At 44.5% G+C, this 288,358-nt stretch overlaps 3 protein-coding genes, 1 long non-coding RNA gene and 1 pseudogene across 10 annotated transcripts; 3 read left to right on the forward strand and 2 right to left on the reverse strand.

Annotated features, from left to right (window-relative positions):
• The first annotated feature begins 15,267 nt into the window (after positions 1-15,267).
• PPP2R5A (protein phosphatase 2 regulatory subunit B'alpha) lies at positions 15,268-80,760 on the forward strand. Its single transcript, XM_045787856.2, has 13 exons — positions 15,268-16,158; positions 46,883-47,079; positions 49,764-49,865; positions 63,023-63,115; positions 67,120-67,250; positions 68,333-68,392; positions 69,513-69,621; positions 70,270-70,323; positions 76,501-76,551; positions 77,051-77,170; positions 77,254-77,381; positions 78,051-78,152; positions 79,569-80,760. Exons 1-13 carry the CDS (start codon positions 15,978-15,980, stop codon positions 79,699-79,701), a joined length of 1,461 nt encoding a protein of 486 aa, XP_045643812.1. The 5' UTR covers positions 15,268-15,977; the 3' UTR covers positions 79,702-80,760.
• Positions 73,252-118,981, reverse strand: PACC1 (proton activated chloride channel 1). 7 transcript variants are annotated; one of them, XM_087858007.1, is made up of 10 exons: positions 118,809-118,981; positions 118,040-118,212; positions 114,886-114,982; positions 98,970-98,999; positions 94,619-94,828; positions 93,052-93,203; positions 88,262-88,404; positions 87,111-87,255; positions 84,939-85,046; positions 73,252-83,284 (listed from the first exon to the last, which is right to left on the reverse strand). In XM_087858007.1, exons 5-10 carry the CDS (start codon positions 94,728-94,730, stop codon positions 83,123-83,125), a joined length of 822 nt encoding a protein of 273 aa, XP_087714133.1. In that variant the 5' UTR covers positions 94,731-94,828; positions 98,970-98,999; positions 114,886-114,982; positions 118,040-118,212; positions 118,809-118,981; the 3' UTR covers positions 73,252-83,122. The 7 variants fall into 7 exon arrangements, with proteins under 7 accessions (XP_087714133.1, XP_087714127.1, XP_045643813.2 ...); XM_087858001.1 differs by lacking the exon at positions 98,970-98,999; XM_045787857.2 differs by lacking the exons at positions 98,970-98,999; positions 118,040-118,212.
• LOC123785835 (small ribosomal subunit protein eS27-like pseudogene) lies at positions 105,172-105,468 on the forward strand (annotated as a pseudogene).
• Positions 118,982-124,822: 5,841 nt separating the features above from the next.
• On the forward strand, positions 124,823-135,656 carry NENF (neudesin neurotrophic factor). The gene is made up of 4 exons (XM_045787862.2): positions 124,823-125,084; positions 133,066-133,126; positions 134,085-134,188; positions 135,090-135,656. Exons 1-4 carry the CDS (start codon positions 124,908-124,910, stop codon positions 135,264-135,266), a joined length of 519 nt encoding a protein of 172 aa, XP_045643818.1. The 5' UTR covers positions 124,823-124,907; the 3' UTR covers positions 135,267-135,656.
• A 68,324-nt stretch (positions 135,657-203,980) lies between these two features.
• On the reverse strand, positions 203,981-240,909 carry LOC123785876 (uncharacterized). Its single transcript, XR_006777799.2, has 3 exons — positions 240,847-240,909; positions 237,569-237,672; positions 203,981-204,530 (listed from the first exon to the last, which is right to left on the reverse strand). It is a non-coding gene; the product is annotated as an uncharacterized LOC123785876 (long non-coding RNA).
• Positions 240,910-288,358: the final 47,449 nt, after the last annotated feature.

Here is a 288,358-nt window from a genome sequence, read left to right on the forward strand (position 1 = left end):
TTCTGTCCACTTAATTGCATAATCTGTCATTTCTGGATCTGTTTCTTTTTTTTTTTTTTCTTGCTTAAACCACATATTCCTGCTTATTTGCATGTCCAGTAATTTTTTATTAGATGTTGGACATTGTATTGCTACATGGTTGAGTGTCTGGGCAGTTAAGTTACCTGCAGATAATTTTGATCTTTTTAAGGCTTTTTAAAATTATTTATTTATTATTATATTATGTTAGTCACCATATAGTACATCCCCGGTTTTGATGTAAAGTTCGATGATTCATTAGTTGCGTATAACACCCAGTGCACCATGTAATACGTGCCCTCCTTACTACCCATCACCAGCCTATCCCATTCCCCCACCCCTCCCCTCTGAAGCCCTCAGTTTGTTTCTCAGAGTCCACAGTCTCTCATGCTTCATTCCCCCTTCTGATTACCCCCCCTTTCTTTATGCCTTTCTTCCCCTACCGATCTTCCTAGCTCTTATGTTTCATAGATGAGAGAAACCATATGATAATTGTCTTTCTCTGCTTGACTTATTTCACTTAGCATTATCTCCTCCAGTGCCGTCCATGTTGCAGCAAATGTTGAGAACTCGTTCTTTCTGATAGCTGAGTAATATTCCATTGTATATATGGACCACAACTTCTTAATACAGTCATCTGTTGAAGGGCATCTCGGCTCCTTCCACGATTTAGCTATTGTGGACAATGCTGCTATGAACATTGGGGTGCATATGGCCCTTCTCTTCACTACGTCTGTATCTTTGGGGTAAATACCCAGTAGTGCAATGGCTGGGTCATAGGGTAGCTCAATTTTTAACTTTTTAAGGGACCTCCACACTGTTTTCCAGAGTGGCTGTACCAACTTGCATTCCCACCAGCAATGTAGGAGGGATCCCCTTTCTCCACATCCTCTCCAACAAGTGTTGTTTCTTGCCTTGTCAATTTTTGCCATTCTAACTGGCGTAAGGTGGTATCTTAGTGTGGTTTTGATTTGAATTTCCCTGATGGCTAATGATTTTGAACATTTTTTCATGTGTCTGTTAGCCATTTGTATGTCATCATTGGAAAAGTGTCTGTTCATATCTTCTGCCCATTTTATGATTTGTTTATTTGTTTCTCACGTATTGAGTTTGAGAAGTTCTTTGTAGATCTTGGATACCAGTCTTTTATCTGTAGTATCATTTGCAAATATATTCTCCCATTCCGTGGGCTGCCTCTTAGTTTTTTTGACTGTTTCCTTGGCTGTGCAGAAGCTTTTTATCTTGATGAAGGCCCACAAGTTCATTTTATCTTTTGTTTCTCTTGCCTTTGGAGATGTGTCATGAAAAAGGTTGCTTTGGCCGATGTCGTAGAGGTTGCTGCCTATGTTCTCCTCTAGAATTTTGATGGATTCCTGTCTCACATCGAGGTCTTTCATCCATTTGGAGTTTATCTTTGTGTATGGTGTGAGAGAGTGGTCAAGTTTCATTCTTTTGCATGTAGCTGTCCAATTTTCCCAGCACCATTTATTGAAGAGACTGTCTTTTTTTCACTGGATGTTTTTTCCTGCTTTATCAAAGATTAGTTGCCCAAAGAGCCAAGGGTCCATTTCTGGGTTCTCTATTCTGTTCCATTGGTCTATGTGTCTGTTTTTGTGCCAGTACCATGCCGTCTTTGTGATCACAGCTTTGTAGTACAGCTCGAAATCCGGCATTGTGATGCCCCCAGCTTTGCTTTTCCTTTTCAACAGTTCCTTGGCGATTTGGGGCCTTTTCTGGTTCCATACAAATTTAAGGACTATTTGTTCCAGTTCTTTGAAAAATGTCCTCGGTATTTTGATCGGGATAGCATTGAAAGTGTAGATTGCTCTGGGTAGCATGGACATTTTAACTATGTTTATTCTTCCGATCCATGAGCATGGAATATTTTTCCATCTTTTTGTGTCTTCTTCAAAGTCTTTCAAGAGTGATTTATAGTTTCTAGAATATAGATCCTTTATGTCTCTGGTTGAGTTAATTCCAAGGTAACGTATGGCTTTTGGTGCTATTGTAAATGGGATGGATTCCCTAATTTTTCTTTCTTCAGTCTCATTATTCGTGTATAGAAATGCAACTGACTTCTGAGCATTGATTGAGTGTCCCGCCACATTCCTGAATTGCTCTATAACTTCTAATAGTTTGGGAGTGGATTCTTTTGGGTTTTCCATATAGAGTATCATGTCATCTGTGAAGAGAGACAGTTTGATTTCTTCTCTGCCGATTTGGATACCTTTTATCCCTTTTTGTTGTCTGATTGCTGTTGCAAGGACTTCTAGTACTATGTTGAATAATAGTGGCGAGAGTGGGTATCCTTGTCATGTTCCTGATCTTAAGGGAAAGGCTTCCAGCTTTTCCCCATTGAGAATGATATTTGCTGTAGGCTTTTCATAGATGGTTTTTATGAGATTGAGGAATGTACCCTCTATCCCTACACTCTGAAGGGTTTTAATCAGGAAAGGATGCTGTATTTTGTCAAATGCTTTTTCTGCATCTATTGAGAGAATCATATGATTTTTGGCTTTTTCCTTCTGGATAAAATCTAAGACACCGATCAATTTGCGAATGTTGAACCACGCTTGCATCCCAGGGATGAATCCCACTTGGTCATGATGGGTAATCCTTTTAATGTACTGTTGGATTCTATTAGCAAGGATCTTGTTGAGGATTTTGGTGTCCATATTCATTAGGGAAATTGGTCCGTAATTCTCCTTTTTGATAGGGTCTTTGCCTGGTTTGGGGATCAAGGTAATATTGGCCTCATAGAATGCGTTGGTAGCTTTCCTTCTGTTTCTATTTTTTGAAATAGCTTTAGGAGAATAGATATTATATCTTCTTTCAATGTTTGGTAGAATTCCCCAGGAAAACCATCTGGGCCTGGAGGTTTGTTTTTTGGAAGGTTGTTTATCACTGTTTCAATCTCTTCATAATTAATTGGCCTGTTTAAAAAATCAATTTCTTCCTGTTTCAGTCTTGGTAGTTTATAGGTTTCCAGGAAGGCCTCCATCTCTTCCAGATTGCTTAGTTTATTGGCATACGGCTGTTGATAAAAGTTTCTAATAATCCTTCCAATTTCATTAGTGTTGTTTGTGACCTCTCCTTTTTCATTCATAACTTTATTAATTTGGGTCCTTTCTCTTTGCTACTTGCATTTGAACCAGCCTGCAGATAGACTGCCAACCCTTAAAAAAGAAAGAAGAGGAAGAAAAGAAAGGAAAAGAAAAGAAAAGAAAAAAGAAAAGAAAAGAAAAGAAAAGAAAGAAAAGAAAAGAAAAGAAAAGAAAAGAAAAGAAAAGAAAAGAAAAGAAAAGAAAAGAAAAGAAAAGAAACTTAAACTTGTTTAAGGCTTTTTTAAAAAGCATTGTTAGGGAAAATCTACTTCCTTTCTCCCCAGAGATATAAAGAATTGCATTTTCTTTTCTTTTTCTTTTCTTTTTTATTTTCTTCCTTTTCTTTCTTTTTTAAGGGTTGGTAGTCTATCTGCTGGCTGGTTCAAATGCAAGTAGCAAAGGATTCTTTCCTCATCTAGGCTTCCCCTTTTGTAAGTGCCCAAGTATCAGCTCAATTTCACTATTTCTAACATACAGAGACCCTACTTTCTTTACTCCAAAAATTTAAAATACAGATGTATATAAATATATTATTTCCTACACATAAACTGTGTAGAGAATAATATAATAAACACCCAATCCAACAGATAACATTAAAGCCCTCAGTGTACCCCTCCAATTATATTCCCCTTCCTACCCTCCTCTAGGAAGTAACAAGATCTCTGAATTTGGTGTTTTTATTCCTATGAATTTTTTATATATATAAAATGTTATTTATTGCTTAGGAATATATATATATACAGTTTTGTGTGCATGTGTGTGTACATATATAACTGTATATAAATATGCTCTCCAGATATCCCTAAACAATGAATACTGTTTCATGTGTTTTTAAGCTTCATTCATTCATTCGTTCATTCATCCAGAGTTATAGTCTTTTCTGAGCTTCTCTATCTGGATACAGCAGAAAAAACAAAGAGACACTCAATAGAACTCTATTTACCAGGGGCTGAGAAGTCTCCTAGAATTATCTTAAGGGACCAAGGCACCAAGACAACTGCTTGACCCAATATACAGCTTTGGTCATCTTGGGGAAGGAGCAATTCAGCTGAAGTAAGGGTTTGCTCTTTGGTTCTATTTCCTGAACACATGGCAGAATTTGGGGGAGAAAGAAGGTTACAAGGAAGAACTAACTCTACAACTACTACTGATGCTACCCCCACCACAACTGTTATCAGATCTGTCCCACTTGCCCATTATGAGCACTGAGGTGTTTTTCAGTGCACTTTCTCAAAGTAAACATACTTGTCCTTGTTTTTCAGATGAAGAAACTAAGCCTACAAAGACCTTAACCATGCCTCTCTCCTAAACACTGACCCTCATTCCAAGCATTAATGAGCGTCTTCACTTGGAGAGTCCACAGTCATGTTAAACCCAACAAGTCTGATATTTCTCTTTGCTTGCAGCCTCTCCTCCCTTCATTTCTCTGAGTTAACAATTGGGGGTTAAACATATTATATCCAGGTCTGGTCAATCACTCCCCTACTCCAAAATCTTTCAATAGCTTCTAACTATCTAACTCCTTATGCTGGCATTCAAAGTCCCCTATAGCAGGCCCCCAACCTGTGTTCCACTTTCTCTCTTGTTACTTTGCTATCCCCCAGCCAAATTAATCCACTTTCTGTTCTCCAAATATGCCACACATATTCCCATCGTAGCAAACTTGCTCATGCTGTTCCCCATCAGAATATTCTCCACCTTTCCTCTTCGTATCTATCCATTCAAATTCTATGCATTCTTCAAGGTTAATTTTGAATGGCCCACTCCTTCTTCTTACCTGTTCTTCATTCCCTATCAGAATATTATCTTTCCTCCTTTAGTTCTTTTTTTAAAAGATTTATTTATTTATTTTAGAGAGAGAGTGCATGTGAGAGCCAGTTGGGAGGGGGTGGCGAGAAAAAGAATCTTCTTCAAGCAGACTCCCCACTGAGTGTGGAGTCCAATGTGGGGCCCGATTCCATGTCCATGATATCATGACTTCAGCCAAAACCAAGAGTCGGATGTTAAACCAACTGTGTCACCCAGGTGCCCATTTCCTCCTTTAGTTCTAATTGCATTTTGTTTGTACGTTGCTGATCTTAACTTATACTGTGACTTTCTGTGTGTTTGACTTTTCTTCTTCCTGAAACTGTAAACTCCAATAGAACAAAAGCTTTGTCCCCCTCACCATTATTTTCTAGCATATGGCATATACTTCTTAACATCTGGAAGGAAATAGTACTATAAATCATTGAACTGATGTAGTACTTTCTTTCTTTTGAAGACTAATGCTCAAATAATTCATGTTGAAATATGGAGTCCAACATGTGCAAGGACTGGAATCGTATCTTACACAGGTTATGGTTATTCTCCAGTCCTATCCCATATCCCTGACCCAAAATAAGCTGGGAAATATAATCAGTATTATTCAGTGTGAGGGAGTGAGTATTAGCTACTGAGTGCAAGAAAAGGCCTTAGCCAGTCAAGAAGCTGAGAAAACTGGAAATCTTACATAGGCCTTGCTTGAAACTGAGAGGAAATCCTCAGCCAGTAGATGGATTTTTGCTTCCCCCATAAAGGCATTGTGAAGAGACTATGTCATGGTTTTGTGTGAAAGATGATTAGGATTAAGGACACAGGTGATCCAGTGTGTGTGTGTGTGTGTGTGTGTGTGCGCGCGCACATGTGCACATACCACCGTATGTGTTCAGAGGGGTCCCTAAGCCCTATTTGTGAATAGTGAGGGATCTTTGGCCCACTGTCACAGCAGATACAAGAGGCTGCACTGGGCCCTGGTCCTCTCCTGTGCAGTCCTACTGACCATTTGGCACTGGAAGCTACTGAGGCACTTGACAGGCTATACAAACTCATTTGTTTCTGTCATTAATTTTTTTTTTCTTACAGAGGAAAAAGAAGCTCATTCTGTTTGTGTAATTTCTTTCTTTTCTCTGGCCTACTCCAGGCTGTCAGCCTAGGCTAATCTTCATCTTTCCTTAATTTCCTTAAATTAATATACAACATGTCATCACCTCTTTTTAAAAATAAAGATCGAGCTCTCCAGCCTCAATGACCTTTAAAAACTCTGTTAATTCAACATATGTAGCTTCAGGTTCATCTTTGCTCCCCCTTTCCCGACTTCCTCTGACACTCTTTTCTTCCCTCTCCTACAAAAGAAAACTGGCTCAGCCTTTGGACTTTTTGTTTAAGGCCCCCAGTTCATCTGGCCACTCAATTCAAAACTTTGCCATCATTGTAATTCTTCCCTTTGACTTGCCACCTCTTTCTAGTGTTTCTTTTGTAATGTCTCTCACATCTATTCCCAAGGTCACTTTTAGTTTAAGCCAGTGATCATCAGGGAACAGAGGATAAGATATGAACAGGGCTGGTGGGGGTGGGTTGGATTGGCACTTGGGAATTTTTCAATATTCATTATAGTTTGAGTAAGCTTCACAGGTGATGTTGACAGACTGCTTAGTATCACCCAGGCAGGTCTTTATCACCTGGACACCTGTTCTCACCTCCAACCAATCTCTTTGGCTTCCACTTCCCCCACCCAGTGTTTTAGGTGAAAACACTACTTTCAACACAACATCTATTCTTCAAACATTCTTCATTTTCCCCACTAACGTCAGGATAAAGTCCAACCTTGTTAACATGCCATCATCAGATGCCACCTTCTTTCTCTGCAGCTTTCTCAAATGTGGGTACCCTGGGGTTTTTTTCACCTTCCATCCTTCTCATTCTACACTCTGCCCAGAACAACAAGGGCATTCTTAGAGCTCATCTATTATCTGTTTACTGATGACTCTCAGATCTCTATGTTCAGCCAGATCTCTTTCCTTCCAGACAGCACTATCCAGCTGCTCACTACATGTCTCTCAAAATCAATGTCCAACTTATTATGTCTGTTATATTCCCTCCTTCTTTGTCTCACTAAATGAACTTGCTGTCCACCAGTCACTCAATCCAGATATTCATGAAGCATTCTTTTCTCCTCTCTCTCCCTTACCTCCCCACCCACCCCACCCCCCAAATAGATAACCATGTCCTTTTCTTTATTTACGATATCTCCCAAGTCTGAGGTTTTCATTCTACCTCAGAAGCCTTCTTCAGGTTCTCATTATTCCTCTTCCGGTTCACGGGTCTACCTATCTCTGGCCTTGCCTTCTGTAATCAGGTCATCCTCCACACTGCCAACAATGTAATTTTCCTAGAATGCAAATGTGACCATGCCACTCATGTTTTAAAAAGCTCTTCAGTGTATCCCTACTGACTTGAGAACAGAGCCCAATAACTGCACCCAGAGCCCTTCATGACCTGCTCTGCCCTCATCTTCTGCCCACTGTAGAAGGCTCATAACGAATTCCCTTCAGCTTCCTGATATATTGCCTTCTCTCAGAGCTCTGTGTTTTACATATTCTATTCTCACTTCTTGTAATGGGTTCCCCTTTGTTTCTTTTCCTAACTAACTCCTTATAGTTCTTCAGTTCTCAAATCTAGAACCTTGTACTCTAGAAAGCTCTTCTTGATCCCAACCCCATAGATTCTGCACTTCTCTGTGCTTACTTCTGTCACAGTATTTATTATATTATCTATGCTGATTTGTGGGGGTTTTTTAGTTTTTGGTTTTGTTTCCCTTTCCAGAATCTCTGAGGAAAAAAACGTGGTTTTTTTTTTCTTTCTGTTACATAACCTAGACCGGAAAATAGTCAAAAATAAGTGCTAAATGTTTGTCAAGTGAGTGAATCTATGTAGCTTTTCCAGCTTTCTCTCCTCTAAAAATCACCTTCTCTAGCCAACACATCTAACCTCCCCTGTATCTGCCTGTGCTTCCCCCGGCATGCCTTCATACCATTCCTCGCTTGACTGACTGGTGGACAGTGATACCAAGTAGTGACAGAGAGGGGAGGCGGAGGTAGGAATAATCAGTTGGACATTTTGAGTTGAGAATCACGCAGCAAGCAGTTGAATAGTGCTCTACCTTACCACTTCCCTGTTTCTTTACTTACGTAATTATGCCCCATCTTCCAGGTCCAGCTCAAACCCCATTTCCTCCACCTCAACACAAACACCACCTGTGAGCTCCTCAGAGTTTATTGTCTCAGCTCTCATCAAATATTGTCCTCATTGAGAAGTTACTTTTTCCTGGACACATGCCCCATCTCTTCTCCTAGGAGCTCATGCTCCCTTAGGGTTGAGACCACAATATTTAGCCATGGGCCTTGCTCATAATAGGCCCAATAAATAGATGTCATTGCTTGTTGGTTTATAGGGTGACCAACTGTCCTGGTTTACCCAGGACTCAGGGAGCTCCTGAGACAAGGGACTTTCAGCACTAGAACTTGGAAAGTCCCTACTAAACCAGGACCAGTTGGTCACCCTGTTGGTTAGCTAGCCAGCTGTATACATCTGTGTGTGCAATTATATGGTGTTTCTTCTGGTGCATATTCCCTGCTTTGTTTTCACAGTTGAAGGTTAATTAATATTAGCTTTCCCCACTGACAGTGAGCTCCATGCAGGCAGACTTTGTCTCATTCATGGCTATTCTCTAAGCACCTGGAACAGACAGACACATTATAGGAAGTTAACGGGTATTGTTTGAATGAATGAATAGGAAGTATTGAGCATGATTATATCTTTTAATAATCCCATTTTCTTTCTTGGTAATCAGACTCCATGGTTCCACATATACTAAATTGCTATAGTGCTAGGCAATCTTATGGTAGTGACAGTCCAATCCATTTGGTATAATTTTTTCTTAATGCCTTTGTATAGAGTGAATAAAAAGAGCTTGAATTTCCAGTGATTTTTACAAAAGAATAATAGAGGCCCCCAGAGATGCTAGAATACAAAAGTTGTTCCTGAACATGGCAAGAGTCACTGGGACCAAATTATCAGGGGATCAGAGAGGAGCGTCACACAGATAAGAGAGACTTTAAGAGAGGATCTTGTTTGATCTCTTTCTGCTGGGTTCTTTGAATGAATGGTGCTTACTACATAGTAGGTGTTAAATTTATGGTGGTGATTACATTTATACATAGCCACAGACATGCCTATATTTTTAAAGCTATATCCTTTGGTATACAAGTCAAAGCTTAGGATCTGAAAACACTGAAGCATTTCCAGTTCAATAATAACTGAAAATCCCATACTGCTTCTTCAAACCATAAACACCACCTGACATTGAAGAAATAAGATCAATTTACTGGATTTTTCAAATTGGTTGTTTTTGCAAGTAGGAGCCCAAACAGCAAGCCAATAAGAGAAAACACACTGTTGACATGTAGGAGCTAGATATTTTAAGATAGGGACTAGATGCTTCTTTCAGGTGGATAGAAAGGGAAGACCACTTATAGACTTATATAAGATCCACATATGAGCGGAACATTAAGAAACCATATGGTAGTTTTATAATCACTGCTTTGCAAAACATACCCAGAGGAAATTCATGTGTTGAATTTAATTTCTGCCTTTCCTTTAACTATCCACATACAGGTCAAATTCTGACACAAGGTGTGGTATAGTTGATTCTGTTGCAATGGAATGTTTTCTTGGTAACATATTGTGTGAAATAAATAAATTCATTGACTGAGATATGAAAAGCTTCTTAGTGATAAAGAAATGTGGGGAAGCTAATTTCTTGAATGGCAAGTATTCCTTTTTTTTTTCTTTTTGTCTTATCCACATGAAAACCGTTTTGTTTCAAAACTCACTTTAAGCATTACTTTTTCTGTTACATTTTCTCTGGTTCCCCCTTCCCAAACCAAACTCTGATCTTCTTTCCATTGTTTTCACACAATGCCACAAGAAACATTTATGATGCAGTCTTTGATCATTTGTTTATGTTGCCCCTCCTCACCAAATTGTAAGGTCTATGCTTTATTTATCTTTCTGTTCCTAGTGTCTGGCATATTGCCTGGCACCTAGCAGGCACATGAAAAATGTTTTCAGGGTTGAATTAAAGTGTGGAGAGTTTGCCAACGTCAGGCTTTTTAGTCTCACTCACCAAGGACAAGAGTTTATGGCATGAGCTGAGCCCCTTCAAATTATAACCTGGTTCCTTATATAGGTAAAGGATTGGGTGCACCAGGGGGTTTCATACATTTATGATTATAGCCTGCTTAAATGAAGCAATAGACCTCAGAGCTATGAAAGAGAGATTCCGTGGTAATCATAACATGTAAGTATACCAGCATGTTTTGACGGATTAAGAATACCTTCTGCAAGTCCTATATACTCCTCTAAGATAAATCTCCAATCTAACCCATCTCTACTGCCATTGACCTTGTCTAAGCTCCTGGTTGACCAACAAAATAGCCCGTACAGTAGACTACAACAAACTGATTTTAAAATGATAAGCTTGACTAGAAACAATTTATAATTAAAAAGCAAAAGTGGTGGCCATAGAAAGCCATGACAACTGATTCCTGAAAATTGCAGGAATTCTAGTCTTCTCAATGAGCACTTGTGCTTGCAGAAGGGCCAAAAAGACAACACAGAATTATTAGAGTCCTTGAAAAAATCTAGGAAAGTGCTGACTTCAGTTTATGAAAACCAAATTTCAAAGAGCGTTGATAACTTGCATAGTAGGTTAGTAGTCAGAATACATAGAAACAGAAGTCTCCTGTAAGATGTATTTTAAAAAGGACTTTCCAATTTGGACCAGTTTGAGGCACGTGAGAAGGACCTTCCTGGTCTACCTAGAGTCAGGTACCAACTTGACCAAACCTGTACTCATGAGCACATTGAGATACCTTCAACTTTCTAATTCTGTTGATGCAGAGCATGCAAATATAAATATCTGTTACATGAGTGAATTAATGAATAAAATAATGAATGGATGAATGAATGAATGAATATGCATAAACCTGTAAGAACTCTAGAAGGTTCACTGAAGTCTGGAGCAGTGTGAAATACCTACAAATCACGAGCATCTGGTGGAGCTTCTTTAAATGTGAATTTATGAAATTTTAAGGAAGTAAACATATTATATCTCTGGAAGAAGCACATGTAAGAATCTGATAGCATTGGTTGCCTCTGAGGAGGGGAACTGGATGTTGGGAGACAGGGATGGGAGCGAGACTTTTTCTGACCCTTTTACTCCTTTTAAATTTTAAATAATGAGTGTATTTACGTAAAAAGGACTGAGGTATTAAAAATCAACATTTTATGGCAAATCAGATACTATCTTGATTTAGGTTCTAATAAAGTGATAGTGAGAATCAAATTTTTAAGAAAAACATATAGCACAAATTTTACTTTTGTAAATTTGAAAAATACCACCACTATTTGATTCTGCAGATAAAGCACATTTGTCTGGTGTTCTGTTAGAGCATAGTTTGGGAATCATGGCTCTTAAGGGAAGAGAAGGTTGACAGCCAAAACCTCGCTTGGGTATATTTTAGAGAATTTCACAGTGATTTGGAAAGAACACTCTCTATGATGCACTCTTTAACTATTAGAGAACCATGATTTGGTATTGCGGATGTTGTTGTTTCATGAATTGCTCATTTTCCACAGCAAGCTAGGCATTATGAATAAAAGAATGAGATCAGTAAGTGTACTTATATTTAGGGACTAAGGAAATCAAGCCATGTGAGGACAACCCAATCCAAAGAATTTGCCAGTGATGAAAGCTTGGCCTCTGAATCGCTATTTAGCAAGGGTCTTCACAGATGGGAAGAGGCAGCAGATCTATGGTGTGGGATCATCATCAACACTCTTCCTGCACCAGAGGCACATACAGATTAGTACTGCAATTGCAGTTTCCCAATAGATGATTCTTAGGGACCAAATCTCTGTTTAAGACCCAGATACCTTATTTATTTAAAAGAGTGCATGAAAAATCATATGTGCATAAAATTATCACGTGTATAGTTTTCGCTTTCCCAAGCATTTTTTTTTTCACGTGTCATGTTTAAAACTCATGCCAACCCTGTAAGGAAGGCTGTTCACTTAACTTTCTTCCTGATGTACACATGAGGAAACCGAAGCTCTTGAGAGAGTGAGTGACTTGGCAGGATCATACTACTGGTAAGTAATAAAGTCAGGCCTTTTGATTCTCGGGCTATTGTTCTTCTCACCTCCCCCAAGATGTTTGCTGACTTGAATCTGGAATGTCATCCTTTTCTCTTTTCAGGTTTTGACTCACTCTTTCTTTAAAACTGTGCTCAAAATTCTTCCCCAAGAGGGAAATTTCAGAAAGCCTAGATAGCTTTGCTGGTTCCACATCTCTCAACAACTTGTTTCTGGTATCTATTTTCCAGTATCCATTATCATATTCCAGTATGAATTTTAGCTTTACTCTACTTGTTTGCTTTCTGCTATTTATTTCCCCTTCTTATCCTGTTAAATTCCCTTTATTATTAATTATACAACCTCTGACTTCTAGAGATTTACAATCTTTTAAAGTAATATCCAGAGAATAGTAGTTTCAAACATTTGTGTACACAAGAATGATCTGGGGAGCTTATTAAAAATGGATTTCTTGGTGCTTTTCCCATAGGTTCTCGTTCTGTATGTCTGAGATCAGGTCCAGGAATCTATATTTTATTTTATTTTATTATTTTATTTTTTCAGATTTTATTTATGAGAGAGAGCATGCATGTGCAGGGGGAGGGACAGAGATAGATCATAGCGAGGGACAGATGGAGAAGAAGAGAAGCGGACTCCCTGCTGAGTGAGGAGCCCAACACAGGATCCTGAGATCGTGATGTGAGCTGAAATCAAGAGTTGGATGGGATGCTTAGCCATCTGAGCCACCCAGGTACCCTGGAATCTGCATTTTATATAAGCACCTCAGAGGATTGATGCAGGTGTTCAAATGACCACACTTTCAGACACCCTGCTCTTGAGAACTAAAAACTAGGTTATGTACCATAGGGAATATGGAGGTATAGAAAGACAAACTTCTTGATCTCTTGGTGTTTATAAACTTTCAGGGGAGGAAGAGCATAGTGCCATCTCTAATGGTGTGTGATGACAGGCCATGTGGGTGATGTAGACAACAAATGCTTTGGCAATGTAAAGAAGGGAGCCATCGCTTCTGGCCAGATTATCATAAATGGCTTCTTAAAAGATAGGGATTGAGTTGGGGTTTGAAGAAAAGATAGGTTTCAACCAGATGGAGAAAAAGGATTATTTCAAGATGTTGGAAAAGACAGGGAGTACAACTACTTCCAGGGGATCAGTATGTGGAATGATGTGTCTGACCTGAAAAAAGTTTGCGTAGGGACATGGTGGCATTTATGCCTTGGAAGGTTGAAGTTAGCTTGAAGAGAGCCTTGAATTTGGACTCTGTTCTGTAGGTACTGGGTAGCTCTTCAAACATGTGAATAAGGTACAAATGGAGTTTTAAAAGACTGATCTGGCAGTGTAGTTTAAAGCCCTGAAGTATGTTTGGGGGTCGACTGTGCAAACTGTGAGAGGGCCTGGTCTGAATGTTTGCGAAGGTAGATTCAATATGATCTGGAGCTTGACTGGATTGTCAAAGCTGCTGCTGAGGTCTGAACCTCCTTGAGTGGGAGAATTTAATATACAGTTTCACCACTCTTGAATTTGAGGAAGAAATGGTTTGAGGTAATTGGTTTGGTTCTGGATCTAGAATCCAACTTCCTATCCAAAGTTGGAATCTTCTGTACATATGCAGCAGGTACTTTTGCTTTAAACATATGGCACCTATTTTTATCAAGTGGAAAGGAAAATGTCTGCAGCTCCTGAGAGAAAAAATGGAGATTTGGGCCCACCAGCGTAAAACCACTAAGCCAAAGGGAGACACTGTTGTGCTTAGTTATTTAATTTTTAAATTTTTCTGGGCTTAATTTTTTTATATACTTCTTCCACTCTGCAAGTGTTTTTCCATTTTTATGTAAATGACAAATCAATTTATGAATTTCGTTTAGTACTAATACTTCGCGTAGTGAGAGTCATAACAGATTGGAGAGAGAATATTTGGTTGCCTCTGCGTACTTCTCATACAAATCTACTCACTTATTTTTATTAAACATGATACGCAAAGCACCGCGCCGCGCGTACACACATGTACGTACGTACGTACACACACACACACACACACACACACACACACACACGATAACCTGTCCTTGTCCTTAAGTTTAAACTCTAGTCGTAATCTCCAAGGAAGAGATCACAGTGAGAGTAAACGGCAAGCCCCGGAATCCACAAGCCGCTGATCATCGAAATCTGTACTCGTTCTGTTGGAGAAGCCGAGGGCCTATTGCTGAAGAAGGGGTGGAAATTAGCGGCATATTAACTTGGGCACGAGAAACCTCTTCTAGGATGGTGTGGATACGGAGAACTCTTTGAAGCAGTAGATGCTAGACTGCCCACACTAGACGGGAGAACCGTTCTCGGAACCACGGTGCCTGAACCACTCAAGAGCTACAAATTTATTCCGCAACTACTAATTACGCTGTTTAGGACCAGTGGAGGTTCCAAGACCCGCCCAGGAATCCAGCGCCCAACTCCAAACGGACGGACTCACTTCCTCGCCTTCCCCAGGGTCCCTTCGCCCGTCAATCCAACCGTCCTCTTCCCAAACCCGAAGTCTGCCCCGCCCATTTTAGTGATGTAACACCTGGCGCTCTTTCCCGCCCCAGACCTCAAGCTCCATCAGTCGCTTCAGTTCTTCATTGGCCAGCAGAGGGGACAGGGACGGGAAAGGGCCTTCATTTCGCTCTCTAAACTACCCACGCTAGTGTTCTGGTCTTCTCATAGGCTGTCAGGAGAGCAATTACAGCCTGGAGCTGTCGCGCAGGCGTGCAAAGGAACTTGCTGGTGGTGGGGCACTTCCCCTCTCTACCAGGAGAATTCATCGCGCTGTTGTGACGTAGCGGCGCACCGCTCGCCGTCTTCACTTACGATTGGCTGTGGCAGAAGTCCGTCACACAACCTCGCCCCATTTCTCAGCCTAACCTCTCAGCTTAATAGACTGTGCAGGAAGCCACGCCTCACCCCCGTTCCTGCCGCTTAGCCCTGCGATTGGCTGAGAGAACTGGCATGTTTTCCCACCTCCTACTCCCTCCCGAACGTCCGAGAGGCTGGCGGGACCCTGAGGAAGTTGTCAGTCAATCTCCTTCTTCCCCACCCTTCGCGCGGCCCCTCCCCCGGGACGCGGGCCCTAGCGCGCGCGCACACGCTCACACACTACCCCCCCTCCCTGCGTGCACCCTCCACCTTCTCAAGTTGTAGCGGTCGCTCGCTGGGGGTTCTCCGTGGGCGGCGGAAGGGCGCGTAGGGGTGGGGGCACGGACCGCTCCGCGCTGCGAGGAGCAAGTGTGTGCGCTCCCAGAGCCGGGGCGGCGGGTCACCGCCCCGGGAGATGAGGGTCCGGCGCTGACAGGGAAGAGCGGGCACCGCGGCGGCGGCTCGGAGGGGACCCGCGATGGCAGCGCCTCGGGAGGAGGCTCCAAGCAGGGCGGGCTGTGCTGCCAGTGGACAGTGAGGGGCTGGCCGGCCGGCTGGCTGGCGAACTGGGCTGAAGAGAAGAGAGGGGCGCTCTGCGTCCGCACCCCTGCGCCCTCGCCTCAGTTGTCCAAACTTCAGGCTCTCTTCCACCCGCCCTCCGCGCCCGAAGTCAACAACTTCTTCACCCCCCTCCGCCCCCGCCCCTGCCTCCGTCAGCCCCGGGAGGTGGCCGCGCGGCGGGGACCAGGAACCCCCGGCACTGAGATGTGGCCGTGAGGCGGCGGCGGGCGGCGAGGAGAAGCTCGGCGGCGCCCGGGAGCGGGAGGGCGGCGCGGCCGGGGGGACGGGGCGGAGGGGCGCGAGCTCTCCGCGCCTCTCCCCCGCCTCCTCCTGCCGCTGCCCGTTCCGTGCACGCAGCAGCCGGAGCTGCCAAGCGCCAGGGCCGCGGCGATGTCGTCGTCGTCGCCGCCGGTGGGGGCTGCCAGCGCCGCCATCTCGGCCTCGGAGAAAGTGGACGGCTTCACCCGGAAATCGGTGCGCAAGGCGCAGAGGCAGAAGCGCTCCCAGGGCTCGTCGCAGTTCCGCAGCCAGGGCAGCCAGGCGGAGCTGCACCCCTTGCCCCAGCTCAAAGGTAACCTCCGAGGGTGCGGCCCCGGGAGGGAGCGCAGGGGCTCGCCCCCGCGCCGCCAGAGCCATTTCCTCCAGGGGTTTCCTTCTGCCGCGCTGGGGCTTGTAGTGTGAGTCGTGTTTCCCACGTTGCCTCCCCCCCGCCCCCGCCCGAATCAAACAGGTTTGCTCTTCAGTGTCTTGCTGCTTTTCTTCTCCCCGATTCACCTGAACTCTTCCCATCCTAGAGGGTGCCAACCCCCTTCCCCACCTGCGCGCTCTCTCACCTGCCCTTGCGATTGCAACTTTCCTGCGCCCCGGCGCCAGGTAGTTCTTCCCTCTTGCTCTGGGCTTGCCTTTCCCCGTGTGACTTTAACAAGCTGCCCTCCCTTCGGATCTGTACTTCCCCGAGATCCTCCTCCGCTTTTCATACACTTTGAACTATTCCTTTACTTTTCCAGTTATCCAGCGTCTGCTCTCACCCTCTCCTCACCTCCCCTTCCCATTGATTGTTCCCACTTGTCACACAGACCGGGATTTGTTTGCAATCCCAACGCAGACGATGATTAGGAGTTAGCTGGCCTTTAGATTTATTTTATAAAGGAACAAGCGTAAAAATCTGAGTAGTGTAGTCTTACTTACTGGATCTTTAGGTTTAGATGGTATAGTTAACTCAAAGAATAGAAAGACTTTAAAATACTTTATTGCCTGAGAAGATATACACGGTAAATTTGGAGGAGTATAAAAGAGTTAATAGTGTTGCTTTGCAGTGGAATGGGAACTTAGTTCGCGGAGCAGGGATTCCAGGGACTGTGTAGGTTTGTACAGTAATTCAAATTCGTATCCGTGCCTAATGCTTTACAGGAGAACTTGACACTTCTTTTGGCTCGCTTACTTTTCCCACAAGGTTTATAGGATTTTTAATAAAATGTTTCCCAGTGGTCTAGTTTATTCTTTGTGCATTACTTTCCTTTAATTTTATAATTTTCATGTCTTCGCTTTTTATGAGATAGAAATCGTCTTGGAACAAGATGATAATGCTCCTAGACATTTAAAACAATTCTTAAAGAAAAGAAACCTGATAGAAATCTAGATCATCTGTTTTGCAAGGCCTGGAAATTAAAGATCCCATACTAAAATAGATAAATGTTCAGATTTTCAATCCATTTCATCTCCTTCAAGGATAATCTGGTTCAGATTTGTCTTTGGACCTATGAATCCAGCCTTAGTTTGGCTAGCAGTCTAAAGAAAACCCCAGATCAAATCACAGTTGACCTACAATAGATCTGGAACCCCATTCAGACCCTATACCGCCCTGCCTCTTGGGGTGCTTCTAAATCAAGGACATCCCACAGCCGGAATTCAAGTGGCTTTTGAAAGAAGGTTGTATTTAAGATGTGTGGCTTGTGTTGCTGCATTTATCATTTGTTGTTCAGCCTGCAAAAATGGTTAAAATTTATATATCATACTCAATGGTAAACCACAATGGTAGGCATTGCCAAGATTTTAATTCTTGAGTGATGTCATAGCTATAAAAGAATATTATCTTACCTATTAGGACATTGGATTGCTGTTCATGGCTTTCAAACTGTAAATTTAATTAAAACGTTTTTATATCATTGATTTTTTCCATTAAATTGAAATTGTTTATAATTGAAGGTTCGGTGCTAGCGTTTTTCATATTTATTTGCTTTCATATTAAATTTGCTTTTTAGTAAGGTATTGTGGATCCTTACCGTTGTCCTTATTAATATGATATTTACTTTTATTTAATAAAAATAATTGCATATTAAACATGGTTAGTAGATCAAGCTAGGAGATGCAGCTTTAATACAGTTTTTAAAAGCTTGACAAAAATATGCAGAGTCAGTAATCCTCTAAATTATATGGTGCATAGTTCAACAAGTTGAAGGTGCCATTGAATGTTTTATTTATAGTATTTGGTCACTAGTACAGAAGTAAAATTGGAACTTTAGATTAATTCTGTATATTTAACATGAAAATACAGTATTCTTCAAAAGGAAAATTAGGTATTCACGATAAATTTATGCAAATTTAATTGTGGAAGTAAGACCCTTTACTTGGATTGCCCACTAAGAGCTGCTTTTACTCCAAATGCCAAAATGCTTGAAAAGTGCTTTTTTAAAAAAATTCAGTTGCTTCACATGGTACTTTGGCAGTGTACTTGATACCACAGAGTTGTGTGCTTTTTCTGTCCGTAGTAGTTTTTTCCATTTGTGGCCTTAACAAAAACCAGTGGAAAGCCCTTTAGTATGTGTATGAAAGAGAATTTTTCTTCCTGCTCTGAAATGTAATCTTCCTGTGGAGAGATTCAGATATTTGTGGGCAACCAAGATCTTTCAAGTGTTTATACTAACCTGCTTATGTTACACTTTGTCCACATGGATCTAAACTGAAAAGGTGCCAGCTATTTTCCTCAAAGCATGCTATGGGTAAGGATTAACAAAATAATCCAACTTTTTCATGTATAAGAAGTTTATTTGTGCAAAATCATTTAGTAAGTAGGTTGCAGGATTTTAATAGGGAAAATGTTCAGAGAAAACTATTTTGTTACAGAAAGTGTTTAATAAAATAGACTAGTTAGAAGGATATTTTAAAAACAAGGTACTGTCATGTGAGTCCTGAAAATTAAACTGCCTCATTGTATAGCTTAAAAAAATATTTTTCAAAGCACTTTTAAATTTTCTTGTTATGTTAATTCTATAAGCTCCCCCTGAGAACTAGGTACTAGAAAATAAAAGTAGGAGCATTTTATCAACCATTTTTTTTTTGTTTTCAAATTTAAGTTAGAATAGGACTTAATTTTTCTACCTTAAATTTTTCCGCTAGTAACCAACAGTTAGGAAACTTCTAACATTTAAAAAAAATCTGTTATTCACAATAGGAAGTTTTTCAGTTTTAACCTATTCTGTTTAAGTCTCTGAAAGCATTTATTTGGTAAAATAGTAGATGCCTTATATTTATATAACTCTTAGCATTTACAAATTGTATCATACTTTAATTCTTCAATTATAAAACAGTATTGTGAATAATAAATGAAACAGTCCAAAGAGGTGTAGTAACTCCTAATCTCTGATATCCCTTGCTTTTTCACACCTACTAAGGCAATGCTGTTGCATGACATAGCTCGGTGTGTTTTTACAAACATTATATTTCATTGCAATTATATATTCACAGCAACTTTGTGCAAAACCAGTATCATTCACATTTTATTGATGAGAAAGTCGAGGCTTAAACAACTTAGTTTCAGGCCTATGATTATTTACCTGGTGTTGCAACTGATATACCGGCTCTTAGGTCAAATGATTTCAGTATTTTTGCTGTTAACCTATTTTATAAAAATTTGAACCAGCATGATAGAGTTTGATCATTGGGGTCAATCCTGGGTCAAAGGTAAATTTTTAATCTTTCTGAGTTGTTTTCCTTATCTGTAAAATGGGGATAATACCTTATATCTTCCCAGGATTATGAGGATTAAGTGAAATAATGTAATTATAGGCAAAGAATGTTAGCTCCCATTCTCTCTGATATTTGAAAGTCTGGATTAAAAATACTTTTTTAATGAAGGATTCACATAAGAAGTAAACTTCCCTAGTGTACTTAAAGTATGATTTTATTTATAACCAGTTTTCAGATATGATTTATGTGAAGTAAGGTGAAGCTATATCATTTTTCAGGATAAGTATGTAAGTGGAAATAGGACAGAGTTAAAGACTGTTTAAAATATTAAAAGCTGTGGTAGAAGATTTTTACCAAGCAAAGTAATTGAATTAACCAGTAGAATTGTATAGTTGTGCGTATCTCCTAAGAGACAGCCGGTAAATAGCCACGAACAGAATGAAACCAGCTTTGAGATCGAAGTGAAGAACCTCCCAAGTATCACTCAGATTCTTGGTTGGTATATTCTTAGAAACTGGGTCCCACTGGAGGTATCCAGGCCAGTAACAGTGATGCTGATTTGAAGTGCCTTGCTTACCTTTAGGAAAAAAAATTTTTTTCCCTTGAGGTATATGGTCTTTTAGGGTAACTGGAACAAGAACACTGACATGATCTGAAATTTCTTAAGTATCTTAACTTTCTTGCAATGGGAAAACACTACTAACTCAAATTTTAAGGTTTATAGGTCTTCTCAAAGTTAATATCATTTTCTCTAAACCCCAAATCCCTATTTGTAGTTGGATTGGCACTAAAGGAGAGTTGAAATTCATCTGAATTTATCAGGAAAAATGTTTGCAAAGGGATTTGACACATTTTTGTCATTTTAGGACTGTTTTCTGAAAGTAATGTCAAATTTCTTCTGGAAGATTATTTTTTAATAAAAAAATTTTTTTAAGGATATACTTCTTAGAGAAATTGATAACATAATATTCATTGCTGGCCTCTACATGAAGGAAAAATTTTCTAATTAAGTTTAATTTAACATCTTCAGAATTCCTATGTAGGGTCAAATGTCTTTTTCCCCCAATTTTATTCCCTCCTCTGATCCTTAATTGAATTTTGGATTACTTTATGAAGTGTCTAATTGAATTTAAGTGATAGTGCAGTAAAATGTATTTAGTTAAAATAGTGTGATCATAGTGATAGAGCGCTAGCCTGTAAATAGTAAACTTGAGTTGTCTTTCTGCATCAGTTTGATCATTTTTATTTGTAAGAATCACATTTTTCCTTGGTAAAATTACAAAGATGAATTAGTTCTTAATGAGTTTTTGTCCTTCTTTGGATGACAAAGACAAGTTTAGCAACAAAAATAATATATTTTGGAAATCGATTTTTGTGCCTAATTTTTGAAATTTAACTTTTTAAATTGTAAAAAGCTGGTAGTGGAGACTTGCTTATTTTTATTTTTGTGTTTAGCACTCTGGTTCTCAACTGTGGCTGTACACTTGGAGAGCTTTAAAAAATATCAATGCTGAGGCCCACCCTCAAGAGATTCTAAATTAATTTGCCTAAGGTAGGATACAGGCATTTGTATTTTTAAAAGCTCCCAGGGTGATTCTAATGTGCAGCCAGGGTTGAGAATCACTAATTTAGCATTATCTGTCTATTGATTTAATTCATTAATTGAGACTTTGTCCTTTTCTCTTTGATACTCATGGCTCATTACCCAGTCTATTAACATTTCCTGCCCTCACTTCACCTCCTGCTATTTACTTTTCACTCTCTTAACTTTGCTGCCCCCTATGGCTAATCAGATGCTTTCCTGAAGGGATGTTAGATTCTGGAGTTTTAGGTATGATGAGATGATTCTATAGGATTTTTCTGTAGTTAATCATAGTTAAAACTCAACTGTTACCATTTTATATGAGGTGGTCTGTTTTTCTTTTCTCTGATTTTAGAGCTGTGGCTGAGTAAAATGAAAGAGAACATATCAGAGGGTTTTTAATTCCATCATTCAGGGTAACATGATGATTTCAGCCGCTTTGGAGTATAACACTGATATTTGCTATACACTAAAGGCACTGTTCTACTTCTTTAAGATTTAAAACTAATATTACTAGTGTATATGTTGAATATTAGATATTATTAGATATTAAACTGTTTTTGAACTTAACTGTATTTTTGGTTATGCCTTGTCCTTATTCGGCAACAAGAAATTTTTTTGCACAGTGTTTTTACTTCTATCATCTTAATCTTGATTACAGCTTTTTATTGAAGATAAAGCATCAGGGACATGGTACCACTTATATTTCATGTTCCTATTTTGTTTTTGGCCTTTCTGCTATCCAATTTGAATAAGACTCGTATTTGTTGATTTGTTGTTTTGAGTTAGTGTTCAGTTGTTATGGAGTGATGTTCTCTCTCCAGAATGAAAGACTTTGAAAGCAGAAGTCATCTGTGTTTTCATATCCCATTGTGATACCAAATACAGTATTCTGTACTGAAAAGGGAGTTATGTAGTTAGAACAACTGTTTTGTCGAAGAAATTCCTGCTAGTTGTCTTTTGACTCTTTTCCCTTAACACCCCTTCCCCCACCCAGTTATTGATGGTGCTTCTTTCAATGACGTTTGTTCAGTGATGTTCAGTGCTGTCTGTCAGCAGATTGGTTCTCTTCTGTTTTGTTTTTTTATTTTAATGTATTTGTGCCTAAGTCTAGTTCAGGGTTTTTTAGTAAATAAATTCTGGGCTTTTGATACCATGGCAGTAAATTGTAAATGTAGGTTTAAAATGAAGAATTGTTTGCTCTTGTATTTTATGTGTTGCCAAATGACTGGTTTAAGTGACATGTAACATTATTGATAGACTCTTGCCAGGAAAGGTGTTGTGTAAGGTTTATGTGGAAAAGTAGTACTGGGTTGACTCCCAACCTGGACATGTGTATACAAACATTAAATGAACTCAAATAATTAGTTTGCAGTAATTTCTAAATTTGAGTTTCAATCTTTATAAGGATGTCCTTGAAGGAGATGAAAGGAACAGATTTTAAATATATAATTACTTTTAATGCATTATTGTGTAACAAGGAACCTAAATGCTTTGCTGGAAGAGTTTTACATGACAGAGTAGGTTTATGCAAAATAAACTCTACTTGTCTGAGCAGGATATTGACTAATAAGCAGTTTCAAACCTACTTTTTATATATATCTGTTTGATGTCTTCCCTGAAGGAATTTGTTTATGTGGACTTTTTGAGTATTGGTGAATTTTCGAAATCCTGCAATTTTGATCAGAAATTCTAAAGAGACATGATTTTTGGAGGAGTAATTTGCTGAATATGATAGGCTCACATGATAAAATTCAGAGAATCTGTTTCTGACTTGGACACTGAAGGCAAGGGATTTCTTGGGAACACACTCCTCCTACTGGAATGGTGATGCTAATTGCAGCTACTATAACCTTACCATGATGTTACATCTAGTTGAGCCTTCTGGTGGTGAATGGGACCACAGAAGTAAGTCATTGTAGTTTAGCCTTCACTGGGAATCAGTTTCACACTTGTTCAAAATAAATAGCTTGTCATTTCATCAGAGAAGCTTTCTTTAATGTACAGAGAAAATACGGGGTTTTTAAGCTCCTAGATGTTTTCTCAGGTTTTGATTTGTTAATGAATAAATTGTATGGGCAGTACCTAAAAAAAGGTTAAGAATTTTTTTAATGACTAGACTTAAAACTTGTAGTTTAGGAGTATCAGATTTTAAATATGGCTTCAAAAATTATACATTTTCTCTTTTAAATGGTTTTGCCTTTGTTTCATACTCATTGGTAAAAGATAATCTAGAATTATAACTGTTATCGCGAGTTAGTGATTATTTGAACACATTGTTAATCCCATGCCTTTAAATTAATAAAGTGAAAAAGATGAGACAGTTTTTGTTGTAAACTCTGAATTTTGATTTAGCAAAACGGAGTGCTTCAGGCAGACTTTTCTAATGATAAACATCTGCTGGAGCTATAAGTAAAATATAATTTCTGTAGGAATAAGTATCTGCCTTTTTAAAAAAGATTATTTATGTCAGAGAGAGAGTGGGGGGAGAGACAGAGGGAGAGAGAATTCCAAGCAGACTCCTCGCTGAGCGGGGAGCCTGACTCAGGGCTCAATCATACCACCCGAGACCATGACCTGAGCCAAAACCAGGAATCAGACGCTTAATCAACTGAGCCATCCAGGCACCCCTGTATCTGATTTAAAAACAAAAAACAAAAAAACTTACACTACCATTCTTTTAATTGGCCAGAGGAAAAATTTTGTTTGCCTGCTGTTAAAACTAGATACATACTTTGCTTTCAAAATCTGGTGCAGAAATACTTTCCTCTCTTTGGTGTTCATAGTGCTTAAAATTTAGAGATTAAAGCTTTACTTAATAAAGTGAATAAAATGATGATTTTTTAAAATTAAATGTCTTTAGGAGCTTGTAGTTTGGTGGGGAATATAGATATGTAAGGCAGTTTTAATTACTGTCACATTTTGTGGTAAGAGTAAGCAGTAAGTAGCTAGGGTAGTGTATGGGGGACCCAATCTCCTTTGGGTATGTAAGGAGGGAGATCAGGGAAAGTTTCCTGGAGAAAGCAACGGGTACACTGACATCTAAAAGAGGTGTTCAGCTGAGACAGATGGGGTCTGAGAAGTCCACCTAATGGGCAATATGAGCAGCCCAGAGGTGAATGAGTGTGGCATATTTGGGGAACTGCTAGCAGTCAATGTGGCTGTGATAAAGGATACTGTAATAGAGAACTGATCAGAGAAGAGACTGAAGCAACAATTGGGGTCTATATCATAGTCTTGATGCCATGTGCTGTGTTTACTCCTGATAGTAGCATGAAGAGTATATTGGGAGATGGGAGTAAGGAACACTAGTTAGGATGCTGGCACAGTAATTCAGACGAGATGAAGGTGGCCTTGTCTAAGGCAGGAGTTGGTGAGAGGGAGAAACCAGTGATGATATATTTCTAACTCGGGCAACTAGAGGCACAATAGCAATTTACTGAAAGGGAGAAAGAGAGGCAGATCAGATTTGGGGGAAAATGTTTTTTTGTTGGACAGGTTGAAGTGCCTGTGGGAAATCAAAGTGAAGCTGTCTAGTAGGAAGATAGATATTTCGGTCTGGGACTAAATAGAAAGACCTATGCTAGAGAGCAATTTGGGAGTCTTTAGATTAAACATGGCACTTGAAATTATTCAAGTAGAAGAAACCACTGAAAATATGTGGACAGGGAAGAGGCCAAGGAATACCATCCTTTAGATGATGATCAAAGGAAAGGGGGTAATCTAAAGGCAAGAGAGAAGGCTTGAGTGGAAGCCAAAGGAAGACAGGTAAGAGGAGAGACAAGGAAGTCAAGGGAAGACAATCTTTAAAAAATGGGGGTGAGGGGATGCCTGGGTGACTCAGTCAGTTAAGTGTCTGCCTTGGGCTCAGGTGATGATCCGAGGGTCCTGGGTTCGAGTCTCTCATCAGGCTTCCTGCTCAGCAGGGAGTCTGCTTCTCCCTCTGCCTCTCCCCCAGCTCCTGCACAATTGTGCGTGCAGATGCTCTCTTTCTCTCTCAAAAAATAAATAAAATCTTCTTAAAAAAATGAGGGTGGGGGACCAGTAACACTGAAAAGAGCTGTTGACGAGTCAAGTAAGAGCTGAAAAGTTCCCATGGGTTTGGTAGTCTACGTAACATTGGTGACTTGAGAGCATTTCAGAGGATTGATGGACTTGAAATTTCTGTAAAGTGGGGAACGAATGAAAATTGTTAAAGGCAAGTCAGTAAGTACAGACATCTCTTTCAGGAAGCTTGACAATTAGAAAAAAATACATCATTAGCTGTCAGGTGCAGAATGGATTGTAGCAGAACAAGATTTTTAGGAGGACCAGTTAGGAGATTATTTTATAAGGCAAGGTGAGACATGGCATGACTTGGGCTAGGGGTGGTAGTAGTTGAAATGGAAAGAAAGAGATGTATTTGGGATATATTTGGATAGGACTTGTTAATTATTTGAGTGGAGATGGAGAAGGAAAGGTAGGAATCAAGGGTGATTTCCAGGTGTTTTAGCTTGGACCCCTGAGTGGGTAAGTCTACCACCACTGAGAAGGAATACATTAAAGAAGGAACCCCAGATATAGAGGGAAAATCCAGAATTGAATTTTGGAAATTTGAGTTTTGGGATGTCTTTTGGAAACCCAAGTAAGAATATCAAATAGATTTTCTTTTGGAAGCATGAATCATGGAGTGCCCACTTGGTAATTTCTATGACTTCTAAACATTAAATAGAAGATTTTCAAGTCTACCTGTCAGAAAATGGTCATAGTTTGTGATATTGGCTAGTTGGTCTTCTGGGCAAATTGGGATTATCTATTCACTCTTCAGTGAAATGTCTGTACACCAAATGGTGTACGTGTGAGGGAGATCACAAAATACGTTTGGACAAATGCATGAGTAAGGTTAGGTTACTTATTTACTGTTTTCTGCCTTTAGGGTGTATCTTCTTCCCCAGCATTTAGTTAGTCAGTTCTTGGTTTTATTATTTATTGAATGAAATAATGAAGCAAAAGCTATTAAATTGACTGAAAGAAAAGCACCAGTTTGTGTCATGCAGTGATTCACAATTTTATACTGACTTATAACTGAGTCCCATAATGTTTACATACAACCCTAAGTTTAGCATTTTGTTGATGAAGAAACCAAAACAGATAGGTTATATGTTTGTGCAAGTCATATATAGCTCAGTATCTTTTCAGTTGGTTTTTGATTCTTCCTCTGTAATATTAAACTGAAGATATGTATTGCTTGCAATAAAGCAATATTAATACCTTATTTTCTAACAGTACAAAGGAAAATAATAGTAATTGAACCTTGTCAAGATATGGTTTCTTTTAGGTCCTGGGCAAGTAGACCACTATTGAACATTTTTCTAAGAATCTTCAATGCAGAGGATTTTTGTTTCTTAAATTGTGCTGATATAAAAATACTTCATTGATTTTCTTTGGTGTCTCCCTTTTAGCACTGTTCCTCCCTTTTTGAAGTAATGTAAAATTTTCATTGGAGAACATTTAACATTTGTTTTATGAATGAGTACTGAGACACAAGAGGAAGTGAACTTTTAATCACTCAGCACTTTTGTCAGAGCTAGATTTATATTTTGGAGTTAAAGTTATAATCTATAGGGGCGCCTGGGTAGCGCAGTCGTTGGGCGTCTGCCTTCGGCTCAGGGCGTGATCCTGGCGTTCCGGGATCGAGTCCCACATCGGGCTACTCTGCTGGGAGCCTGCTTCTTCCTCTCCCACTCCCCTGCTGTGTTCCCTCTCTCGCTGGCTGTCTGTCACATAAATGAATAAAATCTTTAAAAAAAAAAAGTTATAATCTATAATTAGCAGTTTTAATGAGTTATTATGGAATATCAAGAACTGATCAGACTGTCTACTTATTTCTGCCTCTCTTTTGGAAATGCTGTATATATTTCAGTCTCCCTCTATACAAGCTATGTACACATAGTTTTTGAAAACTTGTATTTGTGGCCACGTTAGCGTAGTCTTTCTGATCATTATTTCTCAGTTTGAGGGAGGAAATAAATTGAGGCAAAATAACTGAGACTTGGGTGTAAAAGTCAGTTGGGCTAATTCATCTATCACTTTACTGATACTATTCTCCTGTAAAACCTCCAGAAAAACAGATTGGACAATGTCATCTTGTTAAGTAGTTTTCCACATACATTTGTCCTTCCAGTGAATGAACCAGCCTAAATTTGAATCCTAAATGGAAATAAAGTAGTAAATGTAATGATGCACCTTTTAAGGGGCATTTAATTTTAATAGTCATGTTTCCTTCATAGGAAATTTCTATCATTCATTTAGGAAACTTAAAAATAACCCAGCTTTTACCTAGCTACCAAGTACCCAGAGACTGATTTTGGTATTTCTTATATTTTGATACCCTGTTTTTAGTTTGGACCACATGGATGACCTTACGCATAACATATTTTGATATTTTGAGAACTTTTTTTTTTTTTAAAGATCTAGAAAAGTAGCTTCTCCTGTGGAATAGGAATGACTATTTTAGGATACAATACTTGCTGTGAGTCATGAGTGAGTTTCAGTTTTCATGGTTTTCTAAAATAAACTCACTTAAAGACTATGCCATAAGAAATATCATATTCTTAACTACCCTATTTCCTTTATAATGGCTTTATTATTTTTATAAAAACTTATAGACTTCACTGTTAAAATCAAGTCAAAAGGAATCTTACAAAGATAGAAAATAAAAACCCCCAGAGGAAACGTCTCTTCGAATTTTGAGTATCTTTCTGTATTTTCCCATTAAGTGGGATCATATAATATATGCTGTTCTGCATGCATTATTTACTTTAATTGAATATTATAAGTAGTATACTTCTGAAAGGAAAAAATTTAAATTAATTGAGATTTGTTTCTGAATAAAGTTTTTATTTCTGGAAATATTAAATCAAATTACTCTAAACCTTGATTAGAAAAATTCCTTATATTAAAAGGAGAGGAAATAATTTCTAAGAATACTGATATTTAATTTTAGGGAGGTTATACATGGATCTCTTAGAAAACCTGATTAGAGAAATGCATCATCTTCTCAGAAAATACTGTTTACAATATTGTGTATATAATTTTAGGGTTCTTGGATTCACCACCACCACCGCCACTACCACTCTGAAGCCCATCTGACGGTGGAGGGAAGTGGGAGTGTTTGTAGACCTTAGGGACTGTTCTAGAGATTTGAACAACCTTGTTGAGTCGTTAATCCTGTTCCTTAACACGGTAGCAGGTGTTTCTTAGGAGTTACAGGGAGGAGTAGTTGCCAGATGGAACCTCATCACAGTCATCAAAACTGAAAATAGCTATAGAGGCATTGATCTGTAAAGATTTGTTTAATACTTCTTGTTCCCCCAAAATTCCAAATGAGAAACAAAATGCTTCTAAAAACCTGTTTTATTTAATGAATAACAGGTTTTATCTTCAAATTGAATCAAGCAAAAACAATGTTTCATAATTTATCACAAAAAAAACAGAAACCAAAAAACGAATTAAGCAGATGACACAGATATTCCATTTATAGGCATATCTCAAAGATGTTGCAGGTTTGGTTCCAGACCACCACAATAAAGCAAATATCACAGTAAAGTGAGTCAAATGAATTTTTTTTTATTTCCCAGTGCATATAAAAGTTATATTAACACTGTACTTTGGTCTTTTAAGTGTGCCATAGCATCATGTCTAAAAAAAGTAACTTCCTTAATTTAAAAATACTTTATTGCTAAAAATTGTTAATCATCAACTTTCAGAAAGTCGTAATCACTGATCGTAGGTCACCATAACAAATAAAATAATGAAAAAGTTTGAAATATTCCAAGAATTACCAAAATATGACAGAGAGACACAAAGTGAGCAAATGCTGTTGGAAAAATGGTGCCGATAGACTAATTCATTGCAGGGTTGCCACAAACCTTCAGTTTGTAAAAAATTCAGTATCTGTGAAGTGCAGTGAAATGAGTTAATGTCTGTACTCTCTCAGGAGCCTGTTTTTCAGTATTCTGCTTCCAAAAGTCCAAGTTTCTGCATTCCAAGGAATTCATATAACAAGCCCCGTTAGCTCATCTTCATTTCTTGTTCTTTTCTACTTCATCAGAAGTTGTTTTCAAAGACAAAAGATAACAAAGTTAATTTTTTTTAAGATAAAAATCAAACAGTGCCTTCTTATCCTTCTATAATGCAATAATTGTGGATGTATTCACATTTGAATAGTAATGGAGTAAAGAATAGAAATATTTGTTCTTTAAAGTTTTAGATAGTATTCTAGCAGTTTTCTTAATATTTGTATATTAAGATTCATTATCAAATTGATAGGGTGCATGTATTCAAATTTCCTAAAAGGTGATGCCTCCAGTTTTTTCCAACCATTTTTCAATTTTAATGAAATCATAAATCCTTAACAAGGTTCTGTTTGCAGTGCTGTGAATCATTTGTTAATAAATGTTTGTCTTGTTCCTTTATAATAGTTTGATCCTCTAAAGTTTCAAATAAAAGCTGATTTTAGAGTCTTAGTTATTAATGTTCTAGGAGTATTGCCAAAAAAAGCTACATGTCCTATATTCTGTGCCAGTTTCTTAAATTAGACTCTTGGATTGCATCCTCAGCGTGTCACTGTAGTGGTATTGCTGGGTTGCTATGATACGGTGCTTGTTCTATAATTTGTAGCATGAATCCTATATGAGATCCTACTTTAGATTTCAAAAATGTGAGCAGCAGTAATTGGAAATATGACACGTTTTTCCTTTAAGGAAAATTATACCTATAAAATTTATTTCTGTTATAAATTATACTTGATACTTTAAACTGTTTATTCTTAGATCTAAAATAGAGGATTAACAATGAACTATTTGAAATAATTTGGTTTCCTTAAGTTTAGTTTATCACATTGACTTTTATGAAAATGGGCAATAAAAGAAAGGTTTTATGATAATATATTAAAATTTCGTTGTTCTTCTATTTGGTATTTGAGGTCTTAAGAGAAATGAATATAAACTAGATTTTCTGGCAACATGAATTTGAGACCGTATCAGCAAAACAACATTACAAGGGAAAACTCCAAATTATCTTACTTTACGGAATTTATTCTTTTTTTTTTTTTTCAGTGAACTGTTCTTAAAACCAACCCTATGTAGCCCTATTGATTTTATTCTTTCTCCTTTTATGTGGTGGTTTTTGTGTTTTCATTTACTTTTTCCATATAAATTAGTATAAATGGCATAAAGACAAAACAGGGGTATCCTAGGCATGTGTTGTATATACATTTGTGGTAGAATGAAGTTTTTATGATTGTTGGTTAGTGGCATTTGACCTTTAAATCACAACTGATCTTTAAACTTTTACTTGATTTAAATGCTTTAAACTTTTAATGTTTTGCATATTTAATATGAAAGTATTTTAGAGACCAGGACTGAACTAAAATTTTTTAACAGCTTTATTGAGATATAATTCATATACTGTATGATTCACCCATTTAAAGTATATAATTCAGTGGCTTTTAGTCTATGTACAGATATGTGCAAGCATCACTTCAGTCAATTTTAGAACATTTTCATAATCTCAAAAAGAAATGCCGTGCTATTTAACTCTTACTCCTCATCTCATCCATCCCCTTCCCTAAGCAACCACTAATCTATTTTCTGTCTCTATAGATTTCCCTATTCTGGACATTTTATATAATTGAATTGTATATAGTCTTTTGTAAGTCTTTTATACCACTGGCTTCTTTTCACCTAGCATAGTATTTTCAAGGTTTGTCCATGTTGTAGATGTTCCAGTACTTCATTCCCTTGATGGCTGAGTATTGACCCATTGTATGGTTTTAGCACCACATTTTATTTGCTCATTCATCAGTTGATGGACATTTGAGTTTCTACCTTTCGGTTATTATGAATAATGTTGCTATAAACGTTTGTATACAAGTTTTTGTGTGGGCATATGTTTTAATTTCTCTTGAGTGTATGTATACCTAGGAGTAGAATTGCTGGGTCATATGTAATTCTGTGTTTATTTTTTTTTAAAGATTTTATTTGAGATTGGGAGAGCATGAGCAGGGGGGAGGGATAGAGGAGTGGGAGAAGCAGACTCCCTGCTGAGCATGGAGCCCGATGCCGCGACTTGATCCCAGAACCCTGGGATCATGACCTGAGCTGAAGGCAGACCTTTAACCTACTGAGCGACCCAGGGACCCTGTAATTCTCTTTTTAATTGCTTGAGGAACTGCCACACTGTTTTCCACCATAGCCACACCATTTACATTCCCACCACCAGTTTATGGTCTCTGCATACCCCCACAACACTTGTTATTCTGACTTTTTGTTATAGTCATCTTAATAGATATGAAGTATGGTCTTTTTGTGGTTATGATTTGCATTTCTCTAGTGACTAATGATGTCAAACATCTTTTAATGTGCTTTTTGGTCTTTAGTGTATCTTCCTTGTAGAAATGGCCACTTCAGGTCCTTTGCCCATTTTTAATTGAATGGTCTTTTTATCAAATTGTAATAATTTTTAATATATTTTAATACCAGTCCCTTTGTCTTTTCACTTTCTTAATGGTATTCTTTGAAGTGCACAGTTTAGTTTTGATGAAAGTCCAAATTATCTCTTTTTTCTTGTTCCTATGCTTTTGGTGTCATATCTAAGAATCTTTCCCAGATCTGAGGTCATTAAGGTTTACCTGTATGTTTTCTTATAAGAATTACATAGGTTAACCCTCGCATTTTTAGTTCTCTGACCCCTTTTGAGTTCATTTTTGTATGGGATGTGATGTAACAGTTCAAATATATCCTTTTACATATAACTATTCAGATGTCCTAGCACATTTGTTAAAAAGACTATGCTTTCCCCATTAAATGGTCTTGATGCCATTGTTGAAATAAGTTGGCGCATGGTTTTGTTTCTGGGCTTTCATTTCTGTTCCACTGATCTATGTTCAGTTTTATCAGTACCACACTGCTTTGATTACTGTTGCTTTGTAGTACAATTTGAAATGGAGAAGTATGAGTCTTCCTACCTTGTTCTTTTTCAAGATTGTTTTGGCTATTCTGGATCACTTGCAATTGCAAAAGTTAGGTTATTGATTTGAGATCTTTATTTGTTCTTCTATAGTCCTTTACAGCTATAAATTCCCTTCTAAACATATGTTTTAGCATGTTGTGTCTTCATTTTCATTTGTCTCAAAATATTTTTTTTTTTTTTAAGATTTTATTTATTTATTTGACACAGAGAGAGGCAGCCTTTGATGGCTGCCTAAGGTGACTAAGGCAGCCTAAGATGACTATAACACAAGCAGGGGGAGTGGGAGAGGAAGAAGCATGCTGCCAGAGGAGGAGCTTGATATGGGTCTTGGCCCTGGGCCAAAAGCAGATGCTTAACAACTAAGCCACCCAGGCGCCCCCTCAAGATATTTTCTGATTTTCCTTTGATATCTTCTTTGATACACTAGTTATTTAGGCGTGTCTATGGTTTAATTGCTACATATTTGTGAGTTTCCCAATTTGTTTTCTGTTACTGATTTATAGTTTCATTCTACCATGGTCAGAGGACATACTTTGTAGTATTTCTGTTTTTAAATTTTTTGAAGTTGGTTTTATGACCTGGCATATGGTCTGTCCTGGAGACTTTCATGTGCACTTGAGAATATGTTATCTGCTGTTGTTGGGTGGAGTATTCCGTAGTAAATAAATTCTGTAGTGTTCTATAGAAGTCTGTTAGGTCTAGTTGATTTATAGTGTTAAGTCTTGTATTTCCTTGATCTTCTGTATAGTTGTTCTATCCATTATTAAGTGAGATATTGAAGTCTCCAGCTGTTATTGTTGAATTATCCATTTCTTTCTTCACTTTTGTTTTTGCCTTCATATATTTTGAAACTCTTAGTGCACATATTTTTATAATTGTCACATCTTATTCATGAATTAACCCTTTTATCATAAAATAATTATAATATAATTTTTTTTTTGGTTTTAAAATCTGTTTATCTGATATCAGCATACCACTCTAGCCTTCTTGTGTGTGTTTGTATGATATATCACTTTCCATCATTTTCCTTTTAGTCTATTTGTGTCTTTGCATCTGTGGCTTATATAAGACAGCGTATAGTTAGGTCTTTTTTTATTCAGTCTGAAATCTCTGCCTTTTTATTGGATTGTTTAATCCATTTATATTTAATGTTATTTGTTAATATAGTTGGATTTATGCCTGCCATTTTACTTTTCTTTTTTCTGTGTCTCGTGTCTTTTTTGTGCTATATTCTTCCTTTTCTGCTTGCTTTAGTATTAGGTGACTATTTTTCAAAGCAGCATTTAAGTTTAATGATTTTTTTTTTTACTACATCTTTTTGAGTTTATTTTTAGTGGTTGTTCTTGGGTTTGTGATATGCATATTATAGAATAAACTTCAGATTTATATTAGCTTAGTGCCAGTGAGATACAGAAACATTACTTCTACATTCCTGTATTTCATTTTCCCCTTTTAAAGGCATTATTGTTGTTCAGTTCCATTTATTAATGCTATAGACCCAACAGTACATTGTTGTAGTTATTACTTTACCATCAGTAGTTATTTCTTTAACCCAGTACATGTTTGCTCCCACCCACCTCCTTTGTGCGGTTATTGGCAATGTATTACTTTTCTCTATGGATCTATATTTTATTTATTTATTTATTTATTTATTTATTTATTTATAATGCATATATAAATATATGAGTCTGTATATATATGGAGGTATATGTATCTGTAAATATATGTAATATATACATATATATATCTGTAAGTATATAAAAATGTATCTGTGATCTGTGTGTATATATATATCTGTATCTGTATATATATTACTTTATACAGTGGGTATTTTGAATCAGTTTAGAGAGAAAGAAAAATATATGCATTAATATTGCCTCTTATAATTACATAACTAACTTTACTGGAGCTCTTTTTGTGTATGTGTGGATTTGAATTACTTTCTCTGGTCATTTGCTTTCAACCTGATGGAATTCTATTAGTGTTTCTTTTAAGGCAGACTGGGTAGCCTCTGTGTTTTTGTTTATTTGGGAATGTCTTTATTTCACCTTAATTTTTGAGAGATAGCTTTGCTGGATATAGGATTTTTGCAATGACAGGTTTTTTTTTGTTTTTTTGGGATTTTTGTTTGTTTGGTTTTAAGCAGTTTGAATATGTTGCTTTGCTTTCTAGCCTCTGCTGTTTCTGCTGAGAAGTCAACTGTTAATCTTAGCCCTTGTAAGTGACTAGTTGTTTTTCTTTTCCTGCTTTCAATATTTCCTCCTTGTCTTTGACTTTCAGCACTTTTATTATGCTGTTTCTGGGAATCTCCTTGAATTTTTCCTTCTTAGAGTTTGTTGAGCTTTCTGGGTATGTAGGTTAGCATTATTCAGTAAATTTGGGAAGTTTTCAGTCATTATTTCTTCTTTCTTTCTTTCTTCCTTTCTTTCTCTCCTTTCTCTCCTTTCTCTCTTCTCCTTTTAGTACTCCTATTATGTGCATGTGTTATACTATATGGTGTCCCACAGATCTCTGAAGTTCTCTTCATTTTTACTCACCTTTTTTCTCTAATCAGATTTCATAATCTCTATCAGTTTATCTTCACACTTCCCTAATTCTTTCTTCTGCCATTTCACATCTACTGTTGAGTCCTTCTGGTGAGTTTTTCATTTTGTTATTGTACTTTTTAATGCAAAATTTTTGTGTTTCTCTTTCTCTCTCTCTCTTTTTTTTTCTTTTGGTAAATTCTGTCTCTGTATCCTCTATTTGATATGACATTGTCATATCTTTTTTACTTCATTAGTCATGGTTACCTTTAGTTCTTTGAATATATATAATGGCTACTTTGAAGTCATTTTCTGTTAATCCAATATTTGGTTGCTCTCACAGGCAGTTTCTGTTGCCTCCTTTTTTTTTTCTTTGTATGTGGGACATACTTTCCTGTTTCTTTGTGTATCTTATAATCTTTTTTGTTGTAAACTGAACATTTTATTTATTTTTTAAAGATTTTATTTATTTATTCGACAGAGATAGAGACAGCCAGCGAGAGAGGGAACACAAGCAGGGGGAGTGGGAGAGGAAGAAGCAGGCCCATAGCGGAGGAGCCTGATGTGGGGCTCGATCCCACAGCGCCGGGATCATGCCCTGAGCCAAAGGCAGACGCCTAACCACTGTGCCACCCAGGCGCCCCTAAACTGAACATTTTAAATCATGTATTTAATGTATTATAGCAACACAATACTGGCTACTGGCCCCACCCCTCAGAGGTGGTGTTATTTGTTTATTTGTTTAGTGACTGGTCTAATGTTGTTCCTCAGAGAGGTGCCACTTCAGGCATGCCAGTAGGCACCCTGAGATGACAGTGCTTTGGACAGGGCTCTCTTTATGTTTTCCTAACTACACCCCCAACTTTAAATTCCAGTGACTTCCAGCTTGTTTAATTGTTTTCAACAATGCTCTGGGGCATGAATTGTTCTTGTAATTTTTTCTGACTAATCCAGTCAAATTCAGGCTCCTTTGAAGGAATAGTTCCTGAGGTCAGTGTCTGATATTTGTTCTGACACCGGGAGGGCTTCTCTGAGCTGTTTCTTTCCCTGGTGTTCTCCTGTGAACTAGCTCTCTAAAGCCTGTTTCCTCATTGGATCCACAAATCTTCCCATTGCCTTTCACCACAACTCCCACTTTTTTTGAGAGCACCCCTAACCTTGAACTTTTCTATGCTCTGTTACAAAAGAAATCACTTCCTTTGGGAAGAGACATAACAGCTGTTTTGTGGCTTGCTTCTCCCCCCAGGCAAAATTTCTGAGTTAGGTCTCCAGAGTTGGGTGGTTATAGGGACAGTGGCATGTTTCTCTCTGAGTGACACACCACTTCAGGAACTGAGCAGGAGATGGAAAGGGAATCATAGCCTGAGATCTTTTTGGATCTTTTGGCTTACCTCTTCCAGCATGGAACCACCACCTTTTTTAGACCAGGACTAAGGTAATGGCAGCCCCAGTATTCTCAGTGGTGCTGTACCAGATAAAGCCTCTGTCCCATTAGTTGGACAAAAGAAGGGAGCCCCGCTTTTCAACTGCACTGGCCCAGAACTTAGTCTCAGTAATAGATAGTTGTGGACAGGGTGAGAAATGCCAAAATCATGTTCCTCACCTGAAGAAAGCTATCTGACAGGGAGCTGGTTGTAAAGGGATGCTTGTGTTCTCGGTTACACCCCTCCAGAGTGGAGTTTCTGCCTAGCTAAGAGGCAAGTAGCTAGCTGTCTTTGTTCAAATACCACACATTCTTGTTGTTCTTAACAAATTTTCATAAGTATTCTTTGTTAGGTGTTTCCTCATTTGCTGTTTGCCTTAGGACCATTTCCGGAGGCTTTCAGAGTTTACTTTAAAAATAATTTTCATCTGTTTCCCCAGGCAGCAGTTCTGGTGGAACTTTTTACCTTGTCTTGCTAGAAGTTGTACTTCCTGTGGCTAAAATTTTAGCTTCTTCCGTGGTAATAATTGCTACCTTACTCGTACCTTGGAATTTATAGATTTCAAGTATATAATCATGCCAATAAATTTGAAAAAGGAATTGGGAAAATCCCTTGAAATAAATAGCTTTCTGAAACTCACACCAAAAGAAACAAAAATCTGAACAAGTCTTATACCTATTTAATTGAATCCTAATTAAAAACCCTGACAGGGATGTAAGAAAATGAAATTACAGACCAGTATCCCTTATGAACTTAGCTGCAGAAAGGTTATACAGAATATTAATAAATTGAATTCAGCAACATATAAATACAACGATACATCGTGATCATATAGGATTCATGCCAGAATCCAGGATTGGTTTTATATTCAAAAATGACTTGCTGGGATGCCTGGGTGGCTCAGTCAGCTAAGCTTCTGACTTTTGGTTTTGGTTCAGGTCATGATCTTGGAGTTGTGAGATCAAGCCCCAAGTCAGACTCCACACACAGCATGGAGTCTGCTTGGGATTCTCTCTTTCTGTCCCTCTCCCCCACCACATGTGTGTGTGTGCGTGTGTGCGCTCTCTCACTCTCTCACTCTTAAAAAAATTTTTAAAAAAAGACTTGCTAAGTAAGCAGAATAAATTGTATCATCACTTAGCTATAAATAGAAAAATAGAAATTCCTTCTCTATAATTCCTTTCTCTCTAGTACTTTAATGTGTAAATTCCAGCCACCTTATTAACCCTGATTTCCACTTACTGTCTAGCTCAATAAGGCTGCTTGTTATTTCGAGGCTTCTCCCTATAGTGGAGTCTAGAAAGTGGTAACAGAGAACTGGTATGATTGTGGGCCTCACTCTGTTTTCCTTCTCTCGGGGATCACAGCGCCATATTGTCTGTTTTCCAGCATCTGAGGGCAGTTATTTCACATATTTTGTCCAGTTTTTAGTAGTTTACAGTGGGAACGCTAGTCTGGTGGAAGTAGAAATGTTGCCCACACTTCCTGTCATTCTTATGCAATGGGTATGAAATGATGTATGGCATTTCATACATGAATTCGTATATATGATTTTTACATACTTATATTTTTCTGCTTTCCAGTGTGGTTGAATGTCTTTTCATGTTTATTGGTCATTTATGTTTCATGTGCCTTTTTCTATAGTTTTGTCTTTTTCTTACTGATTTATGGATGTTCTTTTGTGCATTCTGGATGCCAGTCCTGAGTTGGTTATAAAATGAAATGTTTTATAGTTTTCCTATTTACATTTGGTCTTTTAGTTCTCTATTTGAAATTAATTTTTATAAATAGTGTGAGGGAGGGATCTAATTTTTTTCCCTATGAATAGTCAGTGGTTTTAGCATAATTTCTCAAATTAAAATTCACTACTGACATTAAAAAAAAACAACTCTATTATATTTTAACCTTCTGTATATGTACACTAGAATGTCCTAAGTTACCTATTTTTTCTTTTCCAGTGGTCTTTTTGTCTATTCCTGCCCAAAATCATGTAGTTTTAATTACTATATGTGGTAAGATTAGTCTTCTCTCCTTCATCTTAAAAATCATCTTGACTCTTCTTGGCTCTTCATTTTTCCTGATGAATTTTAAGAGCTCTTAGGTTCCAACAAAACACCTTGTTGATTGATTGCAGCATTATGTTGCAATCCAAATTGCATTCCCTGTATATACACTGAGGAAGACATTGACTCTTGTGGTTCATGAATAATGGTATATCTCTGTTATTTATACCTTTTATATGGTTCATAAAAGTTTTAGAACTTTCTTCATAAGAGTCTTTCTTCTCCTTTGTTAGACCTCTCAAATTACTTACCCTGGAACTCAGCCACCATATTGTGAGGAAATTCAGGCCGCATGGAGAGGGCACATGTGGGGGTTCTGGCACTTGCCCCAGCTAGACCTTCAGTCAAAAGCCTGAATTAACTATCAGACATATGAGTGATTTAGCCTTCACAGGATTCCACCTCTTAGCTTTCTAGTTTTCTAGCTGAGGCCTTAAGATATCATGGAGCAGAGATAAGTTGTCCTTACTGTGTTCTGTCTGAATCTCTTCCCCAAAGAAACTGTGATAATAATTATTGTGTTAAGCCACTAAATTTGGGATAATTTGTTACTAAGCATTACAAAATTAAAGTACCAAACATCATTCTGATTGTGATTTGGCTGCTTCTTTAGGCCTGCCTAAGGAATACATAACTGAAATATTCTAATATAGTACATGGAGGAATGATTTCTTATCCTCAGTTAATAAACTGGCATTTATTACTGTGTCATGAACTTGGTTAATTTATATTTGTACTGTGTATGATTAAAAAAAAAAACATGTATCTGAGTGTATAAGACAGAGGAATAGACCCACACATTAACTCAAAGATATCTTTATTTGGTTGTCCAGTCTTTCTAAATAAGTTTCATAAACTGACACCAAAGAGTATAGTGTAAAACTTCCTTACCACATTTTCATAAAGATTCTAACTTAATCTTCAAAAATTTTTTCACGAAGTTTGCTAATATCAGTGGAAGCTGTAGTCAACCAGACTATATACTCAACTATATACTACATAGGTATTATTTTTCTCAGGTTATTCTATGAACCTTGAGGCCTTGTGTGACCCTGGTTCTTTTTAGGAGGAACCAGTCTTAAAAGTCACTTAGCCTCACTTTTCTGACCTAGAGTTGAAAGTCTCATAGCTTCACTAATGCAGTACTGAGTCTGTTCCCTAGAAGCAAGTCACTAAGTCCAGCCCACATTCATAGGAGAGTAAATTAAACCTTTTGAAAAGAAGAGTGTCAAATAATTTGCGGACAAAAATTTAAAACTAGTACACTTGCTAAGCATGAAATTAGAAACAAGGAAGTTTTATAAATAATGGCATTAGGCTAAAATATCCTAGTTCTCTCATAGCAGGGGATATAGTCATGTTCAAACACCATTAATAGTTCTGGTAGACTTGAAATCCTTTGGCTAAAGTTTTTTCTCGTTGGTTAGTGTTTAGGTGGGCACCGTCTTGTGTTCCCTTCTGAAGAGGTTAAAAAATGATGGGAGAGTGCATATTAAAACCGGTGCATATAAAACAGGAAACTTCCAAGTGTCGGCATAAATGGAACATAGGGTATAAAAGGGGGAGTAAGGGGAAATGAACTTGGAAAGGTGATGCCTCTCAATTTCTCCTCCTCTTTTCTCACCCTCAACTTTAGTTATCTTTACATTACATTTTTAAGGTTGGTAACATTTTCTACACCATAATTAAGCTTTCTCTAAATTGTAATTCTAAAAGTCGAAAGTCAGTGAGCATGGCTTATGTTGTGTGCCTGTATAGGCTTCAGAGCCACAAATGTAATTACATTTCCTTATATAGTCTTTTTAGTATTTCCTGGAGTTTCTAATTGTGTTTCTTTTTCTTGCACTTTTGACATACTTTCAAGTTTTTCTTCCATATAATAAGATATCCTATTGATTCATCCTCCTGTAGACATCACTGTCATGGGGCTTCTTTCTTCCTATTCTGAATGGCACAGTTGCTCTGTAGGGCTTTACTGCTTTTCTGGATTGATTCCCCTATTCCTGGATTCCATTTCTTTCTCTTTTTCCTTTATTTCTGCATCATGTTCTCAGATAATTTCCTAAGAAAGGTTGTGAGGGTACTAATTTTTCCAAGTATTTGCATGTCTGAAAATGCCTTTATTCATTATACTTTTGATGGTTGGCTATTTACACAGTTCTAGACTGGTGTTCAAATTTGAATGATATACCCCCATTATCTTCTGGCATCACTGTCGCTGATTAGAAATCTAATGGATATCTGCCTCTGGTTCTTTTGTGAGTTGATTTTTTTTTTTTTAATCTGAAAGCTTTTAGTCTTTTCTCCTGGAGATCTGAAATTTCAAAATGATATGCTAAATTAACCCATTGTTTGGGGTCATTTTTTTCTGTTTAGTTTTCTTTCATGTTTCAAGGCCATCCTTCCTTGAATGTCTGGTGATCCTTTACTTTCTATTAATATTAGTGAACATTCTCTTTGTTATTGTGGGGTACACACACCTATACTCTTTTTTTTTTTTTGGTTTAGTCTTATTTAGAGTGAAGGGGAAGAGAGATAAACAAATTTGTCATTTCTAATATGCATTATGAATTTTTATGTGGATAAGGATTTAGAATACAGCTATTGCAGGAACAGTTGATATTTCGAAGACTGTAGTCTTATACATGTTCTTGCATTCTAAGTGATTTGAGTCCCATTTTCATTACAGATTTGTTTTGTGATCTTGGGCTCTAATAGTACTTTACATATTGTAAAGCAGTGGCTGTCAGACTTTTTGACTGCAAACTATAATAAATGCATTTTATAAACACATTGTACTCGTATACATGCAACACCTTAATTTTTTAAAGATTTATTTGAGAGAGAGAGAGAAGAGCACTCATGTGAGAGTGGGGGGAGGGGCAGCAGGAGAGAATCTTTAAGCAGAATCCCCCCTGCGCATGAGTCTGAGGGGGAGTGGTGCTTGATCTCGAGGACCCATGAGATCGTGATCTGAGCTGAAACCAAGAGTCAGACATTTAACTGACTGAGCCACCAAGGTGCCCTGCAACATATTGATATTTTATATATATTCTAAAATTCTGGTCATGACCCACTAAAATGATGTACTACCCACCAGTGGGTTGCAGCTCACACCTTGAAAGAGTTCTCTAGATCAGTATTCCTTAAAATGTGAGCCAGATACATATTCACACTGCTTTAAAAAAAAAAAAATTAGAGATAAGTAGGGAAACCTAATAGGACTTTTGTGAGTTTTTTTGTGGGTTTTTTTTGTTTTTTGTTTTTTTTTTAAGATTTGCTTATTTATTTTAGAGAGCGAGCGAATGTGAGGGAGCATGCACAGGCTGGAGGGGCAGAGGGAAGGAAAGCATCTCAAGCAGACTCTCCACACAGGCTCTATCACACAACTCTGAGACCATGACCTGAGTGGAAACCAAGAGGTGGATACTCAACCCACTGCACCACCCATGTGCCCCAGGGCTTTTGTGAGTTTTAAAAGTTGTGTTAATCTTCAAAATTGAAATGTCTCACTTTATCCTAGCGTTGTCTTGATTCTCCTTCTGCTTAAGACCATGCAGGGATTTCTACAGTAAGATTTGTTCGGTGGTATGAAATTTCAGTTTTAAAAAAATGGAAGACAGTTAAGATGCATTTGAAAAACTAATCGTCCAGTCAAGTTTAAACCAATTATGTATTTTGCAAGGCAAGACACATCTGTTTTTTAGATAATTCTTTGTGCAGTTTTTCTTGTATCTTCCATAATTTCCATTTTGGGGATTTAGTAATGTTTTCTAGAAGAGCACTTTAATAAATCCTTAGCTCTGATGTTGTTGAAGAGATAAATTGGTATTTCAGGTCATAATATTTTTAAGTTGTAATCAAATTTCCTTGAGGAATTTTAAAGACTTAAGGCATTTAAAATTGTTGAATATGATATACTGTAATAATAATAACTGGTAAAAATTGCTGGTGTAAATTGCTCTCAAATACTTAGGGAGGTCAAAATACAGGTTTATGACAGGACTGGGTTTTTCTCTTCATTTAATGGCAGTCACTAGGATTTTAAATACTTATCCTTTATTTGTTCCTGATTTATTTACACATTTTAGAAGAAATTAATAATCCATTTGAAATAGATACATGTCATCATTTCAAGAAGACCTGGTGTAAACTGCTCTAACAAAAATTTGGGTTCTCTTGTAATTAATTTCAGGGTGACTAAGGAAATACTGTGTTGTACTCAGGGGATGATGCAAAACAATTACTCTGTGTGCATCTACCATTCCAGTTGCTGTATGATGTTGTACTATAAGGTGTTCTAATTTTTTCCTGTGAACTTGTATGTTTCCACAGGTGTTTTTATTTTTAAATTACTAAGTGAACTTCTGGTGGAAAACATCAGTGAATATTGCAGATAGAGAATCCCAGGCAAAGAAGCTGTCACCGTAGGAATTGGAATGGACATTATCCACATTGAAAATGGCAAACGGATAATTAACATTAGCCCACTAAAAATGACCAAGTCAGAACAATATGTGACATTACTGCCTAAATATTAGACATTGCCAAACTGAAACATCATTGAGTTTGCAAGCATTCTTGTAATGGTGAAGTTAAAGTATAAAGTGGCCAATGTAGATTTTTGTCAATGCTTTTTACATTTAACAAAGAGAATTATTATGCATTCTTTTTCTCACGGGTTGTTATTCATATTTATGAAATATAGCCAGAATGTAGTCTGATCTTTTTTCAACCTATTAAAATATATTTTTTGCTTTTCTTTTTTTTCTTATGAGAAAATGCAGTGTAAATTGTGTTTCAGAAAGTTACCTAAGAGTTGGGACATTAATTAAACATCTACAAGTGCAAAATATTTCATAACTTCTTGATGAAAACCATCATTGTGTTTTCTTCCTAGGAAAACCATTATAAAAATGTTTTTGACCTATATAAAAATGTTGCATGTCATGAACCTAGCAGTTTCTAATCTCTTGAAGACAGGAAATCATCTCTAACTTTCAGAACTAAGGATTGCTTTGAAAGTTAAATTAGCACATATGAAATACTTAATATTGTGTTTGGCATGAAGGACACACTAATGTTAGCAGTGGTATTATATTTTATTACGTAGCACAGCAAACTGCTTAGTAAGAACATGTACTTACAGGAAGGGTTAGGTGGGAAAAGATTTTTTCTACTCTTTAATACCTGAAAATAATTGAGGATTGGAAATGTCTATTTTACAGGAACCTGGGTGGCTCAGTCGGTTAAGTGTCTGCCTTCAGCTTGAGTCCTGGCCCCAGGGTCCTGGGATGAGCCCTGAGTCAGGCTCCCTACTCAGCAGGGAGCTTGCTTTTCCCTCTCCTCCCCGCTCATGCTACCTCTCTCTCTCTCTCTCTCAAATAAATAAAGTTAAAAAAAAAAAAAAAGGAAATGTCTATTTTAACTCAGAGACAAAGGAGTTAAAATGTTAACTGATTTCTAAATATTTCTAATGTTTGGGAAGATCCAGATGTCACCTATCCCATCTGAGCATTAGGTAATGCTAAGATAAAGTTCTGGAGGAGAAAAAATAAATTAAATCCTTAGGTTAAGAAATGAATTACTAAATAGAGAAGCTATGAAAAACATTAATTTCTTTCTAGAGAAGACTCTCAAGAGTTAGGTGCCCAGAAAATGAAACTTTTTTTTTCTTTGTATGGAACATAATCCTGAATCTTCCGTTTGCCAATCCTAGAAATCATTTTGTGTCTTCTTTTTTTTTTTTTTTTAAGATTTATTTATTTATTTATTTGACAGAGAGAGACAACCAGCGAGAGAGGGAACACAAGCAGGGGGAGTGGGAGAGGAAGAAGCAGGCTCATAGCAGAGGAGCCTGATGTGGGGCTCAATCCTATAACACCGGGATCATGCCCTGAGCCGAAGGCAGATGCTTAACGACTGCGCCACCCAGGCGCCCCCATTTTGTGTCTTCTGACATGTTAGCCAGAGGCTTCTGGCCTGTGCTGTAAGAAAAGAATGCCTTCTGTTTGTATTCTATTTTGAAATATATGTACTCAGCTTCATGATCATTATCTCATTTAATCCATTTAAATCTACCATCAATGTAGATTATTGATAAAAATGGTCATTGTTATAAATTCTTTAAGGATAGACATGATGTAATAGTTTACTATTTGTGCCACTTTTGATATTCAGCACCAATTTGAACTTATTCTATAGTGTTTTTCAGTGTGTGTGTGTGTATGTATATATATATATATATATTTAGATTTTATTTGAGAGAGAGAGGGTGAGAGAGAGAGCGCATGAGAAGGGGGAGGGTCAGAGGGAGAAGCGGACTCCATGCTGAGCAGGGAGCCTGATGCGGGACTCAATCCTGGGACTCCAGGATCATGACCTGAGCTGAAGGCAGTCACTTAACCAACTGAGCCACCCAGGCACCCACAGTGCATAATCTTTATTCCTCAAATTTAAGAGTTTTTTCAAACATCAATATGTATTTGTTGGCTCTTTATACACCCCCTGCTGGATGTAAAAGAAATAAAAAGGAACCTTGTTCCGTGAATGATCCTTGCCTTTGAGGAACCTGAAATCTTTTGGTGGGTAATAAAAGAAATATTCGTTAGATACAAGCTTGAATATAATGCATACTCAACTGTATGTTTGAGACTGTGAGTACTGTAGATGTCCTGAGAAGGGAGGAATTACTGTATCCTGACTTGCTACCTAAGGGAAATTTTGTGGAGAATGTGAGATTTAAGTTTATTCTTAGAGGGTGAGTAGGATTTGGAAACACAGGGGAGGAAATCTGGTAAGGTATTTCAGGTAGGGAAAAGAGTTTGAGCAAACCATTGGCCTTTGGAGAAAAGGAGTGATTTCATGTTGAGGAGTAGGTAACAGGAGGAAGAAGAGAATTAGGACTGGATAACAAAGTGACCATATATTAAAATGGGCTATTGCATGAGTTTGTATTGCTTTTAGCATAAGGAAAAAAACAAAACCCTGTTAGAACTGAGTTAGCTTGTAAAGATATGGCACTTATTTTCCCTATATTCCCCATCACTATAATGGAATTTAGTTATATATAAAAATCTAATATATGTTATAATAAAGATATATAATTATATAATGAGGATATAGATATCTTTATAAATAGATAAAGGTATTACTAACTGAGAAAACCTGTGGGGATTTCCTGTACAGTATGAGTTGAGAAGGATTCTTACAGCTCAGATAATCACCCCTTCTCTAGTGTATAACACATACCCAATCTAATAAGTTTTGCATAATTGGGAAGCTTACAAAAAGCAGAGGTATTCATCTTATACTTTTTCAAACTAAGTATCAGTATAGTAGACATCTATATGATTTCTTTTAAATTTAATCTCAGGGGGCGCCTGGGTGGCACAGCGGTTAGGCATCTGCCTTCGGCTCAGGGCGTGATCCCGGCGTTATGGGATCGAGCCCCACGTCAGGCTCCTCCGCTGTGAGCCTGCTTCTTCCTCTCCCACTCCCCCTGCTTGTGTTCCCTCTCTCGCTGGCTGTCTCTATCTCTTTCAAATAAATAAATAAAATCTTTTAAAAATAAATAAATAAATAAATTTAATCTCAGTCAAGAAACTTAAATAATTGAGCTAATTGAAGGTCCTTGTTTACAGATGTGAAGGTTCAGAATTGAAATTTTGCTATTTTTCAAATGTTGGAAACAAAAGGATTTAATACATTTGTTAGAATCAAATCAATATAATGTGCCCATATGTTTGTAATAAGTAGAGGGTAAAACAATAAACGTTTACTGAATGTCTGTTGTGTACCAGGCACTGTGCTAGATATGAGGTGGTGGGGAGGAAGAGAGAAAAGATCACACTTGTTTCCTGTGTTTAGTGTCCTAATAGTTTAGGAGTGTTGTACATGTAAAACATAATTGCCATATAATATAGCACAATAAATGTTATAGTAGAGATACACACCTAAGATACATTTGGGTAAAAGTGGATTAACCAATCAGCTTTAGTGTCTTAGACCGCATTTCTGAGGGGAATATGTTTCTGCTGAAACCTAATAAATGGGGAGAGTTCCCAGGGTGGGAATGTGGGGAAAGGGCATTCCATGCAGAGGAAACTGTAAAATCTTGGCAAGTTGCAGGGAATATGATTTAACCAAAGTGAGGGTACGTGCTGGAAAGTGTTGAGAGATGATTGTTGACAGTAGACAGCTGAATTTTGTATACAATTCTGAGGAGTTTGAGCTTCAATTTGTAATTTTGGGAGGATCATTGGAAAGTATTGAGTGTGATCAGATTGAGTCTCCTTTTAGCAAGATTTTAGCTTTTGAGATTGTTTAGAAGATAAATCAGGAGTTGTAGTAGTTACGGGAACAGGCAAGAGGAGCAGTTAGGATATCACTTTTGTATCTAGATGGTGGATGATGAGGGTATTAAAATGGCAGTGGGAATGACAAGAAAAGGATAGATTCCAGATATGTTAAAGAAACAGAATCCGTAATATTTAATGATTGATTATGGGTAGTGAGAGAGAAGGAAAAGTCCATTATGTTTCCTCGTTTCTGGCATGAATGATGAGATTAGATGGATGAATTTTTCAGTAGATTTTTTTTTCTTCACTAGATTTTTGAGAGAAGCTTTATGTGTATGAATAGCTCCTATAAAATTAATAGGCATATTAAAGGTAGTTTCTGGGTAGGTTATTTCTAAGTTTTTCTTTATTTTTATTTATAGATGCCACTTCCAATGAACAACAAGAGCTTTTCTGTCAGAAGTTGCAGCAGTGTTGTATACTGTTTGATTTCATGGACTCTGTTTCAGACTTGAAGAGCAAAGAAATTAAAAGAGCAACACTGAATGAACTGGTTGAGTATGTTTCAACTAATCGTGGTGTAATTGTTGAATCAGCGTATTCTGATATAGTAAAAATGGTAAGATTTATATAAATTCAAGTAAGATCTAAGGTGTAATTATGAATTACTGGGGCTGATTTTTAATAAATGAGCAATAATCAACGTACTCAAAATGTTTTTAAAGTAGTTCATTTGAAAGATTATCCATCCATTCTAGTGATGGTGTCATTGCTTATAATAGTCTGAAAATTCAATAAGGCACAGTGGCTGGTGGCTGCCGTATTGTATATTGCAGATCCAGAGCTTAGGAGAAAGATGTAGGCTTAAGATTATACAGACTGATAGATAATTAATATGATAGGGCTGAATTGTCACTAAGGGAGGATGTCTAAAGTGGGAAGAGAAGAACAATGAAAAACTATGGGATTCTCTACATTTCAGTAGTTGGGTAAAGGAGATCTAAAAAATTATATTTATTTAAAATATTTTAATATATTTATAGAGTCTATAACACTTGAATTTTGATAAAAACTCAGGACCTTTAAAAAGTTAAGTAACATAAATAAGTGTATGAAATCTCTGAAATATAAATTACTGCTAACTTTATTAAAGTAAGGTTGTTTAGGATATTGTTTATTAATAATTCAACCTTATTCTCCATCAAATAGTAGAAATTTGTTTAGGATTTGTGACTTCTGTATTTTGGTGCATAGTAACAAAATACAAAAAATTTAGTTGGAGTAATTAGAGTCACTGAGTACATAATTGAAGCTTAAATGTTACCCGGGTATAGAAGGTTATAGCAAGTATAATTTGTACTTGTCTTCATTTCCTTCCCCTTGCCTAATATATGTTCTGGGGGAAGAACAAAATGTAGTTAAATTTGGCCCTATTATACTAGTTTTCTTTCATCACTCTGTACTAGAAAATTTTGTGTTTTTTTTTTAATGAAAATAAAAGCCTAAAGAATTTTTAAAAGATTAGCTGTTCCAGAGAACATTGATCAAAATAAAATTGGTTTCCGAAACTCTCATAGACAGTAAAAAGTGACAGTTTGAAAACGGAAATATTGAATACTGATAAACTTATTTTGTTTTTTGTTTTGCGTTTATCATTAAAATATGTTCAGAGGAAAACAGTATTTCTATTTTACTGATTCCAAATGGTTAGTATTCATGAATTTTGAAAATACTGAAGAAGATACTTTATTTTTATCTCTGTAAATGTACTGACTTGAGGAGGGGGTGCCTGGCTGGCTTAGTGGGTAGTTCGTGCAACTCTTGATGTCAGACTTATGAGTTTGAGTACCATGTTGGGTATAGAGATTACTTAAAGTTACTGACTTGGATATTGAAGTGACTTAAATATTTGCATATTGAAAATGCTCAAATATTTGAGTCAAATTATTCTGTAATTTGCTATGTAATAATAAATTCTGGAATTTAATTTCTTTCCCCAAGAAAAAAGGTGTGTGTGTTTGTCGTCTTTTTTTTTTTTTCCGGGTACTTTATTTCTAGGTAAGTGTGAAGCCAGCTCACCCTGTTGGCCCTGTAAAGCTCTTATGTGTGTTTGTTATATACAGTTACTTTTGTTGGTGGCTAGAAGGTTATTTTTTTTTCTTTTACTACCAATAGTAAGTATGATGTCAAAGGCAAATTATGCCCTCTTCTGGGATATATTTCCCTTTGAAGTTTTGTCTGTGACTTTCTGCCATTCTTTGAGAAATTGATATCCATCAAACTTTTGGTTCTGCCTTAATGTTGAGTTCTAACAGATCAAATTCTAGGTTATTACTTTCTAAGTCTTATGGTTATAGTAGTTGACTGTTAGCAGTTCTTTGGCTGACCATAGATGCCACTTCATAAGAACAGTTGGAGATTTGCTTGCACCACCAAACAGCTCTTGTCTCATCCTTTACTCCATAAATAGTTTATTTCAGGTGACCAGTCCTTATTAGTATGGCTTTAAATGTTTACTAAGCCATGTAGTCTCTCAGTCTGTTCATCATTCTTCAAAGAATTGTGAGTTAGCACCACAGTCTAACTGTTAGAGAAAAAAAGATGTGAAATTTACCTTGCTGCTGAGACAGTTGAATGACAAAATTATAACTATTGTATTTCATTGAATCTGAAATGAAGAATCTCACATCCTGATTTCAGAGAGATTAATGTTTTTTTTTTTAAAAAGGCTCAGAGTAGATGAAATACATTAAATCACCAATGGGGTATTATAAACTATATCTGTAATAGCAGTGAAAGTATTCTGCCTCCCACGCCTCTCCTTAGTGTGGTGTGTATGTATAGGAATGGAGATCTTTTCTCAAACTCTTTCGTATTGTAAGGTAAGTAAATGGCTGGATTAGAATATGGAGGGAATTGTGGAAAGATGAAGAGGATCAAGTTAGAGATAGGTAGAGTTAGGATCTTTATGCTTTTCCCCCCATAATCCCCTCCCCTCCTTTTTTTTTTTTTTTTCTGTTAAGCAAAACTTGGAAAGAACAACTTGTAATATAAGGAAGGAGGAATCCAGAAGAAATCTGTAATCTTTAGTAGGTTGGCATCTGAAGAAGTCAGTTATGGATTAGAGAAAAGAGAAACAAATGCCTGCCTTCTTCATATCTTGATGAGGTTTATAGGTTTTGAACTAGGCTTGTAGTCACAACTTAACTCTTTCCTTAAAGTTATCTTTAAACTATTTCATTTACATTGTTTAATCTAATTATACAGCAAGGAATATAAATCTAAATTTCTTTTTCTTTACAGATCAGTGCTAATATCTTCCGTACTCTTCCTCCAAGTGATAATCCAGATTTTGATCCAGAAGAGGATGAACCCACGCTTGAGGCCTCTTGGCCTCACATACAAGTATGAAACATATTATATATTGATAATTTTTGCATTTATGATATTCTGCTGAAATCATGGTGGTTTTTAGATCCGAGTGTCTATTTAAAATATTTGACTTTTAGTATGTGTTATCATTATTTTCTTTTTCCCAAAATGTTTTTACTTTTTTATTGTGATAAAATACACTTTTATCATTTAAACCATTTTAAAGTGTACTGTTCAGTGGCATTAAGTACATTCACAGTGCTGTGCAACCATCACCATTTCTAGTTCTAGAAGTTTTTCATTACCCCAGTGGAAGCCCCCTTCACATTAGCAGTCACTTCCCATTCTCCTAACCCCACAATCCCTGACAACTACTAATCTGCCTTCTGGCTCTATGGATTTGCCTGTTATGAATATTTAATATAAGTGAAATCATATAATATGTGGCCTTTTGTGTCTGGGTTCTTTTATTTAACATAGTATTTTCAAGGTTCAGCAATGTTGTCTCGTGTGTCCATACCTCATTCTTTTTAATGGGTGAATAATATTTCATTTTCTGGATACACCATATTTTATTTATCCATTAATCAGTTAATGGATGTTTTGGCTTATTGTAACAAGAGCTATTATGACCAGTCACGTACCAGTTTTTGTTTTAAAATGTTTCCCATTAAATTTTGATAAGTTGTGTTTTTGTTTTCATTCACCTCAAATATTTTCTAATTTTCCTGTGATTTTTTCTTTATTATTTAGGAATATGTTAAATTTCTACATATTTTTGACCACCACGTTTCTTTCTATTACTGATTTCTAATTATTTCATTGTAGTTGGAGAATATACTTTAAGTTCATTGAGGATTGAGTTCATTTAGTTCAGTCCTTTAAGTTCATTGAGGATTGTATTAGGACCTCACATATAGTATATTCTGGAGAATGTTTCATGTGTGCTTGAGAAGAATGTGTGTTCTGTGGTTGTTGGTAGAGTGTTCTGTAGAAATCTGTTAGGTCTAATTGGTTTGTAAGGTTGTTCAAGTCTTCCATTTCCTTGTTTTGATCTTTTATTTACTTCTATCCATTATTGAAAGTGAGATATTGAAGTTTCCAGCTATTGTTGCTGAATTATATATTTCTCTCCAATTCTGTCAGGTTTTTCTTCATGTATTTTGGGGCCCTGTTGTTAGCTGCTTATGTTTATAATTGTTATATCTTCCATCTGGATGTGCTTATCATTGTAACTCTAGAAAGTTTCTCAAGTTTATTTTGTCTCATATTAGTATAGGCACTCCACCTCTCTTTTGGTTACTGTTTGCATGATACATCTTTTTCACCCTTTTACTTTTAATCTGTTTCTTTGAGTCTAAATTGTGTCTTGTAAAAGTTGGATATGTTTTTTTAGTTAGTTTCGACAGTTTCTGCCTTTTGATTGGAATGATTAATCCATTTACATTTAATGTAATTACAGATAAGATAGGATTTACATCTGCCATTTTGCAATTTTCTGTTTCATGCCATTTTGTTTCTCTATTCTCCATGACCACTTTTTGTATTAAACAGTTATTTTCTAAGGTACCATTTTAATTCCTTTTTTTTTTTTTTGAAGATTTTATTTATTTGTCAGAGAGAAAAAGCACAAGCAGGGGGAATGGTAGGCAGAGGGACAAGCAGGCTGTCCGCTGAGCAGGGAGCTCAATGCGAGACTTGATCCCAGAGCCCTAGGATCGTGACCTGAGCTGAAGGCAGATGCTTAAACAACTAAGCCACCCAGGCATCCTTACCTTTGTTTTGTTTTGTTTTGTTTTGAACTGTATTTTTTATTTTTTTAGTAGTTACCCTGGGGATTACAGTTAGCATCTTAAAACAATCTAGTTTGGTTGAATACTAACTTAATTTCAATAATATACAAAATTTTGGTCCAGTATACCTCCATTGCCTCCCCTACCTCCTTGGTGGTATTATTTGTGGTATTATTGTCATACAAATTAGATCTTCTTTTTTTAAAGATTTATTTATTTGAGAGAGAGACAGAGCATGGGGGTGGGCAGAGGGAGAGGGGAAGCACACTCCCCACTGAGTGGGGAGCCAGACACAGGGCTCAATTTCACAAATCTGAGATCATGACCTGAGCCAAAACCAAGAGTCAGACACTTAACTGACTAAGCCAACCAGGTGCCCCATGAATTAGACCTTTATACATGCCCACCAATACAGTTTTGTAATTATTGCTTTATGTGGTTGTCTTGTAGAGCAATAGAATAAATTAGTTATAAATAAAATACGTTTATGCTGTCATATTTATTTATGTATAGTTGACCCTTGAACAACATGAGTTTTAACTGCATGGGTCTACTTATATGCAAATTTTGTTTGATAAATACAGTACAGTACTGCAAATGTATTCTCTTCCTTATGTTTTTTTAAAAATTTTAATTCCAGTATAGTTAATATACAGTGTTATGTTAGTTTCAGGTATACAGTGTAGTGATTCAACACTTCTGTATATTACTCAGTGCTCACTGTGATAAGTTTACTCATAATCCCCTTCATCTGTTTCAGCCATTCCCCCCACCCACCTCCCCTTTGGTAACCTTTAGTTTGTTCTTTATAATTATTTATAGAGTCTATTTTTTGGTTTGTTTCTTTTCTTCTTTGTTCTGTTGTTTTCCTCTTTAAATTCCACATGTGAGTGAAGTTATATGGTATTTGTCTTCCTCTGACTGACTTATTTCACTTAGCACTGTACTCTCTAGATCCATCCGTGTTGTTTGAAATGGCAAGATTTCATTCTTGTTTATGGCTGAGTAATAGTCCACTGTGTGTGTGTGTGGAGGGGGGGGGGTATAATATTCCACACACACACCACATCTCTTTTATCCATATTCATTTATCAGTGGACACTTGGGCTACTTCCATAATTTGGCTGTTGTAAATTATGCTGCAGTAAACATTGGGGTACATATATCTTTTCAAATTAGTGTTTTCATATTCTTTGGGTAAATACCCAGTAATATAATTACTGGATAATATAGTAGTTCTATTTTTAATTTTTTGAGGAACCTCCATACTATTTTCCACAGCAGCTGCACTAGTTTGCATTCCCCTTATGATGTATTTTTTTTAATGAATTTTTTTCAGATTTTTATTCATTTATTTGTGAGAGAGAGCACAAGCAGGGGGCAGAGGGAGAGGGAGAAGCAGACTCCCCGCTGAGCAGGGAGCCCGACGTGGGGCTTGACCCCAGGGTCCTGGGATCATGACCTGAGCCAGAAGCAGACTCTTGACCTACTGAGCCCCCCCCCCCACCAGACACCCCTGGATAATCTCTACTCATCTGCCTTCACATTCACTTACTCTTTCTTATGCCAGCTCAGATTGTTTTGGGTTGCTTTTGTGGGTCAGCAAGTTCACTGAAGTCCTCACTCTGCCATTCAGAAGTCTCTTATCTGGAGCATGTCTATTTAATTGAGACTGAGGGAGGGGTGTCTTCCTGACCTAAATGCCATTATGTGACAGTTCACACCTCAGATGTAATTGGAAAATTGGTAATAAAAACTTATATAGGCAGGACCAATTCTTCCATTAAACCTTCCCTGTTTCTGTCTAGCTCTAACTGCGTCATTCAAACATACCCTCAAATATGTGGCTTTAATGTAATGTCATCTAGGGTTCACTCAGGAGAATCACATTGGCACTACCTCAGTTCATACTTTAGTAACTAGCACTCTTCAGGTAGAATTTAGGGTAGATCATCCTACACTACTTACAGACTGTTACAGAGAATCCACTATAGCCATAAAGTATTGTACGCACATGTGTATAGTGTTTCTTTTGCACATGTTTTTATTTATATCTAGTCTTTGTGATCATTGATTTTTGTTCCCCAGTTGTCTAGCTAAAATACTCTGAGAATATTCAAATGACACTATTATTTTTAAGCAAGGCTCTGAAGGAGAAAGTAAAAGCTCAAAGGACTCTTGCCTTTAATGCTTCAAATAAATTTTGTATTTTAAAAATAATATTAATGACCTAAAATCTGCAGGCAAGCACAATGATATGTTTTTCTAGAGAATTTAATGAATAGGTCTATATATAACCAATGGTACTCATTTATAAGACTGCTGATCATGATTAGCGAATTATATTATAGCAATACGAATAACTATTGAGCACTTACGTGTTTCAGAGATAGTGACAACTGCTTTATATACATTATCTCATTTAATCCTTTTGGTAACACCATAATATTCACATTTTAGGATAGAGGGATGGGTGATGGGCAGTAAGGAGGGCACTTGACGTAATGAGCACTGGGTGTTATATGCAACTGATGAATCACCAAATTCTGCCAAACTAATAATACACTATATGTTAACTAAATTGAATTTAAATAAAAAATTTTTCAAAAATATTGTTTACATTTTATAGATAAGCTCACGTGAAGATAAAAGAGATTAAGAACCCTGCCCAAGATTATAAAAGTAATAAATGGCCAAATTAGGTTTACAACTCAAGTATTACTCCAGAGTACTTGCTCTAAATTTTTAAAAGCTTTAGTGCCTCTCTTAAATATAGTCTGTGGCCCTAAAATAAATGCATACCAGTTCTTAATGAGGCTTAATTCATACCTTCTTAGCTTCATTGTAACACCAGTAAATTAAATCTTCCAAATAATTCAACTAGCCATACTTTTTCTTTTTTAGCCCTCATAAGTGAGTTTGTAAAGGTATAATTATATAGGTATGGATATGCCTTAAATAAAACCAAAGTTTATATATACAAAATCTAACAAGAGAATTATCATCATTACAAAGCCTGATGAAATGGAAGTGATTCTGGTGACAGACCTCTACTTAAATCCCAGTTTTTATACTTTTTCTACCTGTATGACCTGGTTAAGCTGTTTAACTTCTCTGTATCCTCCTTTATAAAACTGGAATAAAACAGGATTGTATAAGGATTGAATGAGATAATGTATGCACAGAAACTAGCACAGTTTTTAAAACTATACTGTTTTCTCTTCCCTTGGTTTCTTAAAAGATAAGTACTTTTGGTATGTGGGAAGAAGTATAATTTTGTTTTTATTGTTAACTTTATGCTGATACCTTTATATGATATATGATACCCTTGGTTCTTTCTCTGATAGCTAATTTATTGGTTCCCTAGAATGAACAATACTGAAATTATCAAGTAGTCTCTTCTCCCATTTCCTACTTACCTAGCATCTAATGTAAATAATGCATTTACTCTCACAGTAAATACCTATATAGCAATTCAGAACTTCTGCTTTCCATTCACTCTTCTCCATCCCCTCCCTCAACTTTATATTTTTATTCTTGTATAATACTTGCGTGGTTAGAATGTGTAACTCTTGTATACTACTATTCTGTTACCCTTATGGCCATTGCTTTTTATTAGTTCTACGGGTAATATATTTAATTTTACCATCAATCTGTATGTCAGAGTTCCTCTAATCATTAATTGGTAATTTGGAGCTCATTCTTTTTTTTTTTTAAGTTTTTATTTATTTAAGTAATCTATACCCCAGTGTGGGGCTCAAACTCACAAGCCCTGAGATCAAGAGTAAATTGCTCTTCAAGCTGAGCCAGCCAGGTGCCCCTGGAGCTCATTCTTTAGAGAGGAACTCGTGGAAATATTATTCCCTGAGTTTTTGCATGTACAACAGCAATTTGTGTGTAGCTTTAATTTCTAAAGATCAACCTGATTTGTTATGAAATCCTTGATTCATCTTTCCTAAGGTACCTTAAATATGTTATTCCATTGTCTTCTGATTTCAGTCTGATTTTCCTTCCTTATATAAAGACTTGGGTGTTTTTGCTTGGACACCTAAAGGATGTTTTTCCTTTAATGGCCAAGTGCTTTACTGGTCATACACAAGTGTTGATTTTTCTAGATAAATGTTCTCAGTTGAATAGTACTCTTTCACTATAAAAGTCAACTTTTATTTTTATTTCTGAAAAGTTTTTTTCAGTAATAGTTTTTAATGTTTCTTTTGTTGCACTGCTTTGTTTTTCTTCTTTGGGGATGCCAGCTATTCATATGTTGGCTCTTCTTTGGTTCTCTGTGTCTCTTACTTTCTCTTGAAGTCTTATTTTTTTAATCTCCTTTTTTATTCTGTTGGACTGTTGTTCATCTTTCTTATTTCCATTCCCTTTTTCCTTTTTTGATTCCTCTAGTTGTAAGGCAGACTGACAGTATGAGAGACAGGTGAGAGGAAGGGAATGGGTACTATATTAGTCAACCAACAATGCCTGCCACAGGCTAGAATCATTGGAGGAGAGAGTCTGTGTTGAGTAAAATGAAAAATGATATTTTTTAATGGCAATAGGATGGATAATCAGCAACATCAGCTATTTTTTATATAGTTTCTGGGAGGTAGAGAGAAACCCTGCTTTATATGTGCTAGCTGTTACTTCCGATTACATTGTTCATTTTTATTTTGCCAGGACTTACATTTTTAGTGGTCATTCCATTTTATTTTAAAATACAGGAGAAAGAAATTTATAATATTCTGTGCTCTTTGGGACACTAAACAATAGTCTGCCTCATTTATTCTGTCTAGCATATACATATCTAAATAAAGTGAAAGAGGAATCCTAAGATTAGCAAAAGCTGATAAAAATTTTAAGATTTATCAGCACATTAGAGCTTAAAGAACTAGAAAATCTGAAGCGGAAAACTTTTTTAATAGCATCATATACCAGTTCATGTGAAATTTGAGACCATAGTTGATATAAAATTAATGATACTATATTTAATAATGCAAAGGTTTTAAAAGCATGAAATTCTCATTAGCTAGTAAGTTATATCTTTTTTAATCACATGTAGTTGGATAATCTGAAAAAGTTTCCTCAGTCTTTGAATTTCTAAAAATAGTATCTCCATTAAGATATTTTTATATGCTCATGGAAATTAACAGTGAAAATTCAGCCAAACAAACAGTATGCTTTCTATTTTTCCCCGGTATGATTTGAAGTTTCATTTGAATTCCCTGCCACTAGCAGTTCTTAACATTGTAGTAGGTGGATGGTGAGTTGCTTTCAAAATACAGTTTTTAAAAAATGGGTTTTCTCCCAAGACAGAATACACAGAGACACATAAGAAATTTTCATACATCCATGACCCCAATGAAAAGACTCTGCCCTAGATATATATGTTTATAATTAAAAATCTTTCTTTTAACTAAATTTAGTATACACTTCTAAAATTTGGCAATTAAATGGTCTAGGGCCATCAGAAACTACTAAATGCTGAGTGAACTGATTTACAGGATCTGTCAGAATATAGTTGCTACATCATTATTTAATCATCTTTTTTTTAGGGTGGAATATTAGAGCTGTTCTGATAAATGAGATTGTAGACAGTTGTAGCACTGAGGAAATTTGCTCAATGAAAGTTCTTCTTTTGTTATTGTACTTTATTAAATCAATTCACCTGGAATTTTTTGTTCTGTATTAGAAGTTTACATTTTACATTCAGCTTATCAGATACTTGATTTTAGAAATTGATTTGATAGGATGAAAAATAATCATTAAATTAAAGAGGGGAATAATCACAAGTAATTTCAAACCTTTCAAAATTTTGTTTCCCCAACCCTGTTCATGAATTTCCTAAAAAATGTGCTAATTTATAGTTTGTTTTTACTTTTTTTCCACACTGTAATGGAAATACTAACGAGCAATGGAAAAATGCAATAAATGAAATAAAGAAACAAAGAAAAAAGGAACAAAAGAAAAACCGTTTTAGTAGTAGGTGACTGGTCATCTTTTAATTTACAAAATGTAATATTATATGGTATAATGTGTTATTAACAGTTATAAATTATTTTTTATTTTCTTTCGTAAGTATTACTGCTTTGTATTTATTGAGGACAAACAAGATTATAACTTTCTGTATACTGACTTTTAGATAATTAGGGAGGCTTGGCTGCTGTATTAGCTTGGAATACAGGCAGATTATATAGTATTTTAATTTTCTTTTATTAGTTATTTTCTTTAGTGGCACAGAAACTTATGATGTAATTATGTAGGGTACTGACTAAAACATAGACCTTTTTAGGAATAACCTGTATTTTAGGGACTAGAAACTCTTCTTTGTGACCTCTCTCTACAATTAGAAATTTAAACTGGGAACATATACATGTACATTTTACAGTATACACCTTCACACTCAAGTAGCTTTTAGCTTCAGTGTTCAGGCACATTTAGTTCAGTGTATGTTAAGCCGTACATGAATTCTTTCATCTATTAAATCGATTTTAAAACCCATTTAAATTGGGATGCCTGGGTGGCTCAGTGGATTGTCTCCCTTCAGCTCAGATCATGATCCCAGGGTCCTGCTCAGCGGGGAGCCTGCTTCTCCCTCTGCCTGCCGCTCCCTCTGCTTGTGCTCTTTTTCTCTCTCACAAACAAATAAAATCTTAAAAAAAAATTTTAATTAGTTTTCTTTTAATACAGTTTGGAAAATATTGGTCCACCATATTCCTTGAAGAGAGCCTTTTGTGTATATACGGTTCGTTAAAGTTGCTTCTTAGTCTTATTGCCCCTCTGGGCCAAACATTTCCAGTTCCTTTAGCTTTTTGTATAGATCTTATTTTCAGATACTTTAATCATCTGTGGTTTTTGCTGTACCTTCTTCTAAAGTCTTTTACTGTGTAAGGTGTGAAGATCAGAATTTTATATATTTTAACTACCTTAGGAAAGACATGGTCATTAGAGTGGTAAGTTTACCTGTTTTTAGTTACTTTTTACATTTTGTACTTATTTTTTATCTTTTAGGGTATTTTTTTGGTTCACAGAAGTAGGAGGACCAGCCATACATTGAACATATGTGAAGTTTGCCAGTTTACTAGAGAAATGAATCCATTGCTAAAAGTATCTGTAGTTCTTTGTAGCACTGTTTCTTAGATTCTTAGAGCAAATTATTTCTTCATATAGAAGAATATAGAGAAACTTCGGTAATTACTCAGAAACAGTCTCTGCACAACTATGATTTTATTCATTCAGTAAATATTCTGTTAAGGCATTGTTCTAAATATTGGGGGTAAAGTATTGAACTAATAAGCAAAATCTTTTATATTCTAGTGGAAAATAATAAATAATACTATGTCAGGGTATGATAAATATAACAAAAAAAGGTAATGCAGGATAAAGAGTATAGAGAGAGTGACAGTGAGGACAGGGTACTAGTTTATAGAAGCATAGTCTTAATTGTGCCATCTTGAAGACTTGCAGCTCTGTACATTAGTGTTTACTTCTGTTTGACATTACTCAGGCATGTGTTTATTAGATAACCTTTTGTTTTCATCTCTTCAGCGGTGCTAAGTTGGCTGCATAAAAGCAGTTTGCTGTTAATCTTGACTGGTCACTTAATGTTCACTGTGTCAGGTAAATGATGGAGATGAAAACTATGTAAGAAATAATAATGTGGTATCTGTGATAGGCATAGGTTTCAACTAATAGAGGATTCAGCTGATGACATACAAGTCTCCCAAAAGACATGTGATTACTCTTAATAGTATTAAGCCTTAAGCACTATATATCTCATGCAGATCTTAAGAGGTAGAGTATACAGGCTAATGCATGCCATACTTGACTCATGTATAACCTGGTCCCACCTTACCACAAATCTTACTTCCACTGAACTAGGGATCTGCATAAAGATTCTGAGTCTCTGATTCCATACCCACCAACCTATACCCTACACATCTGCTTCTCAGGACATGCCCTGCCTTTCTATAATAAGCCCTTTTTCTTCTTGGCTTATCCAAAATCAAATCAAATGTAGGGTTCAGGTTGCAAGTCCTCCTTAAAACTTTTCTTTTGTTATTTTTTTAAAGATTTTATTTATTTATTCAACAGAGATAGAGACAGCCAGCGAGAGGCGGAACACAAGCAGGGGGAGTGGGAGAGGAAGAAGCAGGCTCATAGCGGAGGAGCCTGATGTGGGGCTCGATCCCACAACGCCGGGATCACGCCCTGAGCCGAAGGCAAGCGCTTAACCGCTGTGCCACCCAGGCGCCCCTCCTTAAAACTTTTCTTACTGACTTTATTCCACAGTGATACAGCTCTTTTCTAAACGTCTCCTCCATTCATAGTCTGTCCCATATAATTTTTTAAAGATTTTATTTATTTAGAACACAAGCTGGGGGCAGGGGGGAACAGAGGGAGAGAGAAACTCAAGCAGACTCCCTGCTGAGTGCAGAGCCCAACATGGGGCTCAGTCTCATGATCCTGAGATCATGACCCAAGCTGATATCAAGAGTCAGGTGCTCAACTGCCTGAGCCAACCAGGTGCCCCTGTGCCGTATAATTTTTGTATATATACCATTTTATATGCTTCTAGTTTTCTCTTCTCTCCCTACCAAGTGAAAGCTTTTTTGGAGCTATACAGTGCCCAGTATCTGTTCACACTATACGTAGCTAAAAAGAAAACTTATTTCGTCTATGCATACACTTCTGACACCAAATGTGTTGATTTTCCACACCAAGAAATTCACCACTTCTCTGTGAACACCAACTGGGTGTCCTGTAATTTATTCATTTCTGACACTAATGATCCAGAGTTAACTACAGATGCACAGGTTAAGGGCTCAGTCCCAGGAGACCATGTCCCACTTCACATGGCAGTCATGAGTCTTGGCCTCTTGTACTTCTGACCGACTGGCTCTAAGTCTGGGGTTCCCACCACCCACTCCTCAGGTTTGATAATTTGCCATAACTGCCCATAGAACACAGGGAAACACTTCACTTATTGTTACTTACCAGTTTATTATAACGGATACAACTCAGGAACAGCCAAATGAAAGAGATGCATAGGTTAAGGTATGGAGAAGGGGCTCCATGTGTACCACCCTCCAAGCACCTTGATATGTTCCCTAGCCTGGGAGTTCTCCAGACCCCTTTGTTGAGGATTTTGATGGTGGTCCCAGTAGGTGAATAGGATTTATTAAGTCACTGGCCAGTGGTGATTGAACTCCGTTTCTAGCCTCTCTCCCCTCCCTGGAGGATGGGGAGTGCTGAAAGTTTCAACCCTCTCATTATCACATTGTTTCCTGTGATAACCAGGCTTCATCCTCCTGGAGTTACCACATTAACCTAAACTCAGGCGTGTTTGAAAGGGGCTTCTTATAAATAACAAGAACTGCATCTCTTACCCCTTATCTCTCAGGAAATTCCAAGGATTTTAGGAGCTCTGTGCCAGTAACCAGAGATGAAGACCAAGTATATATTTTCTTATATCACAATATCGCTGTAGGCCAGTATTGGACGTGAAAAATAGGCACTGAGTAGGTTGTGCCGGTGAAACTCCGTAGTAGTCCATGAGACTGTACTAACTCTTCAGAGGACTCTGCTAAATTTTTTATCTTTTTGCATGTGTGCAATCCAAAGCAAAATTATTTGTATAGTTGGTTGATTAGAAGATTATTTATAAATAAAAACTGATATCAATTTCTGTTTTTGTGTTATAATGTCATACTTAACAACTAAAAGTTAGATGATAATTAGACCAGATAAGCATCACTCCTTTGGATAATTGGGGAAAGATGTGTCAGACAAAAACAACCTTTATTCAGCTCCCAAAACTGTTGTTAGGCTTAGAATATTATGGAACTCATAGAAGTAAAAATTTGTTATTCTGTGGTGAATGATAAGGCCCAGATCTGGTAATGCTTTTTTGGGTGTTGTAATGTCTGTGCATTTAGTGTAGCGATCTTTTTTTTTTTTTTTTCCCCTCCCTTCTGTATGTGGCCTACCTAAATGTTTATTGAATGACTGTTTTTACTTTGGGACGTAATCTTCCTTTTTTATTTTTAGGGCACTAGACTAATATGTTGTTTGATAGCTAATAAATGAAGGCACATTTGGGGCTATACTTCTGCATTTTATAGCTGTTAGGTTATAATAAAAAAAAACTTTAAGTGTATTTTCCTTTCTTAAAAGATAGATGTAGGTGTGATGGAGGTTGATGGAGGTGAGTTAAACTAAACCTTTTTTTTTTTTTAAGATTTTATTTATTTGAGAGAAGAAAGCATGAGTGGCGGGGTGGAGGGGGGAGGGACAGAGGGAGAGGGAGGAGCAGGCTCCCCATCGAGCAGGGGGCTGGACGTAGGGCTCAGTTCCAGGACCCCGAGATCATAGATCCGAGCCAAAGGCAGACGCTTAACTGACTGAGCCACCCAGGCGCCCTAAACCTTGCTTTTGACTCTGATTTTGACAGCAAGTGAACATTTCCTATTACTTTTAAGATGCTTGGCACTCATATATATATTTATATGTATTAATGTATATTAACTATATTTATATATAGTTAAATGTATTATATGTATATATTTTATATTTTATAATATATATATATATATATATATATATATATATATATTTTTTTTTTTTTTTAAGAGGACGAGGGGGTTTGGGGGTAGGGGGAAGCAGGCTCCACACCCAGCACAGAGCCCAGTGAAGGGCTCAGTCTCCCGACCTGTGCTCATGACCTGAGCCGAAACTAAGAGTCGGATACTTAACTGAGCCACCCAGGTACCCCAAGATGCTTGGCACTTTTTAAGTAGATACCCTGCTGTGACTTCTAGTTTATTCGCTGTGGTAAACAGACATTCCTTCCCAAACCCTGAACTTACATAATTTAGTTCATTACTTCCCTAATGTAAATAAGGCATGCTGGTTTTGATTTAATTTTTTCCCACTATAGTATAGAAAGATGTGAAGTTTTTTGCTTTTTATTGTTAGTGATACACTACCCCTTACAATCCAGTGTATTCTTATCTGGAGGTTTCTGATCCTGTATTTAAAGAACTCTGGAGATTAAATTGGGTGGGTTAGGAGTCCACTGGAGAAAGAACACGTTCCCAGTGAGTATGGACTGCAAAATAGTCTTTCTTTGTTAAATATTTTATAGGTGTTGTTTTTATTTTCTAACTCCTGTAATTTCAGTTTCAACAAGTGATATGAAGCAATAAATCCCCCAATTTACTAGCTTAGGAGGCCAAATTGTGAATATATATTTAGTTCTTAAAAACTGCTACCAACTCATCACGTTTTCTAATGAGGTTGGAAATCTCCCTCCTAGGGTGGTAGAGGAGGTATGTTTGGTATGAAGGGATAAATTTGGGTAAAATTTTTTAGGCATCGTCTTAGTTTTTATTTGGCTTTCTTTCATAGTTGGTTTATGAATTCTTCTTAAGATTTTTGGAGAGCCCTGATTTCCAGCCTAGCATTGCAAAGCGATACATTGATCAGAAATTTGTACAACAGGTAAGGAATTCTTAATGTCTTAAATTTTCTTATGTTCATCTTATCAATGATTTATTAATTTGTGATTAAAATAGTCTTTCAAAACTTAAATGGTTTATTTCACTTTAACAGCATTTAATACTCTTGCCAGACAATTAGGGTAAAGGTGAAGTAGCTTTGAGAATACAAGGGTGTTTTAATCACAAGTGAGCTTCTAATGAAGTCAAGTGAATTTCTTATCCAATACTGAATTCTCATAGTTACTTTATGAAGATCAGAAAAGCAAGCCCTTCTGGACAATCTGAGAAAGCTTGGTATGACCATTCAATCTAAAGGGAAGAAGCCTTCTTTTAAATTTTTAAAGTCTCTGAACTTGAACTTTGACATGTGTTTTAAGCATTGTGACTTTGAAATGACAGAGAAAAAATGGAAATGGAATCATTGTTAGGAGTTTAGGTGTTAGGGTCCTTCCCTGTTATTAATTACCAGTGACCTTTCCTTTTTCCTTTCCCCTTCCCACCTTAGGCATTCTAGCCACCCAGTTCCTAAGCCAGAGATAAATGGGATCTTTACGAAGAAAAGGAGATAGAGTGAAACAATGTGATACCTTCTTTTATTTGTTCTTTTTTTATTTTTATTTTTTTAAAAGATTTATTTATTTGAGAGAGAGAGAGAGGGCACACACAAGTGGGGGCAGGAGCAGAAGGGGAGAGAGAGTCTCAAACAGACTCCCGATGATTGCAGAGCCTGACACAGGGCTCAATCCCAGGATCCTGAGATCACGACCTGAGCCAAAATCAAGAATCAGCCACTCAAATGACTGAACCACCCAGGCACCCCCTTCTTTTATAAATCGGTTATTAGCTATTATTTTTTGGAACCTAATACTGAAAATTTCTCAGAATGTGTTCATTTTTATTTTTATTTTCAAAATATTTTCAACGATGTAAAAGCCTCTTTTTAACTATGGGGAATTGGCTGGCCCTAGACAAGATTGTGAAGTAGAGCAGATCTTTCTACATTCATTTTTTCCTCTGGAAACTTATCAGTATGTAAGGTCTCATTAGGAATTTGATGCTCTCCTCTTCTAGAGTTATTTGCATTTTCAAGAAAGGTAGAAGATGAGTGAGAAGGTAGTGATGAACCCAGTGCTGAGGCTGGGATTAAGATCGTTAGGAGGACCTTTCCTACCCTCTTACCACCACTGTATGATAAAGATTCTACAAACGTGAGTTCCACATATTTGGAATTCATTTTTGGTCATTTACAACTACCTCTGACCTCACATAAAGTATTCTGACTAGTTGCTGTGAGTATATTTAATGGAGAATATCGTCAAGAATATGTTCTTCAGCCATTCAAGCAGCTCCTCATAAATTATGAAGAAATACTAGGTGTGTGCTAACAGTAAAATTTACATTTTGATCTACAAGTAAAAATGCGATTAGATGGAGCTTTGTTACTTTGGTAATTGCAAATGAATGCCTATTTATTTCCTTCTGTAGCTCTTGTGTGCTGCGGAAGGAATAAAGCATGTTAAGGAGCTCTGTTAGTGCCGTATTAAATTGTGTTTAAGATAAAAGCAGGTTGAGAGGAACAGTTGCCCTAGTACTTCAGTCTGGAGTTTGAGGTATTTCTGCTGCTGGATTATTCCATGGATTTCAGGGGGAACTAGAAGATAAGCGGTAGAGTGGGACCCATTTTCTACCTTCTCTAAATACCTGAATTGTCTGAGAAGCCAAAGCCCAATAATTTGTTCTTAGCAGTTTAGACGACTATGCTTTCATAGATCACTTCTCTTAGTTATTCTTTACTATGTTACTTTTGTATGTAAGGGAATTCTCAGCTTTTGAATTTTGAAATTATTTGATTACATGGTAATTTTAAGACTTAGATGTACAGGAAAAAAAACCTTAAGCATAAATGTGGACATTCATTATTTCAAGAGAAAAAAACACTTGTATAATTCCAAGGTAAGTTCAAGTCATAGGATCTCAGAAGAAAAACAGGAAACTAAGATTAGTGAGTGCGTAGTTTTATGTGCCAGGCACTGTCCTTACATGATTTTATATAAAGAACTAGACCATGTCTAATTCCACGCAGCTAGTAGCTGGGACAATCAGGATTGGAACTAGACTATGATATTACCGGCACGTAAAAAAAAAAAAACTAGTTTCACCCTTCCTCATTTTACCAATGATGAAAACGCTCAGAGGTTATGAATTACCCTTGAAAACACAGTTAAATATAAGTATCACGGCCAGAATACGAAACAATTGCCTGATGGCTAGGTTTGTATGTGTTTTATTACATGAATTTATATCTATTTATATTTCTAAATAGATTATTTTATTTAGATTAATACTTCGAAATAGGCTTCTTTAAATAGCTTTGAAACTTGGCTAACAGCTATTCTCTAGTTTTATATTTTTCTCCTGAGGATCAACTTGTACTAGATTATAGTTGTTCTTGAATTAAAACATGTCAGCCTTAACAATTAAGGGCCCCTTTTATTAATTTAAAAGCTTGTCTTCTACGTAAACCCAACATCAGAAACTTGGATTTGAGTGTCTCAAGTGAGTGGTTTAACCATTTTTAATTAGAATAATTTGAACTGAATTTATTAGGTATATAAACACAAATTCTATACTCTGGATATTTTTTTTTTAAACACTAGATTTTTTTTTTTTTAAGATTTTATTTATTTATTTGACAGGATAGAGACAGCCAGCGAGAGAGGGAACACAAGCAGGGGGAGTGGGAGAGGAAGAAGCAGGCTCATAGCGGAGGAGCCCGATGTGGGGCTCGATCCCATAACGCTGGGATCACGCCCTGAGCCAAAGGCAGACGCTTAACCGCTGTGCCACCCAGGCGCCCCTATACTCTGGATATTTTTGACTGGACTCTCAGTCAGGACTTTAATAACCTAGTGAACAAAGAATGCAAACTATAAACAAGACATTTGTTTAGGGGTATATAAAAATGACTAAAGTCATCACCGCTCTCAAAAAATATCCACTCTAATAATGAGATGGATATGTACAATTACATATAATTCAAGACAGAATGGGAAAGAACTTTGATGAGGTTCAGAGCTTGCCATCTTGACTGTAATTATCAATATCAAAGTACAGAACATAGAATTTCTTGATGACTTCATATACATAATTATATTTTATAGAGGGAGTATTTTAAAATTTTTCCTTAGAAAATCCAGTGTTTTATTTAAAATACAGTAGTACCATTTTTTGACAGAAGAAATTCACTTTCTGTACCATTTTAAAAATGGAAATTTGAGCTTTTGACTTTAAATTTTTCACAGATCTCTTTATTCTGTCTTTGCTGAAGAGTTGTGTAGAGAGGTATAGGAAAATGGTGATTTGGGCACTTTGAACTGGTTTAAAATTTTGCAGCCAGTTGCTAAGGTGACTTTAAGTAAAAATCTGTGGTCTTATGTTTTATTTCATTATTTCATGAATGATTTTTGCTCTATTAGCATGTATCTGCTGACTTGATTTTTAGTGTAAAACCACAAAATAGCTTCGGTTTGTATAAATCTTTCCTAGTAAACTGTAAATACTCATTTGCACATGTGTATTTTTTAAACTTCATTTATTTATAATGACTTGCAGTTTGCAAGTTTAAGATTTTTGTATGTAGTTTTAAATTATTAGCATTAAAAATCTCTTAAATTACAACACTCTAAAATTATAAGCCATGATTAGTAGTCAAGAATAGGATAGAATTTTAAAATGAGTGGCAAGGCCAAAAAAAAAAAAAATCCCACTTTTTTGAAGGGTTTATATTATGTTGTTTTTTGAAATGAAGTGAAAAGAAATGTTCCTTAAGCTCTTCTTTAGCTTCATTATTTAGCTGGAATAAAATCAAACTAAGGCAGAATCCTTAAGAATCTTTAAAAAAATTTTTTTTTAAGATTTCATGGGTTATCTCTAAATCAAATTAGAATAAAGTGAAGTTTTAGCTCAATTATTTTTAAAAAGTAATTTCTCAGATTTTTTTTAAAGCTCCTGGAGCTTTTTGATAGTGAAGATCCCAGAGAACGTGACTTCCTGAAGACTGTTCTGCACCGAATTTATGGGAAATTTCTTGGATTAAGAGCATTCATCAGAAAACAAATTAACAACATTTTCCTCAGGTAAACTGGTCATATATTCATAATTAGCACTTTTTTCCCCTTCCATGTTTTCTTTTTATTTCAGTTCCTTTAGATTAATTTTTAGTATCTGGACTCTATTGATAGTATTTGAGTCATTTTTAGCATATTTCATGGGTGTCATTTGATTGCATGTAACGTTTTAGAAACTTGTAACCTACTTCTCATGTGAGTGGATAGTAGTAATGAAGACGGTTTTTAATAGGTAATACCAGTGTTCATGTTTAAAACTTACTGAATTTGTCTCGTTACCTATTTCTTTGAGCTTTTTGTTTAAAAAATATGCATAAATACTATTTAAATCATTTGCTCTTGAAAATACTTTCATTTGTTTTTCTGACAAAGCTAATTTATATGGAGCCTATATTTTGACTACTTTATAAATGATAATCTGTTGAGTAGTTGCTTCTAATTAGGAGATTTAGCTTTAATATACCTACATTTCAGTTTTGGTCTGTTCGTTTTGATTGGCATTCTGGCAGAATTAGGCTAGCATTCCCACGTTGTAACAATTAGAAAGCAGTTAACAGCGGTCTCCTCTAGAGAGAATATCTTTCTGCAGGTCTCTGTCCTCCTCTCCTAAGTCCACTTTACTCATTTAACACCATCCCTGTCCTGTAGTCATTTGAGTTTATGACTTCCTGCTTTAACAGCAAGCCTAATCTTGTAAAGCCAGGCAGCCTGTGTAGTTTAGTTTAGTGAAGCTATGAATAAATGTGGCTGTATTACATGTGGGTCCTTTTCTCTTGGATTTTCCTATGGGTGGAGGTTTCCTATTTTGAAAAGTATTTCCTTGAGAAAACCCATCTTTCTTTTAAAATTTTAAGTAAAATACTCCAGGTGAAATAATATTCCATTATCTTTATGGCTAGTTTTAGCAAAAGTTAACTAATTTGGGACAAAATACTTTACAAAGAATTCCTGAAGCATGCTTGTAGTTTCTTACAGTTGCCCTTAGGATTGATTTCTTTACCTTCCTGCCTTCTTCTCTGAGTTTAGTTTTCTAATGTTTGAGTTTTCATTACATCTATCTTTCATTACATCTATCTTTATTTTAAATTCAGGTTTATATATGAAACAGAACATTTCAATGGTGTTGCTGAACTCCTTGAAATATTAGGAAGGTAAGTCAGTTTTTTTTTGTTTTTAAAGAGTTAAATAACTTTGAATGTTTTATGTATTAGACTCTTAGCTAGGGTTGGAGAAATTATTTCGTATTTTAGAGTTTAAATATAGAGCACAAGACATAGTTTCTCAACTGAATTCTTTTTATAGCTTTTAAGCGGTCAGCATATTAAAGTACTTGCCATGCAAGACATCTGTTTTAGAATAGGCTGCCTGCTTTTGAAGCTGCGGCATGTTTTATACCTGATCTTGCCAGACTGCCTCAGAAATTTATAGGATCTGATTGGGAAGAAATGAAATAAACTGTAGTGAATCTCTGATAAAGTTATAAGAATTCTTGTTGAGATATTGATAGGCCATTCCTAATCCATCTGTTCTTTTTAGAAGAATCTATAGCCTTTTAGTTTACATGAACATTTTGCCTTCCTTATTCATCACATAGCGGTATTAACTTGAGAAGATTAGGCCCCCTCTATTTATTTTATTTATTTTTATTTTTAAGATTTTATTTATTTATTTGACAGAGATAGAGACAGCCAGCGAGAGAGGGAACACAAGCAGGGGGAGTGGGAGAGGAAGAAGCAGGCTCATAGCGGAGGAGCCTGACGTGGGGCTCGATCCCATAATGCCGGGATCATGCCCTGAGCCAAAGGCAGACGCTTAACCGCTGTGCCACCCAGGTGCCCCTGGCCCCTTCTATTTATAGTTAGAGAATGATTATGGAGAAAATTCTTAATTTCAGATCTTTCAGCAAAGTAGGAGAAACTTCAGAATTTACTTATTGCTTCAGAAAATATAGAAAGTTCTAACAGCATTGTGATATTGACTCCCTGTGGCTTCAGGTAGGAGAATAAAGGCAATAATGCATAAGTAAAGTGACAGGCTTTATAGAAAATGAAGATAGAAATTATTTAGTGGGACTTTAATTGGCAGTCCCAGTTTTCTTTTGGGATCACTGAATGACTTAGAGGAACCAGACTAGTTTGAAGATGGGTAAGTGATTCAACACTTTGAATTTGATTGAAGCAGAACGCTATTCCTTATGTACTCATGGATATAATTTTTGGAAATAAAGTAGTAACTACTTAACCCTTCCCCCTGCCTTTTTTTCCCCTCCAGTATTATCAATGGCTTTGCATTGCCACTGAAAGCAGAACATAAACAATTTCTAATGAAGGTTCTTATTCCTATGCATACTGCAAAAGGATTAGCTTTGTTTCATGCTCAGGTAAGTTTCAGACAGATTTCAAGTGAAATGAATATTGTTTCAAAGGCTGATATAAAGGTAGAAAAATTCAGAAATACTAAGGCAGCAATTTTAGGTATAATTAAGCAATTTGCTTTGTAAATTGCTCAAGGCAAATTTCATTATAATTTAAAAGTATTATGATATTTAGCTTTATTAAATAAGCTCAGTGCACTTTAAGTGTAAATAATAGGAGAGATTAATATCAAGTTTTCTTCTTTTCTGGTCCAGGCTTTGACTTTGAATGAACCCCACATATCTGTAGAATGTTCCATCTAGCCTTGATAGCATAGCTGGTCACTGATTTTAGTCTCCATGAGTATTTAGAGAATAATATCCTATCAGTACAGGTATACATGCAGAAACATGCCGAAAAACTAAAATGTTAGCTTTAGTTCTGTTTCACTTAACTTTTACATTCAGAAGGTAACTACTGAAAAAAAAGAACATCGTTTTTGACCTAGAAGTTACTTTCAAGGTTAAAAGTTACACAGTTGTATTATATTCATGTTTATGTATTGAGATAAAGTAAAATTTATTAAAATGAGGTAGTCATTTTTGTTAACTAAATATAAAAATCCTGTATCACTGTTATTCAGTAATATTTATAAACTGTTCCTTACATTTTAGCTGGCCTACTGTGTCGTACAGTTCCTGGAGAAGGACACTACGCTGACAGAACCAGTAAGTGGTCTACTTCTTTTTATGTCTCTAATCTACATTGTAGCACTTTGTGGTAGGTTTCTTTATACCCTTGTAAAGTTGTCAAACAGCAGTAGTAATATACTTTAAAGTCATTTAGAGGGAATGTTGAGTTAATCTGCGTTCAAAGAACAGTGTTGGGAGGGGGAGTTCTCACAAGTTAGAAGTTGTGTCTTGAATAACTTAAATAGAGATTAATATTAAAATATCATGGTTGAGATGTGTGATGACAGGATCCAGTGACTACAGTGAAATTTTATATGCATCTTATCTTCACTGATAATCTTTATATTCTTCATTCACTTTTTTAAAGATTTATTAATTTATAGAGAGAGTGCACACATGAGCTGGGGGAGGGGCAGAGAGAGGGAGAGAATCAATCCCAGGCAGACTCCCCACTGAGCATGGAGCCCTACTCTGGGCTCAATCCCATGACCCAAGCCGAAAATGAGTTGGCTGCCCAACCAACTGAGCCACCCAGGCACCCCTTCATTCACCTTTTAAAATTAAAACATACTGTGAGGATCTTTGGAGTTTTGTTTTGTTTTGTTTTGTTTTTAGAAATAGGATTTCCCTCTTATTAATGATAAACCACAGGATAGGGATTGAAAACATTTCCTTGCCTTTGGTGACCAAGATGTAATCTCGGAATAAGGGTTATTTATGAATCAGCATAGCAATTCAGTCTTCAAATTCTGCTGTGTGCCTACAATGAGAAGATTCAGGAGAGAATATAAATGTTATTATGAAAATTGAAGATACAAGAAAAAAAAAGATAGGGAGAAAATAGAAAAGTATGAAAGCAGACAAAACAACCTTTTAACATTGATGAAGTATGTTTTCAAGGCATCCTAAATCTAAATATTTAAACTAAGCATTCTTGAAGAATAGCAAAGGATTTGAAGGATTTAAGTAAGATTTTCTTTATTATGAAGTTACTTAGGCTATCCCTAGGCATGCTTGAAAGATTATGAACTTGTATTCTTCCTCTGACTTGAACATCCTGTAAAGGAACAAAAGATATTTTTCCATTCCCTAACACGTAGGGTTTTTGAACTTTTAGACTTGCATATCTTTCTGGAAACAGCTAAAAAACCCGTTTTTAAAGACAAATCAGGAGAATTAGAAGCCTAGTATTTACATGAAACCACATAAACCTCTAAAGTGAATTAAAACTTAATATAAATCCATGGTACCTCTCCTCAGAATTAAGACAAAACCCGTAACATAATAAAGCATGGTTCATAATAGAACTGTAGACAGATGTAATTTAAATATAAATTAATACTGGATGGATGGGGGAGAAGATAGGTGATTTCTTTTTATTTAAAGAGTAGATTGGGGAGAGGGATGATGGCCAGATGTCTGTCTTAGGTGAGCTGAATTAATGGAAATAGAAACAGGATGAGGAGGTAGGAAGGTAAATGTCCAAGTTGCAAAGGAAAATATTTTTCTGTAGATCTTGCAGTTTCTACCATAGGCCATTCAGCACCCAAATTATGGCCATGATACTTGGGTTTGAGCCTTAATACTCATTCTCTAGAAACCTGGTTTTCATATCAAAGCTTCGTACAAATTATAAATAAGTCAGAGCTTTGGCTAGTTTATTACATTATTTGTGTACCCATATCTTCAGCTGAAATTATTTTATTTTCTAAAATGGAAATGATTGTTACTTCTGTTTATGAAAATAGTGTATTAATTTAGTTCACACAATACAAAATCATAAAGCACAAGTTGGAGGAAATTCCTTAAAATCTTGTCTTCTAAAAGATAACCATCTTTGGTGAATATATTCCTAGCATTTTTTCTATGCATATATATGTGTGTAAGTTAAACAGTGGGACAGTGCTGACCAGGTTTTTTCACTTCTCAGTGTAATGTGGCTGCCTTTCCATATTCATTGTTTTCACTGGTAACATCAAATTCCATCATATGGATTACCATAACACACTGAATCTTCAGTTAATGGACACATGAGTAGTTGAAACATGTTGCTGGGTGAGGGGATGTTTAGGGTGTTAGAATTTTTGTGTGTCCTATCTGTGGTGCTGGTAACAACAAAAAAAAAATCTATGTGTGTATAAAAGTCCTCAGGACAGCACACCAAAAAAAAAAATGTATATGAATTTTTTAAGTATTTAAAAAAAATTTTGGTTATCTCTACACCCAGTGTGGGGCTCAAACTCATGACTCCGAGATTATGAGTTGCATACTCTACCAACTCAGCCAGCCAGCTGTCCCATGTATGTAAATGTTTAAAAATCACTCAAATTAAAACCATGTCACTGGGTCAAAGAGTACATTGGAAATTTTAACATATTCCAAGTTGCCTTCCAAAAGGTTTGAACAATCTAATATTCCAGTCCAGAGTCTGAAGATGCCTTTCCCTCACCCTGGCCAATGCTGAATGTTAAGCTTTAAAGTTTTTGCTAGTCAAATACGTATGAAATATTATTTTTTAAAGATTTTATTTATTTGAGAGATCATGAGTGGAAGAAGGGGCAGAGGGAGAGGGAGGGGAACAAGGAGACTCCCCACTGAGGAGAAACCCTGACTTGGGGGGCTTGATCCCAGGATCCTGAGATTATGACCTGAGTCGAAGTCAGATGTTTAACCGACTGAGCCACCCAGGCACCTGATATGAAATACTATTTTAATATGCTTTTTTTTCTTATTACTACAAGGATTAAGCCATCCTTTTATTATAGTTATTGGTCATTTACATTTCTGGGTCCTTTGCCTGCGTTTAATCATTTTCCTGTTATAGTTTGTAAATAGTTTCTATCCATTTGGAGTTTCTAAGTTTGAATATAGTTTTTAATCTTTACCCTAAAGAACTAAAAAAAAAATATATGTAGTGGAATCTATTCATCATCTTGGTTTCTGGCCTTGATGTCATGCTAAGAAAAATCTTTTTTTTTTTTTTTTTTTTTAAGAGAAAGTGACGGGGTGAGGCGGGGGGATGTGGAGGGACAGAGGGAGAGGGAGAGAGAGAATCTTAAGCAGGTTCCACTCCCAGCACAGGGCCCAATGTGGTGTTTGATCTCACAACCCTGAGATCATGACCTGATCCAAAATCAAGAGTCAGATGCTTAACCAACTGAGCCACCCAGGCACCAAGAAAAACCCTCTACACCCTTTGAGATTATGAAAATATTCTCCAGTATCCTGTTATTTTATGGATTTAGTTTTTACCTATAAAAACTTTATTCCATCAGTAATAGTTTCCTAGGGCTGCCATGATGAAGTACCACAAACTTGGTGACTTAAAATAATAGAAATTTATTCTCTCAGAGTTCTGAAGGTCAGAAGTCCAAAATCAAGATGTCAGTAGGGCTGCACTCCCTCCAGATGCTCTAGGGGAGATTCCATTCCTTGCCTCTTCCAGTTTCTAGTGTCTCCATGTGTTGTGCAGCTCGTGGCATGGCTGCAGTCTCATACTGCTGCCTCTTCTATCTATCTATCCTGTGTGTCTTTCATAAGGACATGTCACTGGATTTAGGCCTACCCAGGTAATCCAGGATGATCTCATCCTGAGATCCTTAACTAATTATATTTGCAAAGACTCATTTTCCAAATAAGTTGCAAGTCACATTCATAGATTCTAGAGATTAGGACATGGACATATCTTTTGGGGGGGGCACCATTTAACCCGTTACACCATTTGAAATTAAAATTTGTATGTGACAAGGGTAAAAAAGTATTAGTTTCTATTGCTATAAACAAATTATCACAAAATTTAGTGGCTTAAAACAAAACATTTATTATCTCATTGTTTATGTGAAGTATGAATCCAGGTATTACGTAGCTTTAGAGTCTCTCGGAAGGCTGCAGTCTAGGGGTTGGCCTAGGCTGGGATCTCATAGAAAGGGTTACATGAGGAAGGATCTGCTTCTGAGTCCATGTGGTTGTTGGCAGAATTCAGTTCCTCAACTGCTGTTGGACTGAGGGCCTCAAGTTCCTAGCTGGCTAGAGGTCACCCTCAGTTCCTTGTCCTGTGGGCCTCTCCAGCATATCAGCTTGCTTTATCAAAGCTTGCAAGACAAGAAGGCTCTAGAGTCTGCTAATAAGCTGGAAGTCACAATCTTTTGTAACCTACTCATGGGAGTGGTACTCTGTCCCTTTGGCCACATTCTGTTGGTTAGAAGCAAGTTACTAGGCCAGCCCAACTTGTGGGGATGGGATTACACAAGTGTGTGAATTCAGGAAGTAAGGGTCATGGAGAATCATTTTAGGAGTCTGGGTACCAACAGAGCTACATTTTTTCTTTCTAAATGGTGAGACAGCAATCCAAGTACCACCACTTAATTGGCTAATTCATCTATTTCCCATGGAACTGAAATGCCGCCATTGTCATACTAAACCCCATTTACACATGAGTGTAGATACTCCTCTATTTCATACCTCCCGTGTTTTTTTAATTAAGTAAACTTTCTACCCAGTGTGGGACGGAACTCATGACCCCAAGATCAAGAGTCGCATGCTCTTACTGGGCCCGCCAGGCACCCCTATTTCATATCTTTTTGTCAGTTTCTGTGCTATCATCTCATTTTAGTTGCTGTTATCAGTAATGCCCATTCCATTCCATTAATTCTCCCTCTCCCCCTGCAAAAAAAAAATTCTTGGTTATTTGCTTACATTTATGGATTTTAGAGTAAGTGTTTTTGGTTTCAGAAAGTAATTTAGTTGGTGTTTGATTGAAATTACATTAAATGTAGGAAAAATATATATTATGCATTTGAAGTGTTTCATGATGTTCAGTAAACATTTCTTACAAATTTTATTTATGTACATTAGTTTTTGTTATGAAATGCATCTTTTATTACTGATACTTTGTTTTATAAAGGTATTGATTTTTATATATTTGGCCACATATTGAACTTTTCTACTCATTTTAGTAATTTTTCAGTTTATTTAAAATTAGGGGGTATATAATCATTATATACTTAGACAAATCAGTATAATTCTGGTATTCTTGTCTGAGATTATTCATCAGATCCTTTTTAATTTACTGGATTGTCTCCAGAATAGTTTTCTTCCCAATTTTAATTTGAACGAAGGTTTATTACTAAACCAGGCTATAAAATATAACTGAACTACAACTATAACCTAAAAAGCTATCAAAGAGATATTTCCGGCACACCTGGATGGCTGTTAGTTAAGTGTCTGCCTTCGGCTCAGGTCATGATCCCAAGGTCCTGGAATCGAGCCCCATGTTGGGCTCCTTACTCAATGGGGAGCCTGCTTCTCCCTTTCCCTCTGCCTGCCGCTCCCCCTGCTTGTGCGTGCCCTGTCAAAATCTTTTTTTTAAAAAAATGCACAAGAGTTCCAGTTTCTTAACAAAATATTTCCACAAAAGTACCAGGTCCTGGTAGTTTGCAGCTTATTTCCAAGAAATCATTATATAATAGATGATTGCTAATGGTTTCTGAGAAATTCTCTTCATCTAGCTTACTAAATTTTTATCAGACTATATATCAGTCAAATATATCAAATAACTGTTCAGAATCTTTTGAGATGATCATACAGTTTTCCCTTTTAACTTAAAACTGTAATAAGTTGAACTGGAATTTCTGGAATAAGGCATAAGGGAGCAAGTAGTAGTGTTCTGTTGATATACTGTTAACATTGTTTATTACAAACTTTTGCAACTGTCTTCAGTTAAATTCATGATCCCTTGTATTCTGGTTACCAAGATGGTGCTAGCTATGAAACGGGAAACTTTCTGATGCTTCAAACGGTTTTAAGTAACAGGAATTCTTTGTTCCTTAGTTTCTCCCTAAAATAACTTCCCTCCCTCACCCCACCCAGTCATTATCATATTTTCCTTTGTTTTCTTACTAATGTAAGTAGCACTTACTATTAAAATTACTTCTATGTTTAATGGATAATCTATGTTTAATGGAAAACCAGGGATCTCATCGTCTTGTTCATCACTGGGTTCCTAGCATCTAGAACAGTATCTGGTACAAAGGTACTCAATGTTTATTGGATTATTATAAAAGTATAAAGTTTCACAGAAAATCTGGGGATACACCTAGATAATAATATTGATCTACTTCAGAATGAATATTGATATAATCACAATTACTAAAAATTTCCTGGGGTTAACCAACTTCATTGCTTAATTTGTGCTAAACTTTTCCTTTTTTGCAGGTGATCAGAGGGTTGCTGAAATTTTGGCCAAAAACATGCAGTCAGAAAGAGGTAGGTTTTGTTCAACAAAAAAACAGTACAATTTTATTAAAATTTCTTAATCTTAGGGCTTTATTATAAACCATGCTTCTTGGGCTACCTGGGTGGCTCGGTCGGTTAAGCGTCTGTCTTGGGCTCAGGTCATGATCCCAGGGTTCTGGGATCGAGCCCACATCAGGCTCCCCTGTTCAGCAGGGAGCCTGTTTCTCTCTCTTCCTCTGCAGCCCCCCCCCCACCCCACTTTCTCTCTGTCAAATAAATAAAATCCTTAAAAACAAAAAAGCAAACATGCTTCTTTGGGCTGGCTGTGTTGTCACTGCTACCGAGCAAGAGGTGGTCTTTTTGAGAGCAACTTGGTGGGATAGCTGAACGTTATAGTAAATTGTATGTACAATCAAGACCTTAATTTTGTCCACTGTGTAATTTGTAGGTTAATCTTCTCGTTTGTAGTTTTCTATGTTAACACCATGTAATTTATGTTGTTTTTTAAAAGAAAATTTTTTTAACCTAGGTGATGTTTTTAGGAGAAATTGAAGAAATCTTAGATGTCATTGAACCCACACAGTTCAAAAAAATTGAAGAGCCCCTTTTTAAGCAGATATCCAAGTGTGTATCCAGTTCTCATTTTCAGGTATGATATTTTCAATGAGGCCATTTTTATACTATTATTTCTTTTTTCTCTTTTAGTTTTGACATTTCTAAATGTCTTCTTAGGTTGCAGAAAGGGCATTGTACTTCTGGAATAATGAATATATTCTTAGTTTGATTGAGGAGAACATTGATAAAATTCTGCCAATTATGTTTGGCAGTTTGTACAAAATCTCCAAAGAACACTGGAATCCGTAAGTCTTTTATGTTGATTGTGTTATTCTTGTATTTGTGCTTTTTGTCTTTCGATCTAACCTATACAGATTCGGAGCTTATTCCAAGGTTAACATCACAGTTCTATTCTGTTGTGTACTCGATATACATATAGTTTTATAAAACTGTAAGTATATGTATGTTCTTAGTCCTCCCTTCAGGAAGATTTGCAATTTTAAGTTGAAACCACCTAGTGCGTCACTCCGCACTGCGTTGTGGTCAGACCCAGGTGCGGAGACCAACCCAGCATCTGCAGAAGCTGCGTGAGCCTCTGCCGTTAGCGCCGTCCTGGGGAGAAGCTCCCATGCTTCAGATCACACCGTCAGTGTTCACACCGTGCACGCTTTCTAACCTCTCTAACATCCTTGTCCTACTTTCTAGTTTCTTACGCGTTACGGTAGGTATAGCTCTTTCCGGCCCTTTACTACTGTTAGCTTGAGACAGCAGGCTGTAGAGCAGACGTGAAGGTGAGTTGAAGCACGATATGATCGGATAGACTGTATCACCACTGGCTGTGTGACCTTAAGCAAACTATTTAACCCTTGCACCTTAGTTTATTATCTCTAAGATGGAATTAAGTGAATCAGCCACCATTTAGGGATGATAATGTTACATTTCCTGTGACCCCGCACTGCTAATTTTCATTTTAGGACCATTGTAGCGCTGGTATACAACGTGCTGAAAACCCTAATGGAAATGAATGGCAAGCTTTTTGATGACCTTACTAGCTCATACAAAGCTGAAAGACAAAGGTATTTGGTATTTTTAATTATCAAGTTATCTATACACTTCAGGTTAGCTGAATGTGATTCAGTCCAGTAAGGTGTCTTGCCTAAGTTAAAATTATAATGTTTAAGTCAGTTATATTAGAGACTTTCAAATTGTAATGCTCAAACTCTTAAGTCATTTCCAAATAAAAAACGTCCCCTACGGGTTAGACTACAATTTTAATGTGCATTATAAATCCTGTTTATCTCATTCTGAGCCTTAGACTTCATCGGTCTGGTAGCATCTGCATCATGAAATACAGCTGATGCCAAACTGATACAATTTGATCTATGTATTTATGAAAATCCTTTGTCCAGATGGGCTTCCATAGTGAGCTTTACTCTTCAACTGCTCTTTGCACAACAGTGTGGTAGTTTTAAGTTGCCCATTTTAACAAAGTGGTATCTTAAAGTTCAGCATAGGGGTTTGTGGTTTTTTTGGTTTTTTTTTTGGTCAGAGGGAGCTCACATAATGGTATGTCTCTGGCTCAGTACTGTTGAGATTTTGTTCCTTGCAACAGTAAATATTTTAGGGATGGTAGCACATAGCAGCATTTACAAACCTGCCTTACGTCTAAGAAGTTCATTACCTGTTGTTTGGAAAAGCTGATCTCTTCTGACTATAAATTCCCAATCAGGATTTTCCTGTGGCAAGAACAAGGATAGCTCTTCTTCAGGGCCATCCTAGTCCATCAATAACTCTTTAAAAAATAGCACTTTTCAGACAGGAAAAGAAATTAGGTACATAGTTTAAACCTTAGGAAGCAATGAGGGAGAAGATGATTAGGATCACATTAAACTTGTATATTTCGTATATTTCACATAACTAAGAATAATCATATCTGCAAAAACATCTGAAGGACGTTCATGTAGTCCTTCAGAATAGTTTGGTCCAAGTTATTCAGAAGCATTTTTCTTAGAATTGAAATTAAATAGTTGAAACATAAAAAATATTTTGAATTTTGTTTTCTTACCAAACTTCAGCTTTCATTGGATGTCAAAGATACAGACTGGTTAGTGGCCAGAGAGGTGATTCTACCTGGAAGTGGCCCCAGCCTGACCTCATAGCTACCCTCCCGTCTCCATAAAAGGATGACCGTCACAGCTCTGGTGGCTTTGAGAGGGTTAGGTGAGCGAGTGAATGTGTAATAAAGCACCAGTGACAATAGCGGTCATGGATGGGAGAATATGTGGCGGAAAGCAAAGAGTAACTCAGACGTAGTAATCACTCAGGAGAGTGACAGTGAGTTTCATTAGGTCCTCCAGGTAATTGGCCTCAAATGCTTTAGTAAAGGGATTTAAGTGAAACGAGGGTGAATGTGTCCCCAGCAAACTGCCAAACAGCATGTTTCTTTGGGCTCTCAAAGGTTTCTGACTATAAAAATTTTGGTTTATCTACAGAGAGAAGAAGAAGGAATTGGAACGTGAAGAATTATGGAAAAAATTAGAGGAGCTAAAGCTAAAGAAAGCTCTGGAAAAGCAGAACAGTGCTTACAACATGCACAGTATTCTCAGCAATACAAGTGATGAATAAAAAGCCCACCACCTCCGTTGGATAGGCAGTTTTGTACACTTTTTTGAAATATGTAAAAATTATGAAACAAACCTCTCAGTATAATATAATTAAAAGGCCAACTTTTTTTCTGGCAACTGTAAATGAAAAATATGGACTAAACATAGCCCTGTGCTGTATCATGGCCGCAGTATATTGTAACCTTTGTCTAATCATGGATTTATTGTGTCACTTCTAAAGTTTCACAGAAATGAATGAACTTTATCGTCTGTGATATGAGTGAGATAATTATGGGAGTGGTAAGAATTATGACTTGAATTCTTTTTTTGATTGTGTTGCACATAGATATAGTCTGCTCTGTATATTTTTCCCTTTTATAATGTGCTTTTCACATTGCTGCAGACCTTAGTTACATCCCGGGAAAAAGAATTTCCTAAAATAAAACTAAGGTGTAATCCTTACCCTTCCCTTTGTTGCTCCCAGAAATATGATGGGGGGAGTTACCTGCCCTAAGCCTGCCTTCATTAGAGATATTACTGCACTCTGGAATTTGAGCAGAAGCTTGAATCTCCAGACTTTTTAAAGCACAAAATATAAATAAAAGCTGGGAAAGTAAACCACATTCTTCAGATGGCTCCTCATGACTATCCCCCTTCGTCTGCAGCCCCCAGCGTGATGCGGCCAGATTCAGAGGCCTCGCAGGCGAACACTGTGCCTGCCTCTCCGTTCATTCCTCCTCTTCCTCCCGAAGGCTGAAGGCAGGACCTTTCCAGTCCTCACAACCTGCCCTTCCTCCAGTCCCTCCTGACCCAGGGAAGGCGGCTCTGAGTCCCACAATGTGGTGACGCAGAGTGCTCACTGTCACTGCCTGGCTTTATTTAAAGGAAATGCAGTAGGTTCCCCTGTAGAGTTCTTGACTCTAGAGAGGTCTTATATGTTTTCACTCGGTCAAGTATTTCTCACCTCTTTTGTTATGAGTACCATTCCAATCTCTTGCAGTTGTGTGGAAAACTGTTTTGTAATGAAAGATCTTCATTGGGGGATTGAGCAGCATTTAATAAAGTCTATGTTTGTATTTTGCCTATGTTGTCTTTGCTTTTTCTGGCTCTGAGTTGAGGCACCCAGAAGCAGCCTGCTGCCCTTTTGTATTCGTACATACACGACTATTGCAGCCACTTACCAAAGTACATCTGTTTTATAGAATGCCTGCATAAAATGCTCAGTTTGAGGATAGCCTTTCATATTCCTTCATGTCTGTTCAGAGAATAGGTTCAAATTACCTTAAATGTCAGTTTTAATCAAAACAGACCCACAAGGATAAATCTCAAAATTTATAATAAACAGTACTTCCCTGGGTGAGGTGCAGGGAAACTGTGGCCGAGTCAGAAATTAGACATTATTGTAAACTTTCCACTCTTTTGCATTCATGAAAAACTCTAGCCTGGGTCCCGCACACGATTCCTCGGTCACTGTAAAAGCAACTCCTTTCACCCACTGCGGCCCCAGGAGAAACTCTTCCTTTTGGTACATGGCTCATATTGTAGTGTCTCCAATAGCCACCTTGTCCCAGCCACCCAGATCAACGTGCTCTTGCCAAGTCCTCCGCACTGACCCAAGGCCTGTCCGGGTTCCTGACAGCCGGGGCAGTATAGGAAGGCAAGGGCGGTCCTACTGCAGAACACAGACCAGAAGGGCAGCCCCTGCCTTGGCAGGAAGTGAAGGTTAGGTCTGAATGCTGTGGAAGGTTTATATCTCTGTCACCGAAAGCAGTCACAGCGGCCTCAGACAGGCTGCAGCTGTAGTCAGTCTTCTCTTTGACAAGCTAAAAACGCGCACTTCCTAACTACCTACTTACTCTAAAGCGCATGCAAGATGTCTCTCCGCTTTCCACAGTACAGGAAATGCAGTTTCAGTACGTGCATTTGAACAACTATTAGATAGTTAAGTATTAAAGTGGTGTGTCCTCTTTAGAGATATTTTAACATGCACACGGACACGTGTTTTCCACTACTGTTAAGCTATGCCTGGCTTTGCATTTGCCTTACAAAAAAGACTTCACAGAGAGACAAGATCTAGGCCCACATCTGAATGTGCGTGCTTCTGTGGCTTAGCGAAGTACCAGGGAATATTCTTTGCACAAGTTTATCCTTAGTAATTCAATCAAATAACAGTGTCTTGCTGAGTTAGACATGAGATAAGAATGACCCCCTTGCACATTTGAGTTTTTCCTCTTTACCTAAAACCAGGTTATAAAATGCAGGAAGTGTTGCCAAGTCCTCTTTGGAAGCAGAAGGCATGAAATAATTGGAAGCTCTGGAGACGATTTCCATAACCTTAAATATCACCCCACTGCTACCATGTGAAAAATACTGAGTACTCACCTCTGTCAAAAGCCAGGCAGCAGGCTTTGAGGGTCACACCGAGAGCCCCTTTCTCAGATGGGTGCTTTTGTTGGACAGGAACAGACCACGGCTTGGTCATGGCAGCACATCTGTCTGTCACTCTTCCCGACTGGGCCACTTACCCTTCCTTGGACGCAGGCATGATGCACCTTGGGAGTCCGATCCATGCATCCCGGGGGTCCAAGCTCACGCGGCCACTTACGTGGAGGTCACAGAATGGGAGTGCACCGGTGCGTACCAACTTAGCAGACACGCATACTGGCACGCGGAGGCCTTTTGCATTAACCTAACTTTTATTTACCTGTTAATAAAATCATCAAAATACACCGAGTAGGCCCCTCCTCTGCACACACGTCCCGGTGCTCCCGCATGCTCCTCACTGCGCTCCTACGCCTGCATCAGCAGATTCGAGCCAGACAGGCAGGTGGCTAGTCGAGCTGCAAGAAATCTTCGCACTAGTTTCTAGCAGCTTTAAAAAGTCCCACTTAAAATTTAACAAATGAGAGCACGTGGCCAGACAGCGCAGCCGGCAGATGACGCCGGGGACATACGGGATTCCACCTCTGTGTGCGCCTACCCTGCGCGTCTGCGTCGTCAGGATCTGGGGAAACAGAAAATCACACTCTCTTCTGTCCACTTTAAAAACCTCAGGGGAAAAAAAACTAAGGTGAGATGTAGAGCCTTAATTATCTCGTTAGAGCTTAACTATACACCAAAACAAATAAAAAAGGCAGCTTCACAAACCTTCAGAAAACTTGATACATATCTAATTCCATCTTCCACAATCCCTAGTCATACGTCCAAAAACGTTCACTAATAATTTAAATACTTAAATAGGTTTTAGGTTTCCACTGGATCTGTTCCATTAGGCTCTAAACATCCTCTTTTGGGGCCAGGTTAGAAGCTGCAGTCTGGCAGGCTGCTCCTCCCGGCAAGGCCCGTTGCCAGTGAGCACAGGGCCGCTCGTCGCTCCGTTTACCAAACCAGAAGTGACGAGAACTTCCATCGCCGGGGGCAGTTCTACGAACACCACAGGCCACTCAGCTTATGTGGTTTGCCGCCTGACCTCTTTTTTTCAGGTATCTCTTCCTAATTTTGATCATCCATTTCACACTCAGTTTGGCAAACTCCGCTGCTTTAAATAACGCCAAGAAGGCCCCGCAGAGAAGGGCGATTGTGTTCCAAGGATTGGCGGTGATTATCTGGAAAACAGCAACATACACAAGCTCATCAGTTTGCTTCAGCTCTGAGGCCCAGGTCACGTCAGCGTGACTGTCGAGGGCCTCCTACCCCCAGTGACGGGAGTGGCAAGAAAAACACCCGGGTCCTAACAGCGCTGTAACTGTACCCCGTTCTGACGATACCTTCAAGGTGCAGAGCTCAAGTCTGAGACACGTACTCACGCCCCTACCATAAAGGGATCCTGGACAAAAACGTGTCTTAAAAAAGCTCTTGCACAAGTCAGATATTCAGTAGTGAGGCTGACATTTCTGGCCTCACCCACGGTAAGCGAACTTGCTTTGGGACAAATTTCCCCCAAAACTCCACCCGCGCCATCAGGCCGGTTCCTCCCGTTTGGGTGCCATCTCAGCTACTCCAACCTGCCCTCCCTCCGGTCCCGCGACGGTCTCACGCCCGCACTCCTGCCCCCAGGCTGTGCCTTCTGCTGCCCGGCCCGCGAGGCTTTCCCGGGCCCAGGGTACCGCCCCGTCCCGGCCCCTTGCAGCTCTGCTCTCCGACCACCAAGCCGAAACCCTCTCGACTTCGGCCGAGGCACCGATCCCACAACCCCCTGCGGCAGCCGCGTGCGGCCTGGGATGCGCCCCGTCACGGCTTCCACCCGCGCTCCCCCTGACCGCGACCCCTTCTAGGCCGAGGCCGCCTTGGGGGGGGGGGGTGTTCTGAGTCCCCAGCACCGTAACCGCAGGGTGACCTTGGACAGCGGGAGCCTCAGAGCTCGCAGACACAAGGCGGCGACACCGGCGCCACCGCTCAAGGCTGCGGTGAAGCGGAGTGACCGCGCGACAAAAGCAGGCCTCTTCCGAGCGTGGCCTTGGCTCGGCTCGCTGGGCGCCGCCTCCTGAACAACAGCGGGAGTGGAAGACGCGTCCTCACGCGCTGCACGGGCGGAGGCCAAGGCGGCTGCTCCTCCGCCGGAGCCCTGCCTCGGTCCGCGGCGCGCAGCCCTGCCAGGCCACGGGTCACCCGGGGGGGGGGGGGGGGTCGCGGGGCAGCTCGGGTCACTCACACCCTCCACGTGTGGGCCTCGGCCCCGGACGGCGCTTCCCCTCAGCCACGACCACACCAGGACGTGCTGGGATCATCTAAACGCCCATGAGTAGCAGATCGGGCCTGGCTCTGGTGGTGGTGTCTCCCTTCCCTTTAGCAAAGCTGTCCCATCGTTCCTCCCCCCCAAGACGGAGTCAGCATCTGGCATTAGTTGCCGTGCTGTTAATTTTTATTTGTACCTTTCTGCTCTGACAACAAATAATAAGGATTATTATCCAACAGAGACCCGTCAAAAAAGAATGGCTTCCGATAGCCGTAATCTAGACATGAGCTAAATGCAATCCATGCGTTCCACTTGGTTCATTCACTTAACAGTACTATCAAGCACGTACTCCGTGCTAAGCACCCTGCCAGATGGTAGATAAACGATGGTGAACAAAAGATGAAGCTCCCACCTTCACAGGGCCACCCGTCCTGTGACAGCAAGGCCAGTGAAACACAGCAGAGGACACAAAGTCATAAATGACAAAGTAACCTGTGCACGAAAGGAGACGAGGACAGCCTGCAAGGATGGGTCCAACAGCTCAGCGCAAGGAGTCTGCTCTTGCAACGTGAAGTAGTACTCACATCTTGGACTTTCTGGATGAAAGGATCTTTCCATTCAAAGACCACAAAAAACAGCTGAGCACTTTTCTCGGCGGCTGGCCTCTGGTCAATGTAGTTAACCACACTGGTCTAGGTGGAGAAGAGAAAGCGGTGTTAGCACCTCGGTGCCACTCCCCAGCCTGGGTCGCAGGAAAGGAGAGGAGTCACGGGATCTTGGACCTTGGTTCTCTTCCTGCCATCTTCTGGACAGAGAAAGCCAAAAATCTCATAAGCTGGTACCAGAGCCGAGACTTTACCCTGGTTTCCAGCTCCCTGGGGAAAGGAACAGGATCTGGGATGTACAACAGCTATTCTGGTTATCACCAAAATCGTCATTATGTATCTGGACTCATGAGTAAACCATACTCGAAGTATCATGTTAAGGCATAATGAGAAGCCACAGAAACCTCAAATTTCGAAATACTTGATCTTCAAAGCAGAGTATTTCAACGCTTCAGGTCGACAGGGACGAAGTGCAACCTCACAGACCCGCCCAGCTGAGCATTCCCTGCAAACAGCACGCGTGCTTGGTAATTTCTGGTTAGCAATTACCAGAAACTGCGTGGTGTCACGGAGAGCAAACAGGTCCCAGGGGCAGAAGCCCAGGTCCAGCTGAAGGGCTGTGCCCACCCCCTGACCTGAGCCTCCCTGAGCCACTCGCCGCACAGCCGACAAAGCGCCTAGACGGTCAGCAGGTGCGGTCGCGATCAAATGAGACAATAACTACATTAAGTTTTCTAAACTTTAAAACACTCTATAAAAAAACTTTTAAACTTCGTTCTAAAGAGGTCATGTCACCCACCAAAAAACTTCCAGTTTAGATAGCAACAAAAGGCACAAACATTCTAAAATGCGTAGGTTCACTGGGACTTCGGCCCCTTTGGGTTCCGGTCACGGGGGAGCTGCGGGGAGAGCTGGGGAGGCAGGCCGCTCCTAACTGCGAGGTGAACGTATGGTGTCTCCTTTCCTCAGCCTCCATGGGGCCTGATGAGGAAGGTCCTGGAAGCTCCCGGAGAAGAGTGTGGAGTAAAAATCCAGGCGGTGACAGTTATCTGACAAACTAGGATACGTTAAGGACCCATGGCCAGGGAGTTGCCACACCCTAGGGCAGGAGAAAAGCCTGTCCTCTTGAAGGGAATCGGCTTTAAGCCCTTCCCAAAGGTCTCTAATCTGGAGTATCTGAGGACCAGGGGCAGGGAAGGGGCAGACCCGGACGAGAGCATGGCTCCTGGCCTATGACAGCCGCGTGGGTGGAAGTCGGTCCTTCTACTCCAACCCAGGCCTTTCCTGATGCTGCCTAAGTCCAGCCCAACAGAACGTCTTAAGAGGCGTTCCTCTAAGGAGGAACAGAGTTTTCTAGAACAGACCCGTCTCCTCGCTGCCTCTGCAAGACCCAGCCACGCATACACAGGATGGCTGGCTCTGGGTGTGGATGTGGGCAGGGGGGGCAGACACAGCCAAGGTGGAGGTCCCAAAGGTAGGGCTGCGGCCTTGCTTTCAGTGGTAACTGACAAACAGCCCTGCTATGGCAACCAAAATGCCCTCTCCTCCCATCCGCACTGCCGGGCCTCTTCCCCGGGTCCTCTCCTGTCTACCGTCGGGACGTCTCCAGGCTCCAGGCCAGTGGACTGGAAGGTTTCAATCGTGCTTCCCATCAGGATCACATTTTGAGCATATACCCAACATACATATGACTTTCAGAAGTGATGTAACATTCTGTTACTGTTCTAACACGACACGCCTTTCAAAATATTCAGAAATAGAAAAAGGATGATAAAGAAATTAATACAAGAAGAAAGCGCATCCCAGTGGATCGTCACGTGCACAACCCTTCAGAGGCCACCGTAGCGAGTGTCTCTTCCCTGCAAATCCCCCGTCTTCCCTGCGGCCCGCAGCCTCTGAGGGCCAAGAACCCGGCTGGGCAAGGCGAGTCACCTGCTCCATGAAACGCAGGCATCTCGGCTTGGCCCACGTGTTTGGCGAGGACTGACGGTGGCCCAGGGAAGGGCCTGGGTAACATGTCTCCGCCCCAGCACGGGGTCCCTTCCCATTCTGAAGACTGCCTAGAGGTCATCCCTTCTGCAAAGCTCCTCTCCACCCCCGAGTCGAGGGTGGAGGCGGCCGGCAACGGACAGCAGGTCCAGGTCCACCCACCTCCTGCCGGAACTCCACCGCTTCCCGCCCGTCCTCTTCCTTCGTCTTCACCAAGGACATCTTGACCCACGTGCGGAAGCCCCCGGAGAACTTCCAGCTGGAATAGGCGCTCTCACAGGCCTGCATGAAGCCCACCCTGTCTGGGCTTGGGAGACAGAGAAGAAAGGGCCCCGTTAGGCACAACAGCAGGATTCAAACTCGGCCACACTCCAACGCAAGCCCCCACTTCGAGCTGGTCTCTTGGCTGGTACCACCGGGATGCTGCCTGCTTCCTGCTCCCTCTCCAAGCTCTGCGTCTCGGCTTGCACACACAGGGAGAACTGTCACCCACCTCGAGGTGGCCCCCTATAGGGGTCCCTCCTCCTTCCCACCTGCTCCCAGAGCACTGGCTCCGAGTCTGCAGGTGCGCCCGCCAGCCTCCCTCTGGGAGACCCGGTGAGGGGAACCTCACCAGACGGGACACCCATGGTATCTGCCCAGCCAGCAGCTCCACGCAGGGAGGGCAGAGGGAATGCTGGGGAGCAGACAGGGTCAAAGACATCACAGCAGAGGTTTCAAGCTCCGAAACAGAGGACGGAGCAGGGGTGTGTGAGCAGGGGGAGATGGCCAACAGCCTCAGCCAGGGGAGTGACCTCTCCTCCGTGGTGACTGCCACCCGCTTCCCTTCAATGGAGCCCCAGGCTCAGCGGGACCCAGAGGCCTGAGTCACGCTGGCTCGGGGATGGGAGGAAAATGTTCCCAGTCCCAGTGAGCACTCCGGGCCCCAGAGAGGGCACCAGTGGGTGTCCCCCCCCCCCCCCCCCGGGCAGACAAGAACTTTCATACCCATATTAAACACACGTGGCAAACACACACTGAGCGCTAGACACACTGCCCCTGACACCGCAGGGGAGACCTGGCTCGGGCCAGGGACTCGGGGGGCGCACGAGGTCCCAGCAGCTCCTCCCGCCTTTGCTCGGCAGCGACAGGACCAAGCCTCCCAGCCCACCAGTCTGAACACACACGACACCAGACCTGCTGCACTTTGTGAAGACAGGTCTCCCAGAGCCACGGAGCTCCAGGTCAGTCCCCCGGGCCGATGGGTCATCGCAGCCCTGAGCGTCTGCCCCCGCCCCGGGATGGGCAAGCCCGCTGTGGACTTGGAAGGCCACCTGTGTAGGAACTCCTGGAAAGACGAGAAGAGGAGGTAATCGATGGCACTGAAGTCCTCGCTACTCTCATTCAGGCGGAACTGGAGGAAGACCAGCTCCCGCTTCTTCACCTCGCGGGGCCCCTGGACAATTAGGGCAGATTTCTGCAGAGACACAAAGGCCAGAATCAGCCCTGGGGGAGCTGTGGCTACTCTGCTCCTGACCGCCCCCACCCCCCCGAGACACTGAGTGTGACTGGAAAGCTCCTCGCCTGGCAGACCCCAGATGACCACAGGCCACCCCCCACCCCCCGCTGTCCATGCTCGCTCCTGCTCAGCCCTGCGGGTACCGCCGGACCACAGCTGAGAGAGCAACTGTCCTCTGTCCACTTTTCTTGGTGGCTGCCTGCGCGAGGGGAGCCCTTTACTTAGAAAGGACGCCAGTGGGGAGCCTGGGTGGTTCAGTCCACTGAGCATCGGACTCCTGATGTTGGCTCAGGTCATGACCTCAGGGTCCTGAGATCCAGCCCGAGTCAGGCCCCCTGCCGAGAGGGGGGGTCTCCTTGAGATTCTCTCTCTCCCTCTGCCATGCACCCCTCCCCCTGCTGATGCGTACTCTCGCTCTCTAATTAATTAATAAAAAGCATGCTAGCTTACATCCATTACATGTACAAATGTTTTCTTCCAGGCTGTCACTTTTCCATCAACTTTGTTTCTAATGTCATTTGCTAAAGGAAGCTTTAAATTTGATACAGTGATACCTGTAAATCTTTACCTTTATGGTTTCTGGGTAAAACAACATCAACGACCTATATTTCTTTCTTTCTTTTTTTTTTTTTAAGAGAGAGAGAGAGCGTGAGAGAGAGCATGGGGGGGTGCGTGGGGGGAGGTAGATGGCGGGAGGAGGGGCAGAGGGAAAGAGAACCCCAAGCAGACTCCCGCTGAGCAGGGGCCCTGACGTGGGGCTCGATCTCACAGCCCTGAGCCGAAATCATGAGTGGGGTACTTAACCAAGCCACCCAGGCGCCCCTCTCCTCTATTTCTTTATAACACTCTTAAACTTTTTTACATTCAGATGCTTTACACGCCCGGCTTTCAGTTTTGTATCCGGTGTGATACAGACAACAGACAACAGACAGAGGCAAGTTTGACCCCTGCGGGCTCACACTGTTCTGCCATCTGACCGGGCAGGTCCCCTCTGTGACGCTGCTCCCTGTCCCCAAACCCAGAGGGCTGACTGTTGTACAGGGGCTCTTCTAGGAGAACTTTCAAAACTAGATTGTTGAATTCCATGAAAAAATGAACTGGGACTTTTTTGACTGATGACACTGGGTTTATAGATTAATTTGGGGAAAAAAACATCTTTACATCAATAACTTTTATCAACGCTCTACAGACATTTGAGAGAGTGGGCACTGTCAGGCGCAAGATATCACACACGCACGCTGGACCTCTGCGCGGGGCTGTTCAACCCTTCTTACTCCTTTGTGTCTATTCTGTCTGTGAGCGTGAGAGCGGAAAGTACGGATTTAGTCACCGTTTAAGGCGATGGGTGTTTTTTATTGCTAGCAGGTTTTGCCTAAAATATACAAATGGAATGCTGTTTTTGCACATACGGACTTTTCTGAATGCTACATCTTCGTGGAGAGGCATATATTTTCTATCCATATTAAACCCCCCTCTTGGAGCCCTTCGCACCTGGCATTCTAGGTTGACTGATATGAAAGCCGCCCCTCACTCTGCCTGCCTCTTGCTGCATTTTCCCCAGAGATCTCTGTCCCTTTTATTTTCAACCTTTCCGTGACATGTCGGGTGGCAGCAGAGAATGCTAATGGTTCCCACAATCCACTTCCTCCTGGAGAACTAGCTAGAACCGCTTCCCCAATCCCAGATTCAGCAGCTCGGCCGCCCGGCGGGAGGCTCCTTTCTGGTCCCAGCCGCCGCCACGTTATGAAGTTCCCAGACGTGCACAGCAGTGACTCAGGCGACCACGCGGCCCGTCACAGGGAGCCGCCTGTCCTCACCCTCTGGGAGCGGGCACGTGAGCCGGTGCCGGCGAGCCAGGGCTGCCCCCGAGGCCCAAGAGCGTGCCCTGCGGATAGCAGAGCGACGGACAGAAGCCATCGCTGACCGCCCACCGTGCCCACGGCCCGCACGCCCCACCGGCTCCAAACAACCAGACTTGTCTCTGGGCTCAGCCAGAGCGGGGTGTCTGGGGTGTCTGCTTCTGCACAGCAGCTCCGCCTAGTCTCCGCCCAACACACAAGCTATTTTCTGGAACTGGAATGCTCTGGGGACAAACCGAAAGAGGCGAGGGCTTACCACTTGGGCCCCGGGAACACGGCAGGCGGTGAGGAAAGGAACGGGTGCTACAGGCTGGAGCAGCGGTGGCCCCAACTGTGGCAGAGCCAATCGCGTGGTAAAAGTGCACTGAACTCGGGGCACGAGAGACCAGGAAACGTGAGAACCCAAGTCTGACCGAGCAGCTCGGAGGAGGCGCCTGGGAGGTCACGTGCACGCAGACTGGCCAGGATGCAAGCAGCGCGCAGCCGACCCCTTTCCTAGACGGCGCACTGCACACCAAGGGGGTGGAGGCGGGAGCGGGAGGACCAGCCTGCCTCCAAGGCCGCGGCGGCGGCGGCAGGGCAAGGTGGGAGCGCACTGTCCCATGTCCACTCCAGCCACGACCAGGGAGAACGTCCGCCAAGGCCAGATCTGCCCGGGGCCACGGAGCGCACAGAGGCCTCTAACCGAGGTGCTCCGCGGTGCCTGCAGAGGCGCCCCAGGCCGCCCCCCGCGGGCGTCACCGGCGCCCCCACAGCGGCCGTGTGCTGGCCCCCGGCCCCGCAGGAGCCCTCCGATGCTTCCCTGACCCTCCTCCCCCGCCTCACCGCCCCGTGCTGCTTTGGGTGGGGGACCCGGCGCCCCGGGAGGCCAGAATCGCTCCCAATTCACGGCTGCGGACCGCGAGGAAGCGCGTGCGGAACCGCCGGGGGAGACCGAGCGTCACCCGGTGCTGGAGGCGCTGAGGGCCTTCAACGCAGCTTCTGCGCCAACAACCCTCCTGTGTGCCCGGATTTCACGGGAGTTTATATGTACTCAGATCCCGTAACTACTGCGGTGACTGCAACCGGCACCACCAGGAGTGGGAACGAGCGTGGGGGCCCCTGGGCTGCGCGGCTCAGCGGGGGCGGGGGGGCCGGCCACCCCGAGCAGACAGCAGCGGCGGGGGTCCGCACGGCGTTTCTAGGGTCCATCCAGCTCTTCCTTAACGTTTCTAAAAGTACGTTCCTTTTCATTTAAATTAGCATCCGTTTCCCTATTCTACAGAGTCCGCCCTGCTTGCTCCTCTCGGTCCTCCTTTCTATGCCGCTGCTTTCGTGTAGATGTCCGGTGAGCCTTAACTGTCCATTCCCACTGCTGAAGGGCGGGCCAGGGTGACGAGCACAGGTCAGGGGGGCGAGTGCCCCCCGGGCGGCCTCTTGCGGCCCGCGCTCGCCTGGGCCTGACAGCCTGCGGCCGTGGACAGGCAATGCCCGCAGGCCGGGTCCTGGGCAGATTTCTCTCCCGGGAAGACACTCCCCTCCGGTACCTGTCGCCCGGGTCAGCCGTGGAGGCCCAGTGTCAAGCTGTGCCGTTTCTGTGCCGCCCCAGCGCCCAAACAGGGAACCTCCCCTGAGCCTCCACCGAGAACGTTCTTACCCAGAGGAAGACGCTATGCCCAGCAGCTCCGCGCGCCCCGGGAGGGCAGGACGCAGAGCAGGCCCTGCCAAGGACGGTCCCGTGACGACTGCCCCTGACCGCTGCCCTGCCCTCTGTGCCTGCTGATGCCCAGCTGGGAGCCGGAAGGAAGGCTCTCGGCTCCCCCACGCCTCTCCTCACCTGTTCCAGGGTGTGCACTCTGTTTGCTCGGTCCACCTGACCCGATTTACCCGTTCTGGGTTTGTGGGGCCCCCATGGAAACTTTGCTTTACTCTAGTTTCTACAGCAGAGGGAATCATTTCAGCCGGCTCTTAGGAGGAAGCCTAGAGTAAATGTGAACAGAACCATCCCGGCAGGACTCTTCACCTCAGGCCCACCCCAGGAGCCACATGAGCTCCTCTCACCCCCCCACTCCGCCTCCCGCCGCTCTGGGGGCCCCTGCCCCTGCAGCGCTCCCAGCTACCGGAACCGTGCACAGACACAAACAGGCAAGCGGCTGCCTCTACCTGAAAACCCCTTTCCTCTCTTTGATCCGAAAAACCTTTACTCAGCCCCGTTCAATCCTCCCTGGAACAAGGACATGGGATGCAAGAGAGAAGATGTAAATAAATATAAAATTCCTTCCCTGCCTTCAAAACCCTGGGCAGGTGCTGCCAGGGCTGGGGGGTCCTCGTTCCCACCCAGACCGGCTTCTTCACAGTGGCCTATTGATTCCAAAATACGGATTCCCAGGCTCCGCTCCCAGGAATGAATCATTCAGTCGACCCCATGTGGCAGTTCTGTCGGGCGCTCAGGTATAGGACTGCCTCCTCTACGCCACACTGGCCTCACCCTGCAACCTTTCAGCCTTCCATCAAGGGTGGGATCTTATCACAACGTCAGGAATCCCCGAGCATCCCTCGGAGAATGCTGAAGCCCCCACAGCCCTTCCTGACAGAGGCCAGCCAGCCATGGCCATGACTCCAACTGGGACAGCCTCGTGGTTGCTGGGGGCCAAGGGCCCGCACAAAGGGAGTGCGAGAGGCCCCGTGGCAGAAAGAAGCCCAGGCCCGCAGGGCGTAGGGCTGACGGAGCGCCCCGCCCAGGCCTGGCGCAGCGGACGGGAGTTACCAGGGTCTGGCTGGAGAAAGGGTCCGTGTAGTTGATCCTCTGGGTGGTGCAGTTCACGTCGCCCGGCTGGCCGGGGCTCCTCAGAGGCGGAATGACCTCGTAATGGTGCATGCAGCTCAGCAGCTGGGCCTGACCTGGGTACAGAGCAATCCCTACGGGGCACAGACAGGAAAAAGGGAATGTCAGAAGTCACGGTCCCTGCCACACACCTAATATCACGTCACGCACATTTTTTCACACCCACCCACAACCCAAGTTCAAGACTCCCTGGCTGATGACAGAGGAGGGAGAGGAAGAGGGTTATGGAGTGGGGAGCCGAGTCTGCTGCCCCCAGAAAGCCCTACTCTAACGGAGGACACAGTCCCCTTCTCAGAAAGCCCCTCTCCTGGCCTGGGGTGCGGCCTCCCTGGCGCCTGCACCAAAACCCACCCTACTTCACGACCCTGCTCGGGACACCCCGAGGGGGCCTCCATGACAGAGCCTGGAGGCGCCAACCCCCCGGCACCGCCACCCACCTGCGGATTCAGTGGGAGGCCCCCGGCTGTGGGACTCCCCACGGCTTACTTTGCCTCTCGCCTCCTGCTCTGATCAGGGCTCCAGGTGTGCAAGTCGCACCCCAACGGTCCCTCCCTCACCTCAGCCAGAGCACCTCATTCGAGGCTCTACTGACAGTAGCTGTCCGCCCTCGGTGGCAGAAACACCTGAGAGCAGCGACTGGCACCAGACACAGGCAGAGCTCGGAGACCCAGAGACCGGAAACAGATGCTGAAACCGCGGATTCGGGGACCAAAGCAGACCCACAGAGAAGAGGGACAAACACAAGATAGACAAAGATGGGCAAAGCAGCTGCGAGCCGCACACCTTCCAGGAGCCCAGGCAAAAGGCACTGAGACTCTGGCCTCGTCCTGCGTGCCGCCATCCACAGGGGCAGTCGGGCATCCCGTTCTCAGAGCAGGTGCGCGCAGCAGGTGGGCACGGCTGGCGCCCTCAGAGCTCAGTTCACGCCCACACTTCCGGAACCCTGTGGCAGCCTCACGGCCAGGAGGCAGACACTACACTCTCTGGCACAGATGACTGCCTGCTCAGGGACTGGCCTCCCGATGGGACAGGAGAGGTAGGGAGCCCCCTCCCCAGGCAGGGCCCCAACCACCTCTGGATGGCTCTACCTCCTGCCACCCTTCGCTCCCACTGCTCCTCACCGCTGGCCTCTAGCTCCAGCCAGGCTAGACACGGCCTCTCCAGAGAAGCCCTGTGCCTCCCTATACTCGCCTTTGCTCCTGCCGATCCCCCTCCCAGAAAAACTCGCTTCTCGCCTCTCAAAGCCCAGCTCAAGTCCGATCTCTGTGCAAAGCCTTCCTTGCAGTGACCACGGCCAGCCCTGTCCACCCCTCTGCTCGGCACAGGACACGCTCTGCTGCGTCCGGACAGCAGCCCCCTGGGTGTGTCCGCTACACCGAGACGGGGCTCGGGCTCCTCCGGCTGCCTGTGGCGCCCAGCACGGCGAGTGAGCGCAGCGGGGGCTCCTCTGTAAGCCGGGGCCCCAGTCCGTCCGGGGCAGGCTCTCTACCTGGGGCGTCGTAGCGATCCACCTCCTTGTAAGACACCGACATGACCGGGTGCGTGAGTTTCTCGCGGAAGTCTGTGACGGTCTGGTAGACCAGGAAGACCGCCCCGGCCATGAGCAGCAGGTAGATGAAGAGCAGCAGCACCGAGAAGACGTTCTTCAGACAGGCCTTGCTGAAGCGGACGCTGCTGCAGGCGGACCCGCTGTCCGGGGCTGGACAACAACGTGGCACAGCTGACGGAGCCCAGCGGCAGGTGCGGCCGGAGGCGGTCGGCGACCTGCAGGCCCTTCACCTGCTCTACCGAGGAGGCAAGGTCCCCCGCACCCCCAGCCCTCCCCCGTCGGCCCCCTCCCCCAAGTCATAACACGTGGCACGTGGCGACACTCGCCGGGCACTCACTGTGCCAGAAAGGGGGCTCCAAGTGGAAGGAGACCGTTATTCTCTTTAAGAACCTCCCATCTGGAGGACAAAGTTACAATCCGACACAGAAGCCGGCCCCAACCGATTTTTCTGGCCTCATCCCTTACCTCTCTGCTCCTGCAATGCCTCCAGCTCCAGCTGTGCTAAATGACTTTGTTCCCCCAGCGTGCAGAGCCCCCCTCGACCCTGGGGCCCCCCCATCTGCCCATCCATGTGCTTGGCCTGACACCTTTTTCTTCCACAGCTGACCCCTAACTCACACTTCGGGCTCTGGTTTAGAAAAGCATCTCTTCAAAGAAGCCTTCCCTGACCCATACATTGACTGGAGGACCCCTCTGTCAGGGCTCCCAAGGCGCCTTCATGTCCTCTCTCCTCACTCTACAGCCTGTCTGCACGTCTCTTCATCTTCCTCGGCCATAGGCTCCACGAGGGCAGAGCCGGTCTTGCCCTCACTGAACCCTCGCCCTTCACAACGTGCCTGGACGAGCACGGCGTCCTGCGTTTCTACGGGGGAGTGACTCAGCGGCTGAGGGAGTGTGTCCTGATGCCATCCCTGCGGCACGGCTCTGCCTCTCCTGCCTGCTCGCAGACCACCCCCAGCCTTGGTCATCCTCTGCTACGGACTAAATTATCTGTCCCCCAACAAATTCATACTCTGAACCTCCTCCCCAGTGTGACTGCCCCTGGAGTTAGGGCATGTGAGGAGATAAGGAAGGTTAAATGAGGGCATAACGGTGGGGCCCAGATCTAACGGGACTAGTACCCTTTTAAGAAAGATGACGAGACACCAGGGACACACACACACAGAGAAAAAGCCCCACGAGGACACAGGGAGAAGGTGGCCATGTGCGAGCCAAGGAGGGGGGCCTCACGAGAAACCAAATTTGTCAATACCTTCATCTTTGATTTCCAGTCTCTAGAACAGAGGGAAAAAATGTCTGTTGGTTAAGCTACCCAGCCTGGGGTACTTTGGTACGGCAGCCCAAGCCGACTGAGACACTCCCATTGTGCTCTTTGTGCCATCTCCACTCCTGAGGAAGGAGCCCCATTCCCTCCACAGTGGTGAAGCCCAAGGCTGAAGAGCAGTGTGACTGTAAGTCCAAAAACGTATGTGCGTGGCTTCTGGCTTCCACCAATGACAGAACACCTTGGTCACACCACCCTCCACCAGACAACATTTACAAAATTTGGACAAAATACTTAAAAATTACATGAAGGCACTGGAGAACGATCAAAAGCAGGCAGAAATGAGAAGAGTGGACCCTGGAAGGAGAGAAACTGCACCTGATCAGATTTATAAGTTTGCATGTTTTGCCTGAGTGCACTCACCCATCTCTACAGGGCATGGTTCCGGGGGCCGTGGACAGAGTTCAGGGCTGACAGAGCAGTCAGAAAGTCAAAGGGAACCTTGAAAGGGATGGGGAGGGTGAACCCCCAAATCTGCATTATTAAATATGCACATATCAAACTCTTGGCTGGAGACTCCAGGGGGGGGCCCAAGAAAGAAAAAAAAACAGCAGCTGGCAATGAAAAAGCTGGCAATGAAAAAGCTGGCAATGAAAAGAACTGAGTGGAGATTACAGCTGCTGCTAATAGAGGGGACCCAGGAGTTTGGAACGTGTCTCATCACATTAACTACCTGCTAAGACAAAAATCCTTCAGAGGATTGTAACAGAATCCAGAACCTCCATAATGTACCATTATCGTGTCTAGGGTTGAATCAGAAATCACTAGACATGAGAGGAAACAAGAAAACATGACCCATACTTAAGGAAAAAAAGTAGTCTATAGAAAGCAAATCCAGGATGGCCCACATGTTGCCATCAGAAGCTCCCATCTGGAGAAAGGAACTTTACAACACTTGAAGGGCTAAAGGAAAATATATAGACAAGGAAGAGACAAAGAGGAAATACAGAAATAGAAACTATAAAAAAGAACCAGAGACACCTGGGTGGCTCGGACAGTTAAGCATTTTCCTTCAGCTCAGGTCATGATCTTGGGGTCCTGGGATCGAGCTCCACGTTGGGCTCCCTACTCAGTGGGGAGCCTGCTTCTCTGTCTCCCTCTGCCCCTCCCCTTGTTCGTGCTCTCTCTTGCTCTCTCTCTCAAATAAATAATAAATTTGAAGGGGAAAAAAAAAAAAGAACCAAACGGAATTCTAAACCTGGAAAGTAAATGAAAAATTCGCTGACCTGTCTTAATAGCAAAAGACGGCAGGAAAAAAAAAAGCTCAGCTGAAGTTAAATGAACAAAAATTAACCACTTTGAAAACAAACAAAACTGAAGGAAAAACTGAACCTACCTAGATAAAGCCTATCTAGACAACTGTGGGACAATATCCAGCAGTCTAACAACATGTAACTGAAGAGAGAAAATTGGTCACAAAGAGGATTTGAAAAAATAAGGCCCAAACTTCCCAAAACTGGAGGAAAAAACCATCAAATTTGCAGATCTGAGAAGCTCAATCCATGCCAAGCAGAGTAAAGAAGAGTCCCGAGGCAAGTCACAGTCAAACTGCAAACGCAAAGAGAAACAATCTTGAAAGCAGCTGGGCAAAAAAAGACATATTGTGTACAGAATATTCTGTCTCATGATAGGTAACCTGGGATCAGAAATAATGTAGGCCCAAAGACAGTGGAACCTCTTTAAAGGGCTGGAAGAAAAAAAATTCTGTCAGCCCTGAATTAAATTCCAACAAAACTAAATTTCAAAAAATGAAGGTGAAAGAAAGATATTTTCAAACATAAAAGCTGAGAGACTTCATGGCCAACAGAACTGCACCACAATGCACGTTAAAGAAATTCTGAAAGCCAAAGGGAACTGACGCTAGATGACCACTCTCAAAGGTACAGGAAGGAATAAAGATCACTGAAATGCTAACAGGTGGGTAAATATAAAAAGCTGCTTATGTATTTTTAAAACATAAGACTTCTAAAGCAAAAATTACACACCAGAATCATAAGGTTTATAACTTGCAGGAAAGAAGAATGGAGAAACAAAAGACACACGAGACAAAGAGAAAACAGCAAAATGGTAGAACCAAATCCAGCCATATCAATAATCACATTAAATGTAAACGGACTAGGGACAGTCCAAGATGGCAACACAGGAAGACCTTGAACTCACGTCCTCCCATGGTCACACCAATTCTACACCCACATATAGAGCAATGCCTCCTGAAGAACTGATGGCTGACCCAACAGCACAACAAAAGATAGAAGGACCACACACAGACAGGCACGAGAGATGGGAACATAGTAACAACTGTACCCCTCTCCTGCCATTGTGGACTGGAGTAGAGGGGGATAGCACTGAGGGACCCTCGTGCAGATTCACCTGCCCTGAAGCCCAGAAAAAAAGCTGTGGTTTAAAAGGTTTAAATGACTAAAGGTGAAGGAAACCCATTCGCTAACCCTAGAGCATCTGACAAATGGTGGAGAAATTGCTAGACTTTTCTCCAGGGTCAGAGGTGCTGGTGAGCACCACTGTTTATGTTGCCCATCCACCTTGGTGGCACAGATGGGAGCAGAGGCTAGATGCTCTAACCCACCTACTGCCTCAGTGAGCTTCAGGACCCCAGCCCACACATCCAGCCATATTTGCAAGGTGCCCCTCCCAACCCATGCCTGCTTAAGCACCAGCTGACCCAGCATGGCACACCCCAGATCCCCATCCCACCCTCACCTGTGCCAGCTTCACTTTTCCCTGCCAGGATGCCCCCTGCAGAGAACACCCGGGGACCCCTAGCTGGCACCCACTACAGCTCCAGTCAGCCAGCCAAAGCTACACACAGCCAGGCACACACAGTCTATGCAGGTAAGTTCCTGCACAGAAGGTCAAACAAAATGAGGAGACATATAAACATGCTCCAAACAAAAGAATAAGACAAATCTTCAGATAAAGAATTAAACAAAACAGAGATAAACAATTTACCTGATAATAATTCTAAAGATGCTCATGAGACTTGAGAGAGGAGTGGATGAGCTCAGTGAGACATGCAACAAAGAGATAGAAAACATAAAAAATAATGAATCATCGAGCCTTACATCGAAAACCAGGGATGTACTGTATGGTGACTAACATAATAAAAATCATTATATAAAAAAAATATATATACATATATATATATATAAAAGAACCAACCAGAGTTGAAGAATACAGTAACTGAAATGAAAAATACAGGAGAAGACATCAACAGATTAGGATACACAGATCAGATCAGCAATTTGGAAGAAAGGATAATGGAAAGTACCCATTGAATGGCAAAAAGAAAAAAGACTTTTTAAAAATGAGGATAGGTTATTGACAGATGAATGGATAAAGAAGATATGGTGTGTATATGTGTGTGTGTGTATGTGTGTGTGTATGCAGAGATGTATATACATACACATACATACATACACACAACGAAATACTACTCAGCCAAAAAAAAAAAAAAAGAAATCTTGCCATTTGGAATGACATGGATGGAACTAGAGGGTATTATGCTAAGAGAAATAAGTCAATCAGAGAAAGACAATTATATTATCTCACTCATGTGAACTTTAAGAAAAAAGCAGGATCATTGGGGAAGGGAGGGAAAAATAAAACAAGATGAAATCAGAGAGGGAAACAAACCATCAGACTCTTAATCATAGGAAACAAACTGAGGGTTGCTGGAGGGGGGGAGGGGGGAGGATGGGGTAACTGGGTGAGGGACATTAAGGAGGGCACGTGACATAATGAGCACTGGGTATTATATACAACTGATGAATCACTGAACTCTACCTCTGAAACTAATAATACATTATATGTTAATTTAATTTAAAATTTAAAAAAGGCGATATAGCTGTCATAATATTAAAAATCTTAATTTTGAAAATATTAAAAATCTTAAGTGAAAAAAAAATTAAGGATAGGTTAGAGCACCTCTGAGATAACTTCAAGTGTATTAATATATGCATTATGGGGGTCCCAGAAGAAGAGAGAGAAAAGGGGCAGAAAACTTATTTGAAGAAATAACAGCTTAAAAGTTCTCTAACCTGGGGAAAGAAAGAGATATCCACAGAGTCCCAAACAAGATGAACTCAATGAAGTCCACACCAAGACATAATAATTAAAATGTCAAAGATTAAAGATAAAGAGAGAATCTTATTTTTTTTTTAAGATTTTATTTATTTGACACAGAGAGAGAGAGAGCACAAACAGGGAGGAGGGGGAAAGGCAGAAGCAGGCTCCCTGCTTGCAGGGCTCAATCCCAGGACCCTGGGATCATGACCTGATCCAATGGCAGATGCGTAACCAACTGAGCCACCCAGGCACCCCAAAGAGAGAATCTTAAAAGCAGCAAGAGAAAAGCAAAAAGTTAATAACAAGAGAAACCCCATTAGGCTATCCGCTGATTTTTCAGCAGAAACATTGCAGCAGCATGATATAGCCAAAGTGCTGAAAGAAAAAAACCTACTACCAAGAATACTCTACCTAGCAAGGTTATTATTCAAAATTGAAGGAGAGAGAAAGTCTCCCAGACAAGCAAAATTTAAAGGAATTCATCACCACTAACCTGGCCATTAAAGGGACTTATTTAAGCAGAACAGAACATCACTAGAAGATTATTGAAAGGAAGAGATTTCATGGGTGAAAGTAACCATATAGTAAAGTAGACCAATCACTTGGAAAGCTAGTATAAAGGTTAGAAGACAAAAGTAGTAAAATCGATTATATCTAAAACATTAGTGAAGAGATTCACAAAATAGAAAGATGTAAACTATGAAATCATATACATAAAAACGGGGAATAAAAACGTAGTGCTTTTAGAATGTGTTTGAACTTAACCATCGACTCAGTATAGGTTGCTATATACTTAGGATATTATATATAAACCTCATGGTTACGACAAACTAAAAATCTGTGATATACAAAAAATGAAGAGAAAGGAATCCAAACATAATACCAAAGAAAGTCATCAATCACCAGGGAAGAGACCAAGAGAAGAAGAACAGAGAAAAACTACAAAAACAACCAGAAAACAATAAGCAAAATGGCTATCAAAACTTTAAATGTAAACAGTCTAGATGCTCCAATCAAAACACTGAATGGATAGGGGCGCCTGGGTGGCACAGCGGTTAAGCGTCTGCCTTCGGCTCAGGGCGTGATCCTGGCGTTATGGGATCGAGCCCCACATCAGGCTCCTCTGCTAAGAGCCTGCTTCTTCCTCTCCCACTCCCCCTGCTTGTGTTCCCTCTCTCGCTGGCTGTCTCTCTCTCTGTCAAATAAGTAAATAAAATCTTTAAAAAAAAACCAAAACTGAATGGATAAAGAAACAAGACCCATCTACATGCTGCCTACAAGAGACTCACCTGAGACCTAAAGACACACAGAGACTGAAAGTGAATGGATGGGAAAAACATTTACTATGCAAATGAAGGCAGAAAAACAAACAAACAAAAACAAACCCAAAAACTGGAGTAGCAATACTTCTATCAGAGAAAATAGACTTTAAAACAAAGACTGCAGCAAGAGACAAAGAAGGGCATTACATAATGATAAAGTAATTCAACAAGAAGACATAACTGTAAATATCTATGCCCAACAATGGAGTATTTAAATACATGAAACAAATATTAAAGGATATACAGAGAGAAACTGATGGTAATATAATGCTAGTAGGGCACTTTAACACCCCACTTACACCAACGGAGAGATCATCCAGGCAGAAAATCAATAAGGAAACAGTGTCATTAAACAACACATTAGACCAGATAAACTTAACATATATATACAGAATATTCCATCCAAAATCTACAGAATACACATTCTTTTCAAGCACACATAGAACATTATCCAGAAAAGATCACATTAAGTCACAAAATAAGTCTCAATAAATTTAAGACTAAAATCATATCATGTATCTTTTCTGACCACAACTGTATGAAACTGGAAATCAATTACAAGAAAGAAAAAAAAGAAACACTAGAAAAAAGCAGAAACACAGGCTAAACAACATGCTACTAAACAACAAATGAGTGAATGAAAAAATTGAAGAGAATATTTTTTTAAAAGATTTTATTTATTTATTTGACAGAGAGGCAGCCAGGGAGAGAGGGAACACAAGCAGGGGGAGTGGGAGAGGAAGAAGGTTCCCAGTGGAGAAGCCTGATGTGGGGCTCGATTCCAGGACTCTGGGATCACGCCCTGGGCCGAAGGCAGATGCTTAACAACTGAGCCACCCAGGCGCCCCTGAAGAGAATATTAAAAAAAGAAAAATACCTGGAAACAAATGAAAATGGAAACACGACAGTTCAAAATCTTTGGGATGCAGCAAAGGCAGTTTTAAGAGAGAAGTTTATAGCAATACAGGCTCACCTCAACAAGAAAAATCCCAATCTAACCCCACACCTAAAGAAACTACAGAAAGAGGAACAAACAAAGCCCAAAGGTAGTAAAAAGAAGGAAATAATAAAATCAGAGCAGATATAAATAAAATAGAGACTAAAAAAATAAAAATAGAAAAGATTAATGAAACCAAGAGCTGGTTCTTTAAAGGATAAAGAAAATTGATAAATCTTTAGCCAGACTCATCAAGAAAAAAAGAGCAAGAACTCAAAGAATAAAATCAGAAATGAAAGAGAAATTAAAACTGATAACACAGAAATAAAAAGGATTATAAAAGACTACAAAATATTATACACAAACAAACTAGACGACCTAGAAGAAATAAATGCCTAGGAATATACAATCTTCCAATACTGAATCAGGAAGAAATAAAAAATCTGAACAGATTTCTGTTCAGAATACCCAGACACCAAAACCAAAGACGCTACCAAAAAAAGAAAATATTCCTGATAAATATAGATACAAAAATACTCAACAAAATATTAGCAAACCAAATTCAACAATACATTAAAAAGTTCATTGACCAAGATCAAGCAGGATTTATTCCAGATGGATTTATGCAAGGATGGTTCAATATCTGCAAATTAATCAATGTGATACACCACATTTAAAAAAATGAAGGATAAAAACCATATGATCATCCCAATAGATGCAGCAAAAGGATTTGACAAAATTCAACATCCATTCATGATAAAAACTCTCAACAAAATAGGGTCAGAGAAAACATACCTCAACAAAATAAATGCTATATATGACAAACCCACAACTAATATCATACTCAACAGTGAAAAACTGAAAGCTTTTCCTCTAATATCAGGAACAAGACAAGATGTCCATTCTTGACATTTTTATTCAACACAGAACTAGAAGTCATAGCTGCAGCAATCACACAAGAAATAAAAACCATCCAAATCAGTAAGTAAGAAGTGAAACTGTCACTATTTGCAGATAACGTGATACTATATATGGAGACCCTAAAGACTCCACTAAAAACCATTAGAACTAATAAATGAATTCAGTAAAGTTGCAGGATACAAAGTTAACATACAGAAATCTGTTGCATTTCTATACACTAATAACAAAGTAGCAGAAAGTAAAATTAAGAACACAATCCCATTTATGATTGCATCAAAAAGAATAAAATACCCAGGAATAAATTTAACCAAGTAAGTGAAAGACTTGTACTCTGAAAACTATAAGACAGTGTTGAAAGAAACTGAAGATAACACCAAAAAAATGAAAAGATATCACACTCATGGATTGGAAGAATATTAAGATGTCCATACTACCCAAAGCAATCTACAGATCCAATGCAACCCCTTTCAAAATACCAATAGTATTTTTCACAGAACTAGAACAAATAATACTAAAATCTGTGTGGAACCAAAAAGACCGTGAATAGCCAAAGCAATCTTGAGAAAGAACAAAGCTGGAGATATCACAAGCTATACTATAAAACTATAGTAATCAAAACAGTATGGTACTGGCACAAAACAGACACGTAGGTCAACAGAACAGAATAGGAAACGCAGAAATAAACCCATGTTTACATATGGTCGATTAATCAACAACAAAGGAGGCAAGAAGATACAATGGGGAAAAGACAGTCTCTTCAATAAATGGTGTTGAGAAAACTGGACAGCTACATGCAAAAAAATAAAACTGGACCACTTTCTAACACATACAACTTACATCATACATGAAAGTACACTCAAAATGGAATAAAGACCTAAATGTAAGACCAGAAACTATAAAACTCCTAAAGGAAAACATACTCAGTAATCTTCTGGATCTGTCTTCTCATGCAAGGGAAACAAAAGCAAAAACAAACTATTGGGATTACATCAAACTAAAAAGCTTTTGCACAGCAAAAGAAACCATCAACAAAATGAAAAGGCAATCTACTAAACATTTGCAAATGATAAATCCAACAAAGGATTAATATCCAAAATATATAAAGAACTCATTCAACTCATGTAACACCCCCCAAAAAATCAGATTAAAAAAATGGCAGAGGATCTGAATAGACAATTTTCCAAAGAAGACATCCAGATGGCCAAGAGACACATGAAAAGATGCTCAACATCACTAACCATCAGGGAACTGCAAATCAAAACCACAATGAGATATCCCCTCACATCAGTCAGAATGGCTAGCACCAAAAACACAAGAAATAAGTGTTGGCAAGGATGTGGAGAAAAAGGAACCCTCAGGCACTGTTGGTGGGAAAGTAAGTTAGTGCAGTCACTATGGAAAACAGTATAGAGGTTCCTCAAAAAATTAAAAATAGAACTACCACTCCACTGCTGGGTATTTACCCAAAGAAAACAAAAACACTAATTCAAAAAGATATATGCACTCCTAGGTCTACTGCAGCACTATTTACAATAGCCAAGATATGAGAACAACCCAAGGGCCCAGCAACAGATGAATGGACAAAGAAGATGTGGAATATTACTCAGCCATATAAAAAGAATGAGATCTTGCCATTCACAACAACATGGATGGACCCAGAGGGTCTTATGCGAAGTGAAACTAAGTCAGACAGAAAAAGACAAATACTATATGATTCACTTATATGCAGGATCTAAAAAACAAAACAAACAGAAACAGACTCATAAATACAAAGAACAAGCTGGAGGCTGCCAGGGGTGGGGGGTGATAAGCAAAACAGAATTAAAAAGGACAAAAGAGAACAAAAAAGGAACTAAGAGATTCAAACTTCAGGCCTTCCTGGCAGTGACAACCTGCCCACAAGAACATGTCCCTTGCAGAGGACCCATCCCTGGAAGGAGAGAAGAGGACGCATAAGCAGCAGTGCCTGGTGCAGAGCTCGAATTCCTACTTCATAGATGTGAAATGCCCAGGAGGCTATAAAATCACCACTGTCCGTAGCCATGCACAAACACAGCAGTTTTGTGTGTTGGCTGTCCTTTGCCAACCTATAAGGAAGAAAGGCAAAGCTTCCAGAAGGATGCTCCTTCAGACAGAAGCAGCACTAAAAGCAACCTGAATCAAAATGAATGGAAAGCTATAAACACATTAAAAAAAAAAAAAAGATACAAACTTCCATTTATAAAGTTCTGGGGATGAAAAGTACAGCATAAAGAATATAGTCAATAATTTTGTAGTAAATTTGTATGGTGACGAATGGCAATTTTTGTGGTGAGTACTGTGTAATATATACGATTGTTGAATCACCATGTTGTACACCTGGAACTAATATATTAGTCTAGAACTATGTCAACTACAACTTAAAAAATGTAAATGGACTAAACATTTCAATTAGAAGGCAGAGACTGTCAGGCTGGATTAAAAACAAGACCTAACAATACACTCCCTAAAAAAAAAATGGACTTTAAATCCAAAGATATGAGAGTATTTGCTCATAATTACTTCATATTCTTTTATTCTTAAAGCACAGGGGGACGCCTCGGTGGCTCAGTTGGTTAAGCATCTGCCTCCGGCTCAGGTCATGATCTCAGGGTCCTGAAATCGAGCCCCACATCAGGCTCTTTGCTCAGCTGCAAGTCTGCTTCTCCCTCTCCCTCTGCCTCTGTGATCTCTCTCTAATAAATAAATAAAATCTTTAAAAAAAAAAAAGGGCACAAAAGCACAATCAGTACAGAACCATCAAAGGGTCTTAGGTTAGAGAAAAGTAAGTCATTCATTCTATACTTCTACAAACATGCAACGAACACCAACTCTGTGTGCAAGACTTGTGCTAGGTGCTTCAGGGAGATACTGAGAGAGGAGGACTGATGGTCTGTGCTAAAAGTACCACAGAATTCAGAAGGACAGGAGGATGTAATCTGTGAGACTTCCTTTGCTTGGGGTGAAGTGTGGGGAGGACGACAGGGTTCAGCAAAGGCTCTGTGGAGGTCACATAGCCCCGTGCCCAAAGCACCAGGAAGATTCTGATGAAGAAATAATGTGGTGTTCATTATTCATTTATTTTCTGAACTGAAAGTCCCGATATCCAGCCAAGTGGTTAAGAGCACGAGCTTTAGCAAAAGAGATTTGGGCTCCAGCTCTGCTACTGACGACTCCGAGACCCAGGACAAGTTACTTAGTGCTCCTAAGCCTCACTTTCTTCATGTGAAAAGGAAATAATCATTTCAATTTTATAGTATGTCTAAAAGGAATGACAGAATGTTGCAAAATGCATTACGGAGTGCCTGCTTAATGCATTAATGTTACTAGAGAAATGGAATGTACCCTCTACCCCTCAAACAACAAAGCGTTCACTGATAAGATAGCAAAAATGAAGACCACCACACTACCGCCTCTTACTAATGATAAACTAGGAAAAAAGTGCCAAAAACTAAATGGAGGAGAGGCAGCGTACGGTATCTTTCACGTATAGCCATGTAATGCTTCCATGCCTGTTAGATGACTGAATGGCCCAAATAATAGAGGACCGAAGTCTAGCAGTGCTAACTAGCTTCCTTCCATCTGTAGGAGAAGAGAGTGCGTTCCAGGCATGTGAAACTCTAAAGCAACTGGTGTGTCTTGCTCTTCGTGGCCAAATATTTTAGAAAGTTTTTACATTACATTTAAGTGCAAGTTCCCAGAAGTGTCTATGAGGTTCCTGCAGGCAGTAAAGAACAGGGCACTGGGGGCAATGGGCTTTGACAGCCACAAAGAGAAGTGAGGAGCCAGGCAGCCCGAAGGAAGCCCCTGGGGCAGCCGAGCACAAGCCACCGTGGAAGGTGGCAGCTCTGGTTCTCCAAGAGGAATTAAAGCAGGTCTCTTTCAGCTTTGTCTATGCTTCGACTTTTACTGCTTCTTACTGTTATTAGGGACCATGCTGATTTCTGCTCCTAGGTGGCTCTGCTTCCTGCCTGTTCTCCACGTTTTTCTAGGACTGTGTTCCACCGTACCGGCAAAGTCCGCCTCCCAGCGAGTATCCGGTATAGGGCACCTTGTCACACACATCTCAGGACCCTGCTGTCCTTCATACCCAGCCTGTAGGTGGCTCCCCTTAGCTCAGGTGCTGATCCCTGCTCTGTCCCATGTAGCTGGGCAGCAGGGTCACAGGACCCACCCACAGCTCTTCTGTCTGGAAGGCACTCCCGCCTCCTGCGGCCCATGTGGGACCACAGGCTCACTTCAAGACTCTTTTTCTTTTTAAGTAACCTCCACACCTGAAATGGGGCTTGAACTCATGACCCCAAGATCAAGAGCCACATGGTCTACCGACTGAGCCAGCCAGGTGCCCCCCACAGGTTCACTTCAAAACATGTCAGGTTAAAGAAAGAACATTCCTTGTCACGAGCTGCTCCTAATTCCAGTGGCAACAGGGACCAGCTTTCCACATCCGAACGAGGCTTGAAAAAAATCACAAACCTGAAGTAACTGACTTGCTGTATAACATCTGAATAGAATTTTTAAGAGTTGGCAGGGACCTAAAGGGCCATCTGGTTCAAATCCACTCTTTGTGCAGTGATCCAGGTCCCAGGGCCTATAACTGGCACAGAATGAGAGCCCTGAGGTCCCGACTCCTAATCAGTGTTCTTCCACTCCACAACAGCGAACATTAATACTTAGTTCCAGTCACTAAACAAGGACAAAAGAAGATGTGATTGAAATAATAGGACTTCATGACAAGTACAAGCTCGGCACGTTTTCAGGTCAACTGCAGATTTCATCCCGCTAACCCATGCAACGAAGAGGAATGGTAACGGGCACATGTGGGCAGGTTTTCACTCAATCAGAAGCCACAAAACATGATTTGAAATGTTCCACTTTCATGATGCCCTTGGTTAGGGAAAGAGATGAATCTCCCCATACATCTAAATTCTCAAAAAAGGAACTTAAGGCACAAAAAGGTCACATGACAATTTGCGTCACTTGGACTTCTTCAGTAGAGCTACATGGACGAGTTACTCCCGTGGGGAGCACTGTCCAAGAGTCTCCTGTTTCACGCAAAGAAGTCAAGGTGCGCTTCTCTACCGGCCTTTCCTTGATCCACAGATCGGCATGTAAGCTGAATACAAACTGTAAAACTATCATCCACACACGCCGTGGCACTCCAATTCTGAAACAAGACATCATTCCATCTCACCGTTAAAAAAAAAACAAAACGGTGCTGGACATTTGATAAAATGTCCTATGAACTCTGCGGTCAGGAAAACCAAACCCTGGCTTTTCTGGGGCAAGCTGGGTGAGTGTGTTGTAAAAGTACCACCCCTTGTATGAATGCAGACTCATGACAGTAGACAGCCAAAAATAATGCACAAGATGTTCTTGGGAAAGGTAATCTATGAGTTTTACAAAACCCATGACAGCACTGCTTCCAAAACCCAGACTTGCCCCAGAATGTAAGGGGATGTGTGATGAGTAATTCAACTTCTGAAACCACAGTGGGACATTTATTCCCAGGAAGGGGGAACTGGCTGTCCACTGAAAGCCTGCAAAACTCTACCTTGCAAACAGCACGGGGCCAAAATGCATTCTGAATGCAAAGAAGGAATGAACAGTCTCTACTTTTTTTTTTTCGTTTTCAGTGATGTGGTGGGTTTGCTGTTTTTGTGGGGTTTTTGAGGTATGATTTACATACCATAAAACTTACTCCTTTAAAATGAATATATTTAGTGTTTAGTATAGTCACAAGGTGTGCAACCATCACCACTGCGTAATTAGCAGAACATTTTCATTACCCAAAAAGAAACTCCCTACCCATCAGGAGTCACTCCTCTATTCCTCCTACTCCCTGGCAACCAATAACCTGCTTCCTGTTTCAATGGAGATGCCTATTCTGGACAATTCAATGGAACTGACACGTGACCTTTTGTGTCTGACCTCTCTAACGTATACCTTCGAAATTTATCCATGATGTAGCATGTATCAGTTCTTCATTCCTTACTATTGCCAAGTGATATTCCATTGTGTGAATACTCCATTTTATTTACCCATTCATCACTTGATGGACCTTTGGGTTGCTTCCACTTGTTGGCTATTACAAATAATGCTGCTAGGAACATTCATGTCCAAGTTTTTGTGTGGACATGAGTTTTCATTTCCCTTGGGTATATACCCAGAAGTGGAATTGCTGGGTCACATGGTAACTCTGTATTTAAACTTTTAGGAACTGCCAGACTGTTTTCCACAGTAGCACACGCCACAACACTCCAATTCTCAAACAAGACACCGTTACATCTCACCATTTAAAAAAATTCACCATTCTACATTTCCACCAACAATCCACGGGGGTCCTAAGTTCTCTACATCCTCACCAAAACTTGTCCATCTGATTGATTGTAGCCATCCTTACAGGTGTGAAGACTACACAATGATACACATCTCCCCGTGGTTCAGATTCACATTTCCCTGATGACAAATTTTTCCACGTGCTTCTCAGTCATCTGTGCTGGAGAAACATATTCAGATTCTCTGCCCATTTTTTACTTGGGTGTCCCTTTTATTATTGGATCATAAAAGTTCTTTATATATTCTAAATACAGGTCCCTTATCAGACATACGATTTGAAAATTTCTCTCATCCTGTGGGCTGTCTTTTCACTTTCTTGGTAGTGTCTTTCAATGCACAAGTTTTTCATTTTGAGGAGATCCAATGTATTTTTTTCCTTTGGTTGCTGACCTTTGTCAATTCTATTAATATACAGTTGTCTCCATGGAGAACTGACTGTAACGACTAATTAGCCAAGTGTCTTCCTCAATTTTTTTTCAACTGTGATATAGTAAACTGCTTATTCAGTTGGCATGTCTGGTCTCATTTCTCCCTTTGAAGAGAATAAGTGGTTGTGATTCCCTTGAAGGAGAGGAAACAAACAGATTGAGGCTTTCAGATTATGGATTGGCATTATCTCAGAGAGCAAAACTGGGAATATAATCCTGACTGTTTGGGTGCTTAACTTGAACCTGTGTTGCCCAGAGTCGGCAGACTCAGGATCCTAGTACCGGCCTCCTGTCCCGCGGCTCCCACCTCTGGGCCCCCCGTCAGGCTCCAGGCCACACTTCAGGCTCTCCAGGCCCCCCATAGGGCTCCAGCTCTCCCTTTGGCCCCCAAACGTGGCCATTCCTCGGGGCTCAGTCTCCACAGCTCCCTCTACATGCGGTCCCAGGCTTTCTTCAAGGCTCCCACATTCACGCCGCCAGTCCTCACCTCTCCCTCCTCTGGGCCCTGCCAGCTCAGACACAGCGCACCCACTGAAGCCTCCTGTGTCTGCAGCACACGAGCACCTTTTCCTCGAGCTGCCCACCCGTCCGGACTGTATGTCTACGTCCTCCCACTCACCCGGCTTCAAACCTCAGAGTCGTCTTTGATTCTTCCTTCTCCCACTCCCCCTCATCGGAGCAGCCTACCACGCCAGCCTCTGACCCCGCATGCTGCTCTCTCCTAGAACGTCCGTTTTACCCCTTACTGCTCTGCTCCAATCTCTGCTCCCTAAAGGCTAAATGCTGCCACTCAAAGCCCTCCCTAATCTGAACCAATCTGTCCTTCCACCTCATTGGCTTCTACACTTCTCCCGCCAACCCTCCACTCCAACCACACTGTGCTACCCAGTTTCCGACACGTTCATTTTATCCCGACCTCGACATGGTTGGCGTGCCATCCCTCTCTCTGGCCAGTCCCTTCTTTTCCGCCTAATGATGACAGTAGCCATTTATTGGCTGCTTTCATGTACTAGGCCTGCGCAGAGAAAGCACCCTTCCTCAGGTTAATCCCACTTCCTTCACTAACAAGCCCCCTCCTGTTCATTTCTGAAGCACCTATCTCTACCATTTCCTTGATGCTCATTCATTCGTTCCAATTGCTCAGATGACCTACGTTCCTGTTCCAAACCCTGACGTCCTCCTCTTAAGGTACAAATACAAATACTGAGCACCCATGGTGGACCAGGTGCCCTGCTAAAAGACAAAGTTCTGAGAGCGCCTCACAGAACTCAGGGGCAGACCCAAGGGGTTAGTAATGACTAATTAAAGAATCATATTCAAGGGGTGCCTAGGGAGTTCAGTCGGTTAAGCGTCTGACTCTTGATACTGGCTCAGTTCGTGATCTCAGGGTGGTGAGATCAGGCCCTGCGTTGGGCTCTGCGCTCAGCAAGGAGTCAGCTTGAGGATTCTCTCTCCCCCTCTCTCTCTGCCCCACCCCTGGCTTGTGCTCTCTCTCTAAAATAAATAAGTAAATCTTAAAAAAAAAAAAAAATTATATTCACTAAGTGTGCCCTTTCAATTGTGCTAAATTCTACAAAGGAAAGTACTGAATGCTGGGAAAGCACCTAACGGGGAGAAGAGGCCCTCGTTAGGTGGTTCAGGGCCAGCTCTGGAGAAGGACGGGTAAGTTCTTCTTTGGGTAACCTGCCTTCTCTCTCTTCATGCCTTAAGTTCCTGAAGGCAGGCCCTGCCTCATTTGCCCTCTTCGTGGTTTTAGCACATGGCGTAACAGGTGAAGGAGTCCATGAGTGACTCCCGTGGAGGAAAGGGAAGATTTGGGAGAAAGAAAGCGTCTCATCTAGAAACTGAGCCAGAGTCAGAACACCCCAGGAGGCAGCCCTGGGTTCAAATCCCAGCCCTGCCACTCATAAGCTCTGAGCATATCACTAAACCTCTCTGTGCCTCAGGACTAACCATCACCCCCCCACCCCTCCCCCCCCACCCCCCCCCACCCCCCAGAGTGGTCGTGAGGACTCTGTGTAAGTAGATAGGCAAAGCCCTAGGCAGGCCAAGTCATCATTACCATTACTTGTATTATTGTTAGAGGACTCGAAGGCAGGAAATGAGCCCTGAGAGCGGTCTACCAGGTCATCAGATTCGGACCAGCTCACTACTGAGACTTCTGAGTCTGGATCTGCTATGGTCTACAAAGGACAGGCACCCAGAAGGGTCCCCTGAAAGCAGGGGAGGCCCTTGCCAGGCCCTGAAACTTCCCAAAATTTGCTCTGCCTGAGGTCTGGCTTCCTGCTCGGACTGCCCTCAGGCTTTAAGGCCTCAGGCATCTGAGGCAAAAGACAAGCTAAGGCCAAAGGTCACCATGGCCACTTCCTAGTTTGCCTGGCACTTATCTATAAGAGGGAAACACAAAAGAACACTTCATCTTTCCAAGTCTGGCCTCTCTCCTCTTCGTCTGGCTGTCTCCATCCATCCTCTTCTGACTGGGGGCTAGAGAGCAGAGTGCAGGGTGTGCTGCTGGCAGAGTAACCACCCACCAAAGATGTCCAGGTCCTCATTCTTGGAACTATCAATAGGTCTAGTTACACGGCAAAGAGAAACTGAGGCAGCAGGTGGAGTTCAAGCTGCCACTCACCTAACCTTAAAACAAGGAGATTTTCCTTGATTACCTAGGTGAGCCCAATGCAATCACAGGGTTCTTTAAACATGGAAGAGGCGGCAGGAGTCAGTGTCAGAACGATAAGATATGAGAAAGACTCAACCAGCCACGGGCGGCTCTGAAGATGGAAAAAGGGCCATGAGCCAAGAAATGTGAGCAGCCCCTAGAAGCTCGAAAAGGGACCGAAATGGATTTTCCCTTAAAGCTTCCAGAAAGGAATTCAGTCCTGCTGAAACCTTAATTTTAGCCTAGTAAGACCCATTTTGGACTTCTGCCCCCCTCCCCAGCTGTAAGATAATAAATCTGTGTTGTTTTAAGCCACTAAGTTTGTGGTAATTTGTTATAGAAACAATAGAAACTAACATACAAAGCTAATGCAAATAAACACGGATGTACTGTTCTCTCCCTAGGGCCTAAGGGCTTCAGAGGCAGTGCTGAGAGTCAGAGCGGAGGAAGCCCTGCTACCACCTCGTACGCCAAGAGGCTTTAATAAAAGGACGCTTACAATACTTCTTAAAAGGCACTGGTGCAGTAGAAAGAGTCTGAGGTCAGAGCTGGATCTTTCCATACTTTCCTTAACTCCCCTGGGCCTTGGGCCCTCATCCATCAAAATCAGAATGACCACCTCCCAGGAGGTGAAAGCTATGAAAATTAAATGGGGCGATGGGGAGGACAGAGCTTGGCCCCGAGGAAGCAGTCAATAAACAGCTACTCTTCCAGCCTCCTTCCTTCTAGAGTCTTCTCTAAGAATTAGACACAATCACAGAAGATCCTATCTCATTCCTCTCCCCTATAAATGCAAGGATCAAGAGGAGGAGAATCCCACCTCCTTCAAACCACCCAAGAAACTGGGAGTCAGGCTGAGGCTCCATTCAGTCATTCATTCATTCAAGAAATCTTTCTTGCATGGCCAGGGCCAAGGTGATGAGCGCAACGGACCGGTGTCTACCTTCGTGGGGCTGACAGGCTAGCAGCACCGACGTTCATCAAATGCTAGGCACACAGATATACCGCTCCATCAGGGATGGCTACAACGGGGAGGTGCGCAGGCCACAAGGAGGGCGGAAGCGATCTAGCCAGGAGGTCAGACAGGCCTCGGAGAAAACAGTGGGTGAGCTGAGAGCTAAAGAACAATCACCATTAACTAGATGCCAGAGGGAAGACAATTCCAGGCAGAGGACTAAAACAAAAAGGCCTGAAGGTGGAAAGGAGTGAGGCCTAAATCAAAGGCCAGCGTGGTTGAACTGCAGAGAAAAAGGGGAAGAAGGGAAGGAAGGGGAAGAAAATGACTCTCTGGTTCAACTGGATGGATGGTGGGTTCCATTCCTCAAAACAGGAAACACCGGAAGAGGGCCACACTGGGAGGGGGGAGATCATGAAGTCAGTTTTGGGGTTAGGGTACCTTTGGGACATCCAAGCAGAGCTATCAATGGGCGTTTGGATATACAGGATATGTAAGTCTGGAGTTTATAGGTAACCTCTGGGCTAGGAGTGTAAACGTGGTGTCACTGTGAGCAGTGACGGAAGCATGGAGGTTGGCCTGGGTGAGACTGCCCGCCAGAGAGACAAGGGGCCCCTGACAAACATTTAACCCCCAAGAGCTGGAAGGGGACTGCGAAGGCGGCTGGAAGGAGCAAGCGGTCTGGGAAGTAAAGTGTTACACATGACACCACCTAAGGGAGCAGAGGGTATCCAGGAGGAAGACCGTAAAATTCCCTAAGATGCCGCCTGACTGATGGGACCCTGCTTGCCCAGCTGGGTGACGATCCTGGGGAGGCCTGACGTCCAGGAGGTGAGGCCTATTAGATATTCTCCTAGAAGGCCCTGGGAAGTGACTCAGATATTAAGAGGCTCAACTGCTAACTGCCTCCTGGGGGGAAAAACAAACAGAAGAGCGGAGATCCATTGTATCCAGCGGCCTGGCCTCAGGAACTGGCTCAGACCAGCGAACAGAAAAGAGCAGCTACCGGCCTGGACACATCCTCGGTCCCCAGGCTGGTTAAATATGTATCGCTTTAAAACTAGGGCAATACTTGAGACCTGACACCGGGGCGCAGGGCAGGGGGGCTCCTCCTCTTCCGCAGGTACCCCGCTGGCAGGGCGCCCGGGCTGGGGCCTCCAGCTGCAGCAACGGCAGGGCGCCATTTGCCAGCCCTTCCGCCCCAGCACTGAACCCACTTACCTGGTAAGACTCCTGGACCTTGGACTCCGTCTGTCTCCTTTTCCTGCTCGTCCGCCCGCTCTGAGTTCTCAACCACCTGATCCAACTCCTCACTCAGCTGAAGGGGGGGACAGAAGGCGAACCGTGAGCTCCACCAGCCCTGCTAGTCGGGACTAGAATGAGAAAGCAGAAACTGCCTCGCAATGGTCACACACACAATCACATGCCGTAGGGTGTGTTACACCAGTTCTACAGATGGGGACACTGAAGCTCCGAAAAGTCCTGTAATTCCTGTATACTGGTTTCCCAGGGCTGCCGTAACAAAGCACCACAGACTGTGCGGCTCAAAACAACAGCAGTTTATTCCCTCACAGCCCCGGAAACCAGAAAGCTGCAATCAAGGCGTTGGCAGGGCTGGTTCCTTCTGAGGGCTGTGAGGAAGAATCTTTCCCATGGCCGTCTCCTAGCTTCTGTCAATGGCGGGCAAGCCTCAGTGTGCCTTGGCCTGTAGATGCATCTCGTCTCCAACGTCCACCCTCATCTTCACATGGAGTCTGTGTGTCTCTGTGTCGCCACGTGGTCATCTTCTTATGAGGACACCATATTGGATCAGGGCCCGCCCTACTCCAGGAAGACCTCATCGTAACTAATTACATCTGCAATGACCCTATTTCCAAATAAGGCCACTTTCTGAGGTGCCAGGGGTTAGCATTCCCCACACATCTTTTTGGAGGGACACAATTCAACCACAACACTTTCCATGGTCATGGAGCCAGAAGACAAATCCAAGTTGGTCTAGTTCCAAAACCTATGATTTTAATGGCTTCCCAGACGAGGAGGAAACTCGGCTAAGAGTCTGCTGAGAGGCAGGAGGAAATGGTGAAATTGGTGTCGGAGCTCTCCAGGCCTCTGGCTCACGTCCACCGACTCAGGCAGAACAAAATGGGGAGTGCAGTCCATCCCAGAGACAGATGCTAAATAACAGCCTGGTAGCAAGCAACTTCAACCTCCCCTCATCAGTGTTCTCACCTGGCAAATGGGGGCAATGCCACTGAGAAGGGTAGGGGGCAAAAAGGATACAATGATAACCAACAATTCTCATAGCATTGAGGAGGAAGAGGGCAAGAGAGATCAAGACCAGAATTTAGAGGGCCTATCACTGAATTAGGAGGAAAGCTACCTTCCTCCCTTCCCTAAGTATTTTCTTAGGTTCACGGTGTTAACACTTAAGGTTTCAAAACATTTCCACTAAAAATTAATCTCCAAGAGACCTGGGTTAAAATAAAACTCTCATGTATCTACTAATCTTCCATCTCTCTCTTTTTTAATTTTAGTTTTAAGTGACCTCTACACCCAACACGGAGCTTGAACTTACAACCCCGATATCAAGAGTCACATGATCTACCAACTGAGCCAGCCAAGCGCCTCCATCTTCCTTTCTATGCCTCCAATCCTCCCCCTTAGAATCAGGTAAAACCTCCAGTTTAAAATCCTCCAAGCTCACAAGAAAACCAACACGTGGGAGAGGGCTGGGAGGCTAGAAAAGACACCAGGAGATATGGGTCATGGAAGCACAGAGCAAGAGACCCCAAGCGCTCTTGTTGGCCAAAGAGAAAGAAGGATGTTAGTTCTGGGAAGACCCAGAGTTCTCTGACCCAAGCCTTACCCACGTTTGGCCTAACCCAGTTCCCTTCCTGACTACCTGCAGCCATAATGAGCCCACTCCTTGCCTGCCCCATTCCCAAACCCAAAATCTCCCTTCAGCAAAGAAACTTCACTCAGAGCTAGGTCCACTCTCAGAACGATCCAGGCAAGACAGATGTAGGCCACTCTCTGGGAGGCCTCCTTCTTCTAAACAAGAGACAGGGTCTTCATAACAAGCCACTGAAGAAGGTAAGGGGAAGGGTCCTTCCAGTGTCTTCCATCTTGGGGTACCCCCAAATAGAAAGTGACTCCACCTTTGGCCTTGCCCCTTCAAGCAGGATAACTGCCTATATTTTAATAAGCATTTCAGGAGCCCTGCTGGGAAAGGCAACACCGTAGGTTATGTATGGATGCTGAGCGACGTGGTCCTACAAACCAGGACCCCAAAGCTCCCTAGAAGCAGGAGCCGCCCGCGTCCTATTAACAAGAGCCATCACTCACTGAGGGATCACTCCCTGCCAAGCACTGAGCTAAGCACTCTCCATATGCCAGCTCATTGGTATATGAGATAAGGCCTATCACTACCCTCGTTTGCAAATGAAGAAACCCGAGGCTCAGAGAAGTGACTTGACAAACGACCAGAAGCAGAACCAGGACAGGAACACCGGCTTTCTGACTTCAAAACAGTTATTTATCCACTATGCCCTACTCCCTATAAACCTGAAAACTTTCAGAGGAAAGACACAACTCATTCCTCAGCATTCCCTCACAGTCTAGGGTATAGAATCTAGGGGCCACAGAACCCATAGCACTGGTTAAAATTCATCTGGCTCCTTTTGGATAAAGGAGATGGTAGGAAAAATATAGAAATTTGTCCCAAAGTCAGGTTCCAGACCAGGTCTTATACTAAAAAATAGGAAGCCTTGGGCAAATCTCATCTACTTTCAACTCGGCTTCCCCTTCCACTGTAGGGCTAAGCCATCTGCTTTACCCACACAGTATCATTTACAAAGGGAGGAATGGACATCAATAGTGGTCAATATTGATCAAGACAGCAGGAAGTACATATGAGAAGGACAGGAAGAATGCTAGACTGATCTGGGAAGTCAGTCTCTATGGAGCACATGGGACTTAAGATCCCTCCCTGAATAATGGGGGGGGGGGATGGTGGAATTTTAACCAATGAAGTTTGAGAGAGAGTTAAAGAAAAAGAAACGGCGTGAGAAAGCAGAAAAGGGACAGGAAAGCAGTTGCACATTTGTAAACACTGAGTTTCCAGTGTGGTTTGAATGTAGATGCGTGAGAAGATAACTGAAAATATGGCCCTGAGCTGTGCAGAGCTTGGAAAGCTGCTAAGAAGGTTGGACTGTTCTGGGCAGATCAAGGGCAGCATCAGGTGTTTGTAAAAAGGGATGCTGAGGGATCAAGGCAGGGCCTCAAATCGAATCTGTAGAGCATGGGAGACACCAAAGGGAGAGGTAGTAACACAGCATCTCAGTCAGTTGACCAGAGCAGACACTGGGACACAAACCTGAGGACTGAAGATGTGGAACTCACTGAATTTGCAAGTGAGGGGACCACCATGCGGGGCACAGGGGAGGGTGATCACCAGAGATGACCAGGGTGTAGGACCTGAGAGGAGGAGGAGGGCAGTTCACTAGTTCCAGGGAGTCGGGAGGTCTCAGGGAAAGCTGGAACCGCAGCCTGCAGCTCAGGACAAACAAAAAAGAGACAAAGAGCTGGAAACTGATAGTTAAAGTGTAGGAGGAGGTGAGACTGTTAAGAAAAACCGGGCACAGCGAGAAGCACCTAGGTGGTGAAAGCACCTTTTCAAAGTTAGGCGGGTCCCCAAACAAGACACAATTATCCCTGTCATTTACACCTGCAAGGGTCCGCGAGGCCTTGGGCTTGCAGAGGGGCTAATGCCTCCCGCACATCCGTTCCAGCCGGGAGGAGGGCGCCGGCGCCTCCACTTGCTGCAAAGAACAGCCGAGGTCAAGGCCGGCCGAGGCGCTGCTGCCTGGGTCCGACGCCACTTTAATCATTCACCTGCTGGTTACGGGTCGCGGCTCCGGGGCCCCGGCTCCATCCCGCGCCGAAGGCATCCGGAGGACCCTCGGCGTCCCGCTTCCTTCCTACTCCGCCGCTCCTCTGCACGCGGGGATCCCTCCCCCGCCGCACTCCTCGGAAAGCGCACTCGACCCGCCGGGACGCCCCCCCGCACCCCACCCGCCCAGACCCCGGGACCCCGCTCCTGCGCCCCACGGGAAACTTTGCTTCCGCCCCCCACTGCCTTGTACCTCCTGGTAGGATGTGGAGAGCTCCTGACGGATCATGGCACTGGCCCGAGCTAAGGCACACCTGAGACCGCTACGGCCCGGGAGCCGCGGCGGAGCGAGAACCGCGGCCGCAGCACCTAAAGCTGCCGGCTCTGCGAGGCGAAACCGGTTCGGAGGTGCGGCCCCGAGACCAGGCGGGGCGGCACTCGGCGCGTGCGCGTCGCTTCCGCTGGAGCCGCGTAAGGGTTGCTGGGAAATGTAGTTCGGTGCTAGAGGCGCAGCTCGGCAACCCTGGAGCCTCAAAGCCCGTGCGCTACTCAGAGCCACGTTTAGCCAGGCGTTAGACGCACGTGCTCTCTTCATCTCTCACTTCCTCTGTTTGTTGGAGGAGGAAGGACGGAGAAAATGAGTGGAAAGTGGAATAAAGAGGTCAGGTCAGATGAGTGGGAGAGCCTAATCTATAACTGCAAGAGGCAGCCTAGTGGTTTATAACCATTAATAAATGTCTGCAGAGCACTTTGTATATTCCAAAGCACTTTCACTCGTATTATGCCCTTGATCCTGCAAGGAACCCTGTGAGCCGGACAGTTTGCTTCCTGTTTTACAGATAAGGAAACTGAGGTACCTTGTTTCAGAAAGGATTTGGGCAGGGCAGTAATGAAGTGTTGTTTTGAAATGAAGGTTATTTAATCCAGGAACAGACTACAGAATCCAAGAACTTTCCATTATTCCTAGGGCAGACAGTTGGAGTGAGGACCTCTACCTTCTTGTCCTGGCTCTGCCCCTCTCCCGCAGGTCTTTTCTTTTTTTTTTTTTAAGATTTTATTTATTTGAGGCAGAGAGAGAGAGCACAAGCAGGGAAGAGGGGCAGAGGGAGAAGCAGGCTTCCCTCAAGCAAGGAGCCCAATGCTGGGCTCAATCCCAGGACCCCAGGATCCTGACCCGAGCAAAGGCAGGTGCTTAACCCACTGAGCCACCCAGGTGCCCCTCCTGCCAGTCTTGTAATACTCTGAGCCCTCCTCTCTATGCCTAAACCCTGCCCTGCTCACAGGGCCTTACTGAGAGCCTAAACAGATCCTGCAGCAAACCCCAAAAGCGCTGTCTCCTGCAGCAGAAGTCTCCTGTCCTGAATGCAGTGGAGGATATGGTGTTTGCCTTGTAGCAGGATAGATCTGAGGACCGCATCTTCCCCTCCTCCCACTGTCTGAACTGCTGTTCTGTGCGGCCACCTTGGGCTGATTCGTGGTGAGGCAAACAGAGGTCACTTATGCTTTGGTGAATGCTGCTCTGTGTCCTGGGCAGCTGCAGCTCTGCAACCCCCTGCACGCAGGCCACTCGGGGCCTCTTCCTCTTCAGCAGCAACCACAGTAGCACCAACCACATCAAAGCCCCCTGGACCTCCAGAGTATTAGTAGAGAGTGCCCCCCCCCCCCGCCTCTTCTGACCACCCTCCCCCATCCTGGGTTCCCTGGTTTTGCATCTTTAATGGAACTGTATACATAGCACCTAACATATCGTAAGTACTCCACAACGTTCAGTTTGTGAATGGAACACTTACTCCAACCATTTAACAGTTGCTTGCAAATACAAATGACAACAAACAACTCAAGAGATACCTAGCTGTATTAATGCAAGGCCGGTTGAAAGAACAGGTCACACAATCATAGAATTTTAGAGCTGGAAGGAATCAGAAAAATCAAGTCCAGCCCTATTGTTCCTCTCTACTCTTTGCTGCTTTGACCAACCTGGAAAATTACAGCAACCCACATTTGAAGGAGATACTAGTACAATATTTAACATGGTTTTAACAAATATAGCACTGAGCCCTGGGATACAGAAACAAATGGGATACTCCCAGGTCCTTGCCCTTCCGGCTCTTCCATTCTAGAATGGAGACACCATGAGCACATAAATAGAATTTTCTGTACTAGCTGTTCCCAAGTCCTCTCCTCCCATTCTCCCATGAGCACACACGAATCAGGCTTTCATTCTCTCCACTCCACTGAAATATGCTTGTCAAGGTCACAAATGACCTCAGAGTTGTCAAATCAGACGTCCATTTCCCCATCCTCCTCTTTTTTTGGTGAGCTTTTTTTTTCTTTTTAGTATAGTTGTAACACAACGTTACATTATTTTTAGCTGTAGAACACAGTGATTCAACAAGTTTTTAGGTTATGCTGTGCTCCCCGCAAGTGTAGCTGCCATCTGTCACCATACAATGCAATTACAATATCATTGATTAAATATAATCAATGCTATGCCTTTTATTAAATATAACCTATGCTAGGTCTTTTATTCCGTGGCTCATTCATTCCATAACAGCATCTCCCACTCCCCCCCTTCCCCCATTCTGTCCGTCCCCTCCGGCAACCATCAGTTTGTTCTCTGTATTTATAGGTCTGATTCTGCTTTTATTTACTCACGTGTTTTGTTATTTATCCTCTTTCTTGATCTGTCAGCTGTTTTGGCCTCAGCTGATCCTTTCTTCCCTGTCTACTTTCTTTCCAGGGCCCCACATGCTTCCCCTTTGCCTCCCGTCTCACTTAAAACTCCTTCCCAGCCTCTTTTGCTGGTTTCTCCTCATTCCCTCAATTCTCCAAGACGGCATTCCCAAGCTAGGTCTGTGCTCTCCCTTCAACTCACTCCCTAGAGGCTAGTGAAATGGGCTCCTCTCTAGTCTCATGGTCTGAATTCCGATCTCTATCCCAAAGATTCTTGTTATGGGTTGAATTGTGTCCTTCAAAAAGATGTGTTGAAGTCCTAACCCTTGGTGCCTCAGAGTGTGACCTCATTTGGAAACAGATTGTTGCAGATGTACTAGATTAAATGAGGTCATACTAAATAAGGTGATCCCTTCCTCTATTATGACTCACGTCCTTGCACAAAGATGGAAGATGATGTGAAGACAGACACACGGGGAGAATGCCCTGTTACGGCAGAAGCAGAGACCACAATGATGCAGTTGCCAGCCAAGGTGGCTTTAATCATTCACCTGCTGTTTACAGGTGAAAAAAAACCTTTTCTCATAGGGCACAGACTGGCCTGTGGCTGGGTTTCCACTGAATTTAGTCAACAGCAAGCACTACTGGGAGATTGGAGGGGGTCAGGGCAAGGGAGAAGCCAGGAGTTTTCTTTTCCTTGCTTCCTGTTCCTGGCAGTGCCCCTTCCATGGCTCCAGCCCCAGATGCAAAGGCTGTTTGTGGTTCTAGCTTCAGCTGGTGACTCAGGCCCCCAGACTCTCATACCGCCTCCTCCTCCCTTCTAAGGGTAGGATGTTGTTACTCTCCTGCTGTTTCTAATCTTCTGGTTACCTCAGGGATTCTTCTCAGCCTCCTTCAACCCCTATGCAACCAACTGTCTTATTACAAGTCATTCTGTTTCTCTTCGAATAATTTGTATTCTCCTTGCAGGTGACTGATTCATTTGGGAAAACGTATCTGGGTTCAAGTAGGGAAGGGCAATCAGAGGAATGCCTAGAAAAATCCAAGGGCATATAAGCATGCTATTAAATCATACATTTATACTCAGCATCTCAGGGAGGGGAAGCTAGATCTGATCAGTAGAAATTATAGGGCGTATCTTTTGGCTCAGAGAAGTTACTGACAAATAGAACTGTAGAGAGAGAAAAGGCTCAAGCAGAGAAGCAGCATACTGTATGCTAGGATGTTACGGAGGAACACGATGCATCAGAAAGGGGATGATATTCTATTCAAGGGCTTAGAAGGGCCTCTTTCAACCTGGAGACCCTGTGACCCAGGCGACATAGACCCTGCACACTGCAGCTTACTCAGCCTCTCACATCCACGATCATTTTTGGTTTCAGCACAAGTCCATCAAGGAGGCAGGCTGATATGTTACTAATATGGAAACCGAGATTCAGAGGGTTTGTGATGGCTCCTGCTCAGGTCGTTCTGTACTAGAAGCTCATTCTGTTGAATGGATGAAATGTATGAAAATTTGGTGCACTCACTGAGGGAAGGGGTAGCCTGATGGTTAAGGGAAGTCGCTGGGAGGGGACCTGGGCTTGAATCTTGGCTCTGCCACCCACCTGTGACCTTGGGCAAGGTATTCAAGGTCTCGGCACTTCAGTTTCATTGTCTGTAAAAATGGGCAATAATACTCATTCTTGCTTCATAGAGTGAAAGCAAGGATTAAATGAGTCAATACTTGTGAAAGTGCTGAGCCAGGGCTTAGCACACTGTAAGCCCTTCTTCGGTTTCCTTTGTCAGTACTCCCACCTGCAAAATGTTGGCAGGGCCTGAGAACTCACTCCTTGGTCCTCTCCACCTTCCTATCTACCTGCAAGTCCTTGACGATCTCATCCATTCTGTGGCTTTAAATACAACCTACATGCCAAGGATTCCATGATTTCTGTCTCTCGCCTGGAACTCTTCCTCCAAATCCAGACTCATGGAGCCAACCGTCAATTTGATACTTCTAACTTTGACATCTATATGTTCTCAAACCGACCAAGCTTCTCCCCCCAAACCTGCTCTTCTCACCGTCCCTCTTTATCTCATCCTTACGGTTACCAGGGCCAAAACCCTCTGGGTCATCTTTGACTCTGTTCTGTCTCCCTGACCCCATGTCTCCTCTCATTTGTCAGCAAATCCTGCCAGCCACACCTTTGAAACACATCCAGACCCACCCGCCCCACCCGCTGCTCACCATCTCCCTTGCCAGCACTCTGGGGCAAGCCACCATCTCCTCTGCCCTGGATTACTGGATTACTGCTGGAGCTCCCTGCTTTAGTCTGTCCTCAACACCGCAGTCATTCCACTAACATTTAAACTCATTCCTCTGTTCCATTCACTCAGCGTAAAAGCCAAAATCATTTAAAAATGAGCTGTGAGGCCCGCACGAAACCTGCCCCCCACATCCATTCCCTTTACTCCCTGACCTCCCAGACCTCATCTCCCACACCTCTTCCCTCCCACTGTTTCTCCGGCAAGCACCGCACTGTCTTTCCTCAACATGTATGCACCTGTCTTTCCCTCTGCAGAGAACACCCTCCCCTCCTGGCTACCTCCCTGACCCCTTTTTATACAAATATCACCTTCTCAGTGGGGCCTTCCCTGGTCAGCCTGTTTGTTTGTTTCTTTGTTTTGTGAGATTTATTTATTTATTTTAGGGAGAGAGAAAGAGCACAAGCAGGGAGAAGGGCAGAGGGAGAGACTCTCAAGCAGACTCCCTGCCAAGTCCCACCACCCATGAGATCATGACTTGAGCTGACTCTGAGTCAGACTCTCAACAGACTGAGCCACCCAGGTGACCCTGGTCAGCCTATTTAAAATTGCAGCCCCCCCCCCCCCCCAGGGCTCGCTCTCCCTTTGCCCTGCTGTATTTTTCTCCCTGGTATTCATTGCCATGTAACACACAACGTATGTATCTTATTCTTGTCTATCTCGCCCATAGAAGGTAAGCTCATGGAATGTAAACTCCATGTGGGCACGGATCCCTGGTTCAGCGATGTGTTCCCAGTGACCTGATACATGGAGGCCCTCAAAAAGTATTTGCTGAAGAAATTAATGAAGGAGTCTTTGCACAAATGTTAGCTCTTATTATTTCAGTGCTGATCTGCACCATGCCCTACCCTTTGCAAAAATCCCCTTGAGGGACACGACTGGGAAGGAAAATAAATCAGCCAGAAGTAAAAGGGAACTTTTAAAAAGAATTTTGTTTTTAAGTAACCTCTACACCAATGCGGGGCTCGAACTTACACACCCGCCCCTCCCATCAAGAGTGGCATGCTCCGCGACTAAGCCAGCCAGGCGCCCCAGAAGTAAGAGGGAATGAATAAAGCTGGGGTCCTGGTTTATAAATATATCTCCGTTGGTTCTGGAATGTAGGGCTGTGTCACCCACGAACCGACTCAGGAACTACTGTCACATAGGTCGGTCTCTGCACAGCTTCCAGTCCGCGGCTGGGGAGTCAGGAGCCTGGGTTGGCAAGCCCGGCTCCCCTTCTCCAGCGGCGTGGTCCCCAGGGCGCGGGGGCGGGGCTGGCGGCGGGCGCGCGCGGGGGGGCGGGGTTCCGGGGCCGCGGGGCGGGAGCGCGCGGGCCCAGGCGTCCAGGCCACTCCGCCGCCCAGGCCACCCGGCCCCGCTCGGCGCGCGCACCATGGTGGGCCCGGTGCCCCGGTGGCGGTTGCGGCGGCTGGCAGCGCTGGCCCTGCTCCTGGCGCTGGCCCCAGGGCCGCCCGCAGCCTGGGCCGGGCAGGCGCCGCGCCCCGCCGAGCCGGGGCCCCCGGTGCGGCTCTTCACCGAGGAGGAGCTGGCCCGCTACGGCGGGGAGGAGGTGAGCTGACGGGAGGCCTCGGGGGAGGCGCGGACCCCCAGCTGGGCGCCAGGCCTGCGGGCTTCCTCTCTCCAGGCCCAAGGCCGCGCAGGGAAACGGGGAGTCCTCCCGAATGGGGGCTCCCCGCTTAGCCCCGGCACCGAGCCCGCACGCCCAGTCCAGCGCTGCCCCCTGCCTTCCGGCGAACTGCCCCTTTGAGACCCGTTTTGGCTGGTGATCTGTCCACGATCTGTCAGAAAGTTGAGGGGGGGGTGATGTTAGCATCAGCTGGGGGCAGACGCTTCTGCCTCCTCTTTGGGGTGAGTGGCGGGGGAGGGCGAGAAGGAAGGGCGGGCCCAGACATGATCCAGGCTTCCCTGCACTTTGTTTTCCTGCCCCTGCCCGACTCCTCAAACCCACTTTTAGTGCCTCTACTCTCGGCTGAGCAGGAGCTGGTGGAGAGGGCAGAGGGCGAGACCAGAAGTTAGAGACAAAGGCACGCACCCCCCAACACAGCCACATCAGTCAGTAATCTGGAGGTGTCCAGGACACACCTCACAATCCCCTGGCAGTTTGGGCTGCTGGGGTCTAGCGTGACGCCTGCGGAGAGTGCGTGCGAGTAAGATGCTACGAGGCAGAAGGGCCGGAGCGGGCCTATCGGGGAAGCCAGGGGAACAGTTTGATGGGGAAATGACCATAGCACAGCATGTCAGCGTTGATAGGAACCGACGTCCTGCTTTTACACACGGGGAAATGAGGCATGCCACCAGTTAGTGGCGGAACAAGGAAGAGACCAGTGTTCTCTTGTTAAAACCCACCAGCCTGGGATCCCTAACCCTAAGTTAGCTAGCCCTAGATAGACTAGGTTTGAAGGAGGGGCGGGGGTCAGAAACTTGGCCCTTAGGCAGTGAATGGCTAGTTTGAATATCACTTGCAAAGGGACGTTGGTTAGAAGCCTGAGTGGAAGAGAGCACAGGAGGAGGGAGACAGGGATGTGACTAGATGTTAAGGGACACATCTTTCAGGGTAGCAGGGAACCAGATGATACAGGATCCAGGAATCGGTGCAGAATAGAGTTAACATAACTGGGCTACTCTCCTTAGAAAGGCCTGCTGGCAAGAGTGGCTGTTGGCTGATGTCTGGAATTCCAGGGTGTTCCACACTTCCCGAACGGATGAGGGTGGCTCAATCTGGGCTCTTTATACAGAGTATTTATATTGAACACTGCTAGGCAGAGAGGGCCTACATGGCCAGCTGCCAGTAAAAACCTTGGGCTCTGAGTCTCCAATAGGGTAGGGACTAACGTTCTGGGCAGAAACATCACACACGTGTTGCTGCGTTGTGTTGCTGGTGGAAGAGCGCTGTGTGTGACCCCTCATGGGAAAGACAGAGCATAAGGAAATCCGCCCATGGACTCCTCTAGACTCTGCTCATGTCCTTTTCTCTTACGATCTGTTTATCCTTTTTTTTTTTTTAACATTTTATTTATTTGACAGAGAGAGAGAGACAGAGTACAAGCAGGGAGAGCAGCAGAGGGAGAAGGAGAAGCAGGCTCCCCGCTGAGCAGAGAGCCCTATGTGGGGCTCGATCCTAAGACCCTGGAATCATGACCTGAGCCAAAGGCAGACGCTTAACTGACTGAGCCAGCCAGGCGCCCCTGACTGGATATCCTTCTGTGTGGCTGTAATAAATCTGAGCTCTGAGTACAACTGTAGGCTGAGTTCTATGAGTCCTCAAATGGAATCTTCAAACATGGGGGTGAACTTGGAGACCCCCAGCACAGAACCCAAGAGAAGAGAGAATTCAAGGTCAAGGGTACTTGCAGCAACAGCTCCAGGGGCTGCAGGATGAGGATGGAGAAGAGACCCTTGGTTTTTCATGCTGACATTATTGATTCTTAACTAAGGGAAGGAGAGAGGGAAGCTTGAGGCGGGAACAGGTTAAGGAGAGCATTGTTTTGGGTGTCTGTAGGCAGAGAGAGGAAGAGAGTCAGGTAGGAGAGGGGCCGTTGAGTGCAGCTGAGCAGAGTCGTGCTGGACTCTGAGCCGCCCTAGATGGTTCTGGTTTATGCCTGTTGTCTGGGAAGAATTGCTAGTAGCACCCCCTTCACTCTTGGAAGTGTCACTGTCTGTATAATACATTATACAGTACCCTGGTTAGAGCCTTATACCTTTGGCTCATTCCTGGCTCTGACTCCCTGTTCTACTGTGTGACTTTGGGCAAATTGCTAAAGCTCTTGGAGTCTCATTTTTTCCCCATCTATAAGATGATTCTATCAGTCAGGGGTCCACCCGAAACAGAACCAGTAGGAGATAACATATTGGGTTTATTGCAAGGAATTGGTTTATGTGATCATGGGCACTGGCAGGGCAAGTCTAAAGTCCATAGAGCAGGCCAGAAAGCCCAGGGCAGTAGCCGATGCCCCAGCCCACCAGGGGAACTTCTTCTCCTGCAGGGAAACCTCAATTCTGTTCTTAAGGCCTTTCACCTGATGCAGTTAGGCCCACCCAGATTATTCAGGATAATCTCCTTTATATAAAGGCAACTGATTGTAGATGATAATCACATCTACACGATATCGTCATAGCAACACCCAGATACTGTAATCAAAGTTGGCACGTAAAACCGACCATCATAATGGCTATCGCAGGAGTTCCTACTCCCTCTAGGGTTGTGTGAGGATTTAATGAGATGGTGAAATGCAAAGTGTGTCGGATAGGCCTGCGGTGATCTTAGCACAGTAAGCCTTAATAAATCTTAGCTGCTCTTTTTGTTAGCTTATTATTAAAGTTATAAGCAAGAGGCAGTGTAATAGGTCCATAATCCTCTTATGCAATTCAAAAATCAAATAAGCTCTGAAACCAGAAGGGTTTTTTTTTTTAAGATTTTATTTTTAAGTAATCTCTACCCCCAACGTGGGCCTTGAATTTACAACCCCGAGATCAAGAGTTGACCGGTCTACCAATTGAGCCAGGCAGGAGCCCCAGAATGTTTGTTTTCTCTTTTTTTCTTTGTTATTAAAGGATCTGAACTCCTTTGGTGAAAGAACCTTGCCAGAACTGACATGAGTCTGCGTCTATATGTGTTGTACTTAGTGTGAATATTCATGTTCGTGCTTTACTGTGGAAATGGTAATATAGGTGATTATGGGGTGCTGCCTCGGACCTCCATAGGGAAGATGAGGTGACTTTGAGGATTCTTTGCTTCAGAGGGGATATCATCCTCCACCCTCCCAGCACAACGCGGTTTCTGCCAGCGTCAGAAAATATGTTTTAGAGCCTTAGTTGCATTGGAGGACACCAAGGGCAGAGGGGGTCACCCTGCCTGCCCCCACACCCACCTGATTTCTGGGCCTGGGGCCAGATGTATGTATTTAACTCCTATATAGCACTAACGGTTCTGTCAGGCACCATCCCAACCACTTTATTTATTTAAAGATTTTATTTATTTATTCGACAGAGATAGAGACAGCCAGCGAGAGAGGGAACACAAGCAGGGGGAATGGGAGAGGAAGAAGCAGGCTCATAGCGGAGGAGCCTGATGTGGGGCTCAATCCCATAACGCTGGGATCACGCCCTGAGCCAAAGGCAGACGCCTAACCGCTGTGCCACCCAGGCGCCCCCATCCCAACCACTTTAAAGCACCAGCTCATTTCATGACGACCCACAGCCCCTACATGAGGTAGGTGCTATTATGTGAGTTTTCAGAGAGGAAGGAGGCATGGGGAGGTTAGGTAACTTGCCCAAGATTGCACAAGTAGACAGAGAGGTGAACCAGGAGCTGCTCCCTCTGGCTTGCACAGGGAAAATGAACTACCACGAGCCCCCGTCCCCATCGCTTCAGGCAGTGACCTGCTCCGGGGGCATACTGGTTCTAAGAAGATACCAGAGTGCAAGCGTGCCCGGAAATGTAGTTTAGCGTCTGGAGTTTATTTGGACCCTGAGCTTGCCAAGGCTCCCTCGGCTTCACAGTTACTCTCCGCAGATGGAATTCGTCTGTGCTCAACACCAGCTCTCCTTGGAAATCTGTGCTAAGGTGGGGAGGTGGACAGGGTGACATTCGTTTGGGGAGGTGGACAGGGTGACATTTGTTTTCGGCTTTTCTAAAACTTAATGATAGGGAAGAGAAAGACTGTACTTCCTCCAAAAGGATCATTCTGGACAGACATTAAGAATATACAGACAGTCAGTGAACGCAATGGGATAGAGGCAGCTGAATAAAGAGGTGAAACCACCTCTCTAATCATACAATTGAGTGATGGCTTGTAGACGTTTGGCTGTGCGAAGGAGTACATTCTACACCCTCCCCCAGTACACACACCACAGAAGTTCCACGCAACAATGCTGATTCTTACTGTGTGATGCACTTAGACATTTTCTATTTTCTGTTCTATTTTAAACTTTTCTTTTTCTACTTCATTATCTAAAATTGGTTAGTAAATCGCTAAATCAATCCATGATCCATTAATAGGTTACCAATGCCAACTGCAGTTAGAAACTAACCTGGCCTTAGATTGTCGGAGGGCCCCATTATTTCTGCAGAATAAAACATCCGCAGCAATTTCCCTCTTTATCAGTGAGGACCTTCAGCTCTGTCCCCGACCCCTGGTGTAGGGTGTGAGGGTTGAAGGCTCAGGGGCCCACCTTGCTGCCTGCACCCAGGCTCCAGGCCTCTCCCTCCTGGCTGTGGAAGAGGCCTCCTTCCTCCACCTTGCTGCCTTCATCGGCCCTTTCGTGGTCGTTCTTCTGGCACTCTCCTGGTCCCCCTTGACAGTAGGTGGGGAGGAAGGCCAGACAGTGAGACAAGTCCAGACCCCGAGGAGAAAACCAGGTTTCATTCATGCAGGTGGTCCCCCTGATTCCCGTCCATCTGGGTGCCTCTGGCCCACCCCGTGTCTCACCTGGTGGTCCTGAGTCTTGTGGATGAAATTTCCCAGGCCACCCTCACCTTCTCCTGGTCCCAGGCAAGTGCTCCGTCCTCGGGCTGTGTGCCCCCTGGTGGGGCAGGCCAGGCAGTGGAAGGAACTTGGGTTCCAGGGCTCCGGGCTCCAGAGACAGCTCTAATTCCTGCTGGGACCCAGGAGAGCTGCATCTGTAAAATGAAGGTGTTGCATAATCTTCAAGGCCCCTCCAGTTTTAACTTAAAATTCCTCTAGAATCCTTATCTGTCACTTGGGAATTACATTTTTTTCTATCTTTCCTTTGGGAAGATGTCCAGTCTTCTTCCACTGGATTATCTGATTCCTCTTTGATCTGATAACTTTTAAAAATCTAGAGAAGGATCTGGGTAACTAACATGTATTTCCCCAAACTGCTAAGTGCTTCGTATCTCTTGCCTTGGCTAACCCTCACAACGGCTCAGTAAGTGGATACTTTCATTATCTTCTTATTACAGAGGAGAAAACGGAGGAACAGAGAGGTAAGTACCTTGCCCAAGGCAACACAGTTTATAAGCGGTGGCTCAAATCCGGGTCTGTTTGACTTGAGCCCTTGTGCTTGGAACGCACCACCATGGTGACTCCTCCTTTGGGCTCTGGGAAAAGGGCAGACCTCCTGCAGTTACTTCAGACCTGCTGTGCAGATTAAAAAAAAGAACGGAGCATCCTTCCAGGTGGATGAGCGCGTGGGGGAGCACGGTGTGAAGCTGGTGATGACCACGTGCGTCTCCACCGTGTCTCCATGGACATTTCTTTGTTTAATTATTTATTTATTTATTTGACAGAGAGCACAAGCAGGGGGAGTGGCAGAGGGAGAAACAGGCTCCCCGCTGAGCAGGGAGTCCAAGCCGGCCAGGGGCCTGATCCCTGGGATCATGACTCAGCCGAAAGCGGACGCTTAACTGACTAAGCCACCCAAGCGCCGCTCCATGGACATTTCTGTTTCGGAGTCTGCATTTCTACTCCCAAGGCTTCCACTCACACTGTCTTCTCAGTTGCCACCTCCAGGGCCTGGAAACCATGCCACTGCTCCGTTGTCCACGGACACCCGGCTCCACAGACGAGAACCGCCCCCCAGCCCCACCCCCAGCACACTTGACCTTTAACCGAGAAGGCCTTTCCTCTCTGTGGAATGTCTGTAACAACATTCCTTTCGACCCCTTTGCTGGGACTTCCTCTTTGCACTGACATTCAACGTAGAGTTTCACGAGGAGATAAATATTTAACTGTCGAAGAAATGAAGGGTGTTAGTGATACGACGCTTGCGGTTATATTTTATGTATGTGAATGGCAGGTTTCTATGCCTCTTTGCACACAAGAAAGGAATAACATATCAAAGGAAAAGCAACAGAATGGAAAATATGACAAAATGCCATGGGTAAAATTATAACTGTTAATATATTGTTTAAATTGAAATAATATATAACTTGCACTCGATAAGCAATTGAAGTCAAAAAATAAATAATCATAGTGAAAGAAAGGCCGTAAAAAAAAAAATGCAGGCTGCTGGCTGGTTAAGCCAGGCCTTTTAAAATCACCCTTATTGGGGCGCCTGGCTGAGTGAGTAAGTGGAGTGTGCGACTCTTGATCTTGGGGGCGAGTTCAAGCCCCACATGGTTGTAGAGATTACTTAAAAATAAAATCTTAAAAAAAAATTAAAATAACTCTTAGGTGAAGTGGGGCAAGCGTCTACCAAGTCAAAAGAAGTTCTGGGGACTGTCTGTTTGGAGCTGATAGGGACTATAATAAGCACCAACTTCCTGAGCTGGGCCTGCCATGTGCTTACGGACGCTGTGTCCTTCAGCGTGCCTGGAAGGTCAGTTATACATGTTATCCATATATAACAGTTAGAGAAACTGAGGCCTGGGAAGTTATGTGCCAGTGAGATAGGCTTCCTGGGCCAAGTCACTTACCTCCTCTCTCTGTGAAACGTAATCACGAAAACTTGACCTTAAGCCCCACAAGGGCAAGAACCTTAAGGCCCAGGCCTAGAGAAGACCAAGCCATGTGCTCTTGGAGATCTAGAGATTCCTGTACACCCGGCTGCAATGCCCCCCCTTCACCCCAGCCTAGGAGCCGACTGTTGTGTCCCCATACCCACAATGGGGCTGAGACAAAGGAGCCCTGGTCTTGCATGTCCTAGAACTGTGCCAGTTGCCCCAGCCCGAGTCCACCTTGATGGTAGTTAGAAAATTCATGCCATCTGTTTTTGTGGTGTTCTCTTTGGTGGTGGGGGGCGGGGGTAGGAATTTGAAGGTGACATTTTATCCCTACGAATATAGCAAAGAGTACGGTATCAGACTCACTCTTGGTACTTTGCAGAAACAGCATTGCTCTATTTCTAGCACTGTAAATGGTTTTTTGAAGAACAAACTGGGCAGATTTGTAATGAAAGTGATTACATTGTTCGTATACTTTGGTCCAGGAATTCCATATATTCCACGCCTCAAGGAGGTACCTCACCAAATTATAAAGTAGCTTATAGAAAGATATTCATAATCCTGCCACTTATGGTTTTAAGGAATTGGCAAGAACCCAAATACCCAAAAGAGAAGAAGAGCTAAACCAACAGGTACACAGTATCACTCATATAAAATATAGCTGTGTTAGTGACAATGATTTTGGTTATTTCAATACATGGGAATGTTTATATGAAGAATATTACCTGTAAGAAGCAAAATATAATATTGATCATTTATACTGATTGCATCCATGTGGGTACCTGACCAAGATGAAAAGAAATTTGGGTTAATTTAAATAACTCACCATTTAACATCCTTTGAATTTTATCTATGCAGATTCGCTTCAGTCCCTGGGATTTTTTTTTTTTTCACAGAAAGGTATTATTATGGTCTTGTCCAAAGTTTGTGAGTGGACATGACATTGGGCAGGGAGGGGCAAGCTCCTGATAGGGACGAGCTTGCTGAGGACCAGCTCTGGGAAGGCTGCTTTGTACCTTCACCCGCCGCTGTCTGCACAGCCCGTCGTGAGAAGAGATGTCACTAACTTGGGCTGGAGGAGTGGAGCTCCTGGGTTCCCTCCAACAGCTTCTCTCCTGCTTTCTAGGAGGATCAGCCCATCTACATGGCAGTGAAAGGAGTGGTGTTTGATGTCACTTCTGGAAAGGGTAAGTGGCTCGGCTTTATGAATCCTTACTTCTGGGGAGCTTGGCAGCCAGAGTGGGCACGGGATGTGTGAAGAAAGGGAGGGAACACTGGTCAGCTCCTTTTCCCTCAGACTGAGTAACAATCTTTGTCAGCGTTGTACTTCCACAGTGTTTTTCTCATAATGTCATCCTCCTGCTCAGAAACCTTCCATGGCTCTCTGCTGCCTCTGGCATCAAATTCCAGCTTGCTGATTTACCATGGTTGAAGCAGTGAGAGGAAAAGTGTTGCTTTGCAAGGCGTTGGGATCATAGAACATGATAGAACATTTTAATGCCAATTCACGGTTTCTCTAGTGGTGATTACAGATGATCTCACGGAGGTAGTTTTGTTATGGTTCATTGTGTGTCTGATCCCAAACAAAAGAAGTAGGCTTGGCTCCCACCAACATTTAAGAAGACTGAACATTCTTCTTGTTTGCATTTTATTTTATTTTAAAGATTTTATTTATTTATTGGACAGAGAGAGAGACAGCGAGAGAGGGAACACAAGCAGGGGGAGTGGGAGAGGGAGAAGCAGGCTTCCCGCCGAGCAGGGAGCGGGATGCAGGACTCGATCCCCGAACGCTGGGATCGTGACCTGAGCCGAAGGCAGACGTGTAACGACTGCGCCACCCAGGCGCCCCTTCTTGTTTGCATTTTAAATATTTTAAGAGATTATTTTCATTCTGTGTTTTTTGAAAGTCACCTCTCAGCCCAGCATGTGTGACTTATTCCATATTCTGAGTCAGTGGAATCAGACTGGTGGCAGGGGGCGGCTTATCAGCCTTCCTGTCCTCACTGCTTCCCCTCTCCTTGGGCCTGGAGGCTTCTTCAGCATTGGATTGGGTCTCCGAAGCCCCCCTCCCCCGCCACGTACGGTCTCCTGCCTGCTTTGCCTGCACACCCACACTCACATCGTCTTCCTTCTTCTCCACTGCAGAGTTTTATGGACGAGGAGCCCCCTACAATGCCTTGACGGGGAAGGACTCCACCAGAGGGGTGGCCAAGATGTCCCTCGATCCCACAGACCTCACCCATGACACTGTGAGCCAGATGATGAGCCTTTGTCAAAATGTCCCACCCCTCCTTGGCCATGGCCTTTTTTACCCCTAGGCAATAGCAAAGCTTCCTAATTGGCCTATTGACATTCCAGTCCACTCAGTGTGACCGGCTGTTTCTTGAACTAGAGATCTTAACTATGCCACTCCTACTCAGAAACCTTCCATGACTCCCCAGCGCCTACAGAGTCAAGTCCAAGCTCTCGTGAACTTGATGATCAAACTCAATGATCTTCACAACTTGGCTCCAACCTGACTTGGCAGCCCCATCCCCCTTGAGGTCTGCACCGGCCACCCGCAGCCTCTTATAGGTTTGCTGTTGGTCTCTGACGCCCACTCCCCAGACCGCTCCGAGCGTGAACAGGGTTGAGAAGCAGAGGATCCCCCATGTTCATATTTCTGTGAAGGAGAAAACAGCATTGGCAAAAGCCATTTGAGGGCCTCAGTAATCCCGGCGGAGGGGGGGGGGGCTGGAATTCACCCCAATTGCGCTCAGATGAGTCACACTCGTAAACCACAACATTACAGAAACTTTCAGGAGTCAGGGAAGGGGAAAGGTGTATGAATCTATAACAGAAGGGGGGGTAGAGAGCCCTGAGAAGGAGGTGGGTATAGACTGCACAGAGTGTACCCCAACCCGCCCCAGGCCAGGTGTTTGCTGGAGTCTTGAATTCCTACATCAAACAGCAAATGGCTCCCCCCCCATCAACCCCCTATGCACAGACACATGGGCTTGGCTCTTAAAAAGTTGGTTAGTTGAGATACTTTTTTGCCAGCATTAGGGGTGCAGGGGGAGGAGGGCGGGGTGGTGAGAGTCCAGCGTGGGCCTGACTCACTCATCTCACCCCCCCCACCTCTCCCCCATTGATTGGGCTTTTCTCCCCAAGACGGGCCTCACGGCCGAGGAGCTGAAATCCCTGGACGACGTCTTCACCAAAGTGTACAAAGCCAAATATCCCATCGTGGGCTACACGGCCCGGAGGATTCTCAATGAGGACGGCAGCCCCAACCTGGACTTCAAGCCTGAAGACCAGCCCCACTTAGACACAAAAGACGAGTTCTGATGTTCCATCGGTGGGAGCGTGTTCCTGATTGGGGTGAGGGGGGGTGGGCAGGGAGAACCCTGGCTGCCAAACGTCCTGCGAACAGGTTGCCCGAGCCTCTGGGCACCCGGACCTGAATAAAGCAGACGTTGAACTGGGAACCCTGAATGCCTGTTATTTTCCTTGGTCGAATGTTCTCTGGCCGTGACATCCCGCCCTCACGCCAGCCAGGCTGGTAAGGATGACGGAGCCGGGAGCCCCCTCGGTGTCACCGTTGGCTCTCTGGGCTGTGCACTTACAAGTGATTTACTTCTTCTTTAGATTTCTATTTTCCTGTACTTGCCAGGCTTACCGTGACCATGTTTACTTGAGAATAAGTACACAAATAAACTTCATATTTTCACAAGAGAATTCTTCCCCGCATGCCCTCTCCTTGAAGCCTCATCCGCTCCATGGGACGGGGCCACAGTCCTGCCTTCCGTGTCCCCCACCTGTGAGGGGCCGTCCCCAAGATGGCGGGAGTGGGGAGAATGCGCAGGAGCCGCAGGGAGCGGTGAAGGGGGTGTCCAAGGGGCTGGCTTGGTGCTACCGCCGGGAGAGAGTGACCATGTGATTCGGCTTCGGCCCCGTCTGCGGCTGGGAAGTGGTGAGGGAGGCTGAGGGCCGTGTGGCCAGAGCCCGGCCTGGAGGTCGTCCCAAGCACGGTAAAGCCCATGCAACACGCTGGACTCAGATTGCATAAGGATTTCATCCCTTTTGAGGGGGGATTTTTTTTCCCTCTAAGGGACACTGGCCATATCTGAAGACATCTTTATATTTTTGGTTGTCACAGCTGTGGGATTCTACTGGTATCTAGTGTTAAAGGTCCTACAATGCACAGGACAGCCCTCCCTCCCCAGACGAAGAATTACCTGGCCCAAAATGTCAAACGTGCTGAGGTTGAGAAATGTTGCGTTAAACTCATCCTGGAAATTTTGTAGTAGAGATTAATTTCTTTGGCACAAAATAAATAGCAACTACTCCCAAGAGAGAATTTTTACATTAAGCAGAAGAATCTCCTAAGGTGACTATTCAAAATGCTGATCCTGGGTCCCACCCCCCAGGGCTCATGATTCTGTATTTCTAGAACATGGCCTGAGAATTGCATTTGTAATGAGCACCACCGCCCGCCCCCCAGGAGACTGATATGGATGGGCTCAGATACACTTTGAGAAACACTACCTTCTGCCTCACCTGTCGCCTCAGGGAGAACCCAGCCAGAGCCTTTCTGAGGACCAGGTTTGACCTCTGCCTTATTCTTTTGTGTGTCCAGATTAGAGATTCTCCTGGTGAACTCCTGGGTCCCACTCAGAAGCTGGGAGCTTGGTGGCCACTGACCCAAGAGTAATGGGCCTAGAACTTACTAGACAGGACTCTTTGGCCTGGAATTTAGAAAGTCCTTCATGTGGCCAACGTGGTCTGTACTGGGACGTGTGGCCCCAAAACAAACAATGCGTGAGTGCATACAGATGGTTACAAGTCCTTGGGAACACCTGAGAGAGGACTTCTTTTACTTAACATCGCCCACTTCCTGCATCATCGGGCAGTTGAGGGGGTAGGATTCCCCTCCTCAGAGCCTGGTCTGCAGGGTGGGAAATTTCCAGGACCACTGTTTTCCCCACTCCCCTCTCCCCCTTGATGGCCCCCTATCAAAGCACAGTTTTCCCTCAGGGCCTCAGGCCCCCCACTCCTGGGACAGTTCTACCCACTTCCCTGCCTTACACCCCAGCAAGGGGCTTCTCTGAATCAGAATACCTCTCATTTAGAGATTCTAGGAGCACACAGAAAGCTGGGCAGCCCAAAGAGGCTCCACACAGGGTGGGCGCAGCTCAGGGAAGGGAAACCGGCCGGCCTGGGGGTCAGCATCATGGCACCATTTACCCCTGCTCCCCTACTCCCACATTGGCTTGTCATGTTTTCTTTGCTTTCAAGGCTTCTATCCTTACAAGACTCTATTTTGACCCATCTTTGGGGTTTCCTAGAGCTTAGCACTCACCTGCTTGGCTATAATTGCCTACTATGAGCCTGTCTCTCCTGAACAGGAGAACCTTCCGGGCCCAGCACAGACACTCATTGACATGGCCAACTTTGCTGGACTTTCCAGCTCTTGCTCTGAAAGCCCTGCATCCCAGGAAACTCTTCAGTCAGGAGCAAACCTGGGGGACCAAAGTGTGCCAACTGCTGAGGCCAGGCCTCTTCCCAGCAGAGGGGCTCCAGGCAGCATGGGGGGCCTCGTGCCAGCTTGGGATGAAGAAGGAAGAGAGAAGCTATGACTTTTTTTTTTACTCAGAAGAGAAGGCTGAAGCAAAGGCAATGGGAGAGTGGAAAGGGGTTGGGTTCTTAACCAGGCCCCATACAAGTTCAAGTTCAACCTCTCGCATCAGAGTGTTGTTGATACTGACATAATTGGTTAATTCCTTTCCTAAGTCTAAGATCCTTCCACAAGGTGCAGCCCTCCATGGACTCTCTTAGGGGACATGGAGCTCCTTTTGCTTCATGTTCCCTGAGCCCCAAAGTGCTGCTCACTTCCCGCCCTCTCTATGCTTCCGGGCCTGCAGCTGACGGGCTTTTCCTCCGAAGCAGGTGGCACAAGCCAGCTCCCTTGCATAACAGGGAAGAAGGGGCTTAAAGGCTTAAATGCAAGAAACAGGTCCCTGAAGCAAGAAGCCCTGTCTCCATTTAGAAAATAAGACCACCAAGTATTGAATCTTCCAGAGGGCTGAGAGCTGGAGCTGACGAGCACCCCAGGTCCTAGAGGTGAGGTCATGCAAAGGGCATCTGGACCACATCGCAGCCTGGCTGTGGACGGGAAGGCCTCCAGACTCAGACCCCTCGGTCCTTCCTTACACATCTGCTCCAGGGCGGCTCCTCGCCCCATCACTAGCTTCAAGGAGAAAAACTGAAGTCTGAATAAAGCAACCTCACCTCTGCATTGGCTTCCTCCAAAAGGCTGCTTCTCAAAGCCCCAGTCTCCAATAAGCATGGCCTGCTGGGGCACGGTCCGTTCCTGAGGTGCTTCCGCAAGCGGCTGAAGCTGGAAATCCATGCCTAGCGCCCAGGCTCCACCAGGCAGAGTGCCCTGCCCCCGGGCCCTCCCCAGGGATCGCTGTGATTACTAGAGACCACCTGCAGGGCCCAGCTCTGAAGGATGGTGGCTTTGAGGGCACAAACTGCACAGGCTTCTCCAGAGACACCAGGCAGGCCGTCTCCCGGCAGCGGGAAAATTGGCCCGGCAGAGGCTGGCCCTGCAGACCTCCGCCCAGGACATCACGTGCAAGCACCGCCTCGAGAATTATTTAATACCACGATGGGTCGCTCACCTTTCATGCTCCAATTCGCAGCCTGTCAGCCCAGCACGTGTGGCGTAATCTCTCGGTGCCAAGTTCAGCGTTTTCCCCTGCGCTCCTTGGCCAAGAGAGCCGTCTAAGCCATTCTCGGGCATTCCAACCGGCAAGCTCAAGGAGTGAACATCCCGCCCCCGGAACAGCCCTCCACCAATAGGGGTTGGAGTCTGCAGACCACTCCCACACCCTGAGGCTCATTCTGCTGGCTTCCGCTTCTGGGAGGGTCTCAGGTGGTGCTGAGCCCCAGCTGCACGCGGTGGTGATCAGCTCAGTAACACTCCCTTGAACGGGACGAGCCTCCTTCCCTGTGTCATTCCCCTCAGTCCCCTGAGCCTCAGCCCAAGGATCATTTCCCGAACGTGTGTCCCTGCACTCAAGCCCCTACCCGGTAGGGGCAGAACCCAGGGTAAGACACGAGGTGACTTCCTCAGACACCAACGCGACACCTTATGTCAAACTTAGGTTTACTAGTAACATCTTACACACGTGAGCACTTTACAGTTTACAAAGTCTTGTTCCCATGACTATAGCTGTTTAAGTAATTACCCCCAGAACTTACTGGTGTGAAACGGCTACTCCTCGTGCTCAGAGAATCTGTGGGCCAGTGACTCTGGGGGTGCAAGTGGGGATGCTAGTCCGTCCCTGCGGTCTGGGGCCTCTGCCAGAATGGTGAAGCCTGGCTCACTCGCATTTCCAGGGGGTGGAGCCCGTCATCTGCACGGAGTTCCATTCCTCTCCGCACATGACTTCGCATGGCCCGGTGGCTGGGCTCTGCCTCCTTTTATGACCCCACCTCTAGCGTCAGACAGCGTCACTCCCACTCCTCATGGCAGCCACGAAGTCCCGCCCAGGGTCAAGGCACCCCGGGCTGATTTGGAAAAATGCGATCTGCACAGGTCCCTTGCACAGGATCTCATTCGATTCTTACAAAAGAAACTGCGCCGTGTTTTCAGGTTTCCAGGGTTGAGCTTGATTGCCTGGCACCTAACAGGTGTGCAGTACATTGCATTTGTCTTCTGGAGACAGGCTTTAGGGTCAGTCTGAGTTGGGTATGAGGCCCGATTTCATTGCTAACTGCCTCTATAATCCTGGACAAGTTATTTAGCTCCTAGAGCCTCAGTTTCCTAATGTTGAAAACGAGAGCCCGAATGCCCATTTCACAAGGCTGGTGCTAGAGCTGGGCATGTCCTGTTGTAACGCGCCGAGCAGATTCCTAACACCTCGTGCGTGCCCCCTTTCTCTTTGTTTCTCCCCCTTCCATTCCATTCCACCCCCACCTCAGGACTGAACGCTTCGCGGGCTTCCCAGCAGGTTCACAGACTGACATGAGGAGGAATCTTCAGTCATGCACCCCGGGTCTTGGCTACAGGCTGGGGTGGAAGAAGTCGGGGTGACTAGCTTCAGCGAACTCTCTTCCCCTCCCCAGAGACTTGCTGCTCAGCCCAGAACTTTGAGCAGTAACCCAGCTCCCCCGATGGCACCTCCCTCCCACAGCTCAGGCTCTTTGGTTTCTCAGATGCCCTGGAGATTCTCCCAGAGTCCCAGGGGCAGTGGGGAAACCTGCCCACCTCCCCCGAGAGTATTGCCTGGACCGCCGTCTTGCCGCCAGAGGCCTAATATCAAGTGTGTCTGGGTGTACCCACAGGGGTGCAGCTCGTCCCACCCCCTACCCCACCCAGTGGTTTGGGTGCCTCCCTACCATTCACTTCCCCTGGGGTTGGGCCCTACCTCACACTCTAGAAGTTAGGTGACTTCCGTTCCAGAAGATGCCTTACTCTCAATGTCCCCTGGGCCCTTGCACATGCTGTTCCCTCTGCCTGGAATTCTCTTCCAACTAACTGCCTACTCCATCACTGCCCTCTTGCCGGCCTCACCTACTAAACCTTATCTTGGCTTAGATATCACCTCATCAAGGAAGCTTTCCCAGACGCCTCCCTGCCAAGATGGCAGCCCGCATCAGCACGGACCCTGCTGCCCCGTAACTGTGTTTTCATTTGTCTGTCTCTCCAGCAGCCCTGTTCTCAGCTGTCTCGCCACCTGCTAGCACAATGAACGCCCAGCACCTTCTGTGCTCGATGAGTGAGTGAGAGAATGGGTTGCTTCTCCCACATGTGGCCACCTCTCCTCGGTGCCCCCTCACCCTTCACTCAGGGATGTAGGTCTGAATTCCGGGCCCCATCCTGGGGCACCACTGCAATGCCCACCCCCTGACCACGGTCTCCAGCGGAGCCCGCTGGGCATCACCTCCTCCTGGACCAACCAGGCCTGAGCCTTTCCTAAGTCTTGTCATGTGGGCAACATACAAAAATAGTAAGTGGTTCCCCTGGCAACCGCCACAGCAGATGGTAACCAGCACGGACAGTGTTGGAAAGCCTTGAGGCTGGGAGGAAAAGAAAGCCCACTCCGACTGGTAGCTACCCTGTCTGGGCTGGGCAGGGGGCCATCTGGGCGGCCTCTCTGGCTCTCTTGGCTTCCTGGGGACCACCTGCTCTGAAGCCCAAAGGGAAAAAATGGGCTGGAGGAGATGCCCATCTGCCCACATTATGCATGGCTGCCAGTCCTGTGTTGCTGCTGCCTCCGTCCCCTCCCCGTGGGGTCAGTGAGGTCCTCCACTGGCTGTCCCATCCTGTCCAGATGAAGTCGCCAGCAGGAGGCTCAGTCTTGCTGCCAGAGGCCTCATTTCAGGTATGGCCATTGTGCCAAGCTTGTCCCAGGCCTCACCTGGAGCGTTTGGGTCTCTGCCCAAGTCTTTGGCCCCCTAGCTCTGGGCCTCCCCCAGACTCCAGCCAGGCCCACAGCCTTGTTCTTGCCAGCCTTCCCCCACTACTCAGTCAGTCTCAGCCCCACCTGAGCCCTGCTCTTGTCACCATCTAGCTCCCCTCTAGGATGAGTACAGCGCTTGGGGCTCGGTGGGCTGAGGTTCCGGAGGCCCCTTGGGTGTGGGAGTTAGGGGGCAGGAGCTGCTGAGGGTGCCAGGAGAGGAGAGCAGAAAAGCACTGCCGAAGGGTGAGGCCAGGGGGAGCTGCAGACTGTCCTCGGGCAGCTGGGCTCTAGCAGAAGCCCCCAGAGGGAGAAACCAGCGGCTCAGAGGGGAAATGGGAGGCAGGACCTGGAGTGAGCCGCTGAGGTGGCGGCAAAGGGAAGCCCAGGGTTTCCAGGGGCCGTTGGTGGGTGTGGCCCTCCCGGGCGCTGGCCTGGCCCTCATGCTCTTGTCCCTGTTTGTGGGAGAGCCAGCCTTTGGCTCCCCCTCTCATCCCCCCTCCTCCTGGGACAGTGACCTTGCCACATCCTCCCGCTGTGTCACCTCCACTCGGGCAAGCCCACCTCTGTACTCGCCCCTCGCAGCTGCCCCTGCCTCCTCCGCCCGCTTGCCCTGCTACTTCAGGTGGCTGCAGGCCTCTTGCCCGAGTCCCCCGCCGTGCCAGTGACATGGCAAACGTGGTACTTCATGAGCTCGGCAGGAGCCACGTGCCAGCACCCCTGATTTGCCACTTCATTTGACCCTCTGGAAGGATGTGCTAACATTCTACGCACAACACTGGGTCTCAGCAAGAACAGTAACGGGCCGGGGCAACCGCAGCGCTGATCCCGACTAGGTCCTAGAGCCAGGATCCCAATGGGAGTCTTCCTTCCCTCCTGTGCTCCTCCCACCCGGACTCCTTCTACCTGAACATGGAGTCGGCCAGGGGAGGCCCACCCCAGGGCAGGTGGAACTCGGCGGCAACAGGCTGGTCTGGCGGCAGAGACTCTGAAATCCTTGAGGTTCTCTTGAAAGAGACTCCTTGGGGCTAAGGATGTGTGATTCCGGGTCAGGGTGCTGAGCCCCATGGCTTCACCCAGAGGGAGGCGGTGGGATCCAGGCCCACCTGAGGGAGCTCACAGCCTGAGGGTGGCAGCCACAAGCCAGCCCAGAGACAGGAGAGGCCAACAATGGCTGTGGGAACTGCAATGCCCACAAGCCACCCCAGAGACAGGAGAGGCCAACAATGGCCGTGGGACCTGCGATGCCCACATGGAGGGCAGCTGAGCCTTGGCTGGGGGCCGCCAGCGCTCATGTCCCCATATTCCTGGTGCTGCTGCCCAGGGCCCTGAGGTAAGGGTTTGACCTCAGCATCGAGCAGCCAGAAACACAGCTGTGTCCCCACCGCGGCATCCTGTCTCACCGTCCCCTTGAAGCTCAGGCGGGCTCCTTTCCTCGCGTATTCATTTCCCCACGTTTCACATATCCCTTCACCACCGAGCAGATGGGCACTTCCCGGCCAGTACGCGCCCAGCCCTGTGCGAGCTCTTGGGGCCGGGGCAGGGTACGAAGCCGAAGCCGGGAAAAGAAATGCAAGGGCTGTCCTTGCTCTTAAGGTCTCCAAGGAGGAGAGCAGAGGTTTCCCTAGCCCCAGGAGCTGCTGATCTGCGGGGACCCCAGTCACAGGGTCCTGAGCGTGACCAGGAGGGGGGCGCGAGGTTGCGGAGGGATGTTGGGATTTTCACGGACAAGTCCGGCCCGCCCGTGAGCACTTGCATGGGACGACAGTGCCTCCTGGTGGCGGATTCCCAGAACTCTCCAGCAGCTGTTCTGTAAAGCCCGGAGGATCAAGCTCTCCTCAAGAACTTCTATTTTTGGTGCCCAGTATTTCCATAATGAAACGCTAACGCGAGCGGCCAGAGGGCTTCTCAAAGGGCCCGAGAGCCGCACTGCTGAGCGCCCGCGGCCTCCCGCCGTCCGCTCTCCATCGGACCTGCTCTTCGCGCTCAGGTGCCGGTCTTCTCTTGCGCGGTCTGACCGAAGGGTCCCAGGGCAGTGGCCGTCGGTCCTCTGTGTCGAGCCTGGCCTCAGAGGGAATGCTGTGTGCACACTCAGCGTGACGTGTCGGAAAGAACACTGGGTCCAGGATCAGGAGGCTTGGATGCTCGCCCCATGTCAGCCGCTGACTCGCGGTGAGAAAATAATCACCACAAGAGCGGTATTTATGCAGCATTTACTGAGTCAGCTGTTGCAACGGGAGCTTTATGCACGGTGGTCCTCACCACATGCCTCTGAGGTTGGGGTTATTATTTCCACTTTAGAGGTGAACAAATCAAGGCACAGAGAAGTTATGTGACTTTCCCAAGCTCACAGCGTGTGGCAGTCAGGACTCAGGCTGGAGTTTCTGGAGGCCCACTATGCTCCATGGAATTATGGACCTAAAGACTCAGAAACTAGCGGCAGGATCCACAGAGTGGTGTTTTCAGGTGTTCCCCAGGTGACAATGATGTGGGGCCATCTTCGGAATCGATGGAGTCCCACCAGCACTAGCATTCAATGGGCCCAATGCCATTGGAAGTTCAGGGGGTGAAGTTATGACGAGGGAGGGTTAGACCCTAATCCCCATGGGTGTAGAGCAGAGCACAGGCACAGCAGAAACCTCACAGAGAGCAGAGAAGTCCTGCCTGCCATCCTGCCAACCCGTCAACCTGGAAACGGAGACCGATTGGCATCTGCAACATTCTTCTCAGAGTGTTATGCCACATACGCCCCTAATTCATAGACCCGCCACCCATCAATTTATCACAACTCATCAACCATTTTTTAGAGGGGGGCACGCGAGTGGTGGGGAGAGGGGCAGAGGGAGAGGGAGAGAGAGACAATCTCAGGCAGACCCTGTGCTGAGTGTGGGGCCCAACATGGGGCTCAATCTCACGACCCTGAGATCATGACCCGAGCTAAAGTTGGATGCTTAACCAACTGAGCCACCCAGGTGCACCATCTGGAACCATTTTATATATTTAAGTTGATGCATTTGACAAATGCTTATTGAGACCTACAAATGCTTATTCGGAGGTTCTGGGCTAGGTCCCGAGTCTGCAGTGGTGAAGGAAGCCAGCATGGCCCTGCCCTTGTGAGTGTGCTATCTCGAGGAGACAGGCAATAAACACACAATTCTAAACTACAGAATTGCATGCCGTGACACGTGTTCTGACGGGAATGACAACACACGGTGATGGAGAACCATAGCGTGGCAGGGCCCTGATTAGAGTGGGCTGGGAGGATCTCTCTGAGGAGGTGACGTGTAAACAGAGACCAGAGTTGCAGTTTTACCTTGTACCTTCCATTGGCAAAGGAGCTCCCCTGTGCTCAGCACGTGCAGAGCGACAGAGCGCAGGGCGTGCTTTCTCCGAGCTCCTGCAATTCTGAGTTTCCTTTTGACAGAAGATCTCAAAGCAGGGGCTGTTTGGGGTGGGGAGGTAACAAGGCCTAGGGGCTGGCAGTGCAGAAATCAGAGAGGTCCCTGGCAGTCAGGGCCTTGAAGTTCTGACACCCGCGGGGCAGGACTCACAATCCAGTCTGCAGAGAGCGAGCTTGGGGTCTGTGCTCCTGCCCCAACACACACACACACACACACACACACACACACACACACACACACTGTGCTCCTGCCCCAAAACACACACACACACACACACACACACACACACACACACACACACACACACACACACACACCCGCGCTCCAGCTCACCGGTGTGCTGATCTTTCTTCTCACCTTCCTTCGGAGGCCCTGGAGCTGACTCCGGCCAGCCGACCACGCCTGGTTTTGCCAGGGGCTGCCTGTTAGACTGTGCCAGTAGGAGGCGCTAGAGGGCGCTGGAAAGCTGGAGCGGACACCTGCCGCTCCCTGTTGACCTGTTCCTCCGGAGGATCCTGAAGTATTTCTTTACCCCAGCAGCAACTGACTCCAGTCTGCAGTTTTCCAGCACTTGGGAACCTTTGTCACCCCTCACCCATGCCAGAGACGTTAACATCTGCTGGCACGCGTCCCCACCTCTGATGTCCGGATCTCAACCCGTGCAGGGAGCACTCCTGTTTCCCTTTGCTGCCTCGCCCTGGGGTGGTGGTGCTTCTGCAGTTGTCACCTCCACAACACATTTTTAGCATTCTCTGACATGAGTGTCAAGTGGCCCAAACCATTTTCTGGCCTCTGGGCGCCTTTTGTGCCAGAGCGGACTCAGGGAAGAAGAGCAAAACCTGTTTTTTGGACCCCGCAGGTGATTCATAACGGATATCCCCTGAGAACCAAGGGCCAGTTTGTCCTGGGAGAGCTCAGCTACCCCTGTGCAGGCCTCCACCTCTCCGGGAGAAGGGACAATGCGGAGAAAGGGGACAAGTGCCATCTCAAGTGGGACTCTGGCCCATCTCACCCCACCCCTGCCTCCTTGCTGAGCTGCATCTTACCCCCAACCCCAGCCTGGCCTGCCCACAAAGCTCTCCCAGGAGACAAGGCCATGGGCTTCTCTATGGCTCACAGTGTCCCGGTGAAGGTTTGGGGAAAGGGTGGTCGTTCTGGATGTCCCTCTGTGAGCACGGTATGGCCATGCCTCAAGCCCAGGCCAGAGCAGAGGGCTCCAGAAGATGGGCTACACAACGAAGGCACAGCCACTCGGTCACCCGCCCCTGCAGCAGCCCCCCACAGCCAGCCGGCCAGCCGCTGTGCCCTGAAAAGGTGGGCCGTGCAGTTCCCGTGTTGGAAAATTCCAAGGGATCATAGACGCTGAGCTAGCCAAGGGCGCCAAGGTGAGAGCCCTCGAGCTAGGTGGCCAATGCAAGCGGTACTTGGGGGAGAAGCTGGGCAGAGCTGCGAGAGAGATGGCGTGTTGGGAGACTGACTCTGCGGCCTGTGGGGGAGGGACAGAGACGTGCTGCCTTAGATCGTCAGAGTTTCTGTGTCCCATTTGTGTCTTGCTTGACAGTAACATGACTTGCTACCAGAAAAGCCCAGGAGGTGGACCTAAGGGGAAGGTTGGCAGCAAGGGGGAGGGGAGGGGTGGGGAGGGGAAGGGAGGGGAGGGGTGGGGAGGGGAGGGGCCCAGCATGTACTGAGGACCTGCCAGGAGGCAGGCGCTGCTCCAGGAGCAGCTCCCCTTGATGGAGGTGAATGGAGAGAGGCAGTTTCTCAGCCCAAAGCAGCAAAGAAACACTGAAAAATATACGCCCCCTGACAGAAAGACAAGGCAGGCTGTGGGTAAACACTAGCTGGCATGCATGTCGGGCTCCTGAGAGAATGTGGACATCCGGGGACACCTCCTCCACCAGGCCCCGCAGACTGCAGAGATGCCCCTGAAGGAGCCCCTGGGTCCCAGTTCAGGAAGGATGCCGCCCTGCCAGAGGGTGTTTCTAAAAGCCCTTGTGTTTGTCTGGCTCTTTTTGCACCTCTTCAAAATCATTTTTAAAAAGATTTTATTCATGTATTTGACAGACAGAGAGCACAAGCAGGAGGAGCGGCAGGCAGAGGCAGAAGGAGAATCAGACTCCCTACTGAGCAGGGAGCCCTATGCGGGGCTCTATCCCAGGACCTGGGATCATGACCTGAGCGGAAGGCAGACACTGAACCGACTGAGCCACCCAGGTGCCCCTCTTCAAAATCTTTCACAGCTACCAGCTCAGTTGATTCTCAAGCATCTGGGACCCCCATCTCCCCAGCCATGCAAGTTGGAGTAAAAAAAAAAAAAATGGTCACATGAATAGAAACTAACAGTCTTTCTTGGCTCTGTGCCTCCCTCAGCCCCTGTGTGGGGCTCCAGGTTTCCCCTTTGGGGTTGTCCCAGGAAGCATCATGGCTGAGCTCAGGAGCTGGTCCTTCCCTCCCAGCTCCAGCTTTCTGAGGTGACATTTGCAGCAACTGCCCTCAGTGTCCAAAGCTCAGGAAGGTGCTAGATCAAGAGGTGGGGGGAACGATGGGGTGGGTGGGATACTGCCCATGCAGGTTCTGGCTGCCACTGGGCTGAGCCAGGCGGCCATGCTACACGGCACTCTTCCTTGAGGGGAGACATCCTGCCTCTTCCCTGGGGCCATATGTCAGTTCCAGTGTTGGTGGCCTTGGGCTCCCTGGGTCTCACCAAGTTTCTTAGGCAAGCAGCCTTCCCTGTCATCCCCTCAGGTGCAAGCCCTGAGGGGCCAAGCTAGAAGCCGACCTTAGTGACCAACACCAAGTGGCTCCCCAAGTTGTCCTTCCTCCTTTCCCTCCCTAGGCATGAGCTCGTCACTCTTGGCCAAGACCGTCTGCCTTTTCTCTTGGGATGAATCCTTTCTCAAAAGACACCCGTGGACTCCTGGCATCCTAGCTCACAAGACATGTCTGAATCTCAGAGCAAATCCTTCCATGCATCAGTTTTATTATCTTCATGTTATAAGTGGGGAAACTGAGTCCCTGATGATCAGATGACTTGCCTGAGGTCACACAGAGTCTTCAGAGCCCTAATACCTGGTCAGTCCTATGTTCTCCCCACATCATGCTACACATCACCTCCCAGTTGGACAGAAGGTTGTTTCAAGGTGGTCGCCTTGACTGTCCAAACCCAGAGGGTCTAACATGGTGCTTCGCGGTATCGGAGCAGCGGCTCCCACCCAGATCCTGCATCAGAGTCACTGCGGTGCTTCTAAAACACGGATGCCAGGAGATCCTGATACGCTAGGTCCGGGCGAGCCCAGGCAGAGCAACCCTACGGCTGAGTCTCATCATTTGAGGTCATTATACAGTCTGGCAACAGTGAATGAGCAAATTCTGAACCTTCGCCCCTGGGGGAAATACAGGGTTCGGTTCCCGCGAGCCTCTGGACGCAAAATTTTCATCATCTGAATCCATCAATAACTTTGTTTTATGTGTGTTTCTGTTTAAAGACTCTATGTAATACGTATGGGCGACTCATTAATGTTGAACTCACGGCCAATGGCACCGCCACTCACGCCTGCACCAAGCTTGGTGAATACCATCTTTTCTCCGTAGTGCCCATCGCAGCCTTCCTGTGCTTGGCAACACCACACAGCCCTGCAGCGCCGCCCTCGAGAACTCACCCACAGGATCACGCACACACACACACACACACACACACACACACACACACACACATACACACACGACTGTGGCCTTACTTCCCGCGTGGGACCTGAAATGAGAAGGCAGAGCGTCACCTCGTGAACTCCGCTGGGAGTGTCCAGACGGGCAACTCAGATCTTCGCCACTCTGCGTGTGGTCCACACAGGACCTCAAAAAAGCCCTGAGTATCCACACATTTTAGCCAGTAGGTGAATCTGCAAATGAAATCCATAAATGGTGAGGATCCGTCGTGCTTGCAAAGCTCTGTTTGCCCAGTGATGTGCTGTGTCTTACGGCAACTGGCCGGGGAATTTGGACGGAGGTGCTAGAAGGGGCAGAGGACAGACTGCGGGGCGAGGGGGTCGCTCGGGAGGGCTGGGAGAGCAGCCTGGGCTGGTGTCCACAGAGGGCCTCGAAGCCAGCAGAGCGGCCAGCGTGGGATCTGGGCTGTGACCCTGCCCAAATCACCACAGAGCCTGGACCTCCACGCCTCTGCAAGGCGGTGGCTTGGGATTCAGAATTCAGTTTCTCCACAGAAATCATGTTTGGTGGGCTGGTCCTCAGCCTGGGTCACAGAAGCCCACCCCACCTAGTTAGACAATGTGGTGTCATCGTGGGGGCACAGGCCCAAGCCCTCCCCACAGCTCCCCACTCCCACCCCAGCCAGCCTCCTCACCAGGCTCAGGGCCAGGGGAGGGAGGTCCTCAAGAGTAGTCTCGGGTGCAGGTTGAGGACAGACGTGCTGGGCAGGCAGTGGGAGAGGTCTGTCTTTTGTGAGGTGGGGTGACAGCCAGGGTCAGTGTTTCCATTAGGGAAGGGGCACAGGCATCTGGGGGTGGGGATGGGAAGGGGGAGGGGAAAGGAGGTCTGGGAGGACAGGCCAGGGAAGGGACATTCCGCAGCCACAAGCCTCCCTCCACTTGCTGTCCTCTGTGTCACGGACACCCTCTAAGGTCATGCACCTGAGGGACCCCCAGGAGCTCTGCAGACATTTCCAAGAGGGGGGTGTACAGCTGGGCCTGCGAGAGAACCAAAGCCGAGGCCAAACCTTGTACTGCCTTGTTAGCTCTCACCTCCAGAGCAGGACCTCGGGAGAGCTGGGACACCCTTCTCACACCTAGAACTGACACATGACTGAACACCCCAGCCCTGCCTCAGACCCTCTTGTTCGTCCTGTCCCCCTGCTTCACCCCTAGGACCAGCTGAAGTGGGGATGGGTGGGAGGGGCAGCAGGCATATCCTACAGGGTGGGCCCCAGAAGATGCCAGCTACGGAGACGCGTAGAACCTTGCTCTACGTGAGAATGCAGCTTCGTCACACGTAGTTCTTCCATAAGGCACAGCACGGCCTTCTCATGCTCAGGAATACCCCTGGTTTGACCTGACTCCTTGCTTGCCACAAGACAGAAAAGGGTGGAGGCCTGACCCAGCCTGTTCCAAAAGCAGGTTAAACAGAGTTCACCGTTAAATCTTGTTCAGGAAGCTCTGAGGAGGACTTGGGTCCTGCTCAGGGAGTGCTGGGGAGTGGCCTCAAGTGACGAATGGCCCATGCCTGCTCCCAGGGGGATGAAGGCTTTCCCAGCATTGAGGAGGAAAGAGGTGTGAGGGTAAGAAGGCTCCAGAGAGGAGCTGGGGAAGGGGATTCTGCGACTGAGTTTTGCACACCAGGCCTTAGAATCAGTGCCTGCCCTCCCTGAGCCCAGCACAAGCAGGGAGCTCGGCATCCTGCCCCCCGCACTGTAGTTCACTGGGCTCCCAGCTGTATGTGTGTGTGGGGGGGGTGGCCCTTCTGGGGAGCCCTTGCCCCAGGTTACTGCAGCTTCCAGGGGGATGACTGGGGTCAAGAACCTGTGGGGAGCCATGACACAGGACTGCAAGTTCCTTGAATCCATATCTCCAGAAATTTTCTTTTAAGATTTACTTATTTATTTGAGAGATAGAAAGAGAGAGAGAGAGAGAGCGTGAGCAGGGGGAGGGGCACAGGGAGATGGAGAATCTTCAAGCAGACTTGGTGCTGAGCGAGAAACCCAGATGTGGGGCTCGATCTCACGACCCTGAGCTCATGATCTGAGCTGAAACCAAGAGTCGGGAGCTTAACTGACTGAGCCACCCAGGCGCCCCTCACTGTCTTTTTTAAAAGGGTTTCATGTTTACAAGCTTGAAACAGTTTATTCAGTGAAAAAAAAAAAAACACTAGTTGATGACTATCTTATTTCTTTTCCTCCCTCAATGTCGAGAATTAACTAGCTACATGGACCCATTCCTGCCCTCTCCTCCTTCTTTCCTTCCTCATTTAAACATCATTGTTTTTTAACATTTGCTACAGACCGGGGCTGAGAACAAGCCGGTTCCTCCCCTAAACGGACGCCTTTGCTTGTGGGCCGCCTCTGGCCAGCTGCCTGGCTCCTACCGCGCCCCTCACCACCTCAACCAAAACCAACACCTCAGGGGAGTCCTGGGGGGCTGTGCCCCCGCCCCTGGTGCCAAGCACAGCCTGCCAGGCACCTGGCATTCCTACTGGCCCTGGCTGGCTCCGGCCGAGGTTTGTGACTTGCCTTCCTGGGAGCAGGGGCAGCTTCTGGCCTCTTCCTTTCTCACTCCGTGCCTCTTCCCAGAGGACATCAGACTGCCTCTCCTGAGCTCTGTCCCTGCGTGTGTGTGTGTGTGTGTGCTCGCACATGTTTTCACCTCCACACTCTCCCCATCAGCCTGGGAACTCCCCAAAGGGCAGGAATCACTTTTCTTCTTCCCTCTGGACAGTTGGTCTATGGTCCTGACCAACTGTCCTGAGGTCCCAGGAGAAGGGACCCTGAGGCCCCAGACAGGATTTCCAGGGGAGAAGACTCAGAAAGCTGTCCCTTGCCCCTTCTTCTCTGTCACCCTCCCACCTCAGCCTGGCATGCATAGGGAGGCCATCCCAAATGGGCTTTCCAGGACTTTGGCTGGCAGAGAGGGGCTGCTGAGCCAGGACACGTAAGGCTCCCCCAAGACAGGGACAGTCCAACCAAGAGTACTCCAGCTTTTCTCTGTTCAAATGACCCTCTTGTCCCCAGTCAGGGGCTGTGGCCATGTCTCCGTAGGACCCCAGCCCTCAGTCCTCTACGTGCTGTTGGCTGGAGAACGCAGGCCCAAGGCTAGCTCAGGGCTGCATGCACCGGAAGTGCTGATGAGTGAGAATCAGATCAGGGGAGACGGGAGAGAAGGGGACCGGGTGCTTCCTCGGCCCTTGGACTTGGGGGTGCTGGGATCCCAGATGAAGGAAGAAGTCCTTGCCTAGGAGTCCAAAGACATGGGCTCCGGTTCTGGCTACTACTCACCAGCATGGGGCCCCAAGGACCCTAAGCAGGGGACTCAATTTCCTTACCTGTGCAAATGGAGGGGACACCCTCTGCCCCCACTTGTAGGTTATACCGTGGAGCTCAGTGTGCTTCAGAAGTGCCAAGTTTTGCTGTTCCCATGCAAGGTGCTGTATGGCTCTGGGCACTGTCCCCCCGTGGCTATCAGGGCCACGGCTGTCCTGGGACATTTGGAGCAGCTCCTAGACTGGTGCTTCTGAGCTGAGCTTTATGGGAAAGGGAGAGTCACAGGCTCAGTCGTGGGTAGGGGGTCATTTGGGAGATCACAGCCACACCCACCATCCTTGGTACCGTGTGGGCTTTTAGCGGTTTTGTTAAAAATGGAGTGGGTGTCCCCAGGCACCCCGAGATGGCTCCAGGGCCTTTGGGGACAGCAGGGCTTTTCTGTTAGGCGCAACACTGGGCCTTCAGCGTCAGCCCCAGGATGCAAATTTTCATTTCCACCCTTCAAGCAACTGAACTAACCTGCCTGCCTTCAGCCCAGGGGAAGCAAGGGCAAGCTGTGGCCTGCCTCGTCCCGGTCGGCTATCTGAGTGGGAGGCCCAGAAGAGGGGGAGCTTGGACACAGAAGCTCACATCAGTGGGGGGGTGGAGAATGCCTCCATCAGTGGGGAGGGGAAGGAAGCAGGTGGTACTTCCAGAGGGGCCCATGGCCAGTTAGAGTGACCTGCCAATAGAATGTGAAGTAACAGGTTTGCAGGTCCCAGGACAGGAGCTATGGACATGCAGCCCTTCCATAGTCTGCTCCTGTCCCCACCCACCCCACATTCTCAATTGTCCACCCAGAGAAAGCCTGTCCATGTGACAAAGAACCAGGGGTCAGGAGGAGAGGGGAGTCCCAGGCTGCACATGCACCCAGGCCTGCCCTGCCCACAGGCGCCTTGGGAACAGCTTTGTATTACAGAAGTCGCTCATGTTTGCGGGGAAGAACAATGTGAACAAGAAATACGCAAGGAGAAGGAAGATTCTTCTCCCTCCCACCAATGGCCTCTGGCCACTTTGAAGCCAGGCCCAATGATCCCTAACTTGGGAAAGCCAAGGATGTGAACTGACACGTCCTTAAACCTGTGGGTGTGTCAGCTGACATGTATTTCCTTTGACAGCCCCTACTCTAACCCTGAGCATGCCAAACAATGAGCTCAGGGCTTGGTTTTCTGTGAGTGTGGGCATCAGTGACAGAGATGGCCCAAAGCAAATGGTAATCTCAAGCCAGTTCACTTCGATGTGGGTTTTTACAAGTTATTTTATAAATTATTTGCTTCAGAGTTAGCTTTACACATACGCCTGGTGACTGTAACTTTGCGGGGCCACAGGGTCCCCATTTTGGTCTAGGAGACACAAGTATCTTTTTTTTCCCCAGGTGAAACGCTGGCGCTAAATTACTTTGTATCTTCAGGGCCTCAAACTCCAGTGTTATCAGGAGCTGCAGTAAACCATGACTTGCTAAAGTGAGTACGAGGGTATCAAGCAATGGGGAATAGTGGGGCCTGCGGCAAACCAGAGAATACTCGCCTCGCTTAAAGACATCAACTTTAAGTAACACCAAAAGCAATAACATCTATATATGATCTATCTCTGTGGCTTGTGGCCTGGGAGATTCGGACCCCATGAACCTGCTAGTTCCTGGCTCACCCCACAGAGAGGTGGTCCACATCGTAAAGAATAGCAGTGGCTGTGATGAGCGCTTCTCAGCCCCAGCTGCTGTTGGAGTCACCCCTACGCCCTCCCCCCCGATCTCTACCATTCCTAGCCTATGTTTTCTAAAAGGGGACTGTGATACAGAGCCAGGCGAGACCAGCCAGCTCTGCCTCACTTCCCTCATCCTTCCCCACCTGCACAGCACCCTCCAAGTCCAGCCTGGGGACACTGTTCCCTTAACTCTGGGGCATCACCTCTCTCCTCCCTCTCCAACAAGGGAGGCCCTTGTGTGGAACAATGAAGAAGTTCCTACTATTGAGTCAAGATTTAACCCATACAAACAGTGGCTGGGCAGGCTGAGAACTCAGAAAAGAGGGACACTGCCCCAAAAGATGAGAACAGAGATGTCATGAAACAGATCATGGGCTTTGGAGTCAGGCAGACAGGGTGAGCCCCACCACATCACTTACCAGCTGTGTGACTTTGGGTCACATACTTAACCCCTCTGAGCCTCAGTTTTCCCATTTTTAAAATGGGAACAATAGGGGCGCCTGGGTAGCGCAGTCGTTAAAGCGTCTGCCTTCGGCTCAGGGCGTGGTCCTGGCGTTCCGGGATCGAGTCCCACATCGGGCTCCTCCGCTGGGAGCCTGCTTCTTCCTCTCCCACTCCCCCTGCTGTGTTCCCTCTCTCGCTGGCTGTCTCTGTCAAATAAATAAATCTTTAAAAAAAAATAAATAAATAAAATGGGAACAATACCTTCTTTGTGTTGTCGTTGTGCAGGTGAAATCAGATCATGTATGTGAAGGGTAGTGTCTGGCCAACAAGATGAGCTCTGCACGCAGACTCAGGACAGGACGCCTCGGATGAGAATTCTCCTTCGTGGTTGCATGATCTCGGGCAAGCCAGTTCATGTTTCTGTGCGGAATTTCCTCATCTGCAAAATGGGTTCACTGATGCTCTCAGAGGGCTGTTGGGAGGATGAGGTCGGATAGCCCACGTCTACGGACTTAGACCATGCCTCGACTCCATAAAGGCTCCATGAGCATGTTGATTATTTATTAAGTCCCTCCTGGCATTGGTGAGCACGTGTCTCCTGTGCTTGCTGGGCCCTGGGCTATGTTTCTGGGATGTGGAATGGAGAAGTCGGGCCGGTTTCCTGGTTTTCAGGAGAGGCTGACCATATTCTCCCCACATCTGTCTGCCAGTTCCTTTCTCTGATTCCCCTAACCTGGATATTCCATCATTTTCACCCTTTGTCCTATTGTCTGTGACCTCCCCAGATACCTGTCGAGCAGCCTCTGGCGGTCCCGGGCCCTGGTATGCGTGGGAGGCACCTGGGGCTGCCCTCTGGCTGAGAAACCCCATTAGTCCCCGCAGAAGACGAGCACTGAGCTACACTCCCTCCGCTGGCCAGCACACACGCCAGGCGGGCTGGGATGAATCACTTCCCATGCTGTGCTGTCATCCGGGCTCAACACAGAGGCCCTGTGTGCAGCTTTTGTGTATAGTGTTTCTTTCCATTCCATGATTCAGAAAATGCCACTCACTCACCCATGTGATCCCCTAATCTTCTGCCAAGGAACTGAGCGCAGAGGGTTGCTGGAAAACCCTTGAAGGACAGAGGAGGGCAGCTGTGTTTGCAAGAAAGTGGTCTGAGCCAAGAAAACTGCAAGTTGGAATTCCTGAAACCATCACTGGGAGAAGAGTACTGGGGGGCTCAGGTATCATGAGACGAGAGACCTGCCCATGAGAGCATTCATTGGTGTTCACAGGCCCCCAGTGCAGTTTCGTACAGATCCCCACCCACTCCACCCCCAGAAAATAATGTGATTCTTTTGTCTGGTTATGAATGTAAAGCTTGTTTAGGTAAACATTCTGATCAATACAGAACACTATAAAAAGGAAAGGACCTTTCTCCTGGATGCTATGACCAGACACTGTTTTTATCCACTGAGACATTGTCCATGTGTCCTCAGCCTCAGACCTGCCAGGTTCTGGTCCTTAGAGCTACTGGTCATTGCCCAGGTCTGATCCTCACTCCCGCCCCAATCCTGGGACACTGTGCCTCCAAATGCCATGGGGAGGTTGGCCAGAGCTGGACCCCAGCATTTGGGTTCTAGGCCCAACATGGCCATGAGCTTGCTGGGTGACCTTAGGGAAATCACCCTGAGTCCTGTTTTTCTATTCAGTTAAAAAAGGGATAATAATTGGACTGATTTGAGACGATGAAAGGCCTGAGTGCGTATGAAAACTGCAAATCCCCAAATCTCTTCAAATATGAGGAAGTGCTGGCCCGATGCCCGTTCCCCTGCTGGGGCTCATTTAACCCCAGGACAGTGCTGGACCAGCCCCGTGCTCCTCCACTGAACTTACTTGGCCCACGTTGACCAAAGGCCTTCTCCAAACACCCTCAGGATTGGCTCCGAGCAGGAAGGTCTCAGGCTGGGGCCCCCGTCATGGTGGCACCATGCCTGAACATCGGCCCAGCACTGAGGTGGGCAGTCACCTAAAACATTCAAAGCCCTGTTTTGTCACCAGTTTTGAACCAAGATAACTCTCTTCCCTCGCCTCCCACACAGATACCCACCCTTGCCAGGACTGGGCTCATTCTCAGTGCCATTCCTGCTCAGAAGCATTCTCTGACTTCAGGAACCTTCGCGGACTCCCCAACTTGTTGCATCATTTTTACGTTGTAAATGAATTTTAGTAAAGTTCTTAGCTTGAGAAGAGGCTGTGCACTTCCACCAGGGCCAGTAACGACAACATAAGAACGTTAGTTTAGCTGTTCCAAACTACTTCTCTTCACCCCACCACACACCTAAGAACTCGAATACGGGGATCATCACCTTTCCCATGTTACGGAAGAGCTGAAGGAGGCTCAGGGAACACACGCCTCTAAACAGCACAGTCTCTCCTCCAACCCCAGGCCCCATTTTCTGTGCCTCGGCCTCCCCGGCTTCCCTCTAGCAGAGCCAGCTCTGACGCGGTTCCTGTTGGATCCATCTGGTCTGGAGGCCAGAAGCCCCAGGTGATCAGCAGCCCCTCCCCACAGAGCTGGGAGAGAAGCTGGGTTGACCAGGCAGCCCATCCATCTCTGGACCCTGTCTGTCGGCACGTGCTCACAGACTGCCCGCATGTGGACCCCAGAGATGGCAACCTTTCATTCCCTGGGTGTGAGTCCAACCTTTTCCCACAAACACAAGACCTGCCCAGTTCCTGTGGCTGGTGCTGACCCCAGTTCCCCTGACCCGAGGCCCTGCTCCCGCTGTGTGTCCCGTGGCCCCTCCAGGCCCCCCTGAGCCCCGCGGGAGATGGTCCTGGGTTGTCTGCCTCCAGTTCCAGCCCCTCCCCACCCCCAGGCCCAGTTCCTTCTGCCTGTGGAGCCCAGCTGCTTCTCTGCCTGCAGTGAGGATGCACTGTCACATGCCTCTGGCCCTGGGCCTGGCCTGACCGGCAGGACCCTCCCTCCAGCACGTCCTAATTTACTTGAAGCCAACAGCCATGCCTCCTGACAGGAACCGGGGTCCTCTCACGCTGCACCGCACGTTCTCTTGTTCAGACTGCGGCAAGGACTGACGATCCAGCGTCCCTCCAAGCCAGCCTCGGGATGCAAGGAGTGAAGCCGAGCGGCAGGCAGGGGCCGTGAAGAGGTGAGACAGCGGGCAGGACAAGGGGCCCCATGGGAATCGAGAGGCCTGATAGTGGCGGAAGGCAGCGGAGTGATGGAGAAATGGACGTTGGGGTTAACCAGGAGGGGCTCTCAGACCTCTGACCACTCAGGGGTGGCCCAGAGTGTCGTAATAATCAATAATATGTTGTAATAATCATAACCGCTTTGATAATGGCAGGTGACACATAGTGAGCACTTACTGTATGCTCGTATGGCGCTAACCACCATGATAATGGCAGGTGATACACAGTGAGCACTGACTGTATGCTCGATATGGGGCTGACATGCCTTACCTGTATCACTTCATTTGCTCCTCAGAGTCACCTGCCCACACAGGGGTCATTATCATCCTCCATGTTACCGACAAGACAGCTGCAGCTTGAATTGGTTCAACCACTTGCCCAAAGGCATTACTTCATAAGCGGAAGATCTGGGATGAGAATCCGGGCTGAGCTCACTTTCCACTCTCCCTAACTTCTGTAAGATCTGCTTCTAGAAAAAAACAAAAATACAGATATAATCCACCCTGCCCAGAAGATGGCTCAGGAGTATCAGGAAAGAGGAACGTGCTTCAGATGTGCAAGCATTCATCAGCTCCAGCAGGATGAAGCCCTGGGATCCCTGAGGCTGGGAGGCTCTCCAAGGTCTTGTTAATGGTGGGGGGGCAGTGGGAGGGTCCTTGGGGAAGCAGCCAAACCAGGCCACACCACCCTCCCATCCACACACCCGCGCATCCGTAGGAGGAGGAAGTCCAGTAAATTATGCCACGACTGGTTGGTGCGGAGCAGGGAAGGGTAAATGGCAAATTCATAAACTGGATTTTTAAAATATGTATTTTACAGTAGGATTTTAATAACAAATATCCACTAGGAAAATATAGCTTAGTTTGGCTTCCAACAAGGTATGTTAATTCAAACAATTTAAATCACCGGCAGGCCTCAGGGTTTGAGCGCTTAAGTTAAGCAGGTCAGTGGAGTGTGAGCTGTCACATCATCTGTGGGGCTCCTCTGCTCCATCAGGGGCAGTGTAGACGACCTGACTGAAACTCTCTTTCACGTTATCTTGTGCAGAACACAGGCTGCAAAACTGCTGCAAATAAATGCTGCAGACACAGAAGAGGAAACATTTAGACATGTGGCTCTTTTATCTTTCTGACTGGACTCATGTTAAGAACCGTATTTCGTACCACAGCCAAGTGCCCACACACCCATGGGCGCACCCAGCGGAAACAAATATCCCTGAAACGATTTTTAGCCATACTACATGAAATGCACCTGATACTTTTATTTTATTCAATTTCATTTAAATAAAATGTGATTTGAGATGTACTAAATTGTTTTCATGACCCCTCATGTGTGGCAACTCAAAATTATAAAAAAACCTAGCTGACCATACTGATAGCAAGAAAAAGGAACAGACTGGAGAGTTTTCTTGAGTCCCCTTGGGATAGCAATGTCCCCAGATCAGAGGCTGTGCCCTCCTGTTAGTCCTAGTGGGGACTCTGCACCCTTGGATCTCGGGGAAACACAGACACTGGCAAAGAGAGACTCGGGGGAGTCAGTCTTCTACTCCTGCCTGTGTCCCTTCAGCTGTGAGACAGGAGCAGGGGGGCTTGCCTCTATGCCTCAATTTCCTCATCTAGAAAATGGGGACAAAATCATATTTAGTCCTTAAGGATGTGACCTATCAACATGCCAGCTGATGATACACAAGAAGGTGGCTGACCTGTCCACACACAGGCTCCAGCTCCTGCTGGGAAGGTCCACGTAAGGCTCAGGACAGCTCATGCTGAGTGGTCTATAAGGGGTGACGGAACCCCAGAGCTGCTCCTTGGCCACAGAGGTGTCTGTTTCAGGGGAGGTCCAAGGTGGGATTCAAAACACTTCCTCCCGAAGTTGGGCTTGGGGATGGGGGCTCGGGCTCAATGGCACTCAATACATTCATATAGAGAGCCAGCATTACGTAAATCCTACTTCTTGCCGCCAGCCACCTGTTTGCTGTGTCTATCCACGTGACCCAAGTTCACTGCCTGCCAGCCTTCACCCCCGCTTTGCTCGGCCGCTCTCCAGCAACCCAGTTCTTGGAGCCCCTGGGAGCAAGCACAGGGGTGGAGCCAGGCCACAGGAAAGGCCTCGGGGTGCAGAGTTCTCAACCTCAGTGTGCATCCAGTCTTCCCGCACAATCTTTGCTCAGCCCAGAGGTAAAGATCCCTTGAATGTTGTGTATCTCGCTGTCAAGATTCCCGGGCTCAAAATGTGGGGCAGGTCAAGTGGAAAAAAGACAGTCTCTTCAATAAATGGTGCTGGGAAAATTGGACAGCTACATGCAAAAGAATGAAACTTGACCACTCTCTCATACCATACACAAAGATAAACTCCAAATGGATGAAAGACCTCGATGTGAGACAGGAATCCATCAAAATCCTAGAGGAGAGCATAGGCAGCAACCTCTACGACATCGGCCAAAGCAACCTTTTTCATGACACATCTCCAAAGGCAAAAGAAACAAAAGAAAAAATGAACTTGTGGGACTTCATCAAGATAAAAAGCTTCTGCACAGCCAAGGAAACAGTCAAAAAAACTAAGAGGCAGCCCACGGAATGGGAGAATATATTTGCAAATGACACTACAGATAAAAGACTGGTACCCAAGACCTACAAAGAACTTCTCAAACTCAATTCACAAGAAACAAATAAATCATAAAATGGGCAGAAGATATGAACAGACACTTTTCCAATGAAGACATACAAATGGCTAACAGACACATGAAAAAATGTTCAAAATCATTAGCCATCAGGGAAATTCAAATCAAAACCACACTGAGGTACCACCTTATGCCAGCTAGAATGGCAAAAATTGACAAGGCAAGAAACAACACTTGTTGGAGAGGATGTGGAGAAAGGGGATCCCTCTTACACTGTTGGTGGGAATGCAAGTTGGTACAGCCACTCTGGAAAACAGTGTGGAGGTCCCTTAAAAAGTTAAAAATTGAGCTACCCTATGACCCAGCCATTGCACTACTGGGTATTTACCCCAAAGATACAGACGTAGTGAAGAGAAGGGCCATATGCACCCCAATGTTCATAGCAGCATTATCCACAATAGCCAAATCATGGAAGGAACCGAGATGCCCTTCAACAGATGACTGGATTAAGAAGTTGTGGTCCATATATATAATGGAATATTACTCAGCTATCAAAAATAACGATTTCTTAACATTTGCTGCAACATGGACGGCACTGGAGGAGATAATGCTAAGTGAAATAAGTCAAGCAGAGAAAGACAATTATCATATGGTTTCTCTCATCTATGGAACATAAGAACTAGGAAGATTGGTAGGAAAAGAAAGGGATAAAGAAAGGGGGGGGTAATCAGAAGGGGGAATGAAGCATGAGAGACTATGGACTCTGAGAAACAAACTGAGGGCTTCAGAGGGGAGGGGTGTGGGGGAATGGGATAGACTGGTGATGGGTAGTAAAGAGGGCACGTATTGCATGGTGCACTGGGTGTTATACGCAACTAATGAATCATCGAACTTTACATCAAAAACCAGGGATATACTGTATGGTGAGTAACATAATATAATAAAAAAATATTATAAAAAAATGTGGGGCAGGTTAGTGGCTTCCTTCTACTCTGCATAAGTTGTCGGGGGGAGGGGATGAGGGTGCCTGGGGACTCAGGTACCGCTTAGTAACCCCAACATCACACACTGTCCCTGGCACAACGTGTGGAATGAACCAATAAAGGAAAGGACGGATAAGTTTCCTTCTCCCCAGCCCCCCTGGCGTTGCTTAGTCAGAACCTCGGCCTCTCTCGCCTGCACTAACTGGGCTCCCTCCCACCAGAGCAATCCATATTCCATATTCCACACTTTTGCTAGAATGATCTTTTTAAAGTGCAAATGTGATCATGTTACCTTCCTTTCTCCCTACATGACACCCCTGCTTAAACCCTTGGCTGGCGTCCCATTGCCTACGATGCATTTCAAAGTCCCTTCACCACGTAGCCTCAGCTCACCTCTGAGGCCACACCTTTCCCCACCCCTAGGAACCAGGCACTCCCGAAGGTCTTACCAAACGCCTTGCCTCCCCTGATTGCGCAATACAGCTTCAAGCTTTCACGCTTTTGTCCACACAATCCCGTGCCTTGCAGGTCTGGGCCCTGCCGGTGGGCTGGCCCCATCGTAGAGAACTGCCATGCTCTGTGGAAGCACCGTGTGCTCTGGGAAGCTTTCCCTGGCTCTGCGGTCCCAGGAGATCCTTCTCCTGGCTCCCACAGTTGTCTCACCTTGACCCTTCCTGCGAGCAGCTCCTAAGGCTTGACTGGCTTCCCGGCTCCGGCCACTAGAGGGCAGTGCAGTGCCGACGAGAGTCAGGCCCGGCTGCAGCCTGAGGCTGCTGAGTGCTGGGGTCACCTAAGGCAGACCCTGCTCTCCTATCCTTACACGCGTCAATGCTTGGGCCTTTGCCATACCTCCGAGAACGTCACACAGTCCCTTTGCGGGTCTCCTGGCCTCTGCAGCTCCGCCTTCGCTCTTCTATGCACAGGGCTGCCCCAACTTCCTTCCTTAGCTAGTATTTTTATCACCTTTCCTTTTCTTCACCTCACCCCACCCTTCCTCAAGAACATTCAGCAGCTCCTATTGTTTCCATATTAACTCCAAACATCTCATTTGGGGTTTCCTTTGTTTATTAAAGTGTTGCCACTTCAATAACAATGAAGAATGAAAGAAAAATAATTCATAAGTTCATGCCATGATTTTCTTGTTTTGTTCTTATTCTGTGTGTGTGTGTGTGTGTGTGTGTGTGTGTGTGTGTGTGTATTGTGGCTGTGGTCAGAGCATCGATACAAACTTGAGCTTAATAATTTTGGCTTATTTTGGAACTGTAGACGGTTTTTCCAATTACCATTCAGCTTTATAATATGCATCAATTTGAAAGAATCTCAGCTTGTGTCTCCGGGCTTGCTCTCCAGCCCACCATTCAACCCACCGCAGTCTCCATTCAGAGCCAGCCCTCAGAATTTGTGTGGAACAAATCACAAGTGTGTCAGTGGGACGTGGAAAATGCCTCAGTCCGGGGCGGTGGTGATTCAGATCGAGGAGGTCTGGGACAGGGTCTGTGTATCAGTCAGGATCCGATAGGTTCTGCTACAGTAACAACCCCAACCTCTCCTGACTTGACCTAAGGAAAGTTTCTTTCTTGCTTGCTCATTTCAAATGATCACCTTGGGTTAGTTAGGAACTCTTGCATGATTTGTCCTTATCACAGCTTCCAGACTGAGGGAGTGGCCACCATCTGGAGTGTGTCTGACCTCTGTGATGGGGGAGGGGGGAACGTGGTGAATTATGAGCTGGCTTTTCACACCGGTTCCACCCCGGAGTGACACTCATCACTGCTGCTTGCATTGCTTCGGCCACTGACACCACCAGGGTGGGGAGTGCAGCCCTGTATGAGGTCCCCAGAAGGCCTCGTACCTCTATGTTTTAGAAAGCGCTGCACTTTGGGGAAGCATGAGACCAGGGAACTCCAGAGGAAGATCCTGGTGACATCCTTTCGCACAGAGTCATCACATCTCTGCCTGGGTCTCTGCACTCGCCTGGGCACCAAGGAAAGGGAGCGGTGAGGTAAGGGTGAGGGTGGGGCCTGACGACCTGCGGGGTTACCCGTGAGCGCTCTTGTGCAAACAGCAGGAACTCACCCTATAATGAGCTGATGCGAAACGGTATTGGATGATTCAGAGAACTGACCAGAAGCCCGGCAAACCAGGTTCAGGGGAATGGGCAGGGCACCACCCGGGGAGGTCCAGCAGCTGAGAGCACAGTCACAGACACTCAGGCTGGTCAGGATGTCAGTGTAGGTGCCGCGACCAGTGCTGCTGATGGCTGACTCTTGACCCCACCGCCACGGCTACATGTCGCCTCTAGCCGCTTGTCTGTCCCTTGAGGGTCAAAGCCCAGAGCATGAGCATCCCACGGGCCGAGTCTGGGTCACACACAGGCCTAGAGGACTGCCTGCCCCTCCCTAAGACCGCATACTGGTGGACACCTCAACTGGGAAGGGAGCTGTAACGTGGGCAGGCAAAAATCAACACCTGTTCCCTCTCCAAAATGAACTCATCTGGAGGCGCCTGGGGGGCTCAGTCGGTTAAGCATCTGCCGTCAGCTCAGGTCCTGATCCCAGGGTCCTGGAATGGAGCCCTGCATCGAGCTCCTTGCTCAGCATGGAACCTGCTTCTCCCTCTGCTTCTGCCGCTCCCTCTTGCTCGTGCTCTCTCTCTCTGACAAATACATGAATAAAATCTTAAAATACAAAAACAAAAAAACTAAAATGAACTCATCTGGAAGGCATTCAGGGGTTCACCTGATTCTCTAAGGAGCCCCTTCACTGCTTTTTCAGGGGGAGTAAAGAGAGAGAGGTCTGCATTTGCTTAGCATCTCTGCGTTGGTTCCACAGAAACCACCAGCATCCCCCCAGCAGAACCCCGCTGACTGGCTTGCATTCGTTTGCTCCTCTGTTCTCCCCAGAAGGATGGAGCTGGGAACAGGAAGCAAGGAGCGTAACAATGTGGCTCCATCATATGCCTTCACAGAACAGACAGAACAGTCTGTCAGCAAGAGTCAAGGTTTCAGTGAAAACAAGGTGTGAAGTAACCTATGTAGGACTTAAAATGGTTGGGTGAACAGGCATAGCTGTTTGTCATAAATGGGGCTGCTAATCCAGTTATTTTGACCCATTTTTAGCAACAGCTTTTCCTCACTGCCTGGGGCCCACATGGACACCCATGATCCAGGCACCGTTGCTGGGGGAGGAGGCCTCACGCCTGCTTAGGAGAGCAGCTCCAGAAATGGGAGAAGGAAAACAATATGGGTGTCAGGGTCTTTCCTAAAACGGTGGTTCATAAACAGGACTGCACAGCCCCAGGGAGCCCCTGGGGTCCCATGGGGGCACAGGCCCGGGTAGAGAGCCACCAATTAAAATATAGGACACTCAGTTAAATTTGAATATCAGATAAACAAAAAAGTTTTTTAGTATAAGTATGTACCATGCAGTTTGGGGATATACTTATACTTTAAAAATCATTTATTTTTCTGGAATTCAAACTTCACTGGAGGTTCCATATTTTTACTCGCTAAACCTGCAAACTTACTTAGGTGCACTGCTTTTCTTTTATTTACTTTGGGGCTTAGGTTAGATTTTGGGAGGGGATCAAGATTTTCCCTGCCAAAAGCACAAAGGTTTTGAAAGTTGTGGCTAGCTCTTCATGGTTTTTTTCCACATTGAAAAACTTCGGTGTAGTGGATGTTTCAGTCATTCTTTCGCCTCGTACACAGGTGATGGAGCCCCTCTGACAGCCCAGGTACCATTGCAGACAATGGGGCTAAAATAAGGCAGAGCCACTGCCCTCCACAAAGTCTCCCGAGTCACCAAGGGAGCCAGAGAGCTAGCCACACCGATCTCATGTGGCCGGAAGTGCAAGGTGCAGAGAGGGAGTTAGCACCACGCGGGTCCTGGCAGAATAGTGAAGAGGAAAGCAGCACAGTGAAGAGACACTAACCAGGCATTGTCACCAGCACGCTGGCTTTCACAGGTGCAGGGGCTGAAGCTGTTGAGCACAGAATGTGGGGAGACACTGACCCTCTTGGACTTTCTTTTTCCTCTACCTTATAGTTCAATAATGACTCAGCTAAGACTGATGCAATAGTAAAGCAACCATTTTGTGTTTGGTTAGCTTAAAAAATATGACAGTGGCAAGATATTTCCTAGGGACGTCTTTAGGACTGAACACCAGGATCCAGCCCCAGGCCTGCTGGTTTGGGCTGGAGAGGACATGGTCCAGGAGTCAGCTTCAGCCATGTCCTTGAGACTCTGTCCTAGCCCTTACCGGCAACAAGAACGTGGCCGAGAGAAAGAGATTCTGAAGGAAGAGAAACGTTCAAAGGGCAAACATGCTCTTCACCTTATTAACTCCTAAGTAAACACCTCAGCCCCGAGTGTAGGTGAGTAAGCAGGAAGGAACCCAAGTCTGTGAAGGGCAGAGCTGCTCTCTAGCCTGAGAAATCAGCAAGGGCAAAACGAGAGTTCTGTTATTGTGAACCCTGCTTGTTGTCTTTTTTTTTTTTTTTTTTAATCATTAGGGAAAATTTTTTCCTTTCCGGAAAAGTCTCTTTTCTGGGAACTGGGCCTGGCTTTCAGTGAGGGTGGCAGTCTTTCCGCACCCAGTTCTGGATTGGGCACCTGAAGGTGGACGTCCAAGGGGCTCATGGTCTGAGGCCTGTCAGGAGAATCAGCCTCGGAGCCTGGTCACACTCGGCTGGGAAGGCGTGAGTTCTCCAGCGTGTGACTGGCCAGCAATGTGGCCCAGAGACAGTGTTGTGTGAGTCCAGCACAACCCACGCAGTCCAGCGACGCGTGAGCCAACCACAAGCGTGTGGAAAGAACGTCGTTTTCTCCTGCTCCCACAGGGAGCTAGAAATAGCACTCTGCCCTTTGTCCCTGACCAGCTGAGGCAACTGCCTGGCGTGGGTGTCATCGACCACAGGCCCCTTTGTTCCTCTCTCCCACATTGTCCCTCTCCGTCCCTTCCTCCCGGACCTTAGCTCCCAGCCCGTGGACCCCAAGGATGGCGGCGCGCAGGCCCACGTCTGGCATGTGGGCAAAGGTGGTTTCTCCACCCCGGCACACATTTCCACACCCTGGAATGTGCTGCTGACGACCGCAGCACAACTGTCTCCTCCCTGGCCTTGGCGCCGCCACCCCGAGCCTTCCTCAGGGGCACTGACCCTGACCCGGGGCCATGCGGAAGCATCTGGCTTCTTCTTGGCAGCAGCCTGAGTGTCACACTCGCGTCTAGGGCTTTGAAAACTTCATCCACGGAGCCCCACGGTAAGAAATACCGCACATCTCACACCGCCTGCCACGCGCACATTTGGTCCGGGCGGTTTCCATGCATGGCCCCCATCTGTGGCTCCCGGCTTTCCGGCTTCCCCAGGGCTCAGCTAATGGGAAGCTCTGGCAGGAGATGGAGGGAGGGAGAGGAGTGAAAGTATTCACTCCCTGGAGGTCGGCACAGGCTGGCTGGCAACTCCCTGGCTGATGATCACAGCTCCCGTCTGCACCCTCTCTTCATCTCTCCGTCTCCAAGTTCTAGAAGTGCCTTCCTCCTTCAAGCCTCGAGCCTTGGGGTGATAATGAAGCTCTGCAGCTTCTAGACCTGGCTCTGCACGGCCTCTTGTGATTTCCTACAGCCTGTCCACGTCTCTGGACACAGTCCCTCTTACAAATGCCCTTAAATGACCCAGTCGGAATGTGCCATCTTTCTAGTGCTGTAACCACGTAGTGTGTGTGTGTGTGTGTGTGTGTGTGTGTAGATACATATATAACACACACACATGCACACACAGCACACACACATGAATGCAAAAGACTTTGGAAGTAACATTCACCCTTACTCCCTGTGACACACTCGGATGCGTGTGCTTCTATTCTAATTGTTAAAAATGCTCATCCCACCCACTAAACGAATTCCATGGCCCACTTCTGGGTCTCCATCCCTCAGTGGAGACAGCTCTTGGCTGGCCGAGACGTAGCGTCTAGCAGCAGTCAGCACAGAACACGCCATGGGGACCATCAGGTGACTGCAGAATGGGTGTCATGTGGGACTCCCCTTGGCAAAGGCTAGACTCTCCTTTGGGGGTAGTTCCTTTCTGTGGTCATCACATTCCGGTGCTGGGTTTCCACTTTGCAGGCTCGAAACCCGAGTTGGTCAGAAGCCTGCGGGATGGATGTGTTCAGGGGTGACTCATACAACACGAGTGTGAACACCAGTGCTGACTCAGGCACTCACAGTGAGGATACAGCCACGAGTGGGCTGATGACCCACGTTCACCCATCAGCACCCTTTCTTTGGTGGGGAATTCTCTCTAGAAAGCCAGGCTGTCATCAGAAGGGCCTTGGCCCTAGAGCAAGGGAGATCTTAGGAGTTGGAGCACACCTGGCGGCCTAAGCACCTTCTCTCTGGGATGTCTGTCTTGCTGCCTGTCCTTTGTCCCCACACTCTTGCTGACCCATGCCCTCTGGTTGACCCATTAACTTTCTCGTTCTATTCCCTTCTATGTCTGACAATGGAAGCTTCTTACTTCAATTCTTGGTCACTGTGGCTGGGGGTGGCTGTGTCCGCCGAGGCCTCCCCTGGCTGCTTAACAGGTAGCCAGCATGTGTGTTTGGGGAACAGCAGGAGCTCCCTCTGCTTCAGCTTCCAGGTGGTCCCCGGATATGTGGTCAGCGTCTAGCCAATCAGCAGTAACTGTAAATGCATTTTTTTTTTTTTTTAGTGCTTTGTAGAAAGCGCAGTACGGTGCTGAGCACTTTACTGGCACAATCTCATTCCTCTCCTATAACATGCTGATGAGATAGTACCAGTTTCCCCACTTCGTACAAAAGGAAACTGAGGCTCAGATAGGTCAGGTGACTTGGTCAAGGTCATAGCATAAGACAGTTGCTGGGTGGCCCTAGAAGCTGTCTATGAATATACATGTGTACTCTGGAAAGACAGAGAATGTTCTCCCTCCCCATAAGCTCTCACTCCCTAAAGGCAGGCCAGTGCCCCCTTTAGTAACTTCCCTCCCCACCCTGCTAGCCACCTGCAATGCCATGGGAGGGGTGCCCTGTCGTCTGTGCTTGCTGACAGACGCGGTCCGGGGACCAGCTTCTTGTCAGAGGGAGGGCCAGTGGGAGCCTCAGACCACAGGGAAGTTGACTCCATGAACCGTGGCCGGTGACTCAGCTGCCTGGCTGATCAACGGTGGATGGACGTCAGACCTCACTCCATGGCCCTTCCCTTTTCTCCCCAAATAATAACAAATCCTGGCTCTGTGATCTGGTTACCATAGGAACTGGAAAACATTTGATAATGTGGGGCCTCTGGGACAGGTGGGCCAAGTATGTCCAGATAAAAACAACCCTTTCCTGCCCCTTCACCCCGAATCCCAGGCATCTCACCTACTTGGAACAGATCAGGTAAATAGTCAGGGGCAATTACACCACCATCTGGATTGAGTGACCTTGTCTGAACCAGGAAGTCTGGGGAGGTCACAAGTCTGTGTGCCCATGGGATCTGGCCCAAATTCCTGCTGGAAGCAACTGGATCTCAAGCACCCCTGTCCGCTTTGCAGACTGAGTATTCCACGACGTGCCCCCATGCTGCACGCATGGGGCCCGTCCTGGACCGTGGAGGACCTGAAGAAGGGAAACACTGGCCCCGTGCTCAGAGAGCTTCTGGTGTGCTGGGCACAGAACACACACCTGGACAGGACTGTCAGGTCCCAGGGCACATCAGGAATCATCAGGAAACAGTGAGAAAGGGGGCTGGGAAGGGGGTTTCTGGGAGGGGATGGGGTTCAGTGGAATGAACCAGAACCCTCCATTCCCAGCAAACCCTGACTGAGTGTGGGGCCATGCTCAGTCACTCACACATGAGGGGTCATGGATGACCGCTGGGGCTAGGGGACTGGGTTCTCATCCAGGCTCGGGCACTTCTGGGGCTGTGGCTTTTCAGCCCTCCCGTCCTGCCTGTCACTGGTTCAAGCCTCACTGGGCCCCCTCCGTGTAGGGCGCTCAGCTCAGACGGCTTGACAACGATGTCCCACCCTCCCTTAAGATTAAACAGATTCACATCCAAACTCATTCTCCCCCACCCCCTGCCCAACGCTGTCTCTTCCCTAAAGCACCAACATCATTCCATTATTCCAGGCATTCTCCATATCCAGATAGTTGCCAACGTCTTATGAACCTCTTCCATGCAAGTCTTTCCCACCAGGCCCTCCCTTTCCTCCCTACAGCTGTCACCCTGGGCCACCTTGCATGTGACCACCATAGCCACCTCCTAGATATTCTCTTAGTTCCATTCACACTTTCTTCCCCAGTTTTTAAACCTATTCTTCAAGTATCAGTATTCTGATTGACCTCTGCCCTAATTTCCAGCATCTTCAACTTCTTGTTGGGCATCGCCCCAAGCATTTCAGACTCAAATGTCTGGGGTGGGACTCACATCCTGCCCCCACAGACTGATATATGGCCTTCTATCTCCTCTCGGTTCATGGCCCAACCTAGCCATAGACTTGGGAAACCCTGCTGCCGCCCTCCATTCCTCCCTCTTCACTGCTCCTGCCCACTGGTGAGCAAGGCCTGTTGACCACGGCCCAGGAATGGCTTCTGCTGGCCTCACTGTTCTTGCCTGTCCACTCCCTTGGTGCTGTCTCGGACGTGTGTGCCCACCTCCTGGCTGGTCCCTGCCTCACGGTTCTGTCACCTTCAAGTTCCTCCATGCGGGGTTAAAATCCACTTTCTGACACACAGGTCTGGTCACGGTGCTCCTGCTCAGAACCCCTCAATCTCCCCATCACATCAAATGACATCCAGGCCCCACAGGAGGGCAGGTGAAGGCCTTCCAATCTGGCCCCCAATCCTCTTTTCCAGTCTCACTTCCCAATGCACTATCTCTCTCTCTCTCTCTCTCTCTCTCTCTCTCTCTCTCACACACACACACACACACACACACACACACACACACAAACACACCACCAGCCTGCTAGTTTCTGTTTCTTGGCCTTTAGTAGAATTGCCCTGTTCTTTGTGGTGACTCCTCTGCCTGAAACGTCTTCTCCCCCCAACTCAGGGAACCCCACCCTTCCCCCAAGGCCCAGCCCTGCTCAGATGTCTTCCCAGCCCCAGCCCACACCCCAGGTCCAGGGCAAAGTTCATCACTCCCTCTTCTATGCACCCACAGGACTCGAGCCCTTTCCATACCGAGCAGAAAGTCTTGTTTCTGGCCTCCTCTCCTGGCCCGCAACCCGCTGGTGCTAACGCTGTCTGATTTTTCTTGGCCGCTTGAATCCCTCTAGCTGAAGCCAGGTGCGCAGGGAACGCCACCCAAACCCAGGACCCACCCTCCAAGCCCTTCCTCCTCCTACCTACCTAGCTCCAGCATCTGCCTTAACCTCCCCACCTGTACCCGCAGCCTCCCTATGGGAGAGCAACGGGAGCTCAGGCACAGAGGCTGCTGGCTTGTGACCTGCTCAGGGACGGGCCAGGTGACCTTCATGAGGGTCAGAGGGCTGGGTATCCCGATGCACTCCCCTCAGTGCCGTTCCATCCTTCCATCTGTCTTTCTTCCCCTAGACTGTGGGTCCCAGTCACTAATTTCCATTTCTCCATGCTGCTTTGTACCTAGTAGCTGTCCCCAAATGTTTGTCCAAGGTTTGGACCTGCCATTCCCTGTGCAAAGCCCTGTGGTGGCTCCCTGGGGCCTGTGACAGGCTGGGACCACAGGCACACAGGGGAGCAGTGGCCCATGTACTCACTCTCTGATTGTGGGGCTAATGGAGTTTGTACGGCTGCAGAGGGCCACAGGCTCCGGAAGGAAGAGGGGTCCCCTCAGCTCTCAAGTCAGCCACCCCAAGAAAACCCAGCTTCCCGTTCCTGCTGGTGACCAGCAATTGCTAGAAACTTCCTCAGCTCCTTCCTCACGAGCCTGCAGATGCCTCCTCCTCCCTTGACATCCTTCTTTCCATCATTTCCATTATCCCAAATGCTGAGATTTCATAACTGCCCCGCCTCCCCCCTCCCGACATCCCCCTCTCCCTCTCCATCATATCTTCCTGCGTTTAACATATACAACCTGGTTCGTCCAGCCCCGCCTGTCCTGCATACTCTGCAGGCAATCACTCATGCAATTGCCCTTCCCTGGAACCCCTCCCTGCTTTTTCTCCACTGATCCAAATCTGTGGCTCTGGTCTCCCCCTTCTCGGGAATTCTCTGACACAGAGCTGACTCCCTGAGCCACATTACCATCCTGTTGCAATCGGCAAGCATCACACCATTTAATATTTAATTATTCTCCACACTTAAAAAATGTACATTAATTTTCTTTCCCCACCTCGACTATAAGCTTTATGGGGGTAAAACTGTTTTTTATACTGTTGGGGAAGGCAGGAGAGCGTAGGCTTTCTCTGAACTCCCTTAGCATCTCGTTTGGGCACACAATTTTCCTAGGGCCGTCTGTTAGATGTCTGGTAAAATCTCTCTTGGGCAACTCTGAAAATCTGTCATAGGTTGCAGGAGGTCTCACGCCTAGGCTTCCTGGACTGAAAACTGACGGACCAGAAGCCCATCTTCCTCGTTCCATCTGGCTTGTTGGGAGGGTTCTCTGAAGCTTAGAGAAATTAGGATCTCCATACTGTGGGAAGAACTGCAGCCATACTAAGTGGTAACTGAGGAGTGACACCCATGAGCTGGGACACTGCTGTGGTGCTTTCACGACCCAAGCACCTGTGCCCAAGGGAGGTGAACCACGGGTTCCTCTGCTTGGCCTCGCAGAGCAGCCTCACTGGAGCTGGGCAAGGGCCTTGTCACGTCCCACCAGGCACTGGGCACTGTGACCACTCCCTCCCCGGGGCCTCCAAGCAGGGCAAGCTCTGGAGAGGGCCTTTAGCAAGCTGATGACAGTAAGAGAATCGCTGGAGAATTTTATTTGACATAACCTTGCCAAACAGCTTCCTTTAGGTCAGGCCACTCAGGACTTCCATTAGGTCGGGCATGTGTCCACCATGCGGCCTGGCTACAGGGAGGTCCATGAGCACCCGGGGTCCTGTGCTTCCTGGGAACAGGCATGGCAGGAACCTGGGGTCCAGGAAGCTCTCGGGGTCAATTTCCAGGGTTCATTTTCCTCTTTCGGTCCCTTACGTCCCCTCCAGATTCTGCATCTTCATTCCGGGCCCCTCAAATGACCCCTTTCCTGCCAAGCTCACCATTCCTGTACGCCCCACCTTCTCCCCCGCTGGAGCTCCCCTTCCAATCGTCCAGGCACTAACTCATCAATAACCTCTACCCGACCAGTCTGGGGGCCGCTTCCCCCTCCCTCTCCCTTTCCTCCCTCTAGGAAACTGGTCATGACTATGGCCCCTGGAGCCAGCGAGGGCTAGGGTCCTCTGGAGCCCACTTTCCTCAGGCCGCAGCATGTATGGAACCACCCCGGAGCACTGACAGTGTGGGTTCTGGGGAAGCAAGGGGGGCAGGCATGTGGTGCGTGGGCCTTAGGGTCCGGTGGTGCAGCAGAGGAAGTGGTCAACAGGCAGGCCACTGCCATGTGCTGTGGTGACAGGGCGATGTCCCGGCTGCCAGGCACAGCAGGAAAGCCAGGGCCGTGTCGGAGAAGGTGACCCAGGGCAAACAATGTCCAAGGGGAGGGAGGCCTGAAGAAAGGTTGGTGGCGGGCTATAGGCTTGGGGAAATTCTATTCTACACAGAGAGAAGCCAGACAGAACGGGGGTTCTTGGGGGAATTGCCAGCAGGTCGGTATGGCTTAGAAATGAATGAACAAGAAGGGGAGAGAAGCAGGGGGAGACTCAGGCAGCAGCCCCAGTCCATGAGAGGAGACTGGACTCCATCCAAGGGTGATGGGGAGTTGCAGAGGGCCTTACACAGGGACTGACGATAATGTTGAGATATTCATTTCTATTCACATTATGGGGAAAATTCAGAGGGAGGCTCGCTCTTGCCCACATTCACGTTCAATGAATACGCTGAAGAAGAGAGGCCTAGAGATTGTCCCAAGGTCCACAGTGAGCAGAGCAGAGCTGGCGCTGGAACCCATGTCTGTGCCAGGGGAAATAGGACACTGGGAGACTCCACAGAGGGCAGGAAGCGGGTAAGCTGAGGCTCTCAGGTTATAACTAATGGAAGTGAGCAACTGGACTTGACTTAAGCTGAAGGGGACCTTGGTTGTGAGGATATAGGTCCAGGGCAGGACAAGAGATCTTTCAGAGGAGTCCCGATTCAGAAGTGGGGTATTCTCAAGCTCTTCCCTCCCATGTAGGCCTCTGCTCAACTATGACATCTCTTCTCTCTGCGGTCCTTCCTTGGTCCCTTTGGCTGCTGGCAGATCCTGCTTGCCCCACGGAACTTCCAGGTGGTGAGCCGTAGGCTGGGTCTGGGTTCTAGGTCCAAGTTCTCAGGAGAGACACTCTGAGAGCCCCCGAGCATCTAGGGTAAGCTGCTATAGCCAGGGGTGTCACATGTACAAATCCAGGGGCTGGGGCTCATAATGGGTGCTGGGGTAGCCGACAATGTATGAACAGACACCCCAAAGCTGTTGAGCTCAGTATGCCATGCTCTCCACCCCTCCTGGCTGTACAGTTCTAGAGAACTTTATCATCTTACAGGAAGAAAATACACAGATTCCTATAATCCAAGGATTTTATTGACAATAGCTAATATCTTTGAGCACTCACTCTATGCTGGTTCCTTCGCTAAGTGATTCACATGTATTCTCTTCATTCTTGTGGCCCAGGGACGTAGATGCTATTATTGTTTCCAATTTATAGACAAGAAAATGGAGGTGCAGAGAATTCTGGTTGAGCTTTCCTACCCAGTTTGTGAGGCACAACACCTGTCTTAGGGCACAAAGGAAGAGAAAGGCCACCCTCTTACCCAGTGGTGCGCTAATAAATGTTTAACCGCCAGCCATCTGGGGATGCCTGGGTGGCTCAGTCGGTGAAGCGTCCGACTCGATTTTGATTCACATCCTGATCTCAGGGTCATGAGATCAAGCCCAGGCAGCTGGGAGTCTGCTTGAGATTCTTTCCCTCTGCACCCTCCCCCACCCCCAAATAAATAACAAAACAGAAAAACCAGCAATCTGGGTAAAAGCTCTGATTTGTAGCAGTTGCTGATTTCCAAGGTGTAAATACTCCCACCGTGGCTGATTTCAAGCTACCAACTTCCCAGAGCCAGTTTGAGCTGGCTTCTGTACACACTGACCCTCGCCCCTTCTGGGGGACAGTTGGGGTGGTGTCCAGGAGCTATGTGATTCAGAGCAGTGGTTCTCAAAGTGTGGTCCCTGGACCAGCTCATCAGCACCACCTGAAAACTTGTGAGGAATGCAAATTCTCTGATCCCACCCCAGCCTGAATGAATGGGAAAACTGGGGGGGGGGGTGCAGGAGGAGAAGCACTCTGTCTTCACAGCCCTCCAGGGGCTTTTGATGTGTGCTCAAATATGTGGACTGCTGGAGCCATGGGGTAATGTGCTCTTTTGCAAACTCAGCTTGTTCAAGTTTTTATCCCACGGTTGGGAGGATGGGGCTCATTTCCCACTCCTTGACAGATGGGCAAACTGAGGCTAGAGAGGTGAAAGTGTACTGGAAAGTGCTGGGTGAGTGAGGTGGGTTAAGATGTCACTCTGCCAGCCTCAGTCTCCTTTCCCATAAGGGAACGGTGGGGGGATCTTGGCAGAGGCCCTCAGCCCTGGCCCTCCACAGGTCTGTGAAGCGATGTGCCATGGACGCAAGGATGGGAAGGCTGAGCTCTGACTCCAGGCAGATGGCCAGGGCAGAGGGAAGGTAGGGAATCCAGAGACCTCCGGTGCGGGCTCCTCTGAAGAGGGAGAAACAAGGAAAGAGGCACATAGAAGCCTGAGCCTTAGCAGCCCCTGGCCCTGGCCCTTCGAGGCTGGTGCAAATCTGCAGGATGATGCAGGAGGGGCTGGACCAGCAATCTCCAGCCTCAGGTCTCAGGGAGAAGACCTGAGAAGGCCCCTGGGGCAGGGATGGGTGGGGAGCCCCGGGTCCAAGGCCCAGCAAGCTCTCTGTGAGACACATCTGCTGTCTGGTTGTCTCAACAACCTCCCTCAACCCCAATCCAGATTAACTATTAACCAAAGGCAAACAAATCGAGAGCCAAGTATCAGAAATGATGCAAAATACCGTGTCAGCCCCGGGAGGCCTTGAAACACCTGGGCAATCAGCAAGGGTGAGAAATGCTTGGCTCGGGGTTGGACAGCGGTCACGTGACATCTCCTGGGTACTTGGGTCACAGGGGGAGGGGGATCCCCACTGAGCTCCTCCGTGTTTCTGGAGGAGAACCAAAACGCAAACAGAAACTGTCCTGTCACACTGAAATCCGTAAGTCATGTGAGTTTTTCTCCCCGGAGTTTAGTCACAGAGCAAGGATTCAGAGCAAGCATTACTCAGCAGAACCAGGCCCTGCTGGGGTGCTGGCCCGCTTTTGCTTGGGCCGGAAAGTCCGAATTCCAGTTACTCTCCTTTCAGGAAAGAAGCTGTGTATGAAAGTTTCCTCAAAGGCATCTGCTCTAGAATCTCTTTAGCAAAAATCCTGGACCCAACACTAGCCTCCCCCTCCTGGGCTACGCTGTCTCCATGGTGTTGCATCTGAGCTTGGCCTCCATGTGCGTCCCCAGGGACAGGCAGGCTACGGGGCCGGTGCTCCTTCCTTCCAAGCCAGAGTGGCCCATGTGGGGATGCTTCAGATATTGCTGGTTTAAATGCTAAGGGAAGGTTTGGACTTTCCGCAGACAAAGCATTCTGCTCACAAATGCTGAGCAAATGCCTAGTGGCGAGTTGAAGGTTTTAGGTAGCAGGGAAGTATGAGGTATAGGGAAGGAGGGAGCAATGGCCCACTCCATTCTCTTGCCCCCATTCTTCCAGGCTCTCACCCTTTGCAAAGCAACAGTGGACCACCTGGAATCCTGCCACTGGGCCATGGTGTGGGCAATACTTAAGTGGGCAGCTAGGTCACTGCCCTCAAGGGGCTTACATTCTATTTAGGAAGATAAAGCTATCACAGGCCAGCGCAGGAAGCAACAATAGGGAACACCAGGCCATTTACTACAAACTCAGAACACTGAAAAGCCTGGATGGTCCCTGTGCTAGGACACTGCATTTGAATTCTAGCCCTGCCACTCCCTAGCAGCTGTGTGACCTTGGGCAAGTTGCTTAAACTCTCTGAGCCCCAGGCTACACATCTATAAAGTAGAGCTAAATATTCCCAACTCAAAGGGCTGTTGTGAAAAACAAAACAATGGTTGCAAAACAGCTGGTAAAATGAGCTGCACAAGGTAGGTACTTGATACATTTTAACAGTTCCCTTAATTCCAATTTGGACCAAGATGGACTATAAAAGATAAATCATCTATGTCTGGTCTCCAAACTTAGAACAGATTAGAAGAAATAAAGTGAAAGGAGGCTTAAAAAGAACAGGGAAAATGAACTCTTGAAGGCCTGACAGGGAATACCTAGAAAAAGTATAAAAGCAGATGCATAAACAGAATAGTGCCTCGGGACCATACAGTGTGGAGCCAAGAGCCACCTCCACCCCGCGGCCTCCAGGGCCATCGTATCCTAGGACAGACAGCAGAGTAGTTGATGTTCACAATGAAACCATGTTCAATAGCTTCTAAGAAGCCAGGGATGAGGGGCGCCTGGGTGGCTCAGTTGGTTGGGTGTCTGCCTTTGGCTCAGGTCGTGATCCCAGGGTCCTGGGATCAGCAGGGGGTCTGCTTCTCCCTCTCCTGCTCCCCCTGCTTGTGCTCGCTCTGTCAAATAAATAAATAAATAAATCTTAAAAAAAAAATCCAGGGATGAGCATAATATGTTTAAAAATATTTCATCCAAAATATTCAACATTTTTAAAAAAGTGTGGGGCTGGTACATTTTCAGGTGTCCAGAAAAGCCACAATTTCCCAATGGTTGGATTAGCTGGGTTTTCACTCTACTTTTTATATATTTGTCAGAGATCTTAGAATCATGCTGAGCACCTTATGGGGGCTTAACAGGCTCCTGTTTACTGATAAATCCATGCAGTGTTGGAATATGGTTTGCTCTGTTTGCCATTTTCATCCATTTTATGCATTAACTGATTGAGGTCAGGGACAAACTTCACCTTCTCTTTGACAAGACAATAACCATCTCCAGACTCTCCTGACACCCCCACCAACCTGTCCCTCCTTTTATATTCCGGATTTTAGTTAATGGCACCATCACCTACCAGACAACAACAGTAAGAACACTATTCATGAAATTAGCAGTGCCAGGTCCTGCCTAAAGGGGGCGCTCAGCCACAGCCGCTGCGCTGAGGACCCAGGAGCGCTCTAACCCCTAAGCTTTCAAACGTGAGGTGAAACCCAAGCCCTAGGATTTCCCTGGTTTCGGAACACCCCTGTAGGAGTCGGGGAGTCGAGCTCCTTTCCACTTGAGCCACGCAGAAAACTCGGAGGGCAGGAACGTGGCCCCAAGCAGAGGGTACCTAGAACTTTATGCTGGTCACTTTGCCCCAGGCAGGAATGTTCCTAGGACACTGAGCTGCCTGGCTTTGCTCCTCACAGTCCTGCCTCCGCCCAGCTCCTGACAGGTCGCCTACTCTGCTGGCTGCTGTCCGAGCAGGAGAAACTTGGTTGTGTGCAGAGGGACCCACCTTCTCCCCTCCCCCGCTGGTCCTCCCAGCCTGGAGCCGGCCTCCCACTTTGTCCCTTGCCTTGTCTCTGGGGTCCCCCATGAAAGGTGCTCTCATCCCAGTTTTCCATGTGATTTTTGATTTTTGTTTTATGTTAATGCTTTTTTAAAGTGTAAAACAGGTGAAATTCTTCTGGGAATTTGCCATAAGTAAATAAGATATCTTTATGTTCAAAAATTGCCACTTGGAGCAATCTGGGAATCTATACCCTATTCCTTCTGAGCCCTGTCAGGGTCCTGGTGTGGATACACACTGATTGGACCTTTCTTTCCTTCTCTGCAGAGGCACCCTGACACTGGGAAGCTGAGCCTGGAGGGGAGAAGGGAGTGTGGTGGATTCTGGAGTTTGAATCTGATGCCATTTACTAGCTGTGTGACCCTGAGTGAGTTATTGAACATTAGGTTTCTTTAGTTATCTCTAAAATGGGCGCTGAAACTGCACCTTTGCGTGTGAGGGTAACGGGAGAAGGCTCCCTTCCCCCACCCGTACTTAGTAAAGTATCTGGTGCATGGTAAGTTATCTGATCCTACTGTGGTCTGTTTCTTCCCTGAAGTCTTCCTTGATTATCCCAGCTGGGCAAGAGACAGCGAACTACCCACTCCAACCCCACTCCCCCCTTTTCTTCAGTAACAGAAACCCAGTTGTTATTTATGGGAGGCAATGTGCCCAGCTAAGAAACTACATTTCCCGGACTCCTTTGCAGTTAGGGTGTGCCTGGGTCCCAGGTAGGCACAATGAGGTGTAAATAACTATCCCTGGGAGGGGCTTCTGAGAAAGCCCTTCAAAAATAGGCAGACTCAGCTGTGCTCTTGTCTCTCCCTGTTTCCCCTTTCCCTAGTCTGGAATGCGAATATGATATCTAAAGTCACAGGGGCCTTGTCACATGACCACACAGCAGCATTGAAGACGGAAGTCACATCCTGAATATGGATGCACAAGAGAGTAGAAGGAGCTTGGGACACTTGAAGGCGTGGTCCACCGGACTTCAGGAGTTAGGTCACATAAGGGAAGAAAAACCCGGTTCTCAAGGATTCCTGTTACACGTAGGCAGTGTAGTCCCTAGGGATATGGGGTTGATGGCTTGCCCTCTTCCCTGAGCGCCGGTCACACATATGGTCACATCTGTATTCAGGGAGGTTTGGGTCATAAGCAAAGTAGCCTAACAATCTAGACTTTTGGGGACCCCATGTGTGAGGAACGGAAAGCTTTAGATTCCCAAAGGGTGTCTGCACCCCACAGCCCATGAGGTGGTGCACTCAAGCTCTCCATTGCCAGTACTTAGGGGAGGAATGCAAGGCAGATGAGTGTGGACGGCAAAGCCAACACCCTTGGCAGTCCTGCAGGATTTGTTACCTAATAGGCAGTGTGATGGGGAGTGGACCAGCAGAAGCCGGAGGACCTCCAATGCACCTCCGAGGTTTGGGAAAACTGAGTCCATTTTGTTTATAAGTGCGTGGGTTCTAGACCATGGAGAAGTACTGAGTCCCACCTTGGGCAGTGTATTTACTTCTTCACATGTCCATATTCTGTATCGCCAAAGAGCTCAAGCTTGCAGTTAAACCTAAAGGCATTTGCTGTGCACTTCCCACATGCAAGTTTCTGTGCTAAGTGCTGGGGGGAACTCAGGTATGAAGAAGGACCCAGGCCTTGCCCTCAGGGAGGGAGTCAACAATCTAGCTGGGGGATGACATACGCATATACAATTCTCAGGAGAGTAGATGTGGAAAGGCAATCATAGAAGTAGAGAGGGAGGGGAAAATACAAAGGAGGTGAGGTCTGAGGCCTCAAAGGGGAGCTGCCTCTGAGCTGGGCTTTGGAAAATGAGTGGCGTTTCAATGATGGGCAAGGTGGGGAGGGCTCATCCAGCCTGAAGGCGCAGAGGGAACAGGACACAGCAAGGTCACAGGCATGGAGTGATTCCAAAATGGTCACAGCCTAGCAAGGCTACAGTGTTGGGAGCCAGAGGCAGTGAACTTTGGGTGCTGAGCATGGAAGATACAGCTATGATTGAGTTTGAAAATAAAAATAATGGTGGCTGGCATGCACTGGGCGTGTAATATGTGCCAGCCACTCTCTAAGTACTTAATGTGAATTAACTCACAATAACCCTAGAAGGTGAGGGCTGCTGTTCTGCCCATTTTACAGGCCGGAAAACTAAGCTCTCACCAAGGAAAGGTTTATTTGCCCAATGTCAAGCCTCTGAGAGGAGCCTGGACTCAGCCCAGTTTGGCGCCGGGGTATACTTGTAGTGATTAAACTATAGTCAGAAGGGGTCGGACCATGATGGGGCGGGGGTCTTAAACACCACCCTAAGGAATGTGGTTTGCCTTGCACAGATCTGTGAACTACACACGGGGCCTTCAGAATTACACTTGTGACTTTGATGCATCCCTCTGGCGGCTCTTGTGAGGAAGGGCAGGTGAAGGGAGAGAGTCAAGGCAGAGGACCCATTAGGAGCCTGGAGTCCAAGGAATACTTGAGGAGCTGGCCTGGGGCAGGGCCAAGGGGACAGACAGGTGGGGTTGTAGCAACTCGGCGGAGGTGAGCCAGGGCTGGTGCATGTGAAACTCTCCGTGCATGTGGTATCAACTCACTATTACTGAGGGAACCAGATGAAGGCTTTAAAGAGATGTCAAGGGAGGTGGAGGAGCCTGGGAGGAGAAGAAAAGCCATTCAGATTTTTTTGTTTGAGAGAGAGAAAGAGAGAGAGAGAGAGTGCTGGCACAAGTGGGGGTGGGGAGGGGCCGACGGCAAAGGGAGAGAGAGAATCTTAAGCAGGTTCCATGCTCAGTGCAGAGGCCGACTCGGGGCTCGATCTCACAACCCTAAGATCATGACCTGAGCCGAAATCAAAAATTGGACGCTTAACTGACCGAACATGAAGAATAGTATTTCGTGATACGTGAAAATTACATGAAATCCAAATTTCAGTGTCCATAAATCAAATTTCACTGGACACAGTCACATTTATTCATGTATGTACCATCCGAGCCTGCTTTCCCACCATGGTGGCAGTTGAGCAATGTGAAAGAGGACCCTGGACCTGCAAAGCCAAAAACATTTACTATCTGGTCCTGCAGAGCAAAAGTTTGCTGATCTGACATAGACTCTCTCTGGAAAGCTGCATAAGAAACGAACCACGGCAGTTGCCTCGGGGGTGGGGGTGTCCAAAGGACAGAGTTGGAAAGGAGACTTCGACCGGTGGAAAGTTTATACTTCTTGAATTTTGAATCATGTGAATAATTAACCTATTTTTAAGCTTAATTTAAAACTTAAAAGAGAAAAGGAGTGGACCCTGTTTCTAATCCTGCACTGAAGGAGGAGGAATGAGTGAAGGCAGGAAAGGTGGCCAGACTCTAGCCCTTCAGTGCTGGGTCTGGAGGAGGTCATAGGCCTCCAGCCAGGAGAGGTCGCAAGGTGAGCCTGGACTTGACCTCAGCCTTGCACTTGCTAAATGACCCAGGATAGCTCTCCTTCCCTGTGGGTGAGAGAGCCATGCTGCTCCTATGCCTAGAGGCTCTGCCCCAAAAAGGGGCCAGAAGACTGGCCTCTGTCTCTCTGCCTGCTGGGGGCACGAGGGAAACGGACAAGTACACCAGACCGTGGCCTCATCAGTAACTGAGAAACAAGAAGAAGGGGAACAGACTGGGAATATGGAGTGGTGAGAAGGACATGAGGAGTCTGAACACTGGGTCCTACTCTTCCCTAGCCACCAAATGTCTCTGTGACCTCAGATAAGTCATTCTGCCTCTGGGGCCCAGCTCCATCCCTGTCAGCAGGCCCTTGGACCAGACTGATAATCATCAGGCTGCCACTTTCCTCTCCCCTTTGCCCACTAGGGAAACTACTGGGCATTCCCTTAAGACTTCACAGAGGCCCTAGATGAAAAAATGACAATAAACCAGTCAAAACAACAGCCAGTCTCCCCTAGATGGCCTCTAGGACACGTGGTTCTGTCACTCCATAGCTCCCGAAAGCCTCACCACCTCCCCCGAGACAAGCCCTTTAGGCAGGGAAGTCGGGGGAACAGCCTTCAGTCCCTGGCCAAGCCCTGGGGACACCACAGCCCTGAGTGATGGCAAAACGAGCAGAGTTGTGGCAGGCAGAAGCTGGAGGGGTCAGTGGGCTTGGCGGAGGGCCCCTCTTGAGCAAATCCAGGCAGATGCATTAATAGCCCGATGCTGGAAAAGGGCTGTAGCAGTTGCATCCCCAGAGGGCTGGTCCCTGGGGAAGTCGGGGGGGGGGGCACAACATCATCAGCGGAGCTGTCTCCACCTGAGCAAGGTATGTGGCTGCATCCTCCTGGCCCTCATGGTCAGGAATAGAGAGCCCAGAGGCCAGCCAGCATCCTCAGACAGCACTGGGTGTATGTGGCCCATGGTTGCCCTTAGGGTCACCTCAAGCCTGGAAGCCTGTGTTCTCCCTCCTCCCTACAAGGCCCTATGCCTCATTTATGACCCAGCTCAAAACTCTCCTTTTGAACACAGGAGCCAACTTGAAGGGGCTCAAGATGGCCAAATTTGAGGCAATTTCAGTGGCAAAATAAATAATAATCGAAATAGACTATAACATAGATTAAAGGCAAAATAAGAAATAAGGGGTCTATACCAATATAGACGAGTATGCTTTTTAAAGATTTTATTTATTTATTTATTTATTTATTTATTCATCTATCTATCTATCTATCTATCTATCTATCTATCTATCTATTTGAGAGAGAGATTGTGCAAGAGAGAGCATGAGCGGTAGGCAGTGGGGGTGGGAGGGAAGCAGAGGAAGAGGGAGAAGTAGATTCCCTACTGCAAGGACCCCAAGACCACGACCTGAGCTGAAGGTAGACGCTTAACCCACTGAGCCACTAGACAGGTCCTTAGACAAGTATTTGAATAAATAAATAAGAAGAGAAGCTCTTTTTTACAGCAAGATTCCAATTAATAGATGTTAGAAGGCACCATGGAAATAGAAAGCCACCATTTGTCAAACACCCACAGTAATGATTGTTTTAAGCACGAATCATCAGTGGAAACAAATATTTATGGGTGAAAATGTAATGAGAAACAGGATGGTTACATATCTCAGAGTATTTCCCCACAAGATGCTTATTAATTGCAACGGGGAAAATGCTATCTTGACAGTGGAAAAACCTAGCAGACACTGCCCTACCCAGGTGATCAGAGTCACCATAGGAGTCATATGACATTCTGGCCTCGGGTACCGCCCAAAGCAAAGCAATGTGCTGGGAAGGGCATAGCATCTCTTCTGTGGTGTTCTTTTTTTCTTTTTTCTTTTTTTTGAAGATTTACTTGAAAGAGAGAGTGAGCGAGCGCATGAGCAGGGAGAGGGGCAGAGGGAGAAGCAGACTTCCCGCTGAGCAGGGAGGCCGATGCTGGATTTCATCCCTGGAATCATAACCTGATCTGAAGGCAGACGCTTAACCCACTGAGCCACCCAGACGCCCACTTCTGTAGTGTTCTCGTCAAAACACACAACCTGAGGAAACACCAGCCAAACCCAAACTGAGGGACATTCGACAACATCACCAGCTAGTACCGGTGGAGCTACGGAAACCTAAGGAAACAGGACAGCTATATGCGCCGTGTGTGGGCCTGGATTGGCTCCTAGACCCAGCGAAGGACATCAGTGAGGCAACAGATGAAATCTGAGTGAGGTTTGTAGCTTGTGTTGACTCCCGTTTTGAGGATGGTGCTGTAAATTTGTAGGATGTCAACATTTGGGGAAACTGGGTGAAAGATCTTCGGGAATTCTTTGTACTATTTTTACAACATTTATGTAAGTCTGAAATTATTTAGAAAAAACATAACAAAAACCTTTCCTCTTTTCTCCAACTTCCCCAGAGTAATTCCCTCAGCTGTGTGCAGCCAGCGACTTCGCATGTGGTGTTTCTAGCATTTGCTTACATGTCCGTCTCCCCCCAGACAGGAGTCCTAGCACAGCGACTATGTAATTTTCTTTTTGGCCTCATCTTATAAATCTTATTTGGATGGAAGCTGGCGGTCGGTCTTCCTCTTCAAGGAACGCTCTACTCTACCCCCTTCCTTCTCCCACTGTAAAAAGCACAGCTGTTCTTCCAGTTGCTCGGACCAAAATCCCAGGGGTCATCCTCAATGCCTCTCTTTTCCTCTCATCCCAGGACTGACAAGCTCTTTGGGGTTCTCCAGAGTTATCAACACCCAGACCATCCCTCCCTCTCATTTCTCCCTGGAACACGAGCCTCTATTGCTAACTGACCTCCCCCTACCTCACCCTCAAATGCCTTTTCCACAAAGCAGCCAGGGGGGTCTTTCGAAGGGGAAAGTCGGGTCTCACATCATTTCCCCCACTGGCTTCCCACTGCAATTAGTGTGAAATCCACATATGCAGCATGTCCCACGAGGCCCGACCTCCTTTCGCCTCTGCCTTCCATCTCACCTCACCTTGAACCTCTTTGCCGTCACTCCCCCTGCTCTCGCCACCTGGTCTGCCATCTCTCCCGAAGAAATGCCAAGTCTGTTTCCGTCTCCGGGGTGTGGATCTTCCGTAGCTCTTCCCAGGACAGTCTTCTTCTCAATGTTCAGGACTCAGCCCGTGTGTCCCCTCCTCAGATGGGCCTCATCCCCTGTGTTAGCTAAAGTAATCCTGTTCTTCCCCACACACTCTTCGTCCCTGTGTCAGTTCGGGCTTGTGTAACCAAGCACCACCAACTCGGTGGCTCAGACAACATAGATTTATTTCCTCACAGTCCCTGAAGCTAGAAGCCCAAGATAAAAATGTCGGAGAGGTTGGTTCCTTCTGAGGGCAGGGAGGAGAATCTGTTCCAGGCCTCTCTCGTAGCTTCTGGTGGTATGTGGCAATCTTTGCTGTTCCTCGGCTTGTAGATGGATCACTGATCTCTGTCTTCTTCATATGGCATTCTCCCCATGTACCTGTCTCCAAATTCCCCCTTTTTATATGGACACCAGTCACACTGGATTGGAGCCCACCCTGATCTCATTTTAACTCGATTACCTCCATAAAGACCCTATCTCTAAATAAGGCCACATTCTAGGGAACAGGACCTCAACATGTAACTTCTTGGGGAACACAGTTCAACCTATAATAATCCCATCACCCTGTTGTATTTAGGGCCCTTATAACCATCTTAATTATCTCATTTATTTGTGGTCATTGTCTGCGTCTCCCCAGCTATAACATAATCTACACGAGGGTAGGGATCTGCTCCAACTCCAGTGCTTGGTCCTTCTCCTGCCCTGCAGAGGGACACTAGCCCTGTTTCTATAGCACGAATCAGGATACTTCTCTCAGGTTGCCCCAGGTGAGACGAAAGACCTGCCCTCATTCAGTTTCCACAAACAACCAATACGCTTGCTCCACACTCATCACTTGGCTCAATGTCCATGCATCTCAGAGCCCAGGAATACTCTACACGTAGTCGATACTCAGTAAACACTTGTCGAATGAATGAAGGCCACACAGTTTGGGTTTTGACCCAGGCTTCCTGCCCTCCAGCCAGGGCGGCACAGCCTGGTGGTTTAAGGGCATGGATGGTGGGGCCAGACTGCTTGGATCTGTCCCTTAAGCTGAGACCTGGGCACAATACTTACCCACGCTGCCTCAGTTTCTCCAACTGTAAAATGGAGACAATTATAAAAGTACTTCCCTGGTAAGTTGTGCGAAATGAGATCATAGGTGGCGAACAGTGTCTGGCTAATAGGAAGTTCTCCATGCCGACCCAGGCCTCAGCTTTTAAGCCTGGTCTGAGGTCTGGGAAAATTCCTGGTGGCCAAAGAGACCACAGCCCAGGGAGGTGTCTCTGGTCAACTGGGTCCTGGGACTCTAGGTTTCCGCTCAGTGACCCTCTTCAGAATCCCCGTCTACACTGGAGAGATTTTGACCCTAAAAGCCTTGGCCAGTTACTGCGTTGGGTGCTTGGAATTTCACTGGTGCTTCCGGCTGATTGAGGAGAAGAAAAAGGAGGATGTAACTCCTCAGACTCTTTCTGAACTCCTCATGTGAGGTGTGTAGCTTCCAGCTGACTCAGCAGGCCAGTTTCCCTGGAATCGGCCACTCTGGTTCGAAACTGTTGGTGTTGCAACAGGCTTACAGCCGCCCCCGGGAAAGCTGACCCACCACTCAACTTGCTTCCTGATTTAATACCTATATATAGCCATACTTATAGACCTTTCTATATATGTATGTACTTAGAAACCCACAAAGCTAAAAATACCCCCTCCCGTACCCCATTTCTCTGTTTTCTGTAGTTCCTTGTTCTTCTTTTCAGCTCAGGAGGTTGGAAATTGCTGTCAGGATGGAGTGACCTCTAGCCGTGGGTGGCAGGGAGACCAGAGCGCGGGATCTGTTTGGGAGATGGGGGGATCCAGTCCCAGCTCCAGCTCTAAAGTCAGTGTGCTGTGATTATTCGGGATATCCTCTCCCTCACTAGGCCTCAACGTCTCTCAACTGAAGGAGGAACTGAACTTGATCTAAGGTGTTTTCTTGTTCTTCCATTCATCAACCAAGTCCAATGGTCCTCAGGGGAGCAGCGGACACAGACACACCAGAACCATGGAATGCTGTTCTTTCATGCATTTCATAAATATTTATTGAGCACTTACTGTGTGTCTGATTAAAAAAACCTCTACCCTTAGGGAACTTACATTCCAGTTTGGGGAGAAAAATAATAAAATAAATAAATAAAGTATATAGTATGTTTGATGGACAGTATCATGGAGAAAAATAAAGTAAAAAGGGGTGACGGAAAATGGGAGAGGGGTGCAATTTAAATGAAGGAGGTTAGGGAAGACCTCACTGAAGAGAGGGTGTTTGCATAAGGGTGGGGAGTGAAGCTGCACCCAGGACGCAGGGGGGGGGGGCATGCAGACACCTGGGGTGGGGAGATAGGGGGAGGTGTCCTAAGCAAAGTTGCAAATGCCAAGGCCTCAAGGTGGGAGTGCACCTGGTGTGTTGGGGGCCACTGTGGCTGGGGTGGAGTGAGCAGGGAGGGAGGGAGAGTTCGGACTTCAGATGGAGAGGTAAGACGGACCACCTATGGATGGGATGGGGTGCCATTAGAGGGGTTTGAGCTGCGGAGGGACCTCAGCCAACTTTTATCTTCCCAGGATAGCCTGGCTGCTGAGTTAGTTCGTAAGAGACTGTGGGGCGCAGGGGTGGAAGTAGAAAGACCATGAAGGAGACTACAGCAAACCAAACAAGGGCCCTTCGTGGCTCAAAGCAGGTTGTTGGGGGTGGAGATGGGAAGAGGTGGCCAGAATTTGTATGTATGTGGGTCTGTTGATGGTTTGAGCATGAGCCAAGAGTGACTTCAAGGTTATTGGCTTGAGCAATGATGGAATTGCCATGAACTTACATGGAGCAGAGTGTGGGAGGAGGAAAGATCGGGAACTCAGTTGGACCCACGCGAAGAGTGATGCCTATGAGACATCCTAGAGGGGCGCCGAGTGGGCAGTTGGATGTATGAGTCCGGAGTTCTGCAGAGAATCTGGGCTGCAGACTCAGTTGAGTGGTCCCCAGGTCCCCAGGGTATGTAAAGCCCCAGGCCTGGGTGAGGTCCCCGAGACAGTGTGGGAGGTCCACGCTCTGAGCTCTGGGGCATGCCAACATTTAGAGATCCGGAAGTGAGAAGGAAGCACAAAGAGAAGAATCAGCCAGGGAAGCATGGCTAACCCCTCCTCGGGCTTCAGTTCTTCATCTGTAAAAGGGGGGCTCTCTGGCCTCCCCTCCCACTCTGAAACCGGTGCTTATAAAATACGGAATGGAGTGTGCTCAGATTATAGCAGAAAGCCCTTTCTAGGTCTGGGATGCATGTGGGACCCAGGCTCCCGACTGAGCTCCCTGGTGTAGGGGCATCTGCAGTTGGCCTAAGGCTGCTGGTCACCAGGAGGGATGAGGAGTGGGGAGCTGGCAGCCCTGCCCCTGCAAACCTTTTGCAGGCCCCACCTGGGGAGGGGAGAGGGCCAGTGCCAAGGGGCTCTCACCTTGGCTGGAGTGGTAGGAAGTGACTTTATTTTTTTTTTTCCAAGATTTTACTTATTTATTTGAGAGAGTGAGAAGAGAGAGAGAGCGCAGTGGGGGAGGGGTGGAGAGAGAGAAGCAGTCTCCCTGCTGGGTGTGGAGCCCAATGTGGGGCTCGATCCCAGGACACTGAGATCATGACCTGAGCTGAAATCAGACACTTAACCGACTGAGCCACACAGGCACCCCAGGAGCTGGCTTTACTCAGACACTGCTTTCCCCCTGTGGGCAAAAAGCTGCTTAATTTTCTCCTGTGATAGAAGCCAACAGGGGAGTAAGTGTTTGGGATATTAATCATGCACACGATTCTGAGCATTTTTATAGAAAAGGAGGAGGGCGGTGTCTGACATGTCTTCCTGATATTTTCTTGGGAACTTGAAAAATAGTTCTATTTTGCTCACTCACAGGTGATGCCCAAGTCAGGTTTCCTACCACCGGCCCCCGGGGATTTCTAGATCCAACCTTGGGCGGAGCAGAAGCGGCCCTGGAAGCAGCTGTGGTGTCAGGCTGGCAGGAGTCCAGGCCTCAGATGGTGCGGGCCCAGCCCTGCCACTGTCCCTCCCCGCCACGCTGCCCGCCAGCCCACAGGGCGGTCCTCGGTGAGCCCACACTTCAGCCCCACCAGAAGCTCTGGGTTGACTACCACCACTTAGTCACTTCCATTGCACACTTACCGCGCTAGCATTTTACATATATTAACATATATATGTGTGTGTATGTATATAAACACATTTAATCCGCAAGAATCCTACTGTAACACCTCATAACGGAATTCAGACACAACACAATAAGCTCCAATCTCCGCATCTTCTCTTTATCCTCACCATAATGAGACTCCAAGTTTTGTGCAGTTGTGTTCTTGGGATGCCACTGGTGGTGTTCTGATTAGGTCTTATGCAGGAGAACACTGAGGCTTAGAGAGATTAACTGACTTACCTGAAGCCACTCAGGAAGCTGGAGATTTGCACCCTAGTGTCCTGACGCTGCAGCTCACGGGCCTCATCTTGCCACAGGGGTCCCTTGGGCGTTTGTGATCAACTCACGTGCCAGGTGGGGACACTGAGGCCTGGAGGGGAGAAGTGCCTTGCCTCAGCTCACATGGGCTCCGACAGTCGAGACCAGACCCAGGGCTTCTTTCAGAGGCTGCCATCACTCATTTAACAGATATTCTGAGTATACGCTGTGGGCATTCTGCGGAGACGGCAGGGAGGCTCTTCCCAGAGCAGAGCACCCCCGGCCTGGTTTCGCTGATGCTCAGCGGCCCAGTGACACTCCATCATGGGCAACACTGACACTTATCACAGGCTAGCAGAAACAGTGTCTTGTGGCAGGGAATGGCTTGGAGAGGCCAGAATGTACCAGTAGGAAAGCCACCCTTATGGGGTGTGAACCACATCCCCGAACGGCATGCAGCATTGGACCTCCTGCCTCCCTGCTGGGGGCCCTCCCTCTCCCTCCCCACCTGCTGGTATCCGTGGCACCTTTCAAGGCCAGGTCTGGTTCACTTGACCTCCGCTGGGAAGCCTCTCTGCAGAATCCAGACCTGCTTCCTCTCTCAGTACTCAGTCTCCAGGCCTTACTCTGTGGCTGGGTACCAGACTGTATTTGTGGCTGTCCCCCAGGCAGTCAGAAGCCCCTCAAGGGCCAGGACCATGTCTGGCAGGGTCTTGTTCTGCGCGCCTGCCCCGAGCACCCAGGCCGATGTGCTGCAATTTAACCTGCAGCATTACGTAGGAGAAGAACAGTGTTTCCACGGGGGAATGACAAGAACTCAGAAAGGGTGGAGACTTCTGGAAGAAAGCTATGCTTTGCAATACAGGGAGAGATGATGTACGTGAAAACCCAAGAGGCATTTAGGAGGAGGAACGAACTCAAAGGCACGGGGACAAATTCGGAAGGCGGCGACACAAGGACCACACACGGGACACAGAGAGTCTTCTGTGTGGCTGGACCCATAGAGGGAAAGTGCAGAAACTGAGTTGGATCCGGACTATGGAAGATAGGGTCTGCAGGGGTAGACACTCCCTGCGGGCAGCAGGAGGCCTGGGGATGTGGACAGGGGTGCCCTCCCCAGATGGGGAGCAGTGGTAGCAGGGGGCATTGTATGGTGGTTTGCAGTTTCCAAAGAGCATTTTTCCTGTGTTTTTGGCTCACACAATTTTTACGATGTGTCTTTTGGATATTATTATCCTCCTCATTTTATGGTTGGAGAAACAGGCTTGAAGGCATTTGCTCAAACTCATAATGCTGATAATCAGCCCCAGGGCTGGGCTTGTGTCCAAGGCTTGGAAGAGGGTGGACTGAACTGGTCATGGCCGTGTGACCAGGAGAAGCAGTGGCGGCAGTGGGAGTGGGGCGTACTGAAGAGATGTGCTCCATAGAACTTAACATCAAATTCAAAGGACGAGGGGGCAGAAGGAGGGGACAAAGGCAGTGCTGACACCTTGAGCCTGAGTGGGGAGAAGGGGAGGGCTGGATTCCCTTTTCTAGCTGTCCTGCACTCCCCGAGTCAACCCAGTCAGAATACAGAAGAAGTGGGGGTGGGCATACCAGAAACCAGGTCACAGAAATTGAAGATATCCCACAGGGCCTACCAATATATTATATTGTATTATATTGCATCATATCATATCATAAATTATATATTGGGTGAAATGGCAAAAGAAAGAAGCTCCAGCTCTGACTTTTGGACTCAAAGGTGAGCCCATGTCCCTACTGTCTCTGTACACAGAGCCCTATCGGGGAGCACACCGGAACATCCCTTCCTACCAGGGACCTTCTGGAGACATGAGGAAGTGTGTTTTTGTGGCAGAAACTCCTCTGAGTTCACGAAGTCTGTTTGCCTTTCCTCCTGGGCTCATAGCTACCTTCACTTCCAGCTTTTGCCCCTCCCCATCTGGTTCACCGATCATGGGCAGAGGGTGGTGGCCACTCCCGGGTCTGGCTCATGATTGCTTCCCATGTGATCCTTCGCCTTTCCTTTCCTCTGCCTGTAGGATGTCATTGCCCAGGGTAACATGGAAGCTCTGTATCAAGAGGGGAGTCTCTCCTTGGCCTGAGCTCCTGAATGACAGGGTCCCCCCCCACCCCGGTCAGGATCACCTGCACTGCACACTTAACTAAGACTTTATTATGGCAAGACATGGAAAATTTGAGCATTATTTTACCTAATGGAGCATGGAGAAGTTTTTTGAGAACCATAAGATGTTGTAGGACTGTAAACTATTTTGTCCTGTTTGTATTTTCAAATCCAAGACTTTCTAGCCTGGGGAAAGCCGTTTGGAAGGGACAGTTCGGGTTGCACTAGGACCAAGGAGAGCTCCCCTCACAGCAGGGCCCAGGCCCCCCTCATGTGACTGCACTGCTTGTGTGAAATCAACTCTCTCTCTCTTAGCACATCTGAGCCACTGAGGCTAGGGACCCCTCAGAAAAAGCCCCTCCCTCATTGTGCAGGTGAGGTCACAGAGAGAGACAGACCTGCCCAAGGTCACATGCCCCTCCCCTGGTGCCGTGTATGCACCTGCAACAGTCATCATTGTCGTGGTGGACAAATTCCTGTGGTCACTGTTACAGTGATGACTCCAGACCAGTATGCCTCTGTTCCCACACCCTTGTCCGTCAGTCCCTGCTCAGCCTGGCTCTGGGCTTGACCATATGATCTGCTTTGGCCAATGGAACATCAGCCAACATGATGCCAGAGAAAGCTTGAACAGCAATTGTCCATCGGGGTGTGCTCTCTCTTACTGCTGGGCCACCCCCCAACCCCTGCCACGTCTGCTGTCAGGAAGTCTGGGCTACTGGAGGAGGAGACCACAGGCAGCAAAGACAAATCTTCATGCTGATTCCTCTGGACCAGTGGTCCTCAGTCAGAGGGCAATTCTGTCTCCTAGAGAACACTGGCCAATGTCTGGAGATATTTTTAGTTGTCCGCTGATTGTATATGGTGGTGGTGGGGTGTGTGATGGGATCTAGTGGGTAGAGGCCAAGGATGCTGCTAGACATCTTACAGTGCCCACGACAGTGCCCACAACAAAGTATTATCTGGTCCCAAAGGCCAATAGTGCTATGGTTTCAAAAGCCTGCCCTCAACCAACCAGCCCTCAGCTGATGGACTAGCTGGCTGCAGCCCCATTAGTGAGACGGGCAGAAGAATGGCCCCACCGATCGCTGCCTAAATCACTACCACACAGAATTGTGAGCAAAAAGATAGTGGTTGTTTTAAGTCATTACATTTTGGGCTTAATTTTTATGCAGCAAAGGTTGATATAGGACGTTTGGTTAATGGGGGTCCCTTGCTATGGATTTGCATAGTCTCTACGTGACATGGAATGCAGAAGTGGCTGGATCCTCATGCAAGGATATTAACCCACTTTGGTGCCATTTATTACCCCCACCACACACACACACACACACACACACACACACACGCACGCGCGCACATCCCTGTCACGGGCTAGCTGCTGTGCTAAGTATTCTGTACGTATTCATTTAGTTAATCTTTATAACAACTCCACGAGATACCGCCTCCATTGTACAAAACAACAGCTGAGGCTTGGAGTGATTAACCTGCCTAGGGTCACATGATCAGTAAGTAGAGCCAGATTTGGACGTCTGGCCTTTGACCACCACTCCATGCCGTCTCCTGTCAGGGACTCTTTCTTGGCTTCACCGTGTCCTCAGTCCTCCTGTGGCCCAGCTGCCCCCTTCCCTGGCCCTAGACTGCTCCCACTGGGATGGATAGCTGGCCACTGCTACTCCCAGATGGCCCCACGTGTGTCTCTTGGGACACCCTATGCCTTGAAACAGGACTCTCCAAGAGGGTCAGTGTGAGCCACAGTTCCTGGGGTCAGAATCCAATTTCAAGACCCAGCTCGAATAAACGAATATTTATTCGTTGTGGGATCTTGAGTGCTTTCCTTAACTTCTCTGAGTCTCAGTTTCCTTACTGACAAAATGGGGCCACATCATCAGTAGACAATAATCAGTGATGTGCGGAACACAGGTCTAGACACTGATGATACCAAGTTGACCAGTCAAGTGCATGAGGTCCCCGGCCTCCGGGAACTCTCGGTATAATGGGGAAGGGAGACACTGACAGACACAGTGAGAAGCGAAATCAACCAGTTACTATGAGCACATTTGAAATGTGTCTGTCTGGTGGAGGAAATGCTCGGCAGTTATTAGCAGAGCCTCAGTTCCAATCTGAAAGTGGTGGATTTTTCTTTTCTTTTCCTTTTTTTTCTTTTCTTTTTCCTTTTCTTTTCTTTTTTCTTCTATTTTCCTTCCTTCCTTCCTTCCTTCCTTCCTTCCTTCCTTCCTCCCTCCCTCCCTCCCTCCCTCCCTCCCTCTTTCTTTCCTGAGAGAGAGAGCAGGAGCACGAGAGCAGGGAAGGAGCAGAGAGGGGGGAGAGAGAATCTTAAGCAAGCTCCACATTCAGGGCAGAGCCCAGCAGGGGGCTTAACCTCCCGACCCAGAGATCATGAGCTGACTTGATATCAAGAGTCAGATGCTTAACTGGCTGAGTGACCCAGGCGCCCCTGAAAGCGGTGGATTTCTAAGTCCATGGCTGCAACCTTGCTCTCCCACTGGGAAGACCTCTGGGAAATGAAAAGGAGCTTTTCTTCAGAAGAATGAGACTCGCTGGCACTTGAGCATTTCCCTCACACTCCCTGGCTGCGGCCGTGTTCCTTCCGCCGCTGCACTGCCGTGGTTGCCGGCCCAGCGCCCATAGCTGGACGCTGGGGTTCAAGGGCCAGCTGGCACCTTGGGCAAGTGCTTACCTTCTCCAGGTCCCAGACTCCCATCCGTCCAGTGCGGATGATGACTGACCCTATGTCAGGAGGTCATGGTAAGGACTGAGTGAGTTAGAGTCAAAAGCAGCACATTGCAGGCATTCAGTGATGGGGGAGCACTAGCCGGTTCTTCTCATTCTGCCTCGACAACCCTCCTGCATCCCTCCCCAAGCGGGCTCTCTGAATTCTAGAAATCCTGGCGGGCAGAGGACTCACATGTTTCCAGCTGCTACTGAATCTCTCGGGCTGAAGGTCGTCTACTGCACTCACTCCCTTTTCAGGGACCCATCAGCTTGTTCTTTATGATTGTTATTCATTGAAAAAACAAAGAGAATGTATGATTATTGTATAAAACTTGAAATATACAGATAAGCAAGAAGAAATGAGAAGCACTTCAAATCCCCCCATTCAGATGGAACTATGGTTCGCATTTTAAGGTCTCTCTCTCTTCAGACTTTTCTCCATTCAATATGTTTGTTTAAATAAATATGAGTCTGTAGTGAGGCCAGGGGGTCAGCATACTCAGCCTTAGGCCCCCCTTTGCAGTCCCCGTAGTTGGGTGGGACACCAGGGCCCTGTTGGTGGCTCTAGCCCGGGGCCCAGGCAGATGGGGGGTAGGACCTCTCTGCTTGATGCCAGAGTGCTCCCCACCCCCAGAGGAGCCTGGAGCCGCCTTCTCCCAGCTCTGCACGGAACGCCCCATCTCCCAGGGTGGCAACTTTCCGTGTGGGACAATTGTGTCAGAAGAAAAACCAGCCTGCCAGAAGTCCCCTGGGAATGAATTGGGCCTTTATGTCAAAAGCTGCTCCCGGCACACCCCAAGCTCCTTCTAACCGGCTCTGGAAGCTGACCGTGCCATCGCTAATGACCGAGATACTGAGTGGACGGGGTGGGGGCCTGCAGAAGGTCCAAGGCTTAGCAACAGCTGGACAGCTTCCTGGCAGATGCAAGGGCAACAATTCTCCAGGCTTTCTCGACTCCTCCTAAACCTCGGGGAGTGGTTTGCTTTCACTCTCTAACATGGAATGTCTCAGAAATCTTAAACACCATAATGGCTTTCATTTTATTGAGCATATATTCTGTGCTGGGCCTTTTACAGAAATTATGTTGAATCCTCACCTCAGTTTTGCAATGGAGATAAGGAAACTGAGGCTGAGGATTGATCCAGGCCCTGTCACCAGTAAGAGCCCAGAGAGATTGAAACCCAGTGATCGAACTCTCAACCCCATACTCTTGATTTCCATATAAAAACTAATGTTGAGTTTATTCATGTGACCAATGTCCATCGTGAAAAATTGAACAGGGCTGAAAGACACAGCAGAAGCAAGCCCGACCCTCCCTGCTCCCCAGAGGGAACCACTTCCAGCTCGGCGGCAGCTTTTTTCTCCTGCTCTTAACTCCAGACTTCAAAATAGTCACCCAAATTCTATTGCTTATATATTATTTTTGAGACTAAGTCATCCCCCATACCTCTTTCCCATTTCTTAGTTTCTTCTATTTAAAGCAATTTCCCCCAATTCCTTTAGAGGATCTGTCAGAGGCCTGGTGATCATTTTCCCACCATTCACCCGGGTCGAGTGTCGGTCCCCAAACCCTTTCCCCGTGGCCCCAGAACCCTCCCCTCCCCAGGCTGGCTTCTCACTCCTAGTCCTGAGACTTCCGCCTGATTTTCCTTCGCAGGAGCCCCTGTTCCTGGAGGCCATGGCTTTCTCTTTCACGGCGAGCACAGTTTCTAAGTCCTCCATGCCCAAAAAGGTTTTTATTGATTTCCCCTTCATGTTGGATTGATTCGGCTGAGCACAAGATTCTGGGTTGAAATCATTTTCCTTCAGAATTTTGAAGGTATCTCTCCATTATTTCCCATTTGGTGTTTCTGGAGAGAAGTCTGATGCCCTTGTCATCCCTCTTCCTTTGTCTATTGAGTGTTTTTCTCTTTCTGGGGCTTTCCAGGTGTTCACTTTATGCTTTGTGTTCTGAAATTTGATACGGATGGGCGCTGGCGTGGACTGTTTTTTGTGCACTGCGCTGGGCACCATCTACTGAATTTTTAACCTTATTGTATTTTAAATTTCCAAGAACTCTTTCTTCTCCAACTGTTCCTTTTTCATGGAATTCTGCTTTTATGTCACATTTCCCTGAGGTTGCTAATTTCTAAGGTTTTTTTTCAACTTCAGGTTCTTGTGCTTGCTGTATGCTGCTTGTTTCCTCAGGGATCTCCCACTCTCCCCCCTGTTTGTTTTGACCTCTCTCTTTCATTTCAAATGTCTGGTGACCCTTCGTATTGAAGAGAAAGACAGGGTTATAGTCCAGCTGACTTCATAGTAGGGTGACCAGATGGCTAGAGGCTGTTTTACTGGCAGTCCTCAAATAGCATTTTACAAAGGTCTTTTCCAAGGGTTGAGGGTGGTGGTGAGGAAGAAGCTCAGTATAACCAGAGAAGAATATTCCAACCGCCTGTCTAGAAGGAAAGAGACACCTAGCTAGCTGCTGGTGTTCTGGGAGCAGGTGGGGAATCTGAGGGCCCATCATTTATTTGCAGTTTTTAATTAGCCTTCCAGTTTTCCAGCTCCTTCCTCACTGTCACCCTCTGCTGTGACAAGTATCCTGGAGTCCAGAGCACCTTCACTTCAGCTTCTCCAGATAACTTCTGGTCTCTTCCAGGGAAAAAGAGAGTTGCAGTGGCCTCCTGTCTCCTAGCCCTGGGCCTTGTTCCTGCCTTCTGCAGTACCTGGCACCTTTTGGTGCCCAAACTTTGGAGGTCTTCTGGGGCTCCTTGGTCCACGTCTCATCATTTGCCTCTCCTGCATGCTTGTGGGCTGTGACTTTCTTGGCTCTACTCTGTCAGAGACTGCTCCTCTCCCCACCTGCCCTTCTAAAACATGTTTAGAGGTCTTCCCTCCCCAGTGGTCTTCTCTCTTTTCTTCATTCTGGCTTAATGCCTTTGTCATTCCACTGTTAGTGGCTGTTTGGGGAAAGGGGCGAGTGAAGGGGGATTCAGCAAGCTGTATTAGTTATCGATTGTTGAATATCAAACCACCCCAAAACATAGTGGCTTAAAACAATAACTTACCATTTTTCATGATTTTGAGGATTGACCGGGTGGTTCCTCTGTTGGATTCACCTGACCTCACCCATGCAGCTACATTCAGCTAGTGACTGCGCTGGAAAATACAAGCTGCCCTTGTTCTCTGTCTGCTGGTTGGTGCTGGCCATTGGCTGGGGAGCCTCAGTTCTCCTCACTGGTCCCCTGTCCTCCGAGAAGCTAGACTAGCTTCCTTAAGGGGGGATCTCAGGGCAGCGTTCCAAAAGATTAAAGGCTTTAGTTTCCTTCTCTATAAAATGTGGCTTTGTGTATAATAAATGAATTAAGACATGTAAAATCCATACTTAGTACAATGTTTGACAAAGAGCAAGTGTTCAGTAGTCACAGTAACAGATTTTTCTTGGAAAATATCACATCTCCGATAATGTAACCACTGGACAAGGAATTTGAGAAATAGAGATTAAAGTCCAGGCTCTTTACAGAAATATCTTACAGTGCTGTTGCGAGGATCCAGTACATTCAAACAGATAAAGCATCTAGAAGAATGCCTGACACATCACACATGTTCAGTAAGCGTTTTGCGTGCATCCCTGCTTTCCTAGGTGGAGGCACCAAGCATAGCCAGGCTCTGGTAGGGCCATTGTGATGAATGCTACTACCCGTCAGGTACAGGGGCAGTGGCTCCATGCAGTGGGGACAGGCCTAAAACTCACCGTGTCTGCTCTCTAGGGCTTAGGGTTTGGGCAGCCAGCTCACATGTGTGCTTATCTCTACAGCTCTAATCCTTAACCTGGGTTCCATGGGTGAGCCTCAAAGGGCCAGGAACCACCTGATACTGCTGAACCCACTGGCTGTGGACGCATTTCTCTGGAGCTAAAGTCCACAGTTTGGGTTAGATTCTCGGAGAGATCACAAATCCCCCCACGTGCTGAACATGTCAGCTCTAGAGACTCTCCCATCCTTCCAAACGTATATGTTTCTAATGGGGTCTGGGGTGAGAAATAAAATTATTTATCATGTTAGGATTACGATTAAATTAGGAGGCAACAGGACCCGAAAAAGCCAGCCAGGCTCTCCTGCTGGAGATGGAGGTGAGCTTCCCAGTGGATAACACTGGAGACCTCATTTCTGCCGCCCAGTGGTCTGCTCTTGCCTCCTGGCTGGCCTTCGGCTGTTTGTGAAGTGCGCGTGGCCAGGTAAGTGGCCACCAGTGAAGTGAGCAGGTGTTCACCTCGTCCATGCTATGAATGTTCCCAACATTGGCAGGTGCTCCACGTGTCCTGAGCCCAGCGGGAGTGCCCCAGCCCAACCTCGGGGTTTGGGTGCATCAGAGAAATCCCTTATGCCACAACCAGGAGCAGACAGAGAAGGGTCAGCCTTGTCTGGCTACTTGCAGTGACATCTATCCAAGGAGGTCACCTGCTATTCCTTGACAGATGCTTTCTTGTTCCAGTTCTTCTACTGTCACATTTATGCCCATGAGAGTCAACTTTTAAGGCGAGGGCTTTTCTCACCAACACGGTGTTGTGTCGTTTTTAAGGGAAGAAAGCAAATCCCAGCAGAACTGCGGCATCTCAGCTAATTCTTTCTCCCGCTGAAGTTCAATTCTAGACCAACTTTCTCTTTTGTGATTCAAAGGCAGAGAGAAGAGGGTTCACCTCAACTCTGTGCAATATTTTCCAGCGGACCCATTCCTGGGCGGGTTGTGTACCCTTGGGGGGGGGGGTGTCAGAGAGTGACCTGGAGCCTGACTCACACATCCTTGGAAATTTGGTGGCAAGCAGCAAGGGATTTCTGGAGCCCATCGTGTCCACTGTGAGTCCATGCAAACCCACCACAGGGCACCATCTTTTCCTAAGGTGGAAGGCTGTCCCCCCACCCCACGCCTCACCCACCCTTGTCACTGGTCAGTGCTGACCTTCCAGTTGGGCCCTGGGGAGGTAGCCAGGCCCAGGGTGGCTGGGGCCTGGGTCCCCGAGTTAGTTTGTCTCAGCAGAGGGCCCCTTCCCCATGCCTCTCACCACAGGGATTCGGTGACTCACTCTGAATAAGGCATCATAAATTTCTTCCTAATAACACACTTGTCACTGAACCATTCCAACAATTTGGCATGGCAAGAGATCTGGCTCCAGGCAGCAGGGCGGGTAAGCAATCTTCTGTTTATAAAGTGTTTCCCGCCAAAGGATGGAGAGGGGCAAGGACCACCCAGTCTATGTCACACATGCCTTGTGGAGCTGGAATGATGATGTCCACTTTACAGGTGAGGGATGTAGAGACTGGGCCCCTCAGGCCCAGCAGGCAGCACTGCAGAGGGGCTGTGATGGTAGATGGCTCAGGTGTGAATCCTGGCTCGGCCACTTCTAAGCCGGGCCACCTTTGGCAGGTTCCTTGATCTCTCCAGCCTCCACCTTCCTCATCTGTGAAGTGGGGATAATCCTTAATTTGTGAGGATTTTGTAAAGCTTCGGCGAAGTACGTCAGGTAGAGAACCTTCCGCGTGGTGCCAGTTCACAGCAAGTGCTCTAAATGCAGCTGTTGGTATCCCGGACTCCCGTCAAGTGCCACCTGCATCCCTCTGGCTCATGACCACCTCACTTGGCTTCCTTTCGCCTCCCCTTTGGCTCTCTGTCCCCTCATGCTTTATTGTGAGTAGAGAAAGGTGGCCGCTCCTACCTTATATCACTTAATGATCTCAATTAGTACTTGAGGGAGGTTGACAAAGGTGGAAACTGAGGCTGGGCGAGTTCGGGTGACTTCCCCAAGGCCACCGCTAGGGGTGTGACGGAGCCAGGACTGGGGTTCATTCCACACAGAGCAGCTCCCAGGGGAAGCCCATGATCAAGGACCAGCTGCACCAGGGAAGTTCCGGATGTGGTTGAGTATTTTTGTCACTGCATTCTTCCTGGGCAGTTCACTCTCTGGACTCTGGACAGTGGCCAAGGAGGTGTGAATGAGAAGGCAGGAAGAGGACCTCCATTGGAGGGTGCTGTGAGGCAACCGAGCTGTCGTTTACCGAGCCCTTGCATGTGCCCTCCATGCTATCAACTGTATGTCTCCCTTAATCCACACTCACTCCTGTGAAGCAGACCTAATGCAGCTCCTATGTACAAGGGAAAATGAGGCACAGAGTGGTCAGGTCACTGGCCCCAGCCTGTCCCTGGGTGTCCACCTGTGTTGTTCATCTCTCCACCTACTGCCTCCCATCAGGGTGGCATAACGTTGGGCCACAGCACTCAGTTTTGGAAACCATATTCAGGCTAGAGGACTGCCACCCACCACCATGGGCAGAACTGACAGACCCTGTGTCCCTTCAGGAGCCTTCCGGGCTTCTCACTAAGCATCCGGTAGTTTCTGTGTGCTGGGGGAGGAAGGGGATTGGTGAGGGGCATTTCCTGCTGCTTCCATGCGTGGGGGGGGGCGGGGAGAGGTGGCATCAGCCCCCGCAGCAGCCTCCATGGGACTCTCCACCTCAAAGCTACCTCCGAGAGTCTGCAACGGAGCCAGACTTCATTACACAGCAACGCAGGTCCCGGGGCCCACAGGGTCCTGTGTCTCTCCCCTGACTAAACTTGTCCCACCCCACCTCCCCGACGGTGGGGACAGTCTCCCTGAGCGCAGGAGCTCTGCCTCATCCTGCACTGTACCTCCATCACCCAGAACCATGCCCGGCTCTCAACAGACATTTGCTGACCGACTGACAGATGACTGGCTGACTGACAGACACCAGCCAGCCCCAGTGACAAAGAGAACCAATGTGGCAGGACTTTGCCGGGTTGTTGAAGGGTGAGGGGTCCAGATGGCGCCCCAGACAGCTGCTGTGTGAAGAGCTGAGGCGGGGCGGCACAGGCAGGCCGGACGGAAGGAACGTGTGACACAACCCCATAGCACGGGTTCAAGTGGTTTGAGGGCAGCTGCCAACCAGAGAGCAACAGGCTGGCCAGCTGCGTCCTGCGCCCGTGCCGTACAATGCCAGGGCTGCTAAGGGCTTCTGGCCCCAGGACTGCCTCCTCTGCCATCACCGCTCCGAGAGTCCGCCGTGAGTAGGGGCTGTGAGGCAAGGGAAACCCTCCGGACTGGGGGTTATAAGGTCTAGGTTGGAACAACCCCCTCTCTGCTGTGTTTTCCCCCCAGGTGGGTGACCTCGGGACTGTCCCTCCATCTGTGAACTGCTTCCCCACACGTCACCATCTATAAAACAGAGATGTGTCTCCCCCACAGGTCACGCTGTGGATGAAAGAGCCCAGAACCTTTGAGGCCCCCTTCACAGAGGAAGACCTTCACTCTGTGGAGCAGCCACAGACCACAGCCCCCTCCTCAGGCGTCTCCTCCAGTGCAGACTTTCCATACCCCAGCTCAGGGCCCGGGCTTCTTCCTCCACATTTCTCACCTCTCCCTGCCCACCCTCACGGCCCCAGCCGTGGGCTTCCCCGTGGAGCAGTCCCTGACACAGAAAAGGAAATAATTAGCATAATCACCAATTCAATTCTCTCCACTCTTCTCTGTGAAAATAATTTGCTCCTCTCGCAGCCACGAGGCCAGGGAGACCGCCCTGAGGCTCAGGGAATTGTGGAATCTCAAGCTAATTAAGTGCAAGCAATGCTCTTGCTCCAGGGAGACCGGCTCTGTGCTCCTGCTGCTTCGAACACCTCACATGAAACACAAAAGCAGCCTCGGGAAAGATGGAGGGATGTGAGTGACAACGATGATCAATCAGAGGGTCGGAAAATGCAATGAATGTGAGATTAAAGGTTAAGGCAATTGAAGTATTTAGCCTAAAGGAGAAAGAAACGAGAATCAGGCAGCTTAGCCGTCCCTTCCTGGGTTGTAAAAAGAATATTCCCCCTTGGTTCCTTCCCTCCTCAAGCCTGTGTTCTCTTGTCCTCACTTCCTTTATCACACCCATCTTTGTGTTCTATTTACTTGTCAATTCAGTTTGACCTTTTCTGAGCACCTGCTCTGTGCCGAGCAATTTGTCAGGTTCTGGAGATGAAAAGACAGAGTCTCTGCTTTGCAGGTCGAGTGGGAGAAATGGACCCGTCCTACCTATACTAGGGGACCCCAGCTAGCCTTACTACCAGCTGAGGGTACTATAGGACTACAGGGCCTGTCTAAGGCCTCAGAGGTAGGAAGGACCAAGGCCAGGTGCTATGGGAGCTCAGGAGCAAAGTGGGCCGCTCAGCCCCGTCTGGGCTTCAGGGATGGTTTCCTGCAGGAGATGATGATGCCCGAATGGAATCCTGAAGAACGAATCAGTGAACCAGGGGAGGGCAAGGTGGGAAGGACACTACAGGCAACAGGAGCACCCGAGCGAAGGCCCAGGACATAAAATGCAGTGTGTATATAGGCAATGAAAACTGTCGGGCTTTGTGGAGCAAAAAATAGAAATGGATGTGGTACGAGCCATGGCCAGAACACCAGGCTGTACCCAGAGCCCAAGGCCTTGGACTCGCGGTAAGGAACTGACTTTGTCCAGAAGTAGCACTACCCAGAGTGTTTAGAATGGCACAGGGTACATGCAGTATTGATAGATACCACCCCCTCCCCCCAATAAAAGGTGCTTCTTGGCCAAATAAGTTGAATGACATTGAGTTCAACCAGTGGTTCTCAACTGAAGGGCACTCTGCAAGACAGGACAGTGTGCCGATGGGTTTGTTGTCTTCATTCAGGGCCGGGGGTGCTGCGGGCAGCTCATCATCCTCCAGTGCACAGAACAGCCCCCTACAAAGACCTCTGCTACCCCACCCCCCAGGGTTTCCACAGCCCACGCACAGGCCCTGCCAGGTCACTGATCTCTGCACTGTTACGGGCTCTTGGCTAGCCCGTCTCCCCACTGGACTGGACAAGGTCTGAATGGTTGCCAAGTCAGTATGTGCGGGTGGGAGGATGAAAAAACAGAGAAGAGGATGTTTGCGCAGGGTTGGGTGGAGGGGCTTGCATGGGGTGGAGTCTGGCTAGTGGGGATACCCCTGCTGGCAGGGATGGTGGATAATTCGAGGGGGTCTTCCCATCCTAGCAGCTCTACCCGACCGTAGCTGGGGCTGTGGGAGTCAGACCCTACCCTGAGGAGCCGCCAGATCAGTCGGGGATCAACTCTGTGCTAGGCACTGGGGCAGTGCTCAGATGAGCATCCCCTACAGCCAGCTTTTTCTTCACTGTTCTATTTTCTCCATAGCATCTTCTAACCCATTTTTCAGTATATTTGCCTGTCTCCTCTTGCTCCCTTCCTCACCTCAGAATGTGGCTCCATAAAGCAGGGGCTTTTCATCTTTATTGTTCACTGCTTTACTCCTAGTGTCTAGAACAGTGCCTGGCACATAGTATGTGCTCAGTTAAAATGCGTGGAAGCACTGAATGTCTGAACGCACCCCTGCTCTACAGCCTGGAGAGCTAATCTACCACACGCGGTTCCTCCTCCTCCGCACAAGTGGGAGTGAGGGCAGTCCCGGGAAGCTTACCTCCTGAACCACGCAGGATTTGTTCATTGTCGACCACGTTAATTCCAAAGCTGCTTTGGGGGAAGACGCAGGAGCCTCATGCGCACACCCTGGATATTCCCTGAAAAATCTGGAATGAGGGACTAACCCTGACCTGAGGGAGGAGAGCAGGCCAGGATGATGCAAAGGGCCAAGCAAGCTGGCAGCCAAATGAAGTTATGGCCACTTGACAGGACAATGGCAGGAACAAAGGCCTCCCTGCCTCCTGGAACGGCTGCCAAGCATCATGACACACGGGGCTAATCGCATCAGAGGGCACGGTGCTGCCCAGGGGAGGCCTGCAGGGCTGGCAGGGCTCCAGTCACTGCCGGCTTGCCTGAAGAAGCCCATTCATCACCGTGCGGGGCCAACAGGGTGCACCCCAATTACACACAGGAAGCGAGGACCAAGGTGGGGAGGGCAAGTCCCTGCTGGTCCCCTTGGAAACACATGCAAGAAAATAAAAAGCCATGGGCAGAAGTAGATGTTCGGGTCTAGCCAGGCTTGCCAGGGAATTCTGTGTCAGTGCAGGGCCGTCGACCTCCCAGGCTGTGGCCCATAGGGCTTTGGTTAAGGTCAGGCTCAGGGGCTCATGGACTCATGGCCTGGTCTATAGGTAAAGATTTTAGAAACCTGGGCTCAAACCCTAGCTAACCCTCCAAGCTGGGGTTCCAGGAACTGTCATTTTGAGCTCTGTGGCCTCAGGCAAGTCAGCCATAAGAGGTGTATGTGGGTGAAGAGAGAGTTTATCTGCTCGGCTCGCCGAACAGATTTTCTGAGGAAATTAAAAAGATGGGGCAAAAGGAAGAGCCTCGGGAACCATACAGCCTGGAGTGCAGGAAGGCATGGGAGGGATGCGGCCAGGCCCCCACCCCGTCTGAGGGCAGGGGAGACGCATATGGAAACAACAGCCAGCTACTTGAGAGTGGCCTGTAGTCATCCCTGGAAACCAACTGGCTTTCACAGCACACCCTTCATCTGCAGGAGATGCCTTTTCAGATCTTCGGGTGGTTCTTAGAATCCCACTTAAGGCTCCCTGGTGGATAACCTTACGGATGCCCACAGACACACAGTTCATTTGGATTGTTCTGGATGTTTACTTTAGGGAGATAAATTTGTAATCAGCTCATAATCACATGGCATTTTCCATTTTGTAAAACTCGTACAAATGTAATCCTTAATTAACACCAGAATATTGGCATTATTATGCTTTGTTTACAAAGCATAATTTTAAAGGATCAGAGAGGTTGGGTGAGTTTCCCAAGGCTGTACAGCCAGTTTGTATCAGAGACAAGGTTTGAGTCCAGGCTTCTGATTGCAGGTTAGATTGGTGCCTGCTGGGTAGACAGAACTATCTATCCTTCCAGAGTGTCCTCTTCTCCTTCTGTTTTAGGGTCTTTGGGGCCCACTTTTGTTGTCTGCGTTGCTCAACCACCTTCCCTGACAAATCTAAGCAGAACCATCTTTCAGAAGGGGATGGCCTGGCACACAGAATTCTCCCCGGGGAGATCAGAGCCTGGGCAGCTTTCTGAGCAGATGCTGTTCGCTGGGATACCAAGCATGGCGGAGCAACTTACCTCATAGTCACCATGCTGCCCGAGGACTGCAGACATGACTCTTGCAACGTCTATAGTCGCTGAAGAGGTAGTTACGGTAGATCTCCCAGCTGCGAGATGGTGGACGCCCCCTCTCCTTACAGTAAGCACAGGGCAGTACTTCCCTGCGGAGAGCTGGTGTCTGGATTCTGAATGCTGAGAATGAAACAGAGGGATAGGAACTTGAGTTTATTCTAAAAATGAATGTGCTCTCTGATTTTTAAATGACACTTCGCATATTACCAATACCGTTCACATTGTTACCACGTCTAATCCTTACCATAGCCCTGTGAGGTACGATAATTCCCATTTTCAAGACTGGGGACGCTGAGATTTAAAAGGGCATAGATGGCTTGTCCAAAGTCACATGGCTGATACATGGTAGAGATGGACCAAAGACCTGGCTCTTCTATCTACAAGTTCAGGGCTTTTCACAGATGGCAACATTTTTTTACTTTCCATGGGTGAGAAGTTTACTAACAGTAAATTCCAAGATGGATTAGAGCTAGGCACTTCTAACGGGGATCCCTTTAAATTCCTTGTAACATTATTACTTATCTCTAGGAATCATAAAATCAGGCTAACAGCATCTAATCTACCCTCATCACAGACCCATGATCCGATGTCTTAGCAGGTGTTGTGTGAGGACAAACTCATGAATGAAGAGACTCACCAGTCGCTGCTAGAGGGTAGGTGCTTGGGCACCGCCTGGGACTCTGCCTTCAGAGATTCCAGGCCGGCCTAGTGCTGCCCCAACAAGCATTCACAGAGCAGCACCGGGTTTCTCGCGGGAGGCCCACAAGTTTGAGAATAAATGTGTATCACAGTCCCTATCTTCGAGGAGTTTACACTTTGGTGAGATTTATTACGAAATTTTGAATGGTAATGTACAAAACAGAATAGAATGAAGTGCCCATCTGTTTGATATCTAGTCCAAAAAGGTTTCATGAAGGAAGTAGGTCTTGAGTGCGTCTCAAGAATGGGTAGGACTTGGAGGGGGAGGTTTTCCATTCTGGTGGAGGATGAAGTGCCAAGCAGGTGGAGTGTGGGGGATGCAGGGCTCCTAGCACTCTGGCCACAGTGCACACATTACTTGAGTCCTGGAGCCAGGTTTTAATCTCTGAGCCTTTGTTATCTGCCCTTTCCTCTTCTGGAAAGAACCGCTCTCCCTTGCTTCCTTGTCCCCCTCTCGCTCATGCCCCATCTACCTGTCAACACTGGTTCAACCTCCCTTCCGTTAGGAGACCACCTGTGCCCCCTGCTGAGCTTGGCCTTCCTTTGCATGGCACTGACTATGCGGCATGATGCTGTGTTCGTAAGTCTGTGACCCTTGAGAACAGGGATTCCCTGCTGTTTTTTGCATGGCTGTTTGTTGAATAAATACAAATGAAAGATGGCAATGCAGATTGCATGGACAAATCTGCAAGAACAATCCTGTTACAGGACCATGTGGGCTGACACCTAGAGCCAGTGTGGCCCTGGGCCACTGCGTCTATGATGCCTAATAAATCTGAATTAATGTTTCTTTGATGAATGAATGGTTGATGAATTGACTGAATTATACATATATCATGATGAAAATCCATCATCACTATTCAGCTAAAACTTGATGTTTTAGTTTTTTTTTTTTTAAGATTTTATTTATTTATTTGACAGAGATAGAGACAGCCAGTGAGAGAGGGAACACAAGCAGGGGAAGTGGGAGAGGAAGAAGCAGGCTCATAGCGGAGGAGCCTGATGTGGGGCTCGATCCCAGGACGCTGGGATCACGCCCTGAGCCGAAGGCAGACGCTTAACCGCTGTGCCACCCAGGCACCCCTGATGTTTTAGTTTTAACCTTATTTCCTTGAAGTCAATGCGGCTTAAACCAGGGAAGAGTCAAGACGTGCAGAGCAGTTGAGCAATGTCGAGAGGGAAGTGACACTGAGGGCCGGAGCCGAGGGCTTACTAACAGCCAGCAGGCAATGGGCAGAGTCTGGAAGGGCAAGAGAGGCACTGGAGACGTGAGCAGGAGCCAGGGAATTCAACTCTTTCCTGGGGCACAAGTAGACCTCAAAGCAGGGTGTGTTATAGGATTTTTTTTTCTTCTTTTAAAGACAGAGGCCCCTGACTGAAATGGAGAGAATGCGCACAGGCAGAGCAAGACTTAGGACCCAGAAGACTGGTTTTAAGGATGTTACAGAAGCTGGGAATACAAGCTGGCGCAGCCATTATGGAAAACAGGATGGAGGTTCCTCAAAAAGTTGAAAATAGAGCTACCCTATGACCCAGCAATTGCACTACTGGGTATTTACCCCAAAGATACAAACGCAGTGATCCAAAGGGGCACCTGCACCCCAATGTTTATAGCAGCAATGTCCACAGCAGCCAAACTACGGAAAGAGCCCAGAAGTCCATCAACAGATGAATGGATAAAGAAGATGTGGTACAGATATACAATACAATATTATGTAGCCATCAAAAAATGAAATCCTGCCATTTGCGACGACGTGGCTGGAACTAGAAGGTATTATTATGCTAAGAAAAATAAAGTCAATCAGAGAAAGACAATCATCATATGATCTCACTGATATGAGGAACTTAAGAAACAAAACAGAGGATCATGGGGAAGAGAGGAAAAAATGTTAACAAGACAAAACCTGAGAGGGAGACAAACCATAAGAGACTCTTAATCTCAGGAAACAAACAGGATTGCTGGAGAAAAGGGGGGTGGGGGGATGGGGTGGTTGGGTGATGAACATTGGAGAAGGTATGTTTTGTAGTGAGCACTGGGTGTTGTGTAAGACTGATGAATCACAGACCTGTACCCTGAAACAAAAATACACCATATGTTAATTAAAAAAAAAAAAAGATGTTACAGAAGCTTGGGTGAGAGCTGGCGGAGGCTGCACTAGGGGGTTGGTGGCGGGGACAGAGAGCAGCAGAGGGGTTTGTGAGAGGGCAGGAGCTAGCAGGGACAGAACTAGTGACAGCCTGGCCTGGCAGGGGGCCGGGGTGCTGGTGATGCGGGTACAGGAAAAGGAGCCGAGAATGATCTGGCTCAGGAAGCCGGGTGGATCCAGTTTAGTTGAGGGAACCTAGAAGAGAAGGTACAGTCAGGCCGAGGGGCAAGAAAGAATGGGTTATTTCCAGAATTATTCTACACGTAGGCTTTGTTCTGAGTCTAAATTACACGATTTTTGAGATGTAGCTATACGTCGATATGGATATATTATGCTTTCTCAATTAACAGAATACTTTCCCATATTATTACAGATGCTTCATAAACATTATTTTTAATAAGGGGCAAACTGGGAACAAATACACAACCTGTCAGAGAAAGTGAGTGGGACGTGCTGACGGAAGAGGGTTTCCCATGCTACATAAGCACAAGGGCAGGCCAGCTGGCCCGTCAACAGGTCTTCCAGGAGGGCCTGTCTTCAGCCTGCTGAGTGACACAAAGAACTCATCGTGAGCATACAGGTATACTCAGGAGGCCCTGGGGGAGTGCACATCAGCCGCGGGGAGGTCTCGGTTACAGGCGCACAGCCTGCGAAATGTATGAGGGACCCAGAGAACAGTCCTTGACCTCAGCAAACGGAGGGGGAGGTAGGGGCGGGCTGGCGGGGAGGCTCTGTGACCATGAAGGAGGGTCTGAAGAAAATGGTCCCAACAAGCTGGGAAGAGAAAATGAGACTCTGTCCTTGAGAGTATTTGGCAATCTCAAAAGCTGAAAACAAATACTATCATTATTACCCACATTCAAAACCATTAATTCAAAACTGATGGAAGTTTTCCTAATTTTCATCTATAAAGCAACAGGGGTAGAAAGGAGACTTTTTGCTACACTCCCCTTTGCATCTTTTGACTCATTCAGCTGTAATTTAAAAAAAATTACATCTATGCAAACCAATTCTCTCTTGTTCATTGACAGTAGTGATGGAGAAACAAGTCAGATCACCGCGGGTTTTTTGACTTGTCCAGAAAGAAATCATAAAAAGAAAGGGAATGACTGCATCTCACAGTGACTTTATTCATTTGAAAAGCATGATGCCATTCCTAGAATAACACTGAATGATCACATATTGAGTTAAGAGAAAATAAGCCAGAATGGCTTTAGGGGGAAAGGACATGGCATTAATGTATAGGACTTACATTCCAGTTGCATTAACCTTCCTGGTGCCTCAGTTTTTTCACCTGTAAAATGGGCATAGCAAAACCTACCATGAAGAATCATTATGAGACTCAACTGGGAGAACTTCTGTGAAGGCAGCTAGCACCAATGACCTGCAACTCTATCCATGTCTGTTCATCAAATCTTAGAAATACCAACTTTCCGCAATTTTTTAAAAATTATATAATAAGTCATCTCTGGAAATAAGCACCCAGGGCTAGGATGGGGTGACCAACCGTAGGCTAGAGTTCAGGTTTGCCCATGACTGTTCCTGTTTTAGTATCAAAATTCCTGAATCTCAGAAAATCCCTCAGTCCCGAGCAGACAAAGAGGTTGGCCAATGTAGCAATAATGGTTACTAATGATGCCATCAAGAACCAAGTTTCTTTCTTTCTTTTTTTTAACTTGGCCTATCTGACTATTGCTTATTGCATCATGGTTGCAAGATGGCTAATGCACTTCCAGCCATCATGTCTGCATTCCAGGTAGGAAGGAAAGGGAATGGCAAAAGGATCAAAGGCTTTCCCTTAGAGAGGTTTGCCTCTTACTGGAAAGAAAGCTTTCCTTAAGATTTGCACTTAGACTTCGCTGGCCAGAACTGTTTGGCATGGCCACCTCTAGCTGAAAGAGTAGCTGGGAAAACTGAGGACAGTTGACCTTTGAACAATGTGGGGGTCAGGGGCACCAACTTCCTGTGCAGTGGAAAATCCATGTATAACTTTTGACACCCTAAAAACTTAACTACCAATAGCCTGCTGTTGACCAGAAGGCTTACCATGAACATAAACAGTCAATCAAGACATATGTATGTTGTATGTATTACATACTGCATTCTTACAATAAAGTAAGCTAGAGAAAAGAAAATGTTAGGAAAACCATAAAGAAGAGAAAATATACTTAGAATAGTGTACTGTAAAAATTCCATGTAGAAATAGACCCGAGCAGTTCAAAGCCATGTTGTTCAAGGATCAACTGTATTTTGTTTCCAACCCCACAACAGAGGAGGCCAGGAGAGAAAGTGATGAAAGTCTCGGGGTGGTCAATCCACAGGTCTGCTACACCCCCTCCTCTTTATTACCCCAGCCAATGCTGAGAACCTACTATGTGACAGGCAGTGTGCTAGGATCTGCAGAGGGCAGAAAGGTGAGTACTGTACAGCGCTCATGCCAAGTAAGCTCACGGTCTGGTACAGTCTGGCATAAGGCAGAGGTGATTATGTCAGAAGGCATCCAGGAGTGAGTGGGAAGCTTACTGGCAAATCTGGCCCAAGATGCAGGCAGCAATGACAGGGTTGGGGTTAGCCGGGCCACAACGAACATGACGCATCTTCCAAGTCAGGATAAACTCAAAGATGTGAGGGCAGCACTTGGCAACAAGAAAGCTCCAGGAAGAAAAGCCAGTGGGTATGAGAAGAAGGAAAGTGTGTGTAGGGTAAGTACCTCTTATCTCTGAAAATGACCTGGCTTTGGGGGCCTTTGGTTGTTGCTACAGCTTTAGGGAGTCATTTTGAAAACAGGGTGTGCACAGGAGGTCTGAGTGACCTTGAAGCACACCTACCACAGAGCTCTAAGAACTCCTCATGGAGACAAGTCACCTCGAGTAAACAAGATTCCAAACCCACCCGAGAAAGAGAAAGCCAAACCCATATCGTCTGTTTGAGGATCCTGTTGGGTACCCAAGCCCTCGCCTTACCCTTGTTTCCTAGCCTTTTGGCCTCTGAAACCAGCCTCCTCCTCTCTCCCAGCCTCTCAGTTGTTGGATCCACATCCAGGCTGGCCTGGCCAGCCTGAGCCAGGAAGTGCAGAGGCGGTGACCCTAGTTGCCGACCAGGGCCGGTGCCTAACGCCGGTGACCTGCCCAGGTTTCTAGGCGTGCGACAGGACGTCTCACCTCGCCTGGGTAGGGTGCTGGCCAGACCACAGTACAGCTCCTGCCTTCATCTGCTCTCTGCGGCCGAGCCACTGCAGCAGACCTGTAACGGTCCTTCACAAGCCTTACATTATCTCACGGAAGCAGCAGAAACCCCCGCAAGGTGGGAACAGGCATCCCCAGGTAGCTCAGGAGGAAATGAGGTCTGGGGAAGTTAGGTAAACTGCCCCAGATTACCCAGCTGTTTAGGGGAAGAGGTGGGACTTAAACCTGGGTTGGATTCTGAGGCCTCTGCTTTTCCCACTGTTGTACACCATTTCTCTATACACAGCTGAGCTCCCTAGTCCCCTTGCCTGCAAGCTCATCTTCGCCCAGACCCCTGGCCCTGACGGCATCCTCTGGTGGAGGGTCTTGATTGCCTGAGCCTGTAATGAAGCTTCATTTATTACTCAACCCAACAAATAGTTATCGAGTACCCTCTACCTGCCAGGCACTGCGCTGGGCTGCTCTGTTGTCTTCTGGCTGCCTGACTGTGCCCACAGCTGGGCCCACTGCCCTCCAAGGACCACTGGATGCCAGAGACGGCTCTGTGTTCGGGGTGCCCTGGCAGAGCTGCTGTGGCCTGTGCCATCCAGCCCCAGTGACACAGCTGGACCCCCCTTCATGTCCCCCGTGCATCAGCGGCCCACTCTGGCTTGGCTTCTTGCCCTTTGCTGCCAGACCTGTTTCCAGTCTGGGCCTGGCACAGTTACCGCTGAGGCGGGTCCAGTAATGGCAACGCAGCAAGTCACCGCTGTCATCAACGTAAGGCGTGCAGAGGATGGGAAGGAGTTGAAACAGCCGGCAGATCCATCTGATTCTTGATCAACAATATGGTGAAGGTGGGGATTACAAGAGAACGTATTTTGGGGGTGGGGGGATGAGCTGCCAATAGTCACCCTCTCCTCACCAAATGGAGGGTCCTAGAGGGCTGCCATGGAGGCACAAGAAACGGAGGCTTGGGGGGATGGGTAAAAGGGGTAAAATCCAACTTTACGCAGTGTAGCTGCATTTTTTTTCTATTTGTAAAAGTAATACGTGGTCATTGTGGAAAATTGGAAAGTACTAAAAAGCATAAAGAAAAAAGAAAGTAAAAAAATTGGTAATTACTAAAAGTATAAAGAAAAAACTAAAAACACTGTGTGATTCCATTACTCAGAGATGATAACTACTGTTAACATTCTGTGTTTACCTCTAGATATTTGTCTATGCACATATGTCGATTTATTCTGTACATAATATTTTGTACCAATATTGTATCACTTAACACTATATTGATACCCTACTTGAACAAGTGTTTTAGGAAAACGTCCTTTTCCATGGCTCCACAGAATTCTACTATATGGGCATGCCATAATTTATTTGGGCTGTTTCCTCTCCACCCCCATTTTGTCCTAAATAAGTAATACTGAGATGAACATCTCTGAACCTAAATATGTGTGCACACATCTGATTTTTCCCTTTGCCTGAACTCTGAGGGACACTGTGTGACAAACCACTTTGGCATGATCTGTCCCTTTGCCCAGAAAGGAAGGATGGGGGTGGCACTCGTCACCACCAGGCTTTCTGAGCAGGAACTTTGGGGATACCCAAAGGGGGACATGCCAAAGCAGGGGACACCCCAAAGCTTCACTTCTCTTACAGATTTTGAGGGACCCTTGCTTTATTACTCAGAACTCTTTAGCTTAGAAGTCTGCTAAAACCAGCTCAAGCAGACAAAAGAAATGGAGACAAGAATGTCAGGTGGACACCTAGCCAGTCCTCAGGGAAGGCCTAGGAAAGAGAAATACCAAATTTCCTCTCCTCTCCCTCTCCTCTCCTCTCCTCTCGTTGCTTCTCATGGACCCATGCGTCTCCAATTTGAGAGTGCATCAGAATCACCTACAGGCTCATTAAAGCACCAAGTGCTGGGAAGCCCATCCCCAGGTTTCTGACTGAGCATGGTTGGGGCGGGACCAAGAATTTGCATTTCTAATACATTCCCAGGTGATGCTGACGCTGCTGGTCCAAAGGACCACGCTTGGAAAACCAGTGTTAGAGTACAACATGGCTGTTGGTGCAGGGCAGACACCCGCCAAGATGGCTACCACGCCCTGGTTTCTGAGTGAATCCCACCCTCTCACCGTGACCCTGCCTCATGGCACTAAAGCCAGGATGTTACCACCTTCCATCAGAAAAAGACCTCCCTTGGGGTGCCTGGGTGGCAGAGCGGTTAGGCGTCTGCCTTCGGCTCAGGGCGTGATCCCGGCGTTGAGGGATCGAGCCCCACATCAGGCTCCTCCGCTATGAGCCTGCTTCTTCCTCTCCCACTCCCCCTGCCTGTGTTCCCTCTCTCGCTGGCTGTCTCTATCTCTGTTGAATAAATAAATAAAATCTTAAAAAAATAAAAAAAAGAAAAAGAAAAAGACCTCCCTGCCAAGAGGATTAGGCCCAAGAGGGGGTTGAGGTTGCTAAGGCCTTTCTCTGAGAAATGACTCAGTCCGTGTTCAGGTGGCTCTCTCATGGTCTTTCTTTCCTCTGGCCTGACATCTGGATGCTGAGCAGTGGCTAAGGAGCATCTCCCTGTCTCAGACCACTGGCTCCAAAGGGCTCCTCCGGTTCAGGTACCCATCAAGCAGGGCTTGCTGGGGAAGTCTGGGTGACCCTCCACGGGATACGGCCACAAGGAAGGAAGGACCCTTCCCCAGGTCTTAGGTTGCTTGAAGCCTCACCAAGACAGTGACTCCAAGAGGCAGCCTACAGTGGGCAACTTACCATCCACCATGAAGCCACAGAGGAGCACTGGTGAAAACAATATGACATTGTGAGAAAACAATATGACATCGTGAGATTAATAATCCAGTAAGATTATAAAAGAAGAACCAACACTTACTGCACTCCTACTTATGCCAGGCACCAAGGACCTTACACTGATCGCCTGATTTATTCTTCCCTACAAAGAAATTAAGGCACAAAGACTAGGGTGCTTGTTCAAACTCACTCAAGCTCTTAATACGACCACTCTTCAGCTACTCTTAGGAGAAGACAGAAAACTAAAAAAGGGCACAGGGGAGGAAACAAACACAGGTAGTCCTTAATTCGATCCTTCTGTTAACACTCCAAGGAGGGGAGCACTGTCCCCATTTTATAGGCAAGGAAACTGAGACTTAGTGAAGAAGCTTCGCAAGGTCACACGGCTGGTGGAGCCCAGGTTTGTGAGCCCCCAAAGCCCATCTGCCCCCACATCTCCCAGTACACTTCCAAGGAGCCGTTCCTGGCCACTGGGGAAACAGGCAGGCTTCAGCAGGGTGGCACTGGTCAGCTATGGTTTGTTCAGTGGACAGACAGCAGGGCTACATACATGCCTGCAATGAACAAATGCTCGGGGTGTGAATATGCAAGGCCCATCTGTCAACGGAAGAATGGCACGTAACGGCACATTCTTGAACATCCTTCTAACTGGACAATAGAAAAAAAACGACATCTGAACATTCTGACAAGCAAAAGTGATTACAAAATTTGTAGGCATTAAAGACTCAGGATATAGAACTATTTACTATTACAATCTAAGACTGCAATTTAGCTTCTACATATATGTCACATACATGTTACATATAGAACAGCCTGGAAGAAAATATACTATCCAGTTAAGTGGACTTCCCAGGACAGTAGGCTTACGAATGACTTCTATGTTCTTTTTTCCTTTTCTTTCTGTATTTCCCAAACACAATGATCTTGCAATACTTTTACAGCCATGAAAAGAAATCGGGTTCGTTTACAAAGAGGCAAGAGCAGGGCCTCTTTCCTGACACCATCTATCAGGGAGAAGATGAAGTCCCTCATCCCGTCCCGACCCTCTTCCTTTCCTGCCTTCCTGCTTCACAAATTGATTTTCCAAGACTTTTCATTTGTGAGTTGTTGATGTTTACTTTACCTGTTCAAAAACAATTTTTGTGCGGGTGGGAGAGATGGCATTCCATGGTTCCAGGGACTCTGCTCTAATGCCCTCAGGGAGGGCTCTAATTCAGCAGTGCCTGGAACACTCACAGGAGTCCTGGTCTCCTCAGAGATTCCAGCCTGGCCAGCCGGATGTGGGCTTTCCCCTGAAATCCTCAGCAGACTTCTGATCACATAACCCTTGAGGCTCATTTTGCTCTCTCTACCTCTCTCTGCCCTTAGATGATTACCTCTTTAGAATGCAAACCCTCAAACTCAAGTTGAAGTTTCTGTGCTCTTTAGAAGTTTAAAAAAATCATACCAACCTGGAACTTAGTGATTTATTAAAGTTAACTCCATTTTTTTATTGTTATGATTCTGCTCTCATAAATTTCCATTTGTATTTGGAGAATTTTGACCCAGATACCAAGGTGTTATAAAGAAAAATCCTGGAGCTACATAAAAAGAAAGCGGATACCAAGAACGGCTACTAAAGATTGAAACAAAAAAGTAGTTTTAATTTAAAAACTAGTCCTTAAGTTGACTTAAAAAAATAATTCAAAAATTCCCCCCACCCTCCCTGTACCTAGATTTGAAAAGGACCTTTCCTCCTCCACCCTGTGTAATATTTTTTAAAGTTTTGGGCTCCATTTTCAAACTAAGTTCTATATTTTTAAGGGTGACACATGCCAAGTAACCAGAAACTGGCCTTGGCTTGGAAACCCTCCCAGTTCTTGTAAACATGCCATCACTAGTTCCTTTCAGGATGATGAATCCTATTGATTGGCTCAGATCGGCTTGTGACCCAGCAGTGGTATTAGACATTGGCTATAAAGCATCTCCTTATGAATTTTTCATTGGCTTGAGTGTCTGCAGAGCCGGGCAGCTGCCTCTCCAAGTGCTCACTCTCCTTCCTCGCCCTCCCTCCTCCTCTCTGTGTCTTAGGGCTGATGATGCCACTCTGCAGGGCCACGTTATTGGATCAGAGCGATTAGCTTTACAGTCTGATTTTCTGAGTCGAATCCAATTTCTTTTTCAGGTGCAGCGAGCTTACGAGTAGTCATGTGCTTTTTGTTTTGCGATGGCATCACAGGATTACTAGCAGATGCAGTAAACTGAAGTCATTTCCCATTAACCGTATTCCTCATGATACTAAGACAATGTGTCACTTTGCAGTTGCATTCCTGAGAAAGAGTGCTTCTAGCAGCTCAAGTAAAAGCTGACAGAGGCAAACTCTTGAGAAGCACTGTGTCAGGCACTTTCAAAAATACCTTAGCTCACGATTCTCCTAACAACCCCAAGAGAGCAGGAACATCATTCCCCCTTTTACGCTGGTAGAAAGTGAGTGTCTGAGAAGTTCGGCAGTCTTTCCGAATTCACATTGTGGATTTTTTGAGCTCACGCTGAAGCAAGTGGTAGGATGAAACCCCAAGACTCCAGACTTGACCAGGTGGCTAGAGCTAATCCAAGAGTCATCTTTTGAGAGAACAAGGGAAAGCTTCACTCAAGAGCACACCTGTGTCCTGCTACACCCCCACAGGCTCTTATATTCTATATCTGCCCTGCGTGAAAAATTCAAGGTCTCATGTCTAGAGAGAGAGTTTGTTTCTATTAACATCTGTTTCCAGATGAAATTGAGTTAAAGTAAATTTCAAGCGCCAATTTAGGGGAGAAAATGACACAAGGTCAGTAGGGTCACTGGTGGTTGGAGAAGGGTAGAGGCCTGAAGGATTAACTGTGAGTGCGGATGAGTCTTCGCTCTCACATGCGGCCCTCTCCCTGGTCCTGTTTCCTTTGGAAAACACAGAGGCCCTTTGAGAAGCCTTTAACACACACTGAGTGGGTGCTCTGAGTCCCTATTCTACAGCTGACTACTGCCAAATAGTTTGTTGTACAAAGAAGGAAGGAAAAAAGTAAAGGAATCAGGCAGCGCCCCGTTGTAAGTGAAAGCCAGAATTCCTCCTGGTTTCAGTCTCTGCTAAGGGAATCTTGACCGTACTCAGGAACGGCGGCCGATTTTAATGAAGTGTATCGTTCATCTCATTCACAGCAACCTGCATACCTGAGCCATGAGCCTCTAACTGCCAAAACAGTGATGCCAAAGGAAATCTCTGTAGCTATCTCTGTGTGCGTATTAGCATAGCACAACTGTGCCACGTGTTCTTGATTTTTTGACATAAATCATTAGGTAAGATTGAAGAACAGACACTAACACACACCTAAAGGGTCCCTTCTCTAGAGGCCAGGAGTGAAAGGATTACATTGAGATGCCTAAGACTATGTTGTTTTTGCACCTGGATATGAGGCCTTTTCCTAGACTGACCCGCTTGATTTTAAACACTCAAAGTCCCAAATGACTCCCGAGGAATTCCAAAAGTTAGTTACCTGAGCCAGATTGAATAGAAAAGTCACGTTGTGGATTCTTCAAAACTCATTGAACTGGCACCTTTGTTGGGATGATCATGATTTTCTAGACAGCGGCTGTTCGCATGTCTACTTCGTGGATATTAAAGATTTGTAGGACAGGATTGCTACTCTTCACTGAACATCTCGTACCAATTCCACAGTTCCCACGCCCTCAGGACTTACCCGAAATGTACATTTCTTGGTAAATTTTCCATTGAAGAAGATGTACAAAGGATTGCATTTAACTCAAGGATAGCCATTCTGGAATATCACATGTGAAAGGAACTCCACCTGTCCTCTAAATTACTGCCTAGATCCGCAGTCCTCACTCCCAGTGGACATCTTCCCTGCTTCCTGATGCTTTATCCTGAGGAAAGAGCCCTTGGTAGAACACCATAAAACCACTTCCTTACAACCATACTCTCCTAAAGCTTTGTAAGCTCTCATTTTCCTGTATTTTAGATTTTTCTTAGTGGAGTAAACAGCTAATAGTCCTCCCACCTCAAGAGAGTTCACTAGTTAAATGAAGTGGTATTAAAGAGGATGAAGTTCAACCAAATTTTTGAAACTTTGGCTAAATGGCAGGAGAACATCTTGGAGTCACATGCATCTTCAAGGGGCACAGTCCTGGCCTCATGACAAAGATGACACAAGATGACAGGGCATCTGAGGAGGATGTTTGCATCCGCCTTGCAGTTTATGGGCGAAAGAGCGGGTTGATTCTGATGACTATGGTGAAGTCTTCTTCCTCCTAGTCCAAAAAGGTGAGTGGTAAAGCATTCCCCGGTCTCAAGGTGGAGCTTCCCAGGAATATCATAGATTATGAGCATTGATTTATTTTCTATTTTGGTGGCAAATGTTTTTCCTAACTAGTGCGGTGACCATGGCGCAGAAGAATATTTCTGATTCCAGCTCGGAGAAATAGTGCGAGAGAAACAAAAAAACAAACAGAAGAAAATCTTTTCACTCAAGCTCATTCAAGCTTTTAGGGGGGTGCTACCTCCATGTCAGCGAATAGCTTTCAGGATCACCTCTGTAATCTCATTCACCCCCAAGACCTCCACACCGCCCCCGCCCCCCCCCCCCCCCCCGGTCAGGAGGACATTTCACTGGCTCACAGGAAGGCGGCCCTCATACTTGTGTTGTCTTCGGGTGTGTCCCACAGGCTGGAAGTTGCCTTCTCTTCCCCACTCTAATTGAAGACAACGTTCAAATTCAACTTAGAAAGGCCCCTCCTGCTATTTCAGTCCCTCATTATTCCAGCTTTGAAGCTATCAGTAGACTCATCCCACCATTAAGCAGAGACCATAGTCAATCCCCAGATCATCCTTTAACCAGATCCCAGTACCTAGCACGGAACAGGGGTCCATGACGTTAGTGAACCAAGTTAATCACTCTGGCTCTGCTTGTTGTGCAGTTCCTTGCCGGTTCCTGTGTAGTTGCTTCTGACATGCTGTCTCTTGCTTTCCCTTGTATGTACACATCTTTGTCGTCTTCCACAGAATCCAGTCCCTGCTGCTGCTGGTCTAGGAGGTCATCAGCAACTATCTGTTGACTGGCCATTGGCAAGGGAATAGATGATGGGATGCTACGTAACAGATAGACACTAAACTGGACCGGTGTGTAGTTTGAAAATTTGGGGCAAATTAATCACTTAATGGTGGAGCTTCTACAAAGAAACCAGTCAAACACCTCTCTCTTTTCCCCATCCTCTGTCCTGTTCCCAGCAAATTTCTTAAGAGAGGAATCTGTATCTACTCCCTTCATCTCATACCTTGTCCATTTAAATCTGATTTTATTTCCCACACTCCACACAGATACACTCTCTGAAATGCTCCCACTAACATCCAGATATAATAGCTTTTCTTGAATTCTAGCCTCACGAATCTTCCCAATGAATTTGATGTGGCTGTTAACTATCTTCTTGAAAAAATCTCCTTTCCTCATCTTTGGAGCGACTGGAATACAGTTTGCCTCCCATCTCTAACTTCATTTCTGTCTCCTTTGTTGGCTCCTCTTGTGCCTCGCTTAAAACATGGTCTGTCCTAAGCTGCACCCTCAGCTGAAAGTCTCTTCCTTGTTTATACACCCTTCCGGTGATCTCAACTACTCCTACTCTTTCAATTAACACCTCTGTGCAGATGCTCCCAGATCTTTACCCCTCAATGTATTTACAGAATTCTTTCATATTTCAACTGTCTGCTGGACCACATCATCTAGATAATCCTTCTAGACTTTCAGATGCAGCCATTTAAAAGTGAACAAATCATTTTCTCTTCAAACTGGTCCCTCCTAACTTTCCCATTAATACTTGAGAAAGAAAACATGCTGCTGCTATTGAAATACATCCAAAACTGTATAATCATCCACTCCTTCATTTCTCTCAATACCATATCTAATGAGGTGACATTCATTGAGGTGACATATATAATGAGGTGACATTAATTGAATGCCTACCAATGCCAGACTCTGGGGATGTAGTGTGGAAAAAATAAAGGGGGGTGAGAGGAGGGGAAGAGGGAGATCTTATCCCAGAGCACTTATTATAAGGGAAGGACAGAAATTATTTTTTCATTTAATGAATGTTTCTTGAATAACCAGGCACTGTTTTGGGTACGAAGTCCTTTAATTCCACATCTGCAGTGTCTCTCAAGTCTACTCCAGTTGAGTTTAGGTCTGGTTAGAACTTCCAGATCAATGTTTTTTAAATGAGAATGGGTTTGTTGCCTTAGTATTTTATTTTTTCCACTAGTAATTATCGTATTAGCTGTTGGTTGAAAATAGATACTTCAAAGAGTATTTATCGTAAATCATTATGTCCGTGATTTTCCTATTTTCTTTTTATATTAAAATTTTATTTGCTTCCTTATCCCAGACCCTCCATCCTCTGTCTCTTTTGTGCTTCAACTCAGCCAGATGCCACCATCAGACAAATATTCCTGCAACAGAGCTTTAATTGATTCCTTACTTTGAAATGTTGGAAGTCTCAGCAAATATAATCTCAACCTGTCTTCCATCCAGGTAGGATTACTCAGTGTTCACAAACATATCCCACACTTTCTCGTCTTACCCAAAGTTGTGCCCTCCAAGTGGAATGCCATCTGGTCCACCACTATTCTCTCAAGTTCTTCTCTTCTTATTTTTTTGGGTTTTTTTTTTTTTTAAGATTTTATTCATTTTAGAGAGAGAGCATGAGTGGGGGGGAAGGGCAGAGGGAGAGGGAGAGGGTGAATCTCAAGCAGACTCCATGCCCAGTGGGTAGCCCGACAGCAGCTTAACTGACTAAGCCATCCAAGTGCCCCAAGGTTTATTTATTTATCTGAGAGACAGAGAGAGAGAGAGACAGCCTGTGCCAGTGAGCATGGAGGCAGGGAGGGGCCGAGGGAGAGAGAGTCTTAAGCAGACTCTGCGCTGAGCACAGAGCCCAATGCAGGGCTCAATCTCACAACCCTGAGATCATGACCTGAGCCGAAACCAAGAGTCAGAGGCTTACCTGAACCACCCAGGTGCCCCTCAAATTCTTCTCTTCTCTTTCAAGTTACAGTTCACTTGCTTTATCATTATAAAGATGTGTGCCTTATTCTCCCTAACGCTTGCAAAGACATTGAAGACCACATTATGACGTATGACCCATTGCCCCACATACAGCTTGCAAAGGGGCTTTCTCATCATGATGCTGAATAAGTATGTACTAAATAAATGTTACCAGAAACGATTTTCTAATGGTTTCATATTTGTACATTATTTCTTTCTATCATGATTATAAAAGCTTCAAGAGCAGGGACCATGTTTCCTCCTTTCCCTTCATTTTCTACATGGTTCTTGTACAGAACTACACATAGAGAACAAGTATAAATGTTGCTAGAATGAACAAGTGATAAGTTATGTCTATTCATAGAAAAACAGTTTTATGTTAAAATCTGTAGTCCTATTCTACAGTCTAAGATTAATACCATGTTTGGACACTAGGAAAAGAAAAAAACTGTAGCTGGTATATTAACATCCATAACATTCTTTAGCTTTTTTTTTTTTTAAGATTTTATTTATTTATTTGAGAGAGAGCGAGTAAGAGCATGCTCACATACAAGCAGTGGCAAAAGCAAAAGGAAAGGGAGAGGGAGGGAGAGAATCTCAAGAGACTCCACACTGAGCACAAAGCCCAACACAGGGGTCAATTTCATGACCCTGAGATCATGACCTGAGCCGAAATCAAGAGTTGGACACTTAACTGACTGAGCCACCCAGGTGCTCCTAGCTATTTTTTCTCTTTGTTTCCTAAAGAACTACTGCTTCTCTGTAACCAAATCTATCACTTTTTATGTGCTTATTTTGTAACTCTGCTTCACTGAACTTCACTATTGGTCCTTTAAAAAATTATCTTAAGTTTTCTTGGTAGATAATCATTATTTGTAAAGATAATTTTGTCTCTAAAATAGTTATATCATTTCTTTCTTTTTCTTATCTTATTGCATTAGTTAGAATTTCCAGATCAATATTTTTAAAATGGAAAGAATAGGCCTCTTGCTTTTGGTGGTTTTTTTCCTACAAAAAATGACCGTGTTAGCTGTTGGTTTAAATTAGATATTTGTTTTAAGAAGTATTTATGTATCCTAAATCACTGTATCTAACCTTTCCTTTTTATATTAAAATTTTATTTGTGCTCTTATCTAATTGCTCTTTTAGACTGAGCTATATAACTTAAGTGAAGAGGAGATCTGGCAATGGTTCAGTGATATGATTAACTAGAGACAGTGAAGCCAGATAACTTACATAATGAGTCATTTGGCCTACCTTTACTGATAAAATAAGAGAATCAATGAATATGGATTAGCCTTTGTATCATTTAGAAATGAACTTTCTGGGATAAAGGGGACAAAATATGAAAATGCTAGTGAATTTTTCCATCCTTTCATTCATCTATTCAACAAACATTTACTGAGTACTGCTGTGTGCCAGACATTATTCTAGTGCTGGGCTGTAAGAACAAACAAGACAAAGTCCCTGTTTTCATAGGGTTTTCATGCTAGAGAAGGCAAATGATAAATTAACAAATAAGTGAGCAAGATATTTTCAATATTCACAAGTGATAAAGATAATAAAATAAAGTATTAAAGAGGCACTGAGAGGATGGATTACTCCAGCCAAGGTGGTCAGAGAAGGATTCTCCAAGAAATGATATTTGAACAGAGACCTAAGAAACAGCCAGCCACATGAAGATGGTAGGGAGACCACTGTAGGCAGAAGAAATAGCAAACACAAAGGCTCTAGGGTGAGAATGATCTTGGCGTTTTGCAAGGACAAGGAAAAGGCTGAGGAGCAGCACTTGGAAGGAGAACAATAGGATATGGGTTTGGAGTGGCAGGAGGACCAGAGGATGGCGAAAAATCTAGGTTACATGTACTCAAGAAATCATTTTTAAGGATGAGGATAGTAATACATTTGCTAAGATGAAGTATTTATACTTAGAATATTTACAATGCAAATTATAAACATTTATAGAATTAACTCAAATCTTAAATAGGAAATAGGCCTAGATAAAGCAAACAAACTTTCTCCTACATTCTCTACATTCTATCCCACATCAACATTCTCATTTACTTGTGTTTGTCACCTTGAATGGCAACAAAGATCTTAGGATGATCACATGCATTCCTGAGAGCAAAATTTTCTTATGCAATAGATCGTGAGCCACTATCTTGTTGCGGGTTTAGGTGATTCAGAGAGATAGATCATCCCAACTAATTAGCCACGGGCTTTACAAAGCTGAGGAGTCAGTCACATCATCTCTACTAGCTGCAACCTTCATGGTAAGTTAAACAAAACCACATGACTTAGTTCCTTTCTTTGTACTCTTACTTGGAGAGAAGAACCAGCAAATGAAACACTTTCAATCCCTACTAAAATTGTCCAAAAATAAAGTATGTTAACAAATGGGTCTGCGTGACTCAGGGTGGTCACTTGCCATGTGTCTTGATTTAGACTCTGGGGCTATTTTTGATTTGTCATCACTGGCTGGCTGGCTGTTTGGTCTCAGATCAGGCCCAGTACACTGGTCAAAGCAGTCCTTTGTCACAGCACAGAAGCTTGTGGCAAAAAACCTGGCAACTTTCTGTCCCTTTGTGAAAGAAGAACATTGTATCCCAGTTGTGGCTCAATTCTGCTGCCTCCAAAGGGCCAGTCAAGCTATTGTCATGTTATAGCTTTAAATGTTCCTATGATGATCATGTTTTTGGAAAGAGTGGGTCACCAATGAGATCTTGGGGTTCTAGTGGCTTTCATGGTGATGACAACCAGAAAAAAGCAGGGGCATGTTCCTCTCCTCAAACATCACCAGGAGGTCATCACCCCCCAGGCAAGCCACATACTTAGCACAGGGCCTGGAATAGAGTAACCCGCTCAATAAGAGTCACCTGGTTATTTCTGTATTTTGCATTTATCTGGCCCCCAAAAGGATTCTTTGGAAGTCTCTGGAGCAGCTCTCAAAGATCAGTCCATGAATTAGGCCAATCTTTTTTCACTGGTCTCCAGCAAAATGAAAAAAACTTAAAAATTTAGAAAACACACACACATGCACATGAGGCAGTTTATTATTTATCACTATTTAATCACAGTTTAACTGCCTTTACACGGATACTTTTGTCCCATCCTAGTATGTTTTTCTTCTCTTTTTTTTTTAGAGAGAGAGCGTGCACGCAGGAGTGGGGGAGTGGTACAGAGGGGCAGAAGGAGAGGGAGAGAGAATCTTAAGTAAGTTGCATGCCCTTTGTGGAGTGTGACTCGGGGCTCGATCTCACGACCCTGAGGTCATAATCTGAGCTGAAATCAAGAGTCGGGCACTCAACCAACTTAGTCACCCAAGCGTCCCCCTACTTGGTTTTTCATAAAGTCCACATGGCCTTTCTTTCAGTAGAGAATGTTGTTGTATATGGTAGTAGTTGTTATTTAAACGTCCTAACTTGGCATAATTAAAATGCGAATCTCCTCAGTTTTTTGGAAATTAACTGAGGTATAAACCTTAAGCCTGGGACCTCTTATCTAGATGTTTTTAGCCTCTATGGCCTTTCTGGTCCCTACTATAGTATTTGGGATGAATAAATGCTCACTCTGTAGCCTCTTTATCAATTTGCATCCTTCTTCTATGAGAGGTAGGGAAGGTATGGTAACAATTCAGGAAAAAATATTGGTTAATAATATTACTATCATTAGTATTTATATTAGTCTTGCAGAGGGACAGAAAATAAGGCCCCCAAAAAATAAAATGGAAATTTTTCATGTGATAAGAAAGCAAGATCAGGAGGTTTTCTAATCAGTACATCAACCTGTGAATGATTGGTTTTGTAGTAATATGTTCATATTACTTATACCTTAAATATTAAATACTTCCATCCCTTCAACTTTTGCTGTCCCTAGTTTGCAAATATAAATGGTGCTTTAGATATTCCTTTCAAGAAATATTTAATACCACATGGAAAATGTAGATTTTCTATAATTAAATCAGTCTTAATCATTGCTTAGATTATGCTTCATGACGCAGCTTATAAAGAAGAACATACAATAACTAACTGGCTATTTTTACCCTAGCTAGAGTACAGGACTCTGAGATACAGATCTCGTATTCAGCTAAGTCACTGACTTACTGTGCCACGTTGGGAAATTGCTTAAGGTGACTCTATTCTATTTTTTTTTATTTGAGACAGTAAAATTTGTAACTAATGACCCATCATCAAGGATGTTGATGAAAACAGATTATTACAAACGATGGCTTCATCTACCGGAAGGGTAGTTACCCGTGTATTTGAAGGTCATGTAACTACCATCCTATATCTGTAATAAATCATTATTAGCATAAAGAAAGAGTAAAAATTTGGTTTAATAAGTTCATAATGACATTAATAACAGCTACCATGTATCCAGAATTTATTAGGTATCAGGCATTATGCTAAATGCTTTATCAACATTGTCTGATTTACCCTTTTAGGAAGGCACTGTTACTACCAACTTACAGTTCAGGAAATCGGGGCTTTTGAAGATAATTCCCCATGAGTAATACATGCTGGGCTGTGAGGCCTCTTGGGAGACAGGGAGAGCACGGACTCCCTCAGAATTTGTGTGTGTGCTGACTGGGCTTAGTGGGTATGGACTTCCCTCCCCAACACCTAATAAGGTAATATTTTCCTTTTTATTCCTCTAGTTCCTTCTATAAAGAATTCTTCATTTCCCTTTGTCTTTTGTCATTTGACTTTCATTTCCTGTTTTGGGTTTTCTTCTGTTAACACCACGAGCCTTCAGTCCTGCCCTCTCTCACTCCTCTTCTCAGTGGATGTGACCCAAGTTCCAGTTTTGGAGACTTTCCTTCGTGTTTCGGTTCCTTGCATAGTCTGTGTTTAGCAAGTGAAGTTACCTTTTATGGTTTCCATCTGTTTTTGGCACTTTTTTTCTAGTTTTCCTATATTCTTTTGCCATTCATACAAGTGCCTTATGGGGGTTTCCTCTGGAGCCCTCTAAACTTCAAAAATTTTTTTTCTGATTTACATGCTGGAGTGTATTAAAATATTTTATTGAAAAGGACTATAAATACCTACAAGTTTTGTGTTTGTTTTTGCTTTTATAAAGAAAGCAATGCATTTTTGGTTTGGGATTTTGTTTTTGTTTTCTCATTAAATAGCAGTTTTACTGCTTAACTTGAAATATGTCAAAAGTCTTCCTATCTTTGAAAGCGTATACAACTTAAAAACAGCTTTTGTGGCTTAAAAGATTATGTAGATATTAAGCAAAACATTCAGAAGAAACTAAGTGCCCTGGGAAAATTTCTCTGACTCCAGCATTTAGAAAGCTAGTATTGTTTTAGAAGATATAACTAAGGAAGAAGACCTGACAGCCTCTATTTCTGGATAATGAAGATTTCATAGGATTTTAAAATTGGGAAGGGTCGTAACGAACTTCCAATTTAACATTCGACTCAGCATAGGCATACCTCTCAACGTTCCTGCCATTTGGTCAACCATCCTCTGGTTTCACATGTCCTGTGACAGAGAGCTTACCACCTCACTATAGATCATTCCACTGAAAGCCTTACTCATTGACAAATTCTTCTGTAAAAACCCCTTGAGCTAGGCTTGATGGAAGACACTCTTAGCCACAAATTGTAGCATATACATATTCTTTGTTAGAGGACTGCCCGCATATTTGTGGGGTCCGGGGCAAGAGGACAAATGGGAGAACCACAGGCCGTAGGACTACATGTGTAAAGGTTATAAATCAAGCTAGCAAACTGTTGGGTAAAGGTTATTCTAATATATCTATCTTGACAAAAACACCTTTCTAACACCTGTTAGAGACTGAATTGTGTCATCCCCCCGCAAATTCATGCACTGAAGCCCTAACCCCCAGTGTGACTATATTGGGAGATAGGCCCTTTAAGGAGATTATTAAAGTTAAATAAGGTCAAAAGGGTAGGATGGGGCTGGTATCCTTATATGAGGAAGAGACACCAGAGATCTCTCTGCAGGTGTGTAGAGGAAGGGCCATATGAGGACACAGGGAGAAGGGAGAGGTATGCAAGTCAGGAAGAGAGGACTCGCCAGAAAACCACCTTGTGGCACCTGGATCTTGAACATCCAGCCTCTAGAACTGTGAGAAAATAAGCATCTGTTGTTTAAGCCACCCAGGCTGTGGCATCTTGTTATGGCGGCCCAAGCTGACGAATACAACACCCAAGCTGAGAAATCGGTGAAAGGTGTGGTTTTTTTACATGAGCAAAATATGAAAGACAACAGAATTTCCCTATTATATCATATGTCTGGGTGTCTGTTGATGAGCTGTATTGGATGAGTAATAAAATAAAGACATACATAATTCATAAATGCTATATAATTACTTTCACTTTAGTAAAAGCACTTGGTTATGTGGTTATAATCAAGATTTTCACATAATTTACATTTTATTGGACCTGAATTGTGTTAGTCACTGAAGCAGATGTTTAGTGCTGTAGGCTGTACCATGTCAGGGCTGAGCACCAGATCCTAAGACAGAGGAACCCATGTGTACTTTAGTACGGGGTGTGTGTGTGTGTGTGTGTGTGTGTGCGTGTGTATTTAAAGGGCCCCTAAAGCCCAGCATCCAGGGCAGAGAGCCTCTCTTGCCTGGGACCAAGGGTGCGATGCCGTTTTATTTAAACCCAAACCTGTAAACATCACATACCATATCTTTCGGCCAACTCTATATTTGGATAGTATCTTTGAGGTGTAGAATTGTCTTAGGACATGAATACCCCGTAGAGTTTCAGAATTTTTTCCTATATTTGAGGCCATTTTATTCAAATGCAAAACACATTTTATACACCAAAATAAAGAATAAAGAAATGAATAAAACTCACTCTGTGCAATCAGAACTAAATCCTGTGATTATATCATACTCCACATGCAGGTCTTCATCTCACCCCACATCCATCTATCTCTGAGCTGCGTTTGCCAAAAAGCTGGAAGTTAGGTTCCAACAGCAGAACAAAGACAACTTAATATCTCCCCACAAGCTCACCCCAAAAATCCCACAAAAAACAACAAAAAACCAACCTTATGTGTTTATCTATACTTGGGCAACTATCTTTTCTTTTACTTAAAATATTTTCTTCACATGAAGAAAACAGTAAAATAAGTTGTATTACAAATACTGATTCTCTTGGCTTTTCAAAGTCTCCTCTTATTTCCTTTCTCCTAAAGGGGATATAAGAACTAGGTTAATACTCGCTCTTGGTTTTAAAAAAAGAAAAAGTGCAAAAAGATATAAAATGAAAGTAAAAATCTTTCTCTTTATTCTTAACCCTCAGTAACATTTACCAGCGTTAACCACTGTTAACATTTTCTTGTGGAACTTTCCAGAAATTTTCTAGGCATACACAGGATTTTTTTTTTTAATCAATAGGATCATGCCATACATGCTCATCTGAACTTTACCTTTTTTTTTTTTAACATTACAATTTATCCTGAAGATATTTCCATTTTATCACACATAGAACAAGTTTATCTCCTAAAAGCTCTTTAAAAATGAAATGAGGTAGTTATCTACCATTAACACCAGATCTGGGGTATATCAGGCTCTCAAAAAATGTTACTTTCTTTCCACCCTTTCATTAACAAAAGAATCACAGGAATTTGTGATTGTGATCATGGAGGATTCGGTCACGTAAATCCAGATGTGGGTGTAGAAAATCACAGAATTACAGAATTTAGAGTGGATGGCTCTTACAGATTACTTGATTTACAGGGTGGAGCCTGTACCCAAACCAAGTCTTTGCTTTCAGTTTGGTGTTCCTTTAATCATTTTCTCATTTCTAATATAATTTTGATTTTTATCTATTTTTCATTTTAAATATTAAAGTAGAGCATGTAAAGGTGTTAAACAATGACAATAGATCAGGCTGTGTATGCAGCTTAAAAGCAACAAGCCAGTAATTTTCATTTAGAGAAGGTAACTCAAACCAAAGATAATATATGGTTTATTTGAAAAATATTAATCGTGGCAGAAAACTCAAAAGTATTACTTCTGGGAAGAAGGACTCAGGGTCTGCAGCGTGAAAAAGACTTACTTCTTCCACTGTCTGAATTTGTTTGCATATACATTCATTTTTCTGCTTGAAAAACTAGAATTAATATGTGTAGATAGTTGGGCAATGTTTGGTATCCTTGTGTTTTGCCTGAGGATACATCCCTGGAAGCCTTTAAAATGCTAATGGGAGGAGTAGAGATCTGGTATTCAGGGCGGAAAAGAGGTGGGTTAAAATAAAGAATCCAAGAGAGTGCTCTTAACATTGGAAAGGGAACAACACTTGGGAGTTCCCTGTGGAGGATAAAGGGAATTATGATAAGAGCTTATACCATGCCCTCAGCCAGTGAATTTACTTTGCAGCTGGTCTAAAAAACAGGTTTGTTGGAGAGTAAGAGAGAGGCTGGGGGGAAAAGAGAAAAAGATTACTCCATTTAATCCGGCTGAAAAATTTAGGGAATAACTGATTGGGCCAACATAATAGTGATGGAGAATAAGCTCCTTTGTTCTGAAGAGACTAGCTTGTTTTTCTCCTAAACATACGATGATCCAAGGAAGTCGCCTAAAAAGAGGTTAGGCAATCTATCACATGACCCAAAGTCACCCAGCTCAGACTCCCATCTGAAAAATAGAAATTCTGAAAGACTCATGTTTACATCACAACGATGGAGTGAAGGCACAATAGAGCAAAGCAAAAAAGGCTTAGGCTTAAGTTTTGGCAATTCAAGTACTGTGTTATTTAAAAGTCATTTAAAGCACAGAACCAGAGAAGTGGAAGGAATCTTAAAGGTCACTGAGCCCCCTCATTTTCCAGATGAGGAAACAAACAGGGGCCCAGGGACTCATCTAGTCTCACAGATAGTCAGAGAGGCACCAATAGTGGAATCCATGACTCCTAAGTCAGTGCTGGCGCTACTACTGGCCCCTCCTCCCACAGACTGTTTATTTCCAGAGGCCTGATGTTCACCCATCCTATGCCTACCCCTCTTTTAAAAATGATTTTATGTTTCTCTTTTCCTTCTACTAATTGTATGAAACTATAAATCTAATACAAGGGGATCGTATATCTTTACTTGAGGAAAATGTTGAGCGGACACCTAAGCTATGTAAAGACACTTCCTTTATGAAAGGTGAGGGAAAATAATGATAGTCCCTCAAATCGTTCTGATCCTAGGGTACAAAGGTGGAAGAGAAGGTGGGTGCGAAGAGGCAGGTACCTTACTGAAACATTCATATTACACACAGATATACATACACCCACACACACAAACACACACACACACACCAAGTACACCAAGCATATTAGATAAAAACAGACCATGCCCATTCAAGGGTAGGAAATAGACACTGCAAGAGAAAGAATAAGAGAGCCTTGATTCAGTCCAAAAAACCGGTAATATCTATGCTTTCAACAAAAATTTAAATGTACGTTATTGTTGACTATAGTCACAACATTGTACACCAGATCCTTGGAGCTTATTCATCTTACTTAACAAACTTCATGCTTGTTGATTAGTAAATCCCTATTTCCCCTTCTCCCCAATCCCTGACAACCACATTCCACTCCTTGATTCCATGAACTTGACTACTTTAGATACATCCTATTAGTGGAATTGTGCAGTGCTTATCTTTCTGTAACTGACTTACTTCACTTAGCATAATGCTCTCGAGATTCACGCATGTTATCGCATACTGCAGAATTCCCTTGTTAAGGCTGAATAGTATCCCATTGCATGTATATACCACATTTTCTTTACTCATCCATCTGTTGATGGACAAGTTTAAGTTCCTTCCATGTCTTGGCTATTGTGAATAGTGCTGCAATGAACATAGCAGTGCTCATATCTCTTTGAGATCCTGATTTCAATTCTTTTGGATACTCAGAAGTGGGATTGCTGGATCATATAGTACTTCCACTAAGAATTTTTTAAGGAATCTCCATTCTGTTTTCTAAAGCAGCTGCACCATTTGGCATTTCCACCAAAAGTATGCAAAGGTTCCAATTTCTCCACATTCTCACCAACACTTGTCTTTTGTTTTGTGATAATAGCCACTCTGAAAGGTGTGAGGTGGTATCTCATTATCATTTTCATTTATTTTTCCCTAATGATTAGTGACATTGGGCATTTTTTCATATACCAGTTGGCTATTTTTATGTCTTCTTTGGAGAAATGTCTATTCAAGTCCTTAATGTATTTTCTAATCAGATTATTAGGTTGTTGTTGTTGGTTTTATTTTTTTACTATTGAGTTGTAGGGCTTCCTTATATATTGTATGCCAGGATTCTCCAGAAAAACAGCATCAATTTATACACACACACACACACGCAAGAAGAAATTCATTATAGGAATTGGTTCACATGGTTATGGAGGCTGAGAAGTCCTACAACCTGCCACCTGCAATCTGGAGAACCAGTAAAGCCAGTAGTATAATTCGGTAGGAGTTCAAAGGCCTGAGAACCGGGGGAACCTATGGTATAAGGCTTAGACTCTCAAGGCCCAAGAGCCAAGAGTTCTGACATCGCAAGGGAGGAAAAAATAGATGTCCCAGCTCAAGAAGAGAGAAAATTCACCATTCCTCCACATTTTTGCTTGGTGCGGGCCCTCCATGGATTGGATGATGCCTGCCCACTTTGGTGAAGGTGGATCTTCTTTACTCAGTTAACTGATTCAAATACTTAGCTCTTCCAGAAACACCTTCACAAACATACCCAGAAATTATGTTTTACCAGATATCTGGGCATGCTTGAGCCCAGTCAAGCTGACACATAAACTAGCCATCTGGTATATTCTGGAGATTAACCTCTTATCAGTTACATGGTTTGCAAATATTTTCTCCCATTTCTTAGGTTGCCTTTTCACTCTGTTGATGGTTTCCTTTGTCGTGCAGAAAGTTTTTAGTTCAATGTAGTCCCACTTTATTTTTCGTTTTTGATGCCAGTGCTCTTAGTGTCATCTTCAAGAAATCATTGCCAAGGCCAATGTGATGAAATTGTTCCCTCTTCGTTCTTCTAGGTGTTTTATAGTTTGGGGTTTTATGTTTAAGTGTCTAATCCATTTTGAGTGGATTTCTGTGTATGGTGTAAGAAAAGGGTCTAAATTCATTCTTTTGCCTGTGGATATCCAGTTTTTTCAGCACCATTTGTTAAAGACACTATCCTTTCCCCACTGTGTATTCTTGGCATCCTTGTCAAAGACCAGTTCACGGTATATGCGTGGATTTATTTCCATGCTGCTGGATTCGGTTTGCTAGTATTTTGTTGATGATTTTTGCATCTATTTTCATTAGGAGTTTTGGCATGTAGTTTCCTTTTCTTGAGGTATCTTCATCTGGCTCTGGTATCAGGGTGATGCTGGCTTCAAAAAATCAGTGGAAATATTCCCTGGTCTTCAGGTTTTTAGAAGAGTTTGAGAGGAATGGTATTAATTCTTCTTTAAATGTTGTAGAATTCACCAGTGAAACCATCTTGTCCTGGGCTTTTGTTAGGAAGTTTTGGATTACCGATTCAATGTCAATACTGGTTATAAGTCTGTTCAGACTGTCTACTTCTTCATGATGTAGTTTGATAGTCTGTACATTTCTACAAATTTATCCATGTCCTCTAGGTTATCCAGTTTATTGGTTTATAACTGTTCACAGTAGTCTCTTATCATCCTTTTAATTTCTGTGGCATCAGCTGTAATGTATTTTCTTTCATTTCTGATTTTATGTGAGGTTTCCCTTTTTTCCTTGGTCTAATTCATCCATTTTGTTTATCTTTTCAAAAAACCAACTCATTCCTTTTTTTATCTTTTTCTATTTTGTTTATTTCTGCTCAAATTTTTGATATTTCCTTCTTTATGCTAACTTTGGGCTTAGGTCTTCTTTTTCTAGCTCCCTGAAGTATAAGGTTAGATTGTTTATTTGATATCTTTCTTCTTTTTTGATGTTTATCACTATGAACATCCTGGCTTTTGCTGCATTCCATAACTTTTGGTATGATGTGTTTTCATTTTTGTTTGTCCCAAGATACTTCTAATTTCCTATTTGATTTCTCCTTTGGCCCAATAGTTGTTCAAGAGTGTGTTGTTTAATTTGCACATATCTGTGAATTTTCTTCCAGTTTTCCTTCTGCCATTGACTTCTAGTTTCATTCCACTGTAGTCAGAAAAGATACTTGATATGATTTCAATCTTCTTAAATTTCCTAAGACTTGTTTTGTGACCTTAGGTGTGATCTATCCTGAAGAAAGATCTGCATGCACTCGAGAAGGCATATGCTTTGGGTGGACTGTTCTGTATATGTCTATGAGGTCCATTTGGTCAACAGTGTTATTCAAGTCCTCTGTTTCCTTATTGATTTTCTATCTGGATGTTCTATCCATTATTGAAAGTAGGATACTGACGTCTATTATTACTGGATCATTATATATTTCTCCCTTCATTTCTATCAATGTTTGTTTTATATATTTAGGTGCTTTGATGTTGTGTGCCTATATAATTGTTATATCTTCCTGGTGGATTGACCCTTCAATCATTATATGATGTGCTTTGTCTCGTGACATTTTTTGACTTAAAGTCTATTTTTTCTAATATATATATAGCTGCGTCTGTACTCTTTTGGTTACCATTCACATGGAATATCTTTCTCTTCCTTTTACTTTGAGCCTATGTGGGTCCTTAAATCTGAACTGAGTTCCTTGTAGACTGTATATTGTTGGATCTTATTTTTTTGCTGTTTTTTATTTTTTATCCATTCAGTCACTCTATGCCTTTTGATAAGGAATTCAATTCATTTACATTTAATTATTGATAGGGAAGAATTTACTGTTGCCATGTTGTTAGTTATTTTCTATTAGTCTTGTACTCCTCTTGCCTGTTTTTACCTCTTGTTTTCCTTTATGTATGAAAAAATATATATATATGGATATATATGTCTCTCTATATACCTACATATATATATATATATGTCTATATATATGCTTATCTATATCTATGGCATTGGTATGCTTTAATTCCTTTCCCTTTTTCTTTTGTGTAACTACTATAGGAATTTTGTATGCATGTATGGGAGGTTATCTTGGAGCTTACATAAAATATTTTATAGTCGTAACAGTCTATTTTTTTAAAAAGAGATTTTAAAGTTATCTCTACACCTAACATGGGCTCGAACTTGCAACCTAGAGATCAAGAATCGCGTGGTCTTCCAAATAAGCCAGCCAGGCGCCCCTGAAACAGTCTATTTTAACAACCTAAATTCGATTGCATATAAAAACTCTACACTTCAATTTCTCCCCCAATACTGTATGTTACTGTTGTCACAATTTACATGCATTCATATTTTGCATCTTTTAACATATTTTTTAGGTACATTCACTTTTAATACTTTTGTCTTTTAACTTTTATACTAGAATTAAAATTGATTTACCCACTATTACAGTAATACAATATTCTGTATTTGTCTATGTATTTACCTTTACCAAAGTTTCATACTTTCTTATGCTAGTATTATGTTGTTATCTAGCATCCTTTCAACTTGAAGAATTCTCTTTAGCATTTCTCATAAGGGAGGGCTAGTGGTGATGAACTCCCTGAGCTTTCGTTTGTCTGGGAAAGTCTACTTCTCCTTCATGATGGACAGTTTTGCTGAGTACACTATTCTTGGTTGGCATTTTTTTTTTTTCTTTCAACACTTCGAATATATCATTCTACCCCCTTCTGGTCTGCAAGGTTTATGATGAAAAATCCACTAATAGTCCTATAAGGGTTCTCTCCTACATGCCAAGTTGCTTTTTGTTGTTGTTGCTTTCAAAATTCTCCTTGTCTTTGACTTTGGACAGTTTGTGCGTCTCAGTGGGGATTTCTTTGCATTCATCTTAATTAGTGTTTTTGGAGTTTCTTGGATCTGGATGTCCATTTCCTTCCCCAGGTTTGTTCAGACACTATTTCTCTGCATAAGCTTTCTGATCCTTTCTCTCTCCCTCTCTTCTCCTCATAAGGCATATATTACTTTGTTTGATGATGTCTCATAAGCCCCTTAAGTTTTCTTCACTCTCTTTCATTCTTTTTCTTTTTGCTCCTCTGACTGAATTATTTCCAGTGACTTGTTTTCAAGTTCACAGACTCTTCTGTTTGATCTAGTCTGCTATTAAACCCCTCTAGAGAATTTTTCAGTTCAATTATTGTGTTCCTCAGCTCCATGATTTCTGTTTGGTACTTTATTTATTTTTTTTTTAAGATTTTACTGATTTATTTGAGAGAGACAGCCAGCGAGAGAGGGAACAGGGGGAGTGGGAGAGGAAGAAGCAGGCTCCCAGCAGAGGGGCCTGATGTGGGGCTCGATCCCAGAATGCCGGGATCATGCCCTGAGCCGAAGGCAGACACTTAACGACTGCACCACCCAGGCGCCCCTGCTTGGTACTTTTTAATATTGCCTATGTTTTTGTTGAAATTCCCACTTTGTTCATGCATTTTTCTCTTGATCTCAGAAAGCATCTTTATGACAGTTATTTTGAATTCTGTCAGATAAATCCTATAACTCCATTTCATTAGGGTCAGTTTCTAGAAATTTATCTTCCTTCTTTGTTTGGAATACCTTTGCCTGATTCTGCATTTTGGTGTCTGTACATTGGACAAAGCAGGCACCGGCACCAGTCTTCATGGACTGACCTCATATAAGCGAAGGCTCCCCCTATCAACCCCGCCCAGGATTTGGGGGGCCTCTATCAACTCTTTCCCTTCACAGAGTAAAGCAGGAAGCTGCGATTTTTGTCTGCTTGCTCTGCGCTACGTTAGGGATGGGGAAGCTATTGTATCTATCAGTCCAAACCACAGTCCTCATTCTCCCTGAGGTGCTAGATAGCACCAGACCCATCAGAGCTCCAAGACTGACATCTGTTCACTTTGTGCTTAGCAGGAAGGAAGATCTATGACATCTACCAGCCAAAGCTGCTGTTTCCAATCTCCCTCAGATGGCTAGATTATGCTGGATCCATCACAGTTCTAAGACTTACAAGACAGAAACCAGTCTTCTGGGAGCTCCCTGGGAAATTCCAGGGTGCTGGATGCATAAACCAAACTCTCCCTTCCCTAGGAGAAACTGGGAGTTCGGGGGTCTCCTCCTGATTGTATGGCACTGTGCTGGGAGCAGGGACTCTGGTGAAAAGGGGTCCTGAAACTCCCTACTGGCTTTGGTGAGTCTGGTTTCATTTTCACCTAGGGTGCAAGAGCCTTTCAATTAGTCTCTAGATTTTATATAAAATGAATTTGTTCATGAATTGTTGCTGAATTGGTGTATTTGTGAGAGAAGCAGGATCCAGGGCTTCCTACTTTGCCATCCTGCCAGTATCACTTCTGAAAATTCTTGTTGTATAGATTTTTCTAAAGTCAAAATAATTTGCCTAAATTTAGGAAAAAAATTTTATAAAAAAGACCCCTCTTCAACATCTGTGATATTTTCTCACTTACAAAACTGATTTCTAAATTTATGACAGTTTTATTTATAAAAATACATCATTCGGTAATTCAGAGATCATTGTTTATAAATCATATCAAGTTTGATAAAAACATTTTTCTATTTTTAAAAAGAGCCAAAAATTAACAACAGTCATAAAAAACAAAAGAACTGGTTAGATCTATTTTTGTGGCAATGCCAAATGTTGATTTAACAGAGAAGAAATATTGTTTCACTGAATCTTTATTTAATATATGGAAATTTACTTCAGATCAGATAAAAATGTCACCATGGACTCTATTGGGCTACCACAGCATTTTCTAGTCTTCAGTTTCAAGCATTTCTAGACTCTACTAAAGACAACAGAAATGCTACCATGGTAATAACTAACCTATAAGTGGCAGGGAGGCAGTTTATTATTTTGAAGTATAATCCTACTAATAAGCTTCCTGGAAAAGAGCAGGTAATAATGTGTACAAACAGCAGTCTACTTTTAAGGCTTCAAATTTTAGGGTGTCAGAGAGATTTAGTTATTTATGTGTAAATGAACATATTCTGCTAGACACAAAAGAGATTAATAACAAAAACTTTTATCTTTATAGAGGTTAGTTCAAAAGCTATTTAAAAAATACACTTCTTTCTAAGGTTTATTTAATAGCCAGTGAACTATAAGTTAAATAATGGCAAACACTCAATGAGTTATAAAAATTATGCTTGATTTTCCATTAAGAATTATTATTATTGGAAAATATATCAGACGAAAACATGAGGGGTTGAATTTTTCAAAACTGACAACTGTACAGGTAGGTGGTGCAGTAAATTCTCATCAGTGGTGAGGGGATGATATGTGATAGGTAACTGCAAATTCTAATTAGTTGTCCAAACTATAGCTTCTAACTAAATGCAATCTTTATTATTAATATAAGTCTGGTTATAGGAAATAAATGCTTATGAAAGATTGTTTGATGGACATGGTATCCTGAATGTTACCTGTTGAAGGAACAGGGCAATCAAAAAGTTTTCTATCTAGACTGTAGTCAGAGTTAGATTAATGGGAGAGCCAGAAAATCCAGTCTAAAGGTACTAAAACATTAGTGGAAATGTAATGCATTAGCGAAAATTGCATTTATCAAAATTTCTCTCAGAAACTGAGATAGGACAGCATACTCTGATGAGCCATTTGGGGTGGAGCAGGAGACCCCCAAATAAACATGCCCCAACATCCAGACAGTTGCTAAACTGCCTTTTACTGAGGACAAGTGCAGTTAAGAGAGCTTGTTTTGCTTAAAGGGGGCTAGTGTGGGGAAAGAGCTAAAGTGTTCAGGATAACAGACTAACCTACCAACCTCCTTCTAGTCTCCCGTGAAATTCAATGGGATGTCAATTAATAATATCCTGACTAGCCATTCACATGCTCTTGGTTCATCTTGGAGAGTACTCCTGAGTCCTTACAGAATTGTCTTTATTTAATAATGCTTTGGGGCCATAATGTACACTCTAAGAAAGTCACATGAAACACAATATTCTATTGTGGGGATATAATTAAGAGCAGAGGATCCTTTTTATAAGATCTACAATAAGTCTTTTGGGAAACAACCATTTTGTTTTTATCTTAAGGACATTATGCAACTTGCAAGTGAGCTTACTTTCCCTTTTGCTCTGGATGCTAGGAGACTTAAAGGCCAGATTTGCTATCCCATTCTTGAAACAGTACAAGTTCAGAGTATGTGTTTCTCTTCCTCCTATTTCTTAGTTTCTATTTTCTTAACTTTTTCTTTCACCTGTACTCCTTCAATTTTTTATTTCAATATTCTATGTTAGTAATACTTTTGAAAATTACCTTTATTCCTTTGCAACACTAGTTGGAGCCCCTGGTTCCAGGATCTGGCGCCTTCCTCTTGGTTCATTCTCTCATTTTGACAAAGCACCCCCTCTAGCAGTTTCCTGAGACAAGCACAAATGAGAAATAATTTTTTTGAGATCTCGCTTATTTGAAATTGTCTTTATTCTACCCTCACCCTTGAAAGTTTGGCTGGCCATAGAAAGTCTTTTTTTTCTGTGCTTATTGGGCATTTAAAAATTAGCATTCTTTGTTTCATTATGTTTATAATTTAGCTGTTCTAATACCATTGTACTGATCAAATTATTTAACAACTTTAGGAAATCAGAGCAGGAAAATAACTGAACCACTGTTTTCTGAACCTTAATACTACATAATATATACAAAGTAACACTGTATAAAGGGAAACTTTGGGGTTCTCACTGTATATTTTTCAAAATATTTAGACACCAATTTTTTTCCATGTTGTTTAACTTCCTTACTCCTTTCTCTTTTTTATTATAGATGCCATATGCCAAGCTGGCTTATGTGGGATAATATTACTAACCCTTTTTGGTGCCTTGCTCTGTTTGCTCATTCATTTATCATTCATTCAGTCAATATCTCTCCCTTTCTCAACTTCCCCATCTGGTTTCCCTTCTCCTCACCATTGCCACTCTTCTTTCTCTCCTCCAAGAAAATCCCATAAATGAAAATCTGTAATTAACCAAAACCCAAATGGGGAGAGTAATTACACTGCTTGAGCCCACAGGTCAGATCCAGCCATCTCCATCTGCATTCTATTTTTTTTTTTTTTTGGAGCTGTTTACTGAAGATTTATTTATTTTTTTATAATAATATTTTTTTATTATATTATGTTAGTCCATCTGCATTCTAAAACCTAATTCTCTCCTCCACCAAAGGCAGCTCTGGTATCTGATTGAAAATACCTTAAGATTTCAAGTTGAAAGAATCCGGCTATGAGCAAGACACTCTGCCAGGTGCCTTAATCTCAAATTCCTCCACTAGCAGTTCTAATAGGATTTTGTTTGTTTTTTTTTATTATGATTTTACAGATAGGAAAACTGATGCTCATAGAAATGAATTTGCCTGAAGTTTTACAGCTAAATAAATGATAAGGTCAGTATTAAAATGTAGGTCCACATGAAAAGATGCTCAGTGTCACTAATCATCAGGGAAATGCAAATCAAACCACTGTGAGATATCACCTTACGCCTGTCAGAATGGCTAGCACCAAAAGGACAAGAAATAACAAGTGTTGGTGAGGATGTGGAGAAAAGGGAACCTTCATGCACTGCTGGTGGGAATGTAAATTGGTACAACCACCATGGAAAACAGTATGGATGGTCCTCAAAAAATTAAAAATAGAAATACCATATGATCCAGTAATTCCACTGGATATTTACCCAAAGAAAACAAACCTACTAATTTGAAAAGATATATGCATCCCTATTTTTATTGTAGCATTATTTACAACAGCCAAGTTATGGAAGCAACCTAAATGTCCACTCATAGATGAATGGATAAAGAAGATGTGGTATGTATACACACACACACACACACACACACACACACACTGGAATATCACTCAGGTATAAAAGAGAATGAGATCTTGACATTTACAACATTGACAGCATTAGAGGGTATTATGTTAAGTGAAACAACTAAGACAGAGAAAGACAAATACCACATGATTGCACTTATATGTGGAATCTAAAAAACAAATAAACAAGCAAACAACCAAACCAACAAAAAACCGGAAACAGACTCATAAATACAGAGAACATACTCGTGGTTGCCAGAGTGGAGGGAGTTGGAGGATGGGCAAAATAAGTGAAGGGGATTAAGAGATACAAATTTCCACTTATAAAATAAGTAAGTCAAGGGGATAAAAAGTACGGCATAGGGAATATAGTTAATAACACTGTAATAACATTGTATGGTGACAGACGGTAACTACATTTATGGTGGTAAGCACAGGCAGTGTACAGAATTGTCAAATCACTAGTGAGTTGTAGAGCTGAAACTAACATTAAATTGAACGTCACCTATACTTCAATTGAAAAAAGGATGAAATAAATTTAGATCCAACTCTAAAACCTAAGTTTTTAACTGAGTTTTAAGTTTTAACCTAGCACTACCAACACTCTCAATGTTTACTTGAGAAAATCCAAGTCATTCTCAAACCCTTCTCTGCTCGGCTTGAAACAAAGAAAATTTCATTCATTTAATAAATATTAGGCCTTTTTTCTATGGAAGAGATGGTAATAAACTATGAAGATGACATTTTCCTTGCCCCTAACTTGCTTATTTCAGAAGCGCAGAGACAATATGCCACTTTTAATATTCACTGAAAAGACTAAAATATGAGCTAACAAAAGAAAATGCCTTAAGGATTTAGTTACATCAAGATATTTGAGATGGACGTAGGGCGAAGAAAGGTAAGCATACATCAAGGAGATGGAATAAAACAATAAAATCAATAGTTCACTTTGTTTTGTTTTTAACACTACTATCCAATCATTTTAGAGCAATATATTCAAAACTTAGGTTTGTTTCAGTTACATTTGCCTTCCCACCAAAGTTATAATCTGGTTTACAACAACAATGGCCCAGGGCCAGTGTACCAGGCATGTTTTTAAAAGTCTTGTTTTGTTAATTTTATTTAAAATTTTATTTTCAGGATAAGGAATTAACTAAAAGGAGCAAAGTGAACTTTTTGGGGTGGTAGAAATGTTCTCTCTTGATTGTGGTAATGCTTATATAACTGTGTTTGTCAGAAGTCATAGAACTTCACACCTAAAAGAATAAATTTTACTGCATGTAAATTACCTCAGTAAACTTGACTTAAAAAAAAAAGCCTGCAATCTTAACTACCCAGCTAAAACTAAAATACAATTTAAAATACAGTTTACAATTTGGTGTAAAACGAATCTTATTTACATGAGTGAAGCAGATCTGTAAGTTTTTTGTATTTATTTATAACACTAATAATCCAATTGGATTTTATATAATTCAATATAATAATATCAACATTTTAAAACAGAATATAAGAAAGATGTTTTGAGGTTTTTTTTTAAGGTAAGGATTTGGATTGCAAAATCTTTATTATAACCATTATGTCACTAAGGCAATGCTCTCTATAATATTTTTCAAAATCTCAAACAAAATAATCTGTTAAAAGATTCAATGATTTAAACTTCCAAAATATCACCATAAATGCTGCTTACATAATATGTTGGAAATTCTACATTTAATAGTTAAAGACAAAGAATTACCTGCTAGCTTTATTACTCGATAGATTCCATTGTGTCCTAAAACATAATTGTAGCTCTGCTTCTAAAATAGGCAAAGGAAAAGACATGATTGTTTTCAACAAACCTGGATTTAAAAAGATAACAACACTATTAAGAACACAGGAAGGGGTAATAAGTGATGTCTCCTCTTTCTTAAGGTTTCAATAGATGAAAAAGCATCCAAAAAAACCATTTACTAAGGGCCCAGCCTCATAATTGTTTTAGAGACCAAAGTCACTGGAATCTGGCTGGTAAAACAGTACCAAATTACTCATCAAACTTCTCAACTTAGATTTTTAGAATCTCAACCTGAATACCCTCTGTTTTTATTCTATCAGACATACCAAAGCCAACCAAGTCAGTTTAAATTAAGAGGCCTAATGTAATTCTAAGCCCTAGAAATCCTGGAACAAAGGTACTTGAGTAACAGAAAGAACTTTTTCATTTTAATTAAATGAATATAATTGTGGTCGATGTCATTTATCAATCAAGAAACACACACCTGGTTTTTTTTCTAATATGGAAGTGAAGTGTGTTTTTACTTGTAACTGCAATAAAAACGCCCTTTAAGTGCTTTGTGCTTGGTAAATTAACTTTTAGAAGAATGAAAAATACCTTAAATGCTAATATCTGTAACATCTATAACAATTGCGCTCTCCCAATATCCATCTTAACATTGTCTTTTTTTTTTTTTTAAGGAGGGAGGGGGAGATGGGGGAGGGACAGAGGGAGAGAGAGAGAATCTTAAGCAGGCTCCACACCCAGGGTGGAGCCCAGTGCAGGGCTCAATCTCATGACCCTGAGATCACGACCTATGCAGAAATCAAGAGTCGGATGCTTAACTGACTGAGCCACCCAGGCACCCCAACATCTTCAGTTTTAAAAGCTAGACAGGCTCAATCATATCTTTTGAACACCAATAAAATCTGATTTTGTTCGTGTGTTTAAGTGTTCTCTAATGTTTGTAACTTCAAATAATATCTAATAATGAAAAACTGCATAAAAATCTGAGAAGGTATTCAAAGCATTACTTCACTGGAATGACTACGTTCTGGATATTAAAGGACAACTAACACACTAAGAAAAGAACAGATGTTCTGAGGCTGTGAAAAAATGCTGGCGTGGTATCGGGACATCCATGATATCTACATAAGGTGTCCTAGGATGTAATAAAATAGTGCCAACTAGATACAAAAATTACTCTAAGAATTCTTATTCTTTCCAAAATTATAATCAAGTAAATAAATTGAGTAAACAGTATTTATTAAAAGTACATAGATCATGGAAGTATTTTTGTATCAGCTGTCTCTGGGAGGTAGGTTCACCAGTCTGAAACTCAACCAAGTGAAGTCCCTGCAGTGACAGTTGCTTGTGTTGGGGGGAGGGGGTGGAGAGGTCAGAGCTCTAAAATGACAGTGACGATGAAGGCTAGAGTGAGTCAAGAGTAAGCAAGAGCAAAGCTTGGTCCTAAGGAGGCAGCTGAGAGAAGGGAAGGTCGTGGGCTCACCAGCTTGGTGCCCTTCAAAGAAGACATGAAGGGGACTGAACAAGGAGCCAGGTAAGATTTGCTAGCATGGATGGAATTAAAGGATTATGTGAATAGAAAATCAGAAAGCTTGGAATAGAATTCGAAAGCTGGAGAGTTATTCTAAGGAAGGAAGTGGCTATGTTGTATGTGCTACTGGGGGAGGGGATTCTGAGGTGGTTACTGGTATTTAAACACCTGCCCTAATTAGGTGTGTTCATTAGTGTGAGTGTGATGAACTTTGACAAATATTCCAGATAAGGGAGGAAAGACCCAGGGTTAAAGCTACTTTGTGAATCCTAGAATGAGAGAGACATTGTGGCATAACGTTATGGGATGTGGGTTCACATCCCATGAGCTTTGGAAATCAAATAGGTCTGTGATGGTTAGTTAACAATTGTATTAACTTGACTGGGCCACAGGGTGGTCAGATGTTTGGTCAAACATTATTCTGGGTGTTTCTGTGAGGGTGTTTTTGGATGAGATTAATATCGACATTGGCAGATTAAGTAAAGTAGTTGCCCTCCCTAATGTTGGTGGGCCTCAGCCAGTCAGTTGAAGGCCTGCAAAAACAAAAAGACTGACCGTCCTGCAGTGAGAGCGAATTCTTCCTGCCTTTGGACTTGGAATGGAACCATACTGTTGGCTCTCCTGGGTCTCCAGCTTGCCCACTCACACTGCAGATCTTAGGACATAACCAACCTCCATGCACATGTTAGCCAATTCTTTATAATAAATCTCTTATGTACGCATATATAATATTAATGGAAATAATTTCATAAAGCATTGAGCACAGAGCCTGGCACATAGTGCTCAACAAATGGAAGTTGTTGTTATTTCTATTATTATTATAGAAGGCTCTATTTTGAGAAAAAAATCCAGGTGAAACAGGGCCTAAAATGGTGAGGGACTAGGAATTGTCAAAGCTGAAGCCAACAAGTGTTTCCTTCTAGATTGCTTTCTTCTGTTTTCATGAAAGTTACTGTGTTTCATCACACTCATGGAACTCTGTGTGTGGGAAAATTTAGCTGAACTACTTTCTAAAACCCTAATTAAAATCTTGTTAAAAATCTTCCAAATATGCATCACTCTTTCTTGACTTAATTAAACACAGTAGATACTAAAAGGTGGACCTTCTGATTTGGGATTTTGCAGAGGTACTAGGTTATCACTGAAAATATCAGTAACCACTATAACATACTATATATGTATTTTCAAAATTAAATCTCTGATAGCAACTTATTTTTTCATCAGCCTTTTGTAAAATTGAGTGTGGCATCAATTCCAGCTTGCTGAGTTCTGGCTAGTAAAGTCTGATAGCAAAAATCCCGTTCTCTTTGACCGTGGTAACTTTTAAGGGAGAGAATAAGTTAAACTCTTCATTTTATATCCTTAAATCTTCTCTCAGGGTAGGTATGAAGTACCATTGTGCAGAAACCAAATCTATTTCAATGTCAACATTCCATTTAGGAACGAGTTTTAACTATCCACAGAAGAAGCAGAGTTTCTGAAATTCCTAATTTTTTAGGGGGGAGAGGGCAGAGGGAGAGGGAGAGAATCCCAAGCAGGCTCCAAGTCCAGTGCAGAGACCACCATGTGGCTCGATCCCACAACCCTGGGATAATGACCTGAGTCAAAATTATGAGTCGGACGCTCAACCGACCAAGTCACCCGGGTACCCCTCCCATTAAAAAAAAAAAAAAAAAAGACTAACCAATTTCCCTGTGACGAGGACCTAACTAACCCAGTGTGTGGATTAGAGTTATGGCCTGGAGAGCAGGATGAAATTCCACCATCTCAAATCTAAAGGTACAGCACACTACTTAGATCCCAAAATAATTTAGGGTTTGATTGTTTTATTTTCTGTCTCCTTTCTCATGGGTGGTGGTGGTGGTGGTGGTGGTGGGAGTGGGGAAGGGTGGGCTTGGAAAAGAAGGAAACTGTGTCCCCTACTGCAACGATATAGGTTTGCCGCTCAATCCGCTGACCTATAAAAAACTCTCCCTTCCCAAAATGTGCAATCTGCTTTGGGAAACCCCACATTTATTCAATGAAACAAAACACTATGGAAAATACAGCTCTTATTACATGGCAGCACTGCTCTAGATGCCAAAGATACAAAGACAGACACTAGTCCATAGTCCCAAGAGCTTTGTCTAGTGGGAGAAACAAAACACGTAAACAATCACAACGTAGTGAACAATTAGTGAGTAACAGATGTAACTCTCAGAGAACAGGTACAACTTGGGGGCAGGGAAGACTCTACAGAAATGCCAACAGGCTGCCTGCAGGACGCAGGTGGCCCGTTTCAGGGGTATTTTTAAAAGCAAAAACTCAATTTCCGGACTAAAAAACCTTAATTTCTGAACGTGAGAACGTTTATGTTAAGGTTCTTATACATTACATACACACAGAACAATAACCTACACCAAGGGAAATTAGCTCAGTTCAAGAACGTGATTCATCATCACTCACACCTGCTTCATTTCAGTCCCTCCCAAAATAGGCATTACATTGAGGAAAATGTAGTAGCAACTGCAGGATATTAGGACAAAGAGACTTCTGTTGCTATACGAACAATATTAAACAGTATGCATACTTCTGGACTTATTTCTTAGATCCTGAACTGTCCCTCCTTTTTACACTGTGTTCAGATGGATACTGAGTGGGGAATAAAGCCCTCAACACTTGCAGTTTCCATATTTATATCTGAAAATCTCCAATTTACAAAGGCCAATATGGTTATTTTTGGAAAACAAATGAAAATTACACATTTGGATTTAGGAGTTTCTGTCATTCATTCAGGGCATAATCTGCAAAGCTACCTTTATTCCACAACTAACTTTCCACCACGTCTAAGAACACATAAAATCAAGGTTACAGCCTTCGAAAACTTGAAATATAAAATTTTAACGGCCCGACAGTTAACGTTCTCTTATTACCATTTGACGTTCCCAGTTTATCGTTATATTTCATACTCTTCTGTAATATCCAACACTCTTCATCTAGCAAGGTCAAAAGCTTCATGAACATTGTTTTATAAGCTGCCTACGGAGACAAAGCCTGTGAAACCTGAGGATGCCACACCAACAACAGAATGCAGGTCACCGTGACAGGGCCGACCACTCTGCAAAGTCAAAATCTCAGTTCACTTTACGCTGACAGCGCTTCTTTCCAGAACTTTCCCCTCCCCCAACAAAAGAACGGGGAAGTGTCTATTTCACAAGGTATCTGGCAATACTTTCTCTAAAACGAGGCTTTTATCTGTTTCCTAGAAGGTCACCTTGGTATGCCGGGGGGGCTCGGGAAGGACAGCATGGAGTTTTGTGGCATCGGCTCCTCATCCAGGACCTTCAGGCCCCGAAGCCTGGGCTGAACCTAAAAAGACCACCGCCCCTCCCACCACGAAGGGCACAATCCCTCTCACTGCCACGCCCAATTCGGAAGTGGGTGTCCCGGGAGGCCCCCCAACAAGCGCTGATGGTGACGCTGGCCACGCCCGGGCCCCCTGAGTTCGGAAACGCTGAGTGATAACCCCACGTGGACACCGAAGACTGGGACCCGACGGCCTCGGGCCCCGCGCCTGTTCTGACTTCAGCCCACACCGCTCCCCGTCCACCGGGGAACTTTCCAGAACCCTGGACTCCGCGGGAAGTCCCGGGTCGCTGAGCAGAAGGGAACTTTGGCTCATTTACTGAGCGCCTACTCGGAGGCAGGGCGAGCGCGGGGCCGGGCCGGCACGCGGAGGAGACCCTTGAGGCGCAGCGTCGGGAGGCGCCCGCGCTCCACCCTCCGGCCAGGCCCTTGTCCTTCAAGAGGACCGCCAGCGGGGCGAGCAGGGACGGGGACAGCCGCCCCCCAGCCCGCCTAGTCCCCTTGGCCGCCTTTACCTCGCCTGACCCTACTGAAGCCTCCGAGCTAAACTTAGAAAACAGCGCGGCGCGCGCTCACGTGCGCTCGGCCGCGGGCGGGGGGCGCGGTTCGGGTGAGTCACGGCCCCGCCCCCACTCGCCGAGGACGCGCTGACGTCAGCCGTTTCCCCGAAGGGTGACGTCAGCGCGCCTCGCGGAGGCCGGGAGGCCGCCAGTAGAACGTTAACTAAGTTTCGATGCCTTAAAGGGACCAGTCGTCGGATCGTGAAAGGTCTGGAGAGCTGACTCCAGTCACCCAACCGTGGGGTCAGAGCCCATCCTCCGTCCTTTGTACTGAGAAATGTTGACTGTTGAGATGGTGATGAAAAAAAGGAGAGCCGCTGAGCCTCATTGGAAACTAATGAATGTCCCAGAACCACCTCCTGGAAGACCTCCTTGATTAACCAGAATCTGATCTTGACTCAAAAGAGAGTTTTCTATGGCCTTTGACTCCCTACCCCTTCACTTACAAGCCCTCATATACTCACACGTCTGTTGGTAGGGAAAAGCTGTGGTTTGAATGTTTATGTAATCCATAAATTTGGGCCAGCTTGTCCCATTTATCACTGTTTTTGACTGTGTCCAAACTGTTATTAGTCACGCAATCTGTAACAAATTATTTAACTCTGGGTGTGACATTGGTGAACTGGTCTCCAAACCCTCCTCTGATGCTAATGTTGCCTGTGGAAGCTTCCAGGCCAAGAGCCCTATCCCACACTTGGTCATTCGGTGCTATCACAGCCTCACCGGGAGGTTTGCTACACTGAGGTTTACCATGAGGGAGGTATTTTCATTACCCTCCTTGTCCCCCTCATTTAATCCTCATACCTCCTCTCTGAGGTAGGTGTTACTGTCCCTATTTTAATATTGTTGAGGAAGGACATCGAGGCACAGCAAGATTAAGTATGTTTCCCTAGGTTACACAGCTAAAGAATGGCAAGCTGGAAGCCATTCCCAGGTCAGTTGGACTCCAAAGTCCGTGTTTTGGGGGATAAAGGTGGGTGTGAAATATGTCTTATTTTGTATGTTGAGTCCCCTAGAACCAGTTTTTCCCTTATAATGCAAGCCCAGTGCTTTCGAACAAGTAACCACTGCATGCCAGAAGATGCCCAGAGGAGACCGGGGCCTGGGCCTGCACAAGGCTAAGGCCAGTGAAGAGGTGCCCATCCTTCATTTGCAGGACCCCGAGAGCGAGTGCCTCCTTCCAGCTTGCACCCAAGGCACCTCACCCTCCTCACTCTAGTCCCAGCCCTACCAGGTCGGCCCTGGACTCTGTGACTCCCCTCCTGAAGCTAGAGAGGCCATCCTGCTTACAGCATCCTCACTGGCACACCAGCGGCCAGCCCCACCCAAGTGCAGAAGAAACACCTTGTTTCTCCTCCCATAATCTCCTGCCCATAAAGCGACAGAAAATTTCCTGTTGGAACAGCATGTTTGTGCCAAAAACAATAGCTTCTCAAAGTTTTGAGCAAAATGCGGGTGCCTGTGGGGGTGAGCTGCTGTCACTCTTCTCTTCTGACAGTCATTACTGGCCCTTGGCTGAGTGTCACTCCCACATCCTCAGAGGACATGGGCCAGGTCTAGCAGAAGCACGGTCTTCCCTGCAGCTCACCCCTCAGAGACATTGAAAACTGACCCCTCTGCCCTTGGACCCAGTCTCCAGCCATCACAGAGCTCTCCTTTCTGTGTCCCCTGCTCCTGTCCTCTGTGTCATACTGATGGATCAATCCCCGTCCGCTGCTCTTTCTGTTCTGCCAGATTTTCTGGAGCCTGTGACCAAACACGTCCTGTGTGCTTCCAGCAAAGCCTCAAGAGGAGATGGGGAAAACCACGGGCAGCCTTAGCTAGTGGGGGGTGGGGGGTTATGGGGGCAGCAGCTTCTTCCTCTGTGGGGCTGGATACACAACAGGGCAGCTTGGAGCAGTAGGGTACCTTCAGGCCAACCTGTCTACCCTGTTCTCTAACTAAGGGAACTAAGGTCTGGGTGGGGTGACTTACTTGGACTCACATGGCCTGTTAGGTGGGGAGTTCTGGTCAACTGACCTTGTACCCACTCACAGCTCTGTGACAAGTCTCTGGTGGGACAGTGGGTGTTAAATGTGCATGATAAACTGAGACATGTCCCATACGTGCTGAAATGGAAAACAAACGGTCACGTGAAGTAAATATAGAGATGAAATCATAGGGGCGAATCAGAGAACGCAGTTCCCGAGGACCCCTGGCTGTTCCCTCCTCCCCTTTCCTTCTCTCTCCCATCCGATCTCGAGTCGGTGAGGGGGTGATTCCTCCTCAGACCTAGGAACCATTTCCCAATGGAAGGACTGCTGAGTCGGATTGCCATTTTTAAACCTTCAGTAATCAGGGTCTGGTGTGTCATTTCAGATTTTGAATTTTTATCTCCCAGCCTTCACTTCCCATTATTTTCCTCTCCCATAAGCCCCATTAAATGTCATTAAGAACCATAAATGTAACTGGCCACTAATGTGGGAGGATTGTCATCTCCAGCAAACAGCCCCAGCAAAGAAAGGAGCAGGAATCCTGGGACTGTTTCCACCCGTGCTGGTGACTCACTGGATGACACACAGCAAAGTGTTGCTTTTGTTGGGGAAGAGATGTGGGACATTACACACGGCTGCTCCCCTGACAGAGTGGAAAGATCGGGGAGAGGCCATTCAGTCCACTCCCAGCATAGTGGAAGCTCAGAAGTCCCCGGGTGAATCCAGCTCCATAGTAACTGCTTAGCAGTGGCCCACGGGGTTAGCCCGGAACTCCGTCCCACTTGAGCACCTGCCCCTGATGGAACCACTAAAATGGCTTGGACTGGATTGTGGCACTCACCCTTCACGACCTCACTCTCACTGGTTAGGAATGCACCCTAGTTATTCCTAACTCCACTTTAATAACTTGTTATAGATCTGCCCTCCAGGAATTTATTTGAATTTTTCTTTAATCTATTTCTATTTTAGCCTGTACACCCTTTTCAGGCAACGAGTAGGTTTACCATTTATGTAAAAGCACTGAAGTTCTAAAAACCAGAAAGTGTTATATAAGAGGTTTTTTAAAAAAATAGCAGCAATAATAATTTAATAATTATCATATAATTTTATATATAATAAATATAATTATATTATAATTTGATGACAATAATTCAGATGGTCTCACAGGCCTATTTGCAGTCACTCACTATGTTTGACTTTATCTCCATGCACACACACCCCCCATCAAATAGTATTTCTCAATGGAATGGGGCGCTGTGGTGGGTGTAACCCCTCTTCCTTGCTAATTTGGGTAAATACATTCAGTGTCCTCTGTGGACTTGCCATCTAGGACCAACATTTAGTAGGTGCTCAATAAATACGTGTTGGGTGGATGGATGAACGGACGGAATAAAACAAGGGAAACCCGCGTGGTAAGTGGTGGGACATACCAGGAATGACCATATTGGAGGCTGGAGCGTAAGCATGAATATACTTGGCACGGAGGGGAAAGGGAATGTTCTGATTTTATGGTATGTGTGCGTGTGAGAGCTCTCCTCAGATCGGCCCTAGAGCTCGTCCTGGAGGAATAGCTGGTTCCCAGGCTGCTGAAATGATTCATAGACAAGAGATGCTGAAGGTCCACCGCCACCTCCCTCCCTCCCCCCGCCTGCCCCGGCAGGGGCTGTGTGGGTAGCAAGAGTGAGGAGGCGGGGATGGGGTCCAAAAGACGAAGACCAGTGAACCACACTGGAATAAAGTTTTCGAAGCCAGGGGGTTCGGTAGGTGAATGGACAAACTGCGGTACGCGGAGACAACAGACTATTATTCAGTGCCAAAAAGAATTGAGCCATCAAGCTACGAAAAGATATGGAGGAATCTTAAATGCATATCACTAAGTGAAGTAAATCAATCAGAAAAGGCTACATACATACATGAGTCCAACTGTGCGACATTCTGGAAAAGGCAAAACTATGGAGACAGTGAAAAGATCCATGGTTATCAGGGGTTGGGGGGAGGGATGAACAGGCAGAGCACAGAAGATTTTTAGGGCAGTGAAAATAGTCTGCATGATGTTATAATGATGGATCCAGTTCGTGATGCATTTATCCATACCCGTAGGACGTCTGATACCAAGAGTGAGCCATATCGTAAACTATGGACTGTGGGTGATGATGCTGTGTCCATGGAGGTTCATCAATTATAACAAATGCGCCACCCTGGTGGGCGGTGTCGATAGTGGGGGCGTGGGGTCTATGGGAAATCTCTGTTGTTCCTGCTCAGTTTTTCTGTGAACCTATAACTATTTTACAAAATGAAGTCTATTTTTAAAAAATCCAGGGGAAGTGACTACACCTTTCTGTATGTAGAGTTCTGTCCACTGTGGAGTCAGAGACTTGAACTGGAATCTGAACCCCACCACGACCAGCTCTGTAACTTTGGGCAAGCTACTTAACTCCCCGATCTCAGTTTCCCTGACTCCACAGGACTATAATCCCTTCCTCAGAGCATTTTGAGTATTGCATTAAAAACTTTATGTAAGGTATCTAACCCAGTACCTTGGATATACACCAGGGTAAATATATACAGCACCCCCCGAACTCTTCTCTAATATCTGATTATTACACATACCAATTTCAAAGTCAGGCCAGTGGAAGAAAGCTGTCTGGATGAAAGTGACCTTCTACCAGGAAGGGAATCTGTGTGTGGGGGTGGGCATGTGTGTTCTCACATGCTCAGTCAGAAATGCTGGCCACAGAAGGTCAGCCATGAACTTGAGCCCTGGGAGGCAGTGTCAAGCCCCTCACTCAGCTTTCTCCCATGAAAAGGTCAGGGTGATGGAAGGCTGTCATATTTAGATGATGGCTCGCAGGGAAGCCTCGGTGAGTTAGTCACCTATGATATCACATCATATTGCCACTCAATATAGTAACAGCTGTTGATTGCTTTGGGGGGCAGGGGCGGGGTCAGCTTTTGTTGACCAACCGTACCTCCAGGATATATTGGGCGGAACCAGCCGGAAAAGACATCACTAGAGGAGAAATCCTCCTCCAAATAGGATGCTCCGCAGTTTTCTCAGGATTTTCGGCATCTCACCCCAAAAATGTGAGTTTTGACTTTTCTTTGTCTTTGGGGCCAAGTAGGGAAAATGTCATAGGAAGAAAAGTGTGTGGTCAGGAAGCCTTCAGCTGGGGGAATACCCACCACGGTTAGGGTCGGCGCCGCCTTGTGGAAGGGTGGGAAAGTTCTGTGCACCAGCTGCATGATGGCTATGTGCTACCCAAACTGGCGGTCCCAGGAAGGGGGGTTGAAAAGGCGTGGAGTTAGGGTGCTGCAGTCTCTAGGTTGGGTTGGGCATTTTTCCCTCTCTCAGGTTACATAACAACGGTGGGGCCAGGTCAGCACCCCATTGAGCAACGATGTCCTCCCAGCCTTTGAAATGAGCCTGGGTGAAGCCATAGTTTGAAGAATCACCAGTCAGTGCTGTAGTTAATCTGGGATATTGATTAGTCAAATCATAATGGAAAGCTGCAGGATGTGGTTAACCCCTTCCTTCCCATGCATTCTCCTCTTGGACATCTCTAGCTCTTGTGGGGTCTTGTGCTTTGGGAATAGAATGCTTTGTGCCCACTGTGTAAGATGCATGTCCACTGGGGCAAGCAGACTCTCCCTCTGTCTAAACTGGAGTAAGTCCAGAGTGAGGAAGTAAGGAGGTTAGAGAGGAAAAGTTCTTGGACCAAAGGTTAGGAGACCTTGTTTGGAAGTTGGTTCTGCCACTCTCTGAGCTGTGTGACCTTGGGCAAATCACTGCCTCTCTTTAGATTTTGGTTACTTGTCTTTTCTGCAAAAAATGTGTTCCTCGTGTGGATTCACTGTTCTGTTGTTGACAGAGTAGATAGGGCTTAGGGTCCGAGTGTCTGACTTTGCCACTCATTGTGCGACCTTGCACAAGGACACCCTTTCCCTGAACCTCCGTTTTCCCACCTATAAAACATGGGTTATTTTGAAACATGGGTGCAAGAATGAACCCAGAAGCCTTTTCAGATGATGCCCTGAATTCAGAAGGACAAGGGGGTGGGTGTAAGGCTGGCTGAGAAGGGCATAATCTGATTACTGGCAAGTTGGACCAGGGCTAGGAGCATGAAGAGGCAGGGCTTGTGGTCAGCCATGGAAACTTCCAACTCTGTCGTGCTGGGTTCCTCTTCACTTCCCAGCAGCTAGGGGAGGGGAAACAATTGAGAGGTAAATGATGCTGAAAACAGCCCAAAAAAGTGGCTACAAATTCTTGTCTAAAGAGTCGTGCGTCCGAGTGGGCACAGAGCCAAACCATAGAGTCGCGGGGCCTCCCCTTTCCTATGGATGTCTGAGGTAATTGTACCTCCGGCCGCCGCATCACCTCCCAGTGGGTGTGAAAACACCCCTGAGGGGAGCCCTGGAAATAACAAATCACGACTGTATATTGACCAGAGTGACCTGTCTCAACTTACCTCGCCGGGAAAATCACAGATCTTCTAGAGAAACTCTCCAAATTCCTGTGTATTCTTTACGTAAATGGATTAACCTAGGGTTAGCGATTTTACTTCGACTTTCCGTTTCACATTGCAGCAAAAATGAAATCGACCACCCCTTGGAAGCCGTGTCTTGAGCCATTAGTACACGTTCTCTTCCCTTCCACCAAAAGGGGGTTTCTCTCTCTCTCTCTCTTTTTTTAATTTTGTGGAAGCCGCAGGTGCTGGGGTTGAGAGCTAGCAGAAGGTGCAGCTGCCATAGGAGCCGCACGCCGTCCTCTGCTGACTCATCTGACATTAACATAATTATGTTTCAGGAGTCAAAGTGATTTTCAAACTATGAGTAATGCGCGGCATTAGAGAGTATGTTTACAAGGCAGCCGGAGCTTCGGCACACTGAAAAAACCAGCTGCTGCGAACAGCTGAAATGAGCGAAGGAGTAAGAAAATGCTCTCAGGAAAAACCACCTTTCCCTCTGGGCTCCTTGTCTTTGGGAAGGATTCCGATGTGAAAAGCAGGTGAACTCTGAGGTCCCCAAGGAGGGATCCCGATCCAGCATCACTATCTGAGCACCCAGAGATCTGATCATTTTATGTGAAAAAAAAATTTTTTAATAGTCTTAATTATTATGTACTCAACTCCAGGGAAAGATAGATTTAAAGACTTCAGCAGATTATTCCTTAAAGCCAGTGCATTGCCAGTATTATAAGAATAGCCTAAAGCTGTGTGAGGAAATACGCTGCTTCTAAGGCAGGAGCAGGGACACAGATCATCTCCCCAATGTTAAAGATGGGGAGTGGAAGCCCATGGGCGCCAGGGCTGGAGGCAGCAAATGCCTTCTTTTGTCAAACTCGTAAGAGAAAAGTTTGAGAGCCGTTGAACACAGTTAGCCAAGTACTTAGACCTCAGGAGAGAGGAGCTAGGCTCCAGTCCTGTTCCAGAGCTGCGTCTGTCCCTTGCCTCTGTTTCCCCGACTGTTAATGGGAATATTAATTCCATAAAGCCCACCTCAGAGACTCTTGGCCTCTGGGAAGGCAAGGATAGCGTCTCTCCATCACTGTAACCCCACTGTCTAACTTGGACCCTGCACGTAGTAAGTGCTTGTAAATATTGGCAGAATTAATGAATGAGATAAGAGCTTTGAACACCAGAACTCTGCTCTTCTGTTTAGCTGATCTTCTTGCCTTTAATTATCCCTGCCCAAAGCCGGGGGGCGGGGGAGGGGGGGACTCAGCAAGTGGGGCCATGCTTGAAGACAAGTCTACTGAAGGCACTAGCACTGATAAGGAAAAATAACTGCTCATATCCTGGGGGACTCACTGCTAAAATCAGATCAAAGTAGAACACTCAACTCAGAAACTCTTTTAGAGAAGGCTCATTTAAAAGCATGACAGTAATTTAATTTGCTTGTATGTTGGAGGTAAATCAGGAGACCGTCGGGCTTCATTTCACCTGCTCATTCTTGAACTGCAGTCATCAGCGCAGGTGCAATAGTCATAAAGTGGACTCAGTGTCTGGGCATCGTGATGGCAGGTGAAAGATAAGTATTGGGGCTGGCAAAGCCCTTAAAAACAACAGTTCCACTCTAGACAGGTTTTTAAAGGTATAAAGGAAAAGGAGAAATTATGAAAAATTTACTCTGCCATTTTTTTCTTCCAATGGGAAAAACATCCACTTGATTTTATATGTGAGGACAGATTTCTAAATTTTGATATGGGCTTACAAGTGTGGCTACAGCTTTTTATGATATCTGCATCAGATGACTCTCTTCTCTTGTTCTTTCCATTCCTGCTTTGGCTTCTCTGCCTTTGTCTCCTTCTTTTTCCTCTCCCTTCTGTCCCTCAGTTAACTCCTTCCTTCCCTTCTTGTTCCCATTTTGCTTTCCTCCCCCAGCATTCTTTCTCATCGTGTAAACTTTCTTAAAGCTTCTCACAAGGAGTCATTCACATGGTGAGTGGTCAATAGCGCTTAAAAAAAATATATATAAAAAGAAAAAGCCCTGCCTGAACTAATTATAAGGTCACTTATAAATAAGCTGTTCATAAATAAATTGTTTCTTTTTAAGCTACCAAGATTAATCACACCCCAAAATATTCCTGTTCACTTAGGAATGTCTTTGATGAGGCAATAAAAAGTAATTAAATATTGTCCCTTGAGTACACAACCTTTTGAATGTTCTAAATTTGCACCGCGGAAAAAAGGGGGGACCCCCAGAGAAAGACACCCACAGAGAACCTTGATCCTGCTCTTAACTGAGAGGCCCAGGTGTGTTTTAGTACACTACCTGGATCGACTGATCTGTCCTCTCTCCACTCGTTAATATAATATCGTTAGGCTTACTTTGAACAGTAAATAGAAGCCAGTCCATGCGTGACTAATCAATCCAAAGTGGTTGTTGAAAAGAATCGGGATCTGTGGTTTCATCCCAAACATCTGAGGACCATGCCAGGAGAGAAAATGTGTGCGCTGCAGCGGCTGTCATTCACTGCTTCTACCCTAGACACCCTCTCCAGTGGGGTAAGTCCAGGCTGGGGGCATCTCTAAGGTTCCGAACCTCCACTGCTCTCTTCATATCAGAGCGGCGTGTCCAGGGCAGTCCTGATTTCACAGCCCCTAGTCCCGCACCCTCACAGGTACACTGATGCTTGTCAGGCTGGGAACCCTAATTTGGGTTTGAATGACATGGTCTGTTCCCTAAGACATCTCAAGTAAAAAAGCTCCTCACTTTTGATCTTGGTTTGTTTATTTTATAAATATTTCTAAATAGTTTAATATTCATGTAACAGTATTATTAAGTTAGTGACAGGTGGCTGAACATTTGAAATCCAAATGTTTAACATATATTCTAAAAAAATTTTGGTTCTTTAAACCCCCTATAGAAAAAGCTTATTCTAATTTTCCCCTATATTGTCCCTTTCTTGATTTCTTCCCCTCTTCTTTCCTTCCCTGTATCCTTCTCTCTCCCTCCATTTTCCTTCCTCCCTTCCTTCTTTCCTCTTTATTTGTTTTCTTGTGTTTTGTTTGTTTGGTGCTTATGGTACATGTCTTTCTGAAAAACATATCTAGGAGTTAAGGAAGACTGATTAAGGCACCTAGAACCGGTAGAGACTTCGCATCATATGCATTTCTCTTACTGTTCCAATTTGTAATCATGCACACCTGTGCTTTTTCCCAATTAAAATACTAGTTAATGAAGCAGTATTTCACACCCTTCCTGTGTTTAAGTGTTTTCTTTCCCAATTTTAATGCCAGTCTATTTCCTCCTCTCCAGAAGTGAAAGACAGAAACAGCTTCCTAAGGGAAATAGGGAAGAAAGGAAGGGAGAAAGCTAACAGAAGTTGGATGTCTCTGTGTCCACAACAGGGATATAGGGGAACGGGTTAGCCCAACAGGATCAAGAAAGCGTGGGGTTTTTTTTTCTTTTTTTTAACTCAAGATGTAAACATCTTCCCATATCAAGTATTTTTTTTTAAAGATTTTATTTATTTATTTGACAGAGAGAGAGAGACAGCCAGCGAGAGAGGGAACACAGGCAAGGGGAGTGGGAGAGGAAGAAGCAGGCTCCCAGCGGAGGAGCCTGTTATGGGGCTCGATCCCAGGACTCCGGGATCACGCCCTGAGCCGAAGGCAGACACTTAATGACTGAGCCACCCAGGCGCCCCGTCATCATTAAGTATTTTTTACAACATTATTTTTAATGGTTATACAAGAGTCCTAAGTTATTATCTTTGTACTGAAATTTTAATTAATACTCTATGTTAAACATTTGGGTAATAGCTGATTCGTTATTATTACAACTAGTGCTACAATAAACATTCTTGTACTTAAATCTCTGTGCATAGCTGTTCCTTTTTACTTTAAATATGTCTTCTCAAGGAGAATAAATATATTTCCCAAAGGAAAATACATCAGAGTATATAAATCTTAGAGCCTTTGATATATGTCACTCCTGAAGTAATTTAAATTTCTGTAAACATAAAGAAATTTCCCCCATGTTTATTAAGTTTTATTTCCTATTTATAAACTTCCTGTTCAGAACTTTTGCCCACATACTGGTTGATACCTTAATACTTGGAATGACTTAGAATGTTTCCACATATATCAAACATACAAAGACCCTCTTGTCTAATATTTTTAAATAATAATCATCCTCTGGCTTGATATTTGCACTTTAATGTTGATTATATATTTTTTGACATACAAAGACATTTAGATTTTAAGTAATCAAATCTATCAATATTTTCCTTTCTGAAGAAACAGCTTTTCCATATAGAACTTCAAAAATTATTTCCTATGTTCTTCTAATAAAAAAGGTTGTAAATTAAATTTTTAAACATTTTAATTCCAGTGTAGGTAACATACGGTGCTATATTAGTTTCCGGTGTACAATATAGTGACTCAGTAGTTCCACACATTACTCAGAGCTCATCAAGACGAGTGCTCTCCTGATCCCCTTCACCTATTTCACCCATCCCTCCACCCACCTCCCTTCTGGTAACCATAAAGTTCATATATTTTATATATTTACAGTGAAATGCACAAATCTTAAGTGGATCAATCATTGAATTTGAACAAATGACAAATGCATAAACCTGTAAAGATTTAGAAGTTGAAAGGGTATGGGTTGTGTTTTTTTTAAGCTGATAGTTACATAGACATATGAACATATCAGAAACCGTTGGATTGTACACTTTAAATGGGTGAATTGTATGGTATATGAATTATATCTAAATAAAGCTGTTAATATATATAGAGAGAGAAATTAACATCATCCCAGCCATTGCATAGCATTCCTTTCCCGTACATCGTCACTTGCACTTTCCCTCAGAGGAAGCCCCAGGTTTTAATTTTTTCATCATTGATTACATCTGTCTGTTTTAGAACTTTATATAAATGGAAACATACAGGATGAACTCTTTGGGGTAAAGTTTCTCTCACTGAACGCGTTTTAAAAATCCATCTGTGTTGGTGTGTATCAGGAGTCTTTTGTTGTTGTTGCTAACAGTAATATTTCATTGTGTGTCTATGCTATAGCTTGTTTACCCATTTCTCTATCGATGGACACCCGGGCTGTGTCCAGCCTGGGGCCATTATGAATATTCTTGCACGTTCGCTGGTGGACATATGCTTTTACTTCTCTTGGGGAAATACCTTCAGGTAGAATTGGTGAGTCATAGAATAGCGTATGTTGAGACTTATAAGAAACTGCCAGCCTTTTTCCCAAAGCGATTGTACCATTCGAGGCTCCCAGCAACAATGCATGAGAGTTCCAGCTGCTCCGTACCCTTGCCAACATCTGACACTGTCAGTCTTTTCAAATTTTGGTCCTTTTTCTGGGCATGCAGTGATGGCTTCTTGTAGTTTTAATTTACATCTCCTTGATGACTAAAGTTTTTGAACTTTTTTTTAAGTGCTTCTACTTTTCTTTTAGTTTTATTTTAATAGTTTTGTATTTTATACCTAATTACATCTGTTTATCCATCTAAAGTTATTTCAGTTATGGTCTAGAGTAAATCTCTAAATTCATTTTTTGCTAAATAATCCATGAACCCAGCATAGTGCATTAAATAGTTTTATTCCTACTGGCTTGTCATGCTTTCTTCATCATAGATGAAGTTGTTACATATAACGTGGTCTCAAAATATCTGTGTTAGAAAATATAATGAAAAATGGATTTGTACATTTGTATGTTTGTCCTTTTCTCAATTGCACAGTATTTATTGATACTTCCTTTTTAAAATGGTTTATAATACCTGGCGGGGCCTCTTTGTTATCATTCCTTTTCATGCTCAATATTTTCTTCATAGCTAATTATTCTTTCAGTAAGTTTTTTTCTACAGTGACTCTTACTGCGATTTTTATTGAAAGCATATCGAACACACAAATGAATTTGAAAAACCCTGCATCGTGGCCCAGGAGCTTAATATTTAAATTTTCCTCTACATTTCTCAGTAACATTTTGGGAGTTTTTATTACATGACTCTTTCACTTTCTTATAAAAGCTATTCCAGGGCATGTAATAGAGATTTTCAATGTTATCATTGTTGATTTTTGCTATTACGATTTGCTTTTTTTTCCTTGTATTTTCTGAGTAATATTTCTATATAGAAAGGCTATGTAGGAAATTTCTGTGTAGAAAAGCTACTGGCTTTTGTGTCTCTTTAGCAGTTTTCTTGAACTCTCATACCACTTCTAAAAACTTTTAGTTGAATAATTTTTTTGAGTTTCTAGGAGTGTAATTATATCATCTACAAAAACTTATAAATCTGTTTTCTCCCTTGTAACACTTATGCATCTTATTTTTATATAAATACTATTTAGTTGGTCAGAACTTCCGGATCAAAATTAAATAAAAATGGCAATAGATTATATCCTTATTTTGTTCCTGATTTTAATAATATTGCCTTAGTATTTCATTCTTAAGGATAGTGTTGGCTGTTTGAAATAAATCCTATTTAGTATGTTAAGAAGTTCTTAAATTTGTAAATGCTTTTTAATAAGTACCAGCTGTTAGATTTTAATGTTTTTTTCTGCATCTACTGAGAATCTCATCTGGATTTTCTTTTTTAACTGGTGGATGTGAGATATTATACTATTGGATTTTGCAAATATTAGAACATAAAACCTTTCATTCTGTTACTCTAAGAATAACTGGGGTTATTCTTTTGATATTCTGCTATCTGTGTCTAGATTTCCTTCTCTATGTTTATAATTTAGATCTTTCTTTCTTTGTCTTTCTTTCTTTTTTCTTTCTTTTTCTTTCTTTCACCTATGTTTTCCTTCCTTCCTTCCTTCCTTCCTTCCTTCCTTCCTTCCTTCCTTCCTTCCTTCCTTCCTTCCTTCTTTCCATCTTTTCCAGGTTTTGACATCAAGGTTATCTCTGTAAATTAGGTACACTTTTTCTATTTTTCATTGTTTGGAAGTAATTATTGAAGTATAATAATTACCTATTCCTTAAGAGTTGAAAGATTATTCCCTCTAAAGATTTCTAGGCCCAGACAATTTTTTTTTCTGGACAGAATTCTTTCCTTCTTTTCTCTTCTAGTTTCTTTAGCTATGATTAGTATATTTAGGTTTTATATTCCTAATTTGGGTAATGTATATATTTCCTGAAGAAATAGTTTCCAAATTTAACTTAAAATTTTACAAAGTATTGTCTTATGTTTAGAACATAAGGGATCCAACATCCCTCTTTTTCTTTCTAATTTTTTTATCCACAGGGGTTATTTCCCTTCTTTACTTCCTCTAAAGGTTTGTGTATTTTATTTTAAGAAGCTCTTAAATTAAGTCTATAAATTTTCCTATATTCTAATTCACATAGTTTTGGTTTTGCCCTTATTCTTCTTTCTCGGAATTTAATTGTCATCATTTTTACAAATCTTTAGGTTGAATGGTTTCATTTTTCCCTTCCGTGAAAATAATGAAAACATAAAGATTGTAATTTCAGCTTTCAGTATATTTGATAACATTTCATAACTTTGGATATGGTGTGTTCTTATTTTAATTATCTGAGTGCCATGCTCCTATACTTCGATTTTTGTTTTGATTTTTATTCTGTCCTTATACTTTGTTATTTTAATTTTTATTGCTAGTATTAATAGCTTGTTATTGTCCTGAAATCAAAGAAATAAGCTTGTATAGTTTCTCCTTCTTAAACTATTTCCCCTTTTTGGTTATATACATTGTAAATACTTTCTGCCATTCTATAGTTTTTTTCCATTTTGTTTACCATGTCTTTTTTTGTGCATCAGGTTTTTTTTTTTTTTTTGGTCTTAATGTAATCAAATACATCCCTCTGATTTTATAGTTTGTATGTTTGTGTCTTATAGGGGAAATCTTCCCCTACTTGGTGATAGCAAAATGTATTTTCTTATGGTTTCTTCTAAAAGTTGCAAACATTTGCTTTTCGCATTTAGGTCTTTAATCTTCCTGGCTGGTGTGAGTAGGACTCTAGTTTCTCTTTTCTCCCTCAGGTGGTGATGCCACCTTAGTCTTAGGTATAGAGTTCCCTCATGTGTGTAGGTTATTTCTGGGCTTTTATTCTGATGCACTCATCTGTTCGTCTATCTCCTGCGCCGATACCACCACGGTCTTACTACTCTCTTCTTCTTCAAACTTGTCTTGACTCTTCTTGTCCCTTTCACATGCATTTCAGAATTAGCTTGTTTAGAGTCACACACACACACACACACACACACACGCATTTTGGAGATATTTAAAATTAAAATAGCATCAAGTCTTTTGGTCAATATGGAGGAAATGGACATTTTTACATTATTGAATACTCTAATCAACAAACATGGTATTTCTCTCCATGTATTTAGGTCTTCACGTTGTTCAATAATAACTTTCTTAGTTTTCTCCATGAAGGTCTCACACATCTTTTAACAAATTTATCCTGAGGTGCTGCATAATTTCTGCTACTACTGTGAATGGGTTTCTTTTTTTTTTTTTCCGTTACATGTTCTAAGTAGTTATTATTGTGTAGGAGTGCTGTTGACTTTTGTGTGACTGTTATATCTAGCATACCTGCTGGACATTTTTTAGCTCTAAGAGTTTCTCTGTGAATTTTCTGTCACTCTTGATGCAATCACCTTTTCTGCAAACACGAAGAGTTTCCTTTCTTTTTCCAATCCCCCTCTGTCCCTCGGTCCCTCCCTGTCCCTTCCTGTCCCTCTCTAACCCTCCCTGTCCCTCTCTGTCCCTCTCTGCCTCTCTCCTTTCTGTTGCATCAGTGAAGACCCCTCAGTACAATGCTGAATAAAGACTTATAACTGGTATCCTTCCGTTATTCCTGACTTTATTGGAGCTGTCTCTAACATGTCACAAGTTAGTGTGTAGATTGTAGATTTTGATATATGGCCTTAGGTAAAGAATACTTGCTTGTAGATTTTGATATATGGCCTTAGGTAAAGAAAATTGCCTTCTATACCTAGTTTGCAAAGATTTTTTTAAAACTGTGAATAAATACTTCTTTCTGTGAGATATCTTTTCTACATTTATCAAGATGATACTAAAAGATTTTTAAAAAGGTTTTCTCTTTTGGTCTGTTAACTTTAATACGTTTCCCAGTCTTGAATTATGCTTTCAATTTGAGGTTAAATCCTGTCTGGTCATGGTATTTTTTTAAAGATTTTACAGCTACATGAAAAATGAGATTAAGTTATACTTTACTTATACTTGTCTGGCTTTAGTATCTTAAAAAATAAATTATGGAGTCTTCTTCCCTTTTATCCCCATTCTTTCAAACAGATTTTTAAAATGACATTTATCTGTTTTTTGAAGATCTGCTAAAACCATCAGGGCCTGGTGTCTTTGGAGGTGGGAGAACTTTTGGTTACCAATTTAATTTGCAAAGGCTTTATTCTGGTTTCATCTGAAGACATTACCAAAATTTTATTTTTCCTTAAAAATTATCCTTTTCTTTTAAGTTTCCATATTTATCATGAAGTTGTTAATAGTATTCTTTTAAGTATTTCTACATCTCCATTCTATCTATTTCTAACCTCTTCTTATTCCGATTTTCTGTTTGTGAGGTTTTTTCCTTTTTCTTGATCACTTTGCTCAAGGGTTGTCTATTTCTGTAAGTTATTTCAAAAAACCAACTTTCAGTTTTATTCATCTTCCCCAAATACTATTTCTTTAATTTTTTCTCTTACATCGATTATTTTCTTATTTCTAGTTTAGGTTTCTCTGGTGTTCTTAGTTTCTTTAGTCGATCACTTATTTATTTATTTATTGTCCTGTTTTTGTCTGTTTTTTCACTTTGTTTCTTTACAGAATTTGTTTTTTTTTTTTAAAGATTTTATTTATTTATTCGACAGAGATAGAGACAGATAGCAAGAAAGGGAGCACAAGCAGGGGGAGTGAGAGAGGAAGAAGCAGGCTCATAGCAGAGGAGCCTGATGTGGGGCTCGATCCCATAACGCCGGGATCACGCCCTGAGCCGAAGGCAGACTCTTAACTGCTGTGCCATCCAGGCGCCCCACAGAATTTGTTTTTTAAGGTATTAAGCATTCATTATTCTCTCGGTCACACCCAGAACTTTTTAGTTACCTGTTGAACCCCCCTCCCTCTCTTGTTTTTGTTCTAGAGTTGTAGTTTCACCCTTTTAAATATATTTTAAAAAAGTATTTTTTACAATAAGTAGTTAGTTATGGTTACCAAAATATGATACACTGCAATAGTTGTTTTAGTGACCTCTGTGGTTGGGAAACTATCTTGGTCTTTGTATGTCTGAAATGTCTTTATTTGTCAGGGTATAGAATTCTAGATTGACAGTGATTCTCCCTCTGCATGTTGAGCACATCCCCCTATTGTCTTCTGGAATCCATTGTTTATGAGAAGGCTGCCCTATGAGAGGGATTTTCTTTCCTCTGTAGGTAATCTATCTTTTATCTCTGCTAACTTCTTGATTATCCTTATTCTTAATGTTCTGCAGTTTTGCTGCTGTGTGTTTAGGGATGGGTTTATTCGTATTTCTATGCTTGAACTCTTTGATTCTGAAACATTCTGAGCAATGATCTCTTTAGACATTGTTTGATTGACATTCCCTCCTTTCTCTTCTTTCAGAATTGTCATTAGATGACAGTCAGTAGCTCTCACTCAATCCTCCATGTGCCTTAATGCTTTCTCTTCTCTGCCTAGATCCTGGGTGTGTTCTCCACACCCATTTCCCCTTCACTACTGTCTCTTCACCTTCATTCAGTCCAGAGATGTTTCCATCCATTGATGGGCTGGTCTATAAAATTAGTTTCTATGTGGAATGAAATCCTGTCCTGATTCTTGACTCGTTGTCTTTCTTAGCATTAGATGTCTTTGTGTATTTTGGAATTTGGGTTTGCAGACTCATTTCAGATGGAAGTTGTGTTGGTTTTGGTTTTGTTTTCTTTCTCTTTCTCACTCCGAGCACCCTCCTACCTTTCCTCCCACGGTTGCAGTTGTCCCAGCCAGCCTTCCAGCTCCCCACCCCAAACCAGTGTTTCTGGTGTCATTTCAGGGTTACTGTTGCATGGTGATGACAGGGACACAGCAGATCCAGTCACTGACTTATTCCCAATCGGCAGGCTGTGTCTGCATTCTCCTACACCCCCAGACCTGCAACTTCTAGCAGCTGGAGCCCGGGCAACTCTCCAGAGCAATGTCTCCGGAGCAATGTCTTCCCAAGTTTGGGAAAGCCAATTCCATGTGCCTCTCCCACCATAAAATCATAAGCTCCATAGGAGAGGGACTATATATATTTTGGTCATCATTGTATACCCAGTGCATAAAATAGTGCTAACATGTAGTAAGCTGAATGAATGAAGGGTGGCTCACATGTCCCAGTGGAAGGAATACACCTGTGAAGTTAAACTTGCAGTTTTGCTGATTTGCAGGCCCCCGGAGGGTGGTCAGCCTAACAGAGAGGATAACTGTGTCTGTAGGAGGGAAGAGCATAGGTGTAAGAGTTCAAAGACCATGACTTCAGGATGGCTCTGCCTCTTACCTAGCTAAGTCACCAAATCATTCTAAACCTAGAATTTCTCTTCTGTAAAATGAACATCCCTTGGTTGGATGGCAACCAGATGGTGACTGCTCTGTCAGTCTGGGTTCTATCAGGCTGGTTCTGCAGATCCTTGGCTGGCTGGTGATGGATATACCGTGTGAATGAGAAACAAACGCATGGTTTTAAAGGCACTGAGATTTTTAGAGTTGTTTGTTATGATAGCATAACCAAGGCTATCCTGATGGACACAGTTACTCACCTGCATCCCTCCTCTTCACAGATTTTGAGTTCTGTTGAGAGAAGAATCCTCTTTTTTTCACTACTGTTGCCCAATTTCCAGTTTAGTATGTAAATATGATCATTGTTCTTTACTCTACTTTCACTACTAGGGACAAACGTATTAAAAGCCAGTAATTATCTCATATTTGCACTATTCGAATTTTCTGAGAAAATTGTGACATTGTGTAGAACACTAAGAACTATAATATGGGACACCTGGGTGGCTCAGTCAGTTAAGCATCTGCCCTCAACTCAGTTTATGATCCCAGCGTCCTGGGATCAAGTCCTGCATCGGGCTCCCTGCTCAGTGGGGAGCCTGCTTCTCTCTCTGCCTGCCACTCCTCCTTCTTGTGCTCTCTCTCTCTCTCTGTCAAATAAATAAGTAATTAAGTAACTATAATAATACTTTAAAAAGTGTCACAGTGTCCTTTCTGGAAATGGGAAGACAAAATTTTTGACCTGAACATGGTTTAATTTTTGCATTATTACATGATTACATGCCTGAGTAACTCAGTGATGTCTACAGGGGCCAACACAATGTTTAGGTTGGCCAGCCCTCATAGGAAGTGCCCCCTGACTGTGATGTCCCGTGAGTTCTTGGTCCTGTGTTTCGGGGAGGTGGTGGGGGCCGGGGCGGGGAGTGTTGACCCTGCTTTCTGCCCTTAGTGTGCCCACCTTTAGTGGAATGCCCAGCCCCCTTCCTAGTCTGCTCTCCACTGCTCTCTCATGGTTAAAAACATGAAAACCGAGAACCTGGAAGACATTCAGTTTTGAGTAGATATCGCCATTAAGTTGAACACTGCCTTAAGTAAAGTACATAAGCCCCACGGCATCTCTGATGGGGGTCAGGGAGTTTTGCATTTGTGGAATTTAAAATGCAAAAAATATTTGTGATTTCATAGACATTTGCTGTGCTATAAATATTACACTTTATGGCATAATTATTGGTCTAAGAGAAATAAACAGCATAAATGAAATATGGCCAATGATGTGAAAATGCACACCATACAGATTAAAAGCACAAAACAATTACACAGTATCCTGAGGAGTACTTAATATATACATGTGAAATATCTCATACGTATATACAGTAAAAACTTGGCAGTGGTTTAAGATTTGAAGTTGCTAGATACGTGGTCTCTGGATAAAGGATATAGTTACATATTCTTGGAAATGCAGTATTATTCTTGTCAAGAACATAGACATTAGAAGTCAACTAATAGAATGTTAGAGTCTTCTTTTAATGGATATAAAAAATCAATTCATAAAAACACATTGGTCATTAGTTTCTGAGTAAAAGAGAACTTCTAAAATATGTGAGGAGAGCCTGAAAACAATTTTCTCTGAGGCTAGTGAAACATCTCTCTGTCTGCCACTGATGGGGCTTCCAGATTAAGCAAGTAAAAATATACAATGCTCAAAGAAATGGGAATTTGAGACTTTGTATGCTACAAAGAATTTTTAGTGTAAGTATATCCCGGATGTTACATGGGACATACTTATGCTAAAAAATTATTTGTTGTTTATCTGAAATTCCAGTTTATTTGGGCATCCTGTTCTTTATCTGGCAGCCTTAGACACCTCACTTTTTTAAACCCTTCTTTTGCACCGTTCTCTGGAAGAGCCTGTCCAGCCTCTGCCCCAAACTCCATAAATTCTGTATTAGTGAGCTTTCCTTAATGTGTTTTCACTTACACATTGTGAGGCTTATAAAGAAACTAGGTTCACCAGCCAGCGTCCCTCAAACCCATGGCACCGTTCTGAAGCAGTGTGGCCTCTAGAACTTCTGCAAGGGGAGGGTTATGTGGGCCCTCCCCGATAATGCCTATTTTAGTCACAGTTGTTAGTGCTGGAGAAAAAACACTCTGGTCATGAGATTCACCTTCTGCCGTGTCGCAAGAGAGTCAGGAAAACCAAATGCCTGAAAGAAAGTGTGGGAGAAAAGATCTGTCTCCTGAGCTGAAGATTCTGGAAGCCTTCTGCAACATGCTCAAGTGTTTTGTTTTTTTTTTTTTAAAGATTTTTTATTTATTTATTCGACAGAGATAGAGACAGCCAGTGAGAGAGGGAACACAAGCAGGGGGAGTGGGAGAGGAAGAAGCAGGCTCATAGTGGAGGAGCCTGATGTGGGGCTCGATCCCATAACACTGAGATCACGCCCTGAGCCGAAGGCAGACGCTTAACCGCTGTGCCACCCAGGCGCCCCCATGCTCAAGTGTTTTTAAGCAAAATCTCTGATATCTTTCCCTGCACAGAGATTGAGCAACACTTTTTTTTTAAATTAAGTACCAGCTCTATTTCTTTGTCTCTGGCATCCCCATTTTTTTAAATTAACATATAATATATTATTTGTTTCAGGGGTACGTGTCTGTGATTCATCAGTCTTATATAATACCCAGTGCCCTTACAACACATACCCTCCCCAATGTCCATCACCCAGTTACCCCATCCCTCCACACCCTTCCCCTCCAGCAACCCACAGTTTGTCTCCTATGATTAATGGTTTGTCTCCCTCTCTGGTTTCGTCTTGTTTTATTTTTTCCTCTCTTCCCCTGTGATCCTCTGTTTTGTTTCTTAAATTCCACATATGAGTGCGATCATATGATAATTGTCTTTCTCTGATTGACTTATTTCACTTAGCATAATATTTTCCAGTTGTATCCGCGTCATTGTCAATGGCAAGGTTTCATTTTTGATGGCTGCATAATATTCCATTGTATGTATGTACCACATCTGAGCAACACTTTTTTAACCAAAAAGGAGACAGAGTGATTTCAGTCAAGTATTCATTCAGGCATAGCCGTGAGACTTAGAAACTTAGTTTCTAAGAGACTTTCTTAGAGACTTAGAAACTTTCCTCCCAGGAGGAAACACCAACGTTACTGAGCTCGTGATACAAATACCTTGATTTATTTACTCCTCATTCCCACCTGCTATAGCATGGCCCCATTTTACAACCAGGAGACAGAGGTTCGCAGAAGTCAAGCCATTTGCTCAGAGACGCATAACTAGTGGCAGAGCATGGATTCAAATTCGGGTGTCTGGGGCTACAGAAGCCTAAGCCCTATTTCCATGCTACCAATCTTCCTCTCTGGGAGGAGGGAAATGCTAAAGAATGCTAGGGTTGTAGAATGTTCTAGAAGAAATTATAGGATGTTCATGGGGTAGGTTCGTTCCTAATCAATTTGTGAGAGAAGCGTGGAGGTCATGATATATAACAAAATGAAAATGGGCTTCAGAGCTAGACATACCTGGGTTTGAATTCTGCCTTTACCACCTTTTTAGTTGCGTAATTTTGTTACCTAATTTCTCTTTGTAAGTCAGGATCCCAGTAGGAAAATGATGGCACACACAAGTGACTTAACTGAGGAGAGTTTAATAAAGGGACTATTAACTGAGACTTTGGCAGCATTAAGGGATTTGGCAACAAGGGATGGTGAAGTACTGAGAAACTGGTGAGAGCAGGAAGCCATTACCGTGCCAGGCCTGAAGGGCAAGGCGGGGGGAATATTTTATTGGATCCTGTTGAAAGCTGGAACCATGAAAGGGGGCTGCCTGACAGGAGCCATGGCCCTGGAGGAACACAGCCACTGTCTCAGCACCACACCTAGAACAGCAGACCTAACCTTGACCTCTCTTTCCCTGGCCAGGATTCCACTGTACATGTCTGTAGAGAGAGGTCAGCCCCCCAGGGCCCAGAACAGGGCAGACACGGAAGGAAGGGGGTGGGGCATTGTAATCAGAGAACAACAGCATTCAAACTGAGCTTCGGTTTACAATGGGAATCACAGTACCTACCATGTGGTGTTGTGGTGAAGATTAGCTATGGATCAACCGACTCCTTCAACGAGTGTTTGCCAAGCACCTACTGTGTGCCAGGCTCTCTCTCATAGATAGAGTGGTGACCAAAACAGAGAGTATGTCTGCCGTCATGGAGATTATACTTACAGGAAAGCCAGATACCACATTAGTATTTACAAGGGGGAGGAGATAAAATATCACCAGAGGGCACTCATAAAGAGTAGCTATAATTGTTTTTTAAAGTCTCCAAAGAGGCCCACGTCACATAGCACTTTCTCATTTCATATACTGACTTTATGAACGACTTTGTCCATCAGGACAGGGTTCCCTACCATACTATAAAGTTCTGAGCATCCTGAAAAGGAAAAAGTGGTTATTACTACTTATATTAGTCAGGGTTCTCCAGAGAAACAGAACCAATAGAAGATTAGATAGAGAGATAGATAGATTGATAGATGTTAGATAGATAGATAGATAGATAGATAGATAGATAGATAGATAGATAATAATTGGCTCACATGATTATGGAGGCTGGTAAGTCCTCAGATCTGCAGTCAGCAAGCCAGAGACCCAGGAGAGTTGGCCATGTAGTTCCAGTCAAAAGACTGGCAGGCTTGAGACCCAGGGGAAGCCAGTGCTTCAGTTCAAGTCTGAAGGCAGGAAGAAAATGATGTCCCAGCTCAAAAACAGTCAGTCAGGAGGAGTTCCCTCTTCCTGGAAAGAGGGTCAGCCCTTTTGTTCTCTTCAAGCCTTCAACTGATTATATAAGGCCCATTTTATGGAGGGTAATCTGCTTTACTCAGTCTACTGATTTAAAAGCTAAACTCATCTACACACACCCAGAATAAGGTTTGACACAATATCTGGTCACCTCATGACCCAGTTAACTTGACAGATAAAATTAACTATCATGCTTACCCTGGAGTCAAAATTCTTCATTCATTTGCCCCACTCCTTCTCTCTCCTGCCTAAATATGGCCTCCCTCTTTCACCTGGAGTTTCTCAGAGTGTGGCTCCCAGGCCACCTGCATTAAACCCCCATTGGAGCTTGTTAACCATCAAGAGAGCAGGCCCCACCCAGGCCTACTGCATGAGAGTGCCCAGCAGGGAGACCTAAAAATCTACTCATTTTTAAGCCCTTCATCACCTAATATGCCCCTTCTAACCTGCCACATACCAAGAGGAGGAGGTGAAGAGGAACCCTACAAGGGAAGGTCTGTTGGTCCTACATATCCACCCACCTGGCTGCCTCCTAAATGACCCAGGTCCTGTTGTGACCTCTGAAGTCCTCTGCATCCTCCCTTTCCCAAATTTGATGGGGCCTCTGGCCTCCCTCACCTCTCCTGGGTCCTGCCTGTGAGCAGGAGAGGTCTCGGCTACTCTTTCTGCGGCACACACTACGAGGCTGCCCCAGGCCACGCACCTGGATGCCTCCCTCAGCCACACCTCTTCTACTCTCACACACAGGGAAGTTACTTGTGGAAGTGGGGTAGAAGTCTCCTCTGCTCTGAGCTTCTCCAATCTTCCATGGGATTTCTTTTATCTTCTGACTGTAGACATAGCTGACAGCAGATAGAAGGAGACCCACACAGCCAGCTCCCTATTTCTACTTCTCCTGCTTCTCTTTTCTCTACCCACCTGGTAGAACTTTATTTAGGGCAAGGGGAAGGTCAGTGGGAGGTAACACTCTTCTTGGGCCACAGTACTTTCTTCCTCTCTACTATTCAAAGTACAGTGTTAATGGTGTGCAGGTGGCTTCAGGAAGGGACCCTTAGCCCTAAACTTGGTGTCTGGCACATCATAAGCCTTCAATGAGATTTGATGAGTGAAAGAATGATTGAACAAATGATTGTTATCAGTATGTGTTTGCCATCTTGGATAAGACTCTTGCCCAGAATAACCTTGGAGAAAGTGCCAAGGAACTTAATTTGGTAAGAGTTTCAAATGTCCACTGCAAGGTAGTTTTCCCCTCTCCTCATGAGTGAGAACATTGCTCTCTGCGAGCCAGAAGCAGCCCAGTGTACAAGAAAATAAACACATGAAATGCTGCACTGGGAAGACAAAAAATAGCCAATGGTTATGAGTGTTACGCCTTAAAAAGTGCCTTTTGGTCCGTGTCAGTGCTGCAGCCTTAGGAATCCCAAAGATATTGATAAAGAGCCAGTTCCCAGTTTGACCCAAGTCACCACGTGTACTAGGCTGGCCCCTCACTGGGTAGAGGAGCCCTCTGGGAGCTTCTCCCTTCGAGCATCATCAGCAACTTTCTGTCTCTGACAAATGAACATTTTCACTGACTCCAACGTAAGTTTTGCTTTTCTATCTAAGGTGGGGCTGGTGAGTTGGGGAAGGGAGAGAAAAAGGGGGTTATGTTTGGAAAAGAGATGATGACCATTTGGAAGTTAAAAACAATAGAAGCTAAAAACTGAGCAAAGGGATGTATTTAAAAAACTGTGTTTGATAGAATCAGATGATAACATAATGCTCAAATTACCTATAATTGGTATTTCATAAATTTGAGGGATGAGTATATTAATAAATAAAGAATATTCATATCTATGAGCTTTAAATAGACTCTCGAAAGCTGGCTTAGGAACTAAAATAGTCCTTTCTTATTGTTTCCATAGGAAAATATGTTTTGTATTCCAAACTACCCACTTGCATTGAGACTTCTGCAGAAGCTGGGGTTGCTGCCATGGGGAGGGGGTTACATGGCAGATACCACAGCCACTAGGCTGGGCCTCCTGTGACCAACCCACACGTTTAGAAGCCCACAGGCTGGGCTCAGGGAAGCAGTCACTGGCCAAAGGGACGAAGTCTCGCTAACAGGGAAATACCTCAGAATATGAACCTACAACAGAGGGCAGGAAATGGTAAATAAAATCCAGCCTTTCTGTTTTGAAGTGAGCTGCAACTTCAGTTAAAATGGAGAATTAACCATTCAATCATTCATTCATTCATTCTCTCACTCACTCATTAAAAACACATGTATATTTCCATTCTCTCTTTCCATAAGCCTCCGGGAAATAACACCAAAGGGTAAAGAATGTATTCACTTATAAGGACAGAAAGGACAGGGAGATAAAGAACAGTAAAGAGATGTCAACAAAATTACAGAGGATGGAAAGTAGGGGTGGAGTGGGGCACCTGTGATTACTTTAGGAAAGCAGAAGTGTCCAAGTGAGGTGCCTGCTAGTGGGGATGGCGGTGTCTCTACAGACCCCTGCCAAACTTAGCATCTGGGGGCAGCAGTAACTGCGGGAGGTGAGAGTGAGGGACGAGGCTGCAACTAGGGAGACTTATACATCTGAACCAAGAAGGTAACGTGTAAGTGGTTGCCTTTACCCCCAGTAGCCGGGTAACTTCTCCTCCCACCTTGAAATGCTTCTTCTAAGGAGAAATTAAAACTGGAGAGGCTCAGGATATGAAGACTGTAGGCAGGGTGTGGACTTGGATGTTAATGAGGGGATTACGTGAGGCTACACATTCTGAATTTCAGGGCGCTCAGCACACTTCCTTACCTGCTCACAGACAGTCCCCAACCAGGCATGTTACAAACAGCCCCCACCAGCGGAAGTCAGAGAAAGGGCTTGCTACCATCAGAGTCCTCCAATGAAGAACCACATCTCATGGCCCTTGGACGTCACCACCGGGCACAAGGCTCGTCCCAAACAAAGAGTCCCAGTCCTCTCTCCTTTTGGTGCCTTGCTTTCAGCTATTTGATTGGGTGAGCAGTGATTGTTTGGGGAGTGGGATGAGAGGGACAGTTACTCCCTTTTTAAATTTAATTTCAATTTGTATCAAAGCAATACATGTACAAAGTTAGAAAGTCCAAGTATTCTGCAAGGCTCTGTAATGAAAAATACAACTGTCTCCCAACCGAGGCAACCCCACCCTCGATTTCCACTTCCCAAAGGCAATTGTTTGCCATTCTTTTAGCTGTTTTTTCCCTCCATATTTATTAATAATGTGCTTATTATTTATAATTGCTAATTTCCTGATTTTTCCTTTTTGGATATTATATATTGACTTCTCAATTTGGACATTTTGGATTTAGCTCTCTTCCTCACTATCTCCGTAATCCCTCCCTCAACTGCTCAAAATAATGCCTCCATTTAGCTGTCTTCATATCTGGTCAATAATTTCCTTTTCAAAAACATAGGTCATATGGGTACATGATTTTTTTCTGTGACGATGTAGACATAGTTACATTTTGAAAAAGAAAATTATTGTCCCAATTGAAAGCCAACTAAAACATAGCATCACTTTGAGCCTAAGAGAGATTCCACGTGACTGGCTTTACTAGGTATGTTCTCCTGTAAATGGCAAGAGAGGAGGTGACTTTGACCTGGCAGGGAAGGAAATACGGTCCTAGCACGGTATCACAGTAATCCAAATTTACATGGTCATAATAACACAGACCTTGTCTACTCGCTTCCCACTCTTGAAATCAAACCCCCCACAAAGCAACGAGGGCTTAACTATGGTGACAGAGCTGCTTGTAGAGGTTTCATTCTTGATGTAAAAGTAGGGGTGCAAATAGCAGAGAATGGGAAGTAGAGGAGAAAAGCAGCCAGAAGGGCACTGTGTTTATATCCTCAGCGAACATAGTGGGGCGTCGAAACGCACTGTATCGATAGAAGAAGAAAAGGAGGATTAAGTATGTCACATCCGTATACAGAAGGAACCAATAGGAGGACTAAATTATAAATCAGAGAGCTGGGAGCAAGGAAGTGGGAAGGTAACTCCTCATATTTAATGGAGTTGAGTCAAGAGACAGTGTCTTAAACTGACCAAGAAATTGTTTTTAAAAACAATAGGAATCTTTTTAAAAATCGTTTTTTAAAGAGGTGGGCGGAAGCTGTGGTCTCTGGGAAGTGGAGTGCGTGTGTGGCGAGCACTATGGGTCTTCTCCCAAATGACTGGATTTTTAAGTTTCGGGCACATACTACTTTAATTTTTCAAACGGAAAAGAGGAAAATGCACACGTTTTTAAAAGTTGAATTCAATGTAAACACAAGAGCTGTAGTACAGGTGTCCATTTTGCAGTGGCAATCTGTATTATCATTCCTTCAAAAATTGCACATTCTCCAGGCACGTCTTTAAATGGTAACATAAGCTTAATGGGTCTCTTGTTGAGAGACTTACAAAGTTAGCATTGGATATGGGCAACATGAGCGGAGTAGATAATGTGTTTTCATAGCTCTTAATGTTGGCTACAAGGTAAGTGAGCCGGCCACTCAGATAATGAGGACGGTCTGCACAGAAGTGGGAAATACCTTTGTGATGGACCTGGTTTCTTATACCAAGCCCTATTTATCATCTGGAATCTTCTTTTATTACCTAAGCAGGTCTCTTTTCTTTTCCCTAGTCCCACCCATTTCGGCAAAGCTGGGTTTAAAGGAGATTCAATTCAAATAACTTTGGGCCCTGTAGCTAGGTGTCCCACATTGTGTACAGATAATCCATTTCTCCTCATCATCTCTCTTCTTGGTCAAAGTTTTTAGTCGGGAAGGAAAGGAGCAGTGTTCATCTTTGCAAAGAATGTGCCCTTACTAGGCTCTCAATTTGTTAAAAGAATGAAATTTAGGGGCGCCTGGGTGGATCAGTCGTTAAGCGGCTACCTTCGGCTCAGGGCGTGATTCCGGGGCCCTGGGATTGAGCCCCGCATCGAGCCCCACATCCAGTCCCGCATCGGGCTCCCTGCTCCGCTGGGAACCTGCTTCTTCCTCTCTCACTCCCCCTGCTTGTGTTTCCTCTCTCGCTGGCTCTCTCCCTCTCTCTCTCTCTGTCAAATAAATAAATAAAATCTAAAAAAAAAAAAAGAATGAAACATATGAAAGGAAACATATGAAATCATCCATGATTTGACCCCAGCTAGCTTTTCCAGCCTCTTCTTCCCTTCCATGTCCCTGCACCAGGAGACACTCCTTTGTGCTCCCATGCCTTTGCATGTCCTGATTCCTCTACCTGAAATGCTTTCCCCCCCCACTGTTTTAAGGCAATGTCTTCTGGACCCACCGTCTTTGAAGAAGCCTCCCCACCTCCTCCCCCCCACCCAGCCTCCTCAAGCTCCTTAGCAGACAGGACTCCTCCCAAGTGTTTCCAGCAGCCTGGAACTCCATACAGGTCCGTCCTATTGCTGAACAGACGTTCCTTAACCCTACTTGACCATTGTCCCCAGGACCGTATTGTGAGGAAAGCCTGAAGTGCTGTCTTGGTTTATACCTGTAAGAAAAATATAATACAGAAGCTCATCAGACTGGTTGAGAAACACATTAGGTGTTGCAGCAAGGGCAGAGGTCAGGAAAATGTTGTAACTGGGTTTTGAAGAAGCAAGCAGTCTTTACACCCTGATGGTGTGTGGATCAGTCATGGGGAATGCAGAAGAGGCTCTTCGTAGCCCCGGACCCGGTCCATTGCACGCGCCCTCCCAATCGGCTGGGCAAAGGAGTGTTTGCCAACAGATTTCCCCTGAATTCATTTACCCTTGGGAGTCAAACATTTTGCTGTCATTTAGAACCTTTTAATTGTGGAAATTTTCAAACATGCATGTATCAATTCTCATATATCCATAACCCAGTTTCAACAAGGATGGGTATTTTGCCAATCTTATTTTGTCTATCCTTCCCCACCCCTTTTTATGGGAGAAGGAGGTAGGAGTATTTTAAAGCAAAGCCCAGGCATCTCAGGATATATCCCTAACAGATAAGTACTTCTAAAAAATTGTGGTAAAGTATACATAACCTAAAGTTGACCGTTTTTCCATTTTAAGTATATAATTCAGTGGCATGAAGTACGTTCACCTTGTTGTGCCACCATCACCACCAGCCATCTCCAGAACATTATCATCCTAAACTGAAACTCTATACCCATTGAACACTAAATCCTCATTCTCCCCTCACCATGGCCCCTGGTAACTTCTAGTCTACTGTTTGTCCCTATGAATTTACCTATTCTAGGTATCTCATACAAGCAGAGTAGTATAACACTTGTCCTTTTGTTTCTGGTGTATTTCACTTAGCGTAATGTCTTCAAGGTTCATCCATGCTGTAACATGCATCAGAATTTCATTCTTTTCTAAGACTCCTAAGGACTTTGTAAGTAATAATCACAGCAATAATCCTATTACACCACAGCAAGAGAGGTCCCTGGTGTCTGGTGGTCCCACATCTAGGGATATTAAAATGGATCAGTGGGTTCAAGGGTTGTCAGCCTGATCCACCCATCGATAACGTGGCATTTTAAAATAAGTGTTCCAAAGTCTCTGTCAGTGATCTGAAGCATACATATGTGTCTGAGTCTCTCTGTGTATGTATTTATATCAGCCGCCACGCTCAGCCCTACAACTGTCTTCTATTTGTTCTGTAGACCCTCAAAACTCCCCACTGTCCCTGCTCAGTCTCTGGTGCTGAATAGCCACTCCTAGGATTCTTGAGCTCTCAGGTTTCATCCAAGACAGCTCCCTATTTCCAGTTAGTCCTTGAGTTGCCTACAAATGGGAACCCACTCAGCCACAGAGATCTACCTAAAAGGAACCGTCTCCCACCGGCCGTGAATGCTCGTTCTAACGGCTAAGCTTCCACAGACGGTGGGCCTGCCTTCTGTCTGGTGTAGGAGCTGAATTCTGTTTCCTCTAAGTTTGGGGCTTGGTGGGGCTGAAGACCCCCTTGCAGACGGGGTCTGGGGACATGATGCACGAGGCTAAGACACATCCTAGATAGCTTACGTGTGGAACTTCACAAAAGATTGGCAAGGACTAGAATATGTTTTATCGTAACTTCCCAACTTGGGTTTGTTATTTTTCTTTTAAAATTAAATAGAGATAAGTTGTTTAAAAAAAAAAAGTAAATATTCAGAGACTATGAACTAAAAAGGTCCTGACCATTTTCCAAAGTTCAGAATTGACATTATGCTTGTTTTGTGTCCTTATAAATTAACAGATGCCAACAGGTGCCAGACTTAAAAAGCCAGTCTCTCTCTTCCACATTCTGCCTTATTAGGGAGGAAGGATGGAGCAACAAGGAGGGAGAAGACAGAGCAGAGACAGTGGGGCAGGAGAGCCTGAGATGAGGGTGGTAGGAGGGAAGAGGAGAGCTGGAGTCTATAGATAGAAACAGAGCACGAGCCAGGATGCTGGACACTAGATCAGCTATCCAATAGAAATAAAATACGAGCCACAAATGCGAGCTGCGCATACAATTTTCAAATTTTCTAGTAGCCATAATACTAAAAGTAAAATTAAGCAAGTGACATTCATTTTAATAAATATTATTTTATGTAATCCAATGTATTCAAAATAGCATTTTAACATGTAATTAATGTAGAAATTATTCGTGAGCTATTTTACTTTCTTTTTTGGGTGTTAAGTCTTAGATCTGATCAGTACGTTATGCTCACAGCACACCTTAACTCAGATTAGCCACATTCAAGCCTCAATGGCCACATGCGGTGGCTAGCTCTCATATTGGACAACATTGCCCTAGATCTTGACCAAACTGTTCAGACTCTTCTCTCAACTTCTAGTCTGTAAAATGGGGATAACTCTCTCTGTCCTGATCACTTTTTAGGGTTGTGTGAGATGCACAGAGCTAACAGGTATGAATGTGCTCTGTAGGCTAAAGCTGTTGGGCCCCTGGAAGGCCCCTACCTCAGCAGAAAGAAGAGAGTGTTGCCAAAAATAACCTATTAATCTATTACCTAGTCATGGGGACTTAGCATGTGTGGACCCAAACAGAAGTGTGGCAGGGGCTCACAGACATCTCCGTTTTACAGACCAGTTAAATTTCACCACAAAAATCATGATAATGCAGATGAGGTTGTCAAGTGTTGTTTTACCATCTACTGTCACAATCATTCTGTTTATTTAAAAAATGAAAGGATATTTTAATGCTATCTCAAGCACCAGGGATGGTAAGATGAGAAAAAGAAAATGCTTGCTCCTGATGAGCTCACAGAGTAGTGGGCGGGGAGGGCGGGGGGGGGGGGGCACATAGTCAAAAATGTGTGTAGAATGTATCCCCTAAATGCTCTTGTCTGCAAGTATCAAAACACCCAGTTCAAAACGGTGTAAGCTGAAAGGGGGAACTTACTGGCTGCGGTAACTGACGACTGCATGGTAAATGTGGTTGCAGGCCCCCCCTTGATGCCTCTGGCCTCCTGGCTCTGTCCTTTATCTCCGGCTCCACGTGGCAAACCCAGCAGGCCCTGGCTCACAGCCCCTACATTCAAGTCCAGCCTGGGTCCTGCGGCCCCAACTGAAAGAGCTCCCAGCAGCTCATTGGCTCTGAGTCCTCAGCCCATTCTTGGACCATCCAGGGTGGCCCCTGGCAGAGTTTGCCGGTCACCCAATGCGCCTAGACCGGGAATGCCAAGGGAGTGGTTTTTGCAAAGGAACACTGGTAAACTGTTACTTGAATTGGAGTGGAGAGATGCTGAACGGCTAAGAAGCAACAAAGTTGACTAAAAATTACAGGAATGCAGAAAAGGTGTGACCAGGGCTGGCTTCTTTGCCGGCCTTTGGTCTGTGCGGTCCGCTTTTAAAAGGTCCCACACTTGTTTGCTTTTGTTTTTGTTTTTTTAAGATTTTATTTATTTATTTATTTGACAGAGAGAGAGAGCCAGCCACCGAGAGAGGGAACATAAGCAGGGGGAGTGGGAGAGGAAGAAGCAGGCTCCCAGCGGAGGAGCCCGATGCGGGGCTCGATTCCAGGACCTTGGGATCATGCTCTGAGCCGAAGGCAGACGCATAAGGACTGAGCCCCCCACACTTGGTTTAATGCTCTGCTACCACCAGCTTGAAATTTTTAAGAATTTGGGAAAAGGGGATCCACATTTTCATTTAAATGACAAATTACGTACTCACCCTGGATGCGACTAACTAACGTTACATACACGAAGAAGTGACTTTGGAACTGAATTTTCAAAGACGAAAGAGCAGTTTTCCGAGTGGGCAGGGCTAAGAGGAGCGGAGGAAGTTCCAGGCGAGGGATTAGCATACGCAACAATGCCCGATGTGAAAGGTTCCAGGAGGGACTGTGAAACCGCAAGCGGTTGGGGCTTAACTTGCAGGTGGGGAGGGGCCCCGCCTGAGCGGGAAAGACGGGGGCAGAGAAGGAGCTGGCGGGTCAAGCCAGGAGGCTGGCGCTCAGTAACTATTTCTCGAAAGAATTAATAAATACAAGTCAAGTGAATTACATTACAAAAGGTATTTCTTTTTAAACCCACATTATTCCGAATGACCATTACAAAGTAACTGCCCCATTTTCCTCCCTGCTGTTCCACCGCACAGGACGGCCAACTTGTCACCACGTCATATTAGCCTCTACTGATCTTTATCAGCAGCATGTTAACAAGGTTTGCATTCCACCTCCATGACTTCACCACCCAAATATTTATGAATCAGAGAGATGTTTCTAAGAACGTGTTTTCCGACTGTTTATAACAATCGCAGTGTGCTGTAATTACAAAGATGACGTTTAAAAACCTAAATAGAACAAGCCTCAATTGTGTGGGAGTTCATTGCTTTGGTGATAAAAGAGAAACACAGACGGTGACTCAGGTGGAACACTGTTTCATTTTCATTTTGCGTTCCCTTTGGTTCTACATGTCAGGACATGTTACAGAACCCGTGCGGAAGTGTGCCATGGAGAATGCGAAAGCTAAAACAAGGGCTTTCCATGGGAGAAGGAGAGAACAGCGTCCCCTTTTCAAGGGTAACATGAAAGGGAGGGATGATTTCCCTCCTCCGTCACATGGCTGAAGAGTTGGCAATGGCCAATATTTTGCTCCCAAATTATTTGGAAAAAAAAAAAAAAGAGGCAACACTGGTTCTTCTGAATTGAGAATCTTTTTGAGTTTCCCCCACAGCCTTCTTTCAATTTCAGTGAAACGTAAGAGGAGAAAGTAATATTCAGGTATTTGCTAAGTGCTGAGTGTGGAGCCTTTGTCTGCCTTGTTCCTTCTTGTATTCTTAGCCCTTGACCAACACCTGGCATGTGGCAGGCGCTCAATGAATAGGTGAGGAACGTGAATAAATTTATTCCTCACAGCAATCCTAGGTGGCTGTGACAACCTTCCAGATCAGAACCCAGAGACTGAGACTATGTGCTGGAAATTGAGGGAAGGGGATGGTGTGTCCAGGCAGGTATGTGCAAGGCAGACAAAGACAATGTGAGGCTTCCTTGGTGACTCTCTTCTTTGTGACTAAGCGTGTTTCCCGTCTGTAGAACCCTCGGTCAATAGAGAATGACAACAGGAGCAGAGGGGCTTTTCAGGTGTAACATCTCCATCATGGTCATCATCTTCATCATCATTATTGACTGTAGGCACAGAGCTTAAAATTATAGGATTGAAGAACGATAAGGAATTTCAGAGTTTATCGTATTAGAAGTTCCCATTTATGGGTATAGATAGATAGCTGGACAGAGAGATAGATATGACCACCACCATCCCCTTATCAGCCCTTCAAGGTAAGTCTTACTATCCCCATTTTCAATGTCCCAGGCCAACAAGTATCCAAGCTGGGACTCTTGTGGCCTCCCAGAGCCATCCTGTTGGCACACATTCCTTGATGAACACAGAAGGAATCTGACCCTCAGAAGAGGCCCCAAGGTTATTCGGTTAGTACAGAACCAGGACCTGAACCCAAAATCGATGCCATTTCCACTTATCCAATTTCTCAATTCGAGATGAATACCCTTTGGATTTCTTTCTGTTCTGTTGATGTCAGTCAATGCCAGGGTTAGCAAGGCAAAAACAATCTGAGTTTATTGAGAAGTGATACGTCATTCCATTTCCCACCTTAGAACGACTTTATTTTTTCCTGTAGCCCATCTCAGTCCCTGGAACACGGTAGGCACTCAGTAAGTGCTCGATACACTTAATTAAGCCAGGATTTGATGTGGATGGAATCTCAGTCCTTAGTGTCTTTCAGTGCAGGACTGGAAAAAAGTAGGAAACTCTACCCTTTGAAAGACATGGGATGATTTTTATCTTCATTATAATATAAAATTTATGCTTTTATCTTTTAAGAATTAACATGCTCCATTATAAAAAAGTTAAATAATTTATACACACACACACACACACACATAAAGAGAAGGGGGAAAAAATTACCCACCTGTATTTCCACCAACCCGAACAAAGCACTTTCAATATTTTATGGCAATTTATTCTTTGTTTTCTCTATTCATGTATTTTATTATTTATAGCTTTTGTTGAGTTTGTGACTGCTCTGTATTTACCATATATGTGTCTTGCCTTTTTAAACTTACATTATCCTATGGCATTCCCTAAGTTATAAGCTCTTTGTAAGCATCTTTTTAAACAGGGGCATAGCATTGAAAAGAGTAGACTCGTACTTAAATCAGCATCTACTTTATCAGTTCTCAGTTATGCCTGGCTAGGGATCACTGACTTCTCCTGGTTCCTCGATGGTCACTCCATTGCTAGGTAACCACTTTATCAGAAAGCTACCTGGGGTCAACATTATTATTTTTGTATTAAGACTTAATTGTTTTAGAGCAATTTTAGGTTCACAGCAAAGTTGTGATTTCCCATATACCCCTTGGCCCCACACATGCACAGCCTCCGCCATTGTCAACATTCCCCATCAGGATGGTACATTTGTTATAATTGAGGAATTCACACTGACACATCATAATCACCCAATGTCCATAGTTTACATTAGGGTTCACTCTTGGTGTCGTACATTCTGTGGATTTGGACAAATGTATAATGACATGGATCCTTCATCACAGTATCATATACAGTATTTCACTGCCCTAAAAATCCTCTGCCCATCCATTCCCCCGACTTCCTCCACACACACACGCACCCAACCCCTAGCCAGTACTGATCTTTTTACTGCCTCCATAGTTTTGCCTTTTCCAGAATGCCATATAGTTAGAATCATACAGTATGTAGTCTTTTCAGATTGGCTTTTTGTCTTAGTAATGTGTATTTAAGGTCATCCATGGTTCTCCATGGCTTGATAGCTCGTTTCTGTTTAGTGCTGAATAATATTCCATTTGTCGGCCCTATCACAGTGTATCACAGTTTTTATCCATTCACCTGCTGAAGGACAGCTTGGTCGATTCCCAGTGTTGGCAACTATGAATATGCTATAAACATCCATGGGGGGGAATAAAACTATCCACAGGCCGGTTTTGTGTGGACAGATTTTCAGCTTATTTGGGTAAATACCAAGGAGTGGGAATGCTGGATTGTATGGTACGAGCACATTTAGTTTCATCAGAAACCACCAAACTGTCTTCCAAAGTGGCTGTAACATTTTGCTTTCCCACCAGCAACGAATGAGAAATCCTGTTGACCCACATCTTCACCAGCATTTGGTGGTGTCAGTGTTCTGCGTTTTGGCCATTTCGATAACTTACTTGCCATCTGTAGAACTTCCTTGGTGAGGTGGCTGCTAAGGTCTTTCTCCCATTCTTTTAAATTGGGTTGTTTGTTTTCTTTTCGTTAGTTGGTGTCTGTATCATTGGCAAAAGCCTGAGGGAACACACAGAGGGAAGCTGCAGAACCAGTGGGGGCAGATTTGCACGGTAGTTGGTAATTAACAGTAAGTTGCCAATAATCCAGCACGGGCTACACTAACCCTACGGCCCAGCTTGGCTACCCTTCCTCCTTCTCTCCCCTAAGTCTCACTGTCATTTTGATGTCCCCAACATACTGATGCCAGGGCCCTCCCTTCTTAGACATCCTACTTCTAAAAACTGTCCCCAAATGACCCCACTAGCGTCTTCTCTGCCCCTATGACCTAGAATACCAATCAGCCCCCTCCTCACCCCCTCCCAACTCTCTGCCCCTCTCTGTCTGTCCTGACACCAAGCTGTTGTCAAAATCCAAAGGCAAGCCTGGAAGTTTCCCCAAATCGTCCTCTCCTGTTCACCTCACTGACCTCACCTTTGTTCGGGCATCACCGTTCCATGCCCAAGGCCTACCAGACACCTGCTTAGAACACTAGTAAAGTCGGGGGGGGGGCAGTCCCCAAAATGTGAGAAGTTCAGCTTTAATGAAAGAATCTTGCATTTTGCAACGAAAAGATCTACTTTACTTTCAGCATTATGTTTTGCGAATAATTTTTATTGTGAATGAACCACATGTAAGAGTGAGGACATCATCAACTTCTCAGCTCACGTGGCCTTCGATGGTGGCACCTGACCAGTGTTGCAGCTTCCTGACACCTCCCCCTGCACCTTCTCTGTCACCCAGTCTGCCCTCAGCCCTGCCCCGGAGTTCTTCCTAAATGCGTGCTTGTGTCCATCCACTGCCGAGGGACCCTGTGACCCATCCCTGCCCTTTGTCCCTAGGACACCATCCAAACTGATTATTACAACCTTTAAGACCTATTATAGTGTGTTCTCCCCTGCCTCCTCCCCAACTGCCCCTCTCCTCCCACACACCCCTGCTCAGCAGCTGCCTTGCCCTTCTCCAAACATGCTACAGGTTTTCACAATTCTGTATTCTCTCTCATTGCATGCACATTTGTGGTAGGGCCCGCACGTGCTGGGACTGGTGCGGGGAGCTGGGAATGAGCAAAACGATGAGTGGGGCACAGCCCCCATCTTCCTGGCACCCAGCGCCTCTGCATATGCTTCTCTTTATGTCTGGAATGCCTTCCCTCCTCTTCTGCCTAGAAGATGCTCAGCCTTCAATATCCAGCTCAAAAGTCACTTTATCCATCAGCCTTTGCCAGCTCTCCTGGACAGAGCCGTCCAGCCCCACTTTTGCCCTTATTATATCAGCCTGTAATTACCTGTTGTCCAAGTCTGTCTCCCCCTGAGCTGTGAGCATTTGCAGGGCAGGGAAGCTTCACTGTGTATCTGTAACTCTGGACACAGTACCTAGCACACACTAGGTGCTCATTAAATGCTTACAATAATATATATATATTCATATAACGTATACATGACACCTGCTACTGCTGGATACTGTTTCATGCATGTTAACTGGCCACCTAAACAAGGTTTAAAACTCCTCAAGGACAAGGAATGCTCTCATCTTGCCCTTGTAACCCCAAGGTGTCTACACATAGTACTGAGAGCAGGATCTGGCAATAGGACACATTTGAAGAATTGACAGATAGGTATAAGCTCACTGAAGTGACTCACTCTGCCCTCAGCCACTCCAGTTTCAAGTACGAGTTCATCATCAGATGATTTCAGTTCATCATATTTTGGGAAACAGGATAAAAGTCCAAAAAGCCCTACTCAGTTTACTCAGTCAATAGCAGGGCTTATGTTTGTGGTTAAAGCAAATTATGGAATAATTGCAAATTTGGCAGACGGGACAGTATCACAGAGGGCACAGGGATGTGGAATTTGTCAAGTGAGAATCTTCTGGGACTTTGGGTAAGGTCAACTCTAGAAGGTTCCATGGATTCAGCAAGACTTTGAAAAGGAATGGTGCCCATTTTCAACAAGGGAAGCAAGACTAAAGAAATGTAAGCACATGTAAAGCTCTCTAAGATTTGGAGGATGGTACAGCTTAATAGAAGTTTTCAAAGAAGCCAGTGTTTGAATCAAGTGCCTATGAGCAATTTTCTTAATGTTTCTGAGCTTTGGTTTCCTCATCTGTAAAACTGAAATCAAGATACCTGCCTCACAAGGTTATTATAAGGATGAAATAAGATACCAGGTATTTTTAAAAGTGCTTACCATTGTGTCTGGCATATAGTATGTGCTCAGTAAATAGTAATTACTAAATATGACCTAGCCTCGCACTGATTTTTTTTTTTTAAATCTGTTTTAAAATCAGTCAGTCAGCCTGAGAGATAGAGCTTTCCTTTGGAGTCTAGACATTTCTAATGCATCAGAGTTCTTTGTGACTTGTTAGCTTCTGGGGTAAGATGGGAGAAAGGAAAAAAGTAACATTTATGGAATCCCTCCTACATGGAAGGCTTGAAGGCGTGTTGTTCTTTAATCTTGGGTATCACTTTGTACCACTGATATTGTCCTCATTTTACAGGAGAAACTGAGGCTTCAGGACCCACCCAAAGCCACATAGGAGGTGGCAGTGTAGAGATTTGAACTCAGTTCTGAATGCCTGTCCAAGGTTCTTTTCTGCCATCTCTGCCTCCTACCTCCCTGCTGCTCACCTTTTCAGCTCTAGGGACGCGGCGCCTGACCCCTCACTAGCACAGAATGCCCCAGAAATGTTGTCTGCGGCTCCCACATTCAGCTTTCTTCACCTTGGCCCCAAACTTGGCAAGGAGAGCATCTCCCAGAGCAGAGGGCAGAAAGGGGGCTCAGAAGTCTGGCTGCTAAGTTTCCTTCCAGTGTAAGAATTGATGATCCTGAGACCGTGGGAGCCACTCTTCCTCTCTTAGCATTTCCCCCATATCAAATGAGGACACCAAACCACATCAGAGCTTCCCAAGATTTCCCATGAACACTTACTGAGAGGCGGTAGGTGTCATGGGTAAGCACCCAGATGGGGGCAATTACTTACCCTCAGTGCCTCAGTGCCCTCATCTATAAAACGGAGATGTTCACAGTACTTACATCATAGGGTTGTTCTGAGGATTAATAGCCGTGAGTATACGTAAAGGGCTTAGCTCACAGTCCGGAACACAGTGAGTGCTACATAACAACATTTGCTGATATTATATTACACTTAAAGGCAGAAGACAGGGCACTAATCCCACCCCCCACTGCTGGGTCCTAGGAATTTAACTTTCCATGGTCCATCCCACGCCCAAAATGTACTTGATATCTTTTCCTTTCCTTAAAAATTCTTGCGTGACTTATATTTAAACTCAACATATCCATATTTGTTTAATATAAAATAATAAAGCACTTCTTTTTTTAAAGATTTATTGATTTTTATTTTAGAGAGAGAGAGAGTGGGGGTAGGACAGAGGGAGAGGGAGAGAATCTCAAGCAGACTCCCCACTGAGCGTGGAGCCCAACACAGGGCTCGAGCTCACCACTCTGAGATCCTGACCTGAGCTGAAACCAAGAGTCTGATGCTTAACTGACTGAGCCACCCAGGCGCCCCAAAATAATAAAGCACTTACTAACACAGACACTCCGGCAAGACCTCTTCTGTTTAGGTCCTGGCTCTGGTGCACAAGGGTGTACCCGTGTGCCGGCTCACGCCCAGTTGGATGGAAATAGATGATTTCTGGGGTCCTTTTACTTCTGGGGTCTTATACTTTGGAGAATCAGCACTAACAGACTCCAGGACCTGCTCCAGTGGCCACCTACCTGGTATCACCCAAGCTACCCTTGCCGCTAAGCTGGCACAGAGATACCAGAGCTGAGGGGCTACTTAAGCCCCAGTGGACAACTGGCCCAGAAGGCACAGGTGGAAGCCCCGCTCCGGCTGCTCCCCCTCCGTACCACTCACCCACCCATGCCACAGACCGGATTTTCCGTTCGAAGGTGGACAAATAGAAAGTAAAGGGGAACGTGTAGGTAGAGAGCAGAAGGATTAAAGCAGATGCTCCACAGGGACAAGTACCTGCAGGACTCGTTTGTTTGTATGTTAGGAAGCAAGGAAAATGAGCAGATCGCCACCATTACTGGGGCTCCTTCCAGCCTCCACTATGCCCTGGGTGGCCCTTAAAGATAGAAACCAAGACCCCTTTCTGAACTGCATTTCAGCAACGGGAACAATGATGGAATTTGATGCCCTTTCCCCCATAATAAAGATTTAAATTTGTAATAGCATTCTAGCAAAATATTGGGAACACCCAAAATGCTAAAAGTGGGGAAATGACTAAGTAAATCGTACTACACCCATGGCTGTGAAAAATTACAGTAATAAAAGTGAGGATGGTCGTTACCTCTGGGAGGTCGAGAGGCAGGTGTGATCCGGAGTGATCACACGGGGGCTTCTCAGGACTTGTGTGGTAGGTTCTTGATGTGAGTTTTATTATTAAAGTGAGTATATATGTTCTATCTGTGTGTATGCTACATTTCACAATAAAATGAACAACTTATTTTTGAGAAGAAAAAAATAATGGTAACAAAGGCCACAGACAATTCACAGTAATAAGCAAAAGAGCAAATTGCAAATTGCATGCAATCTCAATCACCACTATGCTCTTAAAAATCATATGCATGAAAAATAATTGGAGGGAAACACACCAAAATGCTAACAGTGTTGCGTCAATATATATATATATATATATATATATATATATATATATATATATATATATATATATATATATATATAAATAATGGTTTATAATGGTGATAGATGAAAGATGAAGGAAAGAAAGAAAGGAAAAGGGAGGGAGGGGGGAAGGAAGGGAGGGAGGGAAAGAAAAGGAAAGAAAGAAAGAAAGAAAGAAAGAAAGAAAGAAAGAAAGAAAGAAAGAGAAGAAGGAAGGAAGGAAGGAGGAGGAGGAGGAGGGAGGGAGGGTGGGAGGGAGGGAGGAGCAAGGGAAGGGAAGGGAAGGGAAGGGAAGGGAAGGGAAGGGAAGGGAAGGGAAGGGAGGAAGAAAGAAGAGCTTCTCCATTTAATTATTTTCAGGTCTCTCTCATATCTGCTATCTCACTGATTCTTACACACCCCTTTGGGGGAGTCAATGTTAAATAGTTCTATTTGATAGACTAGAACACAGGTAAAGTGTTTACTCAGTTGGCTGGAAGGAAACCTCTGAGTGGGTCCCAGGTCTCCTGAATCCTGCTAACACCGGTGGCTGGGACTTCATCTTGCACACCCAGGATTCTAGGGTCCCCACTCTTAAATGGGAATAGCTGTTACCTGGGCTTTGGCCACATGCTCCAAGGTGGGTGTCTATGGCAGTAGAAGATGGATTACATACAAGGATGTCCCCAAAGATGCAAGCCCCACCCAAAGTGCTCTCACACCAGCTGCCTTCTAGCAGGGCACCGAGTCCACTGGTAAAATTCCTTGGAAATGGGGAGAAAGAGAGAGAGAAAATCGGTTGTCAGGACCACAGGCTGTGTTAGAGAATCAGTTTGGACAACATTTCTCAACTCTGGTTTTTGGAGAGGAAAAGTGTTTGCCGAAATGGGTCTGTCCTTCTGCCATTAGATGTCCTCCTCTCACCATTTCTCTCCCTCCAGCTCTTTGAGGAGAGGTTGCCGGGGGCGTGCTGGATGGCTTCAGCAGGTGTCCATTCAAGACCCTCAGAGCTCAGCCCAGGGCACCTCACTTTGGAGAAGGTGGGGCCTTAGAGAGAGGGAGTAGCTTGCTCAAGAATACCAAAGGCAGAAACAGACCAGAACCCAAACCCCCTGCTCCCAGCCCAAGGCACTGTGCACTGGGCCAGTGGGAGCTTGAAGTACCAGCCTGCACTGAGGAGAGCTGTGGAGGTACCAGAGTTGTGTGGGTGGAGAACTGGGATCCCTTCTCGTTGTTTTCTGTATGGAGTCTTATCCCCGCTCCCTTGAAGATGATCATTTCTAGATATAGTTCTGCGTCATCCACCACTGTTGCTACCGACTAAAGGGACAGAATGGGCTCTAGGAGAGATTCAGGGGTTTCCCCTAGAAAGCCCCTCTTGATCCATAATTAAGGATACCACCACTGAGGACTGGCTGCGTGCCCCACCCTCAGGGAATCCTCCCAACAAGTTTATGTGTTAGGTGCTGTTATTGGTGCCATTTTCCAGCTCAGCCGAGAGAGGGAGAAATGACTCCTCCAAGGTAACACAGTCTCTGCTGAATCCAGTGTCAATGGGCCACCTTCCAACCTTCAGAGCCCAGTATGGGACGCTTCCCTGGTTTTCCTGAGAAGCCCATTTTGGAGAATCTTAAATGAGTAGCCCCACATTGTAACTGACTTTACAGACAGTGTGGGCTTTGGAAAGCAGAGTAGAGAAGAAAAATCCTCTCCACTTCCTTTCTGTGGTGAAGAAGTGGGTGGAGCCAGTTCAGGGCGGCTTCCCTGATTTTGCGTTGCACTTACCTGTCCGGAGCTCTGTCAGCAAATACAATCTTGTGGTTTGAATAAGAATAATGTCATGGGGGGCGGAGTGGGAAGGGACTGTTCCCTGGACTAAGAAACTG

The sequence above is a fragment of the Ursus americanus genome, chromosome 2 (genome assembly GCF_024610735.1).
Source record: "Ursus americanus isolate L20-20 chromosome 2, mUrsAme1.1.p, whole genome shotgun sequence".
In the NCBI taxonomy this organism is placed as follows: Eukaryota; Metazoa; Chordata; class Mammalia; order Carnivora; family Ursidae; genus Ursus; species Ursus americanus.

What these genes read in the sequence shown, in the direction of transcription:
- PPP2R5A (XM_045787856.2), top strand. Translation starts at nt 15,978, where the DNA reads ATGTCGTCGTCGTCGCCGCCGGTGGGGGCTGCCAGCGCCGCCATCTCG. An exon ending in CCTCTTGGCCTCACATACAA is followed by an intron (nt 49,866 to 63,022) that starts GTATGAAACATA and finishes TTTCTTTCATAG; the next exon opens with TTGGTTTATGAATTCTTCTT. An exon ending in AAACATGCAGTCAGAAAGAG is followed by an intron (nt 76,552 to 77,050) that starts GTAGGTTTTGTT and finishes TTTTTAACCTAG; the next exon opens with GTGATGTTTTTAGGAGAAAT.
- PACC1 (XM_045787857.2), bottom strand. Translation starts at nt 118,844, where the DNA reads ATGATCCGTCAGGAGCTCTCCACATCCTACCAGGAG. An exon ending in TCTCCACATCCTACCAGGAG is followed by an intron (nt 114,983 to 118,808) that starts GTACAAGGCAGT and finishes CCCCCCCTTCAG; the next exon opens with CTGAGTGAGGAGTTGGATCA. An exon ending in TCATCCAGAAAGTCCAAGAT is followed by an intron (nt 83,285 to 84,938) that starts GTGAGTACTACT and finishes GCTGTTTTCCAG; the next exon opens with ATAATCACCGCCAATCCTTG.
- NENF (XM_045787862.2), top strand. Translation starts at nt 124,908, where the DNA reads ATGGTGGGCCCGGTGCCCCGGTGGCGGTTGCGGCGGCTGGCAGCGCTG. An exon ending in CCCGCTACGGCGGGGAGGAG is followed by an intron (nt 125,085 to 133,065) that starts GTGAGCTGACGG and finishes CCTGCTTTCTAG; the next exon opens with GAGGATCAGCCCATCTACAT. An exon ending in CAGACCTCACCCATGACACT is followed by an intron (nt 134,189 to 135,089) that starts GTGAGCCAGATG and finishes TTTCTCCCCAAG; the next exon opens with ACGGGCCTCACGGCCGAGGA.